This window comes from Tachypleus tridentatus, chromosome 3 (genome assembly GCF_004210375.1).
Source record: "Tachypleus tridentatus isolate NWPU-2018 chromosome 3, ASM421037v1, whole genome shotgun sequence".
In the NCBI taxonomy this organism is placed as follows: domain Eukaryota; kingdom Metazoa; phylum Arthropoda; class Merostomata; order Xiphosura; family Limulidae; genus Tachypleus; species Tachypleus tridentatus.
In genome coordinates this window covers 71915088-72189695 of record NC_134827.1, presented here as the reverse complement: position 1 = coordinate 72189695, position 274608 = coordinate 71915088, and the positions used below count along the sequence as shown (strand labels likewise).

The 274608-nt window shown below is 33.7% G+C and overlaps 5 protein-coding genes across 15 annotated transcripts; 2 read left to right on the top strand and 3 right to left on the bottom strand.

Annotated features, from left to right (window-relative positions):
* The first annotated feature begins 31197 nt into the window (after nt 1–31197).
* Nucleotides 31198–31926, top strand: LOC143245897 (uncharacterized). The gene has a single exon (XM_076492149.1). The coding sequence runs from the start codon at nt 31198–31200 to the stop codon at nt 31924–31926; it is 729 nt and encodes a 242-aa protein (XP_076348264.1).
* A 15072-nt stretch (nt 31927–46998) lies between these two features.
* LOC143245896 (dimethylaniline monooxygenase [N-oxide-forming] 2-like) lies at nt 46999–47310 on the top strand. The gene has a single exon (XM_076492148.1). It carries the CDS (start codon nt 46999–47001, stop codon nt 47308–47310), a length of 312 nt encoding a protein of 103 aa, XP_076348263.1.
* A 26222-nt stretch (nt 47311–73532) lies between these two features.
* On the bottom strand, nt 73533–138405 carry LOC143247145 (tRNA wybutosine-synthesizing protein 4-like). Of its 8 annotated transcripts, none has more exons than XM_076494754.1 (18): nt 138141–138403; nt 135294–135374; nt 134260–134384; nt 131196–131277; nt 125553–125636; nt 119117–119225; nt 116907–117054; nt 105926–105992; nt 100744–100775; nt 97370–97460; nt 95623–95812; nt 93743–93833; nt 86599–86768; nt 85319–85600; nt 84932–85029; nt 82634–82815; nt 74232–74364; nt 73533–73729 (listed from the first exon to the last, which is right to left on the bottom strand). In XM_076494754.1, the coding sequence occupies exons 2-18, from the start codon at nt 135318–135320 to the stop codon at nt 73565–73567; spliced, it is 2076 nt and encodes a 691-aa protein (XP_076350869.1). In that variant the 5' UTR covers nt 135321–135374; nt 138141–138403; the 3' UTR covers nt 73533–73564. The 8 variants fall into 8 exon arrangements, with proteins under 8 accessions (XP_076350869.1, XP_076350868.1, XP_076350872.1 ...); XM_076494753.1 differs by having other exon boundaries at nt 135294–135357; XM_076494757.1 differs by lacking the exon at nt 74232–74364 and having other exon boundaries at nt 135294–135357; nt 138141–138405.
* An 18133-nt stretch (nt 138406–156538) lies between these two features.
* Nucleotides 156539–186201, bottom strand: LOC143247144 (prostaglandin reductase 2-like). 4 transcript variants are annotated; one of them, XM_076494751.1, is made up of 9 exons: nt 185810–186100; nt 178759–178940; nt 177551–177672; nt 171978–172175; nt 171271–171441; nt 169855–170064; nt 161721–161842; nt 161531–161618; nt 156539–158487 (listed from the first exon to the last, which is right to left on the bottom strand). In XM_076494751.1, exons 3-9 carry the CDS (start codon nt 177551–177553, stop codon nt 158380–158382), a joined length of 900 nt encoding a protein of 299 aa, XP_076350866.1. In that variant the 5' UTR covers nt 177554–177672; nt 178759–178940; nt 185810–186100; the 3' UTR covers nt 156539–158379. The 4 variants fall into 4 exon arrangements, with proteins under 4 accessions (XP_076350866.1, XP_076350865.1, XP_076350867.1 ...); XM_076494750.1 differs by lacking the exon at nt 178759–178940 and adding an exon at nt 178276–178303 and having other exon boundaries at nt 185810–186099; XM_076494752.1 differs by lacking the exons at nt 178759–178940; nt 185810–186100 and adding an exon at nt 186113–186201.
* A 24337-nt stretch (nt 186202–210538) lies between these two features.
* Nucleotides 210539–274244, bottom strand: LOC143247143 (neurexin 1-like). Its single transcript, XM_076494748.1, has 9 exons — nt 274146–274244; nt 254958–255875; nt 230507–230811; nt 228776–228802; nt 225532–225704; nt 224745–224883; nt 223341–223635; nt 222555–222890; nt 210539–210900 (listed from the first exon to the last, which is right to left on the bottom strand). Exons 2-9 carry the CDS (start codon nt 255676–255678, stop codon nt 210686–210688), a joined length of 2211 nt encoding a protein of 736 aa, XP_076350863.1. The 5' UTR covers nt 255679–255875; nt 274146–274244; the 3' UTR covers nt 210539–210685.
* Nucleotides 274245–274608: the final 364 nt, after the last annotated feature.

The following is a 274608-nucleotide window of genomic DNA, read 5'->3' as shown; positions in this document are numbered from 1 at the left end:
AATCAAAGCACGAAAATGGCTTTCGGCTAGTGATTTATAATTTTCAAAGATCGTTTTATTCCTTGTACATGATAATGTGCGAAAACAAAGAAATATAGATCATCTTGGGACATGAGGACCATTCATGAAAAGACATAAAAAGTCATACAAGGTGGGAATTGATTTGCTCGTCGTGTACTTGAATCGTCGATAAAATATTCAGTTCTTGTCCGTGTACAAATCTAGTGTAGTTTGTAAAACTCTTTTATATAATTAGTGTGTTTTCTTCAAGAAAGCCACATCGAGTTATCTGCTGAATACACTGAGGGCAATCAAACTCCTGATTTTAATGTTGTAATTCCCTAGACTTATCGCCGTACCGTTTTGTATATAAATCAATTTTTGTAATAACTATTTATAAGAACGGTTAATATCAATTCTATTATTATTTGTAAATTAAAGTACATTACAATATACACTGCTGGCCAAAATTTCAAGTCCAATGAAAATAAAGAAAAAATATGCATTTTGCGTTGTTAGACTCAACCACTTATTTGTGTAGAGCTTCGAAAGATGAAAATAAGAAAAGGGAAAGTAAAAAAAAAACTTTTTTAGCATTTAATAGGGAAAATGTGAACACTAAGAAATTAGCCTAAATACTAGCGGGTCAAAAGTTAGAAGTTCCTGTATTGTACTATAATGAGTCAGAAAGTGCCAGTATTATACTATACTGTGTCATAAAGTGCCTGTATTATACCATACTATGTCATAAAATGCCTGTATTATACTATACAGTGTAATAAAGTGCCAGTACTATACTTTACTGTGTCAGAAAGTTCCAGTATTATACTATACTATGTCAAAAGTGCCTGTATTATACTATATTATACTATTCCGTGTTAAATAGTGCCTGTATTATACTATACTGTGTCAGAAATGTTATTTTTCTATAATATCTTTTGTTCACGTCTGTTTAAACAGCTTTACTTTTATGTAAACTGTTAGCTTTATAGCATCGAATGTAAATAAAGTAATGGGAACGGCTATTAAGGCTGATTGCTGTAGATTATATACTTTGATGCTGAATGTTGACGTTTTAATGGGTGTTGAGATGTCTTATTATTCTGTTATTCACACGCGACAGAAAAATAAGAAATTGATTTGTTTCCTTGCATGTTTGTTCATGTCACCCAAGTAATTGTCTCTAAACTTAATAATTTATATTCTTTACGGACAAACTTTGCGACTGTCTGTTCTGTAATAATGCTAATAAATGAATTAAACATTTGTCTCACGGTGAGACAAGTAAATCTTCGGATTTACAATGTCCAAACCATAGATTCCATTCTTCTTGGTGGACCAGCAATTAGCCCTATGTAGCTTTGCTATAAGAAAACATACACACTTCAACATTTATAGTTAGAAACATCTTTCCACAATCTTTCATTTAATTCAAACATATTATCTGGTCACAATTTAATTCAGTTTTTGCAGTAAATTTTGTTCTAAGTGACATCAAAGTTGAAGGACAACTATAAAAGAGTGTGTTAATGTTATCAAAGGTTTTATATAGTTTTTACCTCAAGACAAAATGTTTTCAGCGAGAAATATAATCAGTTTTTAATTTAGTTAATTCTTTGAAATTATACATTTATTTTGTATATTTGTTTTTCCTGTCATGAAAGCTTCTACACTTGACATCATAAGAAAAGAATCCTGAGAATCTCTGCGATCTTTTAACTAACAAAAATGACACAAATCAACCTTATCTTTAAATGAATTTCTACAACTCCTTACTTTTATTAAAAACAAACGTACATTTCACGGTCCATCACATGTTACTTTAGTTAACAGGAAAATAGTTATAGATTAACTTATACCAGAAAGAAAGTGAATTTCTTCTTACGTGTAAAGGTTTTAAATAAATTATAAAACTATATTTCAGTACGGTACGTAAAAATTGCAGAAATTTTATGTTCTTATCAATACATTATTATTAAATTGTAGATCTTCTCAAGAATTTCGTAATAAAAATATTTTTTCAGGTAATAAACATTACTAGTTATGGCTCTGATCAGTAGATTATTAACAATTTTCTTATGTTATGTAATAATACATTCTATCAAAGTAACTAGGTAAAGATACTTTTATGTATTAACTTGTAAATAATAGCTGATTTATTGAAACACTTGATTTGCAAAGACAAAGAATATTAATTCTTATGGTTACTATTTTGAACAAAATATACCATTTTATATAGTAAATTTATGAGAAGATTTTAAAATTACGTACAATATTACGTGTATGCTTGATTTTTCGTTTCTCTTTTTCACGAAGTACTTTCTTTCGTTATCCACGTTTGAGAATTGTTAAATTTATATATCTTTATAAATCTCGTGTGATTTTTTTTACACTCTTAGATAAAAAAAAACTCTGAACAAATTTATTTCCTTCTTAGATTTAACTATAAATCAAATATGCTGAAATACACTTTCCTAGCAATTAGACCACCTGCAAGAGGCCCCACCCAATAAACAACAATATGTTCCACCAACGTGTTACCCTGGCAACCAAGGTTCTGAACAGATGCTAATAAAGGGTTGAAATATGCTCCAGTCGAATTGGCAGCTAGAATGTAAATAATAATAAAAAAGCCAGTATTCTAGAAATGGTAAAACATTTGGAGAATAATCGAAATTAACAAGACAATATTCTATACATTACAACTACAAGACAAAGTAAGCTTGTTTGTTATCTTCTTAAGTTTGATTCTTACCTAGATATACAAGAAAAACACTCAGAACAGAACTGATGATTCCAGAAAATATTTTGTTCCTATATGTTAATGCAAAAGATACAGACCGACTTAGGAAAGTAATAACACATTCGATCAATGCTCCAAGTAACATTGTAACCTGAAATGAATAGAAAAAATAATTTATAAACTCAGTAACATTTATTACTTTATCAACAAATTTATATATTAAACCTAGCCTCCTCTAGACACATACTTATGTCAATCGCATTATTTCAATTGACATACGAGTCATAAACAATAATGCCATCAATATTATATTTAATTAATACTTTATCTATTTCCACAGACGGTAAGTGACTTCACATAATTTCTTCACAGAAAGCCGACAGAAATTAGTAAGCCGACAGCGAACGATATATAAAAATATGTCAGCAGGTTCAAGGTTTAACTAAATACTTTGTGGTTCTTCTCGTTCTGGGTTTGTGAGTAAGACTGCAACACTTCTGGCAAAAATATATAAATTACTGACTCGAGTTAAACAGCGTCACAAGTAAGCACTAAATCCAACAAGGTGAGCGACTGACAAGCTAACATTTAATCCAATAAGGTGAGCCAGTCACAAGCTAACACTCAATCCAAAAGATTAAGCCAGTCACAAATGAGCACTTAAGCCAACAGTTATAAACAGTAACTATGTATGACAATGACATTGAGATAAGTAGTAAGAATATGTTATTGTTACATTTTGATACGTAGTATCATTATGTTATTGTTTGATTGTAATATGTAGAAACTTTATGTTACTGCCGTATTCTGTAAAGTAGTGGCTATATATTACTGTTCGATTGTGATATGTGGTACAATCTATATATTCCTGTTACATTGTTATAAGTAATAACTATATATTACTCTTACATTGTAATAAGTAGTAACTATATAACACATTGTGATAATCATTACCTCCATATTACTCTTACATTGTAATAAGTAGGAACTATATATTACTGTCACATTGTACTGTGTGACATCAAACACATATCATAGTATCACGTGATACTAACCCCAAAGAGTGAAGTTTAAAACATTACATATTACATCATACATCATTACTCAAAACAGGTACTCTTACATTGTAATAAGTACCATCTATCCAACAAGCCTTCAAAAATTTAATTTTGTGAGAAACTTAAATTACAATGAAAATTAGTTAGAAAAAGAAACACTGTGTTTCTATAGTATATCACCTTAAGTGAGGCTATACATCCAGAAGTGAGCTTCTCCTGGTGTTCAGGTAACAGGTTCAATGACCAGATGAATTTTATATAGCTGTAAGAGGTTAACAGAAGTAAAGAATGAGAGAACGTTTAAGTTGAAAATAATATTTATTTTATTCTGTATGATACATATAGTGTAGATACTGCTTAATATATATATGGTTAATTTGTACAACACTGTATTTAATAAGGTACCTCCTGTACATACTAACACTTGGGCAAGAAAAATAAAATGAAACCTACACACAAGAGCAATTTAGGAACATTAAACAGTGTCTAATAGAAGATGTCATCAAAAAATAAAGACATATACAAATATACAATATCTTTACATTTAGCTGTGTCGTCAAATACGTTTGAACCCACTCAGAAACACACTCGCTATTAAACTTGTCAGATGGTATGTTTTCAAGTAACAATATCTATAAATTTGGTTACTTGCATGTCTCCTATCTAAGTGTCATTCCAGGTCTGCGACCAGTTTTCAAAAGGTGGTGAAACAAGTTAATGAAAATAAAAAGGACAATTAAACAAACACACACACTTGGAATGATACATGAAGTGTTTTTGTGAATTTGGTTTTCAGTACTATACTGATGAAATTACTTTATCAGATAGGAGAACTTGAAATTAACCCCAAAATTCCCTACAATCGTATAAAAACTCTATCCCAATTTAGACTACATTACTCAAACTAAAACTAATTTATTAGATAGGAGAACTTGAAATTGACTCAAACATTCCCAACAATGTCACAGAGCATCAAACCACAATTTAAACTGTATTGTTGCAATTATACTATTATATTATCACTCAGTATATAACCACAAACTAGACTGTACTGTTGAAACTGCACTATTAGCCAATGAGAATGAGGTTCGAAACAAACATGTCCTCTGATATTAGCCTGTGAGAGTAACGTTCAAAATACATGCACTACATCATAGTAGCCAGTGAGAGTGAAATTTAAATACACTTATCACTTCATACTAGATAGTGAGAGTGAATTTTAAAACACATATATCACCTTACGAGGGCTGTTAAAAAAATACGCGAACTGACGTCATAAAACAAAATGTACTTTATTTAGAAGTTACAGGTCTGGGACCCCTTCAAAGTACTCTCCTCCCCAACGCACACACGTATCCCAACGGTGTTTCCACTTGTTGAAACAGTCCTTGTACGCTTCTTTTGTAATGTCCTCCAGCTCCTTCGTCGCATTTGCCTTAATCTCGGGAATCGTCTCAAATCTTCTTCCTTTCAAGGGTCTTTTGAGTTTGGGGAACAAGAAAAAATCGCAAGGAGCAAGGTCAGTTGAGTAGGGGAGTGGGGAAGAATAGTGATCGAGTGTTTGGCCAAAAACTCACGAGTTCTGATGGCTGAATTTCGCAGCAATGCAGTGCATCTTCAATTGCTCGGTCAAAATCTCGTAACAAAATCCAACTGATATCCCACACTCTTCAGCAAGCTCCCTCAGAGTCAGACGTCGATTTGCCCGCACCAGGGTGTTGATTTTGTCGACGTGTGGGTCGTCAGTTGACGTGGAAGGACGTCCAGGACGCTCATCATCTTCAATGGACTGTCGACCATCCTTAAAACGTTCATGCCACTTGAAACATGCCGTACGCTTCATAGCAACATCACCGTAAGCCGTCTTAAGCATAGCAAAAGTTTCAGTCGCAGATTTTCCAAGTTTAACACAAAATTTCACAGCAAGTCGTTGCTCCTTCAGGTCATTCATTCTGAAATCCGCCAAACGAAAAAATCGCACTTCACTTAAAACCGCGTAGCTAATACACAAATGAAGATATCTGCAATCGGGAAATGGCGTCGTAATCAGCTGATCTGTGCGAACCTAGCGACACCAAGCGGATTCCCCTGGAACCAACTGGAGCCGCGCAATTCAAACAGTCCGCGTATTTTTTGAACAGACCTCGTATACTAGACACTGAGTGAGGTTTAAAACATACATATCACCTGATATTTGCCAGTGATAGTGGCATTTAAAACACACAGCACCAGATACTAGGCTGAGAGAGTAACGTTTAAAACATATGTATCACTTCATACTAGAGAGTAATAGTGACGATTAAATACACTTATCATTTGATACTAACCACTAAGAGTGAGGTTTAAAACAAATATATTACCTGATAAAAGCCACTGAGTGAGGTTTAAAACAAATATATTACCTGATAAAAGCCACTGAGTGAAGTTCAAAACATACATAACACATCATACAAGCCAGTGAGAGAGAGGTTTAAATACACTTATCACCTGATACTAGCCAGTGAGAATGAGGTTTAAAACACACATACTACCTAGCGAGAGTGACGTTTGAAACATAATATCACATCATACAAGCCAGTCAAAGTGAGGTTTAAAACATACATATCACCAGACACTAGTCAGTTAGAATGAGATTTAAAACATACATACCACATTGCACTAGGCATTCAGAGTGAGCATTAAAACACACATAGCACCTGATACTATCCTCAAAGAATGACGTTTAAAACAGTACATACCACATCATTCTAGGCAGTAAGTGTGAGGTTTAAAGCACACATATCACGTGATACTAACCCCAAAGAGTGACGTTTAAAACATTACATATTACATCATACCAGTCAGTAAGAGTGAGGTTTAAAAAAAAACAGTTATCTCTTCATCCCAGCCAGTGAGAGTGAGGTTTAAACATACATACACATCATACTAGCCAGTAATAGTGAGGTTTTAAACATTCATACCACATGTACTTGCCAGTGAGAGTGATATTTAAAACACACATACGACATCATACTAGTCAGTGAGTGTTAGGTTTAAAACATATATATAACCTGATACTAGCCTGTGAGAGAGAGGTTTAAAACTTACATACCACATAATACTAGTCAGTGAAAGTGAGGTTTAAAACACACTTATCACATCATTCTAGCCTGTGAGAGTGACCTTTAAATATAAATTCCACATAATACTAGCCAGTGACAATGTGGTTTAAAACACACATATCACCTGATGCTTGCCACTGAGAATGAAATTTGAAATATTGCATATAACATCATTCTAGCCACTAACAGTGAGGTTTAAAACACACATGTCACCTGATACTAGCCTGAGAAAGTGACGTTTAAAACATATATACTACATTATGTTAGCCAGTAAGAGTGAGGTTTAAAACACACATGTCACCTGATACTAGCCTGAGAAAGTGACGTTTAAAACACACATGTCACCTGATACTAGCCTGAGAAAGTGACGTTTAAAACATATATATCACATCATACAAGGCAGTGAGAGGGACGTTTAAAATATATATATATACCACATCATACTAGCCATTAAGAGTGAGATTCAAAACACATATCACATGATACTCGCCAGTAAGAGTGAGGTTTCAAATATGCATACTCCATCATGCTAGCCAATGTGAGTGAGGCTTAAAACATATAGAGCACAACATACTAACCAGTGAGATTGAGGTTTAAAACATACATAACACATCATACTAGCCAATGAGGGTAAGGTTTGTAAAAGACATATGATATGATACTAACCAGTGAGAGCGAGGTTTGAAACATATTTACCATATCATACTCGCCAGTGAGAATGAGGTTTCAAACGCCCACATAACCTGGTACTAGCCAGTCATAGTAAGGTTTCAAATAGACATAGTGTGTGTTTTCTTATAGCAAAGTCACATCGGGCTATCTGCTGAGCCCACCGAGAGGAATCGAACCCCTGATTTTAGCGTTGTAAATCCGGAGACATACCGCTGTACTAGCGGGGGGCAAATAGACATATCACATAGTGCTAGCCAGTAAGATTGAGGGTTAAAACATACGGTATACAACATACGAGCCAGTGAGAGTAAAGTTTAAAACATACGTACCACATCATACTAGCCAAAGCGAGTGAGGTTTAAAACACACATATCACCTGATACTGGCCAGTGAGATTGAGGTTTCAAATATACTTACCGCATCATACTAGCCAGGGAGTGTGAGGTTTAAAACGCCCATATCACCTGGTACTAGCCAGTCATATGTGGTTTAAAACACATATATCACCTGATGCTAGCCTGTGAAAGTGACGTTTAAAACATACATACCACATCATAATAACCAGTGAGATTGAGGTTTGAAACATACATATCACATCATATTACCTAGTGAGAGTGAGCTGTAAAAGATACATACCAGATAATAGTAGCCCTTGAGAATGAGGTTTAAGGAAACAAATTACCTTACTCTAACCTGTGAGTGTGATGTTTTAAATATACATACCACATCATACTAGCCAATGAGAGTGAGGTTTGAAATCTATATATACCACATCATACTAGACGGTGAGAATGAGGTTTTAAACACACATATCATTTGATAATAGCCTGTGAGAGTGACGTTTAAAACATATATACCACATCATAATAGGCACTGATATTGGGATTTAAATACACTAACCACCTGATACCAGCCTGTGAGAGTTAGGTTTGAAAGATGCATACCACATGATACTAGCCAGTGAGAGTGAGGTTTAAGACACACATATCACTTGATATGAGCCAGTCAATGTGAGGTTTAAAACGCGCATATCACCTGATACTAGCCAGTGATAGTAAGGTCTGAAACATACATACCACGTCATACTAGCCAGTGAGAGTGAGGTTCAAAACACACTTATCAATTGATACTAGCCAGTCAGTGTGAGGTTTAATATACACTATTACCTGATACTAACCAGTGAGACTAAGGTTTAAAACATACATACCATACCATATCATGCAAGCCTGTGAGAATAAGGGTTAAAGCACAGATAAGACATCATAATAACCAAAGAGTATAAGATTTGAAACATATATTTTACCTGACACTAGCTACAGCACCAAGAACTTGTCCACTTAACCTCATTACGATGTTACCAATCGTTCTCCTTCTCTGGAGTACAATATCTTCAAATGATCCACATGGACAAGATTCTGAATTCCCACACACCTGGCTCCGCCAGAAACACATCCATAATTGTGTTATTCTGTACGCAAACTTTCCATGTAGTGTTTTAATAAAACCTAGAAGTTAAATGAATTATTGAATGAAGTGAAATGAAGTCCTACACAAATCTAGTTTTGCAAGTGATTAATTCTCTTGTTTGTCATACAGAATTTACTTTATAACTATTTCAAACTAATCTCGTTACTTTCTTTTCAAATCAAAGTTCTGCAAGTTTATTAAAAACATAAACTGACTGTCACTGGAACGACTTCAAAAGTACTTTTCAAAACTTGTATATTATTCAATCGTAACATAGCTATGGTTATATTAAAAACTTAGACGTATTTAGTGATATTACAACTTTATAAGCGTTACTTCTTCTTAAGTGTAATAAAAGACACAAAACTACACCTATTGAAACAACAGTTCATTACTTACCCATTTCGGCAGATTCACTGCATAGCTCTACCGTTGAAATAAAGTCTCCTACCAGAGGAAGGAATGAAACAGGAAGAAATATTTTTGTAATATTCCGTAAAGTAGTAAAAAACATCATGTGGAAGAGTAACACGCCAAAAGGAACGAAGAGTTCTGAATTTGTATGCATGATTGTTTGTTTTCTTCTTACTTTTTCCAATAAGAACAAATCATCAAACAACTGTCAACCTGTAAAAGAGTGATTTTATTCTGGCTGCATATTTAGAAACGTTAGTTACTCCAACAATTGTCTTACTATAACAAAAAGTGTATATAGCGGTAAAAATATTTTATGTTTAGATGTGTTATACAAAGATTCAACTGTACTAACATTAAATATTATGTTAATATGAGTTATAGAAATATTAAACTGTACCAACATTTAAAGATTTTATGTTGAGAATGATTTACAGAAAGGTTAGACTGGACTAACATTAAATATTTTATGTTTAGATGTGTTATAAAAAGGTTTATCTGTACTAACATTAAATGTTTTATGTTTAGATGTGTTATAGAAAGGTTTAACTGTACTAACATTAAATATTTTATGTTTAGATGTGTTATAGAAAGGTTTAACTGTACTAACATTAAATGTTTTATATTTAGATGTGTTATAGAAAGGTTTAACTGTACTAACATTAAATGTTTTATGTTTAGATGTGTTATAGAAAGGTTTAACTGTACTAACATTAAATGTTTTATGTTTCGATGTGTTATAGAAGTATCAAAATTTACTGACATTAGGTATTTTATGTTGAGATGTGTTCCAGAAAGTTTAGACCGTACTAAAATTAAATATTTTATGTCCAGGTGAGTGATAGAAAGGTTAAACTGTAGTAAAATTAAAGGTTTTATGTTTATATGAATTATAAAAAGACAAGACTGACTATGAAACTTTAATGCCTAAAGAAGGCATTAAAGAATTATACATTAATTTATTAACTTCTGCTCTGTGTAAGAAGACCTTTATCTCGGAGATAGAATCAAATCGTACAACTGTTAATTAAGTTAGTCTTCTCCTGCTATCGTGCAAAAATGCATTTATCTGTGAGACAGAATCAAGTCATACGACTGTTAATTAAGTTAGTTTCTCCTGCCATTGTGTAAAAAGGAATTTAACTCTGAGAGAATCATGTAGTACGACTGTTAACTTTGTTAGCTTCTTGTTCTTGTTAGGATATTGCTGGGTTTTCTTGGATATACCTAATTTGGAGAATTATATTTTATCGTGGGTAATCTTGTCATCCGACATTCAGAACTTGTATTTATTTTTATCTAATAGCAACCCATACAGGCCTTTGAATGATACACGCTTAACTTTAACAACCTTCCAGCTTATTTATAATTAGTTAGTTATATGTAATGACGTTTTTTTTACGTTACGATAATGTTTACTGTTATTTCTTGCTTTATAACATGTTTCACCATCATATATACTTTTTATATTTCTTTCTCACTTCTTCTCAATTGTTCTGTGCAATTCATTCATTTTATTTTCTATTTCTACACGACACTATCCTAAGACACCAATATATTTTCAGTTTAAGCAACTTTTAACACTCGCGTTTACTCCTTATATTCATCAAAGCCTAAAATGATTATAAGTCGGGAATACTAGATGAATGAGGGCGACTTTACATCAAAGCGTTACTGATTACAAGTCAATGATTCTAGATGAATGATTGTGACGTTACATAAAAGCTTAACTGATTATAAGTCGGGAATATTAGATGAATGACGGCGACGTTACATTAAAGGCTAAACTGATTATAAGTCGGGAATACTAAATGAATGACAGTGACATTTGCAAAAACTAGTAACAAAATATGACATTCCAGTTAATACGAAATTTATTCAAAAACCAGGCACAAATCTAAGGTCTATACTATGTAAAAACTACACTGACAAACACCACACCAACATTATTTATAAAATTCAATGTGATAACAGCCACGACTTCTATATTAGAGAAACAAGTAGAAAAATGGAAACCAGATTCAAAGAACACAACAAGGCACCTTCACACGTTTTCGAACACTGCAAGTCAAATAAACACAACATAACCATAGAAAACACTCAAATACTAAATAAAGAAACAAACATAAACAAACTGAAAATTAAAGAAGCCTTACTTATACAGCTCAAGCCCAAAATAAACCAATACAAAGAAATACCTTTAAACCTATATTAATAAATATAACCAAACATCGAAACACGCCCTCTACATTCTTATACGTCGTTACACAACCCCCCTCCAAACATGTGGTCAGCTAGCGGTAGTTACCTCTTTCTTCTGATGATGACAGAAGAAGGTAAAAACGTTGTTCGCACCTCCACATAAAATTTTTCTCAACCCAAACCAGCCGTTTTTACATATATATTTTTCTCAACAAATGAGTTTTCTCATCACCACAACATAATATACGAGGTCTGTTCAAAAAATACGCGGACTGTTTGAATTGCGCGGCTCCAGTTGGTTCCAGGGGAATCCGCTTGGTGTCGCTAGGTTCTCACAGATCAGCTGATTACGACGCCATTTCCCGATTGCAGATATCTTCATTTGTGTATTAGCTACGCTGTTTTAAGTGAAGTGCGATTTTTTCGTTTGGCGGATTTCAGAATGAATGACCTGAAGGAGCAACGATTTGCTGTGAAATTTTGTGTTAAACTTGGAAAATCTGCGACTGAAACTTTTGATATGCTTAAGACGGCTTACGGTGATGTTGCTATGAAGCGTACGGCATGTTTCAAGTGGCATGAACGTTTTAAGGATGGTCGACAGTCCATTGAAGATGATGAGCGTCCTGGACGTCCTTCCACGTCAACTGACGACCCACACGTCGACAAAATCAACACCCTGGTGCGGACAAATCGACGTCTGACTGTCAGGGAGCTTGCTGAAGAGTGTGGGATATCAGTTGGATCTTGTTACGAGATTTTGACCGAAAAATTAAAGATGCACCGCGTTGCTGCGAAATTTGTGCCTCAGAACTCGTGAGTTTTTGCCCAAACACTCGATCACTATTCTTCCCCACCCCCCCTACTCAACTGACCTTGCTTCTTGCGATTTTTTCTTGTTCCCCAAACTCAAAAAACCCTTGAAAGGAAGAAGATTTGAGACGATTCCCGAGATTAAGGCAAATGCGACGAAGGAGCTGGAGGACATTACAAAAGAAGCGTACAAGGACTGTTTCAACAAGTGGAAACACCGTTGAGATACGTGTGTGCGTTGGGGAGGAGAGTACTTTGAAGGAGTCCCAGACCTGTAACTTCTAAATAAAGTACATTTTGTTTTATGACGTCAGTTCGCGTATTTTTTTAACAGCCCTCGTAGGTCTTGATTTCATAATCTAATAAATCTCTTACTTGTATCTTTACTTAGCTTTAAGAAGTTAGTACTAACAATGAAATTAAGTATTTTAAGGGAGAAAAAAAAACGTTTGTAGAATATATCTATGCAAATGTTCAAAATACAATTTAAAAACTGACTCACACTGAATGTTCAATTTATTTCCTTTTGCCAATAAATTCAAGACAGGGACTTCTACAGAAAGAAGGTGTATATGAGGACTTCTTTCCCCACCCCAGTCTCATTCTTAGAAGATGAAAAGAAAAATATTGACATTGAAGTTGAATTTTGGATCATACATCTGCAAACAGGAAAAGAAAGTAAGACATATCAACATAGAATATTAAGTAAGACATATCAAAATAGAATATCAAATCGTTAAGTGAAATTGTTTTTTTTTTTATTTTCGTGCAAAATCATTCCTGTATAAGTCCTCATTAATTTAGTAGTAATAAGCTTCAGGAAGACAATTCAACACCGCCCACCGCCAAATTTTGGGTTCCTCTTTGAACAATGAACGGGGTTGAGTGCATTTTATAACTTCCCAACAGCTAAAAAGGCAACCATGTTCGGTGAAAGGAATTTGAACCGCTACCTGCAGATTGCCAGTCAAGCACCACAAGCACTAATCCCATACTATCAAGATACATCAACTCCAAAGGCAAATACTTCCATGCGTCATGATTTGCAAAGTTAACCACAAAAGGAATATAAATAAGAAAACAGAAAATACGGCTACAAGCAGTGCAATGAATACCCTGAACTGATAAAAATATTTACACTTTATTTAAGAGTTATTAAATATTTCTAAAAACAAAATAAAAACCAATGTTACCTCATATAGTTTTTAACACAGACCTAGGATATTATCAGGTTGCTGTAAATCAGAGTCTTTCTTTATCTGCTTAAAGTGAGCCTACAATGACCAACATTATATTTACAGACAAGGAAAGTTTCCAAGAGCTATACTTTTAATTCCAACTTTAAAAACAATCTAGTTAGACTGTTTTCACGTTAAAAAAACAATTTTCTATTTATTATTTTATCATTAGTTCCCAATCTTTATTGTACGATTTGCCCGCACCAGGGTGTTGATTTTGTCGACGTGTGGGTCGTCAGTTGACGTGGAAGGACGTCCAGGACGCTCATCATCTTCAATGGACTGTCGACCATCCTTAAAACGTTCATGCCACTTGAAACATGCCGTACGCTTCATAGCAACATCACCGTAAGCCGTCTTAAGCATAGCAAAAGTTTCAGTCGCAGATTTTCCAAGTTTAACACAAAATTTCACAGCAAGTCGTTGCTCCTTCAGGTCATTCATTCTGAAATCCGCCAAACGAAAAAATCGCACTTCACTTAAAACCGCGTAGCTAATACACAAATGAAGATATCTGCAATCGGGAAATGGCGTCGTAATCAGCTGATCTGTGCGAACCTAGCCACACCAAGCGGATTCCCCTGGAACCAACTGGAGCCGCGCAATTCAAACAGTCCGCGTATTTTTTGAACAGCTCTCGTATATTGTAGTACAATACCAAAAGACACGCCCTTTTCATACTGTTAACACAAATATTTAGTGCTTATTATTGTACAACACCATAAAATAGTTCTTTTTATACAGTGTTAGTATTTATTATAGTGCAATACCATAACATAGGTCTTTTTTTATACTGTTAACACACAATATTTAGTATTTATTAAGGTACAGTTCCATTATACAGGCCATTTTTTATATATTCTTAGCATACAGTCTTCAGTATTTATTAAATTACAATACTATAATTATTATATCGTTATTTCAGAGTTTTTAGTATTTTCTAGAGACAGACGGTAAAAAAAGTCCAACTACTTTGAGTAACAAAACTTTTGTTCCCCGGGAAAAGAATATATAAAATGTATGATAAATAAAAAGCTCTGATGAAAATGTATTTAATTTATTTGTATTGCATATAGTTTTCAAGATATACACATATAATTGCATAGTTTATAAGCTGCTTATCTAATATATTTATCCTATATAAAAGCTACTGTGTGTCATATCACGCTTGATTTTTCGAAATAGGAGAAGTCAGAAAGGCCAAAATACATTTATCCAGATAAAACAGTTCGATTACTGTCTGCCCATTACAGTTTTAGTGACGGGGTCCATAAAAGCTCTAAAGGTGTGCGTGAAACCTTTTAGATGCAGTAGGTGTTGGTAAAATAAGTCTAACCCTAAAGTGATGAACTAGTGTGGGATCACCTACCCTAAACAAACTGCACGAAATTTATCATGAAATAAACATATCAGTCCAATTTTAAACTTAATTTTTTTTCCGATTTTATATTATGTCACCAACGTTTTTAAATAAAAAACAAACCTGCTCACTAGTAGCACAGCGGTACGTCACTCGATGCCGTGTAGCTTTGTGCTTAATTCACAACAATAATGTCCTCTTTTTATTAATTGTTAATCTAATTGCTTTTTACAAAATATTATTTTGTAAATATAGCACGTATTCATTTATCATGATAGTAAAAATATCAGATCAATTTAAACTTAAATCATTTCTGAATTAAGCGATATTCTCTTATATTACCACGTTTAAAGAAAACCTCTTTAATCAAAGGAGACTAAATTAAGAAATCAAGAAATATTTTTCCAGTTTTATAGCCAATACATTTCATTTAACACTTTCAATGCGTAAACTAACAACGATATATTACTCTTAATATAACTGATTTTTACCGATACATATTCTATGAATAAGCCACAAATTCATTTCAGAAATTGTATTAACTTTGATTGGCTCAAAAATAAGGTTACCAGATACCAAAGCACTGGAAGGAAGACAATGAAGGTGAAAATAGAGGACATGAAATGAAAAAGTCAATTAAATTAAGAAAGTTTATTTGAAGGAAGGAAGTCGTAGATCAATCCGTTTATTAACAAAGAGAGAGAGAGAATCAACCTTACACGGTGAAATGTTATTATCAGGTGGAATATGAAGAAATAGTGTTAATAACACTTCAGCCGCCATCTATCGTACGATATGTTTGGAAGAAACTTTTATTATTAATACACTTCCTATACAAAGAAAGAAAAATCAAGTTGGATAAAGATATTAAATTCGAAATTAAAGCTAGTTATGAAATGTGAGGTAAGGGTATACCATACGGTAGGGACGGTAGTAGACATTTTTCACAGAATATACTTAAGTATAAAATTAAAAGCCAGTTTCTGTCCTTACTTCATTCTCCATTTTTTGGTAATACTTAATATACGTCGTCACTTACCAACAAAACTATCACTTGATATTATTGTTAGGTCAACATCAGAGTTTATGCTGAAGGCGTAATACATATGTTGATTTTAACATTAGAATAATGAATAGATGTTTATTTGTAGAACCATACGTCGGACCTTTTTTCTGCGTTTCAACGCTTTTATTTGTAAGCTTCCGACCTTCTTATCGGAGAGCCCGACACGGTCATGTGGTTATGGTGCTCGACTCGTAATCTGAGGGTCGTTGGTTCAAATCGCCGTCACACCAAACATTCCCGCCCTTTCAGCTGTTGGGGTGTTATAACGTTACGGTCAATCCCACTATTCGTTGGTAAGAAAGTACCCTTCTCGCTACTCTAACATTGTTAAATTAGGGACGGCTAGCTCAGGATAGCCCACGTGTGCGCGAAATTCAAAACAAACAATTTTTTTCAAAGCCCTTAGGTGCTGTTTCTTGATGAAGATTACAGTAGCAGGTTCAAAAGTTTGCAAGAAAAAGGTTTCTTAACGTACATAAAGATCCGTGTACACTTGTACATGTAAGGCGCGCGAGTCGTAATCCGAGGGTCGCGGGTTCGCGCCCGCGTCACGCTAAACATGCTCGCCCTCCCAGCCGTCGGGGCGTTATAATGTTACGGTCAATCCCACTTTTCGTTGGTAAAAGAGTAGCCCAAGGGTTGGCGGTGGGTGATGTTAACTATCTACATTTCCTCTAGTCTTACACTGCTAAATTAGGGACGGCTAGCACAGATAGCCCTCGAGTAGCTTTGTGCGAAATTCTAAAACAAACAATTCTACACATAAATTTATCTACCTTATGAGTCATAAAAAACAAATACGTGTTGATTTGTTTTTAAATATTATTTTTGATAACTAAAGGAAATAATTCAGAAATACTTTGTTTTTGTTACGGAATTGTTTTTCTTTCATAAGACATTTCAAGCACTTGGACCTAGGGTACGTTATTTCGTACTAGTTATTTACTTTAGGCCTCATTATAAAATTAGATAGTAAAATTAATTATAAGTAAACATATTCACTACTAACGAAAATATGGTCCTATGTTCGAGTGACAATAGACTGTATCAGGACTCATTCATTGTGTGTTGATTCTAAATAAAGAGCTTCACTACTGATAAAAATATGGTCCAATATTCTAATGAAACTAGACTGTATTAGTATTCATTCATAATGTGTTGTTTCTGAGTAAAATGCTTCGCTACTTATGGAAATACAGTCTTATGCTCTAATGACATTAGACTATGTCACGATCATTAATTATTTCTTGAAGGAAGCATCTTCTCTGATGATGAAAATATGTTCCAACGATCTAATGAAATTAGATTCTGTCAGTATTCATTCATAGTGTTTTGTTTCTGAGAAAACAGCTTCACTACTGATTAAAATACGATCGAATGTTGTAATTACATTAGATTGTTTCAGAACTCATTCATAGTATGTTGTTTCTGAGTAAACAGCATCACTACCGATGAAAATACGGTCCAATATTCTAATGAAATTAGATCCTCTCAGGAATCAGTCATAGTGTGTTGATTCTAATTAAGCATCGTCACTACTGATGAAAATATGGCCCCATGTTCTAAGGAAATTAGATTGTGTCAGGATTCATTCATAGTGTGTTGTTTCTGAGTAAACAGATTCACTACTGACAAAAATATGGTCCAATGTTCTAATGACATTATACTGTGTCATGACTCATCTATAGTGTGTTTGATTCTAAATAAATAGCTTCACTACTGACGAAAATATGGGGCTACGTTCCACTAACGATAGACTGTGTCAGGACTCATTCATAGTGTGTTGATTTTAAGTAAATAGCTTCACTATTGATGAAAATATGGTCCAATGTTCTAATGAAACTCGATTTTATTACAATTCATTCATAGTGTTTTATTTCTGAGAAAACAGCTTCAGTACTGACGAAAATATGGTCCAATGTTCTAAAAACATTTGAATGTGTCAGGATTTATTCATAGTGTGTTATTTCTAAAAATCAGCTTAACTACTGATGTAAAAACGGTCCTATGTTCTAATCACATTAGACTGTGCCAGCACTCATTCATAGTATGTTGTTTCTGAGTAGATAGCTTCACTACCGATGAAAATACGGTCCAATGTTCTAATTAAATTAGATTCTCTCATGACTCATTCATAGTGTGTTGATTCTAAGTAAGCATCTTCACTTATGATGAAAATATGGTCCAAGGTTCTAATGAAATTAGACTGTATTAGGATTCATTCATATTGTGTTGTTTCTGAGTGAAATGCTTCACTACTGATGAAAATACAGTCTTATCCTCTAATGACATTTGACTGTCTCAGGACTCATTCATAGTGTGTTGATTTTAAGTAAACACCTTTACTATTGATGCAAATATGGTCCAATGTTCTAATAACATTAGAATGTGTCAGGATTTTTTCATAGTATGTTGATTTTAAGTAAGTATCTTCTCTACTGATGAATATATGGTCCAATGTTCTAATGAAATTAGACCGTGTGAGGATTCATTCATAGTGTGTTGTTTTAGAGAAAACAGATTCACCATTGACGAAATTGCGGCCCAATGCTATAATGACATTTGATGTGTCAGTACTCAATCATAGTGTGTTGTTTCTGAGTAAAGAGCTTCAACACTGACAAAAATACGGTCCAATGTTCTAATGACAATAGAATGGGTCAAGACTCATTCATAGTGTGTTGATTCTAAGTAAGCATCTTCTCTACTGATGAATATATGGTCAAATGTTCTTATGAAATTAAACCGTAGAGGATTCATTCATAGTGTGTTGTTTCTGTGAAAACAGCTTCACTACTTATCAAAATGCGGTCTTATGTTCTCATGACATTTGACTCTGTCAGGATTCATTAATAGTGTGTTGATTCTAAATAAACATCTTCACGACTCATTAAATACGTTCCAATATTATAATCATATTAGACTGTGTCAGCACTCTTTCATAGTATGTTGTTTCTGAGTAGACAGCTTCACTACTGACAAAAATACGGTCTAATGTTCTAATGACATTAAACTGCGTTAGGATTCATTCATATTTTGTCGATTCTGAGTAAAATGCTTTACTAGTGATGAAAATACGGTCTTATTCTTTAATGACATTCCACTGTGTCAGGACTCATTTATAGTGTGCTGTTTCTGAGTGAAGAGCTTCACTACTGACAAAGATATGGTCCAATGTTCTAATGAAATTAGATCGTGTCAGTATTCATTCATACTGTGTTGTTTCTGAGAAAACAGCCTCACTACTGACCAAAATACGGTCTTATGTTCTAATGACATTTGACTGTGTCAGGTTTCATTCATAGTGTGTTGATTCTAAGTAAACAGCTTCATTACTGAAGAAATACGTTCCAATATTATAATCATATTAGACTGTGTCAGCACTCATTCATAGTTTGCTGTTTCTGAGTAGACAGCTTCACTACCGATGAAAATACGGTCTAATATTCTAATAAAATTAGATTCTCTCATGACTCATTCATAGTGTGTTGATTCTAAATAAGCAACTTCTCTACTGATGAAAATGGCGTCCAATATTCTAATGACTTCAAACTGTGTCAGGACTCATTCATAGTGTGTTGATTCTTAGTAAGCATCTTTTCTACTGATGAAAATATGGTCCAATGTTCTAATGAAAGTCGATTGTGTCAAGGCTCTTAAGTAGTATTTTGAATGACATGTGGTTGCTCGTACGAAATTTATCCAATGTTAATGAAATGTGTAATGACTCTTATATATTGTGTCAAATGATATTAAAATGTGTAATCACTCCTATATAGTGTGTCCAATGATATGGTTAACAACTCCTTTGAAGTCTGTCCTGTGACTTTAAAGTGTGCATTGACTCCTATTTAGTATTTCCAATGATATTAAATTGTGCCATGACTCCTACGTGGTGTGTTTATTCTTAATCTCATGCACAACCCTCAGGATTTTAGTTTAACATCTTTTTATGAAATTTGGTATTAACAAGGTACTATGTAACTCACCAGACTTCATAACTCGAATGAACACGATAATGAAATACATTACAAATGATTTATAGTTTTTAAAAGTTCTAGTTATTATATAATACTCTCAGAACAGAACCATTTCTGACACTCAGTTGGATTTCATTGTCTTGTTAACAGTAGTAATGTTTTTTTGAGTCTATTTGTTGCGCGTTTATGCGTGTTTCATAATGCTACCCCTCTATTTGTTCTTTTATTACCACTAAAATACATTGGTTACTTGTTTATATGGTTTCCTGTGCTGTGCTAACCAAGGGTATCGAACTTTCATTTTTCTATTATAAGCCTTCCGACTTGCCGCTGAGTTACCTAAGGAAATTAACTAACTTTCCATTAACATTTCTAACCAACTTGCATTATTACTACGTTTCTGCCATTTATTGAAATTCAAGTAAATGATTTATATTGAGAAAATACGCTTTTCAAAGCAACTTGTATTTTAATATTAATTCCAAAATGCATACACTTCCTAAAATAAAAAAGGCTCAATAAATAATGGGGTGGCTGTGAATATAATTAAGCGTGAATAGAACAAATTCAATAGATGTATTTTCATGAAACTTGATTTGTGGTGTATTACAAGTCTTCAATGTTACTTTTAAAGATAAACGAAAAGGCAAAAAATAAAATGGAACTAATCCACATTGAATACCTAGCTGACTGTGACAAAGTTCACATATACTGATACAATATTTAATCTATTAAAATTTGTTTGTTTGTTTTTTGGAATTTCGCACAAAGCTACTCGAGGGCTATCTGTGCTAGCCGTCCCTAAGTTAGCAGTGTAATATTAGAGGGAAGGCAGCTAGTCATCTTGGGCTACTCTTTTACCAACGAATAGTGGGATTGACCGTAACATTATACGCCCCCACGGCTGGGAGGGCGAGCATGTTTAGCGCGACGCGGGCGCGAACCCGCGACCCTCGGATTACGAGTCGCACGCCTTAAAAAACAAGTTGATTTTTGGCTGAGATTTTTAAATATCTTTATATAAAATAAGCTTAATATTACGTATTTCACGAACAGAAAATATGGTGTACCGTTGAGTTTTAGGAATATTAAGTGAAGACAAATGCAGTCCAGATACTGCGAAAACGGCAAAACCCTAGGTTTCATACCTGCATTAAGTTCTAAACTTGGGATTATGAACTAAAACAGCCAAATCTAATCCTGACATCAAAGCAACGGCAAAATTCTGTAATAATAATTTCAAATCTTAAACTTGAAACCAAGTATGGTTAAAAAATCGTTACTTTCGTATACTGTAGGGCTCGGCATGTCCAGGTGGTTAAGACACTCGACTCGTAATCCGAGGGTCGCAGATTCGAATCCCTGTCACACCAAACATGCTCGCCTTTTCACCCGTGGGGGCGTTAATATGTAACGGTCAATCTCACTAATCGTTGGTAAAAGAGTAGCCCAAGAGTTGGCGGTTGGTGATGGTGACTAGCTGCCTTCCCTCTAGACTTACACAAATAAATTACGGACGACTACCGCAGATAGCCCTCGTGTATCTTTGATGGAAATTTTAAAACAAACAAACAATTCTGTATACTTTAATGAGAAATATAATCTGTTGTATAGTTAGATTAAAAATAAAACTATATATACCTAATAATTCTGAGAACATTTAATAATGTTTAAATCACGCTATATTTACTATATCTAATGCCGACAACGCATTTCGAAAAATGCCAGAACTCACTCGACTGGTCGAGATAGATAAACACTGTAGCGGTGTAACTGCTCTGAATTCTAAATTGCTTGTTTGTTTGTTTGTTTTGGAATTTCGCACAAAGCTACTCGAGGGCGATCTGCGCTAGCCGTCCCTAATTTAGCAGTGTAAGACTAGAGGGAAGGCAGCTAGTCATCACCACCCACCGCCAACTCTTGGGCTACTCTTGTACCAACGAATAGTGGGATTGACCGTAACTTTATAACGCCCCCACGGCTGGGAGGGCGAGCATGTTTAGCGCGGCGCGGGCGCAAACCCGCGGATTACGAGTCGCACGCCTTACGCGTTCGGCCATGCCAGGCCGCATTTTAACTTGCTTGAATACAAACTGTTTCTGCTTTAACTGTCTACAAAACGTTCGAATTATTGTAAGTATTACTACAATACAATTAAAACACAATATGTAGACTTTCATTATACACCAGAAACCTTTTTATATTTTTTCGCTATATCTACTAACAAATTCATTTTTGGGCTTGAGACAAATGTGACAGACATCAGATCAAATTTATTTTTCTGCGATCCAAGTCACTATTTAGTGGGCCATTCGTTCACTGCAGATACTCATAAGCTAATTTACTGTTTAATAAAAATGAAATATAAAAAAACAATTTGCAGTCAAACTTTATTTTAATCACAACTGATTAATCCAATAAGCTTACACATTGTATTGTTAATACCACAATAACTACTTATCCGTAGTCTTCAAGAAAATTTTGGCAATGAAAGGTTAAGCCTAGCTTATATTATAACTGTTATTATTGAAAAAAAGGCAATCAAAAGCAGACAAAACTCTAAAATGATATTTAAACGAAAATTTGACTAAATATTCATTATAATCAAATCATTAAGATAGCCTGCAATTTCCATTGTTATAGAAATGTCGTTAGCCTAAATTATTAACTTAACTATAGGCCTAATACCAAAGAAATTAATTTGTGCAACTGAAAATCAATGTCTTTGTCTCATACTCGTAGTACAAAGCATTAAGTAGGCTTAAAGTTAGTTCCTTTAAATTTACTGTATTATAAAATTAAATATTTTCAAACTACACAGAAATGTTTTCGGCCTTAAACAAGAACAAAAAAATAAAGAATTAGTAAGATAATTAATAAAATTATTAAGAACGTAAGAGTAAAGTTACCTAATCCCCCAACTACTCTTTAGTCCAACACCTCTTATTTATTAGGTGGCATAGTCCATGTAGGCCTATAACATTTAAGCGTAAAATATTTTCGAACCGTCACCTGAGTTTTCAGCGCGAGATTTTATACGAACATGTCTGGTAATGTTACATGTTGGATAAATTATTTGATGTTTACTAAAAACGATTTATTCAAAACGGACCTTTCAACTTACACTTGTATCAAAGGTTACACTATTACATAAGCATACTAAGTGATAACCGAAAAAATTACTGACTTGGAAAACAAAAATATCATGCGTTATCCCAGCCCTGGATTAACCATTAAACAAAATAAGTACGTGCTTAGGGCACCAAAGAAAGGGGAGCACCACAAAGTTTTTTCCCGTAGCTATCATGCCCTTAAGTCTTTCACTACCACACTTAACTTTAGTATATTTTTTGTAATTGTCTTTATCTAACGTGTTCGACATTACTCTGCATTGTTAAAAAAACGTTTTCTTTGGTTCGGTGAGTGACTAAAGTTTCGAGAAACTACTAAACTATGTATCTGAAGTAAGAAGTCATTGATTTGCGAAATATTAATGTAAAGAGTGGTACAAAGTATTGAAAAAACTTCAGGTAAAAGATGATCGTATGTTATGATTTCTGACCTTGAAGGTGAAATATTTTTCTCAATCATTCCTTCTGCTATGGCTATTTTTAAGAAATTACAGGAATGGGACTGTTTTGTTTTACCTTTTCCACTTTATTCAGTCACATCTACAGAAAAAATAAGAGTATAATACCACAGAAGTATAAGTCAAACGAAATGGTATCATTTATATGCAAAAACGGTTCGTTTGGGTTGAGAAAATATTTTACATAGAAGAGCGAACAACGTTTCGACCTTCTTCGGTCATCGTCAGGCTCACAAAATAGATTCTCAAGAAACAACAGTTTGAGAGATTTCAGCCTCTTCTCATATGACAATCTTTCCATCCTAATCACCATCCTAGTGACTCTTCTCTGAACCTTTTCTAACAATTCAAGGCCCTTTTTATAGTAAGAAACCTAAGACTGAAGACAATATTCCAAATCTGACCTAATCAATTACCTGTAAAATGAAATTATAACCTCTTTATACTTGTATTCAATATTTCTGTAGATACAATCTAAAATCCTATTTGTCCTACCTCTAGCATCAACACACAACTTAGAAGGGTTTAGAGACTGATCGACTATTATATTAAATTCCTTTCTTTCATGACATTGTTAAGGTTATTCCCATCCAAATTATAAATCAAATTATGATAACTCACATGTATTTATTATAATTAAAGCCCATCTCCTATTTATTTTCTAAACACACTAAATGATCTAAATTCGTTTTTAAATCGGCAACATCTTCCAGCTTGCAACAACCAAGAACTTAATATCATTTGTAAATTTAAGTAATTTATGTGGCTTTTCATTGCAATATGTAATTAATGTAAATCAAAAAGAGCAAAGCTCCTAAGACTGAGCCTGAGATACCCCCAGTATTCCAGTTTGACTGAGCTCCATTTGTAAAAACCCTCTGCTTTCTTCCATTCAGACACTTTTCTATCCAATTTGTAAAATTATCCTTCACACCTATAGTTAAAATTTCATTTAAAAGTCTTTTGTGTGGTAATTTGTCAAATGCTTTCTGAAATCCCGATACACCATGAGAAGAGATGCTTTGGTTTGTAAGGAAGATTTTCCTTTAGTGAAGCTATATTGACTGTCCGATAAAATTCTAAACTTTGTTAAAAGACTTTGCAAAGCATCTTATAACAAACTTTTCAAAACTGTTCCCACAGTTGACATAAAACTAATGGGTCTATAATTATTGAGTTAATTTTTATCATCTCACTTGTAAAGAATAGCTACATTAGTTAAGTTCTTATCCACTGGTAGTTGCCAGTATTCAAAGAGCGATGACAGAAATAGTTGTAAGTTAGTCACATGCATTTTTTCATCATAAAAATATTCTCCTCTAATTTCTTCGTTGGATGTGCTAATTCCTTTTGTGTAGCTACATGTTATTCTATCTGCTAGGGAACAATAAATTGCGCTACTGTACTTCTGTTTTTGTAGGGTTTTCTTTTAGTTTTTGTTATTTTCTTTTTTCTATACTAGTCGGGAATTCCCTTTCAATTTTTTACTACACAATGTGGTTTAAAAAGAGCAAGAAACACATTTTAATTGTAAAAGAAAAATAAATACCTATATTTGCTTAATTTCTTTCCGTAAGGCGCTTGCAGCAGTTATTCCCACTTGTTAGTGCTTATTAACACTCTTGCTACGGGTATCCTTTCCTGTGCGTGCCACATGATTTTAATAAGTCACATTCAAAGTTTAATTAAATTACTTTGTTTTTATTTTGTACGAATACACTTGGTATAATAACGTAGCTAATAATCAACATTTTAACGTCATATAAATTATAAGTTATAATTTTATAAGGCAATATTAAAGGAAAATTTTCAATTTCTTTTAGCATAAGAATTGTGACATCTGCTCTATAGGTATCCCATATTCTTTAATTATTTACCATCCCTCCGAGATCTAAAATGGGTAAGGTATATAAGAAAAATAAAGAAATATAAAATAATATACATATTTTATATGATATGAAAAACATATATGAAGATTTTATATTTATGATCCCTACCTCCTGAATCGTGGTCCTTGGCCTCCGCCTTTTGCACCTAGTGATAAATCCGTTACAATAAACTTTTTTAAATGTATGAAGCATATTTTAATATAATGTCTTCAGTATTATACCCACTTTGAAGGCGGGTAGTTTATTCATCCTCTATAACGTTATTCTTTCAATGGGAAGAGATTTTTGGTGTGTTTGTTTGTATATAACAGTATGGAAACTAATTATGGCGATTTCCACCTTAAATGTACTGCTAAATGTTCAATTAATTGAAATTCAACGGATATGTAAAGGTAGACAAAATGTATTAAAAATGTTTATTATTCAATCTTTTTTACTTTCTTTTTAAAATAAGTTCTTTTATTTAACAATAATTGAAAGTTAGAAACGCTACATTTTAGTGTAATTAATTACATGATATGATGAGCTGTTTATAACTTCTTCACTAGATGACAGCGCTAAGGTTTGCTTGTTTGTTTTTTGAATTTCGCACAAAGCTACTCGAGGGCTATCTATGCTAGCCGTCCCTAATTTCGCAGTGTAAGACTAGAGGGAAGGCAGCTAGTCATCACCACCCGCCGCCAACTCTTGGGCTACTATTTTACCAACGAATAGTGGGATTGACCATCACAATATAACGCCAGCGCTGAGGTAAAATATTGAATTTGAAAATTCTTTTAAGTGAAACAACCTCGATCTATACCTAAACTTAAAGGGAACATTATATATTTATTTTAATTATGACTTTCGTTGGAGTTCAGATATTACTCACAGGCGCCTAGTATATAGATTTAGGAATAAATTAATCTGGCCGAACTTCTTGAGTTGTTATTGGGATTAAGGACGTACATTTCGATGGCAGCACGAGTACACAACTGATGATTGAACGGATTCGAATCACTATTCGTTTTAATTTATGACGTATAAATTTACGAATTTCTATTCTAAAAGGGAATGTCTTCTGTTACTTTAATTTAGATCTAACCTGTACAATTACCTTACTTTTTCTCAAAATTTCCTAATAATTATGTTTTTAATGTCATAGTTAACATAGGATTTAACTCTAAACCATGTGTTCCTCAGTGACAGATATTGGACGTAAAAGATCTAATATTTATTTTATTTTTTATAGAACTTATATTAAATGTTGTATACGATGAGATTACAAACATTACACTTATTGATTCCCAGTCAGGCAAAACCTGACCGATTTACGACTGGTAACATCATCAGCAGAAACCCACAGTTAATTGTTGTTGATGTTGTTGAGTAACCGACAGGCCCGGTACATGAGCTTAAGTTTTCGTTGATTGTTGCATTTGTCTTTCAGATGAAAACCCAAAAGATTTTCAGTAGGTAGCTCCAAGCCACGTTATCCGTGACTGGAACTTTGCTAATTTTCAATATCTCAATAATCATCGTTATTCTTTCGATTACCTGCATGTGCAATGTTTGAAAATGTTTGACTTGCAACTTGTACAGCCACTGTGGATGTGGTCATGATGGTTTTTGTCAACCCTTGTGAAGACATATCCATTTATTAAGTTCAAAGACGCTATAGTGGCATTCCAAAATAAGTTTGGTGCTGACAAAAATATTAGTGATATTAGTAGTATCCTTCCAATATATCAGAAGATTAAGAACAAGGTCTCCCACTTCGAACAGACAATCAAAATTAATAACATAATTTGATGTAAAAATCCAAAAACACGTAGTCAGTTCATATATATGTGACCATTACTTGTAAGATGATGCAGCCAATCCGAAACCCTGTCTTTTTTACCACTCATAATTCCCAACTGATATATGTTACCATCACATAAATTGCATATTTGGATACAGAATATTTCGAACTTTCTGACAGATATAGACTATCTCCAAGAAAATTACCGGAATTTCCTGGTTTTGCTCTGCCACTTCTAAACTATTTCGCCTTTAATTTACGGAACTGCAAAACACTGAAGATTGGCTTCAAACTAGGTTTATTGTTAAGCGCAAAGTTATACAATACGCTCTGTGTGTTGTGCTTACCTCAGCTATCGATTTGTTTTGTTTGTTTTGGGATTTCGCACAAAGCTACTCGAGAGCTATCTGTGCTAGCCGTCCCTAATTTAGCAGTGTAAGACTAGAGGGAAGGCAGCTAGTCGTCACCACCCACCGCTAACTTTTGGGCTACTCTTTTACCAACGAATAATGGGATTGAACGCTACATTATAACGCCTTCACGGCTGAAAAGGCGAGCATGTTTGGCGCGACGGGGATGCGAATCCGCGACCCTCAGATTACGAGTCGCACGCCTTAACACGCTTGACCATGCCGGGCCTTAGCTATCGAAATTTGAATTTTAGTGTTACAAAGCCACAGGCTTATTTTTGATCTATCGGAAGGAGGGGGAACTACTTTTAGGGTTTTTTGCCCTTTCATTTTATCATTGTAAATAAAAGAGAGTAAAAACTGGACAAAAATATTGTATAAAGGTTTTTAAGTATATATGGAAGTTTGTTTAGAATTTCGCGCAAAGCTGCTCAAGTGATATCTGCTATAGCCGTTCCTATTTTAGTAGTAATACACTAAAAAGAAGGCAGCTAGTCAACATCACCCACCACCAACTCTTGAGCTATTCTTTAACCAACTGTCACATTATAAAGCCCCCACAGCTACAAGAGCGAAGATGTTTAGTGAAGAGACTCGAACTCACGGCCCGCATACTGCGAGTCGAGCGCCCAAACCACCAGCCCTGGATCTGGAAGTACTTTAAGAAACCCGTAACGATGCACAAGGTTATGATAGAAAAAATGCACCGTTTGTGTCAAAATATAATAAACCATGCTAGCTTAGATATTGTTTGGGTTTCTTTGTTTTCAAACTTTTATACAAAGCTACACTTGAGCTTTCTGTCGTTCTGTACATTATTGTCCCTGAGTTTGAACTACAGAATAAAACAAAAGGAAGCTAGCCAAAACTACCTACTACTAATTTGTGGCTCACTATTATTTGCCCTAATAGTGTGCTTTGACAGTCATTGTTAGAGCAAATTCACGGCCCCATAATACAGATCGTGATGTTGAAACTACGAATCATAAACCATAAATTCTTGGAATCACAGCCAGAGCTCGCAAGTGTGTTCATGAAAAAAAGGTGGTCGCATCGAACTTGGTGTCGTGTCTCTTATTTGTAAATTGCAAAATAAACACATTATTGTTGTTAATATTTTGCTTTCCACAAACTCGATCCTTAGAGCTATATACAAGTTTTATTCATGATTTGTTTTTGTTAGAAACATCGCACTAAGATTTGGATATATATTTCTTGAGTTTTTGTTTTTTCTTACAGCAAAGCCACATCGGGCTATCTACTGAGTTCACCGAGGGGAAACAAACCCCTGATTTTAGCGTTGTAAATACGTAGACTTACCGCTGTACCAGCGGGGGGCATATGTTTATTGTCAGAATGTTTTAATACATGAAATTATTTTTAAATTTTTGATTTGACGAATCAGTTTTTTATGGGCCCGACATGGCCAGGTGGGTTAAGGCGCTCAATTTGTAATCTGAGGGTGGTGGGTTCGAATCCCCGTGGCACCAAACATGCTCGCCCTTTCAGCCGGTAGGCGTTATAATATGACAGCCAATCCCACTATTCGTTGGTAAAAGAGTAGCCCAAGAGTTGGCGGTGGATGGTGATGACTAGCTGCCTTCCCTCTAGTCTTAAACTGCTAAATTAGGGACGGCTAGCACAGATAGCCCTCGTGTAGCTTTGCGTGAAATTCAGAAACAAACAAAAACAATTCTTTGTGCATTTCCAACCACTGCTCAGTTTTATGCTACTTATGAGAGTGCCTATTTCGTCATGACTTTTCAATACGTAACAAAAGCAGTATCCAAAACCATGTCATACATTGTTTTAAAACGCTATGCTACTTTCCAACTCCTTTATATAACAGTTCTTAGAGCCGTGTTTCTATACCCTATCATCTGAGCCATTCGCACCTTATGCTTTGAATCTACTTTCCCACGTTCCTCATTGTTTTCTTACATGTAGAGTTCTCTTGAATTGGCGGGAAAAGTCACGTGATTAAGCCTTGTTCCAAACACGCTTAGATGCTCAACATTTTACAGTAGAAGTATTTTAGCATAGAGAAAAGTCCATGCATAATTATAATTGTACATAGTAACTATCCTATGTTATGAGTTTTAAACAACGAAAAAGAGCCACCGTTGAAATACTGGAATAGAGATATAATTAGAAAAGGAGCGAGAAAGTATTAAAGGTTACTAGAATTCCCAAACATTGCAATAAAGGGCATCAAGTGTTATCATGGAAACAAATATAGTAAGGAAATATCCTCCATGGTAATGTCCGTGAAGTTTTGTATGTTTCACTCTACATAAGGGTTGTCTGCACGTGTAGTTTCTCTAAATTTAATCTGATAAATTAAAGATAATAAAGACAGTCAACAGCACCCAACGCCATCTCTAAGGTTACTTTCGTATGATCGAATAATGGTATTTGATTGCCACTTTACAGCGTTTTCTCGGCTGTATAGAGCAGAGTGCATTTTTGCGGAAGTGGATTCCAAAACATGATTCATAATTCGGATACGTTAGCCAACAATATGAAATAGGTGCAAATTTCGATACGTTTTGCAATTGCACTTAAGTTTAATTTCGATATATAAAAACAGAACTTTGTAAGCTGTTTTAAAAATCCAAGATAAATCTTATAAGTTTATATGGTTTACATACGTTAAGCTATTAACTTTCACTGCCGTCTCTTATCGGCCACTTTATTGTTTATTACCTTGAATAATATATCTTTCCTAACATTACCTTTTCACAACATAATAACGACAGACTGATATCTACAAGCATCACTAATTTAAAGCATCACGTGCTATGAAATGCAACGTAGTCACTCATTGGGCGTATGAAACTGAATCTCCGCCTTCTATTATGTCATTATCTTGAACGCTTCAGGAAACAGCTAGAAAATCCTTCCAAGTGGTGAAAGCAGGGAAATACGCTAAGTTTGGTTGAGCGAACAATATGATCACAATAATGGTACCACGTCGTTTTGATAACTGATGTTATATAAACGAGGTAAGAAAGAGCCTGTATAAAGGAACGAATTAAAGCCACTATGATTTATAAGTTAGTTGGAATAGCATTACGTTTTGGAGAAACAGTCAACTTTTGAACACTGTTTTCTGCATTTCAGAAAACTTGTAACTTCACGAACCTCTCACTGGATAAGAGGACGATCTGACTTAACATGGGTCCGAGAAGAGTTTCCACCAGTACCTTAACAAGCCTTAGTCTTTCAACCGGGATGCGACAAAATCATAGTTATCCCATGCTATCGACAAATTCTGTGCCGAATGCTAGCATTTCTAATCTCTTGAATACGTGTAACGGTGGACAAGAACTCCTGAAATTTGATCGGACGATCAGTGACTCTGTTAAAAGAGAAGCCCAACCAAGCAAATTCTAGCCACTATAAGACTGAGATGTGCCGACCATTTGAAGAGAGTGGAACCTGTAAGTATGGTGACAAGTGCCAATTCGCCCATGGAATGCATGAGATCAGCACTTTAACACGACATCCAAAGTACAAAACGGAATTGTGTCGTATATTCCATACTACAGGATTGTGCCCCTATGGTTCCAGGTGCCATTTTATTCATTATAGTGAAGAATCAAGAAAATCTTTGATCTGTTGTCTCCAAGTCGGCTTACAAACAGTCAGGAATCAAGAAACTTTCATTCCCTCAAGACCAAAGGCCTTGTCCCTAGGTAGCTTTAGCCTAGGATCGGCCGGAGATCTCTCGCCTCCCTCTAGTCTGACCGGAAGTTCTACATCTCTGAATAGCTTCTTCAACGACGATACTTTTGGAAACTTTTCTCCGACACCGCCGGCTTGCTCGTTTTCTCAGTATTTTACGAACGATGCGGCTCACTATTTATTGAACTATGGAGAATCTCAACCTGTTCTATTTACGTTCAAAAGTTTAATGAATACAAGTGGAGAATTGATAGACTCCTACGCTCAAAATCAAGTCTATCCTGCCGGCTTTACTGCTCCCCTGTCTCCAGTGGGTTCTCTAACCTCCGAGTTTGACGGATTAAGTCTGTTTGAGGGTTCCCAAATAGGAACTTCCAGTTTCAGTTCCATTCCTGACGTCAGCCATGGTCTTTCACGTCTGCCTATTTTCAGCCGATTGGCAAGCTTCGATTGAACTTTGATTTGAGACCACCACACGATCTTGTGAATTTTAAATCCAACTCAAATTTTGCTTTGGTTTACCTTGAAGGCCTCCCGCTCCCTTAAAAAATTCCACACTGTGAACCTTGAAAATAAATTGTAAATTTTAGACTCAAATACCTACATAATTCGCTAATGCTTCCTTGTTAACATATATTTGTTTTAATGAAATTGCAAACTAAACCATTGCTTTTTAGTTGTCAACAGCAAACCAAAAAATGGGTGTTTAGTTGAGTATGTACTGTTTTGGCATCTATACAAGTAGATAGTTAAGTTATAATTCTACTCTACTTTTCTATCTTCCGACAGCAATATTTTTTAAAAGTTTTATGTTTTGACAAGAGTCGGGAAAAAACGACGTCCCTTTATTTTTGTATTTAAGTAATTTATTTATTTTAAAATTGACTAATGTAAGACTAAATAAAAGTTTATTACAGGTATTTAAATTTGTGAATGAAATTCTGATTTTTATATGCAACATTAAAATATTGTTGGTGTAAGTAAAGACTGTGACTGCCAAAGACTTCACTGATTGTAGTAACAGTATATAAGTTTGTAATTTCACCTTCATCGCAGTCTGAAGTTTTACATTTATGTATTTACGTCCTAGTGTCGTTTTAATGCCCTGTGTGATTCGCACAATGTTATTTTAAGGTCACAAAATGCGAGTAAATGGTTGAAATAATGGTGCATTATGAGGTGCCTTAAGTCGTGGAGTTCAAATTGCTCATAACTGGTTATGTGGACCAATCAGAATTTATTTACTATTTTATTGGTGTGCATGTGAGTGTAAAACTATGTAAAAAAGTAATAATTTTTTTTCCAAAAATCAAAGCTACCTACAGTTCTTCGAATTGAGTCCTCATGTGGATGGTCAACAATTTTCAAATTTATTTTGTATGTTATCATATGATTTCTTGACTTGTAATTTGCTAAGAGGTTAATTTTACTTTTTAAAAGGAAATCTTGTAAGTTGGCTGAATACTTCCACCACATCAAGAAGTTTTCTATAGACAGTTAAAACGTAATTACGTCAAGCTTTTAGTAAAGCACAGTAAACCTACTTACTTAAACGCAGAATGAGCAATCGAATATTGCTTTCATAAAATATATATTAAATACCACTTTAAATAATGGTTGAAATGTTACTTTTAACTCTTAAAAATGTACAGGATAAGTGTTTGAGAAGTTAAAGGTAAATTTTGATATAACTTGGATAAAAACTAGGTTAACTACGTGTTTAGCAAAGCAAACCGTAACTACGGTAGCTTCCTGGTTGAGTTAAAATGTAACTAATATCAATTGATTTCGAACATCCAAACTTTTCACTTGAATCACATCATCCATGGCGAAAACTAATATTTATCTCGAAGGAAAAAAAAATCATAATCCAGTGCAAAAACTAATTTTTGAGGACAAAAAAACTAATGTAAAGAAAAATAAAACTGCAGAAGTTACTTTAAATGCATCAAAAAATGATCAAAATCTAAGTTAATATAGATAAACAGAAAAGTGATTAAAACATAGAAGTTATATGAAGTAAACATATTTTGTATAAAATGTAAATTTCTTACCGAAAACCGAACGTAATTGTTACAGGTTAACATGGAAAAAAAAAAAAAAAGAGGTAAAACTCAAACTATTTACCTTTAGCTCTCCATTTACTTGTATGCAGTGGTTGTGCAATTACATAAAGTGTTAGGTTATTCTCGAATATACAGCACACGTGTTTGCATGATTGTCTCTGTTAGTGCGTCAGAGGTTTCAGTTAATGGAAGGTTGTTAAAACCTGGAAATTAGGTCAATGTCATTAATCTCCCAAAGTGTAATTGTAAGGAAGTTAAGAGTTTTGACCTGAAATCTCCACCAAGCTGAATTCAACTAGGGGATGAAACTCGTTGAGTAAAACACACAGACATGAGGAAAAGTTGTCGACTCATCTGTAAATACCCCAAACAGTACTTTTTTTTTTTTCGTTTTGCTCGTGAAGCAGTTCACTTATAAATATCTTAAATCAATACCGTTTTTACACCAAGTTTTTTATAACTTGAAAGTTTTGTGTGAATTTTTTATATTTTGAGGGGGGCGGGGTCGCTTATCACTACTGGGACACATTAGAAGCTGATGCAACATAGGTGATTCTCGAGGAAATCTACCTGGTGGATCTACCTCTCCAGGTAGCCGTCTCTCTTTCACCAGTGAAAACTAGAAGGTAAAGAGCTAGTTATCACTACTCGCTGTTAACTCTTAGACTACCATTTTTACCAACCAAAAGTGGGATTTATGAAAGAGTGAGCATCTTCGGCCATGGGGATTCCGAGTTGATTACGCTAATCACCAGCTCTAGTGACGAGAGCTAGTCTAACGTAAAATGTATAATTTTACAGTTGAAACTGAAGGTTTCCCCAAAAGTAACTAAATATTTACCCAACTGTAGAAAATATCGAAAAGTGTTTTTTTGTTTTTTTTTATTTCGCGTAAAGCTACACGAGGGCCATTTGCGTTAGCCGTCCCTAATTCAGCAGTGTAATACTAGAGGGAAGGCAGCTAGCTAGTCACCACCATCAACAGCAAACTCATAAATTATAGACGTCTACATATGGTAAAACAACTTTATACTACTCGTTACAAGATGTGAAAGTGTTTAAGCATTAAAGCTTGTTCTAATTAATTATTACAAGTTGTAGACGTCCGGAGAAGTTAATGCGTCTGTGATTTAGCTTCTTAGAGAGTTAATCACTTTGTTTATTGTAAATCGATTAGAAAAGAAATTATTTTAAGTAAATATATTTATGAATTGGAAGTGCTTTAATATTGGAGTTTCTATTAATAACTTTCTTTTTAATTAACTTAGGCCCACACTGGAACGTAAATTGTAGCAAACGTTATTGAAGAAACAAATTTATTCGTGAACTTTAGCTGGATTAGGTTTTGCACTACTTTTATCAAATATTAAAAATAACCTACGCAACATACAACAACAATATCATTACACATGAATATTATTGAAGTAGTTGCGTTGTGGACAATATTATAAATATTGAAAAGTGTAATTAGCATAAAAAATAATACAGTTAGTAATATCAGAAGTTTCTCAAACTTACATCATTAGAAACGAACTACAGTTTCTGAAAATATTGGAAGATAATTCTATTTACAAGTTTTGTACGTTACGTATTATAATTTCAAATAACAGGAAATTTGAATAAAGAAATTAATTAAAAATGAATTTGTACCAAATCTATGGTATTTCCCAACAAGGTTGATACACACAATTTTTAACACAAATATATTTTAATATACAACCAACAATAAAATTTATAATAACGGTTATTAGTAATAGTTATTAAAAATGATGATCTATATACAAACGTTTTGCAAACTTTCAAACAATACTGAGTCTTATATCTTGTCTGGAATTCAATCTTTTATCGACGGTTCGCGATACACTTCACTTTGCGGGAATGCCAGCTAGCTCTATTCGTGGCTAGCCACACACAGTTCACAAGCTACTTGTCACCCAGGAAGATATTTAACGTTCTCGTAGAAATACCAACACCCAAAGTCAATTCTCCGAAGATTAACGGTTTGTAATGTTTTTGTTTGTTCTGTTTGTTTTGGAATTTCGCACAAAGCTACTCGAGGGCTATCTGTGCTAGCCGTCCCTAATTTAGCAGTGTAAGACTAGAGGGAAGGCAGCTAGTCATCACCACCCACCGCCAACTCTTGGGCTACTCTTTTACCAACGAATAGTGGGATTGATCGTCACATTATAACGCCCCCACGGCTGGGAGGGCGAGCATGTTTGGCGCAACGCGGATGCGAACCCGCGACCCTCAGATTACGAGTCGCACGCCTTAACGCGCTTGGCCATGCCGGGCCTTGTAATGTTTGAAAGCTATAAAAAGTTTTTGGTGAAATATCTGTAGTTTTTCGATTAATATGCGTTAATCACAGTAATAGCTTTTGAGGTTTATCGTATACCAACTGTAGCAAACCAACAATATAAAACTGTCTCTCCGTGTTGTGTTGGTTACTTTTTTAAGTTTTAAAGCGAAGTTCTCGAAAGTTCTTCAGCTGGTAATAATACGGGCAACTGGCAATCACTAGTATTTTACAAGCACACATGATACATTGTTGTTTCTTTTGGTCGATAATTTTCTATAAATTTATAGAATAGGCGGAACTTTCGTAGTACATATTTAGCAATAAGTAATTAATTTAAAGATAAACATCCTTTTACAACAATTTAGTTAATTAACTAATGATTAATGTTAAGAGTCCTCTTTTAGGATTTGATTTAATTATTAACAACTTAGAGTGTTAAGCCTCTTTTTCAGGACGAAGTAATTATAAATATTTTAATTAACTATCCAATTAATGATCAATTATATTTATGTCGAGACATGTATTATGCGACTAAGTGTATCAGCTACCTAGTAACGCATTCTTTACTTTGTGATACTTTAGGATCCATCATGGCAACATCTTTTGAATGCTTAAATTGTATCCTAACTACTTACGTTGTGATGAGTATTAGGTTTCAAGGTGCAACAAAAGTCGGTTGGTTCGTTTCCTAACGTTCATTGGTGCAAAGAAAATCGGCACAGATGCAAAAGTTTGAAATATAAGTAGTTCAGAAAAAAGAAGAAAAACAACAAATATGAATCATAAAAGGCAGGGATACTTCAAATATATTTACTTTTGAACTATTTGAACAAGTGCATTTGGTGAGATTCAAGCTCGAAGGTACATTTCCCTAGAGTTTTATAAACATACTGTTATTATCTGTAAAATACTTATGATAACTTGACAAACATTTTCATACAGTATATGTATACTAGTGTATAGCGCGCCAAAAATGACAGGGTAAGCACTACCAATCACATTCCATAGTGTGCCATAACTTTTTACTTCATAATTAACTGAAATAAATATGTTATACGAAGAGGCACCAATTTGTGATTATGAGAAACCTACTTGAAGTAAAAATGTATTCTCAAGATAGCTGGTACGAATATTAGCACTTTCATTAAAATAAAGTACAGAACAACGTTTCAACCTTCTCAGGTCATCTTCAGGTTAACAAAGAAAGAGTTTGCAACCGAGGGAGTCAAACGTTGGTAAATTCCTATGTGGACCAATCAAAATTAAAATCATTCATGAAATGACTTTGTGGCGTATTTATAAAACAATTATTGGTAAAAAATCAGTTAGATTAACGATTTCTTATGTATATAGAAAAGCTAGCGCATTTTGTTAATACTATGTTCCAAAAGTAGCACCCTCAGGGGCGCAAAGATATGTCTGCAGACTTACAACGCTTGAAACCGGGTTTCGATATTCGTGGTTGGCAGACCATAGTCCCTTGTGTATCTTTGTGCTTAATTACAAACAACAACGGCGATCTACAGTTGCTTTTTTGTCGTGTCGCTTAGCAACAATATTATAATCTTATATTAGTCTATGTACTGAAAGAATAAAATGAAATGTATAGACAACAGAAACTGGAAACAATATTTGTCGATTTCGTAATTTAACTTCTTTTGATTAAAGGTTTTTTTTTTTATTAAACTTTGGTTATATAGGTCAAGCCAGAAATGATACAAGTTTAAAATTAAATCGATATTTTTTACTTTCATGATAAATTTTATACACTTGGCTCTAAACTAAGTGATCCAACGCTAAGTCTTTAGGTTTGTTATGGACGACTTTAAGCATATAGTCCTTGTGTAGTTTTGTGATATGATTTTGCGCGTGTGTGTATGATTCACATTGTTCACCATCAATAACTCATGACAATATTAATATATGGCACTACTCACAATAACTAACGAAATGAATTGCTAATGCGTAGAGCTGACTGCCTGTTATGAATAACATTTCTCACAATCATCAATCTTGTAAACTGGAATTCCAAATAAAACTAGACTATGTTATCCTTGCAAACAGGAGTTAAAAAATAGGAGTAATGTCAAAAATAAAGAAACCTAAAATGACCCCACATCACAAATAACAGTAACCATAAACTAGTCAAAATTATCATAAAACGCTGCTGTTCAAAATAGTAATAACAGCTGCCATAAGGTTTGCCATATTACCATGACGTACTGCAGCTCAGAACAGGAATAAAAGCTATAATAAAATAGGTCATTCTATCACGACAAGCTGGAGCTCAAAATAAGAATTACAACAGGCGTAAAATAAATCTGATTAAAATAGCAAAATGACTTGAAAACAGAAATAACATAATACATAAATTGACGCACTTTTACCACACTAAGCAGAAGTTCACCACAAAAATAAAATTAGGGATAACTTGCGTTGCTATCATATCAAATGAATGTTCAGATTGGGATAATCAGCAAGGATATGCTGATGCATCATTAAGACAAACATAAATTAGCCCATTCGCTACAACGTTATGTTAACAATAAAATTAACAACAAAAATAAACAGGCGAAAAATTACAGTAAGAAAGTGTAGTCCAAAATACAAGTGATAGCAGAAATAATATAATCTATGCTAACACGAAAAACAGAAGATAAGAATAGAGACAACAGTGTAGTTGTGAAGCCCAGATTATCAAAAAAATTTAAGATTTTTAAATAGAATAACAGTACGCATTACTACCACACCGTAGTTGTAAATAATAACAAAAGCTGGCATAACCTATCAGAAACTACCATATAGAAATGGGAGCCGAAACTAAAATAATATAGCTCACGTTATCTTGACAAACAGGACTGAAAATAGAAACAACAGCAACCAATAAATTACAACATATCACTATGGCAACTGAAGTCAAAAATAGGAATAACACATAAACCATCTAAAGTTACCTCGAGAAACAAGAGTTCATAATAATAATAATAACAGCCATAAACTATCCCTTGTTACAATAGCTGAAAAACTAGAGTCGAAATTATATATAACATCAAGTATAACCAGTCTTTTGTTACAGTAGAAACTTTAGTTCCAAATAGATCTGATTGATATGGCAAATCATACTCCAAAATACGAATAAAAGCAGGCACAAACTAAAATAGAGTACCAAAGCAAACTGTAATCGAAAATAGAAATTACAAGTGGCATAAACTAGCCCATATTGCTAAGACAAATTAGAATTCAAAGTAGGAATTAAGCATGCTTAAACTAACGCAAGATTACGAAAGGAAACTGAAGATCAAAATAGAAATAACAACAGCAAAACACTAGCCATTATTAAATTTGCAAACTGCGGATGAAAATGGGAATATTTGAAAGCATAAGTTGATGAAGATTACTAAATAAAACTAGTGAAACTATGAACAATATCATTCATAAACTAGTTTAGATAACAAAGAAAAACCGGCAATAAAAATAGGAGTAAGAGCAGACACAAATTTACACCAAACAAAGGAGAGTCAAAATAGGAATAACGAAAACTGTGAAATAGCTTATGTTTCAATAACAAACTGGATTCTAAAATAACAATTGCAGCATAAATAAACTAGCCAACGTTACTATTTACGTCTGCTATTACACCTACTGCGTAAAATAACCCAGATCACTATAGCTTGTTTGTTTTGAATTTCGCGCAAAATTACTCGAAGGCTATCTGCGCTAGCCGTCCCTAAGACTAGAGGGAAGGCAGCTAGTCATCAACACTCATCGCCAGTTCTTGGGCTATTCTTTTACCAACGAATAGTGGGTTTGACCATCACAATATAACGCATCCACGGCTGAAAGGGGAAGCATGTTTGGTGTGACAGAGATTCGAACCCGCGACCCTCGGATTACGAGTAGAGTGCCTTAACCATCCGGTCATACCGGACCGGTCATTATAGCAAATTAAAGTTAATAATATTAACAGCAGCAGAAATAAGTACAGTAAGCTAAATTAATAAGTAAGGTAAACTGGAGCTCAAAATAGAAATAACAGTTAGAATAAACTGGAGAAAGATTACCATAAAGAACTAGTGCTTAAAATAGGATAATATAATGCATAAACTGATGCCGAGTTGAATATCAAACTGGATTTCGCAATAACAATAACAGCAGACATAACTATTATCGTGACAAACTCGATTTTAAAATAGAAATCAAAGCAGAGAAGATCATGGCAAATTGGAGTTCGAAATAGGAATAATAATATATATAAACTATCCCAGATTACCATGCAAACTGGAATATAAAATAGAAATAAAGGGGAGGAATATTAACTCATACCCCAAAACTGGTTGCTTGTAATTAAGCACAAAGCGACACAATGGGCTATTTGTGCTCTGCCTACCATGGGTATCGAAACCCGGTTTTGGGTTGTACGTCCGCAAACATACCGATGTGTCACTGAAAGCGCCCAGAAACTTTAAATGAAAATAGTTATAACAGAAAGTATAAACTATGAAATGATTACAATAGCTTGAGTTCAAAACAGAACCAACAACAGACATAAACCAAAGTTAACAAATTGAAATATCCTTTACAGATAGCCATCCCTAATTTAGCAATGAAAGAGTAGAATAAAGGCTACTATCCAACACTACCAGCCGTCAAGTCTTGGACTGCTGTTTTACCAAAGAATAGTATGATTCACAGTCACTTTATAAAGTCCCTCTCCCTGGCTGAAAAAAAACACGAAATATTTGGCAACGAGAATTTGAACTCGATACTAAAAGATTGAGATGATCACCCTAACTACCCAGCCCCCCAGTGGCACAGAACTATGCTCCTTTGTCATATTTTAATACAACTAAATATAATTTTATCGGACATTTCAAATCATATATAATCCATCTTCACCAGTTAATAAAGTTAGTCAAGTTTGGGTCATTCACCTGGTTGGAAACAGCACCACTGTTTTTACCTAAAATGCTAGAGATCTCAATGTTAGAGTTTCGTCCTAAAAATGCAAATAAAGAATGTTTTGTAAGCTAATCCCTTTAACAGCGACAAAATAAAATAAAAACTATTTTGAGAAACAATCTTAGATAATTTGCCAATGCCAATTAGTCTACAGCGTGGCGATTATAAATATAATATTGATTGTGAATTTTAATAGTCCCATTGTAGAACAGCGGTAAATTTTCAAAATTGAAACACTAAAATCAGGAATTCGATTTTCTTTGATGGAAACAGCAAATACCTCAAAGTGGTTTTGTTAAAAAACAAAACAAAATACTATTATAACACACGCCAGAAATCTAAAGTCCACGTATTTCAACAACAATTCTGTAGTCTTATAATGCTGCGTTTCTATACCCATAGTGGGAAGAAACAGATAGCCTATTGTGAAGTATTGTTAAGTCAAAAAGCTAACAAAATTTATAAAACAATAATTTTAGCTTCAGATAAACATGATTAAAAACGTAAAGTATGTTGCAATGTACGGAAGTACGTTTTCAAGTTCCATTGTTTGTTGTTAATCGCTAAGATACACAATGGGATATCTATGTAGTGCCAACAGAAGGGATTGAATCTAGAATTTTAGTGTTATAAGTACTCAAGCGTTATAACTCAGCTAGTGAAGGAGAAGCATCTTTGTTTTCTACTCAAAAGAAACTAATACCTTTTAAACCTGAAATAAAAATAGAAGCTCACTAAGAATTATCTTACTGTTTTGACAAATTTAGATTAAGAATGGTTTTGAGACAAAAACGAATTCTACATAAATGCTAAATTAAGCAAGTATTAAAATGAAGAATAAAAACTTATACATAATTACAAGAAGAAATCTTCCATTTCATAAAAACAATAAAGAAAAGTATATAGAAAAACTGTTGATAAATTTTTACTCACTCAACTTATTCTGTCTCATATATTTCGATCTTTTCTATAATTATAAAAATCCTCGACGTTCACAATTACTTTTGTGTTTACTAATACACATAAAATGTTATTTTAAGCATGTTTAACAACGGATTTACGAGTATATACTGGTTTAATTATACTATCAGATTCAGTTTATTCACTTTCGAAAAAAGCAAGACAACAAGCTATCTGTCCTCTATTCACACTGAGAATCGAATCATGGAGTGTTAGTGTTTTACTTCCTTAAACGTACCGCAGACCTATCTTATAATGATAGTACCACAGTACCTGAAGCATGCCCAATCATACACAATAGTTGCTTCTGACGGATATTTTATATTTTTAAACTTTAGGAAAGCCATGCTATTAATATACAAAATTATTAATTTAAAAAGGAGAAATAGGGATCTTAAAAAATTATAGAAACAAGGTAAGTAGCTTAAAATAAAAAAGTAATGGTAAAAAATAAAAAATAGGCTTAAGGTTTGAGATAGTGTTGACATTATTTTCTCAAGCTACAAATTCTTATTCTGACTCCACGTCTAAAAGCTGTCATACTTAGGAGTCAAAATAGCGATTTGTAGCTTGAGGATCTTGAGCTATCTTGAAAAACAATGACACCCTTTGGATTGGCTTTGTGTAGATTGGATGGCTGTTGCTCTTGATATCATTGCTAAAATGTTATCATTGATAATGATACTGAATGTATGATCACTAGAGGAATGGTGATCAAGATACCACATGTTATGTATACACTTGTAAAATATATGTCAACAATGGATTGGAGGGACTACTGAACTATAACTAGAATGGTGAATAGACCAGATTTTGCATTCCATATGAGTTTTACACATGCATTCACATGTAATGCATATTGGCTAGTATATATATGAATTCTATTTAAAATATATAGCTGAAATATTCCACTTACTTTTGTCTAAATGGCCATCTGCTTACAGTTTTCTGACACTCCTTATGCTCAGCTTCAAAGATGGCTACTCTATCTGATATATCTATAAAATTCGCAGTTACAATTATAAACATGACCGCCAATCTGATGCTTGAGACTGAGCTTTGTGTTATCTTTTAAACTGTGATATGATGAAAGATGGCTGATGTGGGAGACATCCTAGATGTTTGTATATCATTCTAGAAGTTCGTGTAACATGACCGAAATCAATCATGTAGAGTTTTAAAAAAAATTACTGTGATTCTGTCAGCAGCATTGTGTCCGAAAGATCAGGAACTATATGTAAAAAATAATACACGACATCAATACAGTTGCAACAATACGTTTATCAAGCTAGTCTGGGAATTGTAGATTTCACACAGACTTTTAGCTCCCCAGCTCTAAAACTTATATAGTATTATAGTATATAATATAGTATTATAGTTGCTATGGTTTCTCCTCTAAAATGCTATGTAGATTAGAGTAAGAAACTCAAAAACATGGGGCACAAAATCAATTATTTGACCCGTTGAAAGCTATTGCACATCTTCACTGCACAAAAGAGTTAAATGATAACCAGAAGTTGTAATGTTAAATAAAGGGTTTGTTTAATTTCACGCAAAGCTACACGAGGGCTATCTGCGCTAGCTGTCCCCAATTTAGCAGTGTAAGACTAGAAGGAAGGCAGCTAGTCATCACCACCCACCGCCAACTATGGAGCTACTCTTTTACTAACGAATAATGGAATGAACGTCACATTATAACGCCCCAACGGCTGAAAGGGAGAGCATATTTGGTGTAAATAAAGGGTCAAGTACATTTTTGAAACGAATTTTAAAATGGAAATCAGAAAGTTTCTTGATAACCACTACAAGTATAAAGTTGCGGTAGAATGGTATGTATCATAACTACATTTCGATATTGTTCGTCGTTCTGTAGGTAGTGTTATGCTTCAAAACTTGAGCACTTTTGGGAATACTATGTAACACATTTTCCGAAGCCCAATTTCACTCAGATCGTTAAGTATGTGTTCAGATCAGGTTTGGAATTTCCAACAAGGGGATATTTTCTGTACTTAATGCTACTGAAAAAACGCTTATATCGATCATGCCAAAGCGAATGTTTGCAGTTATTCGCAATGACGGCCGTGCAACTCACTACTGAGACCTCTTGTTGGGCATTTCCTACCCTGTTTAGGACTTCTTTTTGGTTTGGTCTTAAACTTTTGACCAGCTAGTATTTAGGCTAATTTCATAGTGTTCACATTTTCCCTATTAAATGCTAAAAAGTTTTTTACTTTTATTTTCCCTTTTCTTATTTTCATCTTTCGAAGCTCTACTCAAATAAGTGGTTGAGTCTAACAACGCAAAATGCATATTTTTTCTTTATGTTCATTGACCTTAAGATTTTGGCCAGCAGTGTATAAACGTAAAAGTACCATTATACAATTAATCAATACGAATACTGAATTTCCAAGTTAGCGAGCACGCATACGCATGTGGACTGACAGACACATATTGTTCTTTTTATTACATAGATTTTGTTAAGTTCACTTGGTGAAGCTGGTGCTGTACAAGTTCGTAGTGTTTGCGACTTATGTAATTAATATACAAATGTACTACAGATCTCCTTTAGCTAATAACAATAAATTAATTTACAACTAGGTTGATGATATTTCGATATTTTTTTCTAAATTTTCAACGGTTTTTTTAGTCATAAACATAATCATATTTTGTTGTTAAGCGCAAAGATACACAATGGGCTATCGGTTTTATGCCCACCTGTCACGGATTAATTTAAGAATTACAAACATTAGATGCCAGCCACTGTATTGGATATTTGGAACAGTATGTGTGACTATGGTGAAATAACCGTGTCAAAGTGCAATGTTCGCCTTATTCTTCTACACCGAAGTTTCTAATTTTGATATGGTTATGAATTTGGCATCTAGCTGTTTGGTAATGACTGTTAATCAAGCAGAAATAAGTAAAGCCCCTAATGAACTGCACTGGTCTGAAACTTTAAGAAAAAAAAGGAAAAAAATAAACTCCAGTCACATATTACAATAATATTTGAGATAACTTGTTTTTGTGACAACTATGTACAGCCTTGTTCTATTAGTGTACAAGCATTGTGACCTTTGCTTCAGTATTTGTACTGTTATCGGTCAGGCTAAACGTTCAAGTTTAGGTCATTCGCTCTGTTGAAAGAGCACATAAGCTCAGTTAGGCTATTCTCAAACGGCTAGGTAAGTCTATCGTTACTATTACCTTACGTTCATTCGCCTAATATTTGTTGACAGTTTCACTGCTTATAACTACAAACTGAATCTTGTTTACTTCCTTTTGAACAGAGCATACAAAATATATTCTAATCTTCTAACACAGACAATATGTTCTACCAAGCTTTATGTGATGAAACGAATTTCCTTCAATGAAAGAACGACTACATGGAAAACCTGCCACAAATCAATACACTAATTTCGTAATGGTAAATACGAAAAATATCCGTCTATTCCAACTGTCTCGTCGATCTATCCCTTCCTTTTCTGGGCAAGCACAGCATAGTTAAAAATGTAAAAAATGACTAACTTGATCAAATCTTTCTTTATCAACATTCAGGTAAGACTTGACTACAGTTACACCTTTTGATTTAACTTTTTTTTTTCAAATTTTAAAGACCGGACACCTAAACTACTGCGTTCGTCGATTGTTCATTCTTGTATGTTTGACATCTGCCGGTCTATCTATATGGTAAGACAATTCTTCGTTTGATAGTAACAATCTATGAAAATAAAGGTATCTTTCTTAAATTTAGAAAACAAACAACAAAAAAACTCTCTAATCCCTGTTTCTCTGCTATTCGTGTACATTGTGGTAATCACTCTTTCTCAATTAGATAATTTTGTTATCCTGACAGCCGGTCGTTCTAACCTAAAATTATTAATCAAGAAAAAACTTTTTGATCTTTCTTTACATTAACCATTAATTGTTCTCAATTTAGGTTTGGTTTTATTTAGGTTCCTTAGTTCTGTGAGTATGTTTAACGTTTCTTCTTGCCAGTGAAGGTAACTTCTTATCTAGTGTACCTATACTTGTAGATTTCCCATGAACTAGTAGTGAACAGTAATCGTTTCTAACCACCACCACCCTGTATTTCAGCTTTAATAACACCTTCCACGTACTTAGTCTCGAACTACAGCTTCCTGAAAGTGGAAAGTGTTTTTCTACGTGAAGTGGTATTTAATCGGAAAGAAATATCAACGAGTATTACAAAAATAAGCTGGAAGTAGTTTTTTTTATTAATTTAGTAAGCCTATCCTTTATTTTTAAGCATTTTGTGATGGTATGCTGAGACTTACAGGGCACTTGGGGTTTGATCTTTGGCAAATGGTGAAAATGGTAAAAACTAGAGGACATAAATATAAATTTTGGCATAGTAGGAGCCATCTTCAAGTAAAATATTTTCATTTTTTTAACAAGCTGATTTTCCTTAGATGTGGTAAACGAAGTATGTAGTTTTCTTATGGCAAAGCCACATCGTTCTATCTGCTGTGTTTACTGAAGGGAATCGAGCCCCTGATTTTAGAGTTGTACATTCGAAGATTTACCGCAGTCCCAGCGAGGAACGATAGATGAAGTTGGTTTAAGGGAATTTAAAGGAAGTATTGGCCTTGATAAATACATGGATGATAAGGACTGGCTTTGAATGTTTCAACTGAGTTTAGTATGGCGGATAGGACAGCCAAGATGAGCCAACATGCCCCTTGTTTTCATTGCATTTTATGAAGTTGTAGGCCAGTTTTAGTAGAATATTCTGGGTGAATTCATCTTATTTTGTAAAAAAGTTTATCTCAGTGTATAAGATATAGTAGTTTGTGCATTCTATTTGTAATTGTGTGGGATAAATCTGTCAGAATATGTGAGTAGATCTCCAGATTTATTACTTTAATTTCGTCTTCCCAGAGAGGAAGACAGTAGTACAATTGTACGTCACCATGTTCTCATATTAACGTTCAATCCACTAACATTTTCAAACCTGTTTTTATTTATGGGTGTGGAAGTTGTTTCAACTACAAATACAACCATGCAATTTAAAAAAACCTACATTGAGAAGAATAATTTGACAGTCTGTACACTTTGAGGCAATAAATACTATAATGCTGCTTTTTCATTTTATTTTACTGCTTGTATGACAAGCATGTTGTCATTATTAATAGCACAGAATAAGAATTAACTTCTATTATAGGTTACTTGTGTCTCAGGTTGGAATCACCTGGTAGCTAAGTTACATTTTTTGTAAATAATGGAAACAACAAAAAGGATTTGTGTAGCTGGAGCTGGATACAGTGGACTCACATCCATCAAAGCTTGCCTAGAAGAAGATCTAAGTCCGGTGTGTTTTGAAAAGACAGACCAGTTAGGGGGACTTTGGTACTACAGAGAGGATGATGTTAAAGGTGTTGGCTCAGTGATGAAGCCTACAGTGACAAATACTAGCAAAGAAATGAGCGCCTTTAGTGATTTCCCGCCACCAAAGGATTTTCCTGCTTATATGCATAACAGCTGCTTACTCAAATACTTTAACATGTACTCTGAAAAATTTGATCTAGTTTGACACATTAGGTTTCGACATGAAATTCTGAAAATAGCACAAAACTACGATTTTGACGAAACAGGACGGTGGAAAGTAACTGTTCGAGACATTGAAAAAGATGTTCATTTTGATGAGGTCTTTGACGGAGTGATGGTTTGCAGTGGTCACCATGTATTTCCATACATCCCCACATTTCTAGGAATGGACAAATTTAAAGGCAAAGTGCTACATACTCATAGTTATAAGAAACCAGATGGGTATGATTGCAAGAAGGTGGTGATTGTTGGTGTTGGAAACTCTGGAGTAGATGTGAGTGTGGAGCTTAGTCAAAGAGCTGAACAGGTTAGGCTTAAGTTATTCTTTTAATCATAATATACTCGTAAGATATATAAGTACACAAGAGTAATGCAATGTGAAATTAAGTGTACTATGGTTTTCTATAAACTGTATTGGTTACTTTTCATGTTACAGATACTGAAAAGTTAGACATACTAAATACGAAATTCATATTTTTGTTGTAGTCAGAAAATGTAGTTTCTAATCCGAATACACTCTATTAGCACTTCAGATAAATGTCGAGGTTAGACATTTCTGAATTTCAGGTATAGCCCGACATTTTTTAATGTCCCCAGAGCTGTAAGTGAGGTACATTTTCAATATTAATACATCTCGGACTTGAGGCCCTTAATACGTAGCCCAGCACACTAGCCGCTGAGCAATGTTTGATTCATATCTGACAAAATTGCATTTCTTTCTTTGATAGTGTACACTCGATACTGTAGCTGCCTATTATAGTTGCAGTTTGATTTATAGCTTCCTAATGCAACTACATGACTTTATGGTTTCTTAATTTCGGTTACAAATGTTTTAAATTACAGTTGTTGGAACTTTACTTTTTATTTAAAGCTTAGAATGAACCTTACTATCCCATAAATTCTGATCATACTAATCTACTTCATAGTTGCTTACCTTAGTTAATCAGGCTGTACATTGACTCTGTATAGTTGTTTCCCGAGTCGACTACGTTATAATTATTAATCGTCTGCATATTTTACAGCTTGTCAGCTCTGTGTTATTTGTACCAGAATACCAATGCATTATTTGTCAGGTCAGATATGACAATATCTGAGGTCAAATTGTAACATTCTTTTACATTTGGGAAATGTGTGTTTCAATTTTAAGTTACAAGTATTCAGGAAAGACATAGAAAATAGTGTCTTGCCATATTTGTTTGCTATGTAATTAATAAAAATATTATAACATTTTTTTTTTACAAAATAAAATATAATGTAAGACATATGAAAAAGTGGAAAAAACTAGGTTATTTCGTTATCGAAGTTCTTACAAAATCATCTTGGGAGTTTGTGAGCAAAAAAAAAACCAAAACGTATGAGCTTTTTTTCATTATAGTGGGAAAAATTCAATTTATTTTTCTTTGTTGTTAAGCCAAACGCCACACAATAAGCTTTTTGAATTTCACACAAAGCTACACGCTGGCTATTTGCGTTAACCGTTCCTTATTTAACAGTGTAACACTAAAGGCAGCTACCCATCATCACCCACCGCCAACTCTTTGGCTATTATTTTACCAACGAATAGTGGGATTGACTGTATCATTATAACGCTCCCACAGCTGAAAATGTGAGCATGTTTGGTATAACGGGGATTCGAACCCGCGACCCTCAGATTACGAGTCGTGTGCCTTAACCAGCTGAACAATAACGAATGAAGTTGGTTAAATATATAAAAGTAGGGGTTGTATAGTATGACATACTTAGTAAACAAATAAGCTCTTTCTTTTAAATTAGAGTTAAAATTTGTGTTTACGGTTTCTTGATATGTCATGACAGACCGCAGACGTTTCGAAGTACAACAGTTTGTGAAACTTCATTGCGGATTCAAAAAAAGAGCTGAAATTAATTTTGTTTAGCGTTTTACAATGGGGAAAATACTGTTTTTCGTCGAGAAAAGCAAGAGAACTTGGATAAACCACGAAATTAATGAGTCGCTGTATCGTCACTCTACATTAAGAAGAATAAAGTTATGCTATGTTGTTGTTTATAATACATTAAAAATTTAGATCTGTTCTAAAATAAATTTTGACTACCAAACTAAGACCCTTGGATGTTCTTACTGCGCTATCTTTTGTTCATGTAAGGAAGGAAAGAATTTTGCACATAAAAACACGAGTGAGTTAAATACATTATTACACATTTCTTATAACAAGTTTTAAATTCCATTTTCACTTAGGAAATTAAAACCATTATTATAAATAAAATATAAGTAAACTTCAAAAACAAACAAGTAGAAACACAAAATTCTATGCTGAATTCAAATATGAATTCACTGGATCTATAGATAAGTCACTCACCGCCAACTCCTGGGCTACATTATGACGACGCAGCGACTGAAAGGTCGATTATGTTCGGCAATATGTTCAAACCCGTGGCCCTTAAATTGTGAGTTAAGCCCCTCAACCATCAGATTATGGCAAGTCGTAAAATCTATATATGAGAATTCTTATATAATGAAACAGAAATTCCTAGTTGACTTGAAATCACATTTCAAATTTCTTTATTTGAATTTCCAAGAAAATATATTTGGTTACAGGAAATAGATGAGTGCAGAGACCAGTTTTTAAGTTTAACGATAATACTAATTTATATATAAAATAAAAAAGTCACTGATTGTCATATTATATTACACTTTCTAAGATGTGTAAACACTTAAAAGTATGATACTTACAAGTTACAAAACTTGTATTTATTCTTAATAAGAGAGTCCAGTCGAGATGGACCAATAGATGTATTGTTGCCCCTAGATATTATGTTGTTTTTTTTAATACGACAGTATAGTGTCTCTTGTGCCTGCCCAAGCATGAGGACCTTGAAGTCGAAATTGGTAGGGTAAACAAGGACCCCAGAAACATCTCCAAAAAAGTTGAGGATCGGTGATAATTATCTTTAGTAAGTTAGGCTTAGCGTTAATGAGACTAGCTATCTCATCTATTTAAGGTATCCAATCAACCGCAATGGTGTAACGAATGTTGTCCGGGTAGCGCCGAGTAATCATGTTCATTTTGTTCTTGACATCACTTAACATTTGTTCTACTGATGGAAGACGCACTTTTTCATTCATTAACAAAACAAACCATCGAGCTTGGATTTCAGCTACGGGAAACATAGAACCTATTGGTTTAACCAGAGCTATCATGCCAAGAGTGGGATATTTTAATCCTATGGGAACTACATACTTATACTACTCCAGCTGCTGTTTTCTAATAGACACGATTTTCTGGTCTAAAAATGGAAATTTGATATTGTAACCAGTAGCTAAAATTACGATGTCTACCTCATACTCTGTTTCTTCTCCTTCAAAAACTACTCCTTTCTCGGTGAATTTCTGAATGTTCCCCTTCACTGTGACAGCTCCACTCTGAACCACTTGAAGAAGCTTATCGTTCACCGTGGAACGTTGTCCTACAATGGAACATTGGCATCTGAGACAATAGGGATAACTGCCAGTTTGTGCGTTAACAAATTTATCAACAATGTAACGCAGTAGCTTATATGGTGTATTAGTCCAAAGCAAATTCCACCACCGTCGATAAAGCGAAGCATACAATGGTTCACCACCAGTACCATGTCTCGGAATAACCCAGCATCCTCTCCTCACGCTTAAATATACCTTAACATGAAAAAAATAGATATGGTTAAGGTATTCAATGCAACTCTTAAAGTTTATAAAGATTCTAGTCTTACAAATATAAAAATCTAGCTTACAACGCGATGTTATAAAAACAAACACAAAAACCTTTAAATTAAGCAACCTAAATGCCAAAACTAGAATTAAATACGTTGTACTACACAACATTTTCCTGCCAGGTAGGATTTGAATATCTTTTTCTTCACAAATAAAATACATCTAACAATATTTATTGTGTTTACCATAATGATTCTCCTTTATGGTAAACTTACAAGCAACATCGGTGTGTATTTAAGCATACTGAGTAATTTGTTTTATTATAAATAATCATACAGTCATTAACTAATAATTGTTAATGAAGACTTTAGATGAAAGTGAAAAACAATATTTATTAACATGGTCTCTCAACAGTGTCTACTACTGCCACCTTTAAAATAAAAGTTTTTGATAAATTACATGCTGAAATTGATTAAAACGCTGAATATTTTCAGTGAAATCTCTCTTGTGAAGATGTCAAATTATAATCACATAAAAAAACAAATATGGATATATATTTGGAACGTAGTTCTTTCCTACCTTTTATCTAACGACTGTGGATAACCTTTCTTGTCTTACAAATAATAATATTCACTTGTCAACGGTCAATATATGTCCACTTCAAGGCACATGTATGACAGCGACAACTTAAAACTGAATTTTACATTTAGAACGAAGAACAAAAAATTATATCTCTATAAATACACATTGTGTGCTTTTGTTTTTGCTTTTTACAGATTAGAACGTTACGAAAAGGATGTCATGGTCTGTTATAAAAGTGGACTTTACAAGTTTGTCTGGAGGCTTGAAGATGTCGACAACACTGCATTTTCTATATCCAATGGTGGAAAGATAAAGTAACCTGAGTTTATCTTAAACCCATTAAACTAGCTGGATATCTTAAAAAGCATTGGGATGTTTGAAAAGAGCATTAACAGCAAAAGTGTCGAATTGGTAAATTAATATGTTTTCTCTTTAGAAATGATACAGACTCTTACTGCTTTACAAAATTAAACAAAACTCAATTTCAGTTTTAATTTTAGAGAATAGTCCTTTAAGCCAAAATTTTCGCTGTTAACTTAATCTTATGCTCCTTGGTGTATATTGTTTTTATAAGTTGAAATTTCAATTTCTTTTCATGAATTTCAATTTCTTACACGTTTTTTAGAATTCATTCATAAAAAATGTACTTTTTCTCTTAGTAACAAATTCAAGCCATATATAACAGAAAGTAGACATGTAGGAACATAGCAATACCTATTCATTAAAAAATAATATGGAGGTTTGAGTATGCTATAATAAAACGATTTTGGAGCTTAATCGTATCATTACTATCCATGTCACCAAGTCTGGTGTTATTCTATCTGATGATTATGCAGTGTCATTTCCTTTGTACAAAGCTCAATTGCAAGTATATCATGTCCACTCACTTCTCCATGCTCAAGGATGAAGGTTTCTCAGCGCTTTTTCCAATAGTTCATTTGCACAGAAATTCATAGCTGTTGTATTCGGCGACTTTATCAGTACGTTTAGGAATGGAGTCGCATGAATACCTTTTTCATTCTCCATTTGCTTGTATGTGAGGATTGAGTGGAAGGTATAACTGAAAGTTTTATCTTGGCCATTGTCTTCTTTTACCAGACCGAAATCCTTCTTACTTGTGTTGTAAACTGTTGCAGAGTATGTGAATGGCTTTTGCAACATACTTTTGTGTTGGTGAATTCTCATTCGTTACAAGACGCCACACTTTGCCTTCTTGAATTGGGGTATAACTTGTTTGCGAGTCATATACTCGATAGTAGTGGTACCCCAAAATGATTCATATCCCTTTATTTTTAAATTACATTAAGTAAAAGGAACATACCCGTCTAATAAAATTATAATGTATCTGAGTATATATTTATAATTTGAATAAATGGATATTTTACGTTGTAAAATGCTGTTGCACACCGCACTTTATATCGGGTGGGGCTGTCACATTACTTGCTGATTACCTACTGTGTTTCTCCGATAATAAGACCTACCCATAAAATAAGACCTAGTGTGATTTTTGGGGATAGTTTTAATATAAGCCCTACATTTTATAATGTGACAATTAATCTTACTATTCGTTGATAAAATAGCAGCCCAAAAGTTGGCAGTAGATGGTGATGACTAGCTATCTTCCCTCTAGTTTTACATTGCTAAATTCGGGACGGCTAGCGTAGATAGCTCTTGTGTAGCTTTGCGCAAATTTTAAAAGCAAACAAACAAACACTTGAATACTGAGGGCTACTATAGACTTCTACCACGATAAAATCAGTATATAGTAAGTTCAAAACACAAACATACTGGAGGTTACTACAGTCTTTATCAAAACACTCGGAGACCTGGAGCTACTGCTGACATTAAATCAACGTTAAAAAATCAGAAAGTGAGGTTTTTTTTCAAACTTTTATTGGATCAAAACAACAACAAGTTATAGATAAAGGTAAGCCTATCAATATTCTGGAGAGCAACTAATGGTAACGACTCATTGGGTCAATATTATGATAATAATTAAATGGAACATTGTTAATAATGATAAAACCGAGTTGATTACTGTTAAATAAAACAATCAACTTGCACACTGTTAATAATCAGTTTGAATGGTGTCACTGATAAGAAACACCTTCACTTTGATCAGTGGTAACTAGTAACTGGAGCAGTATTAATGATAACGATTGAGGTGAACATTTTTAGAAACAACAACCAGTTTCAACACTGTTGATGAAAACAAGTTTCCAACCCAATTAGTTTTAACAATCGTTGTATCGTTGTTAGCGATATAAATCAACTGAAAAATTGATGGAGGTAAAAATCAACTTGAACGCTGTTAGTGCTAAATAAACTTGAATGGTGTTAATGAACATTTTTACTGATAACATTCAACACTCACCCTGAGTACTCTTAATGCTAACAATCAACTGTTAAAGATAACAATAGATAAGAACGACGTTAGTAATAGCAATTAACTTCAAACTGTTAATTATAAAAGTCAACTGTAACATTGATAGTAACAATACTGAAACGGACATTGTTGATGATGTATTAACATGAACAATGAGTTAGGCGCTAATGGCTATGACAGTTAGATTGGGTTAGTCATTGAACGAACTTAAAGCTATTGAGCATTCATTAGACTGAGTGTTACCACTTTGAAAGTATGGCATGCACATCATAAACTGAAGGTGAAGACTGCGTAAGAGAGGAAAAATTCTAACAACCCAACTAGTCTGCAAAAAAAAATTAACTAATTATCAATTACTGGAAAAGACTCAACTTCATTGTAAAATACATGCTCTTTTCTAGAAAACTCTGGTTTATGATCATCTCTGCATGACGTTTTTGCGTTCTGATACTACGATGTGATTTACAACGTGTTAACCTTGTTCAAAACGCCATCAAATCGCCCGAAGAGTTGACCACTAAACGTGAGATTCTGTTGAAAATAAATCTAAAATAAATTCATGTTATAATGACACACGCGTTCTAGATAAGGTTTGAAAGTGATGTTCAATCATTACAAGTAAACGAATATACGAGTTGATTTTTTTTTTAACTTTTGAATTTCGTGCAAAGCTACACGGACTATCTTCCTAGCCGTCCCAAATTTATTAGTGCAAGACTATTTGGAAAGCAGCTAGTAATCACCAACCACCGTCAACTCTTGGACTACTCTTTTCCCAACGAATAATGGAATTGACCATTATACTGTAACGCCCCCACGATTGCACTTTAAGCACCTGGCCATTGTGTGTTGCAAAATACACACTTATTCCTCTTAAGATATCACCAATTAGCTCTGTAGGTAATTTAACTCATTTTTATTCCCCAAAATACATCGTACGGAAATGTTCAGCTGTAATTTTTAAAAAATCATATTGGGCTTACATCAACAAAATTCAAAATATTTTAGTTCGAACCAATGTTTTAACAATTTCTAGATTAATAAAGCGTTAGATTAGAATATTAATTCCATTTTTATAGAAAGCTGGGGATCAAAACATATTGTGATCTTTGTCGGGGACTGGGAGGGTACTTAGCAAAGAGAGTATTAATAACTTTTCGTTTCACAACTAACACAAAATGGCAGAAACCTTCCAGAAGACACAAGTTTTACTTGCTGTTTTTTTATCACTAGTCCATAAATATTTACAGAAGCTACTACATTTTAATGCCATAACCAAGTTGAACCATAAATCAGTTTCCATTGTGATCATTCAGACAATGCCCATTCTAACGAAACTTACGTTATGTACCAATTTTACTTATTCAAAAGGCAACATCTACTCCACCGAAAGTTGCGTACCAATTGTTCTTATTCAAACAGCAGTATCCAGTTTACAGACACGTTACGTACTAACAGTGGTCATGCAGACAGAAATCTCCATTCTATCGACGATTGATTTACTTACTAATTGTGTTTATCCAAACATTCATGTCTACTTGTTTTTAAGCCCAAAGTAACACAGCTATACAACAACAGAAAAGACATCAACATGACAAACCGTTGACTAACCTCATAATTAACAGATCCGACCAACAATTAAACACAGACGAGATACATCTATTTAACAAAGGACTCAACTTCGCAATAGCACCTAGGTACATTCCAACCTTAGAAATAAAAACATGTTTAGAAGATCTAGCCAGGAGACTTGTGATACTTTCCACAGAAAATGAAAACAAGAAAACAACCAACAGAAAGAAGACAACTTAGACAATTTTATTGACATCCAATATCCAAACTTCCCAAGAAAAATTTTAAAAAAGATTTACATTTTCCAGAAACACCTAAAAACAACATCTTAAACGATTTTTTCAAAGAATTTTCTCACAAAACCATCAACATAATTTCACAAAACAGAAAGTTAAAAAATAATCTTACAAATAGAGACATTAATTCCATTAAAAACCTAAAACAAGACAAAAATATCAAAAATCTAAAAGCAGATAAAGGAAACACTATAGACACAATAAACACGAATGACAACATCCAAAAAATGAAGAACATCCTATCAGACACAAACATATTTAAACCAATACACACAAATCCAACAAAAACACACGAAACGTAACTAAATAAAATACTACTAAAAATGAAAAAAGCCAACATAACTTCAAAAACACTTTATTCCTATCTCCGTAAAACCGACTTACGCACACCACAAATATACGGCATCCCCAAACCTCATAAACCAAATTGTCCATTACGACCAATAATGTTCACATATGAATAGTTTAATTACAATTTTGGTAAATACATAGCATGGGCATTCTCCACATATGTAAAATCAGTCAGTTCATTCATCAAATACTCTTTTAATTTCAAGTCTAATCTTAATCTACTTAATCATAAAGCCTTAATGGCCAGTTTCGATGTTATATCCCTCTTTACAAAAGTCCCAACCGCTGAAGCCTGCAAGATAGCCTTAGAACTCTATATCCAAGACTCTAACCCATCTATAGACATTCCCAACAACCAATTAGCAACCCTCATAGAATTCACCACGATAAAGACAAACTTCATGTTCAACAACCACAACTTTATACAAACAAGTAGCCTGAGCATGGGCAACCCAGTATCACCAGTTCTAGCCAATATTTTTATGACACAAGTTGAAACACAAGCAATTAACACAGCATTACATCCACCACTATACTGGTACAGATATGTAGACGACACGATTGCGGGATTCACATCTACAGAACACACACGTAATTTTTTTTTCAGTCACATTAATTCTACACATCCCAACATTAACTTCATATGCAAACAGGAAGAAAGTAACCAAATATCATTTCTTAACCTCAAAATTACAAGAACCGATACACAATTTAAAACAGAAATCCACCGAAGAATCACCCATACTGGACTATACATTCATTGGGACTCAGCACATGAAACAAAACAAAAACTCAACATACTAAGAAACCAAATAAACACAGCCATTAAACTATGCTCACCAGATAAAATTAACGTTGAATTAGACACAATAAAACAATACTTCATCAACATCAATAAGTTTCCTCCACAAACCGTAGAAAACATTATACGCACACACCTAGACATGAAGCAAAATCAACCAACTGAAGTAAATATATATCACGAATCAAAAAATCACGAAACCATATACTGCTGCATGCCAAATATTCCCGACATCTGCAGAAAAATAACCAATATTTTGCAGAAACTAGTAACAAAATATGACATTCCAGTTAATACCAAATTTATTCAAAAACCAGGCACAAAACTGAGGTCTATATTATGTAAAAACTATACTGACAAACATCACACCAACATTATTTATAAAATACAATGTGATAACTGCCACGACTTCTATATTGGAGAAACAAGTAGAAAAATGGAAACCAGATTTAAAGAACATAAAAAGTCACCTTCACACGTTTTCGAACACTGCAAGTCAAATAAACACAAAATAACCATAGAAAACATTCAAATACTAAATAAAGAAACAAACATAAACAAACGCAAAATTAAAGAAGCCTTACTTATACAACAACTTAAGCCCAAAATAAACCAATACAAACGAACACCTTTATATCTATATTAAAAAAAAATAATATAATAAATAATAATAATAAAATAATAATATAAAATTATATATTCAAACACCTAAGCCCGCCCTCTACATTCCGACACTCAGTTACACAATCCCTTCCAAACATGTGGTCAGCTTCCGGTCAGTTACCTCTTTCTTTCTTTGTGAACCTGAAGATGACCGAAGAAGGTCGAAACGTTGTTCGCTCTTCTAAGTAAAATATTTTCTCAACCCAAACGAGCCGTTTTTGCATATATATTTCTCTACAAGTGGGTTTTCTCGACATCACTGATTATTACACAGTCAGGAAAACTACCAATAACTAGTGAAGATTCACCCAAAACAACTGAAGTCACACACAAAACCACCATAATGAACATTGAAAATACATTGACCAATGCCACTACATCCACTTTCTCTGAAATAATGGCCGAATACACTAATCCAAATAATGCAAACAGTTTAATAGACGTAGTCATTAAAATACTTACTAAAAACATCCAGAAATACCTACCACAGATCTGACAGATATCTGTCAACCATGGATAAATTCACAGTACTACACATCAATATCCAGGGTGTTATTGCTTCCAAGAAACGTAAGATTGAAGAAATAACCACCAGCATAAAACCATATGTCTTTGTAATTAGTGAAACAATCCTCTATAACCACCATAGATCTAAAATAAGATGATATTCTATTATCAGACAGGACAGAAAGGATAAGAGAGATTCATGATGAGGAATTTTATTATTGTATAAAACTGAACTTAAGTTCAGGAAGTAAGGATACCTTCCTCTAATGAATCAGTTGTGATAAACGTAAGAAATCAAAATAACACTGAAATAACAGTGGCGGGCATATACTGCTCGCCTAGCAAAGTATTATATGTCATTCTATTACATTCCATATATAATCACAATCCCAATACAGTAATTATAGGAGATTTAAATAGTAAACACATCACCTTTAACTGCAAATGCACATACTCTAATGGTAAAATACTTTATAAATTTCTAACCGAAACTAATATGATTCTGTTAAAGATGCAACACCGACACATATCTCGTACGCACATAGCACCAGTGAAATACAGGACTTATGCCTGTGTTCGTATAAAATGTGTCGCAAATTCGTAAACTTCTCTGTTGGTCACGATATATATAGTGATCATCTTCCAGTCCGGTGTATCCTCAATCTCACCCCCCACTTAAACAAAATTAAAATAAAAGATAAATTAAATTATAAGAAAGCTAATTGGCCACTATTTCAATTAGTCATAGACCAAATTTTACCGACTGAAGTACTTAACTTTGCCGCGTACGCATCAGATATAGATGCATATAGTCATATAATCTCTGAGTGCCTAAAACATGCAGCCAACAGTTTGATACCGAAACAAAAACACTCCACATCAACACTCATATGGCAACCACATCAAGAAATAATACACCTGATAAAAGAAAGAAGAAACCCACGCAGACAGTACATACAAAATCGAAATCCGATACTAAAAACACAAATAAACACCATAAGAAATAAAATAAGAAATCAAATCCGACAACAAAAACAAGAAGTTGAGACACCTTCTGCTCACAATTAAATCACAAAACAGATCCAAAACAACTCTGACATGAACAGATACATTTATAATGAAGTCAATAAATTCAATGAACGGAACAAAACCATATACATGCCAAAATTCCCAGTAAACACAATAAACGCATTAATAAAACCAGATTAAACAATAGACTCGAGCACTCATTAACAGATAAAAGAAATAAAAGTAATGGAAGTATCAATAGCCATCAAAAACACAAAACACAAAGCACCTGGAGTAGATGGAATACAAGCCATCCTCCTGAAAAATGGTACTCAGAAATTATATGAACACCTAACAGCTTTATATAACTTATCATTTTCAGCTTGATATATCCATGTTTCTTGGAAGGAAGCAGTAATTTTAATGTTCCAGAAGGAAAGCCAGCAAATAAACCGAACAATTACCGCCCGATTAGTCTAACCAGCTGCATAGGAAAAATATTAAAAAGAATTAGTGGCATTATATACTTAGAAGCAAATTCAAAATTACCCAAAATTCAAAACGGCTTTAGAAAATATAGACAAACTACAGACCACCTAATCAGATTAACAGAAACAATTACAGACAGTTTTAACAAGAACGAATGCACTGTAGCTTGCTTTCTCGACGTTAAGAAAGCATTCGACACTGTCGAGCACCACAGATTACGACCGTTTAACTAAAATGGATTTACCCCAGGGAATTATTCGCTGGCTATCTAACTTTCTTGACAATAGAACGTTTAAAGTAGATGTGAATGGGGCCCACTAAGTGTCTTTTTCACCTGAAACAGGAGGCACACAGGGAGGGGTAGTTATCCCTATCTTATTTATCATGTATGTGAGTAATATGCCACTATCAGGACCAAACTTAGGTTTTGCATCACAATTTGCTGACGATGTAGTGGTCTGGAGAAGTCCCCCCACTCCTTCAATAGCAGCAACGAACCTCCAACCAGTCCTGAATAACTTAGAAGAATATTACCAGAAATATAGAATAAAAATAAATATTCCGAAAAACTAAGTAATACTATTCACCAGATAATAATAAATAAACTAAAAAAAGATCCACCGAAGTTATGCATGAACGGATCGCTTTTATAGACTGCTACCTTGGCTAAAGTTTTAGGATTTAACTTACGATACTAAATTAACGTGGATACAGCATACAAACAGTATCCTGACTAGAATATGGAAAAGAGCAAATTATGCAAGAAGCCTTCGGGTAAAATTCAAGGCACATCTCCTAACAATATAATAAAAAATCCACAAAACATATAATATTAGATCCATTGTAGAATACGCGTGTCCAGCCTAGATAAACATAATACAAAAACAATTACACAAACTACAACAAATACAAAATTCAATCATAACCTCAGCTTATAAGGTATCTCGCAGTACTTCATCCACATTTATGCACAAGTATGCAAACATAGAGACAGTATCCGATAGACTCTTGCATAATGCACTAAATTATTTTAATAAAAATTGGCACAAAAATTATTTATTATGTGACCTCGACAGATACTACGTACATGGTGAACATAGTCCTAAGTACCTCTCTTCTATGAATACATATTTAAAAAATATAAATCAAGCTGGCCACCATGCACTAGACATTTAGAATTAATATAATATTCATATCTTTTTCTTTTTTCTCTCTTTTTTACTTCGCTAAATTAAAAAATAAATGAAAATAATAATGAAAAATATATATAAAAGAAGAAAATAAAAAACAACATGAATAAAAAAGGCAACTCAAGACAATACGTGGACATTACCCTGAAAAGGGGCCGGAGTACTGTGAGTTACTCTGATCCTAAAGCACTACAACAACAACATAGTAGTAGCCGACATGAAAGTTAGAGATGGAGGAAGAGTTCTTTTGCACTTAACCCTCCGGGGTATCTAAAATCCAACATACCTAAATACCCACAAAGAAGAAGCGAACAAAACCGAAAACAGTGCTTGCAGTGCTTTTTTGTTGTGAGTACATATTCGATAGATACTTTTGATGAAGTTTCTTATGTTATTGTTTTGTAAGGCAAAGGTTCAAAATATTTTCTTTTTTTCATTTCAGCCAAAATAAATACAAATCCAGTGACTAACAGATTTATGACTCTGATCTAGATTGACGATGTACAGTTGTTTTTCTGTTTGATAAGTAGCTCATCAAACACACCTTCACGTACACAAATCTTGTGAGAATATCAAACCAGTTTCTAGAGTGTTTATAGTTTATTAGATACCTGTTGTGATGTTTCTAGACTGATCAATTTGTAAAATTCACTGGAATTCTGCGTAGACGAGAACATTTACTTGTTGAGTAAAGTACGACCAATATGTATTTCAACTCGTGAATATCCTTGTTTTAAACAGTTAACATGTAAACCTCCAGCAGCGTGGATGTAAGATTAAAAGCAAAGAGTGTATATCCTCCCAAGCATATCCTATATTAATTACTTGCCTGTTCCATTAAATAGTGTTCTTTTAACTTCTTACACATAGTTAAGCATCAAAATCGAGTTGTAAAGGTCGGGCATGAGTCTCTTTTATTAGCCACATTGATTGCTATGAAACTGATTTTCTAATGTTTAAAACTGCATGGATCTTTCCTTCCAAGGTCTATTAAATACATCGTTACTAACACAACCTATAAAAGACTTATAGGTACTTGCTCTATAATTCGTTATTGATAAACACATGTAAGGTTCGCTGAGGAAAACGAAATGGATGTAGCATATTTGAAATGATATTTAGTTGCTCCTTTCTGAAATATTGCCTGTCCTAATCAGGTGGTTAGGGCGCTCAACTCGCAATCCGAGGGTCACAGGTTTGAATGCCCGTCACACCAAACTTGCTCGCCCTTTCAGCCGCGGAGGTCTTATAACGTGACGTTCAATACAACTGTTCGTTGGTAAAAGAGTAGCCCAAGAGTTGGCGATGGATGGTGATGACCAGCTGCCTTCCCTCTAGTCTTACACTGCTAAATTAGGGACAGCTAATAGCATTCCACTGAGTCTACTTATTTTAGAAAAGAGAAAGAGAAAATTATACATGTGACGTTGAAGGCCTATCCTGTGATATGAAGTGAACAATTTAATTAATTTGCCTCTGAATAGTGTGACTCTGCATAATTTCATTCTGACCTAGAATATTTGTCACGAAAGTGAGACTCTATCTAGCTACGCTAATCGAATAATAGGTTTCGGCCAATTAAAATATTTTTACTCCATTTTTTCATGGTCCTATCACCTAAGCTCCTCGCGATTTAAGCTGAACAAACCATTTCTTAGAGTAGGCCTAAGGTGTAACAAAACTGGAATCTTTTGGATTTTCATTTTCAATGGCTTTGGATTTTGTTCACAAATAGAGTTCATGCATCACTAAAAGATAATTATCAGCATTTTAGGCTTTCAGGTTGAACAATGATGTGTCCAGAGTTTGTCTTGATCCCCGACAGGCATGCCGAAATATGTCTTGTAGGCTTCACACATTTTAGCAGATGCTGTCACAGAATACTTTTTCGCTCTTGTCTTGATAAATTCGCCATATACAGAGCAGAACGCGTCTAGAGAATGTTTGCAGCTTCTTGATGCCATCTCTGATAAAATCAGATAGGTCTATGTGTTCACTTAGAACTAAACTGAAGTGGTGAGTGGTGAGCCCCTGTGTATATATTACTATGGAAAGCTTTAGAAATTTCTAAAAGGTTCTTGAAAATTCTCGTAAGTTCTATAACATTCTAAAAATTATTGTAAGTTCTACAACATTCTAGAAAGTTCTTGAAAATTCTATATCAGCTAATCTGCACTGAATCTACCTGGAATGTTCTGGAAAAGGAGTACATTTGAAAATTACATTACCCACGTCACAAAAGCAGAGTTTGAAGAGAAAAATAGGTCTTTTTCATTTACTTTAGGCATAAGCAATTGGGAAATAACACTTTCTGCCCAGGAACAGGAAGAAGTAAAAATGTTGTTACATTGTGTAAATGTGCAGTAATTTCATGGTATGTATATTTGCCTTTTCTAATTAAAAATGACAGTAATTGCTATGGTTGAGCAATGGCGAAGCTTTTCAAAAATTAAAATAGTATTCACAGTTAATTATTATACTAGTAATTTCATGGATGTTGAAAAAACAATACACTACATTGTTGAATAATGGCTCGATAAACTCAAGTAAGAACAAGTTTCCATGTTTGATTAGTGGTTTAGTATTCTCATAGTAAGTATTTTGTTAACTTCTCAACCAACTGCAAAGAACTACGTCAATTTTCTTGAAATAATCTCTGGAAAACAACTTCTTTAACCTATTGAGACAACTCGCTAGACAACGCGCTGTTCAACATAATAACATGACTCGCTACAAAGTAATTTGTTAAGCTCTTTGAGAAAAACATTCTTCTCAAGCACTTGATGTAACACACTACAAAATAGTTTGTTAAGCTCTTTGAGAAAAACATTCTTTTCAAGCACTTGATGTAACACACTACAAAATAGTTTGTTTCGTCCCTTAAGTAACTCGCTAATCAATTTAGTTCTTCGATACAATTTCTTGGTTTGGTTTGAATTTCGGGCAAAGCTACACGAGAGTTATTTGCGCTAATTGTCCCTAATTTTGCAGTGTAATACTAGAAGGAAGTCATCATCACCCATCGCCAACTCTTCGACTACTCTCTTACCAACGAATAGTGGGATTGACTGTAATATTTTAACGCCCCCACAACTGAAATGGCGAACACGTTTGGTGTGATGGGGATTCACGGATTACAAGTTGAGTGCCTTAACCCACCTGGCAAGATATAATCTATTAGAAAATAGTCTATTCATTGTTTTAATATAACTCGCTAGAGGTCAGATTGTTTAGCTCCCGAAGAAAACTAGCTAGAAAAAAGTTTTCTCAGCTAATTGAAGTAACTAACTAGAAGATGCAATTTCCTTTTTCTTCTGCATTATTACCACAGAATTCTCTTCCAGTGTTTTCTCGTGTTGACAAGGAAATATTCCTTTACCATTTTTTGTCATCCTTGCGATGATAAACCCATTATATCGACGATCTGTTAAGAAGCAGAAATAGTTTCTTCCTTTGTGCCACTTATTTAATGGCGCCACTTTAGACGCTAGTAAGAAGTTCATGTTAAGGGTTATTTCATATTACTCTGCAAACAAGAAGTTTACTTTAAATCAGCTAATGTGTGATATGTGTATTGACCTGTATTTAGATAAATAACACTGTTTTCTTTTATACTCCAGTGTAGGATGTGATTATTGTTGTCGATAATTCAAAGAAAAAATACCTATCAAAATAAATCACAATAAAACAAACGTAATGTTTCTAAATTCATTGACACCTGTAGTATTGCATATAGTAAAAAGCAAACCAGAATGAATAAGCTCACCCCTCTTTACAATGTTCAAGGTGTCTTTAAAGACTAAGTTGTATTATTACATTTCTTTTGTAAGGGGTGGAGGTGAACTAAAAACAAATTTACGCACGAAACTAAGTAAAACATTAGGCTGACCTCTTCTAGAAGGAGCAGCTGGTAGATATGTCTGAAGAATGCCCCTGAATGGGAATCACAAGATGGATTCGGAAAAGAGGGAGAACTTGTAAAGACAAGTAAAGTGAACACTGAATATAATACAGCTAGTAAATATCACTTATGGCCAACTATTGGGCTACTCTTACTAAATAGTGGAACTGACTATCACATTATCAAATAATTTAGGCACATCAGCCACACAAATAATGTACAAAAGAGAGAGAACCGAGTCTAGGACTCTAGAAGGAAGATTGGAGGATCTGGATAGAGTTTCTCCAGAGAAATAATTGCATCTTCCATACAGAAATGAGTTGATAATTCGGAGAAAATATAATTGTTATGTTGTTCAACTGTCATGCTATCCTAGCATCAAGACTTGTGGCTCAATACAGAGTTACACCTCTTCAACCATGAAATATTATCAACAATGGTAAGCTTCACGTAGTGGTTAGGTATAACAAACAAACAATGAAAACAGGGCTGCTCACGAAGTAAGTAAAGAAGAGGATTGCATTACACAAGTATTTAGGGAATATCAGTGTAGTAGTTAACCTCTAAAGATAAAGTAAACAGTTTTATGAAGAATGCGTGATAAGTTTGTCATGGGGGCGGAGAGGTTCAGCAAAACAACTGGACATGATTTTCCTTGACGTGAATATTACCATGTAGTGTGAGTGTTTTCTTATAGGAAAGCCACATCAAGCTATCTGCTGTGTCCACCGAGGAAAATCTAACCCATGATTTTAATTTAGTACGTTAGTTAAGGAATTATACATGATATTTGGGACGAGATAGTTTAATATGTCGAAGAAGATGATGTTTCAAAACTTGCAATTTTTCATAGCAAATATAAATGTAAATTTGAAGACTTTCCGCTACACTACCAGGTAAGGGGGTTGCTATGTAGTAAGTTAAAAAGGTTTCACGATAGATAGAGAAATGTACAGGTTGTGATTAATTTAGTACGTTAGTTAAGGAATTATACATGATATTTGGGACTAGGTAGTTTAATATGTCGAAGAAGATAGTGTTTCAAAACTTGCAATTTTTCATAGCAAATATTCAAGATATGCGCCCTTGATATGTGTATAGAACAAGTAAATACTCAAATCCCAAATAATTCCTGACAAACACAGACGTAGTTGAAAATATTTCTCTGATGTATGATAATGTGTAATATATTTTGTGTATAATAATTTCAAGGTTACTTTGCAAATACCAAAATATGGCAAAACATTAAACAAAATTAGCTTAAAATTTGCGATAAAATTCATATAATCTACATTTCTTTTCCTAGTGGTTCGCTAGCTTCTGGAGGGCCTGGCATGGCCAAGCGCGTAAGGCGTGCGACTCGTAATCCGAGAGTCGCGGGTTCGCGCCCGCGTCGCGTCAAACATGCTCGCCCTCCCAGCCGTGGGGGCGTTATAATGTTACGGTCAATCCCACTATTCGTTGGTAAAAGAGTAGCCCAAGAGTTGGCGGTGGGTGGTGATGACTAGCTGCCTTCCCTCTAGTCTTACACTGCTAAATTAGGGACGGCTAGCACAGATAGCCCTCGAGTAGCTTTGTGCGAAATTCAAAACAAACAAACAAACTAGCTTTTGGCGTTCAAATAATAAGTTTTAAAATCTAAATACTATTATTAAATTCCCAACTATGCATTTTGATACTTACCTTTCAACCATGAATAGTGACATTTAACACCCAACAATCTAATTTTTATGTTGCTTTCAGCACTTAATACTTATACTTTAATCAGAACGATTTATTTTGATGTTTAACTTTCTAAGCTGGATTATGATATTTATCTTTCAAAAATGTATTTTTACATTAAATTTTCAACGCTGAATAGTAGTACTTACTTTTCAACAATATATATTGATGTAGTTTTCAACATAAAATATTAATACCTATAATTATTATAGAAACAAGACTGTTTCCGTTTAAGTATAGCACAAATTTTAAATTTATTTCTTTTTACAAGCGATAGTTTACTGCGTTTGTGTACTTAGCTGTGCGAATCATACATTGTGTAGTTCAATTGTATATTGAGGTTTGTTGTATTATTGCATCGTGGAACAAAAACCTAATTTTTTTCAACTATTATTAGTATGTGTAAAGTTCTAAGCCTCAGTTGGACTATTTATAAATACACGTCCAAAATGTAGTTTAAGTTAGTATCAGATACAGTCAAATAGATCTGGAATGCGCATTTATAAGTTTAGCCGTAATAAAGCGCATAGTAACGCCTTTTGGTTTTTGAAAATAAATTATTGCAGGTTGCTAGTAGGTAAAGGTTATGTCGGGGATAAGAGAGTGAAAAACGTTGGGTGCAGTAGTGATAGCCAGTTTAGTACCTAATGATCATATTATAGGCAGTGTATATCTACATGTGTTGATCGATGGTGCAGTGAGTATGTTTTCCATAGCAAGAATAAAGGCGACCTGGAAGCCATGTGTGTGAAGGCACCCACCCATGAATCGGTAATCGGCAATACATCAGATAGTAGAAGTTTCGAAGAACCATACAGTATTGTCACTGGCGAGGCATCTGCAGTGACCACAAGAGCACAACAGAAGATCAAGCTATACATCAAGTCTCTGAAAGTCTTAAAAGTTGTTATCTCAAATATAAGTAAAGAGAAACTTAAGGAAATGCAGAATAATTAGCTCTTCATTGCAGAAATTTTGGGGTAGTGCCTGAGAGAAAGTCGAGCACAAGACCAAAGGAAAGAGACTTAAGGGAGTAGAGGCTCCAAAACAAATGCTGTATGAGACCTAGCAATTCTGCTAGGGAAGCTAAACAGATTATAGAACCAACAGAATACTGGACTCAAGTGAAGAAGCTAGCTCAAGAGTCTGTTGTGGGAGAACACCTGGGAATAAAGAAGATGGAAGACAAAATCACTAATAATTTCAATTAGCCGAGAGTTATTGGGGACGTGACTGTGCTCTGCAGGTCATGTGACATCTGCCAAATACGTGATGAAGAGAAGCCAAGGTGCCACTGAGTGAGATGCCTCTCATAGAAAAGCCATTCAGCAGAATAATTGTGGACTTGCCTACATCATTAACACCTGCTTCTGACAAGGGCAACTGGTACAAGCTGACAGTAATTAATCCACTATGTGACGTTATCCAGAAGCCATAGCACTGCCAAAAATAAAGACAGATAGAGTTGCAGAAGCCTTTTGGAAGTGTTCTGCAGAGTACGTTTCCCAAAAGAAGTGACAGAGAGACTCAGTTAACGCAAAAAGTGTGCAGATTCATCAGCACCAGGCAGCTCTAGATGTAATGGACTTTGTGAAAGAGCCAACAGAATGTTAGAGCATACTAAAGAAGACGTACTAGGAGAGATCACGTGACCAGGTAGTGCTATTTGTTTATTGAGAATTTACACAAACAAGGACAGGATTTTCGCCCATTGATTTACTGCACAGAAGAACAATACAAGGTACAATGCAGATATTGAAAGAACTGTAGACAGAAAAATAGTCAGAAGTGAGGAACACATACCAATACGTTAGACCTCAGAAACGAACTGGAGGAGACCTTGTTAACTTGTTTGAGAAAGGCAGTCAGAAGTATTTCTGTGACAAGAAAATAAATGATTGATATTTTAAGGTTAAACATAAGACCTTAGTTCTGCTATCCACAGTGAGCAAAATTCACCCTGCACTGGAAATGACCTTTTAAAGTGTAGGAAGTGGTCAACAGAATGGACTATAAAGTGAACAAGGGTGGGAACTAAGATCTACCACCCAATCTGTTAAAAGGGCAGTTTGAGAGGGTTAAGAATCTAATGGGCATTGAGGTATAGATGGATATTGTGGGTGTGCCTGTCATAAATGCAGAACTAGACGACAGTGACTGTCATAGATGATGAAACCTACTAGACCTAAGACTACTGAGTGAAGGTGAAATATACAAAGGTGTTAACATTAGTGAAGAATTGACTGGTAAGAATTACAAGATCTGTTGTACCAGTATGAAGATGTATTCACAGAGAAACTGGACCTTATGCAACACATGATGAAGACCAGGGATCCAGTCAAAGTGAAGTCCTATACAATGAGAAAGCTTATCAAGCGATACATTGAGGTGTTGTTAGAAGCCATAATTACAAAGCCTTAAAATTAAGCTTACTGTTTGCCAGTGGTAATCGTGAAGAAGAGAGTGGATAAAATTGCTTCTACATAAAATTCCAGAAGCTGAATCTCGTGACAAAGTTTGACTCCAAACCAATGGGCAATCAGAGGCTATCATGGTGAAACTAAAGGAGGCCAAGTTCTATATCAAGATTGACCTAAGTAAAGGTTATTGGTAGGTTTCAATGAATGCACAATGAAAGAAAAGACAGCGTTTTTAACACCACGTGGCCACTACTAATTCAAGAGTATGCCATTTAGGTTAGTCAACTTAGCAGTGACATTCAAATGCATGCATAATGAGGGAGCTGTTGCTTAAAACCACTAACACTGACCATTATGTGGATGATAATGTGACCATACAGCCAGATGGGAAGACCACCTGACGAAACTCAGAGATCTGTTCAGGCGAGTGGGAACAGCAGGTCTGACTACCTAAGAGCTAAATTGGATATTCTATGCTGGACATTGTTGGACACAAGGTAGGCTACCACCAGATAGCTATGGAGGAGGAGAAATTAACCTAGATACAAAATGCACCAGCTCTGATGACCAAGCAGCAACTCAGATCATTCTTGAGATTAGCAGGATAAAATAAGGTTTTCATCCCAAACTACACTGAAGTAATTTTATCACTAATGAACCTGATCAAGAAAGGCCAAACCCAAGAGTGAAAGCGGGAATAATCACAGAAAAACATGTTAGGAAGTTTGCCAATCCTTAGGATGTCAGACTTACAGATCATTAATTGTTGAGATCAATGCCTCAGACATTGGAAATGGATCAGTACTTATGCAAAAACATGTTTACAGTTTACATATGTCAGTAAAACACCTGTTGAGTGAAGAGAAAAATTATTCTGAATTAATGAGAGCATCTGACCATCATTTTTGTCATCTGAAAATTCCAGAACTACTTCTTCGAGAAGGAGTTCAACATACAGACAGACTATCAGCCACTTGTATACATATAAAGGAGTGAAATCGATAATGTAGGCACTGTATCTCCAGAACTAGAAGTTCCATATTAAAGCCATCAAAGCAAATTCAAATGTTGGTGAAGAATACCAGTACATTTTGTGCATGAATCGAATACAGTCTTTGTATACAGCATAAAATTATTGCAAATATTTTTCTTAAAGAAGGGTTTATTGTTAAATATACACGATTATTTCCGTTTAAACAGAGCTCGAGTATTAAACTTCGTAATTTTTGAAGTGATAGTTTTGCAGGTTTTTAATTAAGTGTGAATCATACATTGTGTAGTTCAATTGTCGTAATGTACAAACTATCATGTTGTTGTGTAATGTTACTAGAATATTCGTGGTTTTCTCGACTATTATAACATATAATATCTCATAGTGTGTGAAATGTTCTAGGCCTCATTTGGACTTTATAAATATGCATTGAAATCGTAGTTCAATTAAGACAAAGTTAGTTAGTATGATTTAGTCAAGTAGATATAGACTGTTTTTGTACGTTTAGCAGTAAAAAGCATATAGTGGGCCTTTTTTTTTTAAAGTGAAATTTAAGCAGATTGTATTGTAACTACAGAGTAGAGATGAATAATTTTTAATGATACATGATGAAAGCTAACGTAATAACTCGTGAAATCTGTTACAACAGTATATTCATTACTAAGCTAGCGATTTATTATTCTGTCACTTCATGAATATCGAGTACAAACTGTATTTCGATGTACATACACAAGACTACACAGGTATGAGAAAATGATCAAGTGATTCTTTACTATTCTTCGTAAACATAGGCCTATCATTATTTGAAACTGAAAATGTAAATCTACTGGGAGAAAATATAAAACACTTGCTCTATCATTTGATGAAGTGGACTACGTTTAACATTGCATTTTACCGAATAATACAAAAGAACCCGTCCAATAACAGAAACTGTAAAAACATCTTACAAAGTAGATAAATTGTGCCCCCCAGTGGCTCAGCGGTATGTCGGCGGACTTACACGCTAAAATCCGGGTTTCGATACCCGTGGCAACCAGAGCACAGATAGCCCATTGTGTAGCTTTGTGCTTAATTCAAAAACAACAACAACAGATAAATTGTTAAAATGAAAGGGCAATTATCATGAAACAGCTAAATTCTTTATTAATAAACTGACAACTTTTTACGTAATAATGATTTTTCAGAAGAATAATGTATGAAAAATGAAAGCAAAATATTTAAGTTACGAGTCAAATTGGAAATAATGTAACTGAAATAAATAGTGTTCTGCTTATCTGAAGAGCATATAACCATAATATTAATGATACATGCAGTGTCATCTGGAATGATGCTGAATTACTGCCTCTTAAATCTAGAAACTGTATGGTACATTACACTAAATTATAAAACACTGTACGTAATGATACCATAACAAACTTCAGATATCATGTTACAGTATCACTGTTTGCTAAATGATAAACAAAGGGTAATTAAGAAAATTAATGGAAGAAGTAAACTTGTGGCAATTTTCTAAAAATTTGCGCCGCCTTAAGTATTGACGCATTTAGTTTAAAATTCAGTCAGAGGTCACCCATAATTCTTAACTATCGATGTAGGATTTGTACTTTAAGAAATGCAAAAAACAAAAACAGCACAATTTTTTTTCTCATAGTTTCAGGTGCAATTTACAATATACAGCTTGAAAATGAATGAGATATAGACTGATGTCAACGATCAGACTATTTCACTTTGTGTATAAAATAAAAACCTTTCACACAAATTGTAAGCTCAAAATACATCCACAGGTCATGCACAGAAGAAATTTATTCTTAACCATATTCAGGACTAAAATGTCATGTATTCTGAGAATGTTTAGTAAAATTATTCAATGAATAAATTTTATCATGGCAGCTCTTCCATCAGATATATAATAGTGTTTAATCAATAGCAGTTTATTTAAATTCTATTTTGTTCTCCAACTGGTAAAAATAATATATTCTAACTTATTTATTGATATACTTGGGCTTGCATTCTTGTATTATAATTGACGTTTTTATATTCAAGTCTTTGTGAAACGTATGTGAATGTTTGTCAGTAGAAATATATATTGCTCTTTAAGAAATGTATCATATGCTTGTTGCTATCAATTAAACTTTCCAGGTCACTGGAATAAGAAAGTGGTATATATAAAAAAATAATTTAAAACCCCGACACTAATGTCATTTTTTAAAAATATTTTGATACACATGCTACATTCTCCATTAATTTCTCACACAACACATTTTCAGTACACTCCTACTCATTGTACTATGCTTCAACCTACAATCATACTATGGTACCACTTTTCAGCAACATGATACAATATACACTGTCATATTCATGACACAAAACTTCAATAGACAATCATATTACTCCACCATTTATACAACAATATGTACTGTAACATTCATGGCACTATATTTCAATGCACAATTGTAATATGGTACCATTTTTCAACATGATACAATATACACAGTCACATTTATAGCACTGCACTTCAAACACACAATTGTAATATGGTACCATTTTTCAACATGATACAATATACACAGTCACATTTACAGCACTGCACTTCAAACACACAATTGTAATATGGTACCATTTTTCACCAACATGATACAATATACACTGTCACATTTACGGCACTGCACTTCAAACACACAATTGTAATATGGTACCATTCTTCACCTACATGATACACTGTCATGTTCATGTCACTGTACTTCAACACGCAATAGTAACATAGTACCATTCTTCACCAACATGATACAATATACACTGTCACATTTATGTCACTGCACTTTAACACACAATTAATATGGTACCATTCTTCACCCACGTTATCAATGGTATATATGTGACAGTTACTGCTTTTTTAAGGTAAGTGGAAAAAAATCTATATTTTTAAGATTTGTGAATACTTAATTAAGAACTGTATGTAAAATAATTTAGTGTTTTCTTTTATACAGCAGAATTAAAAACACAGTCTCCACTTGTTTTAGACAATGATATTGTAAACCCTTTTTCACTGAATTAGAAGCTTCATTTACATTGCAATAGACATTGTTTAGTACTTGTTATGATTAACACAAGGGTATATTTCACAATGTTTTTAAAGAAACCCAATGTTGTTGACACTGTTCCATGGTTGCAGTCATATACAAAGTGATGTTTCAAAGAGTTGTACTTGATTCTAAACTTCACACACACTGCTGAACTTTTTATAACAATAGTGAAATAGATCATCTCATTAAATTATTTTTACCCATTCACAGTGACAGATGTTCATTGTTCTGCTACTGTAAATTAATTCCATCTCAGTTACACAGCAAGATCACCAGAGTCAGAATATGTTCCAATCTGAATCTAAATATAAAGTTGCTCCAGTGACTGTTATAAAAACACTACTTCAGTAAATATGAAATTATAAGTCTGTTTTACTTATATTAGATATTTGTGGAAAACTTCATAAGGGTTATCTGTGCTATCAATAATGTTAAACTGATGAGGTTAAAAGGGGAAACATGTTAGTCAATGGTCCTAAATGGTATCATAATACAAGATATGGATTTTCAGGTTCTCTTTCTGGCACATTAACCACTAGGCTAGGCCTGGCTCTAAATATTTGAAATAAATGAGTCAATTCACAATTCATGAAGCATTTTAATAACAAACTCATCCACATAATTCCTGCAGGTCTATTTCTATCACACAAGTGTTCAAGTGAGTCCCAAAAGAAAAACAGTTTCCTCCTCCTCCAAATATTAAGATCTTCCTTCTCTCTTCTTGTAGCACGCTGGAATGATTATGCAGCAAAATGGGCCTTAAAAGATCTTGAGGCTAGAATGAACAAAAACACTTGAAAATATTTCAATATCTTTTGAAGTAAATTTAGCTAAGATAATATCACAGATAAGTTAATTTTTTAAAACAATTCTTAAATAATCTATTACAGTTTAGAATGTTTGACTTTAATTAATGACGTGAACTAAATTAAATCCTTTTTTTAAACAAGAAAATCTTCATAGGTTAAAAAGAAAACAATATTTGATTTGTACAATGTAACGAAACTTCTATACTAGTGATGAGGTGGATAATAGTATGGTGGCGTAAACAGACTGACAAGTTAACACTGGCAGCAAGACTGGTATAATTATAGTAGTGTAAAGAGACTGTTACAAGTTGGCACACTAACATCGAGAATGATGTAATTAGTGAAGTAAAGACACTAGTGTGCTGGTGCTGAGTTGTACATAAGATAGATGGTGATTCATGAGCAGTTAGACTTTGGTCAGTCAAATTGACTAAGCTCTATATTGAGAAAGTTAATAGCAACACTTACTGGAAGATGCCATTCCCAATACTGACAAGTCTGAAGATTCACTACTCCTACCCCTGGGGATGCTGTGGGAAAGGTGTTGACTCCACCCACAAGAATTAAATTATTCTTCCAAATATGAGACGTATGGGAATACCTAAAACATAAATCTATATAGATTCATTCCTTCATATTTCTTAATAATGCTCATATTTGCTTCAAATATTCTGTCTTCAAAACTTGTACCACAAAAAAAGAAATAGTTCAAGTACATGTATGTAAAAAATACTACTGGAAAACCATACGCATAATACAGATAACAAACATACCTGTGAATATAATTACAAAAACCTCAATAGATTTCATTTCTGTTTGAACAACTAATATTAAACTTACACATACAGAAACAACTGATGATCAGCATAGAATAAAAACAGTGGTTTAGAGGTAAAACTTGAAGTTACACATATAACACAACTATTTTGCCAATAGAATAAAACACATACAGTGATTTACACAAGCTAACCCAAAAATGTACCCATTTAAAGTTATGCACTTCAGTGTAGATATTCTAAAAGTTATATTTCATATAACAAAACCCAAAACTACTGATAAATTAAAGCACACAACAGATCACAAATGCTTTTCTCTGACTCAGCGTTGAATGTTGTGTAACGTGACAGGCACTCTGCTGTAGACATCATGATTGTTTGAATGCAACAGGGTATATAAAGTTACTATTTTTGCATGAAATCTTAATAAGCACATTTTACTGGCTTTGCAGGTTCACTGACTATTAATTCCACCATTCAAAATGTGGGTACCTTGTTTGGAGCCACCCTGAATATTAAAGCTTAAACTTACAGAAACAACAGAACTATTTTACCACTGTTATAGAATGAAAAACAGTGATTTATACACAAAATTTAAATCTTTAGTTACATCAGGACCATTTCACTAACAGTACAAAACTGTTTCAAACAAAGCTTAAAACTACAAATACTAATGAACAATTTAAACAAAGTTACACAATATAATAATGATTTAAATAAAATTTAAATTTACTCATAAAAACAGAACTATTTTTCTAAAGTAAAAACCAGAGAATTAGACAAAGCTTAAAGTTGCAAATACTACGAAACTAAAAGTATCTTACAAACAGTATTGAATAACAATATAAAAATATTGGTTTAGACATAAAGTTGTAAATTACATATACAACATAACAATTTTATTAACAGTATGGAATACAAAACAGTGACTCAGAGAAACTTAAATTTACATGCACAACAGATCCATTTTATTAGTAGTACAGAACAATTGTTTACACAACTTGTTTCTTTGGAATTTAAGCACAAAGCCACACATTGGTGTTTGGAAAAGGCTTAAACTTATACATAAAGCAGAAGAATTTTACCAGCAGCATAAAATAAAAATGGTGTAGACATAAAGCTTGAACTTATATGAACAACATCGCCATTTTACCAACTGAACAAATAATTTCATTTGACAAAGCTTAAAATTACACACACAAAAACCATTTTGCCAGAAGTACAGGATAAAAACAGTGCTTTAGGCACAAAATTTAAACTTATGTGATTAACAGAACCATTTAAAAACAGTATAGAACAAAAATAATGATTTAAACAAAGCTTAAGCTTATACATACAACAGAGCCATTTTAACAAAAGTATAGAATAAAAAGTGGTTTAGACATAAAACTTCCTAAAATATAATCAACAGTGTTTCAATTCCAAACTTTAAGCTTATATCTTCCTGACAGAAAACAGGCATCTGAGTGTACTATGCAACAATGTCGTTATAAAAATTTAATCTAGCTAGAAAATGACTGGTATTATTATCAATACTCTGACATGTTTTGTCTCATTACTTATTAACTGTACCTCCTTTACTAATTACTTATATCATATTAACACTATGACTAGTTAGCTCCTTCAGTTGTATACTGTGTTACTTTATTGAGGATCTGTATCATACTAACCCTACCAATTTGGGCTTGGTAGTTTCCACCCATCTTGTAACCATAAAAGTAACTATACTACAATTTTTTATAATACATACATATCTTTACAAAATTTTGCAGAATAGTAGAAAACATTACAAGGTTCTCATACATAAACTATCAGGTTTTCAGATTTTTTATTAGACTTGTTCATCAAGTTCTTTCTTTCAAAATGTTGACTATCCAATGTAGAGTAATTTTGGTTAGTTGGCCTGGTGTTTTATGGTGCAAAGTGACTAGGCTATCTGCACCAAACATCCAGTAAAAAGTTAAAGTTAAAGTAAAATTATTAAAATTCATAAAAGGAAATTAAGGTAAAACAAAATAAAGTTTAATTTTTGAATTAAAAACATAAATAGCATTAAATCCAATTTTTACATCTAGTCTACAGCAGTAAGAGAAAAACTATAGTAATACAAGTTGTAACAGATTTTCTGTAGATTACTTGTAATTATCATAACTCAACAGGAAGACTAACAGGTAAGTTCAAAAACCACCGTTAGTCACCTGAAGTTAGCCTTTCCAGTCCTGGTTTTGAGTTATTTGACATGACGGCCATTTTCTAATTTCAAATCCAACTAGATGTACTTTGATTCTTAAAAGGGAATCACATTAAAAAAAGATCTAATGTAAAAATTAAAAAAACAAAACATAAATAACATTAAAGAGATTAATGGCCTTTAAAAAAACCTAAAAACATTTCTAAGGTGGGCAGTGTCACCATCGCCAATAACACTGTCTAACATTACAGATAAACTTTGGGACATAATATGTTTAAAATAGTGCTGTTGTTGACAGTTGTAACAATGGCAAGACAGTAAAATGTTGCTTATTGTGACCTGAGTGTTATACAGACAATACATTGATGCATCAGTTCCAGATAAAAGAAAATAATGAGTTAAAAAAATGTGAACAATGTGTAGTGTAGTAGGAACAGCTTCCTCTTTCCGATCCTTACAGAAGGGAGATAGCCAAAGTTCAACAGAGAGTTTTATTTGGAAAAGCTTGTTTTCACATTGCTCACTCCAAGTCGACTGCCAACTGGTGTGGAACAGGCACAGTGGTTGGTGATAGTGCAAGAGCAGACAGATTTAGCTGCAGTGTTCGTGAGCTCATTCCCACGAATACTAATGTAGCCCAATATCCAGAAAAAGTGGAAAGAAGTAGATGTTAAAGGGCTAGTAGAGAATGAAGCGAGTCATTGTAAATAGTGCAACTTGAGTACTGCTTAGCGTCTATGTGGTCCAAGGCAAGAGAAATGGCATACAGTTCAGCAGTGAACATAGAACAAGAAGGGATTCTTTGTGCAACCACAAAATCACAATGAACCATGACAGAACCCACACAATCACCTGATATTGAACCATCTGTATAAATAGGAATGGAAGGATGGTTCAAAAGATGTTCAGCAAATAACAGACAGTTTTTCCAATCAGGAGTGTCTGCTTTCCTCAGACGACTTAAAGATAGGTCACATTTGAAGACTGTGATAAGCCATGGTGGTATGGGCTGACCAGTGGACACAGCAATGTTATCCAAGGACAGACCCAATTCATCTAACTGCACCTAGATACGAAGGCCAAATGCAGCAATGGCAGATTGTCCATTTTCAAAATTCATGACCCACAGAGGAGGGAAAACACAATGCCAGGTAGGATGATGTGGTAAGGAACAGAGTTTTGAAGCATACAGTAAAGACAGTTGCAAATGGCAGAGGTGCAAAGAAGGTTTATGAGACTTTTTGTATAAGCTCTGAACTGGGGAAGTGCGGAAAGCCCCGGCGTAGAGCCAAAGTCCCTGATGAAGAAGAGGGTCCAGTATCTTTAAGGCCGAGGTCATAGACTAGTGATCCATAGTCTAGTTACAATCAAATAAGAGCATGATATATCTTTAACATAGAACACTGACCCGCTCCCCAAGTGGTGGAAGACAAGATAGGACACGAAGGATGTTCAGTGCTCTTGTACATTTGACCCATAGCTGCTTGATGTGTGGTATAAAGGTCAGCTTATGGTCAAAGATAAGCCCCAAAAACTTTGTTTCAGGGACCACAGGCAGCACAACTTCAACAATATGGAGTCCAGAATCAGGGTGAATATTCTGTTGGCAGAAAAAAGTGCATGCAAAGGGTTTTAGAGGCAGAGAAGTTAAAGCTGTTTGCTGTGGTCCATTTCAGTAAATAATTGAGGGCAGTCTGTAGCTGCTGCTTAATATACTTCATGTTCAATCACTGACATGAGATGTGAAAGTCCTCAACATAGAGCCCCTTTGCAACAGTAAGAGGGAGATGTTCAGTAATAGCATTAATCTTTATACTGAAAAGTGTGACACTCAAAACAAAGCCCTGAGGGACTCCAAGTTCCTGTAGAGAAGAATGGAAAAGTGTCGAACCCACATGAACTTTGAATCACCTGTCTATTATAAAAAATTTTTAATAAAAACGGGAAAATGGCCACATAACCCATATACATGGAGGTCTTGAAAATGCCACACCTCCATGTTGTACCATAAGGCTTCTCTGATTGATGTTTCAAGTCGAACCAGATGGTCTATGGTGGAGTACTGTTGTCAGAACCCCCACTGGGTGAGCAAGAGGAGGTTGTTTGATTTAAGGAACCAAACAAGATTAGCATTAACCATCCTCTCTAAGGTCTCACAGAGACAGCTCGTCAAAGCAACTGGATAGTAGTTTGAAGAAACCTTAAGATCCTTCCCACACTTAGCAAAAGGTAGGGCAAAAGCCTGGTGCCAGGCATCAGGAAAAACATTCTCCTGCCAGATCCAGTTAAAAAACAATCAAAAGAATAGCAAGAAAAGCAGGAGATAGATGGTGCAGCATTTCATAGTGTACATCATCAGGTCCCAGGTCCGACCAATGTACTGCCAATTTGAGTTCCACCAGCGTAAAGGGACGATTATAGTCACAGAGACAATCAGCTCGAATGGAAAGAGGTGATCACTCTGCCCGAATCTTGATGGCTAAGTAGATGGAGGAAGAAGCAGAAGTGCTAGATACCTCACAAAAGCTTTCATCTAGTGTATCGGGAATGCTCCGGGTATCAGTTACTTCCTGGCCATCAGAGAGCAAGATTGAGAAGGGGACAGAATTATACTGCCCACTAACCTTTCGAATCTTGTCCCATATGACATTGGAACTGGTGGTAGAAGATATGCTGGTTGTGAACTTAATCCACAAGTCCTTCTGGCTTTGACATCTTACCCACTGAGCATGTGCATGGGCTTGCTGTAAAGCGATGTGTTACAAGAGAGTGAAAAGTACCCCAGGCCCACTTTTGAGCCTTCTGTGCCATGTGGCAGGCAGGATTCCACCACAGATGAGGATATGTGTCAAGGTTTTAGGTATACATTGAGCAGCTGCCTGTATAATACATTCAGTTACTGCTGCCACACAGTCATCTATTGATGGCTTACAGACGATGGCAGGATCAGGTTCTACAAAAGCAGTAAAAGAAGGCCAGTTTGCTTGATCCAGCTTCCACTAGGGTACACGGGTCGGGTGGCATCAACCATGGCCAGTCTTTCTCAAAATTACAGGAAAATGATCACTGCCTCCATAAAGAGTGGGGCAATAGTGAAGGGGAGCAAACTGAGAGATCAACAGCAGTAAAGGACAGACTAATTGCACAAAAATAAGTATAAAAATCATTACTGAAAAGAAAACGGTTGTGATTAAAGGTCAAACAGTGATGGTGTGACCCAAAAAAACACGAATGGCTACAGCCTACAAGGGTGTGTCGAGTGGTAAAGAGAGGGTGGGCACATGCTGATTAACCAACAGTGCCACCCACCCCTCCATGCACTCTTCTATCACATAGCCTGTCATTTCTGTACAAAAAAAAAATGCAGAAAGGTGACTGTGTTTGCAGGTTTCAAGAATGTTTCCTTGATGGTACAAAACAATCAGTGCCCTGACGTCACCCAGATTAGAATGTAAACCTCAACAGTTTCATTGTATCAAGGTGACAATTTTTATTTACATGTAGGGGAAATTGGTTCTGTTTATGACCATGTCTTTTTTTCTTCATTGTCTTTATTCAAGTTAAGTCTGTCAACCTCCATGGATCGTGCCCTGGGTCGATTGGGCAGATCTTTGCTGTTCAAAGAGGATTCCAACGACTGAGGACGTGAACAAATGATCTTTTTGTATCTTGGGGTGGGAGAAGAAGATGTACCTGAGAATTGCCCATACCCAGAACCAAAGGAAGTGGATCTTGAGGTTAGCTGGAATGTATTTTAGGAACAGTGTTGAAGTTGGTCCATCAGCTTTATTAACCATGGAAGTCAAGACTTTTCATTTGATTTGAGAACGATTCTTTTGGAGGCACAGAGAGATCCGTTTGCATTCTCACTGTAGCAGTGGAATGAAGTGCAGCAGCATATGTCCAAGATAAAGTGGTGGACACTAACTTTTAAGCCTCAGGGTAAGTAAGGTTTTGAATCATCTTCAAACTCTGCACCTATTTTTCTTCCAACCACTTAGGGCAAGAACAAAAGTAGGACAGGTGATAGCCATTGCAATTGACTCATACACATCGTGGTCCTTGCCACCACAATAGGCACACGTCAAGGAACACGACATGATGTCTTTGGCGACCAAACCGCTGACATTGGAAACATCTGAGAGGGTTTGGAATGTATGGTTGTACCTTGCAATTCAGATAACCTGCCTTGATGGTGACAGGTGGATGTGGTGATGTAAATGTCAAAACGAGGACACTGGTCGGCATCATAATTCCATCTTTGTGAGTGGAGATACGCCTCACTGCAGAAACTCCTTGGAGAAACCAGCAAGAATCTCTGACTCATTGATATTCTTCAAATAACTTCACGTGATGAATTCAAATACGCATGAAGCGTATCCTCAAGATGTATATCCCCAATCACTTTTGAATGCAAGAGGAGTTCACTGTGTTTAGATGCAAAAGTTTCCATCAATATGTCACAACAGCAAAACTTCTTTACTGACATTGGAGAGCCAGCAAGTCCCTCTAGTCCCTTCTGAATGAAAATGGGACACATCTGCCCTAAAGATTTGTCTGAAGAGAATGTAGCATAAAAAAATGAGGTACAGATGTTGAAGATTGCTGCTCAGAATCATCAAGACATGGTCGTTTACCTATGGACTGTTTTTTCACTATTTTATTTAAGTTTTTATTTGGAGAATTCATAATAAAAAAAGAATATTTTGGTGCCCACTGATCCCACCCACTATGGAGCCCTACAAGAGGATGCACTACAATGCCAAACAAGGACACTGCAGCAATGCCAGGGTTTTGTGAGCACTATACCCGAACACCAGCATCAGATACAATGTCCATAACACCTGTTGAGAACATCCAACAATGGTACTTGGTTGACCCTAGACCAAGTGGACTAGCTCATTGACCCTAGAGGGGTTGCCCCAAGCCTGCCAGTCTACAGAAATTCAAGGCCAAAGTGGTGTGTTGGAGTTGGACCCCTAAACCACCAGGATCCAGTGACATGGGTCACTATGCACAGCAAACACATGGGTGGATGTTTAGATCCCAGAGGAGGTAAACTGAAAGAACAAAACCATCCCTGGGATGTCCCCTCACCACATATAGGAATCAAATATGAGGGGAGTAATATTGATTTTAAGATTAAAAATACTTTTCTTTATTTGAAAATTGTCAAGTTTCATTTCTATAACCTCTATACCTTTCTAGGTAATCATTACATTTTTTAAAATAAAATTTTATATTTAATTTATTTTATCACTGCTAGTTCTACATGGTGTTAGTCAATTTGACTGACTTTGTAGCCATTATAAAATTAGGAAATCTAAATTACTAGAATAACTGCAAGTTTCAACAGAAAATAGCAAATTTATTCTAAATAGCCTAAATCTCATAATACTATACATCTATTTATATTTACCAATTTTTGTTTCATTGACCTATGAACCATATCTTACTTAAAATACCCAGATACACATTGATGTTCCAGTCAGATGAATGACTTATCTTACTGCCACAATATGCCCCCTGATACATTATACTGATTTCAAAAAGTTTCTTAATACCTTATTTATCTTCAAATTTGTTATAAAAAATTAAATAAAATATTTATGTCTACTTTTGTTTAAACTACAAACAGAGATGATCATGCTCACACTTTAAAAATAAACAATATTTTTCAGAATCTTCTTTAACAGTTAAGTAATAGCAAACATCCCATTAATTAAAAGTCTGAGCACTTTGAAATGACTGATAAAGAAATCTGATTGCTGATTAAAAAGAATGTTACTTAATATAAACCACAACATGAAACAACTTATTATAAATTCTATACTACAGTTAGTATTTTACTGCAGAAATAAGTTTCCTTATCAAAAGTAGTACAACATATGCTTTATGAGTACCTAGGTATAAATGAGGGGATAAACAGTTGTTTCCACTTTAAAGTATTCAAATCAAGAGTATGCACAGCTGCAAGTGGTTTTTCTTTCAAATCTACTCCACCACTAATCACTACCACAGATTTCCATACTGTGCAACTGTGCGAGTGCCTTGGACCAGGTGCACCTGGTTGATCTTGAGGTACCTAAAAGAGTAATTACAATCGTGTTTAAAATAAAACAGTTAAATTTACAGTAATACATCCTTTAACCCTTTCACTACAGGCTCAGTATATTATACATAAGTTCATCTACACATTTGCATGCCTTAAGTATTTTGTACTATAACTTTTAATACAGTATATTTTCACAAACACTTGGTAGACTTTTAGTGAGGATTACAAGTATTTTGCATTAAAAAAATCAGATTTTAAATATTTTTACTACAGATTTGTTTGTGAAAATAGTTTTTCATGCTACTAGTCTGAGTGATGTTATGTTATGATTAAACAAAACTATTCCTTTTCACCAAAATCTGAAATATTATTTCTATAATCTCTAGATCCACCTGAATATATTGTAAATATTTATGTCATTTTATATATTCTATGTGGGGTCTGTCACATGACCAACCTCATAACCACCATAAAAAATTAGGAAAAGATAAACACTGTGCTTTTTTCATGCTAGAATGACTATATGTTATAACTCAAAAATACAAAAGTTTAGTCTAAGTAACTTAAATCTCATAACACTACATATATATTTATAATTTTTTATTATATTGACTTTCCAGTCATGCCTACCTAATATTACACAGCTTGTACTGATGCAGTACATGTGTACTCATGTTATGTATCCAGTAATATAAAACTAACCAATGGAGGATATCACATATTAGGTTTTATATACACAGTTGAATAACCAAAAACCATAGATAACTATACTAATACCACAGAATTACATTGTAATTTATTAAGCATAGTAACTAAGATGTATTTAAATTTTAAAAAATATGAAACTTTGAGCAGATTAAAGACACATCCTACATTCTTGAAATCTTGGTTCAAAAGAACATAGTAGCTTCTTCACAGATTAAAATGGCTGAGAAAACTCCAAGGGGGCATTCTAAGCTATCAGTTTGTTATTCACATGTCATATAATGAAATAAGTGTATGTGAGGGACTATTTTCAAAGATGGAAAGAAGTGAATGGAGCCACTTTGTTTGATTCAGTACATAAGCTACATCTCAGCAAAATAGAAAGACATGAGATTCTTATTTATATTCTAGCTTGAGTTTCTAATTTGTACAAAACTACAAACTAAGTAGTTTGACATCATAAACACCTAATCTAAAACAGCGCTGCATTCAACATACCACACAACTCACTAAAATCTACATTTAGATGTTTTCTTTTAATATTTACTTTTAAAGTAAAAAATTAACCGATATATAACATTAAAGTTTGAATTATATAATCTACAATTTGATTCCAAACTTACTGAAATAAATTCATAAAATAGTGATTTAATAAAATTTTGAATGCAAGTCAACAAATGCAATGACGTGGCCTTTGACAAATGACCTGTAACAAAAGGGTTAAAAGGCTACACACTGCTTTCCTGCATTGCCTACCTACTTTCAGATTACAGATTTGGAAGCATAGTCATCACAGCACAGCAGAGATCGGGTTATATCAATCGTATTAATGGGAATAAAAACCAAAAAAAAACTAGTTACCTACTAGAAACTAACTTTCAGGTCACGAAACAAAATAGTTTTATAGTTTTCCAAAGCAGTCTACTCAGCCACACGACACATTAATCAACAAGAGTTACTGGATGTCCTGAAGCAGTCTAAACAGCCATACAACAAATTTATTGCCAGATCTAATGGGTTTCCTACAGAGTCTACACAGTTGTACAATGTATTTATCAATCAGAATTACTAAGTTTCTTAACTAATTTGACTAAAGTCACATACTTTTCTACTATCTTGCTTGAACATTCAGTGCTTACAAAAAATTAAATGTGGTATCACCAAAACCATCACTCAACCACATAACATAAACATACTACCTTGGTGCTGTGGAACTCGTTGATGTATCACCAACATCATGAAAACCATTTACCAGAACTGTGGTGATGATTCATGTAACCTATGGGGGTATCGCTGTCTGCATTAAAATCCATTTAGTTCTATTTTCTTTACCCATCTTTCCTGATATTCCAACCAAAACACCTGGTATTTTTCTCAAGTTTTCAGAGCATTTTGTACTTATGAGTATAATGATCAATTTGAACTAAAATAAAAAAATTACCTTTTCCCACGTCCACTTTTCTGTTTCTAAAATAAAGCAACTAGCTAAGACTTTATGTCCAGGAGCTCTTCCTCCAAAAACCACAATTTTCTCTACATCTGCATGTTGTGATGGAAAAAGATTGAAATGCTATTAGTAGAAGAATTCTGTAAACAATAAAGCTCCTCTAGTTCTTATTTGTACTGTATTTATTTTTTGGAAGCACTACAAAAAAAATTTGTGAGGACTAAAGCTTCCTTACACCTTATTTGTACTAAATCTATTTTTTTTGAAGTACTAGTATATGAATTTTGTAAGGACTAAAGCTTCCTTAAACCTTAGTTGTATTACATCTATTTTCTTGATAATGTTTATAAAAGAATTTTGTGAACACCTTAGATCCCTTACCCCCAAGTTGTACTACACATGCTGTGTGACGCCATCGTGCAGGTGGACATTCTGAATCTGTGCTTGAATACTGATGTGTCAATACGTGAGCCTCTGCAGAAACTATATCCCCTGATGTCTGTGTCTTTGTGTCAGATTTCAGTTCAGATGAATGTATCAATGTAGTGCTTTTAATTCTTAGGGTAACAATTTCATTATAAGCTTTACTTGGGGAGGAACGTCCTCCAATCACAACCAGCCTTTGGTCTTTTAAGAGTACAGTACAGTGATGGATTCGTTGGCCTGAAAGATAAGTTATACAAACATATATGTTACATTAAACAAATTTTAGCTTGTTCCTTTAAGTTAACTGTATCTTCTGGATTGGATACATTTTCAAGTCCATTACAGTGTTCAATCAATATCAATTTTAATTATGTCATATCTTAATACAGGATAAACTCAAACAACAGTTTTATTAATTGCCTTAGAAACCCTATTGTTTATTTCTGAAATATTTTTTTTTAACTACAAAAGGACTTTCTGTATTATCCTTGATGACAAGAAACCCACTTGAAATAAAAAGATATCTCAGAATGGCTGATAAAAGTATTAATACCAATACCAGCCATTCTGATATACATTTCTGCAGACAACCCAGTATATTAATCAATAGTTCATGGCCTTTCTCTGTCAATTTATAAACTTTCTAATTCCACCTCACGAGAAAAAAATAATATATTAATTGTTTAAAATATATCTAAGTGTAATATTTTTTACTAACAAAGATATTTTTAACTATTATATTATCTTTAGAAAAATAAGGTTCTTGACCGGTTTTCTAATACTTCATTAAAAACATCAATAGCAGCTTGAAATACATGCATTAACATAACTATGCATTACCCTTACTTAAACTACAATAAAGTTACTGCCTCAGAATTTTTCATAAATTTAAAAATATCAAGTTCAGAAACCATTTATGTCAAGGAAACAGCAAGTAAAGGTATACATTATTTCATGCAATCTATTTCATTTGAACTGATAGCAAGAGTATAGATTAGTTCATGTAGTGTATTTTTATCCACTTTCAGTAAGAAATTACATTTCAATTTAAAGACTTATATCTTAACATATTATAAGAACCACTTAACCAAAACTGACCAGTTTCATTTTGAAGCAAAAGTGGACAAGTTAATGAACTTACAAACTCAACAATTTATTCTGGTTGAAAAAAACAAAACAAAAAAAACCATAAATTTAAATTTTCAAAAAGAGTGCATAATAAAGACATGTCTCACCCATGCAATGTCCCTGGTCCTCTACTTCTAGCTTCTGACTCTGAAAGGTTTCAGTAGTTACATCTGTCAGTAAGCAACCTCCTAATCTTTGGTGCTTGCCATCTTGGATGCCAAAACCTCCAAAAGTCAACACCAGTCCATTTGGAAGGAGCACACATTGTTGCCCAAACCTTTTAATTCAATTTAACTTTTCAAAAACAAAACTTTCACTGTTGTATTGGATATACAAGAAAATTGTTTGTAAATTGAGACTTTAATAAGTATATCACACAAATCTCTACAAGATTAAGAAAACATTATTATTTAATCTTGGTACAATTTGTATGTAAATTGAATTATTTGCCCTTATTAATGATTAACTAGATTGATCTGCTGATAAATTGTAATTCTTTTACACTGAAAATATATTTCAGACAGGTAGTTACTTCTGTTCATGACACAGTTATGTTTGTTCAGTCTTGCCTTCTATTGGCAATTTTATTTTTCATGCCACAAGCATTCACTCCTACATACCTCTCAACTTACACTGTTTAAATTATTATTGAATGCAAATTATAATGTGACAAAACCTCCACCAATAGATATACCCCATACACACATGGCTCATGATTCTTTCTATACTATTCTACCTAAATGTAAGTACATACCTGTCAAAAATATATTTTCAACTTAGGAAAATTGTAAATTCTGATATAGTATCTTACTTTCACTCACACATATAGCTAGAATCCCATACTGATTAGGTGGAAGGAGCAGTGTAAAGGAGAGGTAGAAGCATCTTTCAAAAGCATCTGAAGGACATCCTCATGAGGGAACCCCCTAATAAGATATTATATGTGGAACACTGAACCACTTCCATATCAGTTATAACCTTTGCCCATATGTAGAAAACATGAGACAGATCTGGACAGACAATTCTGAGGAACACATCCCAGTGGGAGAGAATATGGCTGGAATTGATCCTAACCACAATATATAATTTCATTCTCCCTCCTGAACAAAACCTGCATAAAAGAACAGATGTGCCCCAATGTGTAGAGTGGCTGAGGAGCAACAGACCATATATGACAAGTCAACTGTGTCAAAAAGTTGACCACTAGGAACCAACATCCATGCAGGTGTAAGAGAGAAGATCATACTGTCTTTAACTGAAGTTCAGTTGATCAGAAGGAGAAATTATCACCATCAATTGGGGAACAGGGCATATGTGAGAAAAGCAAAATACATAGATATCCTACTCAAACCAGACCACTTCAAATAAGTAACATCCCTGGCATAAAAACACTGAAGTTTAAAGCAAGAGGAAAAAGCAGACTAATGAATGAGAATACCCACCATAACCCACTACACCATAGCAGTGCACATAAGGGGAAACAAGTGAGGCACCAGGTACCTCCAAAACATGTATGAGGACTTCTCGTGATTGAGTTCAGCCATAAATCTAAAAATCAAATGCTTAAAACTGACTTTCTTGTGGGGGTAGGATGAGGGATCCCAATTGAAGAGGTGAACTAATATGGTGATTGGTTCAGCTCTAAATTCAAAACTGAACAGCCAAAAACTGACTTCTATGTTAGGGAAGGATGAGGGATTCCAGTATTTATGACAGCTCATTCTAAAGTTACAATATTCTTTTGTTAGAAGCCCTTGTAGAGATGGAGCATCTTTTTGGAGAATTTTTGGCAACTATAATAGCAGAACACCACCACCATTCTCTCAACTGAATGGAGTTGTCATCATTATATTGTATGTTTCTCATTCAGGAATATATTTCCATTCTCCACAATCCCTGTCACTCAGAACTATAAAATGGTAAAGACACTTACTCCAGTGGAAGAAATAGAGGGGGAAGAGAAAAATACAGTGAAAAGTCCAGAGGAACATTCACATTGGAGACAGCGCAATGGATGACCATGAACAGGGATTTTTAAAAGCAGACCAAACCTGATGTATTCACATTTAGAGATGGCAGGAGGGGCAGCAATTACCCTTTCTGCTTTACTCATAAAGTCCATGAGTCAGTATGGTCTGAAAAAGGTATATTTATGAAGTAGATATATCACAAAGAATAATTTATGTGCAATATTGCAAAACACCCCATCTCTAGTATATGTGATAGTAAAAAAATAGTGTGCATTTAGTGGCCATAGAAATTATGAACGTGAAGTTGATATAATTCTACAGTGCAGATTTGAATACAAACCTTAGCGACTGTCCAGGTATACTTCTAGGTCATATTCAGTTAGAATTATATGTTGGAAATGGAAGGAAGAAAAAATGGTGAGAAGTAGTAATTACCATACTTGGGAAGAGAAGATCAGTCTGGATAAAGAAGAAGATAAGAGGAATGGTAGGGAGTATGTGTAATAGTGATGACAAACAAATCTGACTAATGATGTCCACAAGCCAAAAGAAGGAAGAAATATACCTTAAGGGATAAATAAGAAGACATAAGTTCAAATGGAGGTTAAGTAAGACAGTGAAGCACCACATTGACACCCTAGTCTGGTAGGGCCACACACTTTTCAGAGTAATCCAGTAGGAACATAAGAATTACAAGATATGGAAGGCAAATACTTTATGGCACTGGGGAAAATTAAAAGTGTATGATAAGGCTGCCACATAACCCTCAAATGAGGAGATCATAAAGCATTCATCAAATAATCAAGTGAGAAAATCCCTAATAAAATAGTTATTTGCTAGTTAGCAGGACAAGTGGAAGAGAACCCATGACCAAAAGACCACAACTGGAAAATGTACCACTTATGTTGGTAAACCTCCATGAAAGAAGGTTGAACAAAATGTGCTAACAATGAAGGACTCACAATGCTAAACCACATCTCCTTGCTAAGGATCAGAAAAGAAACAGATATGGAGAAAAAGGTTAGGTATGGTGGGATGACCTACCCAGAACAGAAGCTTCTGTAAAAGGAATGGAAGAGACTGGATCTGGGGCAGACTTGTAAACCACTGATAAGTCAGCCAGAAAGGGGTGATCTGAAGGACATGGCACAGATTGAATAATAGAAATTATCTTGTAAAGGAGCCTGATAGGAGGATAAACATGAAGGAATTTGTTTGTCCAATCCTGACTGAACATATACACAGTCAGAGCAAGTGAATGAGACACCATTAATCAAAATTGTGGTAACTTGGTATTGAGGATAGTAGCAAATGTATCCACTTATGGAATACCCCGTCCCTGGATTAATTTTAATCTGGATGAGAAAGATAATATGTGATAAGGTTAAAAGCACCTGGAACATGACATCCAAGTAGATGAATTATGTTCAACTGAGCCCAAAAAGGAGATTCAGTGTTTAACAACAAAGGTAACAAGAACAGGTGCCCCCCAGTGATTTATACATACCACTACAGAATTGGATCATAACCAAATGGTTGTGAGAAAGATGAAGGAAATTATCTCTAAAGCCCAATATACAGCAAGAAGCTCCAAGATACTGGTGTGATAATACTGGTCTGTTGCAGACCATTGACCTGAGGTAAGTTGTTGCTTGACTCACACCTCCTCACAGATGTAAGATGAGGTCATTCATGAAAATATGTAAATCTGAATGACGTGGAAGAAGTGGAACCCTCACCAAAGTACAAGCCTAGTCCAACAATCAGAGCATATCATGTATAAGAAAAAAAGGATAACAGGAATTTCCAGGGATCCTTTGCTAGGTTCCATTGATCACAAAAAGAGTTCATTGAAGGAGTCTAATACAAGCATGACCCATGGAGATAAGTGCTGCCAAAGAGGATTACTTCCCCAAAACAGGTAAAACCTTACAAGTGGTAATAAATGAAGTAGTAAGGATGTTGGTGATAACCAGCTTCACTGAATAAACTCAACAAAAGAAGAGAAGGATGAGCTTGACTGAGATAAGTGTTGAACAAAACACCCAAATAGATAAGATAGTGGGTAGAAGAAAAAGAAGGGATTTCTCCAACTTAATCAACTAACCCACCTACAAAAGAAGCAGACAAGTGAAATGGGCAAACTCTAGTTTGGAATGTGCCAACAGAAGTCAGTCATCCATGTAATGGTGGAAATGCAATCATTGAGCATTCAACAAAAAACATAAGGTTCTGTAGCAGGCCTGAAAGGAAAAGCACAAAACTCATAAACCACTCCTTGATGAGTAAACCAACAGAATCATCTTGATCACCAGGATATGGAATATAAAAACATGCATTTGAGACAACCATTCAGGAGAAAGATGGGCAACATCAGGCAAAGAAGGTTGGCTCAAATGATTAATATCTCATCAAATAATTACCAATAATTCCAAATACAAATTTCCTCAACCTGAAGCTTGAATAAATATGCTGAGCTAATGGAGGGTACCTTTCACTTTAGAATTCAAAAAGGGAATGAAAACCAAACACCACTGTGTTAATAAAGAAATAAAAGTATGGAAAAATGACTAATTTCTGTAACTGGGTAAAAAAAATAACAACAATACCATGACCGAAAGAGGTACAAGTAAAACTGTTTAAAAAAAGAAGGAAACTTGAAAAATAATTGATATGAAAATGCAAAATTTAAAAACAACACTCCATAAAAGATCTGGACACAAGCTCTGTCAAATTAGACAGGATAGTTAGGTAGAACAGCATAGAGGGAATCCCATGGACCATGTGTGTGGAAGAGCACATCTAATGGTGAAGGTTTTGTTGCATGATAATTTGTATGCAAAAATCAATCAAACTATGTAAATTGAGGAGTAAGGTGGAGTGAAAGTCTTGTGGCATGTGAAGATTTTGCAAATATAGGGCAATATTGAACAGAAATAGATTGACAACAACCAGTGAGCAGACAGCACCTTCTCGAAAACAACCTCTGATGCAAAATTTTGTAGTTCACTTAAAATTTAATTATTGCTTTTAAAAGCATCAAGTTTAATATTCAGAATAATATTTTCTCTAGTGTTTTAAGGAACTTAAGGATTGAATTTATGAGCCACTTGCTACTATTTTTTGGAAGCTTTGTTTGTTTGTTTGTTTGTTTGGAAATTTCGCACAAAGCTACTCGAGGGCTATCTGTGCTAGCCGTCCCTAATTTTGCAGTGTAAGACTAGAGGGAAGGCAGCTAGTCATCACCACCCACCGCCAACTCTTGGGCTACTCTTTTACCAACGAAAAGTGGGATTGACCGTCACATTATACACCCCCACGGCTGGGAGGGCGAGCATGTTTAAGCGACGCGGGCGCGAACCTGCGACCCTCGGATTACGAGTCGCACGCCTTACACGCTAGGCCATGCCGGGCCATTTTTTTTTTTTTTTTTGAAGCACCTGAATAGTGAGCATATGTAAAACCTATTTGTCATGCATCAGATGTGTAAAAAGTTTTGGAAAGTCTGATAAAAGATGCTTAGCAAATTCATTTAACAAAATTTATAATTTTATTGGATGATCAAAATGGTTTCACTGAGGGAAATCTTACCTTACAAATCTTTTGACATTCTTTAAAAAAATTACTGCATATATAAAAGAGGGTAAGGAAGTAGATTTGATGTATCTGAATTTTCAGAAAGCATTTGACAAAGTGCTACATAAAAAGCTTGTAAAGAAACTTGTCTCTTATAGATGTGGGGAATAAGTGAACAAATTGGATAAAAGACTGGCTTGATGGAAGAAAGCAGAGGGTTGTTATAAAAGGATTTCAGTCAAACCGGATTATTGTTGTATGTTTTGTACCTCAGGGCTCACTCTTAGGACCATTGCTCTTTTTGATTTACATTAATGGCATAGATGACGGAAGGGTCAATAAATTACTTAAATTTGCTAATGATATTAAGGTGTTGGGTATTGTTGGATGTGAAGAGGATGTTGCTACTTTACAGAAGGATCTAGATCATTTATTTAGTTGAGCAAATAAGTGACAGATGAATTTTAATTATAATAAATGCAAGACATTGTATGTGGGCTATCATAATTTCAAACATGAATATAATTTAGATGGGAATACCTTAACAGTTTTATAAAAAAAAATAAAGAATCAGGGTGTAATGACTGATCAACATCTTAAGCCCTTCAATTGTGCTACTGCTAGTGGTAGAGTAAATGGATTTTAGGTTGTATTTAGAAAAATACTGAATATAAGTCTAAAGAGGTTAAAATCTCATTGCATAGGTCAGTAGTTAGGCTACATTTGGAGTATTGTGTTCAGTCTTGGACACCTTACCTAAGGAAGGATATTAAACTGTAGGAAACAAAACTTACTAGAATGGTGCCTGGAATGGATGGGTTATCATATGAGAAGAGATTAATATCTCTAAAATTGTTTTGTTTGTTTGTTTTTAAATTTCACACAAAGCTACACAAGGGCTATTTGCACTAGCTATTCCTGATTTAACAGTGTAAGACTAGGCAGCTAGTCATCATCATCTACTGCCAACTCTTGGGCTACTTTTTTTTACCAACAAAAAGTGGGATTGACTGCACATTATAACATCTCCACAGCTTTGGTGTGACGAGGATTTGAACCCACAACCCTTAGATTACGAGTCAAGTGCCTCAACCATCTGACCATGCTGCGCCCTAAAACTGTTTTATTTTCAAAAATTAAACTTTAGAGTGTATCTAAATCATGCACTTAAGATTGTAAAGGGAATTGATAGTATTGATGCATCATATTTTTTCATATTTAACAGTGAGAATAGTTAGGACTAGGCAACATAAATATAAACTTTGGCAAGGTAGAAGTCACCTTCAGCTAAGACAGTTTTGTTTTTCTAACAGGATAATTAACTATGCTACATTTCTGTAATCCTAATGTAATCCAGCATTATAAAGATGTACTTATACCTAATGGAGGTAGTTTTCATTTAAGTGAGGCTTAACTGTAAGCTTTTGTGATGTAGTATTATAAGGATGTATGATTCTACGTGATACAGGTGTTTCTCATTTAGATGAAACTTAACTGCAATCCTATGTATTCTAGCATTATGAAAAAATACTCACTATTGACTTTTCTAAAAATTGGTTGTATAAATTGGCATATGACTTGTCACTCTTATTTTTCTAAAACCTAAAACTTCAAAAACACCAAATAGTAAATAAAATAAAATGTCACAGAAACCTATAACAAGTAGTAAAAGTCTGTTTCAAATACCAAAATAAACTATTTTTACCTCTGTAATTCACTGCCATGTTCATATACTGTCCAATGGAGTCTTTTACTAATTACAGATTCATATTTGTGCTGCTTATCATTACAAGTGCCTAAACAAAAACAACATACAAACAGAATATGAACAATGAACCAGTGTTGGCTACTTGCATAACAAAAAATAGAGCAGTAAACCAGCATTTGGCACTTGCAACACATTAAAATCAAAAGTAAGCCATTGTTGGTCACTTTTAATAAATTGAACAATAAACCTCTTAAAAGGTGAAATCACACTTACTATCTTTATAATGGCATGATAAGATGAGATGAAATTTAATAGTTGCTAGCACAATATTATGATTAAAGAGGTGAAATCACACTTATTAACTATACAAAAGTATGACTCTTCAGATTACACTAATTTGGTGCACAATATTATATATTACGAAATGAGATCATACTTATTTAGCTGCACAATGGCAAGATTTAGGAGACAAGATCCCACTTATTAGTTGCACAATGGTAAGAATTAGGAGCTGAGAAAACACTAATTTGCTACACAATATTAAGATTAGGGAGATAAGACCATACTCATTAGCTGCACAATGGTGGGATTCATTAAATGAAATCATATTAGTTGCACAATGGTATGTATGACTCATGAGATGCCATCACACTAACTGGCTGCACAACAGTACGACTATCATGAAATGTGTTCACACTGATATTGATATTATGCACATGGCATAGAATTGGTTTGATTTGTTTCAAATATTCAAGTAAATGTGCATTAGATATCCCTAATATTTCACAGACAGACCAGGAAAAATATAACTATCAACAGAACCCACTATCAATTTTTGGGCAACTCTTAACTGTACCCAAAGAGAAGAGTGTTTTTATTTCATTCCAAAGCACTAGGAGAGAAACCATGGATCCTTTAATTTAAAGAACAATGAGCCTAGCCCTTTTATAATATACTGAGTAAAATAGAAAAAACCTCAAGTTGCACTTATGGTTTATAATAATTTGGAGTGAAGTGGATATTTAAAGCAAATTTAATACATACTGAATGAACAGGCACATTGATTGAGAGATGATGTTTTTGTAGTTCCAACTTACACGACAAAACCAAGTATTTGTAATTTTAGAGTGAATCATTTTGTATATCAGCATAAAATGAGTCAGAATAATTACTGCTACTTCAGATTCTTTAAAAAAAAAAGCTCATTTGAAATATATTAACTTCAAATTGTCATTCTGTTATACAGTCCCCCATTAACCATGTTACTATTATCTAAGTGTTAATTTTGCAAGTCAAGCTCTTTAACTTGCATCTGAAAGTAGCATATCCATAGTGTTTCAGAGCAACTGGACATTAGAAATTGTGAAACAGCTTGCTCTTTTAATCATTCAGAGACTAACACCATTACAGACTTCATCACTGGAACTGTGCTATTGATATTTAAAAGTATGTATCTTATTACACAAGTAAATTTAATATCTTAAAGTTAAAAAGGATCCAAAAATATAACCACTATTCAATGTTTTCATATTATCACTAAAAATAAACTCCTAGTTTATGATATTTTCTATAATTTGAAACTTCTAATTAAACAGTTATAAAATATTTTAAAACTTAATTAGGCCCCAAAAGACTGCAAATATTGTTACTTTAATAGAGATTATATCTCTACTAGTCTTGTGCATAGAAGAGTGAAAATAAATATCAAGCTGTAACAAATCCTTTTGAATCAGATTAGTTTTTAATAGCAAGCTCTGACTGGACACAGTAGTCATACTGACCTAATTATTCACTCTTAGATATTCACAATCAGATTAATATACAGTTTTATATTCAATGTCTACATCACTGTATTGTGTTAATAAAATATCACAAACCTGAACACAAAGCCTTACTAAAACTGGCAAGTAGACCCTGAGAAGCACATGCTAAGATGTAGTGAGAACACTTCAAGTGCCATTCTTCAAATTCATCAAATAATTCTAGACTTTGTATCCTCTTCTGCTCCTCCAAAGGAAGCATACTAAAAAGTTGATTCATTCCCAGTATGGAACACTCTGTCCAACACTTTTCAAAGCAGTATAAGAGATACACATAATTATAACCAGCACAGCAAGAATATTTTAGAAATAAACATATTCAAATATTTAACAATATTGGTAGGTTATGGCACCACTCTTCAGAGTTGAAATTTTGTAAAAACTGAAGAGTGGTGCCATAACCTACCAATATTGAGGGTTTAAGGGTTAAATGAAGTTTGTATCTTTTTATGAGTTAATACTATTCACTTTTGGCAGTATTCACATAGAGTAATTTTAAGCTTCTTCCTGTTACAACACTGTGTAAAGAACAGACAAAAAAAAAACTGGATGAAATTACTCATTTTCTTTGCAAAACATATGGTATTAATTGAAATGCTTGTGAATTGTATTTACATTTTTTTGTGACTTCTCAGTTATTAGTGGGCCCTGTAGTTAATGTTATGGATCCAAGAGCAAAGTGATGCATAAATATTCTATAGAAATGTTGACCTATGATGACCCCAACAGTAATCTTAGAATTAAAAACAAATATTCAACAGTTTAGAATTTTCTTACTGGACATTTTCTAAAGAAATTCACTAATGTTGCTCCACTTTTTCCCATCAATGAAAAAAACATGCTTGGAGTGCACTAAAAAGCAGAAAAAACAATGCCAGGCACATATTTTAAGTGTGCTTAACCAAAGTAGTAGCAGTAAGAAACACAAATGATGTACACTAAACACCAGAAGAAACAGTGAGAGCTATGTTCTGAAACACAGAAAAACATATATATAGAACATACTCAGAAACATGTCACACAGCAAAAGATATGTACTTGGAGTATTAAAGAAAAAAAAGATAACCACATGTTCAGAGTACATTCAAACACAGAAGAAATAATACATAATACATGTTTCAAGCATACATATAAACAGAAGACACCATGAAAATTGCATGATGGAAATACACTCAAGCATAATAGAAACAGAAGTATGCTGGAATGTACTAAAACACAGAAGAAACAGTCAGTAATATATCTTTGAAAAGTTTTAAAACACAGAACAAACATTATGAAAAATATGCTTAGAATATGCTGAAATACAGAATAAACAGTATAAAACATGTTTAGAGAGCACTCAAACACAGAAAAAAATGTGACAAACACATACTTCGAGTATACTCAACCACAGAAACATCAGTGAGGAACATGCTTGGAATACATTTAAACACAGCAGAACCAGACTAATAAAAACACAAGTTTAAACTGCACTCACACAGGACATTTAAACTTTGAATACCACTTGAATTTACAATGTGAAATAGTAATCATTGGAGAAAACATGAATTTATCTCCACCAATGAAAATTAATTATAAGTACTTTAATTAGAAGTAAACAAACACAAATGAAATATAAGATACCTTCCATTAATAAAATTTAATTTCTAGAGTAATTGTAAGCATTCTATGTGTTGAATTAAGTTTTACTAGTTACTTGCATCAACTAAAAACAAGTTGGTGTTATGATAAATTACACTTTAAGTTTAGTAAAAATACAAAACATCCATATTCGGTTATAGAATCTCCAATAAATTATACATACTAGATTCATGTATCTGTTTTCTTGTGATTTTTCATTTGGGAATGTCAATATACTTTTCAATGGAGATCCAATTGACTGAAAATGTTTCTGCCTACAGAATAAAAAAATCTCTGAGGATAAATAAGAATTGATTAAAATTACATATTAGAATTTTAAAACTATATATCTGAGACTAAGCATGTTCAACCCAAAACTAATTCCCTCCTAGGGTATTACAATAATACACAAATTTGGTAAATACAAGGACAACTTTGTTCACAAAAATTTCCTTTGTTACTACCAAGGCTTTGTCTATAAAAGCATCATCATAGGCAGATGGAAAATGCTTGCAAAGAGATATAAAGATAATTAATGAGAGTTAACATTTTCCTAAACTGTAAACGTTTTTGCAACTGACATTTACCTCTTTCTCATAAAATAGCATTTCTTAATTAGTACTGCCCTCAGGCCTGGCATGGCCAAGAGCGTAAGGCGTGCGACTCGTAATCCGAGGGTCGCGAGTTCACGCCCACGTCGCGCTAAACATGCTCGCCCTCCCAGCCGTGGGGGTGTATAATGTGACGGTCAATCCCACTATTCGTTGGTAAAAGAGTAGCCCAAGAGTTGGCGGTGGGTGGTGATGACTAGCTGCCTTCCCTCTAGTCTTACACTGCAAAATTAGGAACGGCTAGCACAGATAGCCCTCGAGTAGCTTTGTGCGAAATTCCAAAACAAAGTACTGCCCTCTACTGGTGCAAATTTTCAATTCTTGCCACTAACCTTCTATCTGCCACTTCTGCATATCCACATCTAATTGATTATGCAGCAGCTCTTCACCAACAGGAAACTGATAAAACCTTTATCATAACCAGCATCACACTTACTCACTTTGAGATTAGTCAGAAAACATAGGCCACATATCACTGGAAGCAGAAAGGCTGAGTTGGAAACATATGAAAATGTAAGTATCTATCAGAAATACAATTTCAGTTTAGGAAAATGTTTACTTCTGAAATAATATCTTATCTCCTCTTATAAAATAGCTAGAATATCACATTGCACTGTTAAAGAGCCAGTGAAAAAAAATTATCTCCCTTTAGGAAGCAACCAGAAAAAGACCATGATGAAAATATCACACCTTAGGGGGGAGACTGCACCATATTTGATGTGGGTGTACTCTTTGCTCTTTCACTACTGTGTCATGAAAATAAAAGATGGAAAAACACAAAGAAATCACATAATACCTATTAACAATCAATTTGGTCATGGGATTTTGAGTATCTAAGACATAGATATTCAAAACTCTACTCTCTACTCCTGTAGAGACAGTTTGACTTATCCAATTAATAACAGAACCTTAAATTTTACAACAGTTTCATAGTAGGTAGAGAACCATCTGCCTCTTCACTTTGAAAGGGAAATTGGTAGTGAAGACAAGCTTCCATACCAAATTCCATCTCAATTTGTATACATTTCCAACACAATTAACACCTCATCCACCACTAATCTACATCAAGTAAGTTTTAGGAAGGAGGAAAACCCTGATGGGATGACATTTCCAAATTCAAAACCAGGCAGCATTGGGTATGGTTCATCTCGACTGTATCAAGAATACCTGGCAGCTCAAAAGTGGGAATACATGTGCAGCACCCAAACAAAACCAGATCCACTAAGAAGCAACACCCAGAAAATGGTAGGAATAGGGATCACCAGCCAATCCAAAATCTGGCAGGAATGGGCATTTTTCATCTAGTTCACAGTAGGAGTAAGGATACTGTTCAGAACAAGTGAAGACACACTTAGTTAAACCATCTCCAACCAACAACTGATCCCTCAAGAACCACATCTAATAGATAGTAGTGAGAAGGAACATCTTGGACTGAGAAGCAAACTGTAATATATGACAGTGTGTTTCAACCAAAACCTGGTGGTATCTGAAATTGTATGTTAGATCTGTAGTAGAAAAGTCGTCATGCGATTGACTCAAATTCACTTAAAATATACATCTAGAAGATGGTAGGAAATAATAATGCCATGGTTGGAAAAAGCAACCTGTCAGATATATACACATTTATATTAATACAGCATAGTGCTCCAACCACATCTTGGTGGTGTCTGAAATTGTATGTTAGGTCTGTAGTAGGAAAGTCATTATGCCACTGACAGATAATTCTAATTGTGACAAGGCAATCTCCAACCAACACCAAACCCAAATCAGGATGTACATCTAGAAGAAGGAGGAATGCTATGGTGGGAAAAAAACAATCCCATTTGTAGCTTGTTATGCAATCTTAATAGTTAACAACTGTTCAAAAAACAATACAATTTAGAATGGATGTAAATTGTTACAGTACTGAAGTTGTTTAGCATGAATAACTGTAATTTACTATTACACATTGAAGTCATTCTAGAAAGATAAAAAGAATAATTTAGAGTTATTTTATATCTTCTGTGGTGGTTAACTAGGTCAGTCAAATGGACTATGTTTGCATAGTGTTTGGGTAGAGAAAATATAAGTTAAAATATAATGTTTTACTGAGGGAAATACTTTAATAATTTAGGAGTTTCTATAGATTATAAATATTAAATCTGACAACTGTAAAATAAAAAATGTAATTTTAATCTTCACATGAGAATCATCTTGCACACAGACTAGCCATATTCTGAGTCAAAATATCACTATGAATTTACACACAAATATTTGGTAAACATATTTAGTTAAGAAATCTGAATTTTGTGTACAAAAGGCTTACAATGTTTTGCAGAAAATCACCAAATTTCACAAAGATATACATAATATATTAAAAGTTTATAGTACAGAGACTTTTATGATTACATGGTGGTTACAAGGTTGGTCAAAATGATCATGCTCATACAGAGAGGGTTAAAGAGTAAAATAAAGTGTAAGTTGCTCTGAAACATGACATACATACTTTTACAAATAATTATATACACAATTTTCTGAAAAAAAGCACTTATGGACTGTTTGTTAAGAATACACTTGGGATGCCAAGTAGAATCACATGTAGACAAAAATTAACTGTAAGCTGTCAGGAAAAATCACACAGACTGTTGAAAATATCATGTCCATTGTCATGAAAAATCATGTACTATTTAAGAAAATTCACAGTTGGACCATAAAGAAATCTCATGTAAATTGTAAATAATTACAGTTATGATGCCTATAGAAATGTCATAAATTTGGTTAAGAATCATAATGTTACCTGATTTTTACACATTTGAGAAGGTGACAAGTAACATGAGTTTTATTGTATGCCTGTTTTTATTTATGCACACAGAGCTGTACAAGCTTCATTAAAACTTCAGGTTGACACAGTTTTATTTTTCGAAAACTAACAAGCAAAATTAAAAAAAAAATTATTAAATTTACTTACATGATCAAACCAAATCCATCATCTGGGTGGATCTAATATCAAAGGAAAAACAAGTACAATGAATAGCTTATGAAGTCAACATAAATCAAAAGGTTATAATACCTAAAAACTAAACTGAATTTAAGAATTGAAAATACATTCTACAGTTACTGCTCACTAAGATTTAGCAAACAAAAGGTGGAACAAGTTGTTCATTTCAAATGCAAAATAAAGACGAATGTATGTAGAGTGGCTAAAGTGCATCAGAACATAAATGGGAAGTCAACTCCAGTCCAGACCAGTAGCACTGGGAGGAACTTGACCAAACCTTGGTGGGAGGGATGAATTACCCCTGATTTAGGTTGCTGAAGAAGGGTGTGTGTGTGTGCATTTCTTATAGCAAAGCCACATCAGACTATCTGCTAAGCCCACTGAGAGGAAAGCTGGAGAACGGACCAGAAGAGAGGGAGAGAGATAATGGAGGTTGTTCCCGGAACCACAGTTCAACCAACCAGAAAGGTGTCCCAAGATGGACTCGACACACAGTTGATTGGATGAGAGAGTTTATTTGCGTAGGAGAGGAGTGGGAGGGTATGTATAACAAAAAAGGTATTTCCAATACTAATTGAATACACCCCTAGGTGAACAAAAAAAATTGAGTGGGGTTGATAATGGACTTCTCCACCTTGATAATCCAATCCACCTGAGCAGCTTCTCTGAGAAGTTGGGTGTGTGGGGAAGAATTTGCAAAGAATGGAGCCAGAAGAAGTCAGTTATCCATATAATGATGGTAAATGAGTCTAGAAAATTTAGGAAATAGGCAAATTACCAGACCACCTGAAAGAAAACTTAGGATGATGATGCCAACTCATGAAGAAGAACTTAGAATTTATAAATGTGATCCTCATGAACAAAATGTAAATAACAACTCAAGCAATAGGGATGTGAAAATAAGTACTGAACACACTGAAGATCATCAACCAAAATCCTGATAGAAAAAGCCATCTCAGATACAGGAAGTATTCCATCGTGAATCAAGGCACATTTAAGAAGCAGTTCAGATGGGAGAAACTTAAAACACCAATTGCTGGTAGTCTTGAGCATGACAAAATGTCAGAAACAGATTCCTAAGACCATAGGAGAAAGCTGTTCAATGGTGCCCTTGATAAAAATATCTTGAACGTTCTGTGAGACACTAGTGAGTAATGGGATCTTAAGGGAGTGGGGAGGAACTTGGACAAGAAATAATGTGGGAGTTGTGTAGAAAAATGAAAAAAAAAAAAGAGCTCTTATGGCCAAGCTCAAATGTCCCCAGAGTCAGTTATAAGACTCCCACACTTTGTAGAAACATGAGAGCCTGGCTCTCGCAGGACCCAAATCAACAAGGTAGTCACCATCACCACTAATGTCACATAAACACTCCATACATGTACACTTTAAACTGCAGAAATACCAAGGAACAATATACAAGAAAGGAATTATCTCATACTAATACAGTTAAACCCTACAAAGATAGTATAAAATGGTGCTTATGTTACAAAAAATATCTCATACTGATACGTATTGAAACTCCAAAAAATACCAACACACATACTTCACACATGTATATTTAAAATTATACAAATATCAATATTTAACTTATACACATAAAATACTTCATAGTTATACTCTTTCAAACTGCAAGGTTATAAATTTCCTACACTGAAAATGTATTTCCAACAGGTACTTACCTCATCTTACAAGATTACCTATTATTGTTTGGTGCTGTCCTCTATATGCAAACTTTTTCTTTACATGTCACAAGTTCCCCCTTCTTGAAGTTAGTATATTTCAATGTACCTCTCATGTGTCATCCATTAACCAATAGTAGCATAGCATGCTCATGTGCTGCATGTAACTTCCTCTACACTCCTCTATCAAATATTTTCTTCAAAGTTTGGCAAAGGTTTGAGAACCAAAGAGTGAGAAGGATGAGTGGGAAGACTTAGAACAGGTGGGTAAGTATGTATCAGAAATATATTTTCAGTATAGGAAAACTATAACTTCCCACATGGTACTGACCTCTCTCACAAGATTAGCTAGAATTCCACAATGAGGAGGAAGGCTGCTGTGAAGAAATGAGATAACCACCCCAAAAAGCATCCAAAGAATACTTCTGACCATGACGAAAAAAGATTTGGAGGTCAGAGGAGGGGAACTGCACCACACCTAAGCTAGATATACTCCTCACCTGTGTGTTTAATTCATAAAATGCAAAAGGGGAAATAGTGAGGTGTAGAGTGGCTAGGGCATGTTCAACCATACTTAGCAGGTTAACTACATCCAAAAATTTCTCGTACCATCATCACTTTGAATTCAGTGATCCAAGCTGACCTTAATATCTGAGTACTGGTTACTACACCAAACAGGAATCCAGGAGTAGCCATGCAGCAACAAGAAGATGAAATCCACTTGTGCGAGGATTTATGATCACTGATTCACTTCAACAGTGGGATCCAATGTCCATGCAAAGACAGGATGAAGGCATCGAATTAAAAGGGGTGAACTACATTTGCAACAAATCAACTTCAGTAGCTCTCTAATGTGTGTAATAGGAGACCATATAAACCAGTAAGGTTATGGATTAACTCAGTTGTATGTGTAAGTTAATAATAGAAGACCTTGTCAACCAGTTCGGTAATGGATCAACTCCACAGTGTTGTAAATGGGAGAAAGAGGCCACATCATCTTGTAGGATAACAGATCAACACCAGTCACTGTGGATGTGGTTGAATGTGTAAACAGCATAAGGAGATCACCTCATCCAGCAAGGTGATGGACCAACTCCTGTGAAGACCATGTCACATCTACACCACCAGAACATAACCATCCTTCTCTCAACTGAATGGTTATAGCCAACTTTACTTGAAACCCATTCAGGAGGGTGATTCCATGATCAACCTCTCCAACAGCTTGGAAGTCAAAGTGGTACAGACTCCCATACTCCACTTGAAGAAGAATGGTGAGTATGCACTAGAGAGCCCAAAGAATGTCATCACCAGAGAAAGTGTAATGGGTGATCATTAAACCCTATTTTGGTAAGTTGACCACACCGAGTTATTCATTCAAGGCATGGCAGGGATAGACAGCTATCCCCTTCTGCTTTATCTAAGTTCATAGGTGATAGTGTCCAAAATGGATATGTTTATGAAGCAATTACCATGAGATATACAAGTTTCCAGTGATTTTGTTGAACATTCTATCTCTACAGTGAGTTTGAGTCACAAACAATGAATCAAGAGTGTACATGGCATCTAGTGCAGATTTGAAGTTAAATAATACCTGTTCAGGCACCAATCACCATAGAATTGGATCCATATGATAAAAGGGAAAGAAAAAAGACCCTTAAAAAGAAGAAAAACATACAAAATTACCAGTTAAAGTCATATCAAAGGCTGTAACACAGCCACAGGAGGAAAACAAAAACCTCCATATGGATAAAAGCATGAGGTGATGAAGAAAGTGGGAGCAGAATGTATTGGGCCTGGTCAACATGATAATGTGGAAAATCTCCTCCAATGAACAATGAAGACATGAAGTGAGAAAAAATGTGAAAAAACATATTGAATTGGATAAAACATGGAATAAGGTAAAGGATGAAAAAGTATGCAAAATGAACAAGAAAGTAGGCCCAATTCATAAGAGAGAAAGGGAAAGATCATGAAGGGAAAAGGACTGCTGGAGGATAAGAGATGTTGCATGTATTTTGGCAATAATCACATCTGTGGTCCCTGACTGGATACAGAATCTGTCACGGTCTATACAAGAGTAAAAATAGTTGAAAAAGTGAAGGTTATTAACAATATTCCTCAAGATATCTGTGGAGGTCCTCTAAGAGCCAAGGTAAGGAAGAGAGATATCAGAAAAGGGTATGCGTAAAACTAACAGTATATTCAGGATTTGTACCCCAAAGAGGAAAAAAACAACAAAAATAAACAACTACTGATCAACAAATATATAGTCTGCCAGATGACAAAAAAGGGCTAACTGATCAAATTCCTTAGGGATGTGACAAGCTAATCTTAGAAAAATGCAAGGGTAATATAACAACAATAACTCGAATATCAGGGAGGAAAACCAAAGGGTGGGGAAATAGTACATGTAAAAATGGAAAATGAGGTGCAAAGTAAATAGATAATAGAAATAAGACAACACAAACCTAAAGAAATTCTAAGAAGACCACACTTAGCCTGGGAGAATTCCCAGTCTGGGAAGAGAAATTATCAGCAAAGTCTAGAGGCAAGAAAAAGTCATGTCCTCATCAGCTAGCAAAGGTTTAGTAATTTCAGTAGGAGCTCTGACAAAATTCTGTAAGAAAAGTTAAACCATAAATATTTGACCAACAATTACATCACATCAACTAAATCTGCCATTGGGTTGCCCACATCTGAGGTCTACAAAATGCTCTACTTGTTGTTGTAACCCCTGACATGGTAAAATGAACTTCAGAATGCATTGCACAGAAGAGTTTCACAAAACTAAATGAAGTGAATTCACTGACAAGTATGAAAAAAAACATCTGAGTGAACAAATCAAATGAAGTTTAAAATGAGCCATTGCATCAGGAAAACAGTCAAATACAGAACAATAAATAAATAAAAAGTATGTCTGCACTCAAATGCTGCCAAACAAAAAGTGAAGGTTTGGTAGGGAAGTGTAGAGGGAGTCACATGCATCATTTGAGCATGCTATGCTACTACTGGTTAATGGGTGGCAAATAATAATTGCATGAGAGACTTTGACATACACTAGTTCCATTGAGGGGAGAAGATAAGACTTGTGGCACACATAAAGAAAAAGATTACATATGGAGGGAAGCACTGAAAGAGAATAGCTAATCTTGTAAATGGAAGTAAGTACTATATGAGAAAATATCATCATACAGCATACAAAGATATACTTGTAGAATCAAAAACAACAAAAATACAAAATTTAACATAGATAAAATACTCCACACTAGTGAAAAAGACTGTTTGCTTCTCCTGTAAGAAATGAAGGTTTTTTAAAAGATGTACAAAACGATTTGATAAAGTGTAAACAAAAGATTCAGAAGAATTCAGTGCAACACATTTTTTCTGGTTTTCTATTTTACCCAACATTTAAAGTAAACAAAGGATACATACAACTATAAGAGTATTAAAAATGAGACTGTCTTGAAACTCACTTGTTCATATGTAACAAATGCAGCATTTGGAAACTTTTTTGAAGCCCACTCAATCAATCTGTTAGAGCTATAAAAAGTATGAGTATCTTCTAATTTCATATAATTGAAAAAAACCTTCAAACATATTTTATACACAGTAAAAAGAGAACAATTATATACAGAAGTAAAAGCTAAAATATTTTAGCTTAAATAAAAAGCAATAAAAATGTGGTTATAAAATTGAACTCACGAAAAGATATTGAAGTGTACCTAATACAGCATAAATACAAAATAACTTAACTTTTCACATAATAAACCCTAAGGACTATTTCACACACATAGATAAAACAAATAATCAAAGAACATTACAAAAATTCACAACAAAAATATAATAAACCAGTTTATGATAATTTTTATACTTGCTAGTCTATATAATGTAACACTAAGAATGCACAGCTTTAAATAATAAACATCTAGTTACAAATAGTTTTACTTATTGTAAAGAAAAATGGCTTGTATAAAAAACTGCAGAAATAAAAAGTAAAATGGCAGGTGTAATACAGTGTTTTATCATAAATGATAATATGTACACAGAAAAAAAATTGAATATTTTAAATACTTTTTGCACACATTAAATACAAAATATACAGTTAAAAAAGGGCTTCTTTAGTAAAAAGCAAAATACAGAAACACAAACTGTTGCTTCTCTTCTAAATCAGAAGTTCTCAACCCTGGTGCTTGAGTACCACTGTACCACTTTTCCATATCCCTGTTACTGGGATGAGCCAAAAATTTCTCACACTGTTAAATGTTTTAAATTGGTATTAATAAAAATTAATTGTTAGTTGTTTCAGCTCTTTCATCATATTCATATTCTGACTATATTAGTACCTTCATATCAACTTCTACTCTCATTTTATTCTTTTTTTAATTCTTCAACCTTATCCATTAAGGATTTCCTTTTTCATGTCAAAATTTGTTTTTCTTTCAATTGTTTTGTTTCACTAAGATATGCAATGTATTTTTGTCTGACTCTTGTGGTTGATATCAAGAGCTCTTTTGTCATCTCTATATTTGTAACTCCTTTAAAGCTTTAACATGATCAGCAATGACTCTGTGCCATCAACAATTGCTCCTGCAAATTCTCTACAACCTATTTTTAATTTACAGTAAACCTCACTTAACTCTAGTCTGACCACATAACAGAAAAAGTGAGACTTTCATTACATCCTACAATGGTTTATATATTGACTTTAAACCCACACATTCATACGGAAAAGGTGTGAAGCCTACAAGATTTGAGATTAAATTTCAGAAACTACAATATGCAGTGAAAGATCTTTCTTTGTTTTCCTTCTGCATGTCACCACAGACACACTTTCATGTGGTTTGAAGCATCAAGTACACACAGGACTCTTAATTTTCTGTAAACTTTCTTCTTTATTGACCATCACCAATTGCAGTTTAAAACAGAGCACCTTTCAGAGATGGGAATACTTGACAGGAACTTTCTTCAAAAGTTTAACTAGTATCACCAAAATAACATTTAAAATCAACTTCCAGTTTCATTGTTATTTGTCTATCATCTCTTTAGACACTTTCAGCTGACCAACAGCTACTTCTGCTGAAAATCTAATGTCAATCTTGGAGAAGTACATGTAATAAGTCTTGTCCAAGAGGAAAATATTAAGGAGGTTCAGTGTTCAAGTTGCTTCCTTAAAACTATCCCATCAATCCTTAAAATAATAATGAAAAGATACAATATTATTGCAATAACCATAAACATGGGCAAAAAAATCACAAAACATATTTTGAGTAAAAGTATATGTCTATTTACATATTAGTTTCCTTATAACTCATAAACAAGCCAAAATAAAAACAAATTAAAACAAGAAACACTGCCTTAACACATAATATTGCAGGGTATAATGTTGGTTATAAAATGTAATCTAGATTTTGGAGTGAAAATAAATAGATTTTAATGAAGTTAAATAGTAAAATAAGTAAAATCACAAGGAAGAACTGCACTAAAAACAGCAAATCCAAAACTCTGACTAATTATATTAGTTTACTTATAACTCAAAAACAAGCCAAAAAAAAAACTGGGATCTTTTCAGTTAACTTGGCATTTTTTGTTTAAAAAACATCAGTAGATGTCACCTTTCTGTTTTAAAGGTATGTGCTCAACTCTTTCCACAAATTCCAATGAATACTTGACTTTATATTTATTTTTATCTCTTAAAAATGAGAATTATTTTGATATGAAGTTTTCTACATCACAAGCTGAACAATCCACCAACAAGAAAACACACACACACATATTCTTGTGATGCACATGACTCCTTCTATTCAATTCTACTGATCTGTCACTTCTTCATTAACTTTTTTTGTTGATCTAATAACGTTTCTTTTTTTAATGTCATTTTACATATAGTAATATTTTTATTTGTTTATCTCTTATCTAAATGAATGAAGGAAGACTGGATATAATGAGAAAAAAGTTGTGAATAATTACACAGAAGAATACTGCTAGATGTGAAATTAAGTTGGATAAAAAATTTAAAATTTCTTCAGAGTAAAAAAAAAGAGTGATCAAAGAACTTTATTAACTAAGAAGTTTAATATATTTTTAAATAGCCCTAAAGTCATAAATAAATCAGATTTAATTATGATAAAGAGCTAGATGTTTTAAACAGAGGTTTAAATTCCTCAAGTGGTCCAAAAGAAAGGTTTTAAAGAAGACATTGTTGCTTAAATTGAAACTAACATAAAAAATTAAATGTTGAAAAGTAATAAAAAGTACATATTGTTAAAAGTGAATGTTATAAAGTAACATTTAAAGTAACTTTAAACCAATAAATAATAACAAAATGATTTTGAAGTTCTGAAAAGTTTAAAAGAACAAGTTGTGGTGACTTACAAGACAGATAACAGTGGAGAAACTACATTTAATAATAAGTTATAGTTCTAAAGTTGTAAAAAATGATGAAAATGATAACACTAAGATTAATCCTAGAAACAAACTTCCTGCAATGGTTAAAGTTATAATTTTCCTATATTCACATTTTATTGGCAGTAGATACCTCCCTCACACAAATAGCTATTCTTGCCAGTGCTGTCCTCTATATGTAAACAATGTTTTTATTTATACTACAAGACTTCTATCTCTCCTCCATCAGTTGACAAATTTCAATGTGTCTCCTGTACAACTCGTCATGCATCAACTTTCAATCAATAAGAGTGAGGCATATTCTCATGATGCACATGACTCCCTCTATTCAAATATACTGAACTATTACTTCAAGTTTTGGTAGAAGCTGGTAGGATGTAAATACTTATCAGAAACAAATTTCTGGTATAGAAAAATTATAGCTTCCAATATTGTATGTTACCTCCACTGACATAAATAGTCAGATCTCCATATTGAAGGGGTAGAGAGACTGGTGTGAGAGAAACAAAGAATTATCATTCAAAAACAGCTGATGAGCACTTTCTAAGAAAAGACAGTCACATTCTAAGATCTGATGTGGGGAACCATGCCACTTCTGAGCCAGGTATATTTTATGTCCATAAATAGAAAAATGTTGCACATATGCACAGAAAGCAAGGGAACACATCCATGTAGAAGAGAACTAAGGTCAGATAGTGATCCAAACCATATGCAACTCTATCCAAGTAAAGATAAAAGTGGTTAAAACTAAAGATGCATTTTGGTGTAGAGTGACTAAGGTATGACAAACCATACATAGCAAGTCAACTACATCCAAAACCCATGCCACTGAAAACCAACATCCACATGGGGGTAAAATAAGGATCATTTTCATTGTTTAGTCAACTACAATCCAAAACCCAAGTCACCAGGAACTGACATCCATTAGGGGTAGAAAGGAAGATCATATGAGTGGCAAGTCAATCACAATAAAAAAACACAGCCATCTGACAGGGGTAGGAAAGAGGCTCATACCATAATTACCTCAAGTCCATGAAACCAGAGGGAATCAAGAACTCCCACACTCAGGAACAGGGTGCATGTTAATATAAGAAATTGTGACTTACAACACAGATGGTGTGACAAGGGTATAATTGAAGGAGAAACTTGTACATCTGTAATAAATGTATGAGAATATATGTTGATTTGTTTAACTCTAGATCCAAAACCCAGCCATTGGGAAACAATATCCATATGGAGGTAGAATAAGGGGTCCCAATTAAAGGGGTGAACTGCAATATTGATGGCTCACTCACACTTATATTTATTTCATAATGGAAGATATCACATCATCTACACAAGCAAAACACAACTGCCCTACTCTTGACTGAAAGGTTGTACAATAATTTCTATATTTTGTTTATATTTTGTATTTCATTAACTTATCCACAAAGATGCCTCCATGGTCCACCACCTCAGCAGTTTGGAACTGAAAAGTGGTAAAGACTCTCAAACTCCACTAGAAGAATAGAGAGCAAAAACAAGGTAGAGCAAAACCTAAGAGAGTGCAGTAGGTGACTAAAGTGATTTATTCAATACAAGACATGGCAGGGATGGACAGAGGTTCCCTTTTGCCATGTAGTTCATAGGTAAGAACAGTCTGATATGAGCAAATACTTTACTAATATACCATCACAAGGATAAACTTACAAGCAAACTTGTGGAACACAATTTCTGCAGTGTGCATTGCTTGGCCATGGAAATATAATACATAAGCCAACATGGTTGTACAGTGTGGATCTGATCAGTTAAAGAATACGCAATCAGACATCACTCACAACAGAGAGGAATCCAAATTATGAGCAAAATAAAAGTGGAAAGGACCTAGGAGGAGCAAAAAAATATATATGAAAAATTAACTTATTTAGTTTTTGAAACTCAGAAGCAAACACTGAGAGACAAACATATAATGGGTAGTTCACATACTCAATTGCAAAAACACCTCCCAGGGACAATGAAGATAAAATGCAAATTAAAGGTAAAATATTGAATTGGATGAGAAATCAACCAAAACAAAGCACAGGAGGAATAAGCCAATTGAATTAAAAACCAAATGCAAATGATGAAGGTGGAAGGAGAAAGATTATAAACAGAGGATGGCTGCCTAGGAAGAAAGAGGCACCAATGAAGGAAGCTGTGTAAGCAATAGGATAAAGAAGAGAATGCACAGGAAATAAAAAAAAATCTTAAAAGGAAGGAAAATGACAACATGGAGGAGTTATCCACTTAACTGTCAAAGAGCTAGGGAGGGAAAAAAGATCTGGAGAAAGATGAAAAGGACATAAAACATTGATGCCAGCAAATGAATAGAAAAATGAAAAGGAAGACAAAGGAGGAAGGGGAAAAAAGGAGAGTGGTTTGAAAATACCAAAATAAGGCAGCGTAAAACCACATTAATATCCCCATCTGGAAAACACACCCATGGCAGATGATGAATCCAGAAGGAACAAGCCAACAGGTAAAGTGTTTGAGAAAGAAATACCTGCATTATTGGGAAAACAAAAAGTGTAGAGCTGCCCAAGAGTTTGAAAACGAGAATAAAGAAGACCTTTAATCCAAAAGTAAAGTGAGATGAAGAACAGTGGTTTGATCAGGGGAAAATCCTGAACCCAGAAACTAATGGTAAAGTCTTAAGAGAGGGAACTACCTGCATTATTGGGAAAAATAAAAAGTGAGCCACTGCCTGGAAATCTAAAAACAAGGAGACAAAAGACCTCCAACCCAAAGATCAAGTGAGAAAATCTGCATGACAAGAAATGGTGTGTTGATCATGGAATAAAACCCTGAACGTAGAAATGAATGACAGAAATTACTGCATTTCAATTGAGAAAGTTCCAAGAAGAAAGGGCAAGTGAAACAAGCCAGAAAAGAAACTGGTACTGTCATTTGTACCTGGTTTAGCTTTTCAACAGATTGAAGTTATTTAGTATACAAATATTTTTCCAATACGTAAATGGATAAAACATATTAGCCAAACTCTTAATATAACTAAAGATGAAACTGATCTAATATCATTTGAATGTGAAAAGGTTTATATTGGACAAATTAGATGAAATGTAAAATACAGAATGAATGAACACAAAAGAAATGTAAAAATAATAATATTACTAGTTGACAATCACCACAACATATTAATGAAACTAAACACACATTTCAATGTAAAAATCCTGCTATTTTAGCACAACTTGAAAATATTATAAGTATGAATACACATAAAAACCGAAATTATATAAATTAGTTATATGAATTAACAATAGATACATGAAAATATATTAAAAAATGCATTTTTTAAAGCAGAGATTCTTACTTTTAATGAGCGGGTATACATCCTCACCCAAAAATGGCAAGATGGATTTGTATGCCTGGTGCAGTCTGAGAAAGGAGATAAGTTGTTTAGAAAAACCTTGAAAGATACTTTTTTAGCTGCAAAGAGAAGGTTAGCACAAATATTTTGAACTGTTTCAAATGATATTGTCTTGGGACTTGGTAGTTCATGCTCTCAAAATATTGGTAGACCAGTGACAACAGCTACAATCCTTAGTTATATTGACATTTTTCACACATGAGCGTTTGCAAAATTTGTCACAGCCTGTTACTCTAATAAAATCTTCCATTCTAGCAAGAGTATCTTCAAATAGCCAAAATAAATTAATCAATATCCCACCTGCTTATTTCACAAATACTGTAAACTGCATTATGAAGTATGGACAATAGGATGCGTCAAAAAACAAAAAGTTGTGACACTCAGTCGCTCGCTTATAATTTGATTCCATTCAATGAAAAAAATATGCTAGCATAAAAATCAATCCAATACATTAATATTTAGGGGTTGCGCAATGCACACAAAATAACAACATGCTTCCGGAACCAAATGAAAAGTTGGCATTAGTGAAAGGCTAGCTTCGGCTTTAGACAGAACCCAGATCAGTGACCGAAAAGCCGTGCAAATTTTGCTTCCTTTTGCAGCTCATATTGGACATAATATCGAGGATCTTGCCATTAGCCCAAGTTCCATAAGGAGGAAACGAATTACTAACCGTACTCTTCTAGCAGCTGAATTGAAGGAAAGTTTTCCTCCAAACGTTCCTTTGACATTACATTGGGATGGTAAGCTGATGCATGACTTGGTTGGCAGAGAGAAGATCGAACGTTTGGCAATTTTAGTTTCAGGTGAAAGTGTAGAGAAGATTCTTTCAGTGCCCAAGATTGATAGTGGGGATGCAAGTTCAGTAGCTTCTGAGATTGGATCAGTTTTAGTAGAATGGAATGTAAAGGACAGAATTAAATCACTTTGCTTTGACACCACGGCGACCAATACAGGATCCAAATCTGGTGTCTGTCTGAGGATTGAAATGTTACTTGAACGTGAGCTCTTGCACCTTGCCTGTAGACATCATATTTTGGAGATTCTTCTGAGCGCTGTATTCTCTACTCTCGTGATAGAGACATCAAAAAGTCCAGATATTACTTTGTTTTTAAACTTTAGAGATTATTGGCCTAAAATTAATAAAACTAAGTACATAACAGCAGTAGAAGCAATGCCACTCCGAATACAGCCTTGGAAGGATGATATTATTCAATTTTGTCAGAATCTCCATCAATCTCATCAACCACGGGACGATTATAAAGAGCTCTTGGAATTAGCTGTCATTTTCCTTGGATCTCTTCCACACAGACGTTCTTCAGTTTCTTTCCGTACTTCTGGTGCTGTACATCATGCACGATGGATGGCTTGAGCAATATATTCTCTAAAAATTTAGATGTTCCAAGAGGAGTTTGGTAGACTGCAACCACGGCCTGCTTCATCTCGTGTTTCATTTGACGCACAATTCTGCAGAAAACTTGGTGATTTGTGTGTCTTTATAACTAAACATTACTTGCTCTCATGGTTTACAGCTAAGGATGCTTCCATGGCAACTCAAAGGGATCTTACACTACACAAGGAACTTGCAATGCATGAAAATCATATGATTAAGAAAGTTGGTACAAAGGCAATGAATTGGCATTTATGGTATTTATCTGAGGTTGCAGTTGGGCTTGCGCTCTTTGATGACGGTGTAACGAATAGCGACAAACTCAAGATGGTCTCAAATATGAATACCGTGAAAGGGTCTCCTAGGCCAACTCCACGTTTAACAGTTGATGCTGCAAGCAATGCTGTTTCCAGAAAACTTCCAGATTTTTTTACCTCGGCAACGAAGAAAATTTTCTACCATCTGGATATTAGTAGCGCATTTGTATCATTACTACCGAAAGAGTGGAGCGCCTCCGAAGAGTACAAACAAGGAAAGGACAGAGTAAAGAAACTTTTTGTGACAAATGACGCAGCTGAAAGAGGAGTAGCTGAAAGAAATTCAACAGTTTACGGCAAAGGGCCGCACCAAGAACGAAGATCAATTTCAGTATATGATTCAGGTGGCAGAAGAACATTGGCGAATATAATGCGAAGGGGGCAGGCAAGATAAAACTTCAATGGAATAAATTTTTCTTTCAAGTTTTTATGTTTTTGATAATTCTATAACCAATAAATATTAAATAATTTCTTTAAATAATTTAATTACCATTAACAATGTAATGTAGGGTAAATTTAAGGAAAATAGTGAACTTTGCGAGGGATGCGTGACCCCCTAAATACTTCGCGATTGAAATGAAACTTTGTCTATGTTCTTTTCTCATGCAGTGGCACAACTGAGCAACTAAGCAAAAAAATTGGGACATTTTAATTTTTATCCTTCATCCGCTGACGCACCCTAATGGACAACCCACAAGTACCCACATTAAGTGCATTTATTTAATTTCTTCTCTACTTTTAAATGTATAGCATCAAATACTTCCAGTTCACATTGATCTGTCTGTAGACAACTGTAAAATGTCGTTAAATCTTGCATCTTTTCAACTAAACCATATCCTGTAGTATAGCCTGAAAATTCAGAACTTAGGTATTTCATTCTCACTTCATCACTGTTCCAGATGAGAACATTGCAACCCAATTGTTTAAAAGTGTAGATGTTTCTTCAAACTTTTATCAAAAAGCAACAGACATATTTGCTTTTTAAATTGATATGTAAAGTGAGAAAGAAAATGTAGTGTGAGATTGAAAGTATACAAATAAATACATTTTTTCTTACTGCATTAAAATGTTTCATCAATATTACCATCTGGGAATATCAGATCTAAAAAAAATTCTAATTTTATAGCAGGATTATAACAATAGCCATAATCAATGACTTTAAGAGTTCAGCAAATCTCTGCAGTCAAAAAATCAGTATTTTCTATCTCCAAATGTCATTTTGTCAAACTAGAGCTAACTTTTGAAAAATACAAACAATTCAAAATTCTTCACCTGGTTGCATGTGCATGTACCAATTTATTATGTTTTGTTTTTTTCCAATTAGTGTAGCTCATTAAGGTTGCTTCTCCTTTATTTGAAATATCAAGGATTTTGTCAGACACCTTACTCCTGAACTATGAAGACATCTTTTCCTAGTTATTGAGAGTGTTTATCACTCAGTAACTATAGACTGTTAAATGTTAATTTCTATGACATTTTAAACTAAACTAAATTACAAAACATACAACTAACACCATATCCATTCATCTATCACTCTTCACAAAACTTGAGCAATGATGTTGTGAGATTGCAAATTCTGTTATTATTTTTCATGATCGTGTTTATTATTCACTTCAATTGTTTAGTTTATCAATGGATTTTAGTTGCATTAAAATGCTAAATCATCTTCTACATTATCATTTGTATCTTGATTGAATATATATATGTGTGTGTATGATGAAACTGACATCAACTTCTCTAGTGGTGACATACAGATACTATTAATGTAGCAGCACAGTATGTAAATTTATGACCACATAAGACTGTATTCTCATGACCCACTCTGTAATTAAATACTAGCCAGAATCTTCACTAAGAGAATGAGAGAAAGTCACAAAATAATTACTGAAGGGTATGGTTATTGCAATTTGTCACTCAGTATTATTATTATTTCATTATTGTTTGAATATGGTATTTGCTATATTTTCTTAGGAATTAAGTTTTTTTCTTTCTTGTTATTTTGGTGATTCCATTTTATTCAATTAATTATATTTATAATAAATTGTTTATTAATTTTGGTGTAAAGTCCTGGCCAGACAATTATTTATTAACTGTGTTGAATTTATTTCAAAGTGTTGTTATTGTGAATAAATTGTGTTTTGTTAATGAACCCTGATTGTAGGGGCATGTTCATTTTACACTAATACAAAGTATGTACCTTACTTAACAACCATTAAAAAACAAAATCACGAAAAAAGCTAAGAACTATGATATAGAGTAAAAACGGTAATAAAGGAGAAATTTACATTGATGCTAAAACTATAATAAATTTCCACATTTTTTTCTGACTTTTCCAAAACTACGAACTTTTCTCATTTTCCAAGACATTTCAAGGCCTGGAAATAGTCATTTACAAATTCAATGACAATACAAACCTTTTTGTTACACAGAACATACAGTTCAATATAATTGTCATACTAGTCTCATACTACACTACTATGAGACTAGTTGTGTTAATAATTTCTTCTGTCACTATGGTGATAACTTTCTCACACAAATACAGAACATACATTGGTCAATACTAATGCAGTAGTGTAATTAATCTCCCAAGCCTGAAGTACTCAGAGCAAAGATTTTAGTAAATGTGTAATATGAATTAGTGTAACATGAATGTGTAAAATTAACAGCACAATGTAAACATGTAATATGAACTGGTATTATATATGTAAAAATGAATGGTATCAGTAGAAAAAGCACTATGTAGAAGAGCGAACAATGTTTCAACCTTCTTTGCTCATTGATGACTAAAGAAGGTCAAAACGTTGTTTGCTCTTCTACATACTGCTTTCTCTACCCATACCAGCTGTTTTTACATATATATTTTTCTCTACAAGTGGGGTTTTCTCATCTTCATGAATTATGAACTGGTATTGTCACAGGATAGTAAGAAAGAAGTGTCATACCTTTCAACATCTATGTATGTCATAGCACATTCAGAGAAAATCAAAGTTGGACACTCAAAACTTATTCCTGCATCTTCAAGTGCTTTGTCTAATTCATATATTACTCTAAGATCAGCTCCAATCAGAATATAGTTCCTTCCTTGAAATACTTGCAAGCAAAAGAAATAGAAATAGTTTCACTATTTGTCACATAACTATTTGAAGGAAAAAATAAAACAGAAATCTATAACATGAAAAAGATACATAGTTCTGAAAACTGATTTAACTAATATGTTAAATCATATTAGTGACTTTCTATTTTGTCTCTAAAATAGAAATATTCATCTTTTGCTGTAATTCCATTATATAAAAGGACATACAGTGCGTGGACAAAAAAATGTGGCTACCCTTGTAAATGTTGTTAATTTGTAACATCTTTTATTAAATAACAAAAAATATGTAAAACTACATGTTTGTATAATGCATCCACTGAGATCTATTAAAATATGGTCTCAAATCCTGATTTTAACACTGGCTTTCATAAATACCTAAACTTTTCATGAGTTTAGTCACATATTCTTATAATAAGTGATTGACTGCCATCCTTCTTTGAGTACTTCAAAATAATTCATCTTCCGTGTTTAGCTTACGATTTTTCATTACTTGGTTTAACTCAGCTGATAAATTTTCAATCAGTTTGATATCAGATGATTGAACTGACCATTCCATAACATTAGTTCTCTTATTTCTAAGATATCTTTTAATGAGTCCACAACTGTAGAGAATCTTGTTTGATCCTTCTGAAGGCTAACTGGAATAAGAAAACCTAGAAAACGACAGTAGGTACACAACACTTATTATAAGAAAATGTTAGTGAAATCATGAAAGTTCAGGTATTTTGAAAGCCAGTGTTAAAATTAGGATTTGATGTCATATTTAAACAGATCTCTCTAAGTACATTCTAAAAACATGTACTTTTACATATTTTTCTGTTATTTAATTATAAGAAATAAAAAAACAAAATTTTCAAGAGAGGCCACTTTTTTTGTCCACCCCTTGTATACTGAAAAAGGTCCCCTCTAAACAAACATATTATTACTAAGCCTGTGTAGAAACAAACTGAAGGCACATTATTTTAGCCTTTATAACCAACTAACAAAGAAGCAGAGTGCATTTTATCCTTTATAGATCATTTGGTTCATCCAAAAAGACTTTAGGCTTGTAGGAAATGACTTATGACTTAACTGGATACTTTGTCTTGTGGAAAATAACTTGTTACCAACTCTGAAAGACTCTGGCAAGTATTATATTTCTGGCTTTTCATGTCATGTGCATTATTTATTTATTATTTTAAAAGTAATTAGGATGAAACGGTTAGAAACTTATTAGGTTAGATAAGGCTACAGTAGGTAAGATAATGAAAATTAACAACAATAATGATAAAAACTCTTTACAAAGTATGCTGGCAAACAGTTCACACATTATGTAATTAAATACGGTAATGTGAGCGGCTATGAAGTGGTGTACAACTTTTATGGTAGGATTATTAGTTAGATGTAGTCTAAGTCAAATAAAACAATACAATTAAATATAAAGAGATGTATGCTGTTATGAGCTATAAGCTATTTAGGATAAACAACTATGGTTTCCCATTACAATTTGTAGTTATTCTAGAATGAAAAAAAGGGTAATTTAGATGTTACGGTAGATAATATATAAAGTTTGTGGGGCAAAAAAAAGGTCTTACACTTATCTAAGAGGTTTTAGAGATTGCATAAATAGAATATAAGTTTTCAGATAAAGAAGAGTATCTTTAACCTTCACATGAAAATGCCTTTGCACTCAGAGTCAACACTGATTCCATATGTTTATGGACATATTTTCACTGAAAAAAGACTTAATTAAACATTCTGATTTTTTTAATCTAAAAAATACATGTAATGCTGATGGAAAACTTAACAGATTTGATGAACATACATTAAGTAGCTTTAGAGTTATAGTATGCTGACTTTCATGGTTACAAGCTACTTACATGGTGATTTCATGCAAGTTATGCAAACTCAATGCATAAGGGTTAATTGCATACTGGAAACCAGCACAGTGAAAATAACTGTTTAAGTGAGTTTGGTAGTTTCTTATATATATATATATATATATCCAATTATTACAATAAATTGTTCAGTAAAATTCACAATAGATAAATATTAACAAAATATGTCCAAATTACTTACTAACACTTTTATTACTACATTTTGGGGCACCTTCTGGCATCATGGCTTTGAGCACAGAATGGGAATTAACACATTTCAGCTTTCTGGTTATTACACTTTCAAAATCCACCTGTAAACATATTTGTGAATTATTGAAAAAGTTCACAAATAAGAAAGGAAACAATTTGCATGAAACTTAAATATAAAAACTTGTGGAAAATATTATATATTTTAAAAACAAATAAATTCACAAAAAAACAACAACAAAATATTAATGATAATAATACAGTAAAATAATCAACTTAAGAGTGTAAAACCTAATGAAGCCAATTTAAGTTAGGCATAATTAATCAAGTGACTATTCATTTTGGGGGAAAATAGTTATGGCAGTCATACTTCAGATTTTAAGTTAGCTTTCTTTCTATCCTGCATATACAAAGTTAATAATTCAAATTTATTTTGGGCTTCATACACAAAACTGAATATATATATATATATATATTACTTCTGGCTACATATATAAAGTTGAGATTAAAAATGTATATTACTACAGGCTGCATATGAGAGTTCTAAACTCAAATACAAATTTTTTCTAGTTACACACACACAAAGTTTATCATTAAAGAGATGAATTTTCAAGCTACATATACAAAGTTAAAAAGTATACATTTATTCTGGCTATATATGAAAATTTGAGAATAAACATGTATATTTTTTCTAACTAAATATAAAATGTTGAAAATTAAAGCACAAATATTTAAATTGTATACCAACTTTTGGATGAGAGGACAATTAGACTTACCACAAATAAATTAAGGAATGAAAACAAACACAATATTGTAACCATTTTCACTCTACTTTGATTTGTTTGTTTGTTTGTTTTGGAATTTCGCACAAAGCTACTCAAGGGCTATCTGTGCTAGCCGTCCCTAATTTAGCAGTGTAAGACTAGAGGGAAGGCAGCTAGTCATCACCACCCACCGCCAACTCTTGGGCTACTCTTTTACCAACAAATAGTGGGATTGACCGTCACATTATAAGCCCCACAGCTGGGAGGGCGAGCATGTTTAGCGTGACGCGGGTACAAACCCGCGACCCTCAGATTCCGAGTCGCACGCCTTAAGTGCTTGGCCATGCTTTACTTTGATACATTCTTCAGTAGGGTGAGCTTTATTTGCTATATGAATGGGTTTTATACTAACTTTTCAAAAACTAATCTATTCAGACTACTGATCTTAGAGGTTAGCCATACAGAAATGTGCTCTTTGATAAGATATGTACACATATACTTGTAGCACTATTACAATGTTCAACAATCGTGAAAATGTAAATTATTACTGTGCAATATTTCATTTTCTCAATAAATAATTAAATAGTTTAAGTACAACATAAATGTATGTGAAGATGATTTTGAAGTGTAAAATACCAAAACTGTACAGTGTTTAAAACAACAATCTGAGAATTATGATGTTGTTGATCACCAAAGAATGAAAATTAAATTTTTTGACTTGCTGAATTTTTGCTTCTGCAGAGAGACATACTATTCTTCTGTTATCTCTTCTTCTTTCAAACATTATTCATTCTGCCTACATTTCTTTATTTCTTGGCAAATTGATTTTAAACTTGGTAAGATTATGTTTTGGTCGAATATAGTCAGATGACTTTTTCATTTTTATTTATTTAGGTCTTTCTAAAGATTTTATACAGTCAAATGTAAAATTACATAAAAATATTTTCAGCAATCAAGATAAAATTAAAAAGATATAAATTTTCATACACACACAAAATAGTTAGACTTGCTCAATTAGTAGGGTGAAGATGCCACAAAAAATATAATTTTAGGATTTCTGATAATTAATCTGCCATATTTTAGCCAGTTTACAAGTGATTTGGTACAAATGGTACTTTTTTTTAGGTATCATGCATATACACACTAAACTTTGAATATGCCCATTTTTAGTCATTTTAGGTGGTGAGATCAAAAGTTTAAACTAACCTATAATTTTAAGGGTTTGGGTTAATGTATTAGCCTTGTTTAAACCAATTCACATGAAACTTGGTATACAGATATTTTTCTACAAGCAACACACACAATGGCAAACAATTATGCTGAACCGTCCCCTTTTTAGCAATTAAGGGGACTCAGGTGTCTCAAAAAGCATAAATTAAAGATATTTTGAAAATTTCTTTGCTGTATTTTGGCCAATTTGCATGAGATTAGATACAAAGATATTATTTTACAGGTGCAAACAGAAGTATAGACAATTTTGGTATTTTTATCTCTTGCTCAATTTTTTAGTGAGGAAAACATAACGTTTTCTTTGTGAACTATTCATGTATATGTCAACCAACTTTTCGTGATATAGAAAGTTTTAGGAATTTTCTGGTGTCAAAATTAACCATGTTGAGGTTTTTTTGGCAGAGACATGTTGTATTCAAATATCTACAAATGTTGATCCCATTTATCTTCCTTTTCTGTTTTCAGAAATAAAGAATTTGACCACACAGTGTTTGAAAAATTAATATCACAGATACTAAACAAGGCAGCAACTAGTCAAAATATTTTTCCTGCAGGTTAAGATTGAACCTTGAAGTATTTCTTCAGAGCCATAGCAAGTCAGTGTTTACAATTATTATAAATTAAAACTATTAAATCTTAAAAATTAACTGTCCTATAGGAACTAAATTTTACAAGTTCAGCCATACATTGTGAAGTCCTAAATGATGTGTTATCTGGTCTGAACAGTGTTTACTGATCCTTTTAAAGGCTTAAACACTGACACTCATTATTTCACTAATCTCTTGTTGTCGATATAAAGAGAAAAATATCACAGGTTTGTGATATAGATAAGCAGTATGATACGGTGTGAGACATCCAAACCTTCTAAGAATAAAATTTATGATTATCAGTATACCTATTGTAAAATTTAGCTTCCCTAGGACAAATCTCTTTTATAATTATCCTTTATAACTTGTCACACTAAATAGTTTTGTAAACTAGACAATATCAAAAAAGAAAAGAAAAACAACTGTAGTCTTTCCTGTGTACTTATTTTATTCATTATGCACATAATATGCATATTACTCTTCTATAAAATTAAAAATGGCATATTTTTTGTTTCATCCTGAGCATACTATTAACTTCTGAAAACGGTCTGCAAAATTCTATTTGCCAGCTTTCCCTACTTTTGACTCTATAGCCATAGAAAGTTTTCAATTAATTTTTCAGTATCTTCAAAAAAAGTGCAAGTATTCTTTTTTTTGACAGTTTTAATGTAAACAGGAAAATCCAGTATGCATACTTCTAAAATGTAATTGTCAAAAATGAAATATCTGTTTTAAAATGATTTACAAAACCTATATATCACCATTATTCAATGCTATGGTAAGCAACTCAAAAAAGTACTCATATCAAGCACAATAGTGAATCCTAGGCTAAGAATTTGTAAAGCAAGCATCTGACAGTGAGGAGTAGCAGATCCTTACTTCATCTCTCATACATTTTACTTTATTTACTAATCTTAACATTACCAGTTTGAACCAATAAATTCAATCTGCAGCTTATTTAGCTGAGAGAGTTAAATACTTTTTACTTATAAATATTCATTCTTGAAATGCATGTCACATTAGTGGTGAATAACAAAGAACACTGACAAATAGAAAATATGTCATGGGGATTCAAATTCATGACTCTAAGACTGCAAGTCAAGCTCCCTAACCAGTTCAGTTTATACCTTGAAGTAGGTTGTGAAAGTACAAACCCTTCTCTATAATAAACAGTTGTATTAATAAAAAATTCTAACAAAGGAATGAAATTATGATTGTTTTTATTTTGGTAAAGGCATTACACAAAAAAATTGGTTTCTAACAAATGTCCTGACATTTAAACTGAATCTTTCAGCTAATTAAAGTTGATAACTGGTATTATAAGGTAAATATGGATAGGGGCTAATTTATGAAAGGAGGTTTGTTCCTGATATATACATTGTTCATTTGAATTTAGCAGGTATAGTTTGGTAACAGAATTACATGGTACGATAATAGAATTACCTGCCTGAATATATTATGTGAATAATACATTAAATACCACCTCAGGACATTTGTTCTTACACCTATACACTCAAAAAATTGTATATTTCTATTCTGATGCTACTTTGAATCTAGTGCTTGTGTGTGACATAGAAAAGATAACAGCTTTAGGCCCCCTCAAATCCATCTGAAAAGCCAATTGTTGAGCATCTATCCACCTGTAGTTCAGTGAGTACCTTGATTAAAAAGGGCCTGTCAAGAGAACTTATGTTAATGCCAAGCCACACAAACTTGACAAATTCCACCTTTTTCAAGAACCTGGCCAACAAATTTTGTTGCATTTATCTGAACAGAGTATCACATCCACTCACTTCAAGTTAAGATCTTTAAGCAAGACTTCAGGTTTGTTGTTGAGGTTGGCCATAACATCACTTTACACTGGGTGGTCTTCTTTATCATCATCATCACTATCAGCATCTGCACCTTTGTTGTGGTATCTTGTGAGAGGAGAGTTTGCATGTTACTGCACATTTCCAACAAATGGTGCAACTACAGTAACTGTAGCTTTTGGATTAGAGATGGGAGTTATCTCATTCCAATCATCATCTAGCTTTATGATCTAGTATTTTATCTACTTATTTTGGCATTTATTGACAACAATCTCAGAGAATGCATTAGATGTTGTTAACTCTGCTTTGCCAGACATCACTTCTGAGAAGACCAATCTTTTCTTGGTTCTTCCAATGACATCCACTGAACCTATGCCACAAGAAGTGATAAAGTAATTCCACTCTCTTTTTCTTTCTGTTTAACCAGTGTGATGCTTGAGAGAAAGAAGCACTGTTTGAACTTATCTGATAACCATTAGGAAAAACAACCACTTTTTGAATTTAGCAGACACTGGAATCTAAATGTTGAAGGATGGCCTTGAGGAAGATCTTAACTGTATATTTGTCATGTTATAAGCAATCAGAAACTATGAAATCACTTTTCTGTTTTTATGGTGAAAATTTCTGAAAAGTCAAACTGTATAATTAGCAACAAAACACTTCTATATAGTTCTATTGTATATTAACTTCATGTGTTGGTGTGTCTACTCACCTCATAACTGGATGTTATTCAATTTAATCTTGTGTAAATGCAATTTTTCCTTTGTTCTAAGAAGCATGGTATGGAACTTTCTGGAAATAGGAAATTTTTGCTGCCCTCTATTATGTACAGTGAAATTAAACTAAACTATGCTTTAATTATCAGCCTTGAGTTTTTGTGCCAAAATTCTGAATTAGGGTCCATTACAGTAGGCTTACATAGCAAGAAAAATCCTATGTAATTCTGTTACCAGGATGTGTATAGATAACACCCACTAAATGCGAGTGATCTAAATGAATACTGAATAGACTAATAATACAACTTTAAATAGGTTTTAATTCCAACCAAATAGTTAGCCCACAGAAAAAAGTTTATGACTCTTTCTGTAAACAGAATTACAAATAAAGCAGATGAAAATATATCATAATGAAAGCAAAGTGTGAAATTTACAATAAAACTGCTCTCCACCTTTTAGTTTTAGGGTTCACAAACTCAAAAACTAAGCAAAAAAGGAATATTAAAATTGGAGGAAAGGTGAAAAGTTTGCTATGGTAGCCTGTTTTCTTTCTTCACAATGTTAAAACTGCACTCCAATGGAAGTAATATTTTTTCAATAAAATGAAACAACAGCAATAAAATTTTTGTTTGGAACCAAATTCTACACACGTTTTACATAAACAGTGAAACTTTTATGTAGTTTTATAAAAATTTAACATTTGGTCATTAAAGCCCTCTGTCATAGAAGTGCCCAGCTCAGTTCATAATTTACATTCAGTTTGGCATTAATTCACCTAATAATCATTACCAAATCATACTGAATAATATGTGGTGTGGTAAATTATGAACCAAACTTAATGAAAGTTCAGCTTTACAACATATAAATAAAATGATGCAATGTAAGACCAAATTGCTTTATTTTGCTGTTTATAAGATGTCACCTACAGTTTGAGCTCAAGCAATTTTGGATGGGCCATACATTTCATTCTACACATAACAGTATTGTAAAACTTGTTGGTAATTCCAAACTTTCAATTTCAAATAATTATTATAAACAAATATATTTTCAAGTGTGAGAAACACAACAAATTAAGTATATTCAACCTATAGTTTGTTTTTAAGTACAAAGATACACAATGGATTACCTGCACTGCACCAGCTGTGGTATTGTAAGTACTAAGGATTTCTGCTGAGCCTCAGTCATCTGTTTTTAAGTACAGGATTATATAACAGATCATATTAAAACTAAAGTTTCATCCTAGTCAGCCTCAAGGGAGATATTAAATCTTTCATAGTCTATTTTTAGTATTCCTAAACAAATTTCTAAAATAAAAAATCTTACCTCTATAAATGTACTATCACAAAGAAATTTTTCAGATTTCAGCCTGAAATAGGATGTGTCAAACCCAGCACCCAGTGAAATAATCTAAAAAAAACAAACTGGTAGTGAAGTGTTTATAGAAATTTACAGTCAGACACAAAACTATACTAATGAAATAATTCCATTTAACGACCTACATTAGTGGGTGACCCCATTAGAACTATGTCATATAATCTACGCACATCCTAATGAAAATACTATCAGATTAATACAGCTACCTTAATAAAACTACTACAACACGTATATTTTATTCAGATTATTATAGCACACATACCTTAATAATGCTATTATAGAACTATCTACACATACATGGGAAAGAACTACTGTAGCACACACACCTTGACCCTTTTGCAAATCTGTATAATATATGTGAGTTAAGTACTTACACTATAACTCCTGATGCAATATGTGCAAAAAGTCCCACTAGCAAATACATGATTTTCGCCCTTTGAATTACTTAGTTTGTCTTAGTTCTGCTGCCCAAGGAGCAGAAAAACTCACCTTACAATGGAAAGAACCTGTTGAAATACAGAAAGTATTCAACAGAGACAGAGTGAACTACAAGATGAAAGTGAACACAAAGACTAAGATCTACGATGCTAATCTGTTGAAGATGTATTTTAGGAAAGAAGAATACATAATGAGTACAGCTATTGAAACAAAAATGAATGTTGCAGGTTTGGCCATCATATACGCACAAATCAGAAGACAGTGACTTTGTCTTAGAAGATGATGGTGTATTAAACCTAAGACCACTAGGTGAAGATAAGACATACAACAAAAATGTCAACATCAGTGAAAAATTGACTGGCAAGCAAGAAAAAAAAAGAGTTACAAGACCTTCTGTGCTGGTGCATAGATATCTTCATGGATACACCACAAGAAACAGACTTGATGCAACACAAGATTGAGAAAACAATGAGGGATCCAATCAAAGTAAAGCCCTCCTATCAGATGTCTTACATAATAAAAGATCTTATAAAAACAAGAAGTTGGAGCATTTTCAGCTTACTGTTCATTAGTGGTAATCATGAAGAAAAGCGACAAATGAATCCACTTCTGCACAGACTTCCAGACGCTTTATCTTGTTATGAAGTTCAACTCTGAATCTATGGGCAACCATGAAACTATCATGGCAAAAATAAATGAGGCAAAGTTCTTTTCAAAGATTGACCTCAGTAATATTATTAACAAATCATGATAGAAACAGAACCTAAAGATGAGACAGCATTTGTGATACCAAATGTTATCAATTCCAGCAGATGTCATTTGAGCTAGACAAGTCACCAACTACATTTAATGGCATGATGAGGAAGATGTTGCAAAAAACCAACAATATCAAACACTATGTGGATAACATTCTGACATACACTGCAAAATGGGAAGACCATCTTAAGAAATTCAGAGAACTGTTCTGGCAACTGAGAGCAGCAGGCCTCCATATCAGACCATCAAAGTACTACACAGAATATTATGTGCTGGAGTTTGTTAGACTTAAAGTGAAGAACTGACAGACAGCCATAGAAAAGGAAAAGATAATTCACACATGAGATACACCCACTCCAACAATCAAGCAGCAAGTCAAATCCCTCCTGGAGTTAGCAGGATAGTAAAGGAAATTCATTAAAACTTATGCTGAAATTACTGCACAGTTGACTGACTTGACCAAGAAAGGCTCATCCAACAAGGTGAAGTAGAAGCAATCGCTCCAAGTGTAATTACAGAAACAAAAACATGTTGGAATGTTCCCCAACTCTTATAATTCCAGACTTCAATAAACCATTCACTGTCCAGGCTTCATCCACTGGAATTGGAGCAGTACTCTTACAAGAACATGAAGACAGATTGCTTCCTGTAACACAAATAAGTAAAAAGCTGTTAAACAGTGAGAAGAGCTACTACTCTGTGATTGAAAAAAAGTGTCTGGTCATCATATATGCCATTCAGAAAATCCAGAATATCTAAGTAATATCTATATGGGAAGTTGTTTAGTGATAATCCAAACAGACCAACAACCATTTGCATACAATTAGAAGTGCCAGATCAACAGTGAAAGGATTGCTAGGTGGGAATTTTACCTTCAGAACTACAGGTTCTGTAATGAAGCCATCAAAGGGACTGTAAATATTGGAGCAAACTGTATATGCAGACTTGAACTAAGAACAGTCTTTGTATATAATTAAAAAAAAAAGAGTAAATTTCTCTTGAAGGGAGGTTATGTTATGATATAAAAGACTCTAATGTAGATGTTATTAAATAGTTTGTTTTCTCAATGAATAGTTAATGATAGTTTAATTCTTATTTTTATTATAAAAGAATTAAAAGCATACAGTTATTGATGATAAGAATATATCAGCAGATTACTTAGTAATATAAACATATGTATATAATATGAGATGAACAGGAAACAGCAGACAAAGACAATAGCAGAAGAGAAAAAAGTCATTGTAAACAAAATGTTCTGTGTCAAGTTAACTGCAGTAGAAGTGATAGGCCTAATGATTAACCTTGGCTTAATGTTTAATATGTTAGAGCATGATTAACAGCAAAAAAAGAAAAAATAATTTATTTCATCAAAGTATGGTTTTAAGGCAATTGAATCAGCCTGAGGGCACTTTGACAAAGTAAACAGAGAATATTTTGAAGAAAGAAGAGCAGTAAACAGCTGTGGTAACTTGTACCACAATTATAAGTGAATTATACATGGAATATTAGTGCAATATAAACAGAAACAGATAGTTCAGCTTATCACTTGAAATTCTAAAGCACGTAAATAGACCTAAGTGAACTTTGTGCAATAGAACAAGAACTATATGTAGTGTTCATGGTATCCCCGTGTTCTCTATTGTGTAAAAAATCTGCAGTATGCATGTTTAACAAATTTGAATATATATATAATTTTGAAAGCAAGTGAAGAGCATGCTGTTCATTTACATTTGAATTTATAACCAACAAGACACAGACATCTACTGTAGAAGAATCCTAAGCTAAACAATAACAAAAACACAGTATATATTTATACTATTGAGAAATATAGATAAAAGCATTCAATTAAAAATTTGCAAACATAACATATAATGATGAAACTACTGTAGAATATATACTTTCACAAGGATACTGTAGGGCTATGAACAAATATTATAATACAGTTATAACAGCACATATACATTAATTGAAGGCATACTTATTGAAGAATTACGTACAGATATGGCTATGAGAGTAATGTAGTACATATAATCCAACCTACTCAAGCTTTATCTGTCATTAGCAGCCAAGTGTACTGTTAACTCTCAGTTCAGAATGAGCTAACAGAAGCCAGTCATTCATTCAATGGTTTTTAACACGACCTATGAGCATGTACAAGTTGGGCAAATGCTTTGACAACCCATCAAAGGGCATGTAGAGCCAAAGCAAGCCAAACAATAATGTGCAAAACTGATACACTATGTAAAAACTACACTGACAAACACCACACCAACATTATTTATAAAATACAATGTGATAACTGCCACGACTTCTATATTGGAGAAACAAGTAGAAAAATGGAAACCAGATTCAAAGAACATAAAAAGTCACCTTCACACGTTTTCGAACACTGCAAGTCAAATAAACACAACATAACCATAGAAAACACTCAAATACTAAATAAAGAAACAAACATAAACAAATGCAAAATTAAAGAAGCCTTACTTATGCAACAACTTAAACCCAAACTAAACCAATATGAAGGAACGCCTTTATACCTATATTAATATAATAAAATAAATAAAATTATATATTCAAACATCTAACACCACCTTCTACATTCTGACACTCAGTTACACAACCCCTTCCAAACATGTGGTCAGCTTCTGGTCAGTTACCTCTTTCTTTGTGAACCTGATGATAACCAAAAAAGGTCGAAACGTTGTTTGCTCTTCCATGTAAAGTATTTTCTCAACCCAAACGAGCCGTTTTTTGCATATATATAAACTAAAGATAGCATCTTGACTGAAAAAAAATAAGAATATAAAGATTAGCACTCAAGACATCTACCCTGGTCATCCACAGTTCTATTTGAAGAAAAGCCTAATTTAGTGTTAGAAAGGATTCCATGGTAAAATGGGGGAAGATCCAAAACTTGGTTCAGGCAGGAGAGGTCAATCACAGGACACCAGATCTCAGATTTCTTGGATACCACAAACAACCTGGAGTAAAAATCTGGGGAATGATTGCCAACATGCTCTGTAGCTCTTTGTAATAAGAAAAAAAAGACCATACTGATACAAATGTCAACTTATAGTAAGATCCTGAGGTAACAAAAGGTATATGGGTACTGGAGACAACAGATGAGGGGAAAGAAATTGGATGAAAAGTCCTTCAGACAAAACCGGAATAGCCCAAGGATCAGCAGGATTGAGTAATAGAGACAATAGGGGAGAGGAAAGGAATAGAGAGAGAAAAGTTCTTTAAACAAAACCTGGATAGCCAAAGAATCAGCAGCCAATTCCTACTACAGGGTAACAATATTGGCCAAATGAGCTCTTACTGAACTGAAACCCACAGGATAGTCACCAATATTGTTGGCAGTGATGAAACCGACACTGAGAAACATGACAACCTCTACTGGTAGTAACAGATAAAGAAAAAGAGTGTACAAGAAGTGTAACAGTAAGAGGGAATTGGAGGGGCTTAGAATGAGACAAATGAGCAACCAAAGATGAATTGGTTGAATACTGCCTCATAAATTCCACATTATTCCAAGTTCTAAGGAATATCCCCAGAGATGGACCAATGGAAAAAAAAAAGAGCCAAATGTAAGTCTCAAAGATAATTGAATAATAAACAAGCCTGGAACAAGACAGTGTACCTCCCCAAAAGTTCTCAACAGCAAACAAACCATGTGTGAAGGTAAAGAGCAAAACAGGATAACTGTACCAAAGTGGAAATAATAAGCAAGAACATATCTTCCAAAATTCCCCTTAGGAGACCAATGGAGTGCTTTAGAAAAGAGGTGTATGGTGAACAAGTACCATACAAAAGACACAGAGGTAAGATAAAGGTGAGAAAACTTGTCATGAAATAAACAGATTATCAGGGATGTCAGTCATCATTTCCAAACTTTGGAAAATAATCAAATACTTGGTTATAAGCTGTAAACTAAGGTAAAATAAAAACATCTATACTAACAATAAAAAAACTAATGCTGTCTTTTAACAATAAGATTACACAATACATAGTTTCAATTTTGATGTTCTGTGTTATGACTCAAGTGTTTATTGCTGACTATTGATCACAAGAACAACTAGTGTAGTTTGTAAAATAAATAAAATTCAAGTTCTTATTCTTAACTTTTTAAATTACAACTAAGTGTTTATTATTGATTAATTACCACAACAAGAGCTAAGGTAATTTATATAATAGTGAAAACAACAACAATCAGGGGTGATTTATAAGAGGATTCTTCTTATATTCACGTAGTCAGAAACATGTTAAAATAATGTTGGCTAATTTCTCAGAATGTGCATTTCAAGAAAATCCTTACTTATATATTATACTTCAGAAAAAATATATAGAACATTTGACTAGCTTCACAGAACTTGTATATTTCAAGAAAATGTTTACCTGTTTAACAGGAAATCCAAATAATGTTTGCAAGAACTGATGAAACATTCTCTCCATTGCCTTGGCTCTAATATAGTAGCCTCTTAAAAAAAAAAAAAGAAGCATAACTTGAATTGAAATAAAAGAAAGAAAACCATGGGTGACTTTTTTAGGCATAATATTTTAGAGTCTGGCAAACCATAATTCATAATAACTCATGTATATACAAAAATGTTTGGTAGGAACTGATTATTTGTTATACTATATCCATAACACTAGTGATTTGAATATTTTCAGATAAGGAAAATATTATCTTCCAAAATGTTACTTGCCTCTCTGCACCAAAGAGAGCAAGAGTCCCATACTAAAAATGACAGAAGGCTAGTGTTGATTAATTAAAATGATGAAATTTTCCACTGCTACATGTCAGAATTATAAATACATAACAAGCACTCTTAGCTTGAGTTCTATTGATAATTTTCTACTTTTTAATATGTATATTTTGTTTATCATTTGGATGGACTGTGACATTCCATTTGAGACCCACCCTTCAACAAATATATCTGTCCTGTTGGGTGTCATAGGCACTCATTCACTGATCACCTCCTAGTTCATAGTGTTGCAGTGGGTTCAGCCATTGGCCAACAAAAATGTCTCTCTTTTATTTGTCTTTAGGAAGAATCATCTCAGGCTTGTGTCTTGAAGCAAATGTAAGACTCATCAGGCTGGATCAAATCACTGGGAATGGCTTGGTTCATAACACATAGCATGTTTTCTTGTACTACACTACTAGGTAATGTCCAAACCCCACATCCCAAATGAAGAGTATGTTAATTTGGTCTCATACCAGTGAGATTGCATTTCCAAGTGAGAAACTCGATACTGACTTCTCTAGTATGCTAGTTTCTTTGTGTGCAAACTTCCAAATCCTGCTTGAATGTCTAAAGAAAATTTTCTAGCTTGTTTATAGCTTATTTAGAAAGTAAGATAAACTGTATTGATGTTGAGACCTTTTATACTAGTGACTAGTATATTTTGGGGTTCTAAGTTTCATATTTAAGACCTACATGAATTATTTTTGGAAACCTAAATTTATGACAATAAAATAAGAATATACTTATGTAAAGATGATATATTGTTTACATGAAACAACTAATGGGCTCCAGCTGTGATATATTACTTCTGACAGAATATACAATTTGCTCCTGCATTGGCAACAAAACCATAAAGAAAAATGTGTAAAGAGATTAACACTTAAAATCATGAAAATAAGTAATTTGAGAAACTGAAGTATGCATTCAAAGAAGGAAAAAATGGTTATTTCATATTTGTCAACTTTGCATTTCACTATAAATTGATAATTTTGTTAATAATTTAAAAGGATCCAAGGGTTAAGCAAATGAAATACTAAACTGTAAGGCAAAAATAAATACTTCTACTCTTTGCATGAAAATTGCCTTTCACTCAGAATTACTCAGTAAACTCAGTAAAGGTTTTGAAAATTCAGACAAATATTTAGTAGAGTTACTCTATTAAATTATCAATTTTTTTGTGTACAAGTCTTATAGCATTTACTTAAATACTGATAAGTTTCATGAATATATATGTAATAAACTGAAAATTACAATGAACTTGTTATGTATAACTTTACAGGTACAGGGTCAATCAATACAATAACTTTTTATTCATTTATTTATCTCACAATTATAACATCACACAATCATTTGAGCACTACCTCATTGAAACTAGGTTACTTTGTTTTGATTTCCATAAAATAAAAGCTTATCACTATAGCTCTATTCATTTTAACAACAATGAGCACATAAGCAGTATTAGTTTAGTTTGCTTTTTTTTCCTCAAATTCACAGAAATATTGCTGGAGATCTTACCTGTTATTTGTATATGAAGAAGTGTGAGTAAACACAAAAGATACAATCAATTACCATTACTGTATATTTAGTATCACAACAATGTATCTTCTACAATCAAGTACAAGTACCAAAAATGGTACAACTCATTACATTTCTTAATCATTTTTTACAACTGTATTCAGTTTTATTTATATCTTATTAGTAAGGTAATAAACTTATTAACCTGTTGACTGCCAAGTATTTCAGCTGCTACAATACAACTCTAATGCTTCTTCATTTTGTAACTTTTTTCGTGATACCATTTTGGATAAAAAGTGAAACAATTTGTAAGTAGGTCAAATGCATGTATGGTGCTGACATGTAGCATTGAAGTTAAGTATTATTGAGAACGAATTAATTGTGGCACTGTGTTAGCGATCGGCTTGGACAAGTTATCTCGTCAACGGCACTAAACAGGTTAAACCACGTGTACTTAGGTCAATACACTAGTTTGACATCACACCAGAAAATGAGCATTGATTATAAGTTCAAATTTACTATATCTATCTAAACAAAATATTGCAAACTTTGAGTAAATACACAAGCATATTGTAAAAAAAATAAAAATTAAATATGTCAGAAAAGTATATGTATTCAAGATATGTCTATGAATCAACAAAATTAGACTGATTTAAGCTGTGACAAGTCTGACTGAAAGGTGATATTCATGTGAAGGCAAAAACACTTTTTTTCATTTTACAGTTTGCATATTGCATTTACATAACCTCCAGAACTTCAGATGTGCATACTTACAGTTTTGTTGTTTTTTTTGTATATATCTGGTATTTACTCGCCTCTACCACAAACTGTAACTAAATCAGCTATGTAGGGTAAAATGACACTCTGTCAAAGAAATTAATACAATAGTAACTCAACATTATGCAGTAAACACTATGAAATATACTACTTTAATTAATTATAAATACTTTAAAGAATCCTACAGGGTAACTCAAAATTATCACTTAAACACAATGAAACATACAACTCTGATCAATAATAAGCAGTATTTAAAAAAATATTTTACATCCCAAGCTTGAACACTGTAAACCATACCCATGTGCCTTTGCACATGGTTAAAAAATGATATGACAAAAATTATACTATGCTGCTTATTTACTAAGAAAAGTAGTGAATTACCTTTAGTAAGTTAGCATTTACAAATAAAAGGTTTTCACCTATTGATTAGAGGTGACCGATGTCGATGATTAGCAGCAAAAAACTTGAGAAATTCGTCACTGAAGTAACCCTTCAATGCCATGGAAAATTTGCTAATGATGCTACTGTCATTTGTTCCTTGTACCTGAAGTAGTTTCAAATTAAGTTAGAATATCAACTGCAGCATTTTACATAAATGATGACAAAGAAAGATGCTTTAGCACCATCTGTTATTCAAGTTGATTCTTTGGATCCACAGTAGTAAATAAACAGGGTATTGTCTGTTCATGCTACATAAGCAGTGTATTGTACATCTACACTATTTAAATAGAATATAAGGAAGTTACAAATATTAATACTAAACAGACAGTGTATTATATGTTTATACAACTAATTAGAATAATAAGGTTGCAATTAACCATATTACATAAATGGTATATTGTACATTGAAGACACTGAAAAATATTATAAGAACAGTATGCATTTACCTTGAAAATTTTTATAGTTAAAATTATTTTTCACACATTTAGCAATAAATATTAACTTTTTATGTTACAATGACCATAAGTGAATGCATGACAGCAAAAGTGTATAAGTAATTCCACTTGAACATTCAAGATTTTCAGTTCAAGACATTAATACGTCAGAAATGATAAAAAATTGAATGAATCGTAAAATAAAAACCCAAGCACTTTCACAATGTCTTATTCATTCCTAAAGAACAAAGGCATGTTTTACAAATCTTAATTTTTCATAATTTTCTATGGTCATATACATTAATAAACATACAAGAACAAGCACTGTTTGCTTGTTCAGAATGTTTCTTCAGGTACACTATTAAATTATTTACCAAAACTTTTGCATCCAGCATTTAATACTATGTTAACACCTTTAGCCAATGATGAAAACCTTTACATTTTAATTATACTACAAGTTAGTTACAAATCTTAACCAAAAACTGAATAACCATGTAACCTTAATACACATAGAAATTTGCTTTAAATAAAGCATACACTTCATCTACATGTCTGGAATAAGATATGGACAAACTTACAGGAAGTTGACTCTTCATCTTCAACATGGTTGTGCTACTCCAATTAACTTTTCCAATGGAGTATCTGATAAAAAGAGAAGTCTGTGAAGCATCAGCAAAACAATACAATAGCCAGACAAAATAAAACTAACTTTTCAGTTTACTGCTAAGCATAATACCCAAAATTTCAAAAAGAACAATGCATTTCAAAACAAATTCTTCTCCTTGGCATAATGTGTTACTTCTATGCACACATTTAGAATACTGGCAAAAAGAAATCAAGACAACAGTGTAGAGAAATATTGTAATACCTAGATAAATAAAGGAGTCTCACACATATGTTTTAGATATAGTACATGGTTAAAAAGAGGTAACATACATGATATCAAAATAGATATGACAGAAATATTATGTTCCATATAAACACAAAGGTGAAACCCTAAACATTGTCCTCTGCTATTTTGTGTGGAATAAGGATGAGGCAAGCAGAATTTATTAGTATTTTGTCCCTTGAACAAGAAAACTTTTTAAAAAATTCCATACACTTGAAAGTGGTTTTATTAAGAGCTTGCAGAAGCCAAGCTCAGGGTACTTTCAAGAAAGTTTGGTGAGACAGCTAAGAAGATGAGACTGTGCACAGAGTCCAGTACTTGGACCATTGCATTTCTGTACTTACAATACTGATATTGAATTGTAATTAGAATGTTTGTCAATAACAGTAAACTCTTGAGTATTTCTAACTGTAGTGAAAATGGTGAGGTATTATATAATGACTTGAACCAATTGATTAGTTGGAAAACTAACTGGTAAATGACTTAGCTGAAGTGCAAGGTTATGCATTTATGTTATTATTATGTCTCTGTGGAGAGATATATACTGTTTTTCTATTGTTTGTTCTTTCATTTTCTTCCAAACACTTTTCAATCAACTGCCATTCCTTCATTTCTCTGTGGACTGACCCAATCCTTGATAAGGTTATACCTTGGTCTAATAAATCCACATACCTCTTGTTTATTTTCATTTAAGCCTTTTAAAGAGTTTATGAGGTCAAACAACCTAAAAAATCTATAATATGGGCTCCTGTGCAGTCATATTTATAGCAATCAAGATTTAAACTGACATAAACATAAATATCCATTTACTCTAGACATTGGCATTAAAAGAAAACTGGATTTCCCCATTTTGAGTCATTTTATGGAGGGTCAGAACTTACAAAAGAACATAATTTTGGAGTTTGTGGTTAATTATTTGACCATATTTTGACTAACTTACATGGAATTTGGTACTTTTTTACAGGTTACAAGTAGTGATATTACAATTTTTGATTTTTCTTTGTTTTTCACAATTTCTCTGAATGTCAAAATTAATCATGTTGAGATTGCATGGTGGAGACATGTTGCATTGAGCTGCAAATACTAGCCTCTCATTACAATTTAGATTATGTTTAATACAGATATGGTACAGCACATTGTTATCACTGAATAAATTAATCACTCAATCTATCAAAGCAGTGTTCTGTTGTTAGTATTAAAGCTAATAGAATTTATGAGTGTTTTTATAGACACATTGAGTAAAAATTACAAGTGAAAAATTAAGTGAGAAAAGGGCCTATTTCAAATTAGAGAAGATTCTAGTGCAAAAGATATGAAAATTGGGAAGAATGTATAGTCCAACTATAGATATTTAAATAATAGCTGTTTTAATTATAAAACTGTTTCTCTGTACTTACTAACTCATATCTAATACAACAGCATAGTCATTCTATTAATATATTACAGTATAAATATTTTATTCTGCTTATGTTCAGACTTTTTAAAATTTATAATGATATAAAATAATATAAAGTTTAATTTGGTTCACCCTCATTGTAGCAGCATTTTGTTTCATTCCAATTGTGGTGAAAAATAATCAACCTTTCACGAAATATTATTGATTTCTGGGGAAAATTGCAATGATATGAGGAGTGGGCCAAAATATCAGCCCCATTATATACATGGTAGATGAACTACAGCAAATCAAAGAAGATAATTCTCTCTATATACATATCACTATTTAGGAAACACCTGTAATACTGTGAACAGGTTTGGGCTCACCTAAGAAAGGATACTGACTAACCAAACAAAAGATTCAGATGAGTTCTGCTAGGAAAATTCCAGAGATAGGAAGGTTAACTTACAGAAATAAGTTAAAATCTTTTAAATTTTCTCTTGAACAAAAAATGAGTAAGAAATAATATTACTGAAGATTATCAGATTATCTAAGGAAGCAATATGACAAGTTAGGTTCCAGCAAGGAGATTCAATCAAAACCAGTGGATGCCCATGCTTTACAAAAGTATTCCTGATATATAAAGAGTAGCTTTAATTTTACTTCCCTCGAGAATCTGTATGTCGATACAAGAACAGCATTGACATGTTGAAAAACTAAATAAAATTCCACTTGTGATACATACCTTATGCAAGATTGTTTTTTTTTTTTATCTTAAAATATTATGGAAGAAGAGAAAATATGGATTTTCCTTCTCCACAAATGCAACATTCATATTTTACAAAAGGAACAGTCATTTATCATTACAATATCAACTTAAGCTTTACATTTAGCATTTTTATTGGTTGTTTCAGTCAACACGGAATATTTATATTATTGTTACTGTGTTACTACTGTGTGCTATTCCTACTAGTAGAAGTTGTAACTAAACAGATATGAAAAAGACACATTCCCATAGTTTACGTGAATTTCTTTATTTATGCTACTTTACAAAACTGCCAAAATTATATGTTTTATATTATATCATCAGCCACAATGGATTTAAAATACCAGCTAAGTCGTTTCGCAATTAACTCAGTAGTAAAACATAACTCAACTCACCAGCACTAATTCATACCACCAGACACAGAATATTTTCTTCTTTTCCTATCACGATCTTACTATTGAAAACAATACGACCTTTGCCCTCTGCTGGAATTAGCGTTATTTAAAATAACATGATATTTAGGGGCAATAAGGAACCTATTATCCCATTTCAGCTGTCCCATCTTATAAATTAAACTGAAACGATCAAATAAATAAGTTAAAAAATAAAATTAAAAATCTTTATGATGCTTTGTTTTAAACTCACTTAAATTTACTGCCTCCACAACATTTCGTTCCAGAGAGCAACTACCATGTTCGGAAAATAAAACTCTCTTAGCCGAAGATGACTCATACCTAGTGAAAATTTATATTTGTTTCTCAAAAACAACCAATTTCGCCTTTAAGTATCAAATCATATGCATAAAAACTATCAGTTCCCTTCACAATATTAAATACCTCAATTAGATTCTCTCTCATATTTTTTTCAAGAGAAAACAATTCTGAAGATCGTAATTTTTCATAATATGATAACACCCCATTCCAGTCACCATTGTAGTAACTCTCCACCGATTCCATTTCAACAATTTAAGGGTGACCTATAGAATGAAATTATAACCTCTTTCAACTTGTATTTAATATTTCTGTAGATACAGCCTGAAATGCTATTTGCCCTCCCACTAGCAACAGTACACTTCTTAGATAGCTTAAAGAGACTAATCAACCACTACAATAAGAACCTTTTTTTCATGATACTGTTAAGGTTATTTACAGCTGAATTATATTTACAATTCAAATAATGGTAACCTACATCTAATGTCTTGCATTTATTATAATTATAACTCATTTACCACTTATTTGTCCAACTATATGATCTAAATCATTTTGTACAGTAGTACCCTCTTCACAACTAGCAACAACTAAGATCTTAATATCAACAAAAAAAAATTAAGTAGTTTATTACACATACCTTCGTCTATGTCATTGATGTAAATAAAAAAACCCAAAGGTCCTAAAACAGAACCATGAGGTTCCTCATTTGTGACATTAATCCAGATTGAGTAAAATTGATTTATAACACATCTTTGATTTTTTCCATCCAGCCACTCTTCCATCCAATTGACTAACTTATCCCCAACACCTAAAGAAATAATTTTTGCAATATTTTTATGTGACACATTATTAAATATTTTATTCAAATAAAGATACACCAAATATACACCCTTATCCTCATCTACATAAGTAGTATCCTTCTCAAAGAATATCAGAATATTTGTTATGCAAGATTTTTCCCTCAGTGAAATCACATAGACTACCTAAAATTCTAAACTACGTTAAATGACTTGCAAAGCACCTTTTATCAAACTTTCCAAAACTTTGAGCACAACTGATGTAATACTAATAGGTAAGTAACTACTGGAAAAAATTTTATCTCCTTTCTTAAAAATATGAGTGACATTAGCTAGCTTCCAATCCTTTAGTACCTGCTCACTACTCCAGAACTTACAAAGATATGATCTGTAAAAGATTTAATATTATATATCTATTTTATTATCTATGTTTGTTTCAGTTTAACATATATTTAGAAATGCATTGTTATATTGTTAAATGTGTATTGTGAAAGTCGCGCCTGTTTTCCCAGTTTATAAAAAAGCGTAAGAATCAACAATATACGATGTGTGTATATAAAATACCAATACTGTTGCCTTATCTGAAATTTCTAGAAAAGTTTCTCTCAAGATTATAAAAGGTGGTCAATACAACGCGTGGAGACAGTTCAGTATTGTTCTTTGTTTGCTACGGTTAGTATACTATAAACCTTGGAAGCGATTCTTGTGCTAAAAGCTCATTAATTGAAAAACAACAGATATTTGACCAAGAATGTTTATGGATTTCGAATATTACAAACCGTTTAACTTTAAAGGATTAATATCGGAAGTTAGTATTTCTACGATGACATTAGATATTTTTGTTAATGAAAACCTTACGTGTGCTTAGTGAAGCAGTAACCTACATTACTCTTCAAATGAATTGTACCTTCGTATCAACATAGAATTAATTCACTCTTCGTGAACCGTCGATAAAATATTTATTTCCATACCAAATAGAAGATTCAGCATTGCCTGGAATTCTTTTGTATGTAAAGTATTATTCCTAATAACTGTTATTATAATTTGTATTATTGTTTGTATATTAAAATATACTTTTGTTAAGAAAGAAAATTGTTTGTATCAATCTTGATGGCAAATATCATAAATCTGATACATATACACATTCATTTAACTTGTAAATTAAAATTCCCGGTTATTTGAACTCGTAATATGTTAATTAAATTAAATAATGTTGGTGTGGTGACTGTCAGTGCAGTTTTCACACAGTATAGACCTTAGTTTTGTGCCTGGTTAGTGAATAAATTTGGTGTTAACTGGAATGTCATATTTTGTTACAAGTTTTTGCCAAATATTGGTTATTGTTTTGCTGATGTCGGAAATATATGGTATGCATCAGTAATTTTTTTCAACCCATACCAGCCGTTTTTACATATATATTATTCTCTACAAGTGGGTTTTCTCGTCATCACAGATACTTATTTCATCATGGCGATTGTACGATAAGTGTAAGTCTTTGTGTTTTCTTTATATATTTGTACTTATCTATGTAACCATTATGTCTGAACTAACATATATTACACCGCTATTAGAGAAACTAAGAAACTTAAACCAAAGAATTATCAATAGAAGAAATAACATCTATTTCATTCGGCAATCTAGAAAGGAACAACTAACCCCCAACTTTGTGAAGGTATAACTATCAAAACATTTAATCAATGCACAAACATTATCCACAATTTACAGAAAAACTAATTAAAGCCATGTTGAACACGAAATACAAAGAACTGCATGACACACAGAAGCAAAAAATGCCTAAAACACCTAAAAACAACATCTTAAACGATTTTTTTAAAGAATTTTCTCACAAAACCATCAACATAATTTCACAAAACAGAAAACTAAAAAACAATTTTACAAAAAGAGACATTAATTCCATTAATAACCTAAAACAAGAGAAAAACAAAAAATTCTAAAAGCAGATAAAGGAAACGCAAAAGTCATAATGAACACGAATGAATACATTCAAAAAATGAAGAACATCTTCTCAGACAAAAACAAATTTAACCCAATACATACAAATCCAACAAAGACACACGAAATGCAACTAAACAAAATACTACTAAAAATGAAAAAAGCCAACACTTTATTCCTACCTACGCAAGACTGACTCACGCACACAACAAATATACGGCATCCCCAAACCTCATACACCGAATTGCCCATTACGACCAATAATGTCCACATATGAATCGTTTAATTATAATTTTGGTAAATACATAGCATAGGCATTCTCCAAATATGTAACATTAGCCAGGTCATTCATCAAAAACTCTTTTAATTTCAAGTCTAATCTTAATCAACTTAATCATAAAGCCTCAATGGCCAGTTTCGATGTTATATCCCTCTTTACAGAAGTCTCAACCGCTAAAGCCTGCAAGATAGTCTTAGAACTCCATACCCGAGACCCTAACCCATCAATAGATATTCCCAACAACCAATTAGCAACCCTCATAGAATTCACCACGATGAAGACAAGCTTTATGTTCAACAACCACAACTTTATATAAACAAATTGCCTAAGCATGGACAACCCAGTATCACCAGTTCTAGCCAATATTTGTATGAAACAAGTTGAAACATAAGCAGTTAACACAGCATTGCATTCACCGCTATACTGGTACAGTATATCGTGTAGACGACACGATTGCGGGATTCACATCTACAGAACACACACTTAAATTTTTCAATCACATTAACTCTATACATCCCAACATTAACTTTACATGTGAACAGGAAGAAAGCAATCAAATATCATTTCTTAACCTCAAAATTACAAGAACTGATACACAATTTAAAACAGAAATCCACAGAAAAATCACCCATACTGGACTATACATTCCTTGAGACTCAGCACATGAAACAAAACAAAAACTCAACACACTAAGAAACCAAATAAACACAGCCATAAAACTATGCTCACCAGATAAAATTAACGATGAATTAGACACAATAAAACAATACTTCATCAACATCAATAAGTTTCCTCCACAAACTGTAGAAAACATTATACCCACAGACCTAGACAAAAAGCAAAATCAACTAACAAAAGTAAATATATCCCACGAATTAAAAAATCACGAAACCATATACTACTGCATACCATATATTCCCGACATCAACAGAAAAATAACCAACATTTGGCAAAAACTAGTAACAAAATATGACATTCCAGTTAATACCAAATTTATTCAAAAACCAGGCACAAAACTATGGTCTATACTATGTAAAAACTGACAAACACCACACCAACATTATTTATAAAATACAATGTGATAACTGGCGCGACTTCTATATTGGAAAAACAAGTAGAAAAATGGAAACTCTATTCAAAGAACACAAAAAGTCATCTTCACACGTTTTCGAACACTACAAATCAAATAAACACCCAAATACTGAATAAAGAAACAAACATAAACAAACGCAAAAATAAAGAAGTCTTACTTATACGACAACTCAAGCCCAAAATAAACCAATATAAAGGAACACCTTCATACCATATTTTAATAAATATAATCAATCTAAGCACGCCCTCTACATTCTTACACTCAATTGCACAACCCCCTTCAAACATGTGGTCAGCTATCGGTCAGTTATCTCTTTCTTTCTTTGTGAACCTGACGGTGACCGAAGGTCAAAACGTTGTTCGCTTCTCTACATAGAATTTTCTCAATTCATACCAGCCGTTTTTAAATATATATTTTTCTCTACAAGTGGGTTTTTTCGTCATCACGGATTTGGACGAACCATAATAAAAAGAAACGATATTGCAGTTTTAAATATGAGTAGGCTGAGGTTCCTTTACAGTGGATGTAATTGGTAATAACGTCGAACAATAAACAGACAGTACACAATCCGCCTTCTTTAAAATATCCTAAACAAGTCAAACGTATCTACAAAAATTCTTTACATGACATGACATCACAATTGTTTCTAAAAAAGCTAAATAATCCGCTTTGCTTGTCCACAAAGGCTGATTCAATTACTTTAAAATATATTTGACAAGATGAGCTATTTTACTCTACTTTGTTTCTTACTGCACAGTCTGCGATACATTCACTTACATTATTCCATGGGTTATCACAGTTGTATCTCGAAATTTAAATAATTGTCTCCTACAGACGGGTTTAGTTTTTTCGGTGTCAGATTTGACTTTTCTAAACTTCCGACGAAAACCTTTGATAAGTTGATATTGTTTCAGTGAGGTCACTTTTAGTTTGTTATAGTTCGTGGCATCTTTAGACGTTATAATTGCATATATTTGTAAGCCTTTTACTGTGAGATGTGGGCTGAGACAGACTGCCCAGGCACTTTTGTACCAGTTTTGACATTGTCAAATCTTTCATATCTTTCCAAGAAAGCATCCACTTAAACATTCCGTTCATCAGATTTGGGCAGCTTTGGTCGGTTAGCCCTAAATCCATTGTCGTTCTTGGGTTCTTCTTCCTTAGGTTGGGTGAACTTTACAATCTTAATTTGATTCATTACTTTCTTGTAAGCCATGTAAATGGTCATAAACTAAAATTGGGTAGATGTGGGATTGGTCTAATGTTTTAAGAAGCATATTTTCTGCCTTACTCAGTAATATACCTACCTATTTTTTTTCACTTTTATAAATATCCGTTTTTTTCTTAATTGCTTCAAAGAATTTTTCTTTATGTTTACAACCAAATTGTAACGCACTTGTTTCTTTGTTTGGCGTTTTGTTACAGAAAACAACTAAAGACTACTGCATAAAACTTCGAGACTTTCTAAAAGGTCAAGTATGTGAAGAACTAAACAAACATGCTCTCTAGACATATCCATGATTTCCTGGTATTCGGTGAGCGTGCGAATATTCTTTGATCGGCCTTCAAGAATAAAAGTATCACGCCAGGAGCAGAAAATAAAAACAACCTAATAGTCACATGGCTAGAAAATAAATATACAGTACAATTTATGGTATATTTGTACAAAAGATTGTAAAACAGGCAATACAAGTAACTTGCTTCTTGAAACTGTTGTTCCTAGTCCAATCTGGTCTAACAAGGAAACGAGTAACAGCAAATAATTAACATATAGAAGTGTGTTCCACTGGTCAATAGATATATCTTTTCATTGTTGAAAACTCTCCCCGATACAGGACCTTGCACCTATCAGCTTTGCAAAGTGTTGCAAGGAAATAGAAGTGTTATTTTTGCTTAAAGATCTATCAACTACATATTCTTGTGATACTATCTGGTGCAGATTTATGTTGGCCATTGATTAATTATCGATAATTTACTCACACTTAATTTGTACACAACTACAATTTAGGTGTTTAAAGAAGGTTGGTATGGGTATTAAAGACTTTAGAATACATTTTTACTTCAAGTGGGATATAAGGGTCGCGGGTTCTAATCCCCATCACACCAAATATGCTCATCTTTTCAGCCGTGGATCGTTATAATGTGACGGTCAATCCCACTATTCTTTGGTAAAAAAGTATCCCAAGAGTTGATAATGACGGCTAGCTGCCTTCCCTCTAGTCTTACATTACTAAATTCGGGACGGCTAGCGCAGATAGCCCTCGAGTAGCTTTGCACAAAATTCAACAAAACAAACAAACTTCAAGTGGGTTTCTAGTCATCATAAATGAACACTTTTAGAGGCTTAGACTTGGTGCCTCATACACGTAATAAAACTGAACTCTAATTAATCATAAAACAACACCTATGCCTAATGCATTATATTTATTCTATGACCATTCTTTTGCCTAATTTTTATGAAATAGATACAAAAGTCCAATTTTTAAAAATGCACTTTAATTTACTTTATAAAGTTAAAATATACAATTACAGCTATACATCATTTTGAATTTATTTACAACAGGAAAAAAACAACAACCAGCAAAACCTGTACAATATGATCCAAAACAATGACCAGATAAGTACGTACAAAAAACAGAAAGCATAAATCATCATTTTACATATGTACAAAAAATCAATGTACAAAGATATGCAGAAAATAATTTACAAAAAGTACATATACAGAAATAATTTTACTTAAAATCAAAATACAAAAAGGTAATTAAAAATGAGAAAACATTATTGCAAAAGATAATAGAATTAGAGAATACAAAATAATTACAAAAATAGGGTTACTCAGCAACTGATAGTCTGTCTTAAGACGAAGTAACAGTTTGTACCTGGCCTTAGCCAATATGTTAAAGTCCGCCACTGGAGCTCGCTCAAAAACAAATTGATTACAAGTCAGCCGCATGACGTGTTTAAACACCGTTAGAGTGTAATGGAACGTCAAGGCCAGATGACTGGGAACTTGGACCAGCACGTGATACAGTATGACCATAGCCGAGATCGAGGGAACACGGAATAGGCGAGCCACCTTTTTCCATATCTCACTCGCCATCGGGCAGAGGACCAACACGTGTAGAACGTACTTCACACAAGCGTGACTTGAAGGACACGACCCGGTAACAAATGTAAGTGGGTACAAATGTTCTCTGACCGGCAGTATGTAATGAACGACGTGTCAGTTGAAAGCCTGAAGGTAACTATTAACATGGCGCATCAATACCCAGCCCCAAATAACTTCCCACGAAAGAGCAGAGTGGTGTTGCTCTATCCTACGAGTACCTTCTGAGGCCAGCAGCCGGAAGAGAGAAAATGGTGTGACAGTGTTTATTTGCTGCAACAGCGTCAGCGTACCAGTAGGGAGGACCGAAACACATTGGTTTACTCAGGCTAAATGAAACACTGAAGTGCCTGAGTCCCGTGCTTATCAAGAAATGAGCAAGTTGACTACAGTGATGATCTTCCAAGACAGGCAGCAGATGGTTGTAGAGAGGAAGATGGAAAGACACTTGGTCTGGGCACATGGGATTCCCAAAATTAAAGACAAACAAGAGACGGCCTCAGTCTTACAGCTCCACAGGAAAGTGCACTGCAGGTTATCCAGAGGAAGAATGGCATATTCTAAGTCTATGCCTTTCTTGAGCCTTTCTATGTTGAAAAGTATCCACTGATCCACCAGTCTGTCTTGAAGCAGGGCTTACAAGGTATCCTTCTTGCCTCGCAGGACGAGATGGGAGGCTTGCGAATGCTGCATGCCTGCCTGCCACAGTCAGAAGGTACAGACAGGAAAATTGCCTTAACCTGAAAGCAGTTGAAGAGGGAGAACACATAGAACTGTTTAGCACAGCTACGCATCCCTTGGATGTTAAGAGTGAGGCAGGAAAATCCCATCAACCTTTCAGGAGAGACCAGTTACTTCTGCTGTTGCTTTGGTTGTCTGCTTTTTAGTGAAGGGTCATGCACCCTCTTCAGGATGCCTGGCTCAGATGATGATTCTTCAGGCTGGTTATCCAGGAGGAATAACCACTGCAGGACTTTACTATCCCCAAGACTTCAGTATAAGAGATTGAGAGAGTGCTTGGGTTCAGGCTTCTTTCCTTCCTACAGTGATCCTGGCACGCTCAGAATAATGGGGAAGTTCTCTATATATTAGTGGGGGACAAACTCCCCAAACGAAGGATGGAGAGAGCAGCTCATCACAAACAGGGGTGTAGAGTCCCTCCACTAACCACAGAGGTGTTCACGCATCCTGAACTCACGAGGGGTTCTGGGTCCCCTCAAGGGCCCGAACATCCACCTCAATCGACAAGAAGGGCCTCGCTTGACACGAGGGCCTGAGCCCCCTTAGATGCCCCATCCCTCTCCATGGCCAGCAAAGAGGCCCGAGCTCCTTTCCCTGCCAGCACAGAGGACTATCGCGACGAGGACTGGACGTCCCGCTTTTCCTTGGGCTTGTTCTTGTATTTTTCCCGCGACCTTACTTGCATAGACGTCACATGAATCAAGCAAAGAAATGACGTCTGATCGCCACTACATACGAGACATTTTACTTCGCAGTTTTCATTTTGGTGTCCAAAACTAAACATTTTTGGCACAGTGACTCGACAGGTGGCCTTCAAGGGCACAACGACGACACGTTCGTTTCATGCCTGGATAACGTAAACCCCTTAGTCTTCAAAAGTTTGGGACTGAGTTTTTCACATTCAGACACATCCCTCGATTTACATACATACACATTCGTGCTCAATTTTAATTACAACCTCATATTTTTGAAGCTCAGACACTATCGAGTCATGGGGCAGTTCACAATGTGCCGATCTGATAGTTAACCATTTAATATTCTGTCCAGCCGGCTCCATTGTAATTTTTTTCCCATTAAGGGTGAAGTTACCTTTATTTAACAACGATGGGCGACTGCAAACGACGCTAACGTTGCCACATATCGCCTACCACCGAAATGCTGTAAACACTAGATGATTACTTCCCCAATTACCACTGAAGATAATGTGTCCGCAGAGATTACGATTCTTAGCAATCGTGGTCGGGTAGAGTACGGGCGGATGACCCATAATCATGCCGATCGAAGTTTCGCTACTACACAAAGACAAAAACTTATGGTATTTTTTACCGCGCACACGTAAAGAAAAAAAAAGAAAATAGACCTACGACAACACGAACAACCACACAGACGAAATTTGCAAACCACTCATCCCCACACTTACAAGCTGAATCAGACATAGTTAGGGTTAATAATCACTAATAAATTATAATTATTATTTTTTCCAATTTTCTCTCCTACCCTAAATCCTCGTAGATATACTTCCCATGTCAACGCGAAATCATGAAACAAACGCCCACCAAAATAATAACATCCAAGACGAACACCTACTCATCTAGTGAAACAATTACACACCACAAGTTTCTGTACATTCTTGATGATGAGAAATCCACTTGAAATAAAAATGTATCTCAGAACGGCTGGTATGAGTATTAACACTTTTACTGATAAGGAGAGATCAACGTTTCGACCTTCCTAGGTCATCTTCAGGCTTTTCTTAACAATTTAACCTAAATACCTACCAAGGCATTGGACACACACTCACCTGATTACGAAAGACGGAAGACTTTCGAAACGTCGTCCTCTACACTAGTTAAGAGATAGATACAAAATTGTTTACTTTTGAAGCAGATACAGGTGACTCTACTAATGAGCTAAATACACATGAAAATATTAACGAGCTACATACAGAGTAAAATAATGTGCTAGATACAGACAATAGATCTAATGAATTAGATACAGATGAAATTGCTAACGAGCTACACACAAATTAAACTACTAATCAGGTAGATACAACTGAAACTGTTAATGAACTTGAGAGAGATGATACTGATAACAAACGAGATAAAACTCGCAGTACTAAGGAGCTACATGCATATTAAATTACTATCTAGGTAGCGTACTAATGAAACCATTAATGTGCTACATTCGGCTATTAATGATCTAGAAACAAATAACTAATATTGAGCTAGATACAGACTAAACTACATTAGAATTACATACAGACGACACTAATAACAACCGAGATAAAGATGACAGTACTAAAGTGATAGGTGTAGGTGGCACCATAAACTAGCTCGATACAAATGAAACCATTAATGATCGAGATACAGGTGACACTACAAATAATCTGGATACAAATGAAATTAATCGCAAGTTATATAAAGGCGAAACCATTAACAAGTTAGATACAAATGAAACTACTAATAAGTTAGATATAGTAATAGTACGAATGAGATAGGTATGAGTGACAATACTAATGAGATAGTTTCTGATGAAACTACCAGTGATTTTGATACATGTGACAATGACAATGAGCTAGATACAAATGACATTAATAAATGGTTTGTTTTGTGTTTTGAATTTCACACAAAGCTACTCAAGGGCTATCTGTGCTAGCCGTCCCTAATTTAGCAGTGTAAGACTAGAGGAAAGGCAGCTAGTCATCACCACCCACCACCAACTCTTGGGCTACTCTTTTACCAACGAATAGTGGGATTGACCGTCACATTATAACGCCCCCACGGCTGAAAGGGCGAGCATGTTTGGCGCGACGGGGATGCAAACCCGCGACCCTCAGATTACGAGTCGCACGCCTTAACACGTTTGGCCATGCCAGGCCTATTAATAAATGGTTGATACAGATAACACTACTAATAACATATATGACAGTACTCACAAGTTACATACAGATGAAAATACTAATAAGACAAGTTGATATCAGTATGAATTTCATAAACAGAGTGTATAATAATTATAGTTAAACGAAGAAAAAACTTAAAACAGGTAATTAAAAATTAATTATCTCATTCTTAAAGACTTTACAATGTAGCAAAATGAACAATGTTTTTCATATTAGTAACCGGAAAATTAAATTGATATTTAGTTTGAAGCTGGTTTACTTAATTTATAATTAAAAAGTACCACAGACTAAACAATGTTTTTATTGTAGTTTATGAACAGAAAAGACAAGTTGGCTTATTGAACTTAGAAGCAGAGAAACTTTGTTATACACTAAACAAATTTAGTGTACTACATATAAAGAAAGTTAGAAGTTGGTTCATTCACTTTAGAAGTACACAAAGAAAACTTCTGTCAGAATACAGAAATTTAGAACCTTAAATGACGTAATAAAGAGTTATAAATTTTCTTAATGAATATAAGTTGTATAGTGATGAGACTAGTAATTATGACAATAAAAATAAATTGTTTAGATAAAGAGCTCATTCATAATAAGTTAAACGAAGAGGAAAGCATTAAAGATTAAATAACATGAAAATAATAGATCAGCTCAATTAAGCGGACAGTAACAGTAAATGTTATAAAAATAAAAAATGAATAGTAAAATACGTATGAACCACAAACGAGTTAAACGATATGTAATAAAAATAAAGTATACATCGTTAAATACTCAATAACGAAAACAAGAAAGGCAGGATTCATATATGGCCGTTCCTAACCGTGATCTCCTGATCAGAAAAATCAAAATGATCTTGTCAGTTTATATATGTGGAATAACAGGACTGATTGTAATTTTTATAACACGTCTTAGTTAAACCAAGACCTGATCCTAATAAATAATATTCTACCTCTTAAAGGTTGAGTTGTTTTTTTTCTAATTCATTCTTATAATTGACAAATGTTATATCTTATAATAATACACATCACTTCGCATAACCAATTAAGTTAAATTATATTGAGAAGTATAAATGCTATCAAATTTAGCTGTTTATATTCAACATTACCCATAACATAGCCCATAATAACTTCTACTAACGAATGTTGAGGAGCCATATTTACAGTAAAGATAATACTGATTTACAAAACGTTGGGCATTTTAAGGAAATATTTACTCCAAAATGCACTTTAAATATCAAGGTATCAAAAATAGTGAGATTATTAGAACATACCTTACAGTTAATGAACAACCCATTGTGTTCAATGATCTTGAGTAGAAACAACACGAAAAATAAAATTTCCTAATAAATCTTAAATTCGGAAGGAAATATTTTCTTTATCTTTTAATTGCTTGAAGACTTATCACGAAAGTAAAGAAACATTTTTATCAATAAACACCTACGATTTGATGTGGAGATCGCTATACGGATTATTTAGAAATGATCTCTGCAGAGAAACTCGGACAGGTAAGAGTCATCAGTTTATTTCTATTTTGTCATTTGTTGTATTTGGTGTTAAGCCAGACAGACAACGGTCATGGGCCGAACTAAAGATAATTCTTGGCTTCGTTTGGTGTTAGGCCAAACTTATAATAGTGATCAGTTAAATTAGACCATTCTCCTGGTTTCATTTGGTTTTAATCCAACCTGATATCTGTCATCGGTCAAATTAAACATATCTCCTGGTTTCATTTGGTATTAACTCAGACAGGTAACAGTCATTGGTCGAATTAGACATCCCTCTTAATTTCTTTAGTATATTTTAGGGAGATGACAGTTTTAATTAAATTAGATATATGTGTTGATTACATCGAAAATAAACTTGACAGAAGAAAATATAACGAGTGAATGAATATAATTTTTATTTCGTTCTCTCTCAACTTTACTGCTACTTTTGACCAATAATTCAATTTTTACTCTAAGTCTTCTTGTCCTTTTTTAGATTTATCCCTCTGTTTGCTTATCTTTTCCTTCTTATTACTTTTATACTTACCTGAATACCGTCCTCGAGACATGTGGTATGCAACTGAATCCCGATGTCAATTTGTTTTTGTTTTGTTTGAAGTTACGTACAAAGCTACACAATGAGTTATCTGTACTCTGACCACCACGGGTATCGAAACATGGTTTATAGCGTTGTAAGTCCGTAAACATGCCGTCGTGCAACTGGGGTCCTAATGCCAGGTAAGTAAATCAAATAACAGAGTATATCAACAAGAAAGATGCATTGTGATGGTACCTGTAAAGAAAAACATAACATTCGTGAAATTATACTTCAAATACAGTTCAAACATTGAACTTGGCCTTCTCACATCCGCCAAAAACAGTTAAGTTATTTGTTAGTTAGAAATTTTCAATTAGCGGTGATACTTTTGCTCTTAAATCTTTGAATTCTAAAATGTTTATTTATTTATTTGTTTTCCAAGCTTATAGTTCAACTACATCCTTTAGAAGCAGATGAGCGATGAGATAGCACTGAAGATCTACACATTTCCTGGGAAAACATACAAGTAAGTATGCATTTGACAGGCAATGAGCGCTGTTACTTCCAGTGTTCTGGCCTGGCATGGCCGAGCGCGTAAGACGTGCGACTCGTAATCTGAGGGTCGCGGGTTCGCATCCCTGTCGCGCCAAACATGCTCGCCCTCCCAGCCGTGGGGGTGTATACTGTTACGGTCAATCTCACTATTCGTTGGTAAAAGGGTAGCCCAAGAGTTGACGGTGGGTGGTGATGACTAGCTGTCTTCCCTCTAGTCTCACACTGCTAAATTAGGGACGGCTAGTACAGATAGCCCTCGAGTAGCTTTGTGCGAAATTCCAAAAAAAAAACAAACTTCCAGTGTTATATAGAGGGGGTTGAGAATGCTGTAGTCAAACAATTATGGAGTCTCGTCACATCGTTATAGGTTCTTTCATCACGTCATCTAACAATATCCATGCAGTATAGTTTCAATAACACTATGTAACAAAACTTTTACTTTTTCTTGTTCCTGGGCAGAAAGTGTTATTTCCCAATTGCTTAGGCCTAAAGTAAATGGAAAAGACATATTTTTCTTTTCAAACTTTGCTTTTGTGACGTGGGTAATGAAATTTTCAAATTTACCCATTTTTAAAAACATTCCAGGTAGATTCAGTGCTAAGTAGCTGATATTTTTTCAAGAACTTTCTAGAATGTTGTATAACTTACAAGAATTTTTGAGAATGTTGTATAATTTACGAGAATTTTCGAGAACCTTTTAGAATTTTCTAAAACCTTCCATAGTAATATGTATACAGTATTCCAGTCACCACTTCAGCTGCCTAAGTGAACACATAGACCTATCTGATTTTATCAGAGATAGCATCAAGAAGCTGCAAGCATTCTCCAGATGCATTCTACTATGTATGTGGCCAATTTATCAAGACAAGAGCAAAAAAGTATTCTGTGACAGCATCTGCTAAAATGTGTGAAGCCTACAAGGCATATTTCGGCCTGCCTGTCGGGAATTAAGACAAACCCTGGGCACCTCATTTTACTTGCGAGCACTGCAGAAAAAACAACAAAAAAACCCTAGAAGGTAAGACGGGCAATTTTTGTTTGCTTGAATAGTAAGATTTTATATTGTACAAATTTTAGGCCTTTTAAAATTTAAATATATCTTTTTTATAAATTTCCAATAGTATAGAAAAATATCACATATAAAATATTTTGCATGAATCTCTTACACATTAGTTGTGGATGAAATAAATGCATTCTTCATAATAACAATTTTATTTTGCTCTTTTGCAGGATGGTACAGAGGGGAAAAGAGAGCTATGAAGTTTGCTATTCCAATAATTTGGCGTGAACCCACTGACTATTCAAGAAATTGCTACTTCTGCATGGTGGACCCTTCCAAACGTTGGGCTGGTAAGGATGCATCTGCTATTATGTATTCGGACTTTCCATTATTCATCGCCCCAGTGCCACACTGCCCTGAGCTCCCTGCACCCACTCCACCAGAGAGAAAGCAGCCATCTTCGGAAGAGAGCAGTAAATCAGAAGAGAAGATTGACGTTGAAGTTCTAGATAACAATTTCAGAGGTGCAGCTGGTGAGAGAAACCCATACTACCCAACCAAAAAGACCTCAGTGACTTTATCAGAGATCTTAGTCTAACAAAGACGAATACCGAGCTTTTGACATCTAGGCTCAAGGAGTGGGATTTGTTAAATGAAAGTGTGCAAGCCGCAAGTAAGAGGAAGCATCACCAACATTTTTCAAGGTTCTTCACTTCTCAAGACGGGTTCTGCTTCTGCCACAATGTATCCGATCTGTGCATGCCATTTGGAATTGCCTGTAATCCAAAAGAGTGGTGCCTCTTCATTAATAGTCCATCCAGAAGCCTCAAAGCTGTGCTGCTCCATAACGGGAATAAGTATCCGTATCTTCCCCTGGCTCATTCGGTGCATCTCAAAGAGCAAGGCGAGCGCTTCCACCAAGATATACTGGACTTTGAACACTGCTACCAAGGAGCGTATAACAAAAACATGATGGAAGACTGTATTTGGGGACTGATACGTGAAAGTGATTTACATTACAGTCGCAAATCTCGAAAAACTACTCACTTCTAAACATTTTTGTGTAACTTTAGTATAAATACATGTAAATATTTATTCATATGTTGTTTTATTCAGACTTTATGTGAATAAAACTGTGCAACTTTGTGATCAGTGATCCATAGTCGAGTTTTGATCGAATAAGAGCACAATATATCTTTAACATAGAACGTCGATCCGCTCCCCAAGTGGTGGAAAAGAGGACCCGGAGGATGTTCAGTGCTCTTGTACATTTGATCCGTAGCTGCTTGTTGTGTGGTATAAAGGTCAGCTTATGGTCAAAGATAAGCCCCAAAAACTTTGTCTCAGGGATCACAGGCAGCACAACTTCACCGATACTGAGTTCAAGATCAGGTTGAATACCCCCCGTTGGCAGCAAAAGTGCATGCAAACGGTTTTAGAGAGAGAGAAGTTAAAGCCTTTTGCCGTAGTCCACTTCAGTAAACAATTGAGGGCAGTCTGTAGCTGCCGCTCAATATACCTCATTCGACGACTGACATGTGAAAGTCGTCGACATAGCCAATAATTTATTCTCATGTTCTTGATACATATAAAATCTTTCTAAACTTAAAAAAGCTCCAAGATATTAAAATCCAACTTACCACTGCACTTTTCAGCAGGTTGGGGTGGTTGGTTGACAGCAATAATGTAAACTGATGAATCTCCAACAGATCTTTAGATAAAAAGTCCTCTCAATGTTTTTGGTTGAAGTTGAGAGGAGGGAGCCCTAAGTTCTTTCGCTAGTAGATCAGTCACCATTTGTATTAACATTTCCACCTGTTCTCCCAATCCTGACACCGACTCCTTTAAGCTTGCCACATCAGAAGCACTAACTTCCTTAGTAACACAGTTATTTTCAAACACTAGTTAACTTATGTTCAAATGGAATTAAATTATTGCCGAATTAATCATCCTATACCAAATCAAAAGCGCTAATTCAACCTTTATGAAAATGTCCCTTTTCGGGCACTGATGTAAATTGCATAAAATGAACATACCGCTACAACCATGGCTCTAATATTCTCACTGTTAAATATATAAAATAGGTGATGTATTAACTCTAACAATTCCTTTAAAAACTTTGAACACCTGAATAATATTTCCTCCGACATGTTTTTGTTTTAAAAGAAACTGATTTGAGTGATTTTAACCTCTACTCGTTTGACATCCCCTCCATTCAAAGCACCATTCTTGTAGCTGGAGTACATCAAGTGTGGGTTAAACAGTGTCCTATAGTTAAATTATAACCTCCTCAGACTTGTATTCAGTATTACTGTTGATACAACCTAAAATCATATTTGCCTTATCACCACCACCATCACACTTCTCAGATAGACTGATCAATCATTACACCAAGATCCCTTTCTTTTATGGCATATTATACTTATAATTGAAGTTACTATAACCTACATGCATTAGCTTGCATTTATTATACTTAAAATATTTATTTGCCCAACTCACCAATTGATCTAAATCCTTTTGTAAAGCAGAAACAAACTCCTGACAGCCAGCAATAACCAAAATTTTAATATCGACAGTAAATTTAAGAAATTGATTTACCATTCTTTCATGATTATCATAGATATGAACCAAAAAAAGCTAAGGTCTTAAGACTCAGTACTGAAGTACCATACTTCTAGAATAATCCAGTTTGATTATGCCTAGTTTATAACAACCCTCTGCTATTTACTTATCAGCCACTCTGTTATCCAGTTAGCTAACTTATCCCTTACACCACTAGAAATAATGTATTTTAGATATCTTTTATGCTGCACCTTGTCAAATGCTTCCTTAAAATCCAGATACACCAAATAAATCTGTCGGTTTCTGTAAGTTATCTTAAAATATTATTTACGTAGAAGTGTTTGATCTCCAGCACAATTTTTTCTAATGTGACATTCTACTTTTTATAATGAATATATATATGTGTTAAATCAAAATGAAAAGGAAAAGTAATATTCCAAATTAGTAGAGTTCAGTTTTAAAAGTGAATATATCAAATAGCGTATGACCACTAACATCTAACCGAGAGGAGATCCACATATGTACACTTAGATTTACATTTACAGGTAAAGTGAGCCACTACATATGGGTAGTATTTTCATCTCTGATGAAAGTCTTCCAAGGACAGAGCATAACATTCAATATTGTGATCAACAACCATAAAATAATCACCAGTGTAGCCCCTGTACAGCTTTATCCATATCTGAGATCTTACCCGTATGATGGACAGCTTTTAAAGAACCATCCAGCAATGTAATCAATAAAGCAGTCATCACCACAGTGTACCAGTACACCTTTATCCACATTTCATGAAATCTTAATCTTATGATGGACAGTTGTTAAAGGGCCATCCCTTGACACTACTTTAATAGTCATGTTCAAACTGCAGGTAACAAGGAAATCAGTTTTGCATCTAAGACTACTATGATGAATCCACAACCCTAACAGTCATTTTCAAGCTGTGGGAAATAAGGAGGTCAGTCTTATAATTGAAGCTTATAGCAAAAGAATGCAATATAATAAACAATGCATATATCTGGGCTATAACAGAACACAAAATATAAAATCAATGCAGAAATAAATCACATAGCATAGGAGACTGTTTGGCAAAAGATCCTTTTATTTGAAAGATATCTAATTCATTAGTAGTAAAGTGATAAATAATCAAGAGGGAAAATTAATCTATGACCACTAAAAACTGTTTCTCACTACTCCTCGTAGGTTATAATAAACATCAATATTGGGTTGTTTTTATATACATGAAAATTTCCTTGTTGTGAACACAGTATACATGGATGCTAAACTTAAATAAAAATACCTGTTCAGAATACCATATACATAAATGTTTTTGCTTTTATTTCAGTATGATAATGTTCAAATCAATGGCAATAACATGGAATTAAGAGAAGACAAACATCAAATCCTTGAGCTAAAGAATAAATTGATCAAAATTAAAGAAAAAAAATTACTGCACATTCCTCGCTAAAATTAAGTACACCTAAAAAAACTGAAATGTCAGAATTCCAAGCTATACTTTATTTTGCCCTAAAAATCATGTTGCATTTAACAGCTTTCTCAACAAACAGGAAGACAAAAACAGATCAAAATGTGAGAATAGATCCACTCCATCATATCTATTTGTTAGGTTGTTTACCTCTCACAAGAAACAAACATATCAACAAGTCCCAAGAATAATAATAAATATAAAAACTCTAAGTTTGAAGAAAAAAAGAAATAGATAGCTAACAAAACTATAGCATCACTAAAATAAATAATAATAAATGATACTAGAAACATAGTAAAATAAAAGTCTGACATGAGCAGTTTTGATAGTGATGAGAACTATCAAAACAGTGAACTGCCAATGATGAAGTGGAAACCATCTTAAATAGTGAGAAAAATAAAGTTTTGAATGATAAATCAGCTTAAAAAATAAACGTTATACAAGTATGATATATGCAACCCAAGATTCATGTTTACATTCAAATCAAATGAAAAATAATTTGTATTTTAAAAAACTATCACACAGATAAAAGAGGAATAGTCACCTGTAAACTCCTTGGTTTTATACATTAATGATCTTAACCTTTATTAAAAGAAAGTTCAATAACTATCACTTTATATATATTTTTTTATTTAGCTCTCGACTATATATATTTTTAATCTTGCTTTCCATGCTTGATGGTCAGTCTCACTTAACACCTTTCTTAAATCCTGAAGCTCTTGACTTGTCCATTTCATTTCTTACTTAATTCTCAACATAATCTGTAATTTTTACTACATTCTATTTAACATTAAATTTGATGACATATAAGTATTTTTATTCAGTGACACATTTATATCCTATACAACTTCTAAAACATAGAAAATTAAGATGTTCTTGCCAAATTTCTACTAATTTGTACATAAAAAATAATTGTATAAAAAGGTTTCTTAGAACAGACAAGCATTAATAAAAAAATGTATTTAAACAAGTGTAATCAGTTTTTGTTCGAGGAGTTTTGAACATGAAAATGAAATATTAAATTAAGCTCTTGTTACCTCACATCTTACTATCAAAAAGATACGAGTCAACAAATGGGTATTGAGTAACTGTTGAAGTTCTTATGCAGACAACAGATGCCATCTTCAGTCATAACTCAAATACTATCATCCTTTATTATAAATCTATAAGCCATAATTTCAGTTTTTATAAATCTGTAATTGATACATTTATTATAATCAAGTCATAATCAAGCACAAAATTTTGTTTCTAATATTTGATACATTAGTTAATTACTGTTACACTCCTGTTATGTCCATGTTATTAAATCATCTCATGAAAAACAAAATGACAAATAGATGACCAAGAGATTTTTGGCCATATAATAGCTAATTAAAGATTATAAATGAATGTTGCAGTATTGAAAAATCCACAAGGCAACACAGCTGCTGGAGAGGGTCATGGATCTGAAACACACACTAGTTGTTTACCAATGTTGCCTCCATTCATCATTGAGATAAAAGCATGAGGTGTATTTTCTAATCCATATTCTAGTGTTTCTTTCACCTAAAGAAAAATGATATAGTGCTAAATTAAATTACCAGAAAACCACAAAAGTAAAAGCTCATATAATAAATGAGCATATATTTCAAGCAGAATTCTTAAAATAAATATTATAATGCCATTAACATTTATATCATTAAATCACATTTTGGAATTATACTGAAATATGAATATCAAAGTTATGGTGCTTGTTGTGCATAGACCTAATAACCAACAGTTTTAACCCTATTCTAATGTATGAATACCACAGCCACTTACACAATGTATGATGTTTGGTAAATTAGTTTTATAACCTCAATTACTGATTTTTTTCCTACTGAAAAACTGTTGAGGGAAAACACTGACAAAACTTAGTACATGTTTTTACATTACAATAAAGTTATAATGTAGCACTGTAGTACAAAACAGTTTTAAATTTTTACAAGATTATAGGGTTTGTTTTCAAATTTGCACAAAGCTACACGAGGGCTATCTGCACTAGACATCCCTAATTTAGTAGTGTACGACTAGAGGGAAGGCAGTTTTCATCACCACCCACCACCATCTCTTGGGCTACTCTTTTATCAACAAATAGTGGGATTGATCATCACTTTATAAAACCCCCACGACTGAAAGGGCAAGCATGTTTGGTGTGACGGAGATTTGAACCCTCGACCCTGGGATTACGAGTCAAGTGCCTTAGCCACCTGGCCATGCTGGGCCTACAAGATTATAATAAAACTGTAGTCTAAGACAGTTTTACATTATAATAAAGTTATAATTTAGAAATGTAGCACAAGACATGACTTTATAATACAACAGTTATAATCAAAATATTTTGCACAAAATGATTTGAATTATAACAAAGTTAAACTTAAAATTGTAGTACAAGACACAGTTTTATATTATAACAATGTTATAACTTAGAATTATAGCAGGATATGTGGATTTACATTATAACAGGATACATGGATTTATACTATAAGTTATAGTTTTATATCATTTCAAAGTTACAACTTAGAATTATAGCTTTATAGAATTATAGTTTTACATTATAATACAGTCAATTAATTTCAGGTAAAATTCTCTATTTACCCATTGTATGGTAACAGCCTCCAACATAATTTATATATCTTTAGCTGAAACCTAATTCAAACCATGTTATTATCCACTTTTTATAAAGAGACAAGATATTTTTTGTGGTACGGTGATTATTAAGATATCTTGAAAATAATTCCAGCAGAACATGTAAAAAAAAAATATAGTTTAAAGAGTTAAGAACTGTAGCATGAAACACAGTTTCACAATATAACAAAATCATAATTAAGAATTGTAGCAAAACATGACTGTGTTTTTGCATCATAACAAAATTATATTTAAGAAATATATCACTAGCCAGGGTTTTACATTAAGACAATGTTATAACTAAAAACTGGATATATTCTTCAATGACAGACACAAGTTTTAAATTATGTGATAAAATAATACAAACACTTCTATATAGTGGTATCTATAAGAACACTAGTTTGATATAACATTCACAACTTTCTGCCTGCTAACTTATGTCTGGGATCTGTGGGGCCCTAAGCTGTTTATCTTAGTAGGTTTGGGATTTGTATTGTCTCTAACCCAAAATGCTATTCTTAGTAAGTCTCAATCTGTGGTTCTACTTAAGTGAGATATTGACCTTGAAAGGTCTGGAATATTAAGTAGGTTTGTTTCCAATTTGTTGCACTAAGCTATTAATTTTAGAATCATTAAAGCATTTTAAAACTTAAGAAAACACACCAAAACAGTGTGAAGGCACGTTACATATATTAGTAAAGTGATATGTAAGGGTATTGTTAAGATCTAAAAAAAATATTATTCTTTAGATAAATTTGGTTATTATTTTTTGAATATTTTTCCACAACTGAATTCTTTATGTTTCCCTTTTTTCTACTTCAAGAATTAAAAGAAATTAGCTATCTTAACTTCAGATAATTTTTAACTCTACAGTTATTTAAAATCCTAAATATTTCACCACATTTGTTCAGTTATTTCCAACTTTGTTTACAAAAACTCATCCATGTTTTTAGTTTTGTTTCCTAATAATAAATGGTTGCATTAACATGAATACAGAGAAGACACATCCCATGAATGCACATAAGCACAGCTCATAAATAAAATTAAACACAAATTGATTACTTTATCTTAACACAACTTGCAGTCATAAGATCTTTATCAGACATTCCAACCTTTGTAAATCTACAACATTCTTCATGGTATTCATTACAAAAAAACATTACTGCAATATTAAATCCATTATTACAGACAGAGTATGTATGTTTAATGCAATTATATACCTATATATATATATGCAAAGCACAAAAAATTTCCCAAGTCAACTATTTGGGAAAATGCATACATAACAAGAAGTATGCTCTCTAAAACAATAAACGTTTTGATGATTCAAGCACCTGTCTTTAACTAGTCATGCTCACGAAGTTGAAATAATGCAGTGACTTGTTATGTCATTATTAAACACGTTATACTAATGGAAAAGTATGTTGTTTAAGGATTGCAATTATGTGACTAGTACATACTTAGCATTAGAACATGCAGAACTCTTGCATTTTGTGGAACCTGAACATTCTGCAGAGCCCAGGTTGAGAAAAACTGATGTATATGATAGTTTTAAGGATGAAGTATTCTTCATAGTTGGTTTGTTTTGGATATTTATGTAAAACTACAAAAAAGAATATTTGTGCTAGTCATTTTAATTTTGAGCTGATAAAGCTCAAGGTAAGACACCTAGTCAATAGCATCAGTTGCAAACTATTGAGATTCTCTGTCTGAATAGTGGGGTTTGATCATCACTTAAGCTTTATCCACATGCGTTAAGTACAGAGCACAATCGTGTGGCAATGAGACATAAACTAGGAAGTGTTGGTTCCATCATCCTTAATTCTAAGCAGTAACAAAGAGTCCAACTCTATTCTTCAAAACACTTTATACAAGCATCATAAACCTACGAATCTGTCCAATGTATAAAATATCTTTAAATAGAAAAAACTTCAGTTTTTACCTTCAGTTTCCCACTTTTTAGCCATTCAACAAGTTGTCTTAGTGCTTCTTCATACATCTCTGGATAGTTCAGTACAAGGAATCTTTCTCTGGCAGCAAAACACAAAATCAGTGGAACACATGAATAAATATTTCTTTGTGAATTCTTTTATCATAAGATTTAGTTAAATAAGCATTAACAGAGTTTCTACCTGGTTATATTCCTCTCTTGTAAAATCTTTGAAATTTCAGGAGAGACTGGAGGTGGATAAGGAACATCTTGATTGTACTGAGAAATCTGTCCACACAAGATGATGTGACTGTTTTCTACCATCTGAAAAACAAAGGGATTATATCCCTAATTTTACAAAAGCATCCAATAAGTACACATAATCCATTTACTATATTCAGAATTCTAACAAAAGATTCTACAAGGGGTCAGAATAGATCTTCAGATCTTTCCAAATATAATATTTCTAGAAAATATAGTTGAAATAGTGTTGAATATGTAATATGGGGCAAAGATTACTTTAGACATTTATGAAACATCTTAGCAACTTCCAATAGTTTTGGTAATTTATAACCAAACATCTGTATTAATAACTAAGCTTCGAAATAGCTAAAAATAGATGTAAAACAATAATTACAGTCTGGTGAAGCAGAGGTACATTTTATATTTAGTTTTTAGCTGTTTTGAATCATAATATTACCAAAAACGTGCTACAATTTTCATAATTCCACTTTACATTCAATTAAGTAGAAAAATTTTGTTTTAACTTTATATTTATTAACTGTGGAGTAACAAGTACAACAAATAAATACAGTTACAGCATGAGAGGAAAAAAAAAAGAGGTCATAGAACCTTCACTGAGTTTAAAGAGTTACATTAAAAATAAAAAAGTATAAAACTTGTATTTCTAATATTAGCATCATCTATTGGTGGGTAATTGTGGTAAAAAAGTATGAGTTGAACATATTCACCAACTTAAGTTGTGTAACAAAAAGAGCAACTATAGCTCCTGAACAAAATTATATTTAATTTACTCAATATTTCATTACAGACTATATACTTTCAAATATGTTCTGTAGATCAACATTGTGTATAAAACAAAGTAACAAAGCAAATACTTATTACATTTAAAGAAAAATACATAGTAACATCAATGTCTAAAAACACCAAAGTAGGTAGGATGCACAGCCCAAGATTACAGTAAAACTCATTTGAATATTGATGTTAAAAGAGATACAAAATATAAAATATGAAGAAAACAGTTATTGCATAACAAATCAAATCTGTGATTCTAAAACAAAATCATAAAGGACTGAAATATCTACAACATTCTCAAACTTGGATGTTACTCATAAAATTTTATCTCTGAATTATTAAGAAGTGCTTCAAAGAATAAATTAGGGAACTTTTACTACTTATAAACAAGATGGCTCACATAACTTTGTAACTAAGAATATCTCATACATTAGTGACATTATGACATACCTAAGAGAGATTAACAATCAGTAATACAAATGTCAGGTTACTTACTGTCTTACACAAAAATCAGGCAAAACCTTAAAGCAAATATTAATATCTCTGCATTCACTACAAGTAATGCTTGACAGAAAAAAAGAAATGTTTCTATAAAGATGCATAAGCATGAAATGCACAATGAAAATGCTATTTGTAAAGTAATGTGAAGAATATGTAATGAAGTTCACAGTGGAGAAACATTTCAGGCACAGATTTCATGGACACATAAAAGTCTTAAATGAACTCCACAACAGGGCCAAGGCCCTAACAGATCACCTTATAAAAAATATGATAGACTCACACCTGACTGTAATTTATAAAAATGAAATTTTTGCTACAGGTAATGATTTTCTGGATTATAGATATAAAGAAGCTTCACTTAATTTAAGCCACAAATTAATTTCAACATAGGATGGGCCTCATTATTCATTATATTTAATCCCCTCTAGTTAATTCCATTTTTCAACTTTTTTTTTATTATAATCTAATTAACATTTATTTATTTCATGTTCTGTACCTCTTTCCAAATCAATATACAAATCATTTTCACTACAATTATAGTTGCACCCCCAAATCTGTGTTATTAAACACTGGATTTTCTATATATTTTTGTTTTAGGTTAATATAAACAATATCCATGTGACTTTGTTCACACTCTTCATTGGTCTATGGAACAAATTTAAAACTGCATAGTCTGTTAGTCACTGTGCATCTAGCAGTGCAAGTTGTAGATCTTGCTGAAAAAGTTGAAGAAAGGAAACAAGTGATATAACATTGTTCTGAAGATTATCATCATTTTGTCATTGTACTCTGGTTTTCCATTAGCTGTTTTAATCATATTTACTGCATAGTTTAAGCACAGATGTAATGGAAAAATAGAAAATTTGAATGATTTTAAATATGTGAATCAGCAAGTTATGTGATAACTACAGTCAATACAAAATACCATTCTGATGAGGATGAAAAACTGTTTCAATATAACATACTCCTCTTCAGTATATAATGCATACATAAACCACTATTTGACAAGTCTGTGTACTGCTTACAAGTGGTAAACTGTTAGATCAAATATCACCAAACCTGGAATGTAACCTTAAGGATTCAAAAGAGTGAGACAGGTATATTGATGTTCTAATGCAACTTCTTTATGTTTTCTCCAGAAGTCCATGTACTGAATGGGTACACCAACTTTTGTGTGTGCATGCATGTGTGTGTTACAGACAGAACTGATAGAAAGTACACAAAAATATAAAATACAAGGTTTAAGAGAAAACGTTTTTTTATTCAAACATTTACATATGCCATTTTTTTAATTGTTCGATTATTGTTAATCTCTGTTTTAACTGTTTTAAAATTACTGGCATGAATCTTCCCAATTTCTAATAGGAAAGATCCAGGTTCCTATCCTGAAATAGGAAGAAAAACCAGTGGCAGTTTTCCTAATGAAACTGAGTATACTAAAGTCTTGAGAAAGAAAAACAATTCCTTGGGTACAATACTAAATAAATTTTCTTTTGTAATTTGCTTTATGTCAAAAGTGTGTGTTAATATTTTCCCTAACTGAAAATGTATTATAAACAGATACTCACCTCTTCACAAAATATACAGCTAATATTTCTCATCATTACCACAAAGATCCTTATGCATGCCATGAGTCTAGAATGAAACTTCCACCCTTACACATTACCAGTGAACTGTGCCAGTCTTTGATCTAATATTTAATCATTATTAGAATACAGCCCTCTAAAACTAGAAGAGTGACTTATCCTCCATGTACAGTAAACCTCATGGATATTAGCATTTGAAAGGTTTATTCCTGACAAGGCAAAATGTGAACAGTGGAAATGTTGTTAATGTTGCATGGGTTGATGGTGTGAATGACTGCTTAAATGAGCATTACTTTTAAGATGGTGAGCTAAGCATGAATGTGAAGTGTAAATAGGACAATAAGTCAAGCTTGACAGCATTTAAGAAATACTTAAGCGAAATACTAACCACAATAAGCACATGCAGGGAGAAATCATCTCTGATCTGCATAAAAAGAAGGATACAAAATCTATCATGATGGTTTAACAACCAGGAAATGTGTGGTTCCTAATATAGGGGGTGATCTGTACTACACTTTAAAGCAAACACTCTAGCCCTACTTCCCATTAAAGGGTGTATCTACTCAATCTCATACCAGTAGGATTAGAATAGCCTAAAGTTGTTTGTGACTCGAGAAGTAAAGGTTCTTGTACTGCTCCACTACAAGAGAAAATGAGAATTTATATTGTGAAGAACACCAGAAAAGTGCATTGTCTCAACAAGAATTTTCTGCAAAATGTTTTCAATTAGTAGATAGTGCAATTGGTTAAAGCAATTAGAGCCAGCAGGCACTAGTCAATTGTGAGGACAGGTCAAACCTGGTGTTATTTTTTTCTCACAAGTATGATATGGAAGGTAAAATATATGTATACTGCCAAAGAAGTCTTTCAATAAACTTTTCTCAATGGTTGACAATAAGCAGGGAGAAGATAGTCTTAAACACTTTCCATTATTTCCCACTAAATATAGACTTTTGGTACAAAGCACTATTTCCCTCGCGGTATTACCAGCCATGCGGTAGGTTACAGTATATATATAAATTTATAATGAAATTGTCTGAATGAGATATGTCAAGAAGGCCAGAAGACAAGTCAGATGATGATGTTAAAATCATTGAACAGCTAACATTTCAAGGATGTTGATACAAAGTGTTACCTCTGAAAATCAGGCTAAAGAATTGGTGCATATGTCCAGAACTCCATCACACCCAAGCATAGATACATCAGTTTAAAGATTTTGGTGTTTGTTTGACTGTTGTTTAGTTCAAAGTTATAAAATGAGCAACCTGTGCTGCATCCACTATATGGCAACCCAGTTATATTAGCATTATAAGCTCTGAGACATGTGGGATTTAAACAAACCACCATAACAGTGAAAAGCAAAGAGAAAATAGAAACATGCAAAAAAAACAGTAGATCTCTAGCCACACTTACCTAGTTGGCCAAAATTCACAAAGAGTATACATGTGAGTGCATCGAAAGGAGAAAATGGACTTGAGAGAAGAGGTTTCAAAAGAGACAAAACATCTCATGCATGAAAAGGAGTGAGACATGAATCTCAGTAAAAAAAAAAGCTCCATGTCACATACAAACTGAAAAAGAGACTACAAGTGACTAAGATGATGGAGCAGTTTATCACTGATTTGGACAACCTAACCATCAACCCAAAATAAGATGACTCCCAAAAGAGCAGGAAGGTTATAACAAAGAATACTTCATGTGGTGAAGAAAAATAGAGACCAATCATTCATATAGTACTAAAAAGAGAGGAAGTGATTTTCATGTTGTTTTATTTCTTTTTTTTTATGAAGCAAGGCAACTAGGTTATCTGAGCCAAACAACCAATAAAAAAATAACAGTAAAATTATTATAAAGTGTAAAAGGACATTAAGTTAAAAGTCCCTGGAATTATGGAGAAGACATGAAACCTGTACTCAAAGAAGAATCTAGGATTGGACCACTCCGTGTTAAGAATTATGAGAAGATAGTAGACCTTCTTCCATGAACAACATACAAAACCAGCAGTGTTCAATGAGAACTTAATAGCTTTGTGTAAAACTGCAAGTTAGCTTCCACAGAGGCTGATGTCACTCCTATTAACATGAGAAAAAACATCCAGGGATTCCAAGTAGGAGAGCCCTCAACTTCACCCTCTTCTCTAAAAGTGAAGGAACACACACTAACACTCTTGAGGAAAGGTCTCTGTCACTACTACAGTGATCAAAAACTGGGTGTGGAAATTACTTCTAGGTACACTAATAGAATCTGGAGATGAGGCAGTAATGCACATTGGACAGTCCTGAGGAACAGTGCTCTGGAAACAATGTAATAGTTGAACAAAGTTTCCTAAATTTCTAAAAGCAAACTGACCCCAATTCATTGAATTTAATGATCGGTAGGGACAGGAAAAATATCCTTTAGCTTTACTCATAATAGTTCATGAGTATAGGTCCATAATAATATAATAATACCATCTGAAAAAGTGCTTAGATGGTCTTATGGAACACCTTATTTCTATAGAACCTTACCAGTAGTAAGAATAAACAAATAGGCTGCTAGTGTGGAATTTGAAGGAGAGAAGCACACCTGTCTGGGCAATACTCACCATAAAGTGGGATCCAGTAAAAATAAAATGTAAGGGAACCCAGAAAATAAAGGGACAAGACTGTACAAATTATTCCCTCTTCCTCATATTCCAGCAGATATTGATAAATATGGCCATGGGGTAGGAAAACCCCAAGAAAATGCTGCCTGAGCACATAAAGAATATGAAGGAAAAGTAGTGAGGGAACTCTGAATAACAGCTCATAAAAAGCCTCCCACTGGATAAATGAAATGGCCAGCAAAAGAAACAAATGTGCTGAATATGCTGAGATGTAACTCAGAAGATACTTCACTTTTAGAGGTCAAAAGATGCAAAATGGATATTTGGGAATCTATCTCTAAGGAAATGGTGAAATTAAAGGGACTCTGAAGGATCCCAATGAAAACACAGTCAAGGTAATCACCACAAATGGAAGTAAAGTGGGTCACATAACACTTTCAGGCTTGACAGATCAAAACAAATTATTAGATTACAATTGATTAAAGTGATAAATAGATGGGAAAATAATTGCAGATATTGATACATCCCTTTCCCTAATTGCCAGATGCTTAGAAAGAAAGGTCCTAAGAGGAGAGAGAAAGTCCTACAAACACGACAACAACTCCAGATTATGACATCAGCATTTCAGTAGCCAAAAAATATAATTCCACTAGAAGGTGGAAAATCAAGGCAAGTAAACAGACAAGTTCATCCATCTTGTCATGTAACAAACAGTAATTCTCCCAGCCTGAAACACAAAAATTGGGAAGGAGGAGAATCTAAATAGTCTCTCCCTTCACCAACAAGAGAGGAATAGACTTGAAAGGGATAAGAAAATTTCCCGTAAAATTACAAATGTAAATAATGAATAAAAGAAAAGGAGTAGGATCCAAATTGGACTCATGAGAAGCCAACATAGTAAAAAGTGTCAAAAACAGAATCCAAATTCTCCCCAGAATTAGCCAAAAAGCAACTTCAGAAGCCCTAGGAGAAAACACTTAAAACACGACAACTCTAACTGAAATTATCCAGCCCCCGCTACCACCATACAGAAATGCTAGATAACAAAAGTGGAGAATGAGAAGTCAGAATAGTTGCCTTGCATACAACAGTAATATGGGAATTAATACCCACAAGTATCACATCTAATGTTTTTGTTTTTTTTTGTTTGGAAATTAAAATAACTGAAGTCCACAAGCCAATGCTAAAATTGCAATCTATAATGAGACAACATAAAAGTAGTCAGAGAAACCCATGACTGTCTCTTTATTGAGAAAAAGTGATTACTTTATCAAAGTAGGATGTTATATACAGTATTAGGATAGAAGGTGGAGAAATTTACAAATTAGATATTGCCAGGACATTTACATGTGGTTTAAAAGACTGGAGTATGCAAGACCAATGCTTAGATAGGTAAAGCTGATGTTGATGAATAGCTATATTATCAGTGGATAGATTATTAGGTAGAGAGAAGAGGCTATCAAAATCCTTGTTGACCTAAACAAGTTTGGTATGTTCAGGAAAAAAAAAAAGAGGCAAGATGAGAAGAAGTAGGTTGACTCATATAATGATCAATCTCACAGCAGATAACAGCTGATAAGTCCAAGTCATCCCATCTGTAGTCTATGTAAGTGTTTGAGTTGAAAAATATTAACTTAAAAGTGAGAACCTGAACTTTGAAATTCATTGTGCACCAATGAAAAATAAAATAATTGTTTAATGAGGAAAAAAATGAAAAATGGGAAAATAAGTTATCTGAATGGTTGAATAACAAAGAGAAAACTCATTTTGGAATAATAAAATAAAAATTTATGAAATTGAACACAAAGAAAAAAGCAATTGAAAATCACTACAAAAATGTCTTTACATGAGTATTGCCAAAGTGAATCTAGTAGAATTGAACAGAGACAGTAACATGTGTCAGAAGCATGTGTTGTACTCTTATTGGTGGAGCATGATGATTATCATACAAGGAAAAGTTGAATTACTTTGAAAACATTTTTTGCATATAAAGGGCAGCACTAAACAAGAATAGCTATTTATGTGAGAAGTAATGTAGAGTATCCAAAAAATAAATTTATAATTTAAATTCATGTTTTAGTTACAATGTTTAAAAGTCTGAATCTTTCTTAAATAATAATACAATAAATGGAGGAAAGACTACACTACTAATAAGCATAAAAAGTTCATATATCTGAATGAAAAAACAAACCTGAACAAAGTGTGCCGAAGAAAAGAATGAGGGTTTGTTGAAATGTTAGTGTTCATGAGGATTACTGTGATTCAAGACATGTTAGTATATTGATAGAAGGTTAATAATGATTATGTTATAGGGTGATAAAGTATGCATTAATATATGTAGCATTGAAGGCTTGTAGCATATACAGAAACATCTCTGGCAGTAACATTAGTTAAATAGCCATTTGTTCTTTGGTGTTTCTGAGCACTCAAACTACAACTATGATTGATCTATAATGATCTAGGTAGTATTTATGAAGATTCAGACTACAACTATCTTTATTATATGGATATATGAGAAGTGTCTTCAACACTCAAATTACAACAACATTTGTTCTGTTGAGATGCAAGTAGTATTTCTGAACAAAGTACAACTATATTTGCTCATTCTATATGGTAATTTTCCATCTTACCTGCTTGATGACAATATTGCTAAGCTCACCACCAACATTATCAAAGTACACATGGACACCTTCTGGACATGTGTCTTTCAGTCTTTCTTCAATATTTTCTGTTTTATAATTAATTGACACATCAAAGTTAAGTTCTCTCTGGAGAATATGACATTTTTCATCAGAACCACAAATCCCTACAACTTGTTTACATCCCTCAATTTTGGCAATCTGAAAAAAAATAAAAGAATGTTTTTTTTAAAGTATACTGGATTATATATTTACAGTATATAAGTATAAAACAAACAGCAAGATCTCACACATTGCACAGGGCTATAACAGATAGAGCATGTTTACTGATCAAATCTAATATTTAAAAACTAGAGTCCTTTTACTATAGTTTTGGTTTACAAAAAGCTCTCTGGCTAAGGGCAATATGGATAAACAGCCTGAATTAATTGATAAAACAACAAGAGACTGTTTATGAATAAGTTTTTAGAAATATCTTTAGCATTAGAAAGACTTTGTGTTTGCACAAAACTGTGCATTTTTAAGAAACATTTTTCAACTTAAAATGCAAATCTGCATGCTGCTTGTCTAGATATGTAGATTATAAAGTAGCTCTGATATTCTAAGTTCCAAAGTTATTCTGATATCATTTGCAATAATTTAAAAGATGTTGTAAATCCCAATATGTGATCATCATGAACAAAACTAGATGTAAGCAATATAGGCAGTGAGCACAGAAAAACAAACCAACTTATATCACACAAGCATAATTATGTATGAGCTATCTCACTGACAGGTTTATACTACTTTGCATGCATGATTTATATGGTGGACAAGGTGTGCAAGTACAAGTGCACCGAATATGCTTTGTCTCATACTTACATATTTTAATGTTAATTTTAGTAAATTTTATTCAATCTGTATTTGTTTAATGTGTATTTGAACTTATATAAACATATGTACTAAATGCAGAAAATAGGAGCAAAAACAGAAATTAGCACATGCTGCACTGTAAAAAAACGTTTGGCATAAGATCTGTGCTCAATAATTGTATTTTATGAGGTAATAAACATATCTTTGAAATTCCTCACCCAACATCATTTTAGTGTAAAATTACAAATTTTTCTCAAGCAACATATTCTATAAACTCAAAGACCTTGAATGGCTAATTATCTTTAAAATTCAGTATTGTTACACGAGTGAAGGAAAGTTCATGAAAAGTACTCTTTTCTCATCTGCCCTACATACATTTTTTTTGAGTAATAACATATTTTGCCACCAACAAATTAATAATATTACTGAGCAAAAATATTGTAGAAAATCACTATTAATGCAAATCTCCCTGTCCAGTAGATTTGTGAAACAAAGCACTGCAGACAGCTAACTATTTCTTAAAGACAAAATTGTAATTGGTATAAGAACACTAACCTGTCCAGCAAGAGAGCCTGTTGCACCTGCAGCTCCACTTACAACAACAGTCTGATTACAACTTGGCTTAATATGACCTTTCACCCAAATTCCAAGCACAGCAGTCAGACCTGTTAGTCCAAGGCAACTTAAAACCAGTGAAACATGATCTCCCACAACTGTTTTATCTACCTAATGGACAAAAAAATGGAATAGTTGTTAACAATATATTTTTTTCTGTATTTCTACTATTACAATATATTCTCTTAGTGTATTCCAGCTATTACAATATGTTCTCCTAGTGTATTCCAGGTATTAGAGTATATTCTCCTAGTGTATTTCAGCTATTACAATATATTCTTCTAGTGCATCCCTACTATTACAATATATTCTCCTAGTGTATTCCAGCTATTACAGTATATTCTCCAAGTGTATTCCAGGTATTACAGTATATTCTCCGAGTGTATTCCAGCTATTACAGTATATTCTTCTAGTGTATCCCTACTATTACAGTATATTCTTCTAGTGTATCCCTACTATTACAATATATTCTCCTAGTGTATTCCAGCTATTACAGTATATTCTCCTAGTGTATTCCAGCTATTACAATATATTCTTCTAGTGTAATAGTATCCCTACTATTACAATATATTTTCCTAGTGTATTCCAGCTATTACAATATATTCTCTTACTTTATTCCTACTGTTACAAGATATTAAAGCTGTTACCTTCTCTAAGGCTGCAGCTTCACAAACAAAGTATGTCTGCCACATCCAGTTGAGTCCCATTGTGACAATATCACCTTCTTGAAATCTTTTACTGTTACTTTTCTCTACTTTGCCTACTCCTCCCAACCCTTCCACACACTGACCCAAATTCCATGGACGTATATAATGAACTCCTGTATCTTCGTTCATTCTACAACGCTAGAAGAATAACTGTAGTTAATCATAATGGTCCTCTCTAATATTACATAAGTTGGGTTAAATCTGTTTCCTAGATTACAAAATAAATGTAGTTCACCATTTGCTTTTATAACAGCTAAATCAATTACTATTAACAGGTAAACCAGCTATATCTTCCTATTTTTTAAAAGATAAACAAGTTACTGCTTTATTAATATTAGAAGTTTTTCCTGATGAGAAATAATCCATTAAAAATATACAAAAGGGGTTAATATGATAAAATGTTTAATCTCTTATGAGGCAATTCAATATTCATATAAACAAAATCATGAGCTAGAGGCATATTTAGTCCATAAAAGCAAATTGGACTCGGTGTTTCTTCTTTCAATGAGCATGCAATGTCACATGCAACAACAATAAGTAACAACTGGTACACACAATGATTTACAAGCATAAGAAAAAGTTTTACTGATGGTCAAGCATGCTACATGTTTTGACATGGCACTGGTCTTTCTTCTTCATGTACGAACACTACTAAGCAATACAAAATTTATATATTCTTACAAAGACAAAAGACAGGAATTATATGTCACAGAAATGGTATCAGTAGGTGACAGGATATAGGTAGGACTCAAGTCCAGTCAAGTGTATAAATGGTGGATAGACCTTGCTAAATATAAATGATGTTGAGTAGAGTCATAATCACAGTTTAGTGAAAGATGATTCACTGTGATGATTTATATAGGTTCTTAGCAGTCTCTTTCTTTTTTAGTTTCAGTTTGACATAGGCAAATTCCTTCTTAATATGCTTTGTGATCTTTCATACTGATGATGTATTAAAGCAAATACCTGGAATTTACCTATCTGACCTTGGTGTTCTTTGCATCTTATTTCTAAGGAATATGACATTTGTCTAACATATTTCTGTCCATAGTCACATGGGATATTATATGTGTCCTGTTTTTGTTCTTTTAATATTTTTTCAGGTTAAGTAGTAAGATGTTAATTTCATGTATAGGTTTGAATACACTTTTTAAATCAATGCTTAAATTATTAAAAAAGGCTAGTCATTGTGTTAGCAATTTTAGCACAAAAAAGGAATTTGTAACAAATCTGTTATGTTTTCTATTGTTTATAGTTGAGTTAGAATTGACACTGTTTAGAGGTTTGATACTCCCCCTATCTGTGACACTGAAGTTGAAATCTCCAGATAGTGCTATCTTCCCTGTGAGTGAAAGTCTGTATAGAGTAAAGAATTATTGAATTTAACTAACTAAAGAACATAGCAATACAGTAATATTTTAAAGTGCAAATTCTGATTCTATTTGTTATGCCAGTGAGAAAGCCAGTAATGTAGGAATTTTACTTTCCATGTAAAGTTAAGACAGCTTAGTCTGATATTTGATCATTAACTGATTAATTTTAAATTTACTAATAAATAGGTTACTAGCTTAGTGTATTCTGAAGCTTTATAAATATTTAATAGAATAACAATAAAATAGGTAGTAAAAGAGTGTGAAGACTGTTTTGCCCTATCAAATCATAACAGAAATTATAGTTAAAACTAGGTAGTGACTAAGCGTGTTGAGGAAAGATAATGATAAATAAAAATAAGAAATTGAAGTTTAGGATATTTGCTGGTGTTCAACTGTAGAATGCTTTGGATAACTAAAAAGCACTGGATATATAACTACATGTCAGGTAGTTTTTTTACATCTCACTTCTAGTAACTTGTAGAGAATATTCTGTATATTGCTTTAATATGGTAATGTGGGCATATGTGCCATCCCTGCATACAGTACTAGCATACTCTCCTATAATGTACACTACCCATGTCAGAGGCATATTTGCAGTGTTACTTCATTTACTATCAGTAAACCAGCCTTAGGAAAAATAAAAAGTGTTTAGGTCAATATAAAAGTACTTGAATCTTGCCCATTACTAGCACAAAATGTATAATTACTGCAGTTTGAAAAAGCAGCGATGCAAAATGTTAGTTACACAAAATATAGCCTTCATTGACTACAGTGACTGTGCAAGTACTAATTGCATGTCATCTATGGCAATGCATGCAGTGAAGACAGTTCAATCTATCAGATTGTCTCAAACACCTTAAAAGTATATTGCTCGGCTGCAGTGCAAAATAGGGTAGTAGATACGGGATAGTACCAATTTGGTATTATTTGTTATACTAAATGTTAATTTATCTTTAGTTATGCAATTTTCATGATGATTTTGGATATTTGTAAATGTTTTGATTACTGTTATACAAGTGTATATATACCATTAGTGTTGGATAATTAGCATTATTTGTTAATCCACTAACTAATAGGTACATTAGTAGGTTACATTCAATCAAGTCATGTATTACCCAATAAACCTTCTCCTAGATCCATGCCTGCTTGCACAATATTAAATATTTATTACTTCCTTAAAAAAAACACAATAGATTAACAAATGTGGTGCCCCCAGACTACCCCATAATCCTTGCATAAGTATACAACACAAAATAATACATTTATTAGTTCCTGAAATAATGGAAAGGGTAGTCCAGATTCCATTGACTCCTGCCTTACATTATACCTGCTTACACATAACTAAAAATAAAATTACTCAATTGTAAGTTACAAATATACTACTACTCATAAAAGCAGTAGTCAAAGAATTGGCAGCAAGTTCTGCCAGCCAACTGCCTTCCCTCTAATCAGCAGCTCAAAATTAGTAACAACAGTTGGTAGTTTCATTGGCTTTTAATAACAGACAGGGTGAGCAAGTTTAATGACAACAAAAATCAAAATCAAGACCCTAAAACTGTGCAGATTTATACTTAACAACAAGCAAACAATAACTGGAATAACCAAAACCTTTACATAATCAGATATAATAGTTGATTATTTTCATGATGTTAATTGATTACTTTACAAGACACTATAGAATGTAACCGTTGCTTACACATAATTGGTTATATCAACAGGTTAATTTGCCTAACTCTAGCAGTTATTTAATATTTACAAAAAAATGTAAAGTATACTACCCATGTAAAGTACACAATGAAATTAAAATCTGTGATCTACTGAGATGGAAAAGAATAAAGTAGAATTGCCATCATGGTTAATAGCATATATGATCTCTTAATTATTAACTCTTTCATTATTAGATACTACTTACTAACTAGTTTATACCCATCTTTCTTGTGCTAATATGCTGCCCTTTTCATTAAAGTTCTGAGGAATGAGTGAAAATTAGTACTAGGATTCAATCCTGTGTCGCTTTGTTTGAAAGGCTGATTTACTACCCACTTGTCATATACTTCTATTAAGATTTGAATACATTAACTATCTGAATGTTTTTAAAAACACATCCACATTTTTCTGGGTTGATAGTGTGTGTTATCAGTTAGATGAATGCTGAAGACTTTTCTGTGGTTCATGTTCTGTTATTATAGTATTATGTGGGGTGGTGTATTGTTGACATTTCTGTTCTAAGTATACTCTACAGCATCACACATGCTTGTAGAGTATATCTAAAATTTACAAGGAGGACTACCTTTTCCATCCAGTTATTAACTGATTAAGCTCATCATATCAACTCTCAGCTTGTTGGCATAATATCACCATTAAGGTATAAAACAGCCTCATGTTATGCACAGAGCCCACTTTGCAGAAATAATAAAAAACAAGTATGATATCATCACAAGACACTATGATCACCTTTGATGTATCCATTGTACTAAGGAACCCAGACCTAACACACTACAGATCCAGCAGCTTAAGCACAATAAAGTCTCAGGAAATGAACCCAACTGATAATTACATGATAATAGAATCTATAACCTTCTGTATTGACTCAACATACTTAAAACATAGAAAAATTGCTATCAACAAGTCTGTTTTTTTAAGTTGGTAATAAATAAGAGTACAAGACATTTCAATTATAGGAATAAATGAGCTTAGAACATCAAATTTACTTATGTTTTATGAAATTTGACACTCAGTGTTTTACTTTACATCTTTTTCAAGACTGTTCCTTTGAAACACAAACTATAACAATACAAAGCTTCAACGAAATTCTGTTTTAGTGGAACACTTCTGAAGAAGATATAAAACAAAAATACAAGTGTCTAATTTCATAAAAAATAATTATATCATGTTACAAACTTGTTTATTTTGAAAAATAGCTAGAGGAAATAGCCACAGACTTATCAGTATTCAGTAACCTTTATACAGAAAATTAATTTAACAACTTCCAAACAATGGCTCTAAGACCAAGAACTTGACTAATGGTCCATTAATAATATGACTATACACTAAAACCAAGATATTCCACAACTTATAAACCAACAGAACAAATATTTCATGAAACGAACTGATGAAAAAAAACTCCAATTACTAGATATGATGGTATTACTAATTTGCACACCACAGAAATGTACAAGAAACTTGAAATTAAAATATTATATTTACTCATTTTAGTTGCTTTTCTAGATTAAAATGTATGGTCCATCTGAATTCTTTCAGGTATGATCAATGACAGTGGACATCTGGCATGCATTAAATAAATAAATAATTAACGAGGTAAAGGAAATTTACATAAAGAAAAGTAATCTTCCTGATAGCTATCCCTCCAGTGATGTAATTTTATTTCATTATATCCATCCCTGCAGTAGTAGTAACTAATAAACAAAAGGATGATCTCCTTAAGGTGGTTAAAACAGATCACAGAAATTGACACATTTTATAACCTACAAACAACAATGGACTATTTGATTCTTGAAGATTGTCCTTGCATACCCACACTTGGAAAAACTAAAAATTTAAATCCACCCCCTTTGCTTTTCAAGCAACTTACTACCCCAATTAACCATCTCTCAACTAAAGTACTGGCTCTCACTGTTGCCAGTGGCAATTCATTCCATAAGTCAATCACTCTGATTAGAAAAATAAAACTGTTTTAACTGAAGCATATTCTGTCTTTTTTCATGTTTTAAACTTGTGTCCTCTCACTCTAATACAGAATAAAAAAACTAAGAGGTCTTAGCCCATAAAATACATATAGACACATATTAAAGAATTACAGCACTTAGCCTTGGATGAAAATGACACATTACAAAATACTACAACCTGAAGTTTGAAATAAAACAGGATGTATTTAAGAACACAAAAACATACATTTGCAAAAGTCTTTTAAACATAAAGGTCACAGATCATTCTCCTTGACAACCAACTCTTAAATTATATGAAAAATCTAACACATCAAAGCTTTCTCATTAATACTAGTTAAACAAGATTCATTTTAAATTTAAGGTTTACATTACATGCACCAATCTAATTCAAGCATTTGATACAAATATGCAGAAACCTACATCTATACATATCTAACAGCTGTATTCAACTTACCATAGCAGGATCTACAGAAATATACAGGGATTTTACCAACACAGTTTCTTCTTCCAGTTTATCATCAGGATATGGACAACAAACCACAAGAAAATTTTCTTCCTTTGGTGATTCATTGGAACCTTTTAAATCCAAATATAGTTTTCAGTTTCAGGTTATTAAGGAAATGTAAAAGCAAGCCATAATTAAAACATTTTATCTTACAGAATGGTGTGAATCAATTGTTAATTCAGACAACTATTTTGGTAAATGTCCTTTAACTACTTGAATTAGTTTATCTAAAGTCATGATGGTACATCATATGTCAGATCTACATTTTTTATTGTTTTGCATGTTGCAAATAGTGAGATGGGATTAAAAAAAATTGTCACTTTTTCTGTAAAACATGAAATAACTTTTTAAAATACAAAATATGCATACATTCAGGTCTTAAAGATGTGTTCAGACAAGGAATTTAAAACTTCAAACATAACTTTGTGCTTAATGTGACTGAGAAAAAAAAAAGGGAATATAAATCAAATTAACATATTGGTACTAGGACAACATAGAAAGAGACCTACAATAAGTCATATCCAAGCCACAATAAGCAGGGTATGGAATCTTTTAAGAGATAAGAATCCACAAACATAAAGGTCAGTTGCAAAAGTTGCCTGTGTCTTTCACACAAAAGTTCAAAACATTAACACCCATTATGAACAACAACACAAGTTACTTCTATGCCATACCTGTTTAACTGATGCATATTGCAAGCAGCTGAAAAAAGAAAAAGGTATTAATGTTATTCCATACAAAATCATACCAGTTGAGTAATCACATGCAGCATCTATGGACTGCTTTATGATTGTACTGTTGAAATTGGTAGTAAAAAATTGTCATCTTCATATATATCAAATGGAAATCATGCAAGAATGAGGGAAGTGCTTCAGACATACTAGGCTTACCATGCAATCTTATAAAATGGGGGTTATGATGCAAGGCTGCTGAATAGATTCATGGTCATCAAACAAAGCATAACTGAAAATAACATGGATGTACTAATGTAGTGAAACTCCAAATCATTTTAATGTAACACACTTCTGTAAAGGAAAAGTTTAAATTTCTACTCTTCTTAAGGGTCATTAATTCAGTCATTAACATGTTAATAGCATTATCCAGTTACAAAAATTTGCATTTTCTACAGCAAAAATGTATTACTGATAAATACTTACACCCTCTCACAAAACAGCTTTTCTTGAATAGTACTGCTTTCTATTGGCACAAATTTTCAATGATTTACCACTAGCCTTTTATATCAAACTTTGGCATATCTAAATGCAAATAATCATGCAGTAGCTTTCCACCAATTAGAGCATGACAGAACTCCTACTGTAACCAGTGTCCTCAAAAGAATCTATCAAAAATACATTTTAAAAGAAAGAAAATGTTAACTTTCATTATATCTTACATCCATTCACAAAATAGCTAAAATCCCACAACAAAATGGTGAAAAACTGGTAAAAAAGAAAGAAAAAAAGAAGAGATCAGGAGGTGTGGGACCAAAAGAGAAAAGATCACACTTCAGTTGGAGACCACCACATCTGTTCTAGGTATACTTTTAGATCTTTTATGGCTATATTACAAACATAAAAGGTAGAAAAACATGAAGGAAAATATGAATGATTAATGGGACCCTTAGATGTTGAGTGGCTAGAGCATAACAGACCTCATCTTATGACAGGCTTTATCTGGAGTAGTACAACAGATCTGTTGTAGGTAAAGAATTACTTATCTTTTTAACCTCTTAAATAGAAATTGGTTTGGAGGGTAAGCTTCTGCACCAACATCCATCTCCATTTGTGCACATTTCCAACACAACTAACACCAAATCCATCTGGAACCAACTTTCAGTGGATGACAGGTTGACATCTCTGGTCCAAAACCTGGCAGCAAGGGGCATCATACTTGCAATATGAGGTAGGTAGAGGATACCCAGTGGCCATGCACAAGCAGAATAATACGTACTGCTTCCTACTATAAACAATGTCAGACATGCCAAGAACCAACATCCAGCAGATTGGTAAGAAGAGGGGCTGCAAACCTGGGATGTATCTCCAGTTCAAAATCTGGCAGCAGTGAGTATTTGCCATCCAGTCTATGGTAGTAGAAGGGATACTGCCTACCACACACGTGAGAACTAACTCAGCTGAACCATCTACAATCAATACCATACCCACTGAGAATGTACATCTGGAGGGTGGTAAGTAGGAGGAACATCTTACTCCAAGGGGCTAACTACAATGATATATATACATATATCTATAACATGGCAGAGTGCTTCAATCGATACTTGAATTGGTTGGTTGGTTTGGTGTTTTATTGTGCAAAGCAACTAGGGTATCTGCATTAAACATCCAGTAAAAAAGTTAAAATTAAAGTAAAATTAGTAAAATTCATAAAAGGAAATTAAGGTAAAAACAAAACAAAGTTTAGTTTTTGAATTAAAAAAACAACATAAATAGCACTAAAACCAATTTTTACATCTAGTCTACAGCAGTAGGATAAAAACTATAGTAATACAAGTTGTAAAGGACTTTCTGTGGCATAATTGTAATTATCATAACTCATCAGGAAGACTAACAGGTAAGTTCAAAAACCACCGTTAGTCACCTGAAGTTGGCCTTTCCAGTCCTTGTTCCAAGTTATTTCATGTTATGACCATTTTCAGAAAGTAAGGTAATAAAACTCTTAAAAGATTTGGAGCAAAATTTTAATTATAACTTGCCAGGATGAATAACAGGTAGTTCAAACAACAACATTAATCATCTGAAGTTGGCCTTTCCAGTCCTGGTTTGAGTTATTTAAAGTTATGGCCATTTTCTAATTTCAATTTGAACTAGATGTACTTTGATTCTTAAAAGGAAATCACATTAAAAAAGACCTAATGTATAAATTGAAAAACTTAAATAGCATTTAAAAGATTAAAGGCCTTTAAAAAACTAAAAATACTTCTAAGTTTGACAGTGTCACCATTGCCCATAACACTAACATTACAGATAAACCTTGGAACAGAACATGTTTAAAATGGTGCCGTTGTTGAGAGTTGTAACGATGGCAAGAGAGTAAAATGTTGCGTATTGTGACCTGAGTGTTATACAGACAACACATTGGTGCATCAGTCCCAGATAAAAGAAAACTATGAATTTAAAAACTGTGACCAATGCATAGTCTAGTTAGAACAACTTCCTCTTTCTGATCCTTACAGAAGTAAGACAACCAATGTCCAATATAGAGTTTTATTTGGAAAAGCTTGTTTTCACATTGCTCACTCTAAGTCAACAGCAAACTGGCATGGAGCCGAGCCTTGAACACAGGACCATAGTCCATGTATGGAACAGGCACAGCAGTGATAGTACCAGAGCAGATAGATTAAGCTGTGGTGTTGGCAAGCTCATTCCTGCAAATACCAATGTGGCTCGGTATCCAGGAAAACTGGACAGAGGTAGTTGTTAAAGAGAATTGGGCCAGATGGTTTTCAATATCAGCAAAAACAGGGTGTGAACTAACATGAAGCAAGTCCAGGGCCAGTAGAGAACTGAGTGAGTCAGTATAAATAATGCAATTTGAACACTGCTTAGCTTCTATGTAATCCAGGGCAAGAAAAATGGTGTACAGTTTAGTAGCAAACACAGAAGCTGTAGAGAGGATTCTGCACACAACCACCAAACCATGGCAAAGCCCACAGAGTCACCTGATTCCAAACCATCTGTATAAATAGGAATGGAAGGATGGTTAGAAAGATGTTCAGCAAATAACAGACAGTATTTCCAATCAGGAATGTCTGCTTTTCTCAGATAACTTAAAGAAAGGTCTCATTTAGAGACTGTAATAAGCCATGGTGGGATGGGCTGACCAGTGGATACAGTAATGTTATCCAAGGACAGACCCAATTCATCCAACTGCACCTGGATACGAAGGCCAAAAGGAGCAATGGCAGATCATCTGTTCTAAAAACATATGGCCCACCAAAGAAGGAAAACACAAACCCCAGTGGGATGCTTTGGTAAGGAACAGAGTTTTGAAGCATACAGTGAAGACAGTTGCAAACAGTTTTTGGAGATTGTTCAAGATGGCTTTCTTCAATATTTAGTCAAAGAACCTACTAAAAACAATGATATTTTAGATTTAATACTTATTTTAAACATAGAGATGATCAAGAGTGTGAAAGGAGAAGAATATCTGAATGCAAGTGATTAATGCTCCATTAGATTTGATGTTTTGCTGCATATGGAGATAAAGAACACTGATAATTTGGTTACATATTTTCAAGGGATATGACAAGGATTATCTGTTGAGAATTGGGCAGCCAACTTATCTGAATACACTAGTAGGATGTGGGAAATTTTTTAAATATTTAAGTTAAACATATTCCTTATAGAAAGTATAATTTAGATGGGAATAACTTTGACAGTGTTATGAAGGACAATTATTTTTGGTGTTATAGTTCATCAGTATCTAAAGCCATCCAAGCAGTGTGCTGTTGCTAGTGTTAGTACAAATATGATTTTAGGTTGTATGTATAGAAATACTGGATACAAGTCTAAAGAGGTTATAATTTCATTCTACAGGTCACCAATTAGGCCACATTTGGAATAGAGCACTCAGTCTTGGGCTCCTTAGCTTAGGAAAAACATAGAATTTTTGGAGAAGGGATAATAGAATGATGCCTGTGATAGAGGGGTAGTATGTGAGGAAAGATTAAGATCCTTAATTTTGTTTTCTCTTGAAAAAAGGATACTTAAATGATGTCTGATTGAGGTTTTTAAGATTGTAAATGGAAATAACAGTGTTACAGCATTTTTTAAAAATACATTTAACAATGAGAATAGTAGAACTAGGGGACAAAAATAAATTTTGATAGGTTAGTAGTTATTTTCACTTAAGAATGTTTCAATTTGCAAACAGGGTGGTTGGTCTTTAGAATAGGTTGCCTCCAGATTTTGTAGAGGAAGAAAATTTACCCGAGTTTAAGAAAAAAAACCAAATAAGTATATGAGTAAGAGCTGGCTTTAATATTTTATTTTTAGTTGCTTGAATTTAGTTTAGAGCATGGAATACCTAGATGGACCAATAGGCCCCACGTTGTTCCAAAATATTAAGTGGGAGGTGTAAAGATTAAATAATAAAAGTGTGTACCAGCAGAGGGCAGTACTAATCAAGAAAAGATATATCAGAAATATTAACCAAATAACAAGTCACTAATGTTAACTACATAATCCAGATTAGTCACTAATATCTCTCTAAACAACTTGAAATGGAAGGGATTGCCACATTGGGTAATTTAAAATAGGATACAACATTTTAATGAAATCAAAATTATCTGAGCTGTGAGAGTCCCAAGCACTCTACATTGCTCAATCACTAATGCATGTGTAAATTACTTAAATCATGTGTGGGATTGCAACTAACAAAAACAGTAAAAAGAGTTAAAATTTATACTTTCATAATGGTTTATCTGAAAATAAGATATTGCATTTTTACTGGGAAGGCAAGTGAATGCAAAACGCTACATTTACTTTGGCTTTCATCGATATTCTGAAGGTAGATTGGAACTTTCATCACATCTTATCTATGAATTAGAAGTAAACAAATCAGGAACAAAGTATCAAGCTTATTTATATCATAGAATATTTCCTTCCCCTTAATTTTACAAGTAACTGCATTTTTAGCAGAAAAATAAAGATACTAGACACCTTCCCTAATTCTGAACTACTGACTGACAAGAGATTATGGAACCAGTGAACAGCACCCTACTACCCATTACTCATCTTAAAGTTTCAACTGTAACTTATAATACACCCACAGCTTTAAATTGCAGAGAATATTTTGTGGTATAAAACAGAATTAAAATCCTGTTCATCAGCTCCAAAATTCAGAGTTCTATCACAGGATCATTAGTCAGTCTGTAACATGGCTGCACGTACCTCATGTTCATACAAAGTTTCTCAAACCCATCATTTTATAATTTCATTGCTTCTGTGTGAAAATGTGTTTGTGCACTCAGTCTCTTGCAGCATTTCAATTCACTACATGAAAGTTCTTTGATTCTTAACCTGACTCATGAAATGAAGTGTTGAACAGCAACTTGTGGCAGATAAAACAAAAACCTCAAACATTAATTTTTTACATATTTAAAATCTAAACTGGTCGAATTTAAAAAATGTAGAAAAATACCTTCACTAAAGCATAATGTCTAATATTAGACCTTACAACTTAAATTTCTTGATTAACTTTAAAAGTATTTAATTCTGTTAATACAAAATGTAGCATTAAGCCTTAAAATGTACATTGTTTGGCCATATTTGTGAATATATTATACACTGTTAGCCCAAAATTGTCTCCATTTTTGACTGCACTCCATTCAATCTCACTGAGAAATTTTAATCTAAAGGTTATTCTAGTTCCTCAAAACCTAACAAAATACTTTAAATTTGCAGTCTGTTTTGTTGTGTTATAATAGTATAGCCAACATAAGTTGAGACAGAAATGAGTTGATAATAGTAAAGTCCACTTGAGAACCTTGAGAATTGAGATGAAATTCTATGAAGTTTCTGATTATGTAGATAAGGATAAAGGTGTTGATTTTGTGCATATGGAATTTCAGAAAGCATCTGAAAAAGCATCATATAAAAATTACCTCTGTAACTTAAGTTTGAGGATAGGTTGGCTCATTACTGGATAGAAAGTTGGCTAGATAGAAGAATGCAGATGGCTGTGATAAATGAAGTTCAGACAAACTAGATTAATACCACAACTGAGGCACCTGTTAGAGTCTTTGTTCTTTTAAATTTATAACAACAAAACAGATAAAAAGAATAGTTAATAAATTACTTACATTTGCTTATGATTTAATGTTTTGAGTGTTTCTTTGTGTGAGGATGCCTCTGCTGCTTTACAAAAGGATTTAAATCACTTGGCAAGTTTTGTAAATAACTGACAAATAGCTTTTAATTATAAAAATTGCAAGGTAATGCATGTTGAATATTCCAATGTTAATAATAATTTTTATGGGAATAGCTTTAATAATATTGTGAAGAAAATAATTTTGGTTTTATGGTTGATCAATCTCTTATGCCATTCACAAAATCTGGTATTCCTAGTAGACAAACTAATTAAATTTTAGGTTTTATCCATCGAAATATTTAATGCTAGTCTACAGGTTATAATATGATTGCTTAAATAACTGGTTAAGCCACATATGAAGTGCTGTGCTTGATCTCTAGCTTCATACCTGAGGAAAAACACTGAATTATCAAAAAGGATTCAGAGGATAACTATTGAGATGATAAGGGAGGATAAGTTTGTCATACAAGGATGGCTTAAGATCTCAAAAATTATTTTCCATGATAAAAGAAGAATTAGTAAGAACTGATTTACTTAAAACTGTAAAAGGAATAGCAAGTACTGATGTATCATCTATCACCTTTTTCATAGTTAAAAGCAAGGATGGTAGGATAAAATGCAAATGCAAATTTGGCATGTTAGAAGTTATTTCAACTAAAACAATTTTATTTCTTTAATACTTCTAGTAACAGAGTGGTTTCCTTTTGGTTAATATCAGGTGTAGTGAGTACAGTAATTTGAATATATTTTAGGGAGTTTAAAAGAATGCTTTATATAAATATTTCAAAGATTAAAGCTGGTTTTATGTTTTATTCACTTTTTAAATTTAATTTAGTTTAGTGGATGAAATGGCCTGGATGGATCAAAAAACATCTTACTTCTATTGTATATTCAATAGTGCCAGCCAATAACGTGTAAGCTATAATATTATTATTACTAATATGATAAACATTACAATTTATTTTAACTGGTTGAATGAAGTAAATGTTCTGTGTTAACAGATATACTGTGGCTGAGGAAATGTAATGTCTCATTCTCAGTATAGTAAAGAAAGATGAAATAGATATTTAGTATCCGTTATCAAATTATGTATTGTAAATATAACGTTTGTATCATAATCATATACCTAATTCGCCGATAATATACACCACAGCATAAGAGGGTGGATCAAACTATTACAGAGTCAGTAGAAATTACAAACTGAATAAATTTCAAAGATACATTCCGCGAATCATTTGCCTTAAAGTTAAAACTTTATTTTGGTACATATAAGTTATGGCTACAGAAATACCCCTGACAAGTGGGGGAAAAAACATAAAATACTAAAATGTCACTAAAACTTAGAAATAGAACCATTTTCTCGTTTGTTTGTACTTTTACCTGGGCGATACTTTAGAACAACTCTATAATTCTTTGGCTTGTTTGTCTTTTCGGGTTCAGCAGACATTATTTGTACGTAATGATATTAATAATTAAATTAAGTACAGTTATCAAGTTATTTCTAGCTCCGATCAAAACACACTCCGCGTTGTAAATTAGTGTAACTTACTAAGCCTTCATACACATATACTATACAATGAACACTCCGCCTACAGTAAATTTGAATGCTCAAACGACATACTCTTTCTACGCTTCACTAAGAGTACAAAATGCTATTTCGATGCTCTTACAAAGTCGACTTACATCATATCTCAGACTCACAGTGACAAATAAACCTGTAAATAACATTAATAGAGTCCCAAGAAATGGTACTCAATTTTCTAACAACTGGTCAAAATATTTTCATACGTTTAAAACTCGAAGCAGTTTTAAAATGGATGGATTAAAATGCAAAAATAAATTACATTTAAAACATGAAAAAATTAAAATCAACGTAAAATAAACAAAATCATGTTTTCATTCGTACATGAGTTGTTGTATCTTTTGTTACTCATATAATATTAGTTTTGTTTATGTAAATTTTCGTAGTTCTTAAAGTATTGGCCCGGCATGGCCTAGCGCGTAAGGCGTGCGACTCGTAATCCGAGGGTCGCGGGTTCGCGCCCGCGTCGCGCTAAACATGCTCGCCCTCCCAGCCGTGGGGGTGTATAATGTGACGGTCAATCCCACTATTCGTTGGTAAAGAGTAGCCCAAGAGTTGGCGGTGGGTGGTGATGACTTCCCTCTAGTCTTACACTGCTAAATTAGGGACGGCTAGCACAGATAGCCCTTGAGTAGCTTTGTGCGAAATTCAAAACAAACTTAAAGTATTTTTAAAGTTTAAAATAATGGCCCTAGTTACAAGCCACGTTTGCGATATATTTAAAAAACGTAATTCTCATTTACACTTTCCTACTTTATGTGCAACGCATGTTCATCTCTAAGGGAAATCACTAAAGTCTGTTTGTTTTTAATTTCGCGCAAAGCTGCACGAGGGCTATCCGCGCTAGCTGTCTCTAATTTAGCAGTTTAAGACTAGAGGGAAAGCAGTTAGTCATCGCCAATCTTGGACTACTCTTTATCAACGATTAGTGAGATTGGTCGTACATTATAACGCCCCCACGGCTGAAAGGGCAAGAATGTTTGGTGCGACCCTCAGACTACGAGTCGAACGCCTTAAACCACCCGGCCAAGCCGTAGTTAGAAATGCCAGTCAACAAAATAAAAGTTATTTTCTTTGTAAATTAAAAAAAAAAAAATTGTTAGTAATTTGCAAGAAAGAGAAGTTGGATATTTTTCGTTCAAATCAAAATTATTCCTTATGACTGCAGTGCTAAACAGGATGATTTAGCTTGTAAAAAAGAGAGTTATTGTATACATTTAAACGTATATAAAGGTTTATTTGAAAATGAACAATTATTTTCATCTTATTTTACTTATTTGGTCTTTAAGCCACGGTAAGAGCATAAGTGTAAACCAGAAGTATTCAAAATACATAGCTTGTAATCATCCCGTTTTCGAAAGAATATTAGGTGTTAAGAAAAATCGGAAATATTCTTATGAGAAGAGGGTAAAATGCTACTAAAGGTAAAGACCCAGTTTAAGAAGTTAAACAGCAACCAAAAATAACAATAGTAGAAAACACATAAACAATAAAGTAGAAGATAAGAAATCTCATCACCAGTAAATGCTGTAAAATGGAAAATTTGAAATTATGGCTTTAACAAAAAGGACAAGATCAAGGAATAACCGATTTAGAATTGCTGGTATACACAAAAGATATGTTTTTGTAACAGTATCAAAGGACAAATGAGCATGAACTGTTTGAAATTTTATTTCAGAATTTTAAAAGGTATTTTATGGTGGTTAGATTATTATTATTAGACTAACGTCCTCCGGTAGATCAGCGGTAACTTCATGGAGTTACTTGGCTTAATTCCAAATTCGACTCCCTGAAGTGTTTGTTTGTTTGTTTTTTGAATTTCGCACAAAGCTACTCGAGGGCTATCTGTGCTAGCCGTCCCTAATTTAGCAGTGTAAGACTAGAGGGAAGGCAGCTAGTCATCACCACCCACCGCCAACTCTTGGGCTACTCTTTTACCAACGAAAAGTGGGATTGACCGTCACATTATAACGCCCCCACGGCTGGGAGGGCGAGCATGTTTGGCGCGACTCGGGCGCGAACTCGCGACCCTCAGATTACGAAGGGCATGCCTGAACGCGCTAGGCCATGCCAGGCCCCTCCCTGAAGTGAAAATAGAACATTAGCCCTCTGTGTAGCTTTAAAAACGCAACAGCAATTAAACTTAGTACAGTTGGAAAATACATATAACTTTAACAAAACAATGTTTCTTCTAAGAATATTAACTAAGCCTTGCATATTTTTCAAATATGGTCAAGAAAATAAGAAACGCGATTACGTTATTGAACAATATAAAAAGTTCTGTTTGTTTCTATTGATTGGTAGACAGGTCGGTTTTGGAGCCTCCCTGTCGTTACAGACTACATTCCCATGTTGATCATGCTGCTCTGACAGTTTTGCATCTTGAAAATGCAAAAAAGGTCCATTGTGAGGCTATTATGTCTAAAGCACACCATATATCCCTGCGGAGAACGAAAACGACGGGACGATTCTTATCACAAAGAAATCTATAGACGACTTGAAACGTTTTCTCCATATGGAGAAGCATCAATACCTGTTCCATCCATCAGCTTCTTGAGATATGTACCGATTGATCAGGAAACACGACTAGAAGCCTTATTTTGCTCTCTTTTTTTCCAAATTGAGACTTTTCTTAATTATGTTGCGTACTGTTGTCCGAGACACGTGGCCACCTTCATGTTTATTGATACTCATTTCTCATAAGAAGCTACACTACTTACTACAGCTAGATATCGACTTGTTACAAATTCCTTTCTTGAATATCTTTGTTCCCCAGATTAATTTATAGTCTTTTGTTTTCTAATGCCATTACATACAAGGGATATCCTCATTTCATAAACTCTAAGTACAAGATACGAACACATCTTTATGATTCGAATGTATGAATATTTTGAGTTGGAAAGGGATATTACAAACCATGCTGGGGCGAGTAAACAGTAAAGAGAATTAGAGTCCAGAGTCAATGAAAAATCATACGAATCGGCTCGACAACGTCTATTTACCACAACAGCTTCACTATACCATTTAGGAGGTTCAAAACACATCACTTTACTCAGGCTTCGTGAAACATCAATCTGCCTGAGCCCTTGCCAATCAAGAAATGTGCAAGTTGGCTTCAGAGATGATCCTCCCAAGACAGACAGCAGATAGTACTAGACAGGAAAAGGGAAAGAAACTTGGTCCAGATACATGGGATGTCAAACCCTCCCTTGTGGGTGGCTTTATTAAAGACAATCAAGACACTGCCTCAGTCTTACCACTCCACAGGAAGGTAAAGACCTGCCACTTGACAGTTCATGCACTACGGTTGTGCAAAAGAAGAGCAACCACAAGATATCATATCAAGGGGAGTATCCTTCTTTTATCATTTCTGCTCTGTTAAACAAGCGATAATCATGAACTGTTGAACTGACACTTTACATAGCATTCACTTAGGCAGCCTTGGGTTCTGTAAAGAAGCAAATCCCAAAACATTTGACTAGAAAGGAAGTACATGCCAATCCACATGGGGTGTCTGCAGATGAGGCCCATTTGCCTAATTCACTGAGCCTTAGACCTGGTGTGGTTAAGCTGGGCTGCACTAGCTTGAGAATATTTGATAACGATTTCCACTGCTGAACCCAAAGATGTTTGGTTTGTTAAGAAAAGGTTCACATCATCCACATGGCTGACATATCTGACAGAAACCTTTCCAGGCAGCCCAGCATGGCTAGGTAGTTAAAGCACTAAACTCGTAATCCGAGGATCGCGAGTTCGAATCTCCATCACACCAAACATGCTCGCCCTTTTAGCCATTGGGACGTTATAATGTGATGGTCAATTCCAATATTCATTGGTAAAAGAGTAGCCCAAGAGTTGGCAGTGGATGTTGATGACTAGCTGCCTTCCTTGTAGTCTTCCACTGCTAAATTAGGGATGGGTAGTGCAGATAGTCTTCGTGTAGCTTTGAGTGAAATTCGAAACAAACATAAATCCCTCCAGGCAATGAAATTCGTGCACCAAAACCAAGTGATACAAACAGAAAAGAGGACACTTTGTCACCAATGTATATAGAGATGGTGACAATGGACATCCTCAATGAACACCCTGACAGCTGTTAAAGGGAGCCATCAAGTATCCATTTATTAAGAACCTGCTTGAAGAAGACGTGAACAAGGTTCTTATATAATGCACGAAAACTGGAAGAAAACCATTCCTACAGAACATACCACAAAAATTTTTGGTGGATTTGATCAAAAGCCTTACTCTTATTGAACAACACAAAAATTGCAGGGATGTTCTTGTCCATGATGTAGTGGAACAGGTCATGTAGAAGCACCAAATTTTATTGAATACTTCTACCCTACACACCACAAGTCTGAGTGCTGAGTACAAGACTGGGAATAACAGCAATCAAATGTGCACACAGGACTTTAGACACAATTTTTGCATACACATTCGGCAGTGGTATTTTATGTCACAAGGAAAGATCTTCTAACTAGGTGGGGTCATTACAGGTAAAAGTAATTAACGTATCTAGCGTCCCCAGAGGCATGGACCCACAGGTCAGACAGTCATTGAAAGGTCTAAAAAAGGGGTTCGATAACATGCCACACGTGGCTAGAGAATTCTGCTGCTAAACCATCCAGTCCCAGACACTTACCAACTGACATGGACTGGATAGTTACCAAACATCACCCAGGGTAATGGGTTTTACGAGATTTTCAAATTGTAAAGGATCAAGGGTTGGCAAGGACTGTGTAATGTCTCTCCAAACTCCCTCCTTCATAGGCGAAGTCGAATATAATTGGCTATAACAGTTAAAGCACGTGTTAAGGTTGTCAGTAATGCCCATGGACAATTGACCATCTTCCTTCAACAGACTGGAGATGCGTTTGTTTTTGGACATCTTCCGTGCCTTGCACAGTGGAACTCTAATACCATTTCTGGGATCTAATGATTCCATCAGATTGGAAACACTCGCTGTCCAAAACATCTTGGCATATTCCAAGTGTATGTCTTTCTTGAGCCTTTCAATGTCCTGAAAGTATCTACTGATCCATTGATCTATCTCGAAGCAAGGTTGTCAAGATATCTTGCTTGCTTCACAGGACAAGATGGCGGGTTCGAGAATTCCTCATTCCTGTCTGCCTCAGCAAGGAGGCACAGACTTCCTTAAAACCCACTCACCAGGTCTCATTAATGATGTCAATGGAACAGAGACTTCAGACAAAAGTGATCAATTCATTCTCCACCTCGTCCTCAGAGAGTACGGAAACACTGAGTCTTCACACTCCTGGACTCCTAAAACAGGGGTAAAGGTCTGGAATGTGGTTAAGAAAGCCTGTTGATCCAACATATGCTATAAAGCATTGCCAACCTGGTAAGTTTTTTTTTAATTTCGTTCAAAGCTACTCAAGGGCTGTTTGCATTAGCCATCCCTAATTTAGCAGTGTAAAACCAGAGGAAAGGCAGCTAGTCATCACCACCCACCGCCAACTCTTGGGCTACTCTTTCACCAACGAATAGTGGGATTGGCCGTCACATTATAATGCTCCCACTGCTGAAAGGGCGAGCATGTTTGATGCGACGGGGATTCGAACTCGTGACCCTCAGATTACGAGTCAAATGCCTTAACCCACCTGGCCATGTCGAGCCTTACTAATCTGGTAAAAAGGGCCCTATCTAGGCAGTGCTTTAGATTAAGTGTTGCATAGAAACAGTGAAGATGGTATGATACGCCATGACCAATCCAAGTGACGACAAAAGCAGTGTCATAAAGCATGCACCAGACATCGTGGAAACTGAAGTCTGTAACACTGTATTCTGATCACCAGAAAGAGGATTTCCCCAATTTTATTGAGGTAGGGGCCCAGCACACAGTTTAAGTCACCACCAAGGATGATATCGGCCTGTTTTATCAAGTATCTGTCCAATGAAGAAAAGAACACTCTCAGTTACTTCCCCTGAACAGATGCATAGATATTAACTAGCCAAATTTTATGACCCTGAGTGACGACATCAATGCATACAACCCATCCTTCAGCATTACTATGTCATGTGAGAATACTTCCTAAGAAGTTGGGCTTAAAGAGAATTATCACCCCTCACACATGAGTGAAACCAAAAGACCAGAAAGCCATAACAGGGAAATAATTTATAAAGGAAAAATGATCCCTCCTAGAAACAAAATAAGTCTCCTGCACAAATATAATATCAACTTTGAATCGGTTGAAGAGAGAGAATGCATAGCGCTGCTTTACGTGGCAATGCATCCCCTGGATGTTCAGCATAATGCAGGATAGACTTATCAATGTCTCTCACGGGAGAAATTTACTTACACTGTTGCTTTGATCTTACATTTGGCAGTGAAGGGTCGCGCACCATCTTCAAACTGTATTACTCAGACATAGGTTCATCTGGGTGGTTATGTGATTGGGATAACCAACCTACAACAGAAAGAAGACGACTTCGACAATTTTATTGACATCCAACAGGCAAATTTCCCAGAAAAAAATTAAAAATTTATATTTTCCAGAAACACCGAAATGAAAACAACCTACAACTTTGTTTTCTAGTTTTTAAGTCTGGGAGATGGAGGGGACATTCTGACTCAGGTTCCTCATACTCTTCCAATGACAAACTCAGAAGACTTGGAAAATTCTGCAAGTATTGTTGTGGGACAACAATAAAGAAGGCTGGCGAAGGCAGTTTGTCCTGTACCAGTATAGAGTTCTCCCCTCCAACCAAAGATATGGCTCGAGCTTCCCCCGAACCAACAAGGAGATCTGATCCCCGTCAGACATTTGAACCTCCACCTGAACCAACAAGGAGGATTAAACATCCCCTGGAACTTACAGGGAGCCTGAGCCCCCTCAGGGGCCCTAACCACTTACCAGATCAGTGGAGAAGCCCGAGCCTCCTCAGAGGCCATAACCACTCTCCGGGTGAAGAGGCTCGAGCACTCACACAGTGATAGCTTGAATTTCTGGTCGCCTTTCCCGTGACCTTGGCTGAGTACGATGTTACGCGTCTCGGGCATAATGACAACATGTAGTCGCCATCACACATGGGCCACTTCACTTTACATGTGTCACTAATGTGTCCAAACACTGGACACTTATGACGCTTTGGAGTGTCACAACTCCCTGACAGAAGGCCTTCAAGGCCACAGCAGCCACACATGTTAGGGTTGTCACCATCACAATAAAGCCTTTAGTTTTTAACACGTTTGGCACAGTTGTTTTCATGCTTATACACACCATTCCGTTTCCTGTGCATATATTAGGGCGTGTCTGGTAACACTTATGTACACTCTTGATCACCGCCCCATATTTCTGCAGTTCTGAAACTATTGCGTCGTGCGGCAATTCAAAGTGCCATAATCTGAGCGTTAGTCATTTTGTGTTCTGGCATGTTGTAAATAAGCCTTTATATGCGACAAGTTGTATACACTGCTGGCCAAAATCTTAAGACCAATGAACATAAAGAAAAAATATGCATTTTGCGTTGTTAGACTCAACCACTTATTTGAGTAGAGCTTCGAAAGATGAGAATAAGAAAGGGAAAATAAAAATAAAAAACTCTTTTAGCATTTAACAGGGAAAATGTGAACACTATAAAATTAGCCTAAATACTAGCTGGTCAAAAGTTCTTGAACTCCCGCTAGTACAGCGGTATGTCTCCGGATTTACAACCTAGTGCAGACGTTCGTTTTTGAGCTCCGTTATTTGCTACTTTTCATATTTCGCTAGGCCTCGTTTCTGAATATTAATTGTTTCTTGTATTACTAATCGTGTTTGCTGTTTTTCTCGCTGTATAGTAGCAATGTCTTCTAATGACGTTGATGTGCTTGATGTTATGCGACGTACAGTTTTTGTTGAATGTTCTAACGCCAGCCATGGTGAAGTTATCCATGCAGTTTGTTCAACTTTTGGAGCGGCTTCAGTAACTTCAGTTGTTCCACGACCCGGTGGCTTTGAGGTTGCTTTCGTTTTATTTGCTGATGTCGATTGATTCTGGTTTATTGGTTAATAGAATGCATTACTTCACGAATGGGGTTACCAAACGTACAGTTACTGTTTCTTTCATGGATGTACCCGAGTATATCGACGATGCTGTACTTTTACAGAAGTTGAAGGACTTTGAATGTGAGGTTAAAAGTCCTCTTGTATGGAAACGGGACCAAGCTATTTATTTAGGTGTTCGCCATGTTCGTGTTTCGTTTAGTGCCACATGTACATCTTTGCCATATGTCGTGAAGGTTATTGATCCCCTGGGAAAGGTTGTAATGCTTAAGGTAAAACATGACCATCAAATGAAAGTGTGTAATTTGTGTTTAAGTGCGGACCATCTGTATAGAGATTGTCCCCATTTAATTTGCCGGAACTGTCATGAGCAAGGTCACGTGCGTCATCGTTGTCCGAAGCTTGGGGTTTCCCCGCCTCTCCCTCGCGATAGTGCTGTAGTGGCTCAGGCCCCTCTTGAAAGTGTAGTATCAGATAAGAGTGATCGACCAAAATGCATATTTTATCTTTATGTTCATTTTGGCCAGCAGTGTATCTGCATAAAGTCGTGCCTAGTTGTTAAATGACCTTAATAATAAATAAAAATAATTATTAGAAATTTTAAGTAAAATTTCTCTCATTTTTATTTTTTTATATTTATTTAATACATTCTTATATTTATCACAGAATAGTTTAATAATTTTACTTAAAGTTTCTTTATTAAATCCATTAACTATTAATATTTGTATCAGTATTTCAACATTACTGATAAAATATTATAATTCATTACAAAATTTATATTATGTAAATAATTGCGAAGTTATAATATTTATAACAGAAGGGTATGATACATTATTATTACAAGAAGCAAATCCACTCAGCAAAACGCCAGCTGAGCTACAAATTAGAAAGGCAAATTTTTTTCTTTTGTCAAAAATATTTGCATTGATATCCTTATCAATTATTTTAATTTTTGCCCCCCACTCGTACAACGGTAAGTCTACGGATTTACAACGCTAAAATCAGACGTTCGATACCCATCAGTGGGCTAAGCAGATAGCCGGATGTGGCTTTACTATAAAAACTCAAACAAACTATTTTAATTTCTAAATCTAAATAATGTATTTCTGTATTAGATATTAAATTATTTTCTATTTCTAATTTTGCTGGATGAATAGCGTTAATAACATTATTTATATCAGGATTATTTATACTAATTAAATCATCTATATATTTGTGAATTAAGGTAAAAACGTGTAAATTTGTGTAGTTTTTAACAAATATATTCTCATAATAGTAACGATATATAAATTTGCTATACAAGTAGAGTAGTTAGCTCCCATTGGATTTCTTATTACTTGTTTAAAAACCTGTTTATTGAAAAATATAAAATTATTATAAATACAGAAACCTAATATATCTTTTATGTTTTTGGAGGTAATTTTTCTTTTTTTCCAGTTCTGTAAACGGATAACAGAACTGTTGTATTAATGAATTTAAAACAAAGATAAAATATTTTCATGGAATTGTAGTGTACAATGTGGTAAAATACAATGTTTGAATATTATTTATTTGTTCACACTTTTTAGATATTTTAAAATAGGTTGATTATTTTATATTATCCAAAAGCATGTTTTTATTATTAATACTTACTTTTTTATTTTAACAAGTAAAATATTGAGTAATTTATTTAATATAGCCGATTGTTTGATAATTGTTCTTTTTGATATTTATTTCAGAAATAAATCTGAATTTAATTGGAGATGCATGTAGTTTATGAATAGCATAAAGAAACTGTAAATCTACATAACACTTTTGTTTAGAATAAAGTTTATTATGAGTTTTAATGAAATTATTATTTATTATATCTTTGGATTGGTTAACAAGCTTAAATGTTTATGTGCTATTGATCTTTTTTATCATAATTATTGCATACAACGTTTTACAAATGGTATCAATGTTACAGTTAGCTTATCAATGGTAACTATAATATATTTTTCTTGCAATTTTTTAATTTTATTTTTTAACTGACGAAACAATAAATCAGCATGGTATTTTAAAATTTTGTATGGGATAATTTTATTTTTATTTTTTAAGTACGTACAATTTCCATTCCAGAAACCATCTAGGCGGATAAGATGTAATAAAATTAAGTTTTAAAATATATTCATTTCTAATGTTTTCAACAGATTTTAGAATATTATTCTTATTATATTTTGTGGTTATTCTGTATTTTGATCCTTTTTTTGAGTTTTTCGTGTAATATTTTATCTTTTATAATATTCAAATTAGAAGTAACAATATTTTTTTTGAAAAGTATCAATACATAAACTATTTTCACACTCACTAGGTTAGTTATTAACTTCACCTACATTTAGATTAGTTAAAAACTTTAATAATTTTATAGTAATGGACCAATTGGAACTTCGTATTTATAAATGCCGATAGGCTTTAAGTTTTTACAAGGAAAAATATTATTTGTTATAGATTGATGAACAATTTTAGAAATATGCAAATCATTGAATATTTTATGTTTCTTTTAATTTCGCGCAAAGCTACACGAGGGCTATCTGCACTAGCTGTCCCTAATTTAGCAGTGTAAGACTAAACGGGAAGCAACTAGTCATCACCTGGGTTACTCTTTTACTAACGAATAGTGGGACTGACCATACATTATAACACTCAGATTACGAGTCGAACGCCTTTACCCACCTGAACATGTCGGGCCGAATACTTTATGTCTAAAATTAACTAACAAATATGAAGGTGTGAATTGCCATTTCTTTTTCTCCAAAAGTGATAAATCATTGACTTTTAATCGATATTTTATAATGTTTACAAGTAAGTGTTTTGCATGATCGTTTCGAAATTAAATCTTTATTACATTAATTAATGCTTTTATTTTGGGAAGATTAAGTTGATAAATCTTTTAAAAAATAATTTACGTACACTAATACTACCATAAAATCTATTATCCAAATAACGACAAAATTCTGAAAAAGTTGATTTATTTTAATTTATTATTTCTTTTACCTCTTCTTATTTTTATGAAAAGTTATCTATAAAGAAAAAATAGCAATAGAATAATAATTACTCAAATTCAAAGCAGTAGAATTATTAAAGTCTTGGTTTGATCCATAAGGGTATAATGTTCTTAGTTTCAAAATGTACATGTTTTCTCGTTGAAGTCTATTGGTGTCTTCATTAACAATTTCTAATATAGTTAACTCAACAGAGGTAAAAGCGTGGATGCTGAAATGATTTAATTTAGCACATGTCAATAGATAAATTACATTTTTTATTTTACAAATGGAACTTTTGATTATATGCTACTGTAAAAAGATTTATTAAGCCATATGCAACCCCCAGTTTCGCGAACTTTTTTATCCTGTGTGCGTGTAGATTTTCAATAGAGGTCATGATTTTCCCGTTTTGCCTCTGTTTTCCCTCAAGGAGAACTTTTTACTCAATACCCATAGTGCAGATATGACGTCATTATTACATCACACGCGGAACTAATGCACTGTCGCTATTTATATAAATATAATATTCACCAAAATTGGAAGGAAAGCTCATTAGATTTATAGACAAACACTCACAAATTTTCAATTTTGCATTTTGTGTGAGGTTTCTGCGAGGGTTTTACCACTATTTTGCCCCTGTTGATGAATTTTAACCAAATTTGGCATAAAGGTTTAATGGCTTCATGAGGAGAAACATGCAAATTTATGGTTTCAGTTTCACATTTTATGCTTTGCTGCTTTATGAACGTTTTGAAATTTTTGAATTATATATAGAGGAAACGCATTTTCATGTCCTAAGATAACATTTCATTAATTATGAATTTGCATAATTTCCGTCCAGGGTAGGGGTACCCAAGCTAGAAGATATAAAACAATTATTTATAATATATCTTTATTTAGTCTAAAAATTGTTTTTGGAGATAAAACAAGTATGTCCACTTTGTCTTGTTTTGTGCAGACCTTTTCATTATATGTGTGAATATTGTTTCAAGTGCTTGTTTATTTGTTTTTTGAATTTCGCACAAAGCTACTCGAGGGCTATCTGTGCTGGTCGTCCCTAGTTTAGCAGTGTAAGACTAGAGGAAAGGCAGCTAGTCATCACTACCCACTGCCAACTCTTGGGCTACTCTTTTACCAACGAATAGTGGGATTGACCGCACATTATAACGCCCCCACGGCTGAAAGGGCGAGTATGTTTGGCGCGACGGGGATGCGAACCCGCGATTACGACATTACGACTCGCACGCCTTAACACGCTTGGTCATGCCGGACCCATTTCAAGTGCTACCACAAGTATTTTATGCTTTTTGTCACATTGTGCGAATAGCATTTTTAATACTAACACAATTTTTTTCTGGTTTTCGTTGCATAATATCACTTATAAACACTTTCTGTGTAACCTACATGACCATAATTTTCCGTTACTACAATACTTGCTCTTTACATGTATATATCACCATCAAGTCAACTTGATACCAATCTCATCAAATCTGTACTAAATATAAATAACTATATCAATATCTTTCAAGATTATAGTTTTAAACACGTCGATTTTAAACGCAGTGTGACAAATAACAGTTAAATAACGCTTTTATCTTTAATTAACTATAATAATTTATTTGTTATTGTTGACAACACACTAACACTCATACAATATAATATCTCTGTATGCATTCTACATCTAATTTCTGTTACACTTTCGCTTTTACACTAAGTTGGTAACATTTATCTTCATAAGAATATAGAAAGTGATGACGATTTATTTTTGTTTCTATTAGGAATCCCAACACAATACAGCTCTATCTACAAAAAAAATTACGATTTTTTAGAAATAGACTGGCCAGTTTATTACAATGAAATACGTAATCAGTTGTTGATATTGCGACCACATAAATTAAATAGATAAACGTGTAATAGAATATATGGATTACAATATCAAAAAGTACAGAAACAAGGTAGAGATCAGTATAGAAAACTATACAAAATCACTATATAAGTAGCCAAGTCTTTCGAAGAATAACTTTGTATCTACTACTAAATGCTAAATCCCTGTCAGTAGCTTGAATTCAGGTTTGAAAAATAGCATTTGAATTGAATAGTTCTATACAATCTTACAGTGGTTTATAATTTTGTGTATAGCAATTAGTGAAAAACCACCTATACCAACTGTCTTTAGAATACATTTTTACTTCAAGTAGGTTTCTCGTCATCACGAGTTTACTATTTTGCTTAGTCGCGTCAAAGGTTGGAGTATAGTAACTCACCTGTATAACAAAGTGGGAACAGAAGTAGGAATTTGAATCTAACAAAGGCATTTCACCCACATTCACGATAACCCGTCTAAGGTTAACTATCGCGTTTTGCATGGCAACTGCCTATGGAATAAAATATTCCTAGAAGGTTACCGATAGATTTATCATTGCTTTTCTGTTATATAGAAATGTATAAAATCAATGTATAACACGTCGTAGCAGTTTCATTTGAGGCATTTGTAAATATAACTCCTTATGATATACACTGTTGAAGGTTTTATCAATATTTATAAAACAGGCTATAGTGCATTTAAGGCCCGGCATGGCCAAGCGTGTTAAAGCGTGCGACTCCTAATCTGAGGGTCGCAGGTTCGCATCTCCATCGCGCCACACATGCTCGCCTTTTCAGCCGTGGGGACGTTACAAAGTGGCGGTCAGTCCCACTATTCGTTGGTAAAAAGTAGCCTAAGAGTTGGCGGTGGGTGGTGATGACTAACTGCTTTCCATCTAATCTTATACTGCTAAATTAGGGACGGCTAGCTCAGATAGCCCTCGAGTAGCTTTATGCGAAATTCAAAAACAACCAAAGAAACAATCATTTTGAATTTCCAATAATTTTGATGATTGTTTGAGATATTCCAATAGCCTGGAACTCAAAAGTTTTTCTAAGAGCTTGGCAATACAAGTGATGGAGCTCATTGGTCTGTAGTTTTTTGTTTATTGGTTGGTTGGCTTTCCTTCTTTCAGATACATTGAAACATCTACCAGCTTATAAGCTGCTGATATTTTACTTGATTTAAGCGACAAATTGAATATTGTTCCTAGATGCCCTACAATCACAGAGGGCCCTTTCATTAGTATGTGTTGTAATCTGTCTTGACCTAACTCCTTATGTTTGATTTTTTTTCAGTGCATCTTGCATTTGTGTAATGATTGATTGTTTTGTAAGTAATTGTGGTCCAGACTGTTGAAACTTTTCGGTTAACTTTGTTTTAGAAATACGTGTTCATCGTTCGTTTATTTTTGTTATTAATGTATTTTGGAGGTGTTTCATGAATGCTTCTGCTTTTTGTATTCATTCAAACCTAAATTTTATTGTGTTCTAGTGTGGGAGATATGTGTTTTTTATTAGTTTTCTGTGAATTGTTTTAGGTGGAATTATAATTTTTGTGTATATGTGTGTTCAAATCCGATCAGAAGTCGTTTTATTTAGTATTTGTTTTTGTTTATGAGGGTATTTAGTTTGGTTTTCAGTTGTAGGTTTCCCATGTTCCTGTGTAATTTACCGATTCTTCGGTGTACTTTTGGTATGTTGAGAAGTTGTTCGTGTGGTTTATATCTATGCTTACTTTGTTGTAATTTTTCTGGGAATACATACGTCTGCGGCATTGATAAAACATTCTGTGATTGTAATGCATTATTTATCAATTATTGAATAATTTCAGCACTTATAATAGTCTTTACAAGTAGATTTCTGTTTAGTAGCTCTTAGCATTTTAACCAGTTTGCTTTTTGTACAGTTAAATTTAGAGCTATGAAATGTCATTACTATTGTGTGCAAGACTATATGTGCCAAAGTGTTATTAGTTACTAAGATGCTGTTGGTATGCTCAATGAAGTCTTACACATTTCTATAATATAATTTGATTTGTATGATGTTACTTGCCACAGTTGTTTAGTGTCTAAATTGATAATTGTAGAGCAGCAAAGACCATTGATAATAAGATTACTGTTGTTTCTCGTATTGATTTTTAGAAATATACTTTCATTTTCAGAGATGAATGTCATATCATTAACCAAAAGTGTGATTTTGTGTAGAGCTAGGATACGATATCCTTTTTCGAAGGATTATTATTTTCACTGTTATCTGACAGTTATTTATATTGAATCTCACATATTTCTTTAGTATTGTTTTTGTAACAATAGTTATATCCACTTTGGTTTGACTTATTAGATCTTCGTTCTCACATCGTTTGAAAGTTAAGCTACGTTGATGATGATGTGGAAAACATCATATAAACAAGCCGCATGTGGGATGAAGGAGATTTGCCATTTCTCGATTGCCCCGAGTATTCCACCCAAATAATTGCCAAGGTGAACTTGGATTTGTTGATATTGTTTTGGGTGCAGATTTATTGATATTATTTTAACACAAGACGTTCGTACTTTTTTTTTCATATCCTGTGTTTTCAGCTGTTTTCTGTAGAAAAAATAGTGTATACGTTTCACTGCACAATATTCACGTGGTTGTGGGTAGTCAGGTATTTCACTACAAAGTATTCACGTGGTTTTGTGTAGTCATGGGAGTGCTTGTCCTCATTTTGACTGCTAATTTTATGGTTTTTATTAACAATATACTTTTAATTTTTAACATTATTATATCCAACTTTTTAAATACTCTATTGACATAGTTTTGCATGTTATCATTATAATAGTCCAAACGTTTAATAGACAATCAGTAGAAAATAAAAAGCGCGTTAATTTCCATTACAGGTGAAGTTCCAAGGATCTTTCAAAACACGATTTTCTTAATATTTTGTTTATCATATATATTTATTCATTATAAGTAACAGTTTATTGAAGTTCCATTAGAAAGAAAAAATTATAATGTTGAATTCAGTAATAACTATATTCTATAGCTGTATTCAGTAATCACTGTTGATATTCTAAAATTACGTTCAGTAATCGCTGTTGATATTCAAAAACTGGATTCAGTAATCACTGTTGATATTCTACAGTTGAACGAAATAATCATAATTAATATTGTACAATTGATTACTGTTGGTTTTGTAAAGTAGGTTTCAACAACTGTTGTTCATGTTTTAAAATTAGATTCAATAATCATTGTTGATATTCATAAGTAGGGTTGAATTATAATTATTGATATTCATAAAGGGATTTAGTAATCATTGTTAATACCTTAAAAGCAGATTCAGTTTAATTTCATTTATTAAGAAGTAAGTTAAAATTATTTTGTTTGTCATATAAGTGTTTATTATTTTCTTTTGAAGGAAAAAAAAATCTGTTTTGAGCAGCCTCAATACCTAATCTATTTTAATAAACTTTTAATGACATTTTGGTACTGGTGTTATTTATATCTTCTTACAAGAAGCATAAAGCAACTCAAAACAAGCAAGTGAACGTGTTTATACCAAACTGCCCCTTATACATTTAGCAACTGTAAATTTTTGCAAAACGTTTCAAACATTTGTTGACTTCTTTATGTCTACTTTTGGCTATCTTTACCTTCTTGTTTTATCCAATTACCCACAGACATATGTGCGATATGAGTATCACATGGATCGAGCTCCAAATTTTAGCGCTATAAAAATTAATAAGTACTGTAGACATGAAGTAAGGGTTTTTAGCTTGAGAAAATAATGTAGACATTATAACCAACTGAATGTTTACTTTTTTTAGGGTCCCTAGTTGTAGGCTTGAAAACGTAATATCGTCACTTTAACTCAGGGGTTCTTAACCAGGGGTGCCCGCACCCCTAGGGGGTGCGAAGATGATTCCCGAGGGGTGCGAGGATGCTCATGAATAATTAAAGCAAATCTATATTTTTACATAAGAGTATGCTTTATATTTCTCCTAAGAAGAAACATTTTTGCTTCAGCAGTGTTCCGAGATAAAGTTAAACCTAAACCTGATTTCCTAATGAAGTGGTAAAGTTGCATCAGATTCCAATACAGGGTAAACAAACGGGTATGTCATTTGGATAGACGAGGAAGGGACGCGTACAGGACACGTGCGCAACACGAAGAGAGAGGGAGGTTATCATCACGTCTCAGTCCACACCACCCATCCGTGCCATCAACACGTGAGTTATGGTCTCCCTGTTTCAATGGGTTTTTTTTTCTGATGCATAACAGTAGGGTGGAAGATTGGTTATGTATTATTTCAGATTTTGCTTTCTACACATTTATTTAAATGAGCGATGGGTTGTTTACATAACATACATCATCACTGTAGCAGTGTAGCCGTTACAATATTTTCATAGAATGTATTATCATGCCTACAAATCTACTGATTAAACCAGGTATTTCAGTCTCTCCATCACATATTTTAGAGATAATTCATAAAAAAAAAGAAAACACCTACACATGAATGTGTTTCTTTTCCAGATTTGTCTGCAGTATGTCGAAGAAACGAAAGTGGAATGACGAATATGTCAAGTTTGGTTTCACCTGTACTACAGAGAAGGATGGGACACAACGTCCACAGTGTATCCTGTGCAGCACACTCTTCTCCAATGCGAACTTGAAGCCATCAAAGCTTGATGAACATTTCAAGAACAAACATGGTGGCAGGGATGCAGGAAATGACATTGTGACATTAAGGGTCAAAAGAGCTAGGTTTGATCAGGTTGGCACATTGCCGACTTATGGATTTTCGCCAACAGAGAAAGCTTTACTGCGTGCTTCTTATGAAGTTGCATACCAGATTGCTAAATCAAAGAAACCCCATACAATTGGTGAGGAACTGATCAAGCCATGTGCCCTTGAAATGGCAAAGATTGTTCTCGGCAAGGAAGCTGAGAAGAAACTCCAACAAGTGTCTTTGTCAAATGATGTAATCCATAACCGAATCATCGACATGAGTGTTGACATCCTGGAACAAGTTGTAGCTGACATCAAGGCTAGTCCAGTTAAGATTAGCCTACAAGTGGATGAATCAACAGATGTATCCAACTGTTGTCAGCTATTGGCAGTAGTTCGTTACGTGAAGGAGAAAAAAGTGGAAGAAAGTTTCCTTTTCTGTCAGTCCTTAAAGACAACTGCACAAGCTATAGATGTGCTTAACAAAATACAAGAATTTTTCTCAAGAAACGAACTTCACCTTGACAAAATTGGTTCAATATGTACAGATGGTGCACCAGCAATGCTGGGCAATCGTTCTGGATTTGCTGCATTAATGAGGAAAGAAGTTCCTAATCTGAAAATCACTCACTGCTTTCTTCATCGTCACTCTCTTGCAGCAAAGACATTGCCCCCAGATCTCAAGAAAACTCTGGATATTTGTATCAATGTTGTAAACTTTATTCGCAGCCGAGCTTTGAATCATCGATTGTTTCATTCACTTTGTGAGGAAATGGGTCAGGAACACACTGTTATTTTGTACCACACTGAAGTGAGGTGGTTGTCACGTGGTCGTGTGCTGTTTCGTGTGTTTGAACTGAGAGGAGAAATTCATCAGTTTCTCCGTGAAAGAGTACAAGAACTGGCTATATATTTCAAAGAACCTAGTTTTGTTCAGATGCTTGCCTATTTGGCTGATGTGTTTTTAGCTCTCAATGAACTCAATCTCTCTCTGCAAGGAAGGGGACTCAACACTGTGACTGCAAGCGCGAAATTGGCTGCATTCAAAGAAAACTTGTCTTGTGGATAAAGCGTGTGAAGATGGGGAATTTGGCAAATTTCCCCTGCCTGGAAGAGACAGTCACAGAAAATTCTACCCTGCATCCAGGCTTTGTTGCAAAAGTTGTTGAACATATGCAGATGCTGCGTACTTCATTTGAGAGTTACTTCTCGTGTGGAGAGCTGCAAACCTATGACAACTGGATCCTGAATCCTTTCATGCAGAATTTGGAAGATGTCAGCGGCATCAAGGAAGATCTCATCGACCTTAGACACAATCGTGAAATCCAAATGGAGTTCACCAATAGTCAGCTGGAACACTTCTGGGCTTCTCAGCTGGAAGCATACCCTGCATTAGCGAAGAAAGCTCTTAAAGTGCTGGTACCATTTGCAACTACTTACTTGTGTGAACAAGGATTTTCTTGTCAACTTCACATCCAAACAAAATGCAGAAATCGGCTGAATTCTGAACATGACATGCGAGTGGCACTCAGTACAAAGACGCCAAGATTTGATGCCATCATAGAGAAAAAACAGCAGCAACGAAGTTTACTGTGCATTACAGGCTAAATAAAAACATCATTAACAAAATTGAAATTAATTTTTCATTATGTACCCTGAATTTTTGTCTTGAAAAAAGGTATGCTGTATGTATGAAGATTAAAAAAAATTTTTGATTACATCAACTTTGTATTTTTAGCTTTTTTTATACTTAAGTTTCCAGGGGGTGCGAGAAATGATTACTGATTTGAAAGGGGTGCAAACACTGAAAAAGGTTAAGAACCACTGCTTTAACTCAACTTGTTTTTGTACATTTGTGACCATACCAATTCCCTTTTCAAATTAACAGTTTTAATTATCTTTTCATTATATAATCACCTAATTCATGAAAGTCTCGAAGTGGCTAGAACAAAAATGTAGAGTTTAAAATATGATGGGCCTAATACTATCTTATGACAAGTATAATTATAATTACAGTTCGTCAGTTTGAAAATATCGTTTACGTCATTACAACTGTTGTTGTGACAAGTGGCGCCTATTTTTTGTTGTCTTACAAAATTTATAGTGCATATTGGGGGATTTACACATTTTGACAAAAGTTAAAAAACAACCTTCACACTTCACATAAATATATGCTTTTACCTTTATGTGGAGAGTATAGGTAATTTTTTCTTAACTTTTTTGAAAGTGACTCATACGAAATATTATCCTGATTAAAAGTCGAAAATATTCATTAAAGCAACATTTTCGAACTGATGATTGTGTACGATGTAATCGATAACTGCCGTGCTTCTCCATATTGCTGATTTCGAATATAAAGTATAGGACGCTTATTTTCATGCTTAGTTTATCAGTAGAATGAGCTTAGAATATCTGTGTAATTAACAATTAGTATTGTTGTATCTATGTCTAGAGATTGTTTCTTATTAACTACACCGCCACTGGCACAGCGGTATGTCTGCAGACTTACAGAGCTTTACAGGTTTTTGCCTTCCTTCAGTAAGGATTTTGTACAGGTTTTACAATATATTTTATTACAAGGTGTCTTTCTTGATAGTATGAAGCGTGATATACTTATTTTGCTTCCAGATGGAAGAGATAGGAAATTATTCAAGAACTATCGCCCGTTAACGCTTCTTATCAGTAACGATAAGATTTTGACTAAAATATTAACTGCTAGATCTTTCTGGGTTATAGGTAGTGTCATTTCACAGGACCAGACTGGTTGTAAATGAGCAGGGATGCAGCTTACGTTCTCCTCATTTTGAAGTTGTTGATGAGCTATATAAAATAAACACGATGGAAAAAGATTCTGCTCAAGACTGAGTCAGATGAAGACTTGATCGTGTTCACTACGGCTGTTTGTTCTCGTTGCTTAAGCGATGCCAATTTGTGGTTCACTATCTGTTATTATGGAGTTTCCAGTATTGTAAAATATAATGACTCTATTAATATTACTCAAAGTATTCCTTAGGGGTGTCCTTTGTCGGCTTTGTTGTACATTATTTGTGCAGCACTTTTCATATTATGATTATTCAGCGTAACAGTATTTCTGGTTTTACATTTTTGTCTGGTACTACCCTGGTGTATCAACATGATGACAAAATAACTTTGACACTCAGTGATGTCACTTCTATAGATTTAGTTACAGACATTTATCAAATTTTTAGGAAAGCGCCAGGTTGTCTGGTTAATTATGATAAGAGTACAGGTCCGTGGCTAAGAGACTGGGTCTCTCGAGAAGTGGAGATTTTTGAAGGGATTACAGTATCTTCCCAACCATTAAAGGTTCTTGGTATCCGGTTTCATCCTGATACTGTTGTGATGTATAAATTGGCATCATATTTATCGACGCGTCACTTGCATTTTAACATCCTCGCGTCACAGAGATTTATCTTTGAAGGGTAGAGTGCTGATAGTTAATCCTTTAGTGACGGCTATATTATGGTGTCCTCTTCAGATTCAACATATGGAAGGGTCTACTCTTGCTTTATAACAGAGAGATTTTTTGAAGTTTCGGTTGGATGGTGGTATTCACAGCGTTTGTTATGAGGTGTTGATTAAACCTGTTCGCGAGGATGGGCTTATTTTCAAATATATTAGGCTTCATAAGTATGCTTATAGACTGAAACTGTTCCAAAACTATTTGTCAGGATATTTTCATGGGGTACTATGGTCGTTGTTGGACTTTTATTTTGGACCATATGGTGATATGCAGCTTGGTGTTGTTAATGTGTTTTTCTTGTCGAGCAATTCCACTTTTACGTCGATATGTTGTTGAGATTTTTAAATAGTTAAAATTTTTTCGGGTAGGTTTCATGACCTGCCAACTAATATTTTTTTTTTATATTTTGGAACAACCTTTGTTTCTTAATCTTGTGAGTTTGTTGCTGTCGGAATCGCTTACATCCAACATTTACATTATGCAGTTATACCTCGTTTTCTCCAGGAATCGGTTATTGAATTGGTTTTTCCGTAAGGATAGTGAGCTACCAAAGAAGTTTGTTATTGACCATTTTCGGCAGCTTTATTTATCCTTACCTTCAGACTGGATATTTTTACATACGTCTGGAGCACCTTCAAATTTTTCTCCTTTGTGTGTTTTGCATTTTACATAGAATAATGATTTGGATTTTGCTTTATTTCAGGGTATTTATTTGAGAAGGGACTTTTAGGAATTGAATAATAATTTTCATCCTCACATACCACATCAGTTTGGAAGGGTTGTTTTGATTCTTTTGTCGGTTATCGACACTGTAATTTCGACTACCTCCTTTGGCATCATGCAGTGATTACAAATGTTAAATTTGTTCACGTTTAGATATCTGACAGGGTTATGTTCCTTCTGTAATCGTACTCGAGAAAATATAGTTCATTTGTTGTTTTTTTTCAAAATCTCAATAGACAGGATTTGGGTGCTTTAGTGTTTAATTTGTTGGAGATAGTTTTGGGTCGTCTTTTATTGTATCAATAGGAAAGATTGGTTGCTTCGGTTTGATATTTACCTGATTTGAAATCATATGATCACAAGCGCTTCCGCTTTTATACGTGTTTGGCAAAATACCTTTGGTGTTCGTGCATATTTTGTAAATTTATTTAAATCTCGACTTAAAAATAAATTTTGCTTTGATTTCCTATAATTCAAGTTCAGAAACAATCTACCAGACTATTTTGATATCCACATGGATCATGGACATTTGTTAAATGAGGGTCCACAGGGATATGTACTGTTTGAGAAGTTACAGTAATATTTTATGTAAATGTTTACTGTCGTGTTATTTGACAAATTTCTCAAAAGTATTCTAATGGGCAGTGTATTATAATATGAATATTGTAATTAGTTGTGTATTTTATTAGTATTTAATATTATCATTTGGTATTAAGCATAAGGCTACACAAAGGGCTATCTGTGCTCTGCCTACTACGGGTATCAAAACCCGGGTTTTAGCGATATAAATCCGTAGACATACCATTATGCCAGTGGGGGGTGGAGGTATATGTAACGTTATTAACGCAATGTGTTTTCAGAAAATGATGTAATTATGTTTATACCCTCTTGTCTATGAGGGCAGATTAGTAAACAAAAAATGTCTGCGGACTTAGAATGTAAGAAATCAGGTTCTGATACACGTGAGGGAAAAACCCAAATAATTCTTTGTGTAATTTTGGGCTTAACTACAAACAATTTTTTTTACCAATTAATCCAAATGACCCCAACTCACAATAGGAACCTTCCCAACAACATCTTACTGAATATGTTTTATTACCAAACAAAATGTATTACCTTACTTACAAAAATAAATGGAGATTTTAGTATTGCTGATTAAAATGCAATTCGTCTCAGTTCCTAAATGCTGATACAATAACATAGTTAATCCTTATAAAGGTTACGATGAATTGTTGCAATAATTTGCGTAAATTACGATATGGCCATCTTCAAATGAGCAGAAAAATCGTTTATACTTCAGCTTGGACATACACTTGACAAAAAAAATTGCTGTCTTTTATGACTTCTAAATCTGTAACAGAACATTTAAGAAGTTTCAATATTTCTGAAATATGGTCGAATCTGGTGGTGATAAAAGTAAACTTTAGTTAGTAAACTAGTTAGGTAAGCTGTAGCTAGTGAACCAATAGTGGGAAAGAAGAGTAAGCTGTAGCTAGTAAACCAAATTTAGCCACGTAAGGTAAGGCGTAGTTAGCAAACTGTAGTTGTTAAACCAATATTATATAAGTAAGGTAAACTGTAGTTGTTAAACCAGAGATATACAAGTATGAAAGTCGTAATTGTGAATCAAAGTTTGGAGAGTTAAGTTTCGGAATTATTGAATTAGGATCAAATAATTTGAGGTTTGACTAAATATCAGGGATAAAGTTTTAAAGTGTTTACTTTATTCCTCCCAGTAAATATAATGATCATCCTTTGAGTGACGTACTTCTGTTAGTATTCTCAACATCTCTAGAGAAAATAAAAGATGTAACTTTTTCTACAAAAATTGTTATCATAAATAACTATGTTTTCATGAATGTATTGGGGGAAGATATTAATGCGAGTAAGATTTCTAAAAGGGTCCGCTCTAAATTGGTTTCCATGTGAATCACACTTTATTCTCTTAAAACTAAACGGTCTAGTCTAAACCGATTGCTATGGAGACCATATCATACTTTAATAGAATTTTTCTAAATTGGTTGTTATGTCAACTATAACTTTAATAACATTAAAGACTGTGTTCTAAATTTGTTGCTATGTAATATCTCGCTCTCATAAAACTAAAAGGTTTGTTTTAAATTGATTGCTATGGAAATAATATGTTAAGTTAATAGAACTAAAGTGGTATATTCTAAGCTGGTTGCTATGTAAGCCATACCTTTTTAATAGAACTAAAGGGTCCACTCTGAATTGATTGCTATGGAGACAATTTCTTACTTTAACAAAACCAAAGTCTATACCTCCTGTTAGAGATTCCGAATCGACTATGCCTACAATAATGTGATCACGGCGAATAACGTGCAGTGTGTGCCACTGGTCGTCGTTTAGTCCATGACCAGCATGAAGAATCTGAAACAAGGAAACGAATTAAGACAATTTCAGAAAAGTCACATTGGTAAACCTCAAATTTGGGGCCCGGCATGGCCTAGCGCGTAAGGCGTGCGACTCGTAAGCCGAGGGTCGCGGGTTCGCGCCCGCGTCGCGCTAAACATGCTCGCCCTCCCAGCCGTGGGGGTGTATAATGTGACGGTCAATCCCACTATTCGTTGGTAAAAGAGTAGCCCAAGAGTTGGCGGTGGGTGGTGATGACTAGCTGCCTTTCCTCTAGTCTTACACTGCTAAATTAGGGACGGCTAGCACAGATAGCCCTCGAGTAGCTTTGTGCGAAATTTCCAAACAAACAAACCTCAAATTCGTCAAAATCCATATTCATATTGTTTATATGAGAAAATTCACATTCTTAAACTACAAAATAAATAATGACAACACCTAATTAACTTGTCTTCATCCAAAACCCACAATCGTAAAATTCAATACATTTACATTTACGACAACATTTACATCTACCTTCTTTCCAAGTTCATGATGATTTTAATCTTTTCAGATTTCAAGGTTATCACCAAGTGGGTACTTGACTTTTTCAGTGTTGTAGCCAATAGTAACCCACTTGGACGAGTTGATCGAAATCTGAGTCTAATGTCTTCGGCTTGAGTTTGAGAAACCACTGGAATTCGAATCGTTATGTATTGTTGTCCATCGAAGTTAACAGTTGTCGCATCTAAAAATAAAAAAAAAATAAAACGGTTTGACTGAAAGAAGACGTTTTAGAAAACGTTACACTTTTATCGTCAGCAGATTTTTAAAGATTAATGTCCGGCCGTTATCCTTAAAAGTAATGTTACATTTGATTTGTTTTTTTTTTATTTAAGAAATTCGCGCAAATTTAGAAAAAGGCTATATGCATCAGACATTCCTAAATCTGGGCTAATCAACAACACTTCCCTCCGCTATTAGGGTATTACGTGGTATGCTGCGAAAAGGCACTACAAATATGCCGACCTACGGGAAGAGGTAGGTACGACGATATCATTGACAATAGAAACGATGAGAAAAAATTGCCTGAAGTGTCACCAGATGGCGAGGTGCTAGGACGCTATGACAAGTAGATATGAAAAGATATCACCAGAGAGGGGACGTTTACGTAATATTTACGAAGTAGAATCAGAGGAAGCGGGTATCTTAGAGAAAGAGGTAATGTCTTTGTTCAGTACTAAAAGGCCTGTTACTTAGATTGATTTATTTGCTAAAACTTATGAGAATATGTTTAATTATTGTTATACATTTCCTAATCATTTATATGTAAAGTATCCTGAAAAAGGACGTTAACACTAATTAAATACTTCTATAATTACTTACGTTTCCTGAACATATATATATAAATTGTCCTGAAACAGATGTTTATTTAATTATCATGGAATGATTTAAAATTTTCGATTTCACAGCTCTGGCCTTATGCTATCCATTCAACTTGACAAAATATTTCCTTTTGCGCATGATACTTTATAGATTTATCTTACATTTACACAAGTTTTCAAAGGTGGAAATTCTACATAAACTTATGACAACATCATCAATGTCTAGATTTAATTATGTTAAAACCATTGTTTTATCGACTATTTAACTGTTTGTTTGTTTTTGAATTTTGCTCAAAGCTACAAGAAGGTTATCTGTACGAACCGTCCCTAATTTAGCAGTGCAATACTATAGGGAAAGCAGCTAGTCATCACCACCCACTGTCAAATCTTGGAACACACTTTTACCAACGAATACTGGGATGACCATAACTTTATAACATCCCCACAGCTGAAAGGGCGAGAACATTTGGTGTGACGGGAATTTGAACTTGCCGTCCTCAGATTATGAGTCGAGTACCCTAACCACCTCATTATGCCAGACCAGTCTTACTTTCCATAGAATTTCAACAGATCTGCTGTTATTCATTAGTTTAAAGATATCACAAAATACGTTTTTGTTTTCATTCATAAATATTTTTTGTATTAGATGTATTTTACAAATGCAAGTAGTGTTACTAAGGATTGTATACATATTTCAACATTCATTTGATTGCGTACTTTTGGCAAGGACGTTTCTATACTTCTGTAGGACAGTACGCAGTATACAAACATTTTTTTTCAATTCTATTTGTGTATTATTAAGACCATATAATCATTTCTATCTGACTCATTGTGACATGTCTAGTCTATCTAACTTCAAAACACAGAAGCTGGAAATCTTCCATACACATACAATGAATGTTTCATTAAATACCTAGTTTAATAATTTTGCTACTTAATAAATGTGATTTATTACTAGTATTGAATAACAACCTAACCATTTTCCATAAACTTATGAGGACTGAACTCTCTTGGAAACATTTCGACAATGATAATAAATATAACAGATACAATATTGTCCATACACGAAGATGAATGCCATCCTTACAGTATTTTGTTTACATTTAACAATTCTTGTGTTGAGGTTATGTGAAAGTGGATCAAAATATTCTCCTTTCTCATCTACACAAATGTTAATACAGACTCAGTTGATACTATATCAAGATTATACTTTATACTTCGATCAAGATTAATGATGTATAATTGTTTGTTGTTATTGTATTTTGCATAAGCAGATAGTCGGTTACTGGCAGACAAACCTTTAACTTCCTTTCGTTTGTACAAAATTTGTGGAAATATCGATTAAAATTCTGAAGTGTTCGTAGTTTTTTTCAGACAATTTCTGTAAGACACTTGCTGTTTGGCTGTCACTAGTCAATGATACATATAATCTAACATACATTATCCAATATTTAAATACATCTAATTATTTTTGCTACACCTAAATGTAATAAATCACTAACACATAGTTTATCCATCTATTTTCTATTAAAATTTCATAAAACTTTAAAACTGTATAAACACTATTATGAATATCACATATGCACCAATCACTGAAGTCAAGCAAACTAATCTTTGTCTCTTAAGGAATACAAAGCTCGTCATGTGGGAAGGTTTAACAGAGAATAAGAAGTCACAGAAAGGAGAGAAAATTCGTTGACCAGCACGTAAGTAACAAACGATTCAAACTCTGCATAATCATGGATTTTCTACGTAAATTTAACGTTCATCATACTTTGTCTAAAAGTTGTGTACCTTACTTTCACTTTACATGATGATATAAAACACTAAATCTATGCTATCTGTATTTGATGAAACATTTCAGTTAGCATACAATTATTACAAAACTTCTACTCAATTCTCTGTCCAACAAACATTTAGATGTTCAGACTGTGTCAGTAGGCTTAGTAATTTTCAAAATGAAAAATCTTTTCAATTTTACTTTAATATCTATTAAGCATGTGAAATATATGAGAGTTAGCTACACACTAATGTCTAATTATTATTTTGTATATCTCAAAGTATTATAACATGATATATTTAAAATAATTAGATATTGATGTATAATGAAATTTCGTACAATTTACATGTTTAAATAAATATATTAAAAGTATTAAATAAATATTTCATTTTAGAAATTGTTCTAATCTGATTGACATAGTCTGAACATTTGACAATTTGTCGGAATATTTGCTGTGTCCACTGAGGGGAATCGAATCCCTGATTTTAGCCTTGTAAGTCCATTGAGTAGAAATTATGCAATAATTGGACGCTAACTGAAATATCCGGTCAAATATTGAGAGATATACATTCAGTGTTTTCTGTCACAATATAAAGCCAAAAACTCTGTTTACTGAGGTTTAAATTCAGTAACATACAAAAACTCACTTTAAAGTATGGTAAACTTTAAATTTACGTAGAAAATATACGATTATATAGAGGTTGAACCATTTACTTTCAATATTAAACCTAACATGAATGCATAGATAAAGACAATGTGTTAAAACTAACTTTTCTTTTATGCGGCCCTCAATTGACATAGTGATATGTCTACAGACATATACTACTAGAAACTGGGTTTCGAATCCCGTGATGGGTAGAGCACAGATAGCCTTTTGTGTAACTTTGTGCACAATAGCAAAACAAAAATATATTTTATGCGAAATAGATTGAACATTTCGGAAGTGATTTTTTCTCAATTATCTTATCTTGGCCAACGATATTCTATATATTCTTTCTCTCTGTCTACGCTTTCCACGTGACGAGCTTTCTGTTTCTGAATAGACAAAGACTAGCTAGCTTGGTGTCAGTAACGAAGGTGTGATATTTCATAACAGTGTTGATACAGTTTCAATGAATCTTTAACACAAAATGTATATATAAATAGTATGTCAAATTTTTAATTAATTTATTTTTAGCAAAATGGATTAGCCTTATTCAAATATTGGATAGTATGTTGGTCAGATTAGATGTATTGTTGACTTGGGAAACGAAACAGCAGGTGTTTCACGAAAAAAAAAACATTGTCTAAAAAACCTACGAATATTTTAGAATTTCAGTCGATATTTTCACAACACTTGAAGGAGTGTTTGCTAGTGACCGACTATCTGATCAGAAAAACAATTGTACATCATTAATCTGGATCCAAGTCATAAATAAAGTAATCACTGAGTCTTTATTTACATTTGTGGAGATGAAAAAGGAAAATATTTTGATCCATTAGGACCGCATTCACAAAAACTCAAGACAATAAATGCAAGAAGGATTGTTGAATGTAAATCTACAACAACAAAAATACTGTAAGGACAGAATTCGTCTTCGTGTGTGGACATCATTGTATCTATTATAATTATTATCATTGTCAAGTTGTTTCCATAAAAGTTTAATCCTCAGAGATTTATGGAAAATTGTAAGATTATTATTCTATACTAGTAATAAATCATATTTATTATGTAGCAAAATGATTTACTAAAGAATTTATTAACTAGATGTTAAAGTTAATGAAACGTTCGTTATACGTGAAGAACGTTTACAGCTCCTGTATTTTGAAGTTAGACTAGACATGTCACAATGAGACAGGGTGAAATGTCTCCATGAAGTTAATGAACCATAGATGGAAATGAAAAGAAAGTTATATGCTGCATGCTGTCGTAAGTAAATATAGAAACATCTTTGTCAATCGTATGCAATTAAGTGTACATTAAAATCTGTATATAATTTTTGTATAAAAGGTGTAAAATAAAATAATATTTTGTCTATTTGTGTGGATGGCATGAAGTTAAAGTAGTGAAAATGTAAATTATACATACTGCTTGATATTTAAATAAACGAGTTTTTCAGGGTGACATATATATAAATGATTATGAAATATAATTAATTATAGAACTAATGAACTAATAAATGGTCAGGAAATGTAGAAGTATGGTTACCTATATGCTCATAAACCATAATAAATCAATCTGCTTTAAGTAACAGGCGTTTTGGTATTGTACTACGATATGACTTTTGTCTAATACAGTCATTCCCTCTAATTCCACTTCGTGGAACTATTACTCAATTGCCCTATTTTTGATCACATCAATGAACAGCGTCAACACCCTCTAGTTTCACTTCGTGGAGCTGTTTTGTTATATCCACTTGTCATGGTAGCACTTTGTGGTGGTCTAACAACGTGCCACCATGTATAATTAATGACATTGTTTTTGTTGCCTATGACATCATCATCTCTACTCCTGTCCCTCACGTCAATAAACTTCCAATGCCATCTTGTTTTATTCCGCGTAAATACAGGGATAATTACTCTAAACTGCTCTAATCGACAGTGGGATTTCTTCGTCACACATACAGTCAAAAAGAGCATAACATATTTTACGTTAACGGAATGTAAACCATGGACCTCCCCCGGATTCACAGTCTGGAATGCTTGCTACTCATTAAACCATGCTCAGTACTGGAAATAAAATTACCTAGTTTTAAAACGTAGATTCGTTCTTTCCAAACTAATGTATCTTCAGCGGCTTAGCCACATAACAATATTAAACATTGTTTTTAGCATGTTCAATGTAATTTACAACACGATAAAAACACGGTTAAACAAAAGCATAGCTTGTATAGGTATGAATAAAAAGAACAAGGGATGGCTTATCTATAGATGAAAAGAGTATGGACAGCATGAATCATAGTTTGTCTAGGGAGAAATGAATATAACTAGTATAGAGAGTGTAAGTCGTAGTTTGTACAAGGATGATGAACAGACCTTGTATGGACGGTATCAAACATAGCATGTCTAGGAATTAATAGAGCTAATAGGGCAGTACAACACATAGCTTGTTCAGGAATAAATAAAGATGGCATGGAGACTTGTAAATATAGTTGTTGTTTTTTTCAAAAAGTACTTTGTAGTCGAACAAATTCATAAATGAAGTTTAATTTCAGTGAGCCGTTAACTCATATTAATCATTTTAATGTACTTTTCTATCATGCCAAAACCTATAATAACATAATTCCATTTCAACTTCTTGTTATGTTATTCTAAGAATACATTATAATTTCGACCCATGTTATTCAGTTTTTAAGTGTTTTCTGATTGTTATTTCTTTAATGTAATTAAACGAGCCGTTTTTGCATATAAATTTCTCAACAAGTGGGTTTCTCGTCATCACTGAGGTTTATTGTTGTATATAAACAAAAAAATTAGAGACTCGCATCAAGTATATGCACAACGAATACATAAATGCGTTGAAGTATATACACGCACAAACACACAGACTCAGTTTAGTGTGTACAAGCAAGAATTATACAAATACTCAAAGTATAAATATACAATGTTCAAATTCATTACGATTTATAATATGAACATACACAGACCCGTTCTAGAAAGTGTGGATTAACTGTCATACACTTCTTTTACTATCCGTGTTTGTTTCAGTTTTTTGTCTGTGACGTCCATTGTTAGATGTGTAATGCCAAAATCTCGCCTATTCTCTAAATTTGTAAAAAATTAGAGAGCAAGAATTAACAATATGTGTTGTACGAAAATATTAACGTATATCTTCGAATATTCTTGAATTTTCGGGAATTTTTTACCTTAAAATTTAAAATTCGAAGCGCTGAGCGAGAGTATTTTTGGTCGCTATAGTCAGTATACTGTAAGCCTCACAAGCCATTATTGTAACATAATAAATCGGAGACTCGTCCGATAATTAATTATTACCTGTGACAATACTCATTAAAATACACAGCCTAACATCATTACTGCAACTTAAATACGACGTTTTCACAACAGTCGTTGAAAATAATGTTTTGTACAATGACTGAGTTTCTTTTAGTTATAATTCTGTAAGTTACTACTCTGTTAAATCTTTTAACACTCTAGCATGCTGACTTGAATTATTGCAAGAGAACTGCGATTTCGTGCACTATTGTACACATACAATATGAATCTAAAAGCAAGCGAGCAGTAATAACTGTCAAATAGACGTTTCACCTTCTTCTATTTGAAATGATAAAGTAGGCCACTGCTATTTCTATCGATTTCTCAATATAAGTAATAAACTATTCATAAGATGATGAATAATAATTCACTGGCGGGTTGACGGTTGAAACAATAACGTGGTTTGGCTACTTACTGTTTAGCTACAAAGACATAAACAAGAACAAGCAATATCGCTTAAGGCTTAAAATTGACCACGTAGTCCTTCTGCAAGAGCACTGTATCAACAGTGTTTGCTTTTAATTAGAACAGGAGTAAGAAACAGATGATAAATAATTTTTTTCATATAAATATCTTATAGAGCAACCAGACAATCCTGCGATATTTATTTTTGTTTTAAATACTCACAGTAACACACATACACGCACACATATATATAAAGCACAAAATCTGCGTGTCTATCTGTTTGTTCCTTATCTAACAACTCCTGGGTCGCTGAACCAGTCTCAACCAAACTTTCTGGGATGATAGTTCAAAAGAAGGATCGTTATTTCTGTTATTCGGCATTTATTATCTCTGGTGTAAGTTATCTACATTCATAGATGACTCCATTTCCTTACACACACACAAAATTAAATGTTTATAAAACAACATACACAGAGTATGAGGGGAAGGCTGCACAAAGGTCTTATGTATCCTAGTGAGTGCGCTAGCACTGGCCCGGCATGGCCAGGGGGATTATGGCGTTCGACTCGTAATCTGAGGGTCGCGGTTTCGAATTCCCGTCGCATCAAACATGCTCGCCCTTTCAGCGGTGGGAGCGTTATAATGTGACAGTCAATCCCACTATTCGTTGGTAAAAGAGTAGCCCAAGAGTTGGCGATGGGTGGTGATGACTAGCTACCTTCCCTTAAGGACGAATAGCGCAGATAGCTCTCGTGTAGTTTTGCGCGAAATTCAAAAAACAAACAAACAAGCGCTAACACAGTCTATGGAGGAATGTAATGAAAATATATGGCCACTGCTATTGGAATAATAAATAAAATCATCTGATATTTCTACTTCAACAGCCGCCATAAGGCTGATACAAAAAGCCGTTTCGTGAGTTATACTTATTTCCTACTTTGACCAGTGATTTTTCAACTTCGACTCATAACACACTTATGAGACCAATAGCTTTCAGTTAATTTGTTGATGTGAAACACTGTTAAGGGACATAAGAGCTGGATGTTGAAAACGGGTAGCAGGAAGCATCCCTACTACCATTACTTTGACCGCTACCTTTTCCTTCAAAGTCAACCTGACCATCGCACAGTTTATACGATCTTTAAGTATATATGTATTAAGTTCTTCAAATATTTGGTGAAGTAATAAGGTATATTATAATAATATGTTATACTATAAGCACGTTGTCTTAAGATTAGGAATTTTATGTTATTTATCATAGCATGAATCCCTACATATTTTATAATTCATAACCCGGACAAAAGACGGGCACCTCAGATTATTGATTGTAACTCAGATTAACGTTAGGCCTGTTAATCTGAGTATTTATCATTAATAACGAGTTTAATCCAGTTACTGAAATAGCTTACAGGATTCGACCATTTTAATCTAAATATCGAAAAAAGTAAGGTTTAGAAGCTCCTGCGTAGACGTAAAACTCCCTTCTTGTTAGTTTTTGGTCTCATTGCAAAAAATAATTAAAGTAATAATCTATAAAAATCAGTAACTAAAACAATTTGTGTCGCAAGAGAAACCTACATATTGTTACATGGTTAAAATATATAGAATTTATTAAAGCTATATATTCAAAATGTTAATTCAGATGATAGTTAGAAGGCGCTTTAAGTAAGGTGTAGATAGGTAAATTAGTTATATGGGTAAACAGTTTGTTTAGTGCGAATCAAAGCGAAGTATCATTAAAGTGTTTTTCTACTCTCACATAAAGCTACAAAAGGATTATCTTAGCCCCCCTATATTTAGCAGCGAAAAACTAGAGGGAAGGCATCACCACCCACCGCCAACTTTCAGACTACTCTTGTATCACTTTGATCACGACTAACATGATTACAGTAATTTGAACAGCAGTGATAATGTTTTAATGGTTTTTTTAAAATGAATCAGTTTTTTTAGTTTTGACTTTTTTGTTAGAATATTTTTCTAGCATCATAACTTTTTATATTATTATAACTAGCAAGGTTATGTACATCTCGATCCATAATTTTGTTTTTATAAACATTAAACTTTATTGTGTTTCTCATGTTTTTCAATTCCTTGGTGGCATAAGTGTTTTTTGTTTGTTTTTAATACGATAAAGTTGATCAGCTTAGTTGTATATCTCGCAGTTTATACTGTATTTCAAGTTCTAGTTTTATTGGATCTACAACCAGATGGCAGAAACACTTGTATAAGAACAAGCAACTCTTATAAGTGTCAACAAGTCTATTGTAAAAGATCACGCTATTGGAGATTGTGAAATAGTAGTATACTCATCCACATTTATGATCATGTGCAAATACAACGATAAGAGAAGTCAAAGTATGAAATAAACATTTTAAATTCGCAAATAAAGACTTTAACTAAATGAGTTAATGTATAAGTTGGTTTGCTATTAAAAGTTTAACCGGTTATTTATTGATATAAGTTAGTGTAATAATGCATTACAATGTCCAGTCAGCGTAGTTCAATAATAAATTTCAAATTTCAGTCGTGATAGTCTAACAGTACAAAACAGTGTACACTAATATTAGTTTTACAACACATTACAATGTCCAGTCATGTTAGTAATGTCTTCGCAGAGAGACATACTTTTTCTACAAGATTCTTCTTCTTTAAAACACTTTTTAATCTAACGCCGTTCCCTTGTTTTTGGGTGGAAAACACCTTTTTAATTTTTATTTCATTTAGGTCTTTTTAGGGATTTTATGAGTCAAGGGTCGAACAGCCTATAAACGTATATGTTTGGCTCTTGTGCAATCATATTTACAACAATCAAGATAAAAGATGGAAAAAAAATAAAATTATCATGAGCTACACATATTGATATACAAAAAAGTTGTATTTGGTTATTTTGAGTCTTTTAAGGGGGATCAGAAATCACAAAAAGCGTAACTTTGGAGTTGTTTGTTGTTTACTTAGCCTTGTTTACATGGAATTTGGTAAAAAGATACTTTTCTACAAATCCCACACATTGGCAATGAAAAATTATAAACTTTCATATTTTTAGTAACTCTAAAAAGGTCAAGGTGCCACAAAAAGCATAATTTTAGCTGCTTTTTATGTAATTACTCCAACTATTGCGGTCAACTTACATGAGATCTGATACAAAGAGTTTTTTTATAGGTCTTAGACAGAGGCATATACAATTTCGAAATTTTTTGTTTTTTGCTCAAGTTCACTACAAGAAAAGCATGATTTGTTGTTTTCTCGAACTGTTAGCCTTTATATATCCTTGCATAAAATTTGGTAAAAAATCGCTTTTTTTTGCGGGTCCCAAGCAGTGGTATAGACGGTTTTCGATTTTTCTAATGTTTAAAACTAGCCTTGTTGGGATTGTGTGATGGAGACCTCTTTAATTTTATAATACATCACAATATCCAATTTATTTTCCCAAAGATCTGCGTGTGAAATCTCAATCAACGCTACAACGTGATATATAAATAAAGGCTTATTTGACGGATATTTCAAATTACAATCAAAGTAAAAAGAGTGAAAAACATCAGTACGTAGATAAATGAATTTATGGAGGATATATCAGATAATGAATAAATGAAGAGCTTTAAACTTGTAATGAAGTAGATAACTAAAGGGATGTTTTAGAGTTATATCAAAAGTTGATTAATTAATAGAGTGAAATATCTCAAAGAATAATTTCTTCGTGATAAAGGCATGCATTCCTGTTGTCACGTGACAATGCAAGTATCATTGTTAGTTCTATTTGAAATGAATTATGCTGATGTTTGTATGTGCTCTTGAAAAACAGAAATGTAACTGTGACAATCTACTTTTGAACTGTAATAATTAATTGAAATAATAATCGATGTGTAAGAGCGACTTCCATGATTACAATATATTAAAACGTCAAGGAACATATTACTGTTTGTCTTACTCCTTAGGTAATTTTAATATCGTCAAAGCAATACCAAAAATCCTGTTTTGTGAGCGTTAATAAACATATTTATGGTTGGAATTTGAGTATAATCGTTTGCAAATAAAGCAAAATGCTATGCTACTCACGTTAGTTTATAATATTTTACAGCGTGTAAACTAAAGATGAATGGAGCTAGTAATATTAAACTGCACTAGGTAATGCAGAAAAATGACCTACCTTTACGCACAATGCTTATTCATGTATCGACTACGTATTGTTATGTAGATGGTGGCTCCAATCGAAATTGGATACTTCATACCAAAGTTAATTTCTGTATCTAATTATGATCAAAAGGCTTTTCTAACTGGTTTTAATCAGCCTTTTGATACATGCATTTTGAGTTCAAGTTATATATAATATAAAAAGGCATTATTAAACGTGGCTTAATTTGATCGTGCTTAATAAATTATGTAAATTGAAACAAACCCCGTAACTGTAAACTGCGCTTCAAGCGGAAGAAGAAAAAATTTCTTAAGATTTCAAATCGCAGCCAAGCTTACTTTTTTTTGTATTTTTAAGATTTTTCTCTATTTTCATTAGATTGCTTATCAATTAAAGTGAATTTCATTAATTCTCTCACACGCCAAGAGTAATCACTGTATATAGATATGAAGTAAAGAATCCGAAACTATTAATATGTTACTTAAGACATAGCTTTAAAAGTTACGGTAATGGCATTTATTTAAATATACATTGATATACAAAACAAATTCGTGCATCATATTAGACAGTTTCAAAGACAAGAAAGCAGTTAACACTAAACGTAGCTATTTCAGTGTAAGTGACAGCGCGATAAGTTTACCATCTAGAATATGAGTCTTTATTATTGATATAATTATCTTTCTCTCAAACAAGCTCAGTAAAGTTCGTTCTTCAATGATTGATTTGCTTACCTTTTGAACAGTCAGGCCCGGTAAAGTTCGTTCTGCTACAATCACAGATAAAGCGATTCCAGCCTTCGGTACATATTCCCCCATTTAAACATGGCTGGCTATCACACAGGGGAGGCGAAGTGTAACAGACTGGACGAATACTGCCCGAATCTTGTTGCTGGACGAACAGAGCGATATCCACTGGATAATCGTTTACCATGAGATCTTTCATACATCCTACGTAGCCATACTGCAACTTTCCTGACCAGAGTTCAGGTGGAATAGATTTTCTTTCCGTACCCATCCCCACTCCACCAATATACAGAGGGCCTTGTAAGTCAAGTTGATTGGAATTGCCTGCACCCCAACAAGAAGTTTAAAAACATTAGATATAACATTTAAGTTAGAGCATCTCATCAAATCTCCTGACTTGAGTGCTTTCGATCATCACGGATTAGAAGTAATTAGAGTGGTATACATACAGGGAAAGTTCCTTAACAAATACTTTGAGAAACACAAAGCTATACTAATTATTGAAAAAAAAAAGCAAAAGAAAAAGCTGAAGTGGTAAGAAAAACTACTGTGTTGTTAAATAACGTTATATTTAGAGATAAATTACACCTACTATATTTGAATTAAACACAGCGATTCCGATCAAATTTGAACGTCTTTTTCATGAATTTGTATTCGATTATGCTCAATTATTTCACTGATGTTTTTACATTTCTGGCTAGACGTGCATGCGACATAAACTATAAATGTGATGGGCTCAATACTACAATAAGTATTACAAAAGAAAACGGTCACCTTGCACAAAAAAATCAAGAGAATATTCGTCTACAATCACTCGTCCTGATGTGCTCTTTTTGGTCAAGGAGATTGAGTGCCATTCACCATCGTCCACTCGACGAATAGTGACCTTTACTTTTACCGATCCCGAACCTAAATTTAATAACAGATATAGGTGACCTGCCAAAATCTCAAAAGCAAAGAGATCTCCTTGTTCGGCACCGCTGTTGTACATGAGAATTCCATTAGGTTCGTTGGTGCGGATCTTGAAGAATATTGATCCTCTGTAAGGTGCCTCCCAGCAGGGAAGTGCCTGCGACAGGAGGAAAAAAAATCGCATTGAAATATGTAACCAAAGTTTCTATCACCAGTTAAGCCTGGAAGATAAAAATGACTAAGCTTTAAATGTCCGGATTTCGTTTGTTTGTATTTTCAGAAATTTTACGCAAAGGTACACAATTAACTATCCTCAGCACACAGTTGTCTTAATTTTCAACTGGTACACGAGAGAGAAAGGCACCGCTAACTCTTGGATACTCTTGCCCTTTTAAATAGTGAGATTTAACTGTATTTTAATTTGTTCATTCATGGTCTTACAGCCTGAAGTGCATTTCTAATACTAAGTGATAATGAAATATGATGAGCATGAAGAAATATCCATTATATTATTAATGCTTGATAATATTTAGTATTAACACCTTTCGACTGATTACGAAAACATACATAATACAGTAAAAAAACAACATAAAATTTAATTTAGAAGAAGAGCAGGGAATCACTAGTTTCATCAAACTTAATACGGATCGTAGGGAAATAAACGCTTCATTAAACTTAATTTAGAGAGATTGCAGGGAGTAAACGTTTCTTAAGAGAAAGTTTTTTCTAGCTTGATGAATAGTCTTACAACGAATTCTGTTTGTTGACCAAAATAAAATGCAACATAGAGGTATTTCTCAAAAGAACCTGTTTCACGTACTAAAAACAAAAAACAGACAGACTCGCCGAGAAAGAAAACGAAATTCATGTACTATATAAAAAAAGCACCAGAAACTCACAAAGAAAGAAACAGGAATACAAGTGCTATGAAAAAAAAAAAAATTTGAGAAACTCACCAAGAAGGAAATCGAATTACACGTACTATGAAAGAATAATACAGAAATTTTACTCAGTAAGAAACCGGTTTACTTTTAGAAATATCGTAAATTCTTTTACAGAGAAACCTGGTTGGTAAGACCAAAACTATGATATTTGTTAAATTACTTTCCATAGTAGGAAAGTTATTACTACCATTGTTGTCCTTTTGATTAATAAATCTTTCCGAATTAAGCCCTTATGATGTTATAAAAACAAAGTTTATTAAGTATCCGAAATACATGAAATATAATACTTGACAGTTTCACACTATTGTTTAGTAAACCTCACCAGAAATGACTCCATAGTAGTGAAAGTAATGGGATCAGTTGCCTCAATTTCGTGACATACAAACTGAAGGTTTCCGTGGGGACGTATGAGCATACTTCCTGTTTCTGCAAGTTCGATCAAATCCAGACTTAAGCTGTCTGTTCTAAAGTGAACATGTAAGGAAATATAATGACTTTTAGTGGAGAACAATACACTAGTTTGATAAAACATTTTACTACAGTTACTATATTATGTCGACTTATGGAACAGAATTATCAATAGAAATATTTTAGACACTCATAAAGCTTTACAAACGTCACAACGATACTATAGTAAAGGAAACACAGATAAACTATCAACATACTCCACAATGGTTATTGTAGCATTAAAAGTGTTACAACCATACCATAATAAGGATATGTAAATGACTTGTTGAAATATCCTGTAAAAGTGGATGTAACGTTACGGATGCTACAGCAACATTACACTAATATTATTTACAGAGATAACAATTATATAATACAAAGAAGTCAAGTAGAAACAAAACATAAGAAATATGATAATTTTTGAGATGATAGACGTTCAGGAGTGATTTTGTTATGATACAACGAAAATAGAGTATAATATAATACTGATATGTGTTGAACACTTCCAGTAATTTTAGTCAGCCATCAAAACTGATGTTGTTGCTTTCTACACATATTCTTAAAATTCCTTTTTATATTGTACAAAGTGTATTGTCATATTATTTCATGTATTTTTATATATTTACAATTTGAACTCATATTTTGTTTTCAGATTGATAAATAAATGAAGATTTACTTTACGCAAACATCCAACGAAACCAATTCGTTCCTGTATGCCAAGATGGCCGTTAGTTATGTTACTGCCCCCTAGATAAAGCTGCTTGCTGGACAAGAAGCCAAAGGTACCTGCTGTAGACCCACGTTGTGTGTAGACACCGTCAACAGAAAGAGAAAGCTATGTAAAAGAGAAAACGTAAAAAGATAAATGGTGATTATAAATAGAAATTAAATCTTGAGACACAAGTTAACATAGCACGACTTTACAAAAATGAGTCTTAATGTTTCATGAAAGCAGCGACCAACTAGAGTGGAAAGTTAGGTTTCTTATTCTGTTTACTTTATCATTAATTGTCACAAAAACGGATACAGCGCGGACATTACGGGAAAATGACGGGTGAATAGCAAGACGGGTGACATCTTGATCTTCCAAAAACTATGTCCATTTTTAAACTATTAAGAAGTGCAAATTATACACTCTTTAATTAATTGTGGATAATCATTAATGTTCTAGATATATCTGAAGTCTTGGAATAAATGTTAAAGTTGTTCCAGTGAATACAAAACTAATTTTGACATCTCTAAGTAAAAAATATTTGCGTCTGAAACACTTTGACTTTCTATTCAGTTACTTACAGGATAAAACAAGGTCATTTATCGTTCCCCTCTCTAAGTGGTTCAGCGATAAGTTTTGAGAGGTGAAAAACACTAAAATTCTGGAATGATTCCCGATGGGCATATCACACATAGCTGTACAACTTTGTGACACTTTAATCTCAGAAAAAAAGCATAATTCATCATAATATTAAAAATAATTTGCATCTCATTAGCAACGTTTATAACTGAGAAACCTTCTTTGGCAACGACGGTGTTCATGCTTAATATTTGATGTAATCCCAAGAACCAATCCACACGACTTCGGTAGCCTCAGCCCCAAAATGTTAATTTTACTTTGCCAAGATATTACATGAAAAACTGACAGCTTCCCACCGATTAAATTTGCTTTTATATTTAGTATAAGTCTATTTAATGTGTATAAGGTTAAAATTATACTAAACAGAATGTATGACACAACATAACACGATACGGTAAGTCTACGGATTTACAATGCTAAAATCAGTGGTTCGATTCCCCTCGATAGACACAACAGATAGCAGGATGTAGTTTTGCTATAAGAAAACACACACTCTTTAGTACTGGACTCCAAATGTTATTCTTTTAATTAAGAATAAGATTACCAAAATTATATCCTCTTTGTTAAGTCTGATATTAACAATACATTTAGTCAGGCTCGGCATGACCAGGCGGTTAGGATGCTGGACTCGTAATCTGAGAATTGCAGGTTCGAATCGTCGTGACAACAGACATACTTGTCCTTTCAACCTTGGGGGTGTTACGATGTAACGTCAATTACAATATTCGTTGGTCAAAGAATAGCCCAAGAGTTGACTGGAGGTGATGTTGACTAGAGCCACCTTGTGTATTTCTTGGTAGGTATTTGGGTTAAATTATAATTTCGTTCCCCTACGGGGAACAAAAAATAACCCGGAATGGTCAGAAACATTTTGTTTCTCTTCACCCTACACGCGGCAAGAATTAATTTAGCACATAATTTTGAAACTTGTTAACTGAACTAAAGTAACACTTATTTTGTAAACTAGAGTGGTTGTAACAAATTACCTTGTGATGTTTATTATACCTTTGAGGAGCGTCAGTCGAAGCTGTGAATACCCAGAATGCGTGTGAAGGAAGAGTAAGTCGAGAAACTTACGAAGATAACTTAGTGTGGATGTGGAAAGAGCAGGGAGATACAAAGTCGGTATAGTTAACATACGTGACTGTGAATTACGAAAATCTTGGTACTTAAAGACGGGCCTTTTTTCAGGGCTGAGACCTATAGATCCAAAGAAACTGAACTTTTGCTGTGGGGGAAACGGGAGTACCCCGAGAAAACCCACTTTCACGGCCAGGGCTCCGAATAAAAATGCTCTGACCGTGTCCGGAAGCAAACTGTAGAGAAAAGGTTCAAATATTAACTGATATCAACATACAATAATGCAATAACGGGGAAATAAACAAGGATTAGTAATACAAATTTTTCATAACTGAGGTACAAATTAAACACCAAAGACTATTGTCAGAAAAGACTTGACGGATCTGGAGAGGCTATTAGGTTAGGTTCATGAAGAGAAGTGACGTTGGTAGTTCTGCTTGGTGAGATCAATATCAACCTCCTGTTGGATAATGGTTTCGAGTTTCTGAGAGAATCTGTGGATGTTGGAGCTGGTAGAGTTGGTTGGGCTTCTGAGAGTGGGTAAGTCGTTTGTTCTTTGCTACAGTTTGGGTTGCTTGGTGATTGCTGGCAATATTAGTTTGAATCTCTTCGTTTATTGCAGGGACATGTTGAGTGGAAGTTGAGGCATCGCATGTCTTGATCTCCTGAGTGCTCTATGATATAGTGCTGTAGGTATCAGTTTGGGTACTCTTGCTGGATAGTTGTTTTTTGAGCTGTGGTGGATCGATGAATGGTTTGGATGAGTCGTAAGCTGGCTGAGTATTTTGTAATTGACCGGGGGGATTGGGTATTTTTGGTTTGATTGAGCGACGGCGAGAGCGTTAGGCACTGAAATGAAATTTATGACAATTACATTCGTTCCGTAGAATGGTAACGGTACTGTGCTTGGTGGTTGTGTCGATTTTGATGAAATTGGTTGCTTGATTGGTATATTTCGAGAAAATTCGGTGCACGGCATAAATCTCGGACTTTGTTTGGTTTTCAACGGCACACTTAATTTCGGTCAGGTGAATGACCAGCTACCTTCCTTCTACTCTTACATTTTTAAATTCGGGACGGCTAGCGCGGAAAATTCTCGTGTAGCTTTGAGTGAAATTCAAAAAACAAACAAACAAAATTCATTGATTTTACGATCACTAAATTGATATCGTTCGCACTAAGTTGAACATTACCAAATTAATATTCTGTTCGTTTAGTTAAAGATTATTAAAATTATATCATCGTTTTCACGAGGTGGTTACTGATTCCAGATCTCTTATATCTCAGTTTTCACCAGGTGGTTGATTATTCTGAGTCTGTTATGTCCCAGTCTTTATGTAACTGAAAATTACAAAGTTTTATGCAGCTTAAACTGAAAATATCTTACATATTATAATAAACAAGGTAACATTAGGCCTATCTTAGATACAAAATAGAAGTTGAAGGGTATATGTTTACAGAAAATAAATACTTACGTAACAGAAGCTTGTGACGTCTGTGATCTGACGACAATAAAATATTTTCATCATTATTGTAGTAATGTTGTTAGATACAACAATATACTTACACAATTTTTTTCAGTTTATTGAAGTTAGTTTAATTAGATACAATCATATCATTTTCACTTTTTCATCAGTGTATTTTATAATTTTGGGTAAATCCAACAATATTAGTTTTACATTTTCCTTATTTATTCCAGAAATTTTGGTTAGATAAGTTTCATCAGTTTATTGGAGTAATTTGGGTATATACGCACGTTACTAAAATGAAAAATGGATATTGTTTTCTGATTGATTGATATAATTTTCAAATATTAAAAAATACAAATATTAAATATGATGTATGAATGGCAATGCTAAATCATACAGAAATAAGGTATAGAGTAATAAGCAAAGCTATATAATGATCACAACATAGTAGCCACTTCTTTCCAAGAATAACTTTTACCTACAACTAGATATTGAATTCCTGTCAGTTCATGAAATCAAGTCTGAATAAAAACATTTTATATGGTAGTGCTATACTCTCTTAGTGCCTAATAACTATAAACTTGTAAGACTCAGTATTTACGGATTAGTTATGTGGGGAAATTTTGTGTAGTTTTCATGTATTCATCAGTAATTAATTTCGTTGCACTTAGGGATTAGCATCTTACAACATATTTAATTTCTGCAATATTTTTGGCACTTGTTTCCATTTTTTTGAACAATTTCATTAAAGTAGGTTTTTCTTTTGTAATTCAATAGTAATATGTATCACTAATATCACAACAGTTTCTCTAATTTTGGAGTACACTGGAAGCCAATGAAGTTGAAATGGTTCCTCCAGAACTGTGCAACTACCCTGGAACGATGTTAAGGAGATATTCACAAAAGACAAACCTTTCAACTTCATCTCAACTCCCTGTGTGTGCGTATAATCGACTTCATCATACGCTAGGGTGATGTCAGTTAATATGGAGGACATGACATAGGTACAAAACCATGAAGTTTATACCACGTATAAACTGAAAATTTGAAGAAAAGTAGACCCTTATACAAATTATTGTTTTACCTGTTAAGCAACTGATGTTTTTAATTCAGGCATCAATAATACATAAACAGATATGTTGGTGGCATAAATACTTGATCTCCTTAATACGTTGAACAATACTTTATATTATTATTTATTCGTTTTTCTGAAACTGAGTAGGCAGATGTCATGTTTATGTAATGAAGGCACAAGCGATCGTTATATAGTATCAGTTTGTATAGCCATCTAGCGACCGGAAATTGAAATGTAATTTATGAAACAAAAATAATTTGTGCTATCAAATACTCGATAATGGCAATTATGTGCTCTATAATGCAACAAGTCTACTTTATTAGCTATTTGTAAGTATCATAAATTAATAGATTGAATTCTGTAGCCATGTTTTTCTTTGTTCATTCTCACTTATTATGCACTACAGTGATTAGTAATAACTTGTGAATAAAGCAGCATTTTTAAATAAATTAATTCATTTTTAATTGAAATGCATAACTTTAGTTAACTAATAGAGATATTCTCAAATAAAATATGTGGCATTGCAAACTATTAAAAAATCGTGAATCTCTGAGGTTTCATATCTCGAGTTTGAAAGTCTTCATTAAAAAGTTATTGTTTTTGTGATTTTTACTTCTATTTTACTATTTAAAAAAATCCTTTCATTACATCTTCATACTTACTGGTCGAATTTTGCAATAAACAACAACTTTATGCCATTGGTTGTCATCAAAGCGTACTCTAGCGGGACGCACGACTCTCTCTACAGTACCAGAACCTAAATTCACCATAAGAACCATACTCCCATCTCGCAGTGCCAAAGTCAAAAAGTTTTCTTCTTCTCCTGTATAGAACAGGATCCCGTGGGGTTGGCGGGATTTAAAGTAGAGCGAAACTTTGTCACTTAAACTCAGGATGAACTCTCCTCCTAAAGTATTGAAGCTCAGACATTCAGTTCCCCGAAAGGTGGCTTCTGATGGTGCTTTTTCTGTAAATGAATGAATAAATCAATGAAGGAATTTAAACATTTTCAAGATAATGAAAGTTGTGATCACATCTGTAAACATTTTAAGGCAAGTGCAAAATTTAAACCACATCACGCAGGTGCCAAGCGCTATTCATTTCCTTGAAACTTCCAAGTTTACCTTACATTTTAACATTCTTTACATTACATTTTGAAATGCGAATGACACTCTGATTAATTAATGATAATTTAGTGTAGAATGTCCTGTTTGCGAAATAAAATTTGTCGTAACGTTATTCACTCCTGTTCTTGTTATTTCTAAAGTAAATGTTGACATTTTCATGTATGCTCAGCTGTTCAAACGAGAGACAGAAGAACACTCGGAAAGATACCACAGTTCACAATACACACAAGATAGTGAAATAAATCAATGTAAGCAATCTGACTCTAAGATTAAAATAGTTTTAGTAGTTTTTCGCTCATTGGCTTTCCTTTGTATATCTCATAATTTTATTTAAAAGCTTTATAACTTAGGAAATTTATATCTGTAAAGATATTCATGTGATCATTTTTGCATTTAAATATTTCGTTCGTATTTAAAATAAATGTGTTGTTACTTATATGCAATAACCTTCACACAAATGTTCCACTGAGACAGAAGATATATGACAATTTATGGTACTACATGTCTAATGCTTGTTTCAAGTTAAGCAAACTCTACATTAAGGTTTGATTTATTCTATTGTCTTTCAAAAATTTCGTTTTTTCTTTTAACCCATTACGCAAATATTCAGTATGTATTGGAATTAAAATATGCTGATTAACAAGACACGGCAATTTCCAATTTTTTAATATATAAACAGGTATTTATTAGCAGAACATACTGTGGTCGGTAGAGTTCAGTTTTTCCTAAATAGTAGTGATAAAAACAAAATGAAGCCAAAAGTTACTAAATGTTGTCCACTCTTTCCAATTTAAAGTAGACTTGAATATAAAAAAGCCAACATTTTATTTACTTTTTCTGAATTACAGTTACTATGTAAACAATAAGTGGTGACAATATTAATCTATTTACGAGTTTCATTGAATTTGGTTAGACATATGTTACGATATACGTCATACAAAATCATAATTTACATGTAATACCTGACCTATAATATCGTCTGTGTTTAGTTTATTTAGTAATAAACGATTTCTCAAACTAAAAGTTGCTTCCTTAACTACACATTTAATAAATACCTCATTTCCATTACTCCCAAGGCGTCGTGTTCGACGCAGTCTCCATACTGATCGTGACCTTCAAGATGAAACTTCTAAACAGTTCACTGAGGTGACTTGGGACGAGGTACTGCTACTGTACCATTGCCAAGAACATCTAAATATTAGAGAGTGTATGCTAAGCTTTCTGACACAGTTGAGAAGTATGGCTGTTATAATCGAAAATGATACAGAATTTCACTGTAATCACTGGGTCTCTCGACCTACTCCAACCAAAACAATCTTCTGAAAAAAAATGAGCTGCATCAATTTCTACAGTAGCTTTTCCCAAGTCACTTTAGTGAACTGTTTGATAATTTCAACTTGTAGGTCAATACCAGTACGTAGAACGCACAGAAACTGCGACACCTTTGGCGTCCTGAAAAAGTAATGAAAATTAGATATTTATTGTTTGTTTTGGAATTTCGCACAAAGCTACTCGAGGGCTATCTGTGCTAGCCGTCCCTAATTTAGCAGTGTAAGACTAGAGGGAGGGCAGCTAGTCATCACCACCCACCGCCAACTCTTGGGTTACTCATTTACCAACGAATAGTGGGATTGACTGAAACATTATAACGTTCCCCCACAGCTGGGAGGGCGAGCATGTTTGGCGCGACTCGGGCGCGAACCCGCAACCTTCAGATTACGAAGCGCACGCCTTAACGCGCTAGACCATGCCGGGTTCTAGATAGTTATTAAATATGCCTTTATGCAAGCAACTTTTAGTTTGATAAAAAATGTAACAACCGTTTATTAGTAAATATTAAACGCAGACAATATTATAGATCAGGTATTACATATCAAATATGATTATGTACGACATATATCGTAATATACGGTTAACCAAAATTCAACTAAACTTGCGAATGGATTGATATCGTCACAAGCTATTATTTACATATTTGAGTATAATTTAGTCTTCTTTGTTTTAATGCCTACTGCAATTCGGAACGAATGAACAACATTAGTCACTTTTGTTTCCATTTTATTTTCATTACTACGATTCTGGAATAAGATTTACGAAACGAATTAAAAGATGAAATAAAGTTGAAAGACAATGAAAGAAAGTTCCGAACCTGAATGTCGAGATTATTTAATACGAAACAAGTATGAAAAATGGTCGTTTATCCCCCTGTCTCAGTGAGACTCTTGTACCAAGTTTGTTGCATATAAATAACAATATTTGATTAAATGAAACACCGAGTAAACCTTTAAATGCATGAATGTGCCCATGAATACTTTTATCGGTACAAATGTGCTAAGGTATACAGCTTCTGAAGAAAATTATAAGATATACAAAAAAAGAATTGTAAATAAATAGCGGAAATTATCAAAATTATCTTGGAATCAAATTGCTCACACTGATTGATTTCACAATCTGTCTCCCGCTAGTACAGTGGTCAGCCTATGAATTTACAACGCTAAACTCAGGGGTTTGATTCCCCTTAGTGGACTCAGCAGATAACCTGAGTAATAAAACACACAGATTTCACCATCTTATATGAATTGTGAACCGTGATGTCTGTCCGAACGTTCGTCGGTCTCCCATTTGAATAGCGTTTCATGCAGGCGAAGCTGAACATTCATTATTGAAATGATCGGAGAAAAGCATGACTAATCTTATACCAAATTTTATTCCCAAGCAGGATATTCTACACTCTTTCGCTAGTAATTAACCACACTGACATTAACAATTCAGAATGTAATGTGAAGAATAAAAACGTAGATTTAACTTGTGTTATTGTTGAGCGGCAGTTGACATAACTGAAATGCTCTACAAATGATCGGCACAGCGCTTTGATTCTTAGTGAAACCAAGAGTCTGATATAATTAACCCTCTTAAAGTCCATGAAATAATTTAAATTGATAGATTAGCCCATCAGGAAGGGTATTTTTGCGAGATTATATCGAACTCTTCCAGCTATTGTGGATAGATACTTTTGCTTTTAAAATGATAATATTATGATAACTCTTACCATAACCTTATGGCAACATACATGCTGAAAAATAACGCCTGTGACGATTAAACCATACCTTCTTACTCTTAGTTGCCGAATTCATCATCTAACAGTTTATCGGCCATAGTGGAATCTTAAGACTAAGCATTTTGATTATCCTAATAATTGTCTAATAATAGATATCAACCAGAATATTGGTCATTTCAAGCAAATAAATGATACCTGGCTCTTAGACTTAAAGGAATTGTAAGACAAACGAGATATATGCTCACGTTTTATGCAAACTAACTAAAATATACAAAAATTGTAATCAAACATTAGAAATGACACTTAAGACCTTTTCATTCAATATTATCAATTTTGTTGTTTAATTATTAACGAGAAGGTTATTTACTTTCTCTAATCACTATCAGTTTCCTTAACAAGTATCTTCCTTCGTTCTTAACGTTATTCTTAACGTTAAGAGTAGGTGGAACTTCAGTTTTATTGCACTGCATTAAAAAAACAAATTGAATTATGTTTGAATACTTGAAAATTCTTTATCATTACATGAACAAATTAAAAATATTAAATAACTCTCGTACATGGTGCTTGTTATTTGATTGATTTTTCAAACTTGTAAATGCTCTTTCTACTTTCTAAACACAGGTAAACTTCAAATATATAAACGGTTGTGAAATTTGAAAAAAAAAAAGTCTGAAGATCAGAACTCAAGTTGTTTAATTATTTTCACTTCAGAAGAATCACAATTAATTAATCTGATAATTCTTCGATGGCATATAAGAAATAGTATATTCCGAAAAACTGGTAATATAAGACACTGTTTCGCATGACGTACATAAGTGGCTATATGCAGTTTTCGATAATCAATGAGAGTGAATTAGCAACAAATCTTGACAAATAGGCAAGAAGTAACGGAGCCGACCAGACTTAAAGAACACTCTCAGATTAATCATGTCATGTCTTTAATCCTTCAGACGTCATCGCTGCGTTTGCTTTACCGGGACAGCCAACTCTACTACTAACAGAATAGGCTGTGAAATCGAAGATTTGCATTCTTACAAAATACAATGAATTGTATTGACAGAAACGACCAACTTTGTAATTGGTAGTCAGATGAAAGTACCTGGTTTCAAAGACGAATGACAACTAAAAATTTTCGTTCTCAGCTCAATTATTTAATGGAAGATGTTAAAAAACAATGTCAAGGAAAAAAACATTTATTTTCATGCTTTGTTTGTTTTGGAATTTCGCACAAAGCTACTCGAGGGCTATCTGTGGTAGCCGTCCCTAATTTAGCAGTGTAAGACTAGAGGGAAGGCATCACCACCCACCGCCAACTCTTGGGCTACTCTTTTACCAACGAATAGTGGGATTGACCGTCACATTATAACGCCCCCACGGCTGGGAGGGCGAGCATGTTTGGCGCGACGCGGGCACGAACCCGCCACCCTCGGATTACGAGTCGCACGCCTTACGCGCTTGGCCATGCCGGGCCGATTTTCATGCTCTCAACCTGAAATAAAAGCTTTCCTATTGCAATACATATTCCATTTCTGACCTTTAGTATTAAGAACATTTGTTTGATTATTTTAATTACTAGTTTTTCAATAAGGTGTTTCAATTTTTAATTTACAGTTGTGCTTTCTTTTAATTAAATATGCAGTTGTCGTCATTTAAAATTTTATTTCACAGTTTATGTGTAATTAAACACAAAACTATACCATAGACTATCTGTGGTCTGCCCACCATGAGTATCGAAATTGGGTTACTATTGCTGAAATTGCGCAAACATGCCAATGTACCAGTAGGATGTATATGATGCAGTTGAAATATAGAATATTTGAAACAAAAGTCACTTGTTTATTTATAACAAACAATAACATGTACGACTTAATGCCCTTTACATCATTAGCACTGACCTTTCGGAGGAGAATAACAAATACTGCTTAAATTTTAACGTTTGAACAGAAAAAAACAAAACAAAAAGTAATTGACACAAAGTACAACTCAAGTTTAAACTGCTACAATCAGAACAACTTACACTTACTTCAACTCAATTTGAAACCACTACAAGTAGAATAATTGACACTAACTACAACTCCATTTGAATCTTCGAGAACCAGAACAACTTACACTTACTACAACTCAATTTAAAACCGCTACAACCAAAAAAACTAACACTAACTAAAACTAAAGTTGAAATCCTTAAAATAAGAATAATGGCACTAACTACGTCTTAAGCTGAAACCACTAAAACCAGAATAAATGACAGGGAGTAATGTTTGTCGGTGGAGATATACAGATAGCGATATTTAATAATTTATCTTGATAAAAGTAACAACAAAGAGGAATGTTATAGAACTAACAACAAGGAATTGAGTTTTTGGCAGATATAACGATAATGAGTGAGACATGTGAGTATAAGTTAAGATATCAAGTAATGTTTGTTGGAATATATAATTGTAGGGCATGGTGCGTGTTGGTCGAGTGTGTGATAGGAAATGGTTTTTGTTAGTGGATATAATGATGAAAACTATGCGTGCCGGTGTTTGTTGGTAGATGTATTTTTTGTGATAAGGAGTGAAGTTTGTTAGTAAATATAACGATATGGAGTGGTATATATTGGTAGAAATAAGTATATGGAAAGGCGTTTGTTGTTAGATATAATGACAGAGAGTGGAGTTTGTTAGTAAATATAACGATATGGAGTGGTATATATTGGTAGAAATAAGTATATGGAAAGGCGTTTGTTGTTAGATATAATGACAGAGAGTGAAGTTTGTTAGTAAATATAACGATATGGAGTGGTATATATTGGTAGAAATAAGTATATGGAAAGGCGTTTGTTGTTAGATATAATGACAGAGAGTGGAGTTTGTTAGTAAATATAACGATATGGAGTGGTATATATTGGTAGAAATAAGTATATGGAAAGGCGTTTGTTGTTAGATATAATGACAGAGAGTGAAGTTTGTTAGTAAATATAACGATATGGAGTGGTATATATTGGTAGAAATAAGTATATGGAAAGAGCGTTTGTTGTTAGATATAATGACAGAGAGTGAAGTTTGTTAGTAAATATAACGATATGGAGTGGTATATATTGGTAGAAATAAGTATATGGAAAGGCGTTTGTTGTTAGATATAATGACAGAGAGTGGAGTTTGTTAGTAAATATAACGATATGGAGTGGTATATATTGGCAGAAATAAGTATATGGAAAGGCGTTTGTTGTTAGATATAATGACAGAGAGTGAAGTTTGTTAGTAAATATAACGATATGGAGTGGTATATATTGGTAGAAATAAGTATATGGAAAGGCGTTTGTTGTTAGATATAATGACAGAGAGTGGAGTTTGTTAGTAAATATAACGATATGGAGTGGTATATATTGGTAGAAATAAGTATATGGAAAGGCGTTTGTTGTTAGATATAATGACAGAGAGTGAAGTTTGTTAGTAAATATAACGATATGGAGTGGTATATATTGGTAGAAATAAGTATATGGAAAGGCGTTTGTTGTTAGATATAATGACAGAGAGTGAAGTTTGTTAGTAAATATAACGATATGGAGTGGTATATATTGGTAGAAATAAGTATATGGAAAGGCGTTTGTTGTTAGATATAATGACAGAGAGTGAAGTTTGTTAGTAAATATAACGATATGGAGTGGTATATATTGGTAGAAATAAGTATATGGAAAGGCGTTTGTTGTTAGATATAATGACAGAGAGTAGAGTTTGGTGACACATATGTGACGAATTTGCTAATAAATATTTAATGTAGATGTTTGTTTTAGATAAATGTATGTTTAGAAATGTATGTAACTTATACTGTTGAATGTGTATTGCGAAATTCTCGCCTATTCACTAAATTTGTAGAAGATTCTCGAGTGTAAAAATCAACAATGTATTATGTGTATGTGTAAAATACTAGTCATTGTCAGCATTGTCGTCAAATGAAATTTCGAGAATGTCGCCTAAAGCTTACATAAACCAAAGCGCCAAGAAACAGTTTTATATTGTTGGTTTGCTTCAGTTGGAATACCATAAACTACGGATGCTATAGTTGGAATAAACGCGTATCAATCGGGAAATTACAGATATTTGACCAGGAAAGATTATAGATTTCGAACATTATAGACCGTTTATTCAGAGAATTAACTTTAGACGTTAGTATTTCTAGGAGGACATTAGATAGCTTCATCGGTGAAAAGTCAACTTATAAATGGCGTGAAACCAGCCATGAATAGAGAGCTAATTAGCTACGCATTAAAATAATTCGGTTATCGTAAACCGTATGTGAAATATTCAGTTCTAGACCAATTAAAAAACTCAAGATCGTTTATACGCTTGTAAAATTATTTGTATATAAATTATTATTTGTAATAACTATTTATAATATCATTTATTATAAATTGTATTATTGTTTGTATATTAAAATATATTAGCGGTGAGGAAGAAAATTATGTGTTAATCTTGTTAGAAAACATTATAAATTTCCCACATATCAACATTCAATTAACTTTTAAATTAAAATTCAGGCTCTTTGAACTTTTAGTACGTAACATAAATAAATTGGAGACTCTTCCAAGATAAATTATAATACGTAAAACGTTTACGACATGGTATGGTGTTTCCTGGTAGATATAATAGTATGGATTGGTGAGTATGTTTGTTCAGATAATGGTAGTGAATTATGTTTTTTGGTTTGTTTATTTGTTTTGAATTTTCATGCAAAGCTACGCGAGGACAATCTGCGCTAGCCGTCCATAATTTAGCAGTATAAAACTCGACGGAAGCCAGCTCGTCATCACCACCCACCGCCAACTTTTGGGCTACTCTTTTACCAATGAATAGTTGGATTGCGCGTCACATTATAACGCCCCTACGGCTGAAACGGGCGAGCCTGTTTGGTACGACTGGGATTCGAGCACGCGACCTTCATATTACGAGTCGAGCATCTTGACCACCTGGCCGTGTCGGACCTCTGTTATTTATGGGATATATAACGATTGGAAGTGGTGCTTGTTTGAAAGCTAATGATAGGGAATATTGTGTGTGTGTGTGTGTGTGTGTGTGCTGGTACACATAGCGATATGGAGAGGTGTTTGTTTATAGAAATAATTGTAGGAAATGGTGTTTATTAGAAGGAGTTATTGATAGCGAATTGTGCGTGTTGGTAAATATATAAATATATATATAACGATATGTAGTTGTGCTTGATAATATATATAATGATAATTAATGGTAATTTCTTGGTCGTTGTAAGGGCAGAAATTTGTGCTAACTGATAAAAATAAACGCAGAGATTAGTGATTTGTAATAGATAAACAAGAGAAAATGCTGTTTGTTGGTAGATACAGTTATGTGAAAAAGTTAGGACACCCTATGAAAGCCTGTGTATTTTTGGATATATAGATATTTAATCTCAATTTTAACAATACTAAGAGATTATAGGAATATAACTAAACAATTAAAACTGAAGAAAAGACTTTTCAAGATCTTCTGTATATGTAATTGTACAAAATTGCATATTCTTACTGAAGAAAAAGTTAGGACACCCCCACATTTATTCCCACTTAAAATGGCTCAACTCACACACAGGTTATCACACCAGGTGCACATTATTAGAAGATCGTTACTCAGCATTTTGAATGAGGCTTGCTCTATTTAAACCTCAGATATTTAGTTTGGTGTGCTCCTGACTGTTGAAGTGAGAGTGAGCACCATGTTGAGAGCAAAAGAGCTGTCTGAGGCCTTCAGAAAGAGAATTGTAGCAGCTTATGAGTCTGGTAAGGGATTTAAAAAGATCCCAAAAGATTTTAAAATCAGCCATTTCACTGTTCAGAAAATAGCAAGTGGAGCGCTTTCAAACAACTGCCAACATGCCCAGATCTGGTCGTCCAAGCTGGTTTACCCCGAGAGCAGACCGCAAGATGCTAAAAGAGGTCTCCAACCACCCGAACGTGTCATCACGGGACCTACAGCAGGCTCTGGCTACTGTTGATGTGAAAGTGCATGCCTCTACAATCAGAAAGAGACTGCACAAGTTTAACTTGCTTGGGATGTGTGCAAGGAGGAAACCTTTGCTCTCTTAGAGAAACATCGAGGCCAGAATAAAGTTTGCCAGAGAGAATGTAGAAAAAGACCAGGACTTCTGGAATAATGTTTTTTGGACAGATGAGTTCAAAATTGAACTATTTGGATACTAGAACAGAGGACATGTTTGGCGTAAACCAAATACAGCATTCCAGGAAAAGAACCTCATACCAACTGTGAAGCATGGAGGCGGAAGTGTCATGGATTTGGGGCTGCTTTGCTGCAGCAGGACCTGGACAGCTCACAATCATAGAATCCATCATGAATTCTACTGTGTATCAGAGGGTGCTTGAGGATCATGTGAGACCATCTGTACGAAAATTAAAGCTGAAGCGGAACTGGACCCTGCAACACGACAATGACCCAAAACATACCAGTAAATCCACCAAGGATTGGCTAAAAACTAAAAAATGGAGAGTCCTGGAATGGCCGAGTCAAAGCCCAGATCTTAATCCCATTGAGATGCTGTGGGGTGACTTGAAACGGGCTATACATGCAAGAACCCTTCAAACATCTCACAGCTGACAGAATTCTGTATTGAGAAGTGGGGCAAACTTTCTTCAGACCTATGTCAGAGACTGGTAGATGGCTACAAAAAGCGTCTCACTGCAGTTATTTTCGGCTAAAGGGGTAACACTAGTTAATAGGGGTAGGGTGTCCTAACTTTTTCCTCAGTTAGAATATGCATGTTTGTAGAATTACATTTACAGAAGATCTTGAAAAATCTTTTCTTCAGTTTTAATTGTTTAGTTATATTCCTATAATCTCTAAGTATTGTTAAAATTGAGATTAAATATCTATATATCCAAACATGCTACAAAAATACACAGGCTTTCATAGAGTGTTTTAACTTTTTCACATGGCTGTATATCGATAGCGAGCTGTGAGTGTTGATAAATATAACGATATAGAGTGGTGTCCGTTGGAAGAGATAAATGTAAGTATTAGTGTATGCTGCAAGAAACAAAGATATAGAGAGCTATACGTTTGTAGATGTAACAATTGGTAGAGAAGAATAAGGACTGGTGTTTGTAAGAAGAGATATTATAAATAAGTGGTGTTTGTTGGTAAATGAAATTACAGGTTGTGGTGGTTTTTGGTAGTGATAAACACATTAAGTAATATTTATTGATAAATATAAAAATAAGAAGAATTGCTATAAGATAATGATAGAAAACTACGTTTTATGGTAGATATAACGATAAGAAGTAGTATTTGTTCTTAAATGTAACGATATTGAGTAGTATGTGTTGATACACACAACGAGAAGGAATGATACATGTTCGAAAATATATTTACAGACAAGGGTTTTTTGTAACAGAGATAATGATAGGGAAAGGTACACATTGATGGAGATAATAATAAGGATTGTTTTTATTAGTGAATATAACAACTGGGAGTGTTGCAGGAGCAGGAGAGTTGTTTGCTGGTAGAAATAACGACAGGGAGTGGTATATATAGGGAAATATAACGTTAGGTAATAGTGCATATTGGTAGACTTACGATAGTGAGTGGCGTATGTTGATAGAGAAAATAATAGGGAATGGGGTTTGTTGATAGATCTAACGATAGAAAGTTTAGCGTGTACGTCCAGATAATGATCTGTAATAGTATTTATTGGTAGAGATAATAGTGAGGAGTGGTAATTTGTAATAGAACTAATGATAGAGAATGGTATTTTTGGTGGACATAACGATAGCAAGTGATGGGTGTTGGTAAAATAACTTAGTTGCATATTTTCTTCACCCCTCTCTCTTCTGTATAAATTAAACTTAGCAGAAATAAATTGATGTATTGTTAACTTTTTAAAAAAAAACATAAAGTGCTTCCAGTCTTTCCATATAATTTTAAAAAATGTCTGTTAGTTTCGGTATTTTGTACCAGATAACTAATGATGTTTAATATTTTTACGGTTCACTACCAAAGCTTTAGTGTTTTATGCCAGATCGCTTCCAACTTTAAGTTTTAAATTGTATTTCTAGTCATTGATATTCAACCTGTTGCAATCTCACTGAAACAGAATTCGTGTTCTAAATAAAACTTATTCAAATGAGATGACGTTCAGTAAGAGAAAAAACTTACACGTCAAATAAAGCGATGGATGAAAATTCAATTTAACTTGGTCGTTCAGAAGTTCTGATGTACTAGCATGAGACAAAACAGACCATAATTTACATATATATTACTGGTCTTGCAGAAATTTATATCTACATTCTAGACAGACGTTTACGATAAGATAGATTACAAATTGAACCACACACGTAAGCCCGTTATTTTAAGAAAAAAAATCATATTTACATATGTATGTGATAACCAAAAATAATTTATTACTTTCACTTAATCCTTGGGTAGTTACTTCCAAAGACCAAACCAGTAATGATGTGTATAACCATAAACAACTTTACTGTAAATTCCTGATTTAATTCCACATAAATCTTGGCTGTATATTCCACTGAGCAAGAAACAACTATCTGTTTACTAAACATGAAGCTGCTACCGTCTACGTGACGTGCTATACAGTAAGCTGCTACTTCATATAGTATGTATTAAATAGTAAGCGCTGTTTATTATACAGGCATCTGCTCCTTTCTACAGTGCGTAGAATACAATATAATGCTGTCTTTATGATATACTGTGCTGCACAGGAAGGTACTACTGTCCTTATAATATACTTTACTACACAGGTAGGTACTACTCCCTTTATAATATACTGTAATAATACACAGAAAAATACTACTGTCTTTATAATGTACTATACTACACGGTAAGGTACAACTTTCTTGTAATATGTAGAAAGATACTATTGTCTTTATTACCTACTAATCTCTTTATAATACATTACACAACACAGGAAGATACTAATGTCTTTATAATATACTATATAACACAGGAAGTTACTAATTTCTTTATAATATGCTATACTGCACTGGAAGGTACTACTCTCTTTATAACATGCTGTACTACACGGGAAGATACTGCTCTCTTTATAATATACTATACTACACAAGAAGGTACTACCCTCTGTATAGTATACTGTACTACACGGAAGGGTACTAATCTCTTTATAATATACTGTATTATACAGGAAGGTACTACTGTCTTTAGTATTCGCTAAATAGAAAGCTAATGCAATCTTTAGTGTGTACTATAAGCTATTACTTTTTTTAGTACGTATCCCATAGGAAGCTATAACTTTCTTTAGTACGTATCCCATAGGAAGCTATAACTTTCTTTAGTACGTATCACATAGGAAGCTATTACTTTCTTTAGTACGTATCACATAGGATTAACACCAGAGGACTAACCATCTGTGCATACTATGTGTATTGATATCACATGAAAACATTTTTAGTTTTTTTAACTAAAGTGGCTTTTAGTTAGCCACTTCAAAATAGCCAACAAAAGGAAGAATCGTTTAGTCGGAGCAGTAATAGAAACTCCACTGGCTTATGATGTGATTCCGGTGTTTATATTGCAGCAGCGGTAATCAAATAGGATGGTTGAGATCCAACTGCCTCTATAGGGTGGAAATGTAAGGTAAACACATTGCTTTTGCGTAAATATACAAGGCTATTGATTCTTATCATAGGGTACATGCTGGATGAAGTACGTGTAATCACAAGGGTACAGACTACTGTAAAGTATGGCCATAGATAAGCATACCGCTATTATGGCCAACACCTTCTCCTGGATATTATTTAGTAGGAAAAGAACAGTGTCTGCTTTGTTTATTGTCGTTTGGGACCCTGACAAAAGAGTTGCCCATAATTTGCAAGACAGCAAATATGGCAAAGCTACTGGTTCCAGCTGATGCCCCTGCAAATGTCCACCAACTCACAACATTAACATCTTGCCAAGCATCAAAGTTCACAAGGATGTTATTTTCAAACTTTAATTATTTAATATTTTTTTATTTAAAGACAATATTTCTGTACAAAAGAAAAACATTTAACGTTGTGTATGAATTTACTTGTTTTAATTTTGATGCTAGATTTGTCCTTTGGTGTGAAAGCTATAAGTCTACAGACTTACAACCCTAAAATCCTAGGCTCGATTCCCGCGGTTGACATAGCAGATAGGCCAATGGGGCTTTGTTCTTAAACAAAAAAGCAAAACAAACGATGCTAAATATATGGGATCTACGATTAGATAGCCAGAAACTAAAGTGTATGAACATGCACTCTTGCTCAGTTACATCAAATTACTATAAAATAGAATGCCATACATAGTTTCAATGTGGAGGTGAATAGCACTCACTTTAAGATTACAATTAAAAGTAACAACTAAAACAACCTTCTTACTGTAGAACTTTTGTTAATTTAGTGGTAGAATTCCATATTAATGATTATTATTATTTATGATGCTATCGTCATGCATCAGCTAAATACCTATTATAAATTACTTTACATATGTTGATTACTTACAACAAAAAATTGTTTGCCAATTGAATATCACTTATAAATCATTCTTTAATTGTTGAATACCACCCATAAGTAATTTTGTATCCGTAGAATAATAAATATAAATCATTTTGTGCCAGTTTAATGCCAAATATAAATTATTTTATATTGATTGAATATGAACTATAAATTATTTTGCATCAAAAAGTACGAATTATAGTTAATTCTTTGTAATCAAAGACCATCTATGAGTTATTTTATGATGGTTTGATACCAACTATATGACATTTTGTACCAGATGAAAATCTAGTAAAAACTGTTTTGTTCTACTTGAATACCGACTGTAAATCACTCTGTACTGGTTTAATGCTACACACAAACCGTTCCGCATTATTTCAATATCAAGTATAAATCATTTTGTAAAGATTAGTAATCAAGCAATTTACATTTAAAATATAAACCCTGTTCACCTGGTAACGTTCTAGACAGTAATAACAGTTGAATTTTATGCAAAACTCTTAATAAGCTATTTGTGCTCATAACGCATCACTTGCAGTCTTACGTTCAACAAACTTCTTAGCATGGCATGCATTTATTTCTCCATCATTCAAATATTAAAATTCAATATAAGTGCAACCAGTCCTGAAGATAAACATCAATTTCTAGATTTCATAGAGTGGTTTTGAAAAACAATATATTCGGAAAAAGACTTATTTATTTATGCGACATGACATTACTATCAGTTGCAATATCAGTCAAATGACTTTTATTTTCCCAGCATTATACATTTATGTGCTATTATGAAAAGCGTGCACAGTGAACTATCTAGTTTGACACCACAGGGATTGAGCTCTGGAACTTAAACCTTTAAAGCTTACCCTCGATGTGTCAAGAGAATCTACTTATGTATCAAGAATGTTATTTGCTATCCTACGCATCATCATGCGCCTATAAAAAATGAAACGTGAACGCTTTATAGATAAGAATCAAGAATGTATTTTTCTATTTAACACATCATTACCTGCTGACACTTTATGCTTATGAATAAATAATGTTCTTTGCTACCCAATATGTCATCACCTCTCATAATTACTTTATATTTAAGATTCAGGAATGTTATTTTCCTGTTCAACCCGTCGTCACATCCCAAAATTTGCTTTATACTTAAGATTCAGAAATGCTATCCAGTACGTCTTCACTTGCCAATAAGCGATTTATACTTAAGAATCACTAATATCTTTTTGTTTTTCTCTATCGAATAGTCACGTAGCCAATTTACTGTTACACATTTATTTTAAATATTTACGTTTCTTTCAGTTTAATGCATGTAACGCAAGTTCTGCCTGTTCACTATATTTGTAGAAGATTCTCGAGTGTATGAATCAACAATATATATTTTACGCAAACGCTAGCGCATCTTCGAATATTGTTGAACATTCGAACATCACGCCCAACGAGTATAAAAACTAGCCATCACAAGAAGCCGAAAGACAGTAATAATTATTTTATATATTATTGGTCAGTTACAGCCAGTATACTGTAGGCCTCGAGAGCTATAATTGTGATTAACGCTTATTAATCAGAAAAATAGAAAAGTTAACCAGGAACGGTTATAGATTTCGAACATTAGAAAGCGTTCAACTTCAGTGAATTAACTTCGAACTTTAGTATTTCTGTGAGGATATTAAATATTTATCTTCCTCTATGGATTGGATTGTTTTTGTTTGAAATTCGCGCAAAGCCACTCGAAGGCTATCTGCGTTAGCCGTCCCTAATTTATCAGTGTAAGGCTAGAGGGAAGGCAGATAGTCATCACCACCCACCGCCAACTCTTGGACTACTCTTTTACTAACGAATAGTGGGATTGATCGTCATATTTTAACGCACCCACGGCTGAAAGGGCGAGCATGTTTGGTGTGACGGGGATTCTTCCTCTATGAGAAGTAAGTTTGTAAATCGCGTTAGACCAAACAAAAATAAAGCTAGTTAGCATTCTGACCAAGTGAAATGTATCCATGTATTAACATAAAATTAATTCACTTGCCGTGGACCTGAACCGTTGATAAAATATTCAATTCCAGACTAGATAGAGGTTTGTGAAACTTTTGTATATAAATTATTATTTGTAATAACCGTTTTTAAAAATTGTATCTCTTTTTTTTATATATTAAAATATATTTGTGTTAAGAAAAATTGTGTGTATCGGTCTTGTTAACAAATATCATAAATTTGATATGTATCAACATTCAATTAACTTCCAAATTCGAATTTAAATTTCCGGTTGTTTGAAATTATAATACGCAACAATCATCACCTGCAAACTAAAATTTTTTACTTTTATTTTTTCCTTTATTTTCATGAATTGTTTTGAAAATCAAAATAAATAAAACAGTTATGAAGTTTTTCTTACTTGAACGGTAAAGCATAAAATATCATAATGATTTTTATTCTAAGCATTTCCCATAAAATCAATATTTCACTAAAAATGAGTTGTTTAGTCTTTCACTGTTCAAGTACTTGAAATTCTTTCTTGGAAATAGAAACAAAAACGTTTTTGAAATGAAACCACAAACAACGAACAAAATTCATAAGGGTGATTCTAGTTTTTCCTTTTAAAAGGAAATATTAAGTATCACATTTGATAAATAAAACGTGATAATAAAGATTAGAAACGTAATAAAATTACAAAGGACTAAACAAAATAGTGTTCTCTCACGCTACAAGGGCGTTCTTATAAATTTATAGTACGTTAAAATGACCATGTAAGATATTTATTGTGATGAAACGTTAAAAGTCTGTGAAATATTCAAGATAATAAATGTTATAATGCTACTGATGTCGCATTACAAACGTACAGCACATACAAGACATAAACAAGAAAAAGTAAATTATAAGTTCTTAAAAAATCGAAAGCTAGCTGTGTTATGTTTATATTCTATGAATTTATAACTGTTGTAACAGATTTACTGTCACACGTTTATTTGAAATGTCTACGTTTCTTTCACTTTAATGCATATAACGTATATTCTTAAATACATAAGCCTCAAGTCCCACCTGTTCTTTACATTTGTAGAAGATACTCGAGTGCAAGAATCAACAACATGTTTTACGTAACACTAGCATATCTTCGAACACTGTTGAGCTTTCAAGCAGCATGTGCAATGAGCATAAAAACTAGCCATCGTAATAAAATATTTTTGGTTAGCTACAGTCAGCATACTATAAGCTTCAGAAGCAATACTTGTGATAAACGCTTATTAATCAGAACAATACAAAATTTGACCAGGAATATTTATAGATTTTGAACATTTGTAACCATTGAAGTTCAGTGAATTAATTTCGGACGTTAGTATTTCTACGAGGACATTATATATATTTCTCGGTAAGAAGTCAGCTCGTATGCGATGCGAGATCAGCCTAGAAAAGACAGTATTCTTTGTAAGTTTGTAAGCCTCTTGTGTATTAGCCCATTATTTAAAAAAAAAAACTATTTGTAATAACCGTTATTATCAATTGTATTATTATTTGTATAGTAAAATATATTTGTGTTAAGAAAGAACATTGTGTGTATCAGTCTTGTTGGCAAATATCATAAATTTGATACTTAACCAATTCAATTAACTTCCAAATTAAAATTAAAATTTTCGGCTATTTGAAATGGTAATACGTAACGTACGTAATGTAATAAATCGGAGGCTTGTTTGAGATATAACACATAAAACTGCATACAAAAATTCCTGTCTTCACATTGTGAGATGATCAACGATCCGAATCATGCTTTTGTAGTGTGATGAGGAGTCTCAACTTTAATGTGCTCAGGAAATATGATACAAATCTTATCTTAAATTGCAGTGTTATTAATCAAAATGTCCTATCTCCCAATTATAAAAAACCCTTCACAGGGATCCATAATGCGAGGCCACATTTGGATCCACACCAAATTTTGAGAATACTGTCCTATACTGACTTCCCATCTTGTGTAAAAGTTTATTGTACATCGTCCTGTTAGTTTTTGAAATGCGTATGCGGAAACACAGACACACACACAATTCCGACTACAATACCCTCGTAGGGTGAATATAATTATTCACCACATTCCAAATTATTAAAGTAATACCTATTTGAAGAAACGATATAAATAGTAGTAACAGTTGAAAACACAATATCGACAGAGCATAAGCTAAATACACACAGTATTCTACATTATTAGAGTAAAAACGCTTAGCTGAAAGAATGATACAGAACGGAACAATGTTGCACACCACTTAAGAAGGAATAGAATTAAACAAAACAAAGAAATGTATAAGTTCAAAAATCTCTATTTTACTGTCGTACTCAGAAAGATCCTACTAGGAGTCAGAAAATTTAACAAACTACCTATTCATGTCACAAGACAAGATTTATTATTTTTCCTTACTATATAGTTTTTTAACTCTTAAGTAACTGTATCAAGCAGTTACTAGCCTTGTAACGAGGGGAGTGAAAGAAAAGAAGAAGAAGAAAAAAGAGAATAATTTAGATATACATATAAGTATATTTATCATTTAAGATATCCATCCTTTTTTTTTATAGACCATTGTCTCTAAAGTTAATGTGATTGATATGTACTAATTATTAAGATTTACGATTATTAAAGAATTGGAAAAGCTATATTTTCATTACACAGAGGTCGAAGCTACGTTTTTCAAGCATATTTTTAGGGAAATATGTTCCTGACAAATTACAATTAAATGTGAGTCTTACTGCAGACAACTTAAAGGTTCTTAACGTATAATTGTGATAAGAATGTCACCCATTTAACAGTACCAGCTGCATATAAGGCTACTCTTAACACATCAGACTTACAGCACTCGTGCATACTACCAATAAAAATAAAAATCATGACACTAATGTTTCTTGTTCACAATAAATTTCTTTGTACAAGGTTAAAAGAAAAAAAAAACATGCTTTACAATAATATAAGAAGAATACACGAGGTTTGCTCTTATACGCGTGCAAATATCGTACTGTATAATAATACCATTTACAGAATATAGTTCCAGAAGTTCATTTTTGTAGCACCTGGACCTAGGATTCTGTTCAGACTCATTTGGATGATAATGTTGTCTACCATGACATGCTTTTATTTTTAACTTTATACAAATATTTTTTTCACACGCAACATTGATGCAGTGATTTTCATGTTTATTTTATTGAAGGTTACTTTTAAACAGATAGCAGGATTGACTATCATATCTATAGCATCTCCACATCTTAAAGAGTGTAGTTTGTTCAGCAGCAATCGCTACAGGGACCTCGAACCTTACACTTCTCACACATACACACTTGCTTTCGGCCATACCCAGCTTTTTTTATGAATAAAGGTATAAAATTATGTTTCTCTAGGTTTGTTTTAAAAAACGTTTCAAAATAGACATTTTCAAAACGTATTGTGTATGAGTACTATTACTTGCATATATTTTTGTACATTTTCAAATATGTGATGCTGCTTTAATAATTTCTATGACGTTAGAAGCTTACTTCCATTAGCACTTCCCATCGTTAAATAGTACACAAGAAGGTTACGTAAGTGCAATCTTCCAATCGCCTCACATAAAACGCAAAATGCTTACATATATATATATATTTAACCTTATGACTAATTATCACAACATCTTTTAAGAAACGTATGACTGACGAAATATTGTTGACTTCACCTTGTGATGCTCCATTGTTATGAAGAAGTTGCAACTTTTTCGGCGGAATGTTAGAAAGCTGCTAAGTAAAAACAAACTTTCTCACTAACGATAATTTCGTCATTACATAATTCGTCTCCAAAAATTACTGAAGACTCCGCGTTTAATACTAATATATATATGACAGTTCATTTAACCACGGAAGGATTATCTAATTAATTTTAATAAATTAGCAATTTTCAAAAAGTTACAAAGTATTTTATTACCAGTATGATAGAGTTCGTAAAAGATTTGTGAGTTTATATTTTATTTTTATTACACACACCTGTCTCAAAGCACTTATATATGTGTGTGAACCCTGTGATCGTTTCATTCCATTATCGTCTATTTGCTCAATTTCCACAAGGGCAACAAATAAAACAGGAGTACAGCAAGTAAACATAATGCTAGCCATTTCCTTCACTTCATTCCTTTAGCTTTTCGACAGTTATGTAATAATTTCTCACAGGTTTGCTACATATCTAAAATAATAATTAATAAGAAGAAAGTATTAACAAGAGCTTGAATATTGTGAACTGCACATATTGCGTTTCTTACGCCTCGCAGTGTGAACTAACCTTTCCCATACCGACACGTAAAACTTAAAAAAGAAGCTTACGTCATTGTATACATACAAACATATAATACGTATACGCTTTCCATCATGTTAGATAGTGTATGTGTAGATTATCACAAGTACCATTTCTGTAGCGTTAAACTAAAAATAAATAAACTGTGTCTACTTAATGATTCAATTATGTTACACACAACTTAAGAAGAGGGCGGAACTGAAGAGGTAGGATGTTGTACATGTGTGTTTTCTTACAGCAAAGCAATATCGGGCTATCTGCTGAGTTCACCGAGGGGAATCGAACCCCTGATTTTAGCGCTGTAAATCCGTAGATTTACCGCTGTACTAGCGGGGGACTGGATATTGTAAACCTAACCTGTTACAGATTTCTAAAAGGTATTTAATATTTATATAATAATTTGTAGTAATTTGAGTTAAATAACACAATAACAACTAGATACAGAAATTCTGGTGAATAAACATAAGCGTTAAAGTTTTAACTTAAGAGTTTAGTAGTGTAAATTTGACTACTTCATTAGAATAGGCTTAGTGTGTATAAAAATGCTTTAGGCTTAGGTATTTGCAAAATACTGGTAAATCGTAAAACAGGATAGATACATTGTTTTATTAAATAAATACAATCTAAAGACTCTTGTTCTCTAAAATTTTAATGTTATATCTCATAGATAGGTTATAAATCAGAATAAATACATTTTATAATTATTGCTACGAATATTGTTCTAATAAAATATTAAGTTCCGTTTTTAAGTTCTATATAATTAAAGATAAGCTAGTGTGAAAACAGAGCAGTGATAAAAAATAATATTGGTTCTTAAACGTTAGATTCAACAGTAACAGCTACTAATATTCGGTATTAAGTATTTATCTTCAGACTATAACCATACGTATAAATGCAATGACAAGAAACCCACTTGAAGTGAAAATGTACTCTCAAAACGGCTGGTATGGGTAGTAGCACTTTCATTAAAATAAGGTACAGAACAACGTTTCGACCTTCTTATGTCATCTTCAGGTTAACTTAATAAGATCTAAACGGTGTTCTGTACTTTATTTTAATTATAATACTAATACAAGCCATCTTGATAATACATACATATACAATGGTTAAGACTTATGTAAAAATTAAGCTTTCGCATTTTATAAGGTTTAATGGGTGGGTTTTATTTGGGAGCTCGAAAATGGCATGTAGTTTTAAGGAAGCTAGTCATAGAGATGTGCAATCTTTATATAGAGTTTATAGATCGGAGAAGAAATTTGAGACTATCCTAATAAAAGTAGAGGCAACACATAAAGAAAAGCGTAGACTGTGGGAAATGGCAACAGAATTTCAGAAGGAGTTTACTAATTTACATGTAAGGAATACACCATCTAACAATGACCTTCAGGAAGTTAAAAATAGTATTATTAGGATAAAAAGTGGTGAATTTATTTATAATGAGCCTATTTGGTTGAGCAACAAATTTCAGCCCTTGGCTTCTGCAAATGAGCAACTAATGGAGGAAAGGAAAACAAAAGGGTCAGAGACAGATGTAGATGATAAGGATATTGTAGTTATTGGTGATTACTTAACAAGGCATGTGGATATAATAGTGCCCTGTGGGTAAATATGGAGAAAAAATCAGATTACTCTACTCAGGGGTACAGGTGAAGGATATAACTGACAGAGCAGGAGATGAAATAAAGACTTCTATCAAAAATGTAGTTTTGGTGGTACATGTAAGAGCTAATGATGTAGGTAAAGGTAGGTCATAGTAGCTAATTAATAAGTAGAAGTGGTTCATAAAGGCGTTTAAATAAAAAGTTCATAATTTAATTCTGTCAGGGATACTGTTCAGAATGAGCTGTGGGGATGAAATAATAAATAAGTCACTAAAGCTAAATGCTAGGCTTAGTACGATATGTAAGGATGTGCATATAAGCTGGTTCGACTTGAGGGATCGGTTCAGTGGAATAAATAAGTTTTTTTGGAATAGATGGTTTACATTTAAATATAGTAAGAGCTGGCTTATTTGCTAAGGCTATTAACTCAGCTTTAAGAGAAGTTTTAAAGTAGAACTACACAGTGGTGAGGGCCAGGAGAAACTAAATACATAAAGAATAAGAGTTTGTAAAACGTTTAGCATAGGAATTGAAAAGATTGGCTTATTTGTTGCTATTGTAATGCTAGAAGTATAAGAAATAAAATAGATTACATTAGAGCGTTAATAGGAAGGGAGGATTTTGATGTAATAGGAATAACTGTAACACAGTTAAACATAGGTGATTCTGATGACAGAATTTTTTTTTTTTTGAAATGCAGGGTTATATTATATATTCAGAGTATTAGAGAGAAGAAAATGATGGCTTTATATGTAAAAGCAGAGTTATGTTCTGTTGAAGTTGAGGATATTCAAGATAACAGAAAGGTGATTGAATCTATTTGAATTTCGGTGAATATAAAGGAGAAAGGCTTTTAGTGGGAATTTTTCACAGACTATTTTATAATATTGAGAAATCAGTGAGAAACACTACAATGATATTAAGATTTCAACTGTTAATAAAGTCATAATTATAGGTGATTTTAATTTCAGGCATATACACTGGGAAATGCTAGAGTCAAACCCTAAAGGAAAAACGTGTTTGGAAACAGTTCAGGATGGTTTTCTTCACAAATTATTCAAGAAATCTACCAGAAACAATGCTATTTTATGTTTATTATTAACTTAGCTTTAAATATATAAATGAACTAGAGGGTAAAAATTGGGAGAATGGGTGCAAGTGATAATTTCTCTGTTAAGTTTGATGTGTTGCATCATATAGAGATAAGGAATAGTATTTTGGTTGCAAATTTCAAAAAACAAATGTTTAAGTGATGCAACAAAATGTATTTGTTGTGAATTGGGTAGCTGAGTTATATTTCCATATCACATTTTTTCCCAATACAGAGCAATATTCTTTAACTGGTTGGGCGTGTCTATTGGAGGGTGTTCTGGATTGTGAAATTAGTGGTCCGTGATGGGCGTTCCTTTGCTTATTTCTAATTTTAAGGCAATGGGTGTCTTGCAAGTATAAGAATCAAATCCCACTAGTCGACAAGAGTAAGCTGTGGGTTATATTAGTTTGTTGCTTCTTCCACATCACTCTTTGAAAAAAAAGTATATATATGTGCTTACTTACAATAGGCAGTGTGCTGAACGATTTTCACCAAACCTGGTATCAAGATCACGGGGAGGGGGGTAATTGGAGCTCGGATTCTTCCTCTTCCCTCCCTGTTTCATTCTCGGGAATCTTAAGTCTTTCCCGAACGTTGAACATAAATTAGAGTTTCAAGTGCTAGAGTATATAGCTCTTACTTTTACGCTATATTCTCTAGCATTTGTTCAACTTTGCTCGAATGTTTAAACAACCATTTCGAAACTTATAATTAAGTACTGACAGAAGTGATAGTTTGTTTGTTTAGAATTAAGTACAAAGCTGCAAAAATTGGCTATCTGTACTCTGCTCATCACTGGTATTGAATCCGCAGACATACTGTTGTGCCACTGGGGAGCCAGAAGTGTTAGAAGATCAGTTCTGTTGGCGACTTGATTTAATTAGTTCATACATGGTGCATAATTTGTAATGTTAGAGAGACGTTTAGTGTCGCTGATATTTCATACAATCTTGGCCAAAATGTCTGCATGTTTTGTGACAAATAATATCATTATTATTAAGATGAAATATAAATACACTTAGCTATACAATTACTTTACAAGATTTATTATATATATATATCATTACTAAAATAAGTATCATAGATTAAACATTTATATGTGTAATTTGTATAATGAGACAGGTTCTTTGGACATCATAAACGATGTATTAGAAATAACAAACAATTTTATCAGACACTTGTAGAAAAATCTGGAGTTTAGCATTTTACCTGCAACAAAATACCTTACCAAAATATATTTAATGAGAAAACCTAACACTAAAGTGTTATAAATAGCGTTTGCAAACTTATATCAGTTTATATTGAAACATTCGGTACTTGCTTTGTCCTGGGTTAACAAAGACCTATTCTAACATAAATTAAAGGTGTATCTAAGACAACCAAGATATATATATGATTAGCAAAAACGGATTCGTGAAGATCGATATACCCAAATAGATAAAAATGGCCACACCTTTCTCACAAAAGTTTCCTATGTAATCTACATTGTGACAGTCACAGATACTGCTTTTGTCTGTACTGATGCACATCCCTCCATGTTGACAAGGGTTATGGTATTGGCAATGGTTAATGTCTTCACTTCGTACTCCTACAAAGGCTATCATATCTTCGCTCTGAGGTGGTTCTTCACCACTAGCATAAACAACGTTTCGAACAGCTCCTTTAAAGTGAGGTTCGTAGAAAGCGGAGAGCAGAGACAACTGATAAAGCTTTGTTTTATACCAGCTAGGTAGCCCTCCAAAAAACACAAGGCTGTTCGTTGAAATGTTGCCGAAATCAAGATCTTTTCCGGACAGTATGCAATTTGCAACTTCTTCATCAACTTGTAATAAAATCTCTTCTTTGTTTCGTACAATTTCTACACGATGCCATTTGTCATCATTTAACTCTCGACCAACTCTTAAAAGGACAGACCCAGCCCCGAAATTGCATCTTAACCTTAAGGTTCCTTCAACAAGTTTGAGCTCATAGAAATCGTTCTTTCCTCCGTCATCAGTATAAAACAAAAGTCCATTGACTTCACTGGTTTCAAACTCAAACGTCAGGGAACCATTTAATCCCAAGAATAACTTGTTGAACTGAGCGTGGGATGTGGACGATCCTTCCAAGATAAAATTTTCACATGTGGTAAACCAAAAGATGAGGAACAAGAAACTCTGCTTAGAATTAGTCATCTTGATAAAGGTTTTATAAACTACAAAACTTGGTCCAAGTAAACCAAGCCAAATCTCTGACTCTCCAACAGTATTAGCTACAACTCTCAATAAATGGGGTTTGAACAATCTGCTACGATGTCCTCAGCGAGTCCAGGTCAGACTCAATTGTTCTTCAGAGCACAAATTCTAATAATTCCTTGTAAAGAACCGAGGATCTGTAACATAAAAAAAGCAAGTCAGAAGTAAATTTTTATCATAAAGCATTTGAAAGACTCTAAGTTAAACTCTTATCCAAAGGAAAAATAAACACGAAAATAAGAAAGTATTTAACAACCTATGATTTATTTAGTTTGTTTTGAATTGATCACAAAGAGCTAGCTGTGTTAGCAGTCTCTAATTTACCAGTGAAAAACTAAAAAAAAGCAACTAGCCATGATCGACCATAGACACCTCTTGGGCTACTTTTTTACCAACAGTTAGTAGGATTGGCCTAGCATAATAACGTTTCTACGGCTAAAAGGTCAGGTGAGATGAAGATTCTAACCCTCGACCTTCAGATTGTGAGTCAACTGCTGGCCCAAAACGTTCTGAAAGTATTCTGAGAAGGAAGTGTGAATGAAACAGAACGTCTGATATTGAGTTTAAATAGCTTGTACCAAAAAAAAACGCTTTCATTCAGATGTTTTTATAAGGTTATTATACAAAAGAGAATATTTTTTCAAAATAACTCAGTTATGAAAATCACACTTAATCCAAACTGTATAAATCTCATTATATTAAAACAATTATTACTTTTAGGACAGGCATAAGAATATTTTTTCTATACATTTCCTCGTGTATTAACTTCTTTATATCGGATATATGATGAGATAAGATGGGGGTTTAAGTACTGAAAATTAATTAGTAAAACATATAGGGAAAGGTAATTTGCCTCCCAGTGGCTCAGAGGTATATCTGCGGACTTAAAATGCTAAAAACCGGGTTTCGATACCCGTGGTGGGTAGAGTGCAGATAGCCCATTATATAGCTTTGTGCTTAATTCAAAACAAGAACGTAAAGGTAATTTAATAGTACTTTTTGATATACCACTTAGTGACAAATAAACAACTCTCTGTGTATACATTAGGTAATGTACTAGCATTGCTCTCTATACAGTTTAGCAATAAAAAAACAATTCTCTATGCATGCGTTACGCAATCAAATGGTATTTTTTATTATACAATATTGCTATGAAATGTATGAGAGTAATTCATTTATTTTTAGAAATATAAGTTTGAGACTTCAAAACCTTTTCCAGTTGCTTAGAGAACATCCAAACGATTTCTCTTGCAATATACGATTGTCGTTCAGCGTCATTGCATCGTACTTATTTTCTATCGAAATAATGTTTTTAATCTTTCAGGGTTTCATATTTTACGAAAATTATGTTTTACTAGAAAAAAAGAGCGTTGAAAATTTCCAAAAGTTCCAGAAAAAGATAAAACGGTAATTACGTTTAGTGAAAGACTAAATAACTATCGCTATCTTCCGATGACTAGCCATTCTAATCTTGTTACAGAAAATAATTTAGATTGAGTGGTACTTCACCACAAGGCCAATGAAGTGATACCAGCTCAGACTTAGCGGCTAATTCAAAAACTACAGAATGTAATTAGCTCATTCCTACACGTAATGGTACCTTGCGAAAGATGTTCAAAAGGTATCGCTTTCAATTTTACAAATGTGTAACACGTTGAGAACACATCGTTAATATAACATTAGTGTGTTTGTTTTATTTACGTTCAATTGTAGAATAAACAATTAATTCAGGGGTGTGCAACAGGCGGCCCGCGGGCCACAACCCGGCCCGCCAAGACATTTAGTGTGGCCCTAGTTGTTGTAATCTAACCATGTGGCCTGATCTGTAATCCAACGCAAATGGAATATTTTTAAAAGCATCGATCCTACGGGATTCCCAGGCTTCGACTCGACAAACTTCTAAAATTATCTTTGCTAGAGAGGAGCAGGCCGAATTCGATTGGTCGGCCTCCTTAGGGCATGAATAGGTGACGTGCACTAGCACTATTGTCCTGAACCTCGCCTTCGCCCGTTGGCGACAATTTTCCCTAACCTCTGCTGTCCGTCATTCATTATTGGTGAAAATTTTATTACCTTTTACAGTTACTACAAGAGATTGAAGGTAAATTGATTATTATTTAGCATATTGTTGTGACTTTACTGAATTTATTAAAATTTTTGCTTTCAGATGCATCTGATTCTATGTACAGTGTGACCTCGTTATTCGAGGGGGTTACGTTCTTTACCCTCCCGCGAATAGCGAAAAACCGCGAATATTGGACGCAGTTTTAAAACGTATATGTATGCGATTATATACTATATGAAATGCTTCCCAAACACTAATGATACTTATACTCATTGATGCAGTAATAATGTAGCAATATTGCATACTGTTATGTATTTCACTAAATTGTACCGTGCGTTACCGGGCTGTGCTTTGCCGTTTGCGTTGTTGGGGAAGCTGAGGCAGTCAGCCAATAGCAGTCCAATCTTGTTTGGTGAAGACGACAATTGATAAAAACGGCTTGATTGAGTAAATACAACAGAAATCTCCTCGAAAAGCCCTTTCAGTCTCTGTGACCTACAAAAACGCAGTCCGCGCATAACCCGCGAATATGCGGGGCCGCGAATGGCGAACCGCGAATAGGCGAGGTCACACTGTATTTTGCTATTCTCAATTAATTTAAGTACCGGAAGGCTATGATCGGGATGTCAATTTAGAAACATGTGTTTCTGTCCATAAGAGGTTCCATGTGTAAATAAATTCTATGTTTTTTCTACTTTGCTATTTTCGTGAGAATAATTTTTGTTTTGATTTCAGGGCTAGTAAAATGTCAGCAGTTAAGAAACGAAAATTGATGATGAGGGAAGGTTATTCAACAGTGAATGGTGCACAAAATATCTTGTTGTCCCACATAATCAAGGTGTTGTCTGCCTCGTCTGTCAAACTACAATTGCAGTCATGAAAGAGTACAATATTAAGCGACATTACGCAACTAAGCACTCCTCCCAGTTTGATGAAATTGTTGGTCAGGCACGAAAGGACAAAATTGAACATTTAAAACATCCATTGAAAAGCAACAAGGTGTTTTACCACTTTCAAGAAAAATTCAGAACTGGTGACAAAACTGAGTTTTAAGCTTTGTGAATGTATGGCAGAAAAGGGAAAGCCTTTCAGTGATGGAGAATTTATTAAAATTGTTTAACAATATTCACAGAATATGCATGTCCAGAGAAAAAATATTTGGTGGAGCAAACTAGCCTTTCCCGCTTTACTGTCTCACGCAGGACAAAAGATCTTTCAGAGGACATCAAAGAAACTTTGAAAGAGAGATTGAATTCGTGTGAAGCTTTCAGTCTGGCTTTGGATGAAAGCACTGATATCAAAGACACATCCCAACTTGTCATTTTCATCAGAGCTGTTACTGCAGGCTTTGATGTTTTCGAAGAGTTTTTTAGATGTGGCAAGCCTTTCCTCCACAACCACAGGACAGGATATTTGTGAACAAGTGCTTAAGGTTGTAGAAAAGTTTGAACTGAATCCTTATAAATTATGTGGTGTTACAACAGATGGTGCTCCTTCCATGACAGGTAGGACAAATGGATTCACCAAGAAATTTCTAACTGCAATTGGAGCACAAGACGTCGTTGTAAGCCATTGCATTATTCACCAAGAGAGCTTGTGCACCAAAGTTCTGGATTTTGCAGAAGTCATGAAAAATGTCGTCCAATGCGTAAATTATATTCGAACACGAGGATTAAATCATCGACAATTTAAAACTTTTTTAGATGAGCTGGACAGTGAGTATTCAGATGTTTTGTACTTCTCTGCTGTACGTTGGCTTAGTAGAGCTGCTACTTTGAAGAGATTCTGTAATCTGCGAGAGGAGATTAAGTTCTTCATGGAGAGCAAACGTCAGAATGTGGACTTCTTGAGCAATGAGAACTGGCTGAATGACTTAGCATTCCTCACAGACATTACACAGCATATGTCTGATTTAAACTTAAAACTACAAGGGAAAAGTCAACTTGTGAATAAGTTGTTTGAGCATATTTGTGCTTTTGGGAAGAAATTGGAACTTTTCCAGGTTCAGTTGAGAAGAGCCATATTGACCCATTTTACATGTCTTGCAACCAGGAAACTGGAATTTCCTAATCTGGATTGCACCAAATATGGAACCAGTGTACAAAAGCTGCGTGATGAGTTTGCAAACAGATTTCCAGATTTCAGACAAACTGAAATTAGATTGAAATTGTTCGCTCAACCTTTTGATTTGGCAGTGGAAGACAGTCCTGATGATTGCCAAATGGAACTCATTGAACTGCAGGCTGACATGGACACTAAAAGGAAATTCTCTGAAAACAGTTTGCTAGACTTTTACAAACTCTGTGTACGTGAAAAGTTTCCCAATTTGTCCCGTCATGCACAAAGAATTGCCTCCCTTTTTGGTAGCACCTACTGCTGTGAGCAATTTTTCTCCAAAATGAAGCTCATCAAAACCAAATGTAGAAGTCAGCTGACTGATGAACATTTGACCAGTCAGTTAAGAGTGGCAACCACTTCTGTCAAAGCTGATATTGACAAGCTCTGCAAGGACTCTAAATTTTAAGTGTCGCACTAAACTGATCACTCATGCAAAAATATAAAATATTATTGCTTGCATTTTGAGAATTTTTTTTTTAATTTATTGTGCATGTACACGAATAAGCTTGTTTTTTAAGTGGCCCCGCTTGATTGATGAAGTTGGTTATATGGCCCACCGACGAAAAATGTTGCACACCCCTGAATTAATTTAACGCAATTCCCATAGTATATAAGCGGCAAGCTTGCATGCTTATAACACTGAAAATCGAGGTTTAATATCTGTAGTTGGCACAAATTCAGGAAGCATACTGTGTAGACTTGCGCTTCGAAAAAGAACCAGACAAACAAATTTACGTAATTAAACTTACTTTGGTCTTAAATTAAAACATTACATATTTCTTTTCATCTTTAATTTGTAAATGACAAGATTCTTTCGAGCTATTGTTTAAACAAAGTATAATTAAATATTCTGTTTAGTTTTCTATAGACTCAAGAACAGTTAAGGTTTTATTAAAATTTCTTTAAAAACACGAATATTTAAGACTACTATAGATTTTTCTGAGAGAAACTTAGAAAAAGTTTTCAAGTGAGTGCTCAAAGAAATTTCGTTAATGTACATACAATGTAAGCCAGTGATTCATTTTAGTGAATTGGTGAATCTAGTCAGTGAACGCAAAAATGAGAAAATCAATACTTCCATGGACGACTTTTCAAAGTTGCCATTATTCAGGTCGTTTTCCATCATGATTTTCGCTATATTGGTACGTTTTACAGAAGGAATATCTTATCATTGTTGACAGAAAAGTATTTTTTTCATCAAACTCTGAGCTTTTAACTTCTTTCTGAGGAATGTATAAAGCTGTCAGATATTATTTCCTTAGGCAACTAAATATACAACTTAACTCAAGTAAAAATTGTTAGTGCACGACATCACATCAGAACATGCAACTTAAGTAGTATCTGTTAGACGACAACATTACATCAAAATCTACAACTTGTGTATTGAATCTCACAATATTACATGAAACATATAACTTAACATTAGTAGAAAACTGTATTTCACAACATTATCTCAAAATTTACTTCTTGTAGACGGTAATTCAAAGCATTTTTTCAAAACACACTTACTTCTAGTATAAAATGATAGATCGTAACATTATATCAAAACATAAGCAAACCTTTCAGAAATCCTTTAAGAGTAATATAAACGTCCTAAGCTAACCAAACCTCATTTAAGCAACTAGAAAAATTAGGTAATCAGATTTTATGTAGGCTTTTCAAAGTTATAATAGCGGAAGATAAGTGTATTATTGTGCCGATATTCAAAAGAATGAGTGATATGTAAGATTGCAACAATTGTTAGACAAAGGGCTCCTATGTCATACAACGAAGCTTTGGGAGAGGCTTGCGGATAAGAAACTGTATGGTAAAAGTTAAAGCCAGAATTCCAAAAGAAAAAGTAATGTACCAGAACTGTGTGTAAGATTGATCCAAGATGCGTAAGAAGAAGTGGATACACTTGTCAGAAGTGTGGTAGGAGACTCAAGGAGTTTTCCAGCAGAAGTTGGAGTCAATCAAGGACCAGCCTTTTCTTTTCATAAAAGTGCTAGACACAATATCCAGGAACATAGAAAGACAAGTGCTACTGTGTATCTTATTTCCAGGTGATGTACTTTGTAGAGAGAACAAGACTGATGTACAAGTGGAACTGGATAGGTGGATAGTATTTTTATATGCAAAAACGGCTCGTTTGGGTTGAATTTCTCAACAAGTGGGTTTCTCGACATCACTGAGGTGGATAGTATGTCTAGAAATATGATTTGAAAATAAGTAGGATAAAGACAGAGTATATCCTAGCAAAATTCAGTAAAGAATTTAAGAATATGGAGATATATACATATCTTGGATCCACTGTGAAGATGTAAGGAGGAGAGTGTGTGAAGAGGTTAAGGAAGAAATAAACAAGTGAAGGGGTATATGACAGACTGAAGTGAATATTTATAAGACGATGATAAGACCAGTCATGCTGTATAGGATTCATTACTGGATCTTGATAAAGATCCTATAGTAGATAACGAATCTGATGGGAATGGATGACAAAAATATCATAAAAACATTGTTTAAGGAACGAAACCATTAGAGAGAAGATGAAAGTAGTACTGAATATGCAGATGGTGGAAAAAACAGAAAGTATAGTGGTAGGAGAGTAATACATATGACAATAAAATAAAAGGAATACGAAGAAAAGATGGATGAATATTCATCTCCTTCCGTAAAAGAAATCTTTATCCCTTTTTATCTATGAACCTGTTATATATCATAGGTTTGATGCAATAAATGAAATGTTTTGTCCATCCTGTTGTGTACAATTTCTAATTTTCTTCTAGTTATTTTTTCTTTGCTAAATCTAATTATCTAAAATGTTTTGTTTGTGAAGCTCACACAAGGCTACACGAGGGCTATCTGTGCTAGCCGTCCCTACTTTAGCAATGTGAGACTAGAGGGAAGGCAGCTAGTCATCACCATCCACGGCCAACTCTTTGGCTACTCTTCTACCAACGAATAGTGGTATTGAATATCAGATTATAACGCCCCAGGGCTGAAAAATTGATCATGTTTGGTGTAACGAAGATTCGAATCCTCGACCTTCAAACTGCGAGTTGAGCACCTTAATCAGCTAACCATGCTGGACACCATTTGCAATCACATGTATAATGTTTTTCGTACAAACTTAATATTTTTGAGCGACAACTTTTACATTTTTATAATGAAATTATTAGTTTTTTTTACTATTCTCTCACTGCTAATTAACCTGTTATTCACGTGAACATTATATATTACTTATTCAAACTCCTTAAACTTTTATCCAAACATTAGATTTATGAAATAGGTCAATAGGCTCTGCCATGTTACCAACTCCCAAATATTATTTTGGATGAGGTATATCATAAGGCTATTTGTAACGATACAGAATATTAAGTGTTTCTCATATGGAGCATACCACTTTGTTATTGTTCGTTCTCGTAAATAGTACCAAGTTTTTCTTGTATGGAGTAGGTACACCATCCTGTAGTTGTTGTTCTCATAAAGAGTACCACGTTTTTTCTTCTATGGAGTATACTATCCTGTGGTTGTTTTCTTCATTCAGAGCAGCAAGTATTTCTTATATGGGGTATAACATCTAACATGTATAACGTGTTTGCCCTAAAACAAAGTATACATCATTTTTTCTGAGAGGTATACCAGTACAGAGTACACAGAAGTGTACCATACTTGTTTCTTTTATATAAAATGAAAAAAACCATCCTTCTCTATATGTGTTGTAATATTCAGTATGTAGTCTAATCCTCTTTGTGTGCAGCAATACACACTATCGAATTTATTCTTTGTTTCTAATAGTACAATGTTTTCGAATTTGTTTCTAGTAACACGTAATATCTAGTCTCTACTTCTTCATTTTTTAGTATTAAACAGTACTGAATCTATCCTTTATTTTTACGAATACAAAATTCGAGTCTATTTTACTTTATTTGTGGTAATACACAATTATGAAAGTACCTTCTTTTATTGTAATGCACCGTATTCAGTATACCACTCTAAGTTTGTAGTAACACAAACTTTCGAGCCTCTCCTTCTTTGTTTGTGATAATAGACAGTATAGAGACTATCCATCTTTATTTATGGTAATACGCAATATCAAGTCTATCGTTTTTATTTTTAGTAACACTCGTTATTGAGTCCATCCTTCTACATTTCAAGTAATATACAATATCGAGTATAAACTTGTTTATACTAACAAACAATTTCTAGACTAGACTCCTTTGCTTTTAGTAATACTCAGTATTAAATCCTAAGAAGGATTTCTTAATTTGTAATAATACACAGTATTTACTTCTTTGTCTCTAGTAATCCACAGTATAAAGTCTATCCGTTCTTCAGTAACATACAGTATCGAATAAGCCTTTTGTGTGCATAATAACACAGTATATGAGTCTATCATTATTTCTTTTCAAGAAAACACACTAAGAGTCGATTCTTTTTTGCAGTAATGAACCATATGAATCTAGCAGTCTTTTGTAGTAATATGCAATAACGAGCATATCTTTTTTTGCTTACGGTAGGACACAGAAGCAAGTCTATCATCTGTTTTTAGTAATACATTATTCATGTCTTTGCTTCTCTCTTTGTAGTAATTCACAGCTACGCCAGAATATTTTGTTTATAGTAATACACCGTGTCGAATATATCATTTTATGTTTTAGTGATACACATTATCGAGCCTTTCCTTTGTTTGTAGTAATGCATAGTATCAAGCCTATCCGTACGTAGTACGGAATATATCATTCTATGTTTTTAACAGTACAAACTATAGAGCATGCCATTCTTTGTTTATAATAACACATTGTATTGAGTCTTTCAATCTTTATTTATCGCGCGAGCGAGTTTAGTGTTTTTATTTTTAGTAATGCTCACTACTGAGTTTATTCTTCATTTTAAGTAACATACAGTATCCAATGTAACTTTTCTTTTCACCAATATACAGTTTCTAGACTAGACTTCTTTGCTTTGTAACAGATTTACCGTTGTACATTTATTTATCTTAGTGACTACGCTTGTTTCTGTATAGTTTTCTTTTTTGCATGTGACGTATATTATTGATTCTGTATTGCGCAAGTTCCTTCTTTTATCGAAACTTGTAAAAAATTCTTAAAAACAGAAGCAACATTATTTGTTGCTAGACTATTGTTGAAACGTCGTGATTAGTATATAAACAAAGACGTGATGATAGAGAGAAAACAATATTATTGGACAGCCATAGTGAATGAGCTATAAGCCTAGAAAGCTATGATTACCATTATATATTGCCATTGTGTATATTGTTACAAAGAGAAGTATAGTCTTCATATTGTAGCTACTACAAAAAAAAGAATTATGGACTTCATATTCTATGGTAATACATACAAAGAAGAGTAGACTTCACACCGTATGCTACTAAAAACCAAAGACTATAGATTTCATACTCTGTGCTACTGCCCCCCGCTAGTACAGCGGTATGTCTCCGGATTTACAACGCTAAAATCAGGGGTTCGATTCCCCTCGGTGGGCTGAGCAGATAGCCTTTGTGGCTTTGCTAAAAAAAACACACACACTGTGCTACTACAAACAAAGAAGTATAAATTACATACTCTCTGCTACTAAAAACAATGAAGTACGATTTCGCATCCTGTGCTGCTACAAAGTGTAGACTTCATACTCTGTGCTCCTGCAAACGAAGAAATACAGACTTCAAACTCTGTGCTACTACAAATAAATTATAGAGTTCGTATTTAGTGCTACTACAAAGAAAGAAATATAGGCTTTATATTCTGTGCTGTTACAAACAAAGAAGTATAGATTTTATACTCTGTATTAGTACAAACAGAGATGTTTAGATTTCAAAATCTGTGTACTACAAACAAATAAGTACAGACTTCATACTCTGTGCTACTACAGAAAAAGAAGGATAGACTCGATTATATATATTACTAAAAGCTGTTACGTATTATCATTCATTTCGAACAACTCTCCGATTTATTACGGTATGCGTGTTTCGTATAACTGTCTCAAAGGACCGAAAATTTATTGAACTTAATTAACTGTTAATATGTATAAAATTTATGGTATATGTGAAGAAGTTTGATACACACAATTTTCCTTTTTTGACACCAATATATTTAACATACAAACTTCTGTATTAGTTGTATTGGGCAACTGAAACTCGAGCCGTTGTACAGAGATTTCTGGATAGAAGTTTATAACTGAGTTGTTAATCTTGCCAGATGTGATCATGTTTTCAAGTGCCAGATATCACCTCAAGTCATTGTTGTCTGCATTGAATCTAGTGGTCAGATGTCTATGACTGTGTCCACAAATTCAAAATATTAGCTTCTGTAGTAATCTCTAGCTGTTGCAGAATGGTGTGCTGAGCCATCACCTGTGATCCTTCTGGGGGGTTTGCGAATGCGTGGCAGTTCAATAGGAACCAAATCTAGGGAAGTTACCTTTCTCTCAGTTTCATCAAATATTTTCTTGTAATTTTCCCCTGTTCGCAATACCCGCAATTGCTCAACTGTCATTGCAGATGTTTCAATCATGCCAGATACTGTCGCTGATTTTGCTTGGAATGCACGGTTCAGTTCCTCCAATGTAGCTAATGGATGCTGAACCATCAACAATCCTAAAACTGTCTTTCCTTTGTCAAATCTGTCCTCGTGCTTTCACTGCTACATCTGGTTTTTCATTTGCTAATTCAGACAAAGAATCAACAATGTCACTGTATTGATCATTAGCACATGTAATTGCAGATAGGCGGCACAACCAGCGTGTTGGACACAGTGGACGGATGTATTTAACTGGACCATTGTGGCTGTCTGATGGTACAATATTTTCAAAGATTGTCTTGTATTTGCCTGACCTCTGAAGCAAGACACCAAGCTCATGTACCCACTGGATAGAATCTCGAACACATTCACAAGCTTCAACTGCATGTTGCATTATTAAATTAGCCTTATGTGCTCCGCAGTGAAAAAACAAAGCTGACGGTTGCTTCTCTTTTATTTTTGCCTGGCATCCACTGTACGCACTACTTATGTTAACGGCTTCATCATAAGTTTGTGCTCTTAATCCTGACAGTGGTAAATTGAGTCTAGTCAGTACATCAAGTACAGTCGAGGATATTGTTTCACCAGTTGTATTGGAAACACTGTACAAACCAAGAAATGTCTCATGGACGTCAAGGTTCTCATCTACGTATCGTACACATATTGCTTTCTGTTCGGCACCTGTAACATCTTGAGTGTCATCAACCATTAATGCAAAGATTTTACTTTGCTGCACTTCGTGTGCTATGCTCCTCAGTATTTGATGGCTGAACATTTCCATTATTTCATTCTGAGCCTGGGGTGATGTGAATGTGGTTTTCTTTGGCAAGTAGGCCGTCAACTCAGGATCTTCCTCTAACTGCAGGAAGTTCCCCTCCGTATCAGTATGTCCACGTAATGCTTAACCTTGACGCAGTAAGAAACATAAACTTCTGAATATTTTGGCTAGACTTCTTTTGCATTCGTCCTGCTACTTCTGGTGTTCGCTGAATTTCTGTTTTGCCTTTTTACAGTTGCAAAAACCGGTGGATATGAAGGTATACTCCACTGGCCTCTCCAATTTCCTGTAAAAAGGCCTCTATTTTCCGCCTTGGCACAATGAAAGCATATGACTTTTTGAGTCTGATTGTCTAATCTTACACTACGTACGTAGGTTCTGTGATAGTGCTTGCAAGCCTTGCATGTATACTTAGGCCTACTGACTGATACTTACGAACTATCGCTTATATCGAAAAGCGTAGAAGCACGCCTATATTAAAGATGTACATTTCGGCTACTGAAAAAGCCTACATCTAGGCCTAATTATGCAATTCGATTGGTAAGAACAAGAACACGAGAATCACAAGAACAAACACACAATTTGTAGGCCTGTGATGCAATAAAACAATTCAACAGACCAAACTGTAGGGGGAAATGATTGTATGCACCATACCCTCCACCTAAAATGAAGGGGAGATGTATCCCCATCCCCCCTGCTTAGAAGGGAGAAAACTGTTTAATGCTAAAATCACATCAAATTAAGAATGTTGTTTAGAAACAAAACTATCAGAAAAAAAAGGTTTAAAGTACAAATCCTTGGAATAAAAAACACTGTTTTGTGTACAAATATCTTGAAATAAAGGATGTGGCTTAAGGTACGAATATCTTATAATGAAGAATACTTGCTTATTTACTTCAGTGAATTAACTTCGGATATTAGTATTTCTACGAGGACATTAAATACTGTCACTGCCAAAATATCTTACAGGTGCTTCAAGCTAGCTAGCCATCAAAAGAAGTGTAGTTTTGTATCAACATAAAATTAATTCTCTCTCCGTGATCTGTTGATAAAATATTCAGTTCTAGACCGGATATGAGAATCAGTATTGTCTGTAAGTTTGTAAAACTGTTGTACAAAAACCATCATTTATAATAACTATTAATAATAACTGTTACTGTGAATTGCATTGTTGTTTGTACATTAAAATAATTTGTGTTAAGAAAGAAAATTGTGTGTATCAGTCTTGTTTGCAAATACCATAAATTTGATAATATTGATACTTCAAAATTCAAATTTCCAGTAATTTGAAATAGTAGTACGTAATGTACGTAACGTAATAAATCGAAGATTCATTCTTGATAAATTACAATACGCAACAAATAAAATACATTATTTAAAGTGCAAATCTCTTAATAAAGGATGTTCTTTAAGATACAAATCTCTAAGAATAAAAGCACTGTTTGATTTATAAATCTATTGGAATAAATGACATCGTTTAACACACAAACTTCTTGAAATGAAAATAACGTGTGTGTGTTTTCTTATAGCAAAGCCACAGTAGGCTATCTGCTGAGGCCATTGAGGGTAATCGAACGCTGATTTTAGAGTTGTAAATCCGTATACTTACCACTGCACCAGCGGGAAACGAATAAAGATCAAAGTGTTCTTATACAATTTCTTATAAACAAGGACAGTTTAAGGTACAAATATTTCCGAATAAAGGGCGTATTTTCGTATAAATCTCTTGAAATAAAAGATTTTGCTTTAGATAAAAAATCTTTTGAAATGAACTAAGTTAAGTCACAAATCTCTTAAAATAAAGGACGTTGCTTCAGGTGCAGATCTAGTGTAATAAAGGAGGTTGTTCAAGGTACAAATTTTGATTGAAGAAATCGGTTTTAATTTACAAATATCTTGAAATGAAGGAATAGGTATTCGTACGTATTCTCTTATAGACAAGAACGCGGCTTAAGGTACAAATGTCTTGGAATAAAGAACATTCTTTAAAGTGCATAGTTTTTGAATGAGGAACACTGTTTAATTTGTAATTTTTTTCGAATAAAGAATGTTGTTGAACGTTTAAATTCATTGGAATAAAGGACATTGTTTAAAGTACAATTTGGGGAACAAAGAACGTGGTAAAAAGTACAGATTTCTTGGAACAAAGGACTTTATTTACAGTGGCGGCGCCAGGATATTTTCGTTGGGGGCCTGAAGGGGGCTGGGTAAACTGTGGAGGGGCTTCCCAAAATGCCATCAATATGAAGTATGGATGGTAAATTATAATAATGTAAATACCAAGATACATTTCAGAAAGGTGTGCTATTTTAAACTATGTTTTCAATGCAGTTTTCATTGGAAACTCATACTCTGATTAACAATTCACTATTACAAATTAGAAATAATCTGTTTATGAGCATATGCGTATATGTAAAAGAGGAAGCTCACCTAAATTCCACCCAGTTGACCTTCACAGAAAGGCTGGTTTCTACATAAGTTCACATTATTCATACAGGCCAAACTTTGATCGTGATATTGTTCTTATCATATGTGTGACAAGCACCTGTTACAATAATGTAACTACTACATTACATTAAATTAGGCACTTCTAAATAGCCCAATGACAATTTCAAAATTCATTCTAGAATTGTTTAGAAATATTATTTGGTCAGTTAACATGCAAGGTTATTATCTAATCATAAGTATAACATTAATTGGATTGTAAGTCACAATTCTAAGTGTATGCCACAATCATCAGTACAGTTATGAATGGCTGATACACAATGCAAAATGATCTCACAGATGACACAACACCGGCTAAATGCTTCATAGTTTTGATCTATACACAATACACTTATACATGCATGCTATGTTTTACTTTTCAATAAAAGATAAATGAAATTAATGGGTAAATACCTGTGAAACCTTTGGTTTATCAAGTAAAATCCCTGATGATCTGTTGTAACTTGAAATCAACGTGGTTGTCTATTCTTCGTCAAAGCTCAAGAGAGAATGGCATTACACAGGGAGCGGCAATACAGCGCATGAGTTTCAGTGCAATCAGTAAGTTGCTGTGGGACGCATGACACATACTTCCGTTTTAATGAAGACGTTGAGTTCTACAGATCTATGTCTTTTTTATGTTAATTGTTAAGCAACAACGACGTTTGTGTTTTCCATAATTTATGAGTATATGTAGGTAACAATATTAGGGGGCTGAGAAGGGGCTTGGCGCCGCCACTGTTTATTCAAGGTACAAATTTCTTGGAATAAAGAACTTTGTTACTGTACAAATCTCTAATAATGACGAACGTTGATTATGGTAGAAATCTCTTGGAATAAAGGACGTTATTTAAGGTAAAAATCAATTAGACATAAGAAATGGACTTAAAATTCAACTGTCTCGAAATAAAAGACGTTATTTAAGGTAAATGTCTCTTAAAATGAAGAAAATAATTCTTATAACAGTTTCTTACAGACAAGAATATAGTTCTTGGAACAATAGACGTTGTTTAAGGAACAAATTGTTTGGAATAAAAGACATTGTTTAAGGTACAGATCTACTGGAATATAGAACGTTGATTATTATTCAAATAATTTGAAATAAATAATTTTCTTTAAACCACATATCTCTTGATATAAAGGACGTTGTTTAATGTACAAATTATTTGAAATAAAAGATGTTGCTTATAGTTACAATTCTTTTGAAATAAATAACGTTAAGATACAAACCTCGTAGAAAAAAAGAACCCTGTTTAAGTTTAGAATAATTTATAATAAATGATGTTGTTAAAGGTCCAACTTTCTTGCAATAAAGGACGTTATTTAAAGTATAAATTTATTGGAAAAGAGTGTTCTTTAAGGAATAAATGAGGAAAACAGTTTTATGTACGAATTTCTTAGAATAAAGGATATTGTTTTAGTCATACAAATTTCTTAAAATAAAGAATATAGTTTAACATTCAAATATTTCGATTAATGGATGTTGTTTTCTTTATAAATCTCAAAGAATGGAAAGCACAAGTTTTTATAGCAATCGCTTACAGACAATAAAACAGCTTTACATACAAATTCTTGTTTTCTTGGAATGTACAAACCTCTCTTAGAACGAACAACCCAATATTCATGAACAAATATCTTAAAATGAATAACGTAGTTTAATGAAAAAGTATCTTAGAATAAAGATCTTTGATTATGGTGCAAATCCGTAGGTGTGGTGTACAAGTCTCTTACGATGAAGATCACTATTTTATTGGGTAACTTTCATAGACTGAAAAAGACTGTTTAATTAATCAGTGATGTCGAGAAAACCCACTTGTAGAGAAAAAAATATATATGTAAAAACGGCTGGTTTGGGTTGAGAAAATGTTTTACATAGAGGAGCGAACAACGTTCATCATTTTATTCATAAATCCTACTGTTAAATATAAAATGAGACAGTTTTGTTGCAAAATTAAACATTTTTACTCCAATTTCATTATCAGTAAATAGAGGGCTAGAAACGTTAGGTTTGAATTTTTGCAAATAAAATGAGAACTAACTGCGCTAGCTGTCTCTAATTAAGCAATGGTAGATTACAGGAATGGAAACTAGTCTACATCGCCCGTCGCCAACTTTTGGCTACTCTTTTACAGACAAGGTTGACTACACGTGCCTGCATTAGAAAACAAAAATGACTTAACTACACATCCCAGTTTGTGAATCTTACGGAATATATATAAAGCTCCTTGATCTAATATTTTGGTACATATCTTCTGTTGCGATGTTATATTTATTTTTACAATTTAACAGAAAGTATCTCTTAAAATTGGATTCCCTAATTAATCTGCAATCACTCTTCATTTCTACAAACTTATCTGTGTTACTTATGATACCTTCCACTTTATTGATATAACCTACTTTATTCAAAATAACAATCACGTTACCTTTATCTGTTTTAGTTATTACAATGTCCTTATCATACTTTAAGTATTTAAAATCAGAGTTCTGCCTTAAAATTCTGTTTCATTTTCTGGATCTAAAATCTTATAATATCACAAAGACACAATCAATTATTTGAATTCCAACCTATTAACAAAAGTTGTGTACTCATTTATCTATCTAAAATCAGGGGTTCGATTTCCCTCGGTGGACTTAGCAGATAGCCCGATGTTGCTTTGCAAAAAGAAAACACACACACATTTATCTATACTGATCACGTAGGCAAATGTTGCCAGGAAGTCTACGAAATAATACTCTTCAGTTACTTTCTTCGGTAGAAAAGAAAATTGTAATCATCTAGCTAAGACTTTTAATTATTACCAGACAAATAATTTTCTGGTATATTATAAATTACATCGTCTGTGTGTTTCTAGAACATGTACCCCCATCTAAACTTCGTAAGGTCATTGAATACAAGTTAATATTTCATTTCTACCTCCGTTAAAACTTTATTACTGCAGGTGATAATTTTAAAATCCAAATATCCTAAGTATAGATGGTTAATCCTCTTTTACAGTATTCCTAGAAATTTTTCGATTTTTTTCTTTTGTATTTTAATCTGGCTGGTTTCATCTTTAATTTCCGAGTCCATCGTACCGTACTGACACAGCAGCAAGTTTGAAAACTTAAAACACTAAAAACCGATTTCAATCCTCTTAGTGAGCACAGTCAAGACAGCTCATTGTGTGCATTTATGCTTAACTATCAACCAACAAACTAGCTAAGCCAGAACTTTATTTTAAAATTGTTTGTGTTCTCTATAGGAACGCCATTTGTTACGAACAACCTTAAAATGAAATAATTTTAGAATACGATGTTTATTTTTCAAGTTAGGCGAAAAATTTCTTGTAACAAATTTTTCCACAAATTGAAATAAACTCTATAGTTTTCTTAGACTTTGTAAAATGTTTTTATTAAAGCTTTGTACAATAATATTGGTAAGGCTTTTGCATGCAAGGAACCTCAAATTCCACAGAAATTTGAAAATAATTATTATATTTTGAAATACTGGATAGTTTAATGAAACGTATGTTGAGGGAAAGTTATACAGTGAAATAGAGATAACTGTAAGGAAATTAACAAGTCTATTTACTTAATTTCAAATTTTTATTCGTTGGAAATATCAGGTTGATTAACATGTATAAAACAATGTGAAAAATAAACCCACAGTTTTAAACACCATATTTGAGATATAAATCTCGTATAATGAAGAAAACAGCTGTGTTATACAAGTTTCTTAAAATTGTTGTTTTGTTTTGAACTAAGCACAAAGCTACACAATGGGCTATCTGTGCTCTGCCCACCACGGGTATCGAAATCCGGTTTTTAGCGTTATGAGTCCGCAGACATACCGCTAAGCCACTGGGGGACGTTTCTTAAAATGAAGAATATGATTTGAGATATAAAGATAGCTTTAAATTAATAACTTCTTTAGAGATACACATTTCTTAGAATAAGGAGCATTTATAAAAGCACAAAAACTCATATTTCACTAACAAGTCAGATACCTTATTGAATTTTGAGATATTATAATTCTTATTTTGAACAAATTCAGTAAATTTCTCTCAATCTGTTTACGCTGTGACAGCAAAGCTTTTTTCTTTAATTTTTAAAGACGTTTATAATAGCTACCTGCGTTTTGGTATTTTCTACAATGAAAATAGACGAAATAATAATTTTTTAACTGAATTCTCAAACTGGAAATTGTTTCATTTTTTTTGCCTGTAATTACTTGGATTTTCATGAAAGGCGTTGAAACAATTAATTATAAACACTTAAACTGATCAAACACCTGCAATACTTAAAACTTAAACCTCATCCTGCAGCTAAATTAATCATAAAGTATTGCGTACGCCGATAGTGAGGTGAACCAAGCACAAATATTCCAATCTAATCTGATTATCTGAAGGTGTTCAATCTATGCATTATACACAAAGAACTGTAACCCTAAAGCTGTACTCACTCTGTTTTCTGAGCTATTCTCCTACTAGAAAGGACAGTAAACTGTGTCCAGCATTTCTTGGACACTACTACATGATGAACAAACAACCATATCAGGAAGAACTCGTGAACGCCCTTAATCGATACGTTAGAGATTTTACTTCAATCCACCTTTTAAAGTTCTTCTAGGGTCCTCTATGGACAAACACAACAACTAAGTCAATAAAACAGCTACTTGTATGGACGAAGAGAGATGCGTCTAATAAAACAAACTTGAAGATGAATGTTTTTTAGTTCTTTTGATGCAAATTCCTTTCCTAGTTCTATAGTTGCGCAAAAAGTCCTCAGCTGCTACATCAAACCAATTTTGATATGCGGTTGCGAATCATGGACAATAAACAAACAAATGGGAAAAAATCGCTTAAAGAAACCGAAATATGGTTCCTGCGTAGAATGCTTAGGGTTTCCTACAAAAACCGGAAAAC

Coding starts and splice junctions, on each gene's coding strand:
- LOC143245897 (XM_076492149.1), top strand. CDS start 31,198: ATGTGCCGACCATTTGAAGAGAGTGGAACCTGTAAGTATGGTGACAAG.
- LOC143245896 (XM_076492148.1), top strand. CDS start 46,999: ATGGAAACAACAAAAAGGATTTGTGTAGCTGGAGCTGGATACAGTGGA.
- LOC143247145 (XM_076494754.1), bottom strand. CDS start 135,320: ATGTTGAAGATGAAGAGTCAACTTCCT. Junction 85,030..85,318: donor ATGTGTAGTACAACTTGGGG/GTAAGGGATCTA, acceptor CACAACATGCAG/ATGTAGAGAAAATTGTGGTT. Junction 73,730..74,231: donor ATTGGGAATGGCATCTTCCA/GTAAGTGTTGCT, acceptor TGTTCATTCTAG/CCTCAAGATCTTTTAAGGCC.
- LOC143247144 (XM_076494749.1), bottom strand. CDS start 185,876: ATGTCTGCTGAACCCGAAAAGACAAACAAGCCAAAGAATTATAGAGTT. Junction 172,176..177,550: donor TTTCTGTAGATCCTGCTATG/GTAAGTTGAATA, acceptor TTATTCTTCTAG/CGTTGTAGAATGAACGAAGA. Junction 171,442..171,977: donor AAGCTGCAGCCTTAGAGAAG/GTAACAGCTTTA, acceptor TTTGTCCATTAG/GTAGATAAAACAGTTGTGGG.
- LOC143247143 (XM_076494748.1), bottom strand. CDS start 255,678: ATGACTAATTCTAAGCAGAGTTTCTTGTTCCTCATCTTTTGGTTTACC. Junction 228,803..230,506: donor TTTATTGCAAAATTCGACCA/GTAAGTATGAAG, acceptor TATTGTCGTCAG/ATCACAGACGTCACAAGCTT. Junction 224,884..225,531: donor CGTAAAGTAAATCTTCATTT/ATTTATCAATCT, acceptor TCACTTTAGAAC/AGACAGCTTAAGTCTGGATT.